Below are 251161 nucleotides of genomic sequence, written 5' to 3'. Positions count from 1 at the left end.
GACGGTGGCCTTTGTGATGCAGTCAGAGTTCAAGTGGGAATGTGTGCTCATATCATGATTTTTTTTTTTTTTAAGCAGCTGTTGCTGGTTTTGCATTAGTGATGTGCCCTGAAGAGGAGATAAAACTATGGAGTTTGGTGCTGCGTTAACGAACAGCTGCTACATTAGGGAGAATAGTACTTGTTCCTATTCAACTAGTTAGACTCCAAAGAAAAGTACTACCTCATCTTTAGGTTGGGATGTTGTGGCCGCAGGGTCAGGAGAAATGTTGTAGCTGTGCTAGATTTTGTTCTGCATGTATTATCTGGATAGGAGTCTTTCCTCACTGGAACTAGGCTCTGGAGGTTGTAAAGCTTTTGTGGACAAGGAGTGGAGAGTTAGAACAGGTGGTTGAGGGCTGAGTTTGAGAAAGCTGCGTGTCCCTGTAGTAAATTGCTGCTCAGAGTACTCTTTGGCTAGGCCTGGGAATTGCCTGTACTAAAACTACATTATTTTTCTGTGTGATTTCCTTTCAAAAAGTGCTGTGTTGCAGTTCTTTAAGTTCCTGGCAGTGGTATCTAATTAAAACACAAAAAAAGCAATTCCCCTTTCCACAGAAATATTGGAAATAGTGTTCTATGTGTGAAGGCAGGTTTTCTCTCAATATAAATTAATACTGTATCTATGAACGAAGGTCTTTTATTCTAGTGGTAAAACCTGAGCTGTCCAAGGCACTTTAGTTTGTGATTGCTGACTTTTGTTTTGGCAGGTGTTTCAGATGAAATCTAAGCCTCCTGTGGAGGAAGAAAAAAAAAAAAATCACCTGACAGCTGTAGACTGTTCCTTTCCTGTAGAAATACAGCAATTTCCTCAAATACAAGTGAAAACGGAACAAGCATCCTTGAGCTTTTCTGCAGTTCATGTTTAATTCAGTACCTTGGTGATTGCTCTTGTGTATTTAGAGAATCTATGAAGCCTCATTGTAGGTCGATTGGCTGTCTAGCTGGTTATTCCTATGTTTTCCCAATCCTAGTGAAGGAAACCTGTTCAAATTCAGATGAAATTTATAAATTCACTGATTAACAACAATGGTCAAAGTGCAGATTTGTTGAGCATGAATCCAAATGATGACTTTAAAAACATTACACTGTGTTGGTGTGAATCAGAGCTTATGGTTGAAAGAACCTCAAAAGAAGTTTGTTTTTTTTTTTAGCAGGTTACATTTTATTCCTGTATTAGCTGTATTATTGCTTTGTTGTATATCTCAAGGTGTTTACATATATTTGTAATTGTTACGATGTGTCTGTAATCAAGCTCATCTGTGCCTTCATGCAGACTTCCAATAAACACTTGATTTTTTTTTTTTTGTATTTACTTGTATGGAAGACTGTGGGGCGGATATATATTTCCTTCTATCTGTCAACCTGTCATCACTGGGGAGAAGAAGAAAACGAGAACTAGGAATCAGAGAAAGATATGTGCTTGTCTTTATTTTTGCTGTCTTTGATTCTAGTTGGGCCGTTTCTTGTATTTTCACTTAAATGACTGAACGGTGAATCTGGGGATTATCCTGCTTGCATAATAAAGTTTGCATAGAAGATGCTTCTTGCCTTGGATTAGGTGAATATCTAATGTATAATCAGGCATGCTTGACTCCATCAATGTTGTTTCTGTCTTGGAAGAGTGTAGCTATATTTCTTGAGATATTATTGTGGGAAAATTCCAAAATATCTTTCTGCCCCTGAATTAAATGTGTGTGTTTAACCTCTTACAACTGCCTTCCAGTGAAAGTCCAGGCTTTTTTTACCACTGCACAAACCTCACTGTCTTTTGGTCTTAGTAGGCCTTAGTAGACGGTATTTTCTGATAATTGGGAGGTAGGAGAAAAACCCAAATTTCATGTTTTTTCCATTTTTTTCTAAACTCATAGGAACAGAGATATGTATTTGTGCAAAGTTATAGGAAAACTCATGTTTTGGCACAAAAGCAGTGTACAGCAGTACAGATACTTTTCTAATCTGATATTAAATATGAGAGGAAGAGAAGGGAAAAAAAAAAATCCTTGCCTTTGTTAAGGGATGTGCTGTATATTTTGCAGTTCAGAAAAGAGTGCTCTTGCTCTTTCTTTGTAGTAGTAAAGATTATGGTATCTGGTGGTTTACTTCAGCTTTTCTTGATTTTAATTTTTTAAAAAAAAGAATCCATTGCAATTTCTACTGTTCTGTCATCTTTTCGTATTAAAGCATTAATGAATTATTGCATTTAATAATATTAAATCATTAACCAATTTGAACTTATTGATATCTCTGTTAGTTGTAGTGAGTGCTTTCTGAATGCTGAGACATCATATTAGCTATCTTTGGATAGAAACAGAAGAGAAAAGCAGGCATAGTGTACTACAACTGCACTGTTATAGCTGAATTCTAAACTTTATATTTACAGGTGAATTGTAAACTTTAGATGCCTAAAGACAATAGCATGCGTTTGTGAAAATTCTTTGTGTACTTTGTTGTGTCATCCCTTGTGAAATCTGTGTTCTTGTAACCTTTTTGTTGTACGTGCTCATTCATCAGCTTGGCACAGAGCTCACCTGCGTGACATACTCAGAAGCTTTTGTAAGTATTATTCACTCTCTCTGGCTGTGTTGCCAAGTTTCTGGGTTTAGATCTCAAAGCCTCAGTAGCGCTTACCTCTGCTCATCCTGTGTTCGGTGTCTGAGTCTTGCTAAACTCTCTGGTTGAACCCACTTGTCTCTGTCTTGTTGTTCAGCTGCCACTCGGGCATGTCTCTGCGACCGCGCGCTCTGCTCTGGTCAGCACAGGCCTCTGCACGCAATATAAAATACACTATTCCATTTTGACCAGTAAAATCCCTGTGTTGTGATGGCTGCAAGTTCTTGGACACCAGGCCACGGAGGTACTTCCGTGAATGCTGGTCTAGCTGACCCATGTTGCTCTCTGTTCCTAGAACACATGCAGTACGTCTTAAAATGCCTTTATTCTCCTCTCTCCTCTGCTGCAAATGCTGAGCAATCAGTAGTTCTGCCTGTCTCCTTGTGATACCCTGCCTGGCACTGGCACAGCCGGTGGGTCTGTGAACTGGACAAGTGAGCTGTGTTGATGCTGTCTGTCTTCATGCATGTCATTTGTTTTCTCTTGACATTTGTCTGAACAGAAGTGAGTCTCTTGAATACTTCCGGAAGAACTGATGAAAAACGAAAGATGATGCATGTGGTTGGTTTAATTTCAGGTTACCTTGTCCAGGTGATCTCCTCCTTAGGTGGTTCTTTTGTATTTCTTCTGGTGCTTTTTCTCCTTTATAAAGGAAAGCAAGTTCCCAGCATTGCAGGAGTTAACTTAGAATTTCTGAAAAAATGCTGAGAGCAGGAGAAAGAATGATGCATTGCAAAGCCAGCAATTTTAATAAGGCTAATCCTTTCTGTATGTAAAGATGCTGGCTTGGATATCAGTCTGTTTCATGTGCTTTTGAGGCCATTCCACACCTTTAAAGGTACACAGTATATCCTTCAGCCCAGAAGCAAGAAGAGGTTGAAGTCAGTCCTGCATTTCCCAGATGGAGACCGAAGATACATATAAAGACCGTTAGATCACTTGAATGCAGGAAACACGAAATACAAGTACTGGGGAGACTGAGGTGGGAATTTTGCTTTTGAGACTTGTGCCTCTTCATGAAAACCAGCTATGGCTTTCCTCTGCTCCTGCATGAAGGAAAGTCTCTTCATGCTAAACCAGTGAACTGGTGGTGATGCCTGCTGTGACACACTTTTTTCCTTTGGATGATACGGAGCAGGAGGTGGAGTATTTACAATGAAGAATGAAACATGGAAGCTATCGATAGCTTGTGTTTGCAGAGTGGAACAAGATTAGTTCCAAATTTTTTATATTAGTGAAAATGCTGTACAGTATGCCCCATACTTTTTTCTCTAAGACTTGGACATCTGGCATGTGAATTTAATGAAACCAGAACAGTGATCTGTGGGAGTCTCAAGTGTCTGTTGTGTGACCATCTCCATCCTCCCTAACAAGGAAGGAAATACTGATGTCTAGCGGGACTGATTTAAACTTCACAGTGTGAATGCTTTTCTTTGTCATACTAGAGATGAGTTGGAGAAGTTACAGGAACCTTATAGAACATCTGGGCGTAGCCAGCTGTGTTCAGGGATCACAGTATGGTAGAGAGCACTTTCATAGTATGAGATCCCCTTTATAATACATTACATGGAGATTTATTTCACCCAGTCACAATGTGGCATGTGTTTTTGGGGCTGAACTTCAGAAGTATAACACTCTTACCTCCTTTCTTCCTCAGTCCCTATAGTCACACTCTGGCTTTTCTCCTGTAACTGAAGACCAGTTCGATCCAGTGTGAAAAGCAGCATTGCAAACTGGGCTCTTGCCATTCTGGATCTGAGTTATTTTGACATTTACTGCTGAATGAAACAGGTTGTAACTCCGTAGAGAATCTTAACACTATCTTAGCTGTCAACAGCAAAAAATAAATGGAGAAGAGGTCAATAATGAGTACTTTATCTTTCTGCCTGGAGATGGGAATTTAAAATCTGCTGTGACCTGTCTTTTTTTCATGCTTCCTAAAAATCAATCTTATTTTTCTCTCACTCTTGAACACGTGCTATCTACTTTTGCTTATTTTCTAGTGAGGGAAAGAAGGAGGATTATTATATATGAAGTAATTTTGCAGTTCAACTGAGATTGGTACCTGACTTTCTTTGGAATATGCAGATTTGCTAATCTGCATCACCAAATAAGGCAAATTATTTTGAATCACTTGTATGTGAATTTTTGCTATCGTTGTGATGTGAAAAGGGTTGGATGGTTACTTCTGTTTTTTGTTGTGTTTTTTGTTTTTTGTTTTTTTTTTTTAATAACTGCCCTCTTTGTGTTGTTATTCCCCTTTCTGGACACCTGCCTGCACTGGGACAGTTTTACCATGCTTAGTTACCGCAAGGTAGACTGATGTCCTCAGGACCTTCGGAGCCTTCAGGTGTCTTGTGCCCCGTGGGGTGGACCCAGTGCTTCAGAGGCTGTTGGAAAAGCAGTTCAAGAGAGCCTTCCTCCACCCTTGTAGCTAAGTGCAGAAGAAGGTGGAAATGAGCGTGCAGGAGCACAGGCTGAGATCACTTTGCAGCTCTTGGCTCTGCAAACAAGTGTGCTGCTAGCCCACCAGGTTGGGTACTGTGAGAGTTAGAGCCCTCCACTCCTGTCAGCTATCAGCAACTTTCTGTCTCTGCAGAGCCTGAAACATCAGGAATTTGCACATAAAAGGCCAGTTCAGCAGCCCTTTCCTGTGGGCTGTGCTCCACAGCTCTCTACCACTGCGCAGTCTTGCTTGGTTATCCTAAAATCTAAGAACAAACCAAAACGCCATAGTGGCCGAAGAAAGCACCTGTTGATTTGAAAATGGCACTGGACCCAAACCTGTATCTAAAAGTGTGTCTAATACAGATGTGTGACACTGCTAAGTGACTGAAGGAGCATGTTAGAATGTTGTGCTGCCATGCTGAAGAAGAATAGATAGACCTGGTTGAAAGTGAAGAGTGGTATTTGAGGCTAATAAAGGGGAAGAGAGAAAATACTCAAATATGTTCAAAGGCATTCAAGTGTCTTTTGACTAGCCCTTTCCTCTCTGCCTAGCTAGGAAGGAATTAAAATAGAGTTTGCTTCTCTTGTGCAGCAGTGCTAGCAGAAAGTACCAAAGCAAACTCCAGTTAGATCAGAGAACTGAGAACTGGATTAACTTTGGAGAGACTTACTTGCTGGAAAGCTAGAAGCAGACAGGAGAGGCAAGGGCAGTGCCGAATGGAGAAGCATAGAAGTACTTAGCAGTGGGGAGAGGGAAGGAAGGAGCCCTGTGGGAAATGTTGGGATGGTCGGTTACCCCAAAGGACTGAAGTCTGCTGGAAATGGCCTTACAGGAGCCAGGACATTGTTTCTGAGATGTTACAGGCTGCCTATGACCCTTAGCGATGAAGCACCCTTCTTTACCTGACACAGGTTATAATTTGATGTATACTTGAGCGAATGAGGGAAGAAAATATAGGCAGTGAGTTTTGGGGTTACTCTCCAGCTGTTACATGTCTTGTAGATCTAGATCTACCTGTTGAATTAATCTATCAATTATCTAGACCCCAATGTAAGTAAAAAAATATAGCACAGCCTTGGCAGTAGAGAAATTGAAGTTCCTAAATATGATGAAATCCACAGCTGCAGTGTTACAGAATCTCAGCAAAATCTTAATTTTCAGAGAAACTATAGCTGGAAATGAGTTTAGGACAGGTGATTAAAATGATAGAGGCTTTTAAATTTAATATGCTCTTATGTTGTTTTTTCTTGTCAGGACATATTTCTGTATGATTTTAAAATCATCTGTTCACCTTTCTTGCACAGAGATTTTTGCAGCAGATTTAGTGAACTGTAACTGTCATAAATTCATTAAAATTTATTTTCCTGGTTTATCTTTCCAAACAAGTGTTAGCCATGACAACATACTAAGGAATTAAGCCTGTTAAAACTTACTGCATTCCTCACGCTATTAAGGAACTCTAAGATTAGTCTGGCTGTTGTCTTGAGTGTTTAATTAAGGACAATTTTAGTGCTGTTAGTTCCTGATGATAATTAAGGGTCTTCAAGTTAACTGTTTCACATTGCAAAAAGTCATTAAGTTTCTTTTAAAAACCTGTGTAGACTAAACCATCTCCTACTATTAAGTGGATATATATTCTGTAACTGAAATTAATATCTGAATTAAGAGAGGAACCTATCTTTTCAGCTGAAACACCCCAAGAGCTTTCCAGAGATGCTCCAGGAATACTGTGCCCTTGTTCCAGCAATCTCCCTGATTTAAGGGATGAGGTATTGCAAGAACAATTTGTGTGAGTAAATATTGCACAGTAAAGCTCTGACTTTTATTTTATGGTGTATTTTAGGAATCTACCTAACTGAAATGATGGCCCTTTGCACTAAAATGCATGTTAACTATGATTTTAGTCCAAATCTTACCTAGAATCTTGGGGTAACATGGTCTCTTGACAGCAATAACCCTGCAAAGCATGTCTGGAGCATAATGATTTTTTTTTTCCTAGAGACAAATGTTACTAGGGAAATTTCTATGCATGTGCAAATGTGGTTAGAAATACCATTAATGTCCTGCCAGTTTTACCACCTATCTTAGCTCTACCCATCTGCCTGATCTGTAAGAGAAAGGCAAAACCAAACCCATTTTAGATTGAATACCATAGCACGTTTGTAGCACTGCCAGTGTGCAGGCTGGAGACCAGCGTGGAGACCGCTCACGACAGGCAGACTTATTTCAGAGTTAAACTGGTTCGGGCGTGTTCCTGTCTTTGTGTGCAAAAGGTCCGAGGGGAAAGATGTACAGAAGGAAAAGGGAAAGAAAAACACGAAGGAAGTAATCTGCTTCTGTGAACACCATCTCCCACATCTCCTGAGAGCAAGAACCCCTGAAGAGTTTTTACACTTTTAGCATTCAGTGTGGACCACTATTTCCAGGGCAGGACTGTCCGGCAAGGAAGGACAGACTTTGTTTCTGTTCTAGTGTTTTAACAGCTTAATTTAACCACCCTCCATTTTGCAGAATGTTGATTTGAGTAATGAACCAAGTCATTATGAGCAATACGTGAAAACAGTTTGGATGTGCCGGGGGAACAACAAGAGCACAATGTGGACAGAATACTTGTCTTTGCCTCGCCTAATAACTGAGTGAGGGGAAAGTCCAGCTTGTTTTTTAATGGGAAATGGACCAGATTTCAGTACTTTTGCTAGAGTTAAATAGCTTGTTTCTTCTCAGTACTTTCACTTTACTCAGTCTTTACTGAACTCTGTTCTTTAGAAATATTTGGAATATTCTAAATCTGAAACTTTTTCTCAGTTTCAGGTTTCTGTTAAACGTAAGAAAGTCTCTCCATTTTCCTGAGTTGCTTCTTTGCAGAAAACTATGAAAGTAAGCTAGTTTCTTTCCCAAAGAGTCGTGATGTTTAATTGATCGGAGTTGGATGCCTCATGATAGTAATAACATTTGCTCAAGAGTTGCTGAAAGTTTACTAAGTCAAGGCATTAAATGTTGAATGAGCTATACACTGTTAGAACAGATTGTGACTGAGATAGTCTTTCACACTGCAAAGTTCATATCTTGAATAGTTTTTACTGGCACAAGCAGCCAAAATTGTAGCCTGGTATGTTGTGTGTGTGTGCAGTGTAATGGAAGTATATTTAAACTTCTTGCCTTCTTTGTTGGGTTTGGGTGGGTTTTTATGTTTGTTTGGATTTTTTTGTTGTTGTTAATGTGCTGCCAGGTTTATTTGCCTGCTACTTGCTTCTCTTGCAAATCTTGCTCTTTAGTCTGTGCTGCATTTTAGCAATCTATAATTGCTGGTGCAGCTTTCCTTTACCACTGCAGAACTATATTTTTAGAGGTTTTTTTTTTTTAATGATAAAATGTGCTGTAATTTACAGATGATAATGAACCTGCCAAGCTTAGCTGTCACGCTGTAGTCTCCCATGCTGCTGACAGTACAACTTCCATATTCTCACATGCTTTTCAGTTATTTCCTATCTTCCAAATTCCTGTTTTTTAAAACTGTTTTAGAAAGAAGAGTTTGTAATGGTTTCCTTTTTTTACAGCGCTGCTACTTGCATTTATGTATTGCCACCTGATCTTATTTAAAATATATTAATGCAAGGAATCTTTTAAGATGTAATTCAGCAAACATCAATGAAGCGTTGATCAGTTCCCTGAAATACTTGGATTTGTTGAGGGCTTAAATTGGCCCTTACTTAGATATTGTTGGTCAGCTGTTGTTCACACTGATGAAATAGCTGAAGTGAGGTTATTTTGGTCTTAGACAAGCAGAAATGAGAGCTGAGTTTGGTTGCAAATTCCAAATGGATGAATGGACTTTGAAATTAGCTTTGATGTCTTCCACACCTTCCTGAAAATTTTACGGTGGTTTCTAAACTGAACGCTTCCTCCAAGCCTCAGATCTCAGAGTTCAATGAAAGGCGCAGCAGCTTTATTCCCGCAGGGGCAAAAGGAGCCAGGGCACTGGCACTGTTCGCTCCGCCTTTATCCCCTGATCCTAAAGTTGCCTCCATGATGCTCAGGCTTCGCTTTTCTTCCTGCGCAGCAAATCCCCAAATATACAGCAGACAATAAAAGCCTGACACTTGCTACAGCTTTCCCATCCAAGTTGGCCTAAGGCTGAGGTGGGGAAGTCTCAGCAAAGAGCAAGGATTCAGCAAAGACTTTTTTGTTTGTTTTCCCCTCCCAAGCACTCTGCTCAGAGGCAGGGTTCCTGGCTGTGCCTCCTCTGTTTCCAGAGCGGTTACATAATTACTGCAGGACTTCAAAGATAGATTAAGGGAAGCCATTAAGGATGTTTGCCATCTCTGGACTGGAGAAACTTAAGGTGGTTTGTCAGCCTATGCTAAAGCAGAAAACTTCCCTTTAAGGAAAGTTATTTTCTGCAACTGTAGCTTTAATTCACTGTTGACCTATTCAAATTTTAAATTAATCTATTTTTACTTGGTTTACTTCAACTGTTTTATCTAGAGTAAATCCGCTTTACAATTATTCTCCTTAGTGATGGATATATAAAATAATATATAAACAAAGTAATAATTCTGCAACTTGAAGCAATGGCATTTTCTGTGAAGACCTTGGCCCTGTATTTAAGATGCTGTCTAGTTGTATACAAAGTCTGTGGCAATTGGCTTCTTAGGCATAGACACTTCTTTTATTGACTATATGGAGGGAGGAAAGAACAGCAATAAGGAGGGAAATGGAAGAAGAAATCACTGTGTGAGTTTGCACACCTATTAACTTTATAGGAATGCTTTGTGTGTTAAATTCCAAGCCTGTGTAGATATTATATTTAAAATAAACTTTCTCTAGTGTCTTAACTATTTCCAAAATACAAAAATTAGTATAGCCAAATAAGGATAGCTTTTTTTGTCAAATGAATGCTTTTTTCTTTGTCTGACTCTCAAATCCTTTAAATATCCTTGCAGATATTACGCCTCTTATGGGGAATTTCTCATTACCTGAAAGTAAGCCACATGAATCAATGGAGAAATAACCTTTCTCTGAGGCAAGACTCATGCCTAGCAGTAGAGAAAAATTGGAAGAGCTCACTCCAAGCCCGTGCCACCCTTACCTAAATTGCACTCCACTGCAGAACCTTGGCTTGGCCCATGTCATAGTCATGGGTCTGACTTGTGCAGTCTCACAGTTCAAGGTAGGATTGCTTCCATCTTTTGGGAAGCATTCTAGATTCCTGCTGAAAGTGATCATTCTTTGTCTTAAATACATGAGTTTCCCTTGGGGGAAGGGGGGGGGTCGTAATAAATCTCCAAAGCCTTGTGAATTCGAAGTAGAGGCTTCACTCTGTATCTTAAATGTGAGATGTGATCTAATTTCTAACTGTTCAGGCAAAAGCTTTTCAGGTTTTAATAACTATTGTAAGGGACAAGAGAATCAAAGCAATCTCTAGCCAGAAACTCTCCAAATTAATTTAGACTGGATGTGAACATGCTAGAAGATTTCCAAGGTAGACCCGTTTATGCCTACTAAGAGTGTACTTCACTTCATTGTTCTCCGGTGACGTTGCCTGAATGCTGTCTAAATCAATCACTTGGAGCTCTATTTATGTACGTAACAGCAATGGTTTTTCTAAGATTGAGGTCAGTGAGCTGATGGTTTAGCCTCTCTCTCCTGATCTCGTTGTCAAGGTGGGAAGCTTCTGCTTTAGCAATGCCTAATCTGAAATGCAATTTGCTAGTTGATGCCTTGCTCCTGTGCGTGGTGTAGAGACTGTTTTATCCACTGTTTCTGAGCCCAGAAATTCTGTAGGTTAAAGGAAACTGATGCACAACAGATGCATTCTGCGCTTTACATCCTTAAAGGGGAATGTTCTCTTGTGCCTCATTTATATGTAACTTTTTGGCTTGTTGTATCAGTAAGTCTTACGAGCATCCCTTGTGAAATAAGGGTAAAAAGGACCTACTGTCCAAAACTCAAGTGCTATAAAGAAACTTTTTCTGCCTTCTTCAAAAATTAATGTTTCTAAACATTGACAGCAGTTATGGAGAGCTGATCATCTGAATGATTATGGCACTCCCACATGATTCTAGCTGCTGCTAACTGTAAGCATCTGATGCCTGATTTCTAGTGGGCAGCAGGTATTCTGTAAGACAGTTAAGATGCTCCAGCCTGGCTGTGTTGTGTAAGGAGTGTTATTTGTGACATGTGTCTGGAGTCTTCTTTGGGTGGGAAAAAGCCACAGGCAATGGTAATGGAAAGTAAACAAAATCCCAGTGTTCACAAAATGATAAAGGAGTTGCTGTATGGCTTTGGACAGGACTTGCTATATGGATATGTTGCATTGGAAGTGTCATTTGCAGTGCTGTGAAGAAGAAACCTTCGTGAGCCTGTTTTCAGGACAGGGATGAGTATGTAACAGGTATATATTCTACTTACTGTTTGGTTTTCTTATTTTTTCTAGTTATTCCACTACTTGCTGTAATGATTACTGAACAAGTTGGAATACTCTGCCTCAAAGTACATTGCAAAGGTTTCAAAGATAGCTCTTGTTACGTGATTTAGTTGGTAGATGATGTACCTCAGAGATGAAACCTCTAGGTACACTGAAACCATCCCAAATGCTGACCCTGCACAACTCTGAGGCTGAGTCAGCACAAGAGCACAGCACTGGCAGATCTTGGGCTGCTAGCCTACTGAAATACACCATCCTGATCCTTTCGTCTGGCCATCTTTGCCTTATACTCTGTGAGTAGCAAAGCCCAAAAGCCGAATAAAGTTTAACACAGGTACAGTTATACATTTATGTCTGGTTTACAGAGAAGTTACGGAGCAGTCCCCAAGTTGTTTCAGTGAAGACATGCTTTTTTTTATTTGTACCTTTTTTGGTAAGGAAGCTGAAATGATCAGTAAATAGACAATGGTTTCCAATTCTCTTCACAGTCACTGAGGGGGTGATTCACATAAATTTGGAGAGAGTATCACATTGCAGTGGTAGAACACACCGGGTATGTTTACACTGTAGTTGCCAGAGCAAGTATGTTTTAAGCTATTTTATTGATGATAAATTGTCCAAGATCTTTGCAGATGCGGTGAGATTACCAGTACTTGAGACAGATGGTTTCAGTATAGCGCAGTATTTATGCTGCAGAATACAAGGGTTGATGATTTGGAGGCAGAGCAAGCATTAACATGTGGAGGACAGGAGTTAGCAGGAAACCATGGTACGGATGCCAGGATTTCTGAGTGGCAGAACAATGACCCACACCTGCCCAACGCAGGCTGTTTCCTGCCTTGTCGTGTGTGAGCCTCTGCAGAAGCTCAAGGAACATGTCTGTGCAGTCCCTGCTTGCCTGTCCTTTAGAAACCATGGTGAGTTGAAGAGCTGGGCCTGAAAGCCACAGCCCCTTGATGAGCTTGCTTCTCATCTTGAGAGTGCTTACAGAGCTTCCCAAAGCTTAGGTGACAAAGACGTGATGCCAACAGGAGGAGGTAAGCTTTTCTCATGTAATGTTTCTCTTTGGATGCAAAAACCCGCTTACAAACTATTTCTTCAGGAATTGGTTATGAGTGAGAGTTACTGTGAGCCTGGGTGTCAATGTAAAGCTCACTTGCCATTGCTGACTAATTCTGCATGTGTCGGCACTAAATGCAGACTAAGGGTGTTTACAGTGGACAAATCTATGTTTAGACAAGCCCTGGTGGCAGCTTAACATAGGCTTAAAATAAACCTCTTCCATTTCGGAATCTTCCTTTCCCTTTTGTCCCTCCGCTAACTGAGTTTGTCTTGCCAGTACAAAACAAAAATACGTAGGCTTTATGAGACACTTTACAGACATTTGGAGATAAGTTATGAACTGCTTTAGCATGTGCTATATCACCAACAGATAAATGTATAAGCAACTGCAAAAATGCAGTGTAGTTTGGAATCATGGTCTCAGCCTGTGAAGACCCAAGACTGAGCTAAGGGCAGTACTGGAAAAAAGGCTACATCTTAACTGGCAGAACTGCATTAGAGAGAAAAAAAATGACAACATTTATATTGAAATGAGGTTACACTGAGATGAATTTAGGTCGCTGGGTGTCTTATACTGCTACTATTAGCCTCTCTGCTTCATTGACAGAAAATAAATGCCTTCCGCAGTATTTTAATGTAGTTAAGCAAGTGAGGGGAAAGCTAACTTAGCTCTAGTAAATGAACTTAAGCAAGCTGAAAAGTGTATGCCTGTGCTCTGCAAAAATACTCAACAAAAATACTTGCCTTTGATATGCTGAGATTGTCATCTTTTTGCTCTGGAGCTGAGGTCCTCTCCTTGGCCCATGTTTGCAAAAGCTATTTTACATAGCCTTTGCAAAAACTAAAAGCTGCCCACCGGAGGGGAACTGAGGATTTCTAGAGCATCCAACTGACACAGTATTGTACAATCTGAGTCCCACTGGGAAATCAGCAGGCGTGTGATGTGGTTGGTAACAGCCCTCTCCGTGTCATGTGCTCAACGAGCAGAAGCTGGAGATAGTTCTGTGTAACAAATGAGTCATTATTTTCTTAAAGAACGTTCTTTAATGTATTTTTGCCAGCTCATCATGCCCTCTGCCACAGCTCTGATTACTGCAGCCATCACCCAGGAGTTTGTAGCATGGGACTAGAGGGGACATTCTAGTACTTGCTTTGTTCTAGTTCACACGGCTTTTCAGCAATACTAAGAATCCAGTTCTTCTGTTTTCTGTCCATGTGAAAAATGTGTTTAACCAATTTGCACCATATTCTTTAATGAAGATTGTTATGCTAGCCTTTTGAGGCATGAAGCTAGTACAAAATAAAACTTAGAAGAGAGATCTGATATTCCTGATTAAAAACAAAAAAGCAGAAATAACATAAACCAGTCTACCTCCCTCTAGTTAAGCACGCACTTTGTACCCTTTATACAATAGCTCAGAAAGAGGTGCAATGTCTAGAAAGGGGAAAGATATTTTATGAAGTTATTTTCTGCAAAAGTGATTTGATTCCATATTGTGATTTTTTTTTTTAATATGCTGGTATTTTCACTGACATCCGGTTCTCTAATACGACCATACATACTTGTATCTACAAGATTCACTCCTATATGAGATGACTCCGACCCTCGCCTTTCTTCTGTAAGGAATCTTCTTCCAATCTGTAAAGAAAATCGAATCCTTTCCCTAAAACAATGACTGCGTTCTGATCTATCCTAGTATAATATGCACCATCTTAACTGAGTTTTAGCTTTACCATGAGAGACATTTAAGGAGATGAGTGCCACATGAGAAGATGGGGTTGAAAAACAGAACATTTGCATTTCAGTAAAAATAGCAGTTGTGATCTGTACTGGCATTGATCTTGGTGAATTTATGGCAAACCTAGAGGTGATGAGAGACCTATGCCATAATAAAAATGTACTACTTTACATGCCTCGAAAGTGGATGCTCTAGAAAAATAGCACTGCTATATTTCTTTTCTTGGTGATGCAGCATTTATTTTATTTCCATTTTACACTCTTAGCAAATGCGCTTCATGCTGCCAGCACTTATTTGTCATTTTGTGTGCACTATTGTATTTTAGTTGAAGTATATGTGATTTTTAATATAGCCTTAAATAATTGTGATTTTCCTCAGTGTTCTAATACATAACCCATCATTATTTAGTGAACCCAAATAGTTCTTTTATCAGTTTAGAGAATGCAAATACATGCGGCAGATTCAGAAGATTATATTATGTAAAAATTGTCATAGTTCCCTAGTTTATTACAATAAACTTTTACTAAGCGAGTTTACTTTTTAAAAAAAACATTCCTTACGTTAGTTGATTGTGTTGCATAGCAAGAGTATTTAAGTGAGCAGCAAGATAAAATTACTTTTCTTAGATAACTTTTTCCTGTAATCTTTCCATGTCCTCATTACCTATATGGGTAGTGTAAAAAATAAATAAATAAAAAACCACCTTTCAGTCATGTAAATGTAAAAAAAAAAGCAATTATAGATTATAATTTTTCAACCTAAGTGGCTGCTACTTTTCTTTTACAAGTTTTGCAAGTTTGCACGACGTTTATTTTGCAGGTGTATATGGATTTGCAGACTGACTTAGAAAACGGATGTACAAATCATCATTTGGAAGGACGCAGCTGAACAGTTTGTTAGACTGTTGATACAGTTCATCTGAACACCTACTTCAGGTCTTACCCATGTTAGGGGACCTCTTCAGAAAACGGTGGTGTGGACGTGTTGCATTGAGTGCTAGCAGTGACAGACAGACAGACTGGGTGGAGGGATCCCGTTCTGCCGCGAGATCTGCATCTCCACAGACAATGTAAGCAAAGTTCCCCATCAGCATAGCTGTGATGACACCGGAGGGGTTTGTCGTACTTTCCTGGCATCTTGGGGGAAATCTGTGCTCTTGGGAGTTTAAGCAATCTTGTTCCCTTTCACACGAATCTGAGAGAAGGTATAATGACCCCGCTTGATGTGGTCAAACAGCACTTGACAAGCCTCACTCTCTCTGCCTCTCACAGGAAGCGTTAAATTATAACTACTGAAGTATTGCTTTTTAAGGCTGCTGAAGACAAATGAGTGTCCTTTGGACTCTGTAAGTGCACAGATATTTAATACATCTGCTGAAATCAAACTCTAGTCAAACTGCTGATTGCTTTCCTCACCTTTTTTCCCCTTCAATCATTAACAGATGTTTTCCACAAGCAAGTTAAAAGAATACTGAAGAAGACAATGAACTTTAGACATATTAGCTTGGCCCTTTCATTCCAGAGTCTTTCCTCCTATGCAGATTGTGTAAAGACTGCAAATGTACAAAAGGATGCTTCTGAATCTGGACCACAGGTTACAGGATAGTAGTTGATCAAATATTTAGAACTGTTTCATGTTTTGAGGTTTTCCTCCATTGCATATTATGTACCTTCTATTTGAAAAAACAAAAACAAACCCAGAAACAACTACCAAAACAAAAAAACACCAAACCAAGCCCAAACCACCACCACCAAAACACAACAAGAAAATCCCCAGCATCCTCCCTGCCTCTCCTTTTACCCAGGATGATAATTCCTTTTTGGTCAGTTTTGGGGTGTTCAGCACACCAGCTGCATTCCTTGCTGGGAAGGACCCCTTCCAGGATGGCTGCCAGGATACCCTCTAAACTTCCTCTCTGTACCCTCAGGAGCTGCTACTGCACCATCTGCAGAGTAGAGAACGTTTCTAGATCATCTGTACACCAATATAGCTGCTGGTGACCTAGAATTGCACATCCTGCCACCATGGCTCACCAGAAATAAGGTAACTTTTTAACTAGGTGTTGCTCTTATCCCTGGTCATGGTACGTGAGTACCTTTATCCTTTGGATTCTTACACCCCAGAGGCTGGGAGAGGAAGAGGTTTGTAGGCATTATTCAACGTTTCCCTTCGTTTTCTATTTTAAAGCGAAGGTTTAAGAATTCTTCTGGTGATGTGTGGGACAAAAGTGGGGTTATGAAAGATGCGGCTCTGGCACCATTAAAATCCTCTTGCCTTTGCAGGCCCTGTAGGAGGGCTTTCTGAAGTGAAGGAATTAGAAGATTAATCAGTGATTTGAAATCTAAGCCAAATGGCAGTTGCCAAAATGTTGTAGGCTGAGTGGAAACCAACAGTTGGAGGGAGTGGTGCTGCTTGTTATGAAACCAAGGACAAAGGAGACATGGAAGAGAGGGACTCTTTCCTCTAGCCTCTTGTTTCTGTGGCTTGGTTTCATAGGTCTATCTTTTGCCAGCAAGCTTGCCCTCTCAAAATTATGGTATGCGCTTGATTGGCATGTTCATATGAAAAGCAGAGTTAATTAAAAGCGGAGGACTTGTTGTCAGGAGGGCATCCTGGGAAGTTAAAGCAAAGCAATTAGGATCAGTATGTATTAATTTAAAGTGCATTTTAATTCTCAAGTGGGGTTTCTCATTCAGGTCCAAAGCTGCCTGCAATCTGTAGCTGGTTTGCATCTGACTAGGACTGCTTCCTCTGCTTAAAGATCCAGTGAATTTCAGTGTATGCTGTGACTAATATGCCTTATCTCTTCTGAGATAAGGTCCTATGTAGATAAACTGTTATGAACTCCAAGCTTCTTGTATGCAGTAGTCTAATGACTACTTCTGAATACACAAATACACTTCTTCACCGTTTTTTCAGATACTCATTACTCATTTTGCTATAGTGAAACATCCTGTGCTTAATTTTAGCCCACAACATTGGTTTTTAAGCTTCTGTAGAATTCAAAAAGCAAAACACTTGTATCAAGCACTGTAGTGGGAACTGGAGCTTTATATGCACTTGTATGCAAAAAGATTTTATCATATTTATTAGTTCTGTGTTGAAGTGTAGGAAACAGCACATCTTGAACGGTTGTTTCAGAATTGTTATTTTCCGGCCATCTCTTGTGTGGCTGTGGAAAGATTTCAGTTAGCCTTTTGATTTCAGCATGTGTCCTGGAGCCCAAGACACGATCGAAGTAAGCGGAGGCTGATTACTGTCTGGACAGCTGTCTTCCGTCATTTCTTGTTTCAGCAAATCCGTGCACGTGTGTTCCTGAAATGCTGTGCTCTGCTGAAGAAATATCTGCCAATACCAAGCTAGCCTTGCTTTTCCTAATATCTGAAGCAGTATCTCTTGATGGAACTTAAGCCCACTCACCTCTTTTAGTTGTCTAATTTGTATGCAGAAGAATTAATTCCTTTCTCTTTGCAGTAACTGATTGTAGTTGTTGAAGAATGTTGTTATGTTTCCCCTCTACCTTTTCTCTAGGGTAAATGCCATTTATTTTAGTTTTCCTCCTTGGACCAGTTTTCTAGAGCTCTGATAGTTCCTGCTGTCTTCCCCCTGCCTCCGTCTCCCCCCCTTTCTTTTCTGTTGGCTGCCCTTTTTGGCATGAGATACCCACGATTGAACCATATGCCAGCAGAGGCCTTCTCACTTCAGAGGTGTCTCAGGAGCATCTTGAGTTTGTATCATTCTTCTGTCAGTCCTTCCAGTAGCGATTATGAATTTTAATATTTACTTGAACACTGTGAGGTGGATCTAGGCACTTTAAAACTTACTTGAAGTTCATGAACCTTGGTAAATATTGCACAAAGGAGTAAATCTGGACTGTAGGTCTGAAAGGGGAGTTATGCCATACCTGTAGCAACTGCATGGGCTGCAGTAAACACCTGATATTGCTACAGAATTTTAATCTCTAGGAATATTTCAGCTCTCAGAATTTCACTCAGCTCTGGGAATGTTTGTATTTCCACCTGCAGCTTGCGTGGATACCCGAGCTGATCTAATTGGGTAAAGACAGCAGCAGAGCCGTCATGCTGAACGTGCAGCCTGGAGTAGAGCCTGGTAGTTGCTGACTATTCAGCCAGCTTCTGCAACACATTTCGCAGTCTGGAGGGTGAAAGTTACAGGCGGCTGAACTCACACGTGTGAGTCGACAGCTACTTCGCCGTATGCCTGACAGCGCTGTGCGTGCCGCACGCACCGGGCTGGGCAGAGCTCTAACGAGGCTGCCTGTACGGGCAGTGGCTCTGCTGATCCAAGAGCGAGTTGTCTCTAACGGAGCGGGCAGGCTGGGGTAGCAGTGCTGTATGGCGGCTGCCCGCACCGCCGTTTGCAGTGCAAGCTTGCGGCCTTTGGGCAGCGGTGCTGGCGGGGAGCCAGCGCCCATCCCCGTCCCGCAGCGGTCACGGGAGCGGGCACAAAGCCCCTGCGGTGTGCCCGAGGGAGCTGCGCTCCTGCTCCGGTACGCAGCGCGGGCGTGTGAGTGGAAGAAGCAGGGGATGGTGGCCGGGGACTTTGCTCTGTGCCTTGGAGCCAGGCCCTTACCGCAGGCGCTGGGGACGGGCAGAGGCACCCGGGGGCGCCGGGGCGGGACGCCACGGTGAGTGCCGCTCCTCCGCGGTCCCGCCGCGGCGCGAGGAACGAGGGCGGCTCCTGCCCCGGCTCCGCTGCGGCCGCCCGGCCCCGGGCTGGCGGCGACCCTCGGCCGGGGGCCGGTGTTCGCCTCTCCGCGGAGAGAGCGGGCCGGAGGGAGGCGGCGAGGCCGGGGTCTGCCCGAGGAGGATGAGGGCAGGGGTCCGCGGCGGAAGTGAGGCCGAGGGGTGAGCGGCGGCCCCACGCCTGCCCGCGGGGGCCGGCGGCCGGGGCAGACCCCCACCCCCCGCCGCCCTGGGGCTGCGGGCGGAGGCGGTCACGGCCCCTGGCGGCTCCTCCCCCCCGCCCGAGTTACAACCGGTTCGTGCCGGCACCGGCCGCGGCTGCGCCCCGCCGCACCGCGCCGGGGATGCGGGGCTGCCCCGGCTCGCCGGGGGCGGCTGCTGCCCCCCGCCCCACGGGCCGCCCGCTGCTGCTGGCGCGGGGCGCAGGTAACGGGGACGGCGCCGCCTCGGGGGGACCCGGGCTTCCGCCGGGCCGTGGGGGGCTGCCGGGCTCCGGGGAGGGGAGCGAGGGGGCCGGGACGGTGTATGCCGCGGTGGGCGGCTGGTCAGGTCCCCCACTGGGGCCACCGCCACCGCCTGGGTCGGCCCTGCTCAGTGGGAGGCCTCTCGGGGCTGTCCCGGCCCCGGTGTCGGTGTGGGGGGTGGCCAGGCCAGACCGGGGGCTCTGCAGGGGCCTCCGCAATGCGCGGACGTTGGGGAAAGGAGCTGGCTCAGGACCTGCCGTCATCCCTGGGTGCCCGCCGGGACGGCCACGTCCCTTGCAGCACCCATCGATGTCCACCCCTCGATGCCCGTTGTGAGCACTCCTTGGCACTGGCTGCAGGTACCTTCTGGTGTTCCTTGTAGGTGCCTGTTGGCACCCAGCGGTGTCGCGGCGTCAGTGCCCACCGTAGGCACATGGCAGCGGGCACCTGTCGGCATCAGCACATGCCTGTTGTGGGCACCCGTCGGCATCTCAGGGGTCGCAGCTGGCCAGGAGCAGGGCAGCGTGGTGCGACCCTGTCTCGCCATGTCTGTGGCATTGGGACTGGCAAGGGTGACCTTTAGTTGCCGCACGGATGAGTGCTTCCCATCATCTGGGGGTGGAAGTGTCAATGTGTAATGCGGTCCTCTGGAGCGGGGGTGTGGGCTGGCCCCCGAGGGCGTGGGGAGAGGCGAGGCAAGCTGGGGGCTATAAAAGTCTGGCCATCCCCACGGAGGACCTGGCTAAGGGGCACGGACCGGCTGAGAGAGCGGACGCCCAGGGGAGCCTTTGCAGGTCGTGATGCATGAGGCAGCGCCCACCACGCTCTCATTTTGCAGAGGAGTTCTCTGGTAAATCCAGTTGACTGGTAATTTATAGCAGCGCCGGGTTACATCTGTCTGCATGGACGTGTGCTGGTGTCTGACAGGTAGTTATACTTGTGGGGGAGTTTTCCATCCCCTCTGGGGCAGTGAGGCTCTGGAAACAGGTAGGGCAGGTTCTGCTGAGCTGACAGATTGTACAAAACTGGCTGGTTTATGTGCTGCTCTGGTTGATGCTTCTTTATGCGAACTTACTTTGCACAATGGAAAAATATTATTATGTCGTTGGTAAGTTTCGTTCTGGTATTTTGTTTTGTTTTAAACTCAGTGCTTCTTCCCTCATCAGACAGAAATGGAAGAAATATTTATGTTGATGAGCCTCTTGCATAACTTACAAAAGGGAAAGTGGAGGAACATGAGAAATAGGTAGACTTGAATGCTGGAAACTGAGAGGGAAATACATATGTTCAGTGTGAAAGAACTTAGATATTTAAACATGGGGGGCTAGCATAGTTAGAACATCAGTTAAAGTCTGATGTCGTCAAAGTACAGATGTGTCTTTTCCAGTGCATTTAATACAACGCTTATACCGTCATGTCAGTAGGTATGCCAGTGTTTGAATGTGATGAGCATGTTACAAACGACTGTAATGCCTCACTGCCACTCTAACGCTTTAGGTGTTACTTGCAAGCTAAGGGTAGCAGAAACTTCAGATTATAATTGCAAGAATGTTGCCTGAAATATAAATAGAAATTTATGTGAAATCTCATTCAACTTAAAATGAGGGATGTTACCATTCTGGCTGGTACCGTCTTAATTTGTACCAGCGCCTTGCAAAACTGGATTAGCCGAGTGTTAATCACACACTGATTCTGCTGGCATCGGCTTTCCTTGCGGCCATGTGCTGCTCGCAGGAAGCGGCGTACTTAACAGGACTCTGGCTGCACAAACTGGAAACAATCACATTGCTACTGTCTTTCTCAAGATTCCCTTTGCCACAGATTAAGACAAGTTTCTGTGCTGAGGGCTAATGTTTCTGTTGTGCTTGTGTTCTTTAGACCAATTCTTTTTTTTGTGTTCCTCTGTGATCTTTAAGCCAAATTTGAAGATTTATAGAAAAAGAGCTCGATATTGTGATACAGCTGCTTAGAGAAAAGAAAATCGTTGCAGCCAGACACCTCTTTCTTTCCACATTAAAGCTGTTGTTGTTTAGTTCATTTTCTAGGGTTTCTTTTTGTTGTTGGTGGTGGTAAAGGCTTTCATCAAGTAGCTTTCTTCCTCTGATTCTTATTTGCAGTGAGTCAGAAAAGCTTTTTCTGACCAAACTTCAAGTTATTGTTTAATTCTTTATGCTTCCTTTCTCCATTTCAGTATTTTTGATGTGTCTAGGTTTCCTGGAGTCTGCAACAACATCCTTAGGTTTTGTGGACAGTAAGGTCCATGAAATGGTTCCGACCTGAATCGTAAACTCAGGGTTGTTTGTCTCTTTCCAGGATCACACAAATCTTCCTGGTTGGTTCCAAGAGATAAAAACAAAACACTGTTAAGTGGTCTTGTGGTGTTAAGTGGTTTCTGTTTCTTTATTTTTGATGATCGCGTGTATCTGTACAGTCTGTGTCCTCCTTCCGCACAGATAGAAACTAGTAAAAGGCACTTTGGATCCTTCCCAAGTCGATGCACAGAGTCGATGCCCGTGCAGGCAGTGTTGGGAGTAGCGCAGGTTTAGCTCCTGCTGTGGGCTCTTGTCTGTGCTACTCAGCTTTTCTAGTACAACTTGTCATTTTCAGGGGAGCATAAAATAAAGTACCAATAAAAGGTGTATTGAAATCTACATTCCCAGCAGCAGCTTGGTTGACTGGGACGTCTTTCCCCATGCATCGTAGCAGAGGACTCTGGACAACAGGCTCCTCGCACTGGGCTCTCTGCTCATGTGCTCTCTTCAGGACGACTTCGTGCCTTCAGGGAAGTTAGAAAATACGCCTTGTTTTAGGTAATAGGCACACAGTGATGTGAGATGAAGGAGCAACCTGCAAGAAAGGGAAGGAAAAGCCAGGTCATGTTGGCTCTTAAAAACAAACTGTGTTACTTTGTAGATCTGTCTTCACTTTGAGGACAATTTCTGGAGGGAGAAAATGATGGTGGTTTTCACTCTTTGCTTGACAATTGCACGCTGTAAATGCCTCGAGGTGTTTAGAAAGTAGAAGTGGTTTTGCTGTCTAAAATCTTATTTAGCTAAAAGATGCGAAAGATATCTGTGGTGCAAAGAAGGAGGCATCAGGATGTAGGAGGTTAGTTCTTTTGCTGCAATAAGTTGGAAGCAGTGGGTTTAAAGTCAGTAAAGCTGTGCAAACTTGCAGCAGATGAGGAACTGATCCAGAGATTTTTATAGTCTTTCTATTAAAAAAGACTCCGTGACCTAAGACTTCGAAAACTTTTTTCCTCTACTGCCCTGCCCTTCCTTCCACTCCAACAAACATCTAGAATAGCAGAACTGAACTCAAGAGTTGTCTCTGTGCCAAATTTTAGGACACCAATATAGCGGAAATCAATATAACAGCTAAAATGTGTTTGTTTTCCAAAGATTACTTTTTAAAATAATACAAGTTGGGATTATTTACTGTCTATTGCCATTATTTTAGTGGTTTTCTGAAAACTTCTTTGCGTTGTCTCAGTGGAAGTGTCTTTTCTTGGAGCTGTTATTTATTTCCACCATTTTTACTCCAGTCAGGGGCAAAACAAGCCAAGTGATCCTTATTTAATGTGCAGAGAAATGCATATGTCAACTCTTTTGGTGACTATATATGTAGTTTAAATATTTTGTGTAGAAATACAGTGATCCCCTTTGTATAAAAGTTATTGTTGTAGGAAAGTAACTGTAAGTGGCTTTTTAATGCTTTTGATACCGTATGGTGTGGTATGATTTCTGTCTGTCCCAACCATCACCCTTGCATCTCATCTAGTCAAGAGACACTTACCAGACATTTGAGGAAATAAATCAGAGTTTACATTTATAACCGAAATGTATAACTTTATAACATTTGTAACTGGAAATACTGTATCCTGAAGGACTGTCAGCATGTTAAAACTGTAAATCACTTCTAAAAGACCTAGAACGCGGAAGTTTATTTTACATTAGTAGACAAAGTTTTTGTTATTTTGGAGCTCAAGGCTGCTGTCAGCTGTTAATTAATTGAGGGAGGATCAGTATTTCTCCACTGAGACAATGTCATTACTTCTAAGTTCCACTGAAAAGATTAAAAAGAAGAAATTTAATGTGAAGGCACCAGTTTTTCAGAGTTGCATTCACTGTTGCAGTGATACTTCAGCTAAAATCTTGCTTTGCTGTTCTTTTTTTCTGCAGGTAGAGCCGCCACATGAAGGTACATTTGTAGGAAGCTGAAGGACTTTTTTGTTATCATCCGTAAGTATCTACCCTCTAAGTAACATTTAAGTGCGTCTGTAAGCTAGAACTGGCGTTTTTCATGTCTCTATAGTAATTATTCCTCAAAGTTTTATACTGTAGCTTTTTTGTAAGTTTTCCATGCAAGTTCTTAAAAATTGCCCAAGCAAAGGATATGAGGAGCTTGAATAGAAGTTCTGTTACTGCCTACTTGTTTACACTGTTGCTTTCATACAGCAGCAATCTTTTTCCATCTCCTCTGTATTATAAGTCAAAAAGGCAGTGCGACATGTTTTTTCTGCTTTGCCTCTTGGGAGTCTCCCAGAGCAGAACTGTTACTCCAGAGGTCTTAATGCGTAATCTGGAGTGTGAAGATGGTCCTTGAGAAAGAAAACAGGGTAAGATCTTATCTGTTTCTATCTTACAGGGTAAAGGACATAAAATTGTTGAGAATCACACATCTGGTTAGTGACAGAGCCAGGAACAGAACGTGGGGTTTGTGATTATGGCCTCGGCAGATTTCTCCCTGTAGAAAGGCAGGGCGGGTTAGTTAGTTGTGTGCACAGGGATTCGTGTATCATTGGAGTCATCTGAACTCCAAAGCACTTTAGCCTGGAAACTTCTAAATTCTTTGCTAGATGTTAGAGGCGTCAGCCCCTGCATTCACAAACTAGTCTTGAGAAGGTGTGTGGACAGTCACTTATTTCAAGCCATAGATGCATAGGTGAAGGATCTTGCTATGCAAAGGAGGAAGGTGGTACTGATGGAGTCTGAGAAGTAAGTGCCAGTTTGGGGAAGGGTGAAGTGTGCAAACTGTGCAGAGAGCGGACACTAACAGATCATAGGAGATTTTTGTGTGCGTGTTTAATACCGCCATGTCTTGGCATGTAAGCCAACACCTGTATACAGTTTTAGAACTGACTTCACTTACTAATACGTACAAAGTCATTTTTGGATGCATCACTCCTCTACACATCACCCTGTTGACAGAGCAGAGTACTGAACTGTTACTATTTCCAGAATCCCAGTCTTCCTCTAGGCCTGTTCCTCCCAGAGTACACTATCTGGTGGCAAACACCTTGCTAAACTGCAAGGCACGATGCTGAGAGTACGACTAAGTAGAGATTTTTTTTTTTTTTAGATTTTTTGGACCTTGAACTAAGATTTTTATACTTGTTAATTTTTTTAAATTCTAAATTATTTATTGGGATTGTTTTACACTTGTAGCTTTTCCAGTCCTTCAAGCCTATACGCTTCACTCAGGATATCTGAGGGCTTAACAGCTGGTGGCCATGAGGTTCTCTTGTTGAACTGTGTCAGATATTAATGCCTGAGGTCTTCACAAAGCCCATTTAATGCTCAGAAGATGAAATGTTCCCACTTTTTGTAGTACCATGATGATGTATGTATGACTTACTAGTGCTTTGTGTACTGTTCCTGTGTCACGCAGAAGAGCTAGAAGTACCAAATGGTAACAGAGTTTCATTGTTTGTATGCTATGTTGCATATATTTCTTGAAGGATGGTTGAAATAAGCCTGTTTGAATGTATACCACTCTGTACAGCTCACGTGTGTTAGCAAACCCAGATCAGTCACACTTCTAACGCTCTGTTCTGTCTGTTTTCTGTTTACTCAGGTCCTGCCTGTACATCTGCACTTCTCTGACAAGATGGTATTTCGGAAACCACCAGATGGTGGCTGGGGCTGGGTGGTTGTTGTTGTTTCCTTCTTTACTCAGCTCTTGTGCTACGGATCACCGCTGGCGGTGGGAGTCTTGTATGTAGCATGGCTGGACGCTTTTGGAGAAGGGAAAGGCAAGACTGCTTGGGTTGGATCACTAGCAAATGGAATCGGATTGCTTGCCAGTAAGTGTAGATGTGGTATCTAATAAGCATTTAATAGATATTTAGATATTTTCATCTGTGTGTGCTTTTGGAATGATATTAAAGATGGCTGTGAATGATAGAATGAGGATGCTGCATTTTTCTTTTAGGTCAAGATGGATTAGAAGACTACGTTTGTATTTCCGTTATACATAAACTAAAACAAAATAATGGTAAAAAAGCAATAAAAATATTACCCTTAGAAAACTCCAAATTATTCTATTTGAGTAAAGTAGAAAAACCAAACTCTCTCTGGAAAACTGAATTGTAGTTTTATTGATGGGATTTTTAATATTTTTTAATGAGGCTTTAAGACTAACATTTGCATTAGTGTCTTTAAAATCAGAGCAAACCATTAGTCTGAAATGGTTCAAGTGCTTTAAGGAAACAAAAAAAGAGTCAATTAATAAACCAGTTACTTATTTTTCAGCTTTAGAAATAAATTCACCAGTTAGAGTGGGTGAGGTCTCTTTTCCACTGTTTGTTTGAGAAGCGCCCCCTTTGAAGCCTGGAAAGTTATGGATTACAGTGGCATTAAATAGAACTACTTTACTGGAAGCTTTCCTTTAGCAAGACACTGTCACTTGGAGAGTAACAGTAGGGTTTCAGGGAAATAAAACACCCCTTTGAAAGTCCATAGGTCCATTTTGTTGTTGTTGTTTTAATATCGAGCATGGATATTGTACTGGGTAATATTGCTAACTTCTGCTTTTCAAAGATTCACCATGGAAACTATTATCTTTTTGCTGAATCTGGGAAAAATTCCCTGTCAGCTGAGAAATTGCTATGGGCAACAGCAATTATGTAGCTTAATGGACAAAATTCAGCTCAGGATTCTGAAGAAATCTTTCCTTAAAAGAAAGTTGATGTTCAAATAGTGATGCAGACATGAATAAAGACCGCTCCTTTGTATGACGCTGTAACTGGCCAAATACTGATGTCACACTTGTGTTAGGGTTTTATATCACTGGGCGGAACAGAAATGGGCAAAGACAGGTGTGACATTAACCACAAGAAGATTATATTCATTCCCGGGGTGTAAGCAGACAAAAAACTCTAGACTGCACTTCCGTCATACTTTTTATTTTCTTGTTTTAAGGGCTTTAAATCCTATTATTAATGGATTAAGACCTAAATAAACTTGAGTGTGAGTGTGAAGTGTGTGTGGGGGGTGTGTGTGAAGGCTAAACAAGATAATTGCTGAAGAAAATCTAGGCAGAAGGGAATTGCAAGAGAAAGGGTGAAGAAAAACCCTCTCCCTGGAGACCAGAACTCTCTAGCCAACTCCTCTGACAAGAGCCTCAGCCCCATTTCTTGTGTGTTAATATCATGCTAGTTTCCAGATTTCTTAGTGCCTTCTGTCTTGTCACTGTGAGCAATTGTCAATAGTGTGCTTTATAGCAAATAGAAACTTCTGTGACTGAATAATACAAATAAAAGGTACTATTGTAATTGATTCTTATATAGAATGATTAAATTACTGGAAATTTTGACGGATTAGGAGGAGCGTTGTCTGTCAGTGTACTTTTATTCTTTCCACTTGGGGATTTAGAAGCTTAACAATCATTCCTGTTTTTAATGCCTTCAAAGAAAAGTACAGTGAGGGCCTTTTAATTGCATGGATTTTGTCAGGGTTGAGTGAAAACAAGATATGTGTTCCTTGCTTTACCTGAAATGGAAGATCCCACAGTCTTATCAAGCTAGGATCTGACCTTAAGGATAACTTTAAATAATCTTGTTGGAGGGACACTGTAAGCATCATAACCTTTACCTAAAGCTAGAATGCTCTGGATAAATTACAATTTTTCATGCGGTTTTCATAGCAAACCTTTTTCAGACCTAGTCGCTAGTGTGAAGAACGTATGTGTTTTCAGCACAGAACATTTGCTGTAAGGCAGTGCAACGCTAGGCCCTTTTCATGGATACAGGAAAAGAAAGCTTGCTTCTGCTCTTATTTCTGCTGTTGCAGGTTCCGGTATTATAAGCCAGATGGGACCATTGTGTGTTGTGGCCTATGTTAAGCAGGTGGTCGGGCTAATTGAATTTTCCTAAATTAGCATATTTTCATGTGTGTGAAAAGATGTTATCTGTAACTTATTAACTTAACAATCTCCCCTAGCAAGTTGATTTCAGCGGCAATATTGCGTGTGTGAATGCTAGTAACAGGACAGCTTCTCCCCAAAGCCTTTTGTGAGTCCCCTTGCCTTTTACTGTTCCTATCTTGACTCTTCTAGTATTTGTTGTTCTTTCCCTTCTCCTCCTTATTTTGATTTCCAGCCTCTGATCTAGTTATCCAAAGACATATTTTCAAGCATTGGTACTCTTAAAGCAATCCATGTTGCATGCAGAAAATATTGTTGTTCTCATTTGATTTAGAACATGTTTGATTAGTGCATTCTCCGTCTCTTACAACTTTTCTCAGTAGTTAATTCCCTCCTTAGAAGTATGTAATCTTATGATATAAGTTGCTTAGTTTTAGTTTTCAGCTGATGAATAGTGTTAAGTGGTATATTTTGAAGCGTCTCTGAGTAAGTGTGGGATGTGTCTAGAGACTGCAATCAAATTGATTCTAAATTTTCTTTTAAGCCTGTTCCTTCATACAGTCTGTTTGCCGTCGATGCAAGAGATTCCACTCTTTTAATTAAGACTCTTCTGAAGAGCTGTTAAGACTTCTGTGACCCCTTTCCAACTTAACATCACCTTTCTGAAGCTGTAGATGCCAGACTGGGAAAAGAGTGGCAGTTATGGTAGATTTGCAGCTACATACAGGAATAAGTTCATGTCCATTTTCTTAAAGGAAGGCTTTTGTCATTGATCCACATTAACTAGCTTCTGTAACAGTGAAAGGTAGATCCAGTGACTTCACTATATGAGTACAGTAATTTCACCAACATGAAGAGAATGTCCTTAATTGTATGTCAGCTGGCAGAGAAAAAGATTCTGTGTGTCTTCTCCCCTTCCCTCTGTACATGTAGTCTTAAATGTTTTTTGAAGTAGCTGATGCTGGTGAGTCCCTTCACATTTGCTGTATCCTTTCTATGCTGTTTACTTCTGACTTGCTTGAGAGCTAAACTTAGACTCGAGACATAGAAACCCGGTACAGCACCTTGTTTATTGAGATGAATTTCCTAGTCGCCTGGTGTTTGATTTCTGTCCTCTTGCTCGCAGCACAGATGGTGTTGCTAAGGCCAGTGTTCAGCCCTGAGCTGGACTATTTGACTCATCAGCTGGAAAGGGGGATGGGACAGGGACCTGCTTGATCTCTTCCTTGCAGGATAACTTATGATTTTCTGTGATGTGACCTTACAGTGTATTGGAAGAAATGTGCCTAAAACAGTGAAAGCAAAGCCTCAGTGTTGTCGTACAGGGCAGTGGTGAGACCTCCTCTACAGTATTAGGTGTCATAACGCTGGTCAGGCTATAGCAGATGCAGCACATGGCCCCATGGATGATGTAGGGCTTGTTGCATAGGAAAAAATTGAAAGAGCTTAGCATGTTTCCGCTACTAAAACAGACCAGAGGAAGATATTTATTACATTGTTGAAGATCGTGTGTTTCTCCTGCACCAAGTGTTCTTAATTTTACATCCATTTCGAGCCTGAAATTAAATTTGATCCATGTTATACTTGTTAAAACCAAAACAGACAAAGACCTTAGTGCCTGTAATTGGCACCACAGCTGTTTATCGTAACAATTGACTTCACAGTATTTGGCGTAGCAGGAGAAACCAGCAATATGTCTCCCGTTCCCACTGCCCTTTATTAATGGAGAAAGAACAAAGGGAAGATTCTTCCTTGAAAGGCATGTCTTGATAAATTAATAGGGTGTTTCTGCTGGTCTGAGTAATTTACTGTTAAATGTTTAAAAAGATTAATTTTGTGTTTTCAAGCAATATTTTTACACCTCTAAAAAAATCTTTGCAGCATCTACACATTTTTGGACAAAAACCTTGCACATGGATAACCCTCATGATAAACTATGGAAGCTATACATAGTTTGTGAGGAGGAGAGAGGGTGTCCCAGAGACTCCTCCGAAGACGAGCCCGGTTCATTTAATAACTTTATCAGAAAGGAACAGTCTTTTCTATCAGCTGGGAGCGGGTTGCTGTCCAGTGTAAAAAGGCTTTCTCTGATCTATATGCTTACCCAAAGTACAAACACTTGCAGAATGTTATATCTATTATGACCAGGTTGTAGCAATGCATTTAATATGCAAAAAATATTCTTGTGTTCTGTCCAGTGGATTTTACGTACAGTCCGTGAGCAGTTGCTTCTACTCTACAGTTTCAGCATGCTCGGACAGACACCAACAAGTAGGGTGGGTCAGATTAATGCAGGAGATAAGAAAAAGAACTCAGCTGTCCAGTATTGTTTGTTTAGCAAAAGGTTTTGTGTGTGTATGAGGTGAAGGAGGGAGGGCCCTCGAGATGAGTGAGTGGAGGAAGGGAGTGTTAGTTTGCAGAATTTTTCTCTTCATGTGAGAAGATTGAGGAAGAGTGTTAGTTCTCGATGTCCGTTGAACAAAACAACTTTGTACTCATTAGGAGATCAGAAGATCCTGGTAGTTACGAAGTTCCTGTGTGAGTAGCAGATGTTTTGTTTTCACATTTCAGGAAGGACTCACTGTCACATCCAGGTCTCACTGAGAATAAAGTCTTTTATTCAAAAAAAATCTTAATGCAAATACCAACGTACAAATGATTCCTCCTAGGAGTTCTTCCTCTTTAGTTTCCCTGCATGAAGATCTGTTGTGAGAGCCCATCTTCTTTCTGCTGTTTCTTTCCAATTTGTCTGGGGATCTTCTTGACTGCTCTCCTGCAGAGCCCGGTAATTGTATTACTGGCTGCTGAGCCTTGACTGGTTGTCTGCAGAAGAGCAGTAGCTGTCCCTGTGCTGCCTTCTAAGTCTTTCAGAACAATACAGTTTTCTTCCTAGAGTTAGCTGTCGTTCTTATAAACTGGGCTGGTATCTTTTCTTGATAGAGTTTCGTCTAGCTTTAAGAGACATCATTTGGAAGGAGAAAAGGCCCAGGTTTTCATTTGTAAGAGAGATAAATATTTATCGATGTTTTCAAATAGGATTCTAATACCAGTGCTAACCCCTGGAGTTGCTTGGCAAACTGAACAAGAAGCTGACTTAAAAACCATTTTCCATGCTTACTTTTGAGGATTGCCACTGGGATTTTGTTTTTATGTTGTTCATGTTATGGTGAGAAATACATTGTCAGTGGAAAGATCTTTCTGAAAGTGAGTCAACTAGTGAAAACTCTTATACTGCCTGAAGAACCGTTTCCTATGCAGCTGTACATAGACTCTTATGTTCTTCAGGATGTCTACTTTGAACAAAATCCACAGGGCAGGAGTTCACAGAGCAAGTCTCAGTCCCACTCTGGAAAAGTTGGGTGTTTGACCGGAATTAACTGCCCTGAACTCATTGTGCTTGAATTACTTGTGGAGAATAACATGTTTGCGTACAGTGAACACCTGTGCAAATACCATGGTATTAACCAAAGATACTGTTGCTGGTGGAAAAAAAAAAAACAACCACTAGCTCTTTGGTAAACAGAGAAAGAAAAGGAATGTGAGGAGGCAGGGAAAAGAACAAAGATACTGGCTGTCATGGGAGTTTTCTTTTGTGACTTTTATTTTCTAGCAGTATGATGAGGGGAGTGTGAAAGTAAGGCCCAGTGTGAAGGGGATGACAGAGCTGTTTTTCTTCTCGTCCCAGAGACCTATGATAATTATTTTAATACTTATACTGGCACTTCTTATAAACAGGGCCATTGCCAAGCTGCCAGATCTCTTGCTGTGTGAGATGACACATTAATACTGGGCTTATTGGAGCAGGTTCTTCAGTTTTGTGCAGGTTGTTTTCCGTGTCAGAGCAAAAAGATCTCTTTGTACTTTTTGTTCTCCTTTGGGATTATTTTCTTTAAGTGGGAGAAGCTGGAAGAGCATCTCTGTGCCTCCCTTGTTCTGGCTTGGGGTCAGAGGGTCCAGCTTCCCTTTGGACCCTCTAGTAGAGATCATGTGGTCTGTACCAGTACCACCAACACAGGCTGGACAGAGACCTTCTGAAAGAAGCTGTGTCGAAATACAGAGAGCTGGCAGAAGGGAAATACTGTTTCTTTTAGCAAGGTGGTGAGTGAGAAATAAAGAATAGAAAGAGTGCAAATTCCTCTGCTTAATTGAATTATATTATCACTACCTAATGTTCTTTTAGTGTAGAAGAATTTTTTTATGTAATACAGATTAAATCCTTTGTTTATTTTTAAATCCTGTGGTTTTAGGAAACATACCAATCTTAATTTGCCAGTTCTAGTAATTAATTCTAAGAATCATCAGTGATCTAACACTCTCAGCCTTTGTTCTCGGCGAGTTGCTCTGCCCAAGTTGTTCTGGCCGGCTTTCATTCCCGCAGTGTGCTGACTCTTGAGAAGCAGCGAGCGCTTACATCTTCCTTTTTCACCGTTTCCACAATCCAAATAAACCCCTCTTCCCCAGAAGATTTTTCTCGATTCTTCTGTAACTCTGACTCGTTGCCGGGACAAGCCCCAAGGCAGACCCATTTCCCTTTACGTTCCCCAGGCAGATAACTCTCACGTAGCGCGAAAGTTCTGACCTGCCTTGCCTTTGAGCATTGTTTCACCTGCTAACGCATCCGTGCTCCTGCCTGCCAGAGCTGTTCGTCTCACGGCCGGTAACCACGCAAAAACCTTGCCTGCATTCCCAGCTGCTAGCTCCTGTCTGCAAACCCTAGGCCAGCACCATCCTCAGCTCCAACTGTGGTTCACCTCGTATCACCTCTCTGGGCTCACCTCCCATCTGCTGGGAATCTCAGACGTGCCTGAGTCAGGGAGGACCAACCTTAACAACCAGCAGGCTCCAAAGTTACTGCTTTGGCAGATTGTATCGACCATGAAGTGTCTTTGTATCACTGTGAATGAGATACAAAGGTGGTGAGGGTTTTGGTGGTGGTGGTGGTTTTTGAATAATGTCATTCATCTCTGTATCTAACGTCTAATCTCAGAGTTCCTGAGTTTAGGATCTTGGGACTAACATATAAGTCTATGAAGGTTTGGAACTGCAGGATGAGAGATTGTCTTTTACAAGCCAAGTCCCTTGCTGATTGCTTATGTATGCAGGGCACTGAGCTTGCACGCTACTTCAGAATAAAAGGTGTATTCCAGGTCACACGACTGAAAATAAGTGCTTGTTCTACCACTTTGTGAAAGGAGAACTGGCTGAGTAGAGGCAGAGTACGAATGTTGCCTGCACTTTGTTCTTGTTTTGAAAAGCTAACCAACCAAGAAATATTGGGGGAATAAAGAGAGGGAGAAACCTCTTCCAAGCTCCATGTACATTGCTCTGGACTTTCTCAATAAATGCCTTTTAGTTTCCATAGTTTTGCAGTAGAAACTCAGATAGGTAGTAAACAGTTACTTGGTAGAATACTAACCAGTAGGTATTTAATTCCCTAGAAAATCAGGGAAGAGTACTGTGTTTCTTTTTCTGGTATATTAGCAGATATTTCCTCTATCTAGGCACCAGGTGGCATTCTTGCCATGATTGTGATCAGAAGTTACTGTTTACCATTTCAGTTTTATAAATCTCATCTTATATCAAGATGAATATAGATACCATCTTTTCTTAAACATAGTTTAAGGCTCTGTCAAAAATACCTGCTTGGTTAAAGCCTGGCTAATGGTCTAACTTCTGGCACCTAAAGAGGAAGATTCTTTTCAGAACTTTTGTACAAGTCCTTAGGTGTGCAGCGACAGTGTTACAGTCTAGTATGTATCATAGAATCATAGAATGGTTTGGGTTGGAAGGGACCTCAAAGATCATCTAGTTCCAGCCCCTCTGCCTTGGACAGGGACAGCTTCCCCTGGATCAGGATGCTCAAAGCCTCATCCAGCCTGGCCTTGAACACTTCCAGGGATGGGGCATCCACAACTTCTCTGGGCAACCTGTTCCAGTGCCTCACAACCCTCTGAGTGAAAAATTTCTTCCTTATATCTAATCTAAATCTCCCCTCTTTCAGTTTAAAGCCATCGCCCCTTGTCCTATCACTACACACCCTCTCCAGCTTTTTTTGTAGTACCTTTAAGTACTGGAAGGCTGCTATAAGATCTCCCCAGAGCCTTCTCTTCTCCAGGTTGAACAGCCCCAATTCTCTGAGCCTGTGTTCATAGAAGAGGTGCTCCAGCCCTTGGATCATCTTTGTGGCCCTCCTCTGGGCTGTCTTCAACAGTTCCATGTCCTTCTTATGTTGAGGTCCCCAGAGCTGAAGGCAGTACTGCATGTGGGGTCCCATGAGAGCATCAATAGTTACCATCAATGTTGGAGTGGCACTGCCTACTTTACTGGAAGACAATATCAGCATTCATCTGCGTATTTCCCAATCTCTTTGCTTGAAAAGGAGAAAGAAATGTGCTTGCTCTTGACCTGGGGGCCTAGAGTCTGGGTCCAGATGTGTTTGAGTCTGGTTTTCATTTAGGATGGTGTTGGTGCAGTTGTTCCCAAGATCAGGAATGAATTGTTGAGTTGGTGGTTTGGTAGTGAGAGGGCCCTAGACAGGGTTCCTAGCTTGGTTTAGGGTTCTAAATAATTTACTGGTTCTGGATCTGGTGCTAGAGCAGGTTCTAGAGCTCTTACTGGTTCTAGAGCAGGTTCTAGGTACACACCCCCCACCCCCCCCCACCCCCCCCCCCCCCGTTCTAGATCATTTGTTGGTTCTGGATCAGGTTCCAGGATAGTGGTTTGTTCTAGAGGAGAGGATGGGGGTTTCTTTACTTTTTTTCTTCTTTTGAGAGGAAGGCTCATAGAATGGTGATCCTGTCATCCTCCCATAGCAAAGTAGAGGGGCAGAATCACCTCCCTTGACCTGCTGGCCGAGCTTCTTTGGATGCAGCCCAGGATACGGTTGGCTCCTATGTTTAAAGAATGTTTTGCTTGCTGTCTCCCTCCCAGCCTTGGTACCATTTCGTTGTCTTGATGTCAGTTTATCCTTGAGCAAAAAAACTTGCAAAACTGATGTTTATTTTTATAACTGACTCTTTAAAGAATCCTGTAAAAATAAGTACTCTGAATTGTTGTTAAATATAATTATATGTTTAAATAATTATTGCAAGAAACATTTCCGTAGACTAAGATTTTTTTTTTAGAAGTTCTTACTGATGCTGATATTTACTGATATTTTTTCCTGCCTTTCCTCTAGGTCCTGTCTGCAGTATATGCGTATCATCTTTTGGAGCAAGACCAGTAGCAATTTTCAGCGGCTTTATGGTGGCCGGAGGTCTCATGATGAGCAGTTTCGCACCTAACATATACTTTCTATATGTTTCATATGGGATTGTTGTTGGTAAGAAGCAGCTCCCCTTCATATAGGGACTTAATCTTTATTACTTTGAGTCTTGGTTTATGAATCTGAAATGAGAAACCGATTCATAGAGGCAGCAGTAGTCTGGGACTTGATTTATCAGGGAATGCTTTACTTTGGGGTGGAGAGGGGTGTCCCACAGGAGGACCATTACCATGTAGTGAAACATAAAGGTGATGCATATGTTCATCAGGGTTTGAGAACAGTTTTTCCTCTGTTGACGTGATTGTTAGAGATGGAGAGGCAGAGGTTTTACCGAAGGGGTGGAATCAAGCAGATGTTCTGCAAGTGTGAAGGGCCAGTCTTAAAGGAATAACGTTTCGTCTGCACATAACTGGGTTGCACCTGAAATGCTGTGCTAAAGGCGTGGAAGTCCTGTTCTCCTGGCAGGTGGTGACCTGCCCCTCTGTGCTGCAGAGGGCTGCTGTGGGTGGTTTATCCAATTAACTGTGCCAGGAACCCGGGCACCTTGCTGGCCAAGTGAGACCCAGCCGCGTGCTGACTCGGGCACAGTGCCACGTGGATGCAGATCTGCTCTTTTCTGGGGCCAGCCCCTGGACTGAAAGCCACATAACCCTTCTACATAACACAGAGCCTGAGCTGGTGAGCTCCTCAAACCCAGCCTGCTCCATGCAGGTTCTGCAGCCAGGGATGGTCGGGGGAGAGGGAAGTGGGACAGTGCAGGCAGCCTAAAGGCCCCGTCAGTATGAGGCCAGTGTGGCTGGTGCTGAGCCAGAGTTAAAAAGTACCTCTGTGCCTAGGGTACACCACTGTATTACTTGGGGAATAAAAAGGGATGTTCTTTTCCCAGAGTATGTTGCATGCTTAATTTCTAACTCTTTTTCTCAAGGGCTTGGATGTGGCCTTTTGTATACCGCAACAGTTACCATTACTTGCCACTATTTTGACAAACGCAGAGGCCTTGCACTTGGTCTGATTTCAACAGGTATGACTTTTAATTGTCGTTCTCTCTAACTTTTGAACTCTGATACAGCTACCATTACCTTGGCAATAAAACCCAAGAGATTGTATTTTTCTCAATTACTTCCTGAAGTGCTTCTTAAGTCAAAACATCAATAGCAATGAACAGATAAGTTCAGACTTAAGATAAAATAGTAACTATACTTGTGAGCGTATGGTATGGGTTATCCGTATAGATGAGAGAAGGGTATTCACTAAAATGCAAGCAGACTCATAAGTAGCTTGAGCTGTATGCTCTGGCAGCTGAACTCCTCACAGCCGCTCACTCACCCTCTCCCACCCCCCGGGGATGAGGAAGAGAATTAGAGGAGAAAAAGAAGAGAGACACGTGGGTTGAGATAAGAACAATTTACTACTGCTATGACCAATATATATATGTACGGATATGTACAGGGATAAATATGTACAAACAAGTGATGTACGGTGTAATTGCTCCCCACCCCTTGGCCAAGGCCCGTCTCATCCCGAACCAATGATCCCGAAACAGATAAATCCCGATACCGCAATCCCGGACGAGCGAGAGGCCCGAAAATAAAGAGCAAGACAGAGGGAGCACTCTCAGAGTCTGAGAGTGAGAGTCCCGGAAGAGCAAAAGCCCTTCTTTCCGGCCGACCCTCACTTTTACACTGGGCATGACGCTGCATGACATGGAATACTAATTGGCCAGTTTGGCCTCAATCCTAAGTCTAAGTACAAATCATAAGGAGAGTCATGGACCCCCCATCTTGGCTATGCTCCCCCCTATCCTGTTGTGCTCCTGCACACTGGCAAGAACACGGCAGCTGAGAAGTCCTTGAGGTCTGTGCCAACTATAAACATCAGTGTGCTATCAACATTCTTCTCAGAGCGAGCCTCTGAGTAAAACCAAAACACGGAGCTCTTCTAGCTGCTAAAAAGAAGAGCTAACTCTGTCCCAGCTGAAACCAGAACAGTAATAAAAGGGGAAACTTTCCATAGAGCTCTCCTTTCTTATGGAAGATCAGAGGTGAGAAAGAGATTGGAGATGCAGGATATGGACGCTGGATCACCATAACCTCACATTATCTACATCTGTAAAGGAGTGGTTGAAGTTGAGGCTTACATTTTTAATATTTTTTCATTTCCAATCTAAAAAGAGACTAAATTCTGAAATCTTTCAAAAGCTCATCCCAGCTTGTTATCCATGTATGTTAAAGGGATCCTAGAAAAACGAACCTCTGATAATACAAGGAAAATTCTCCAGTAACTGTTAGTGAGGAGAGGCCTGGTCAGTACTGTCAGTGTTGTGAGATATTAATGCCAGTTCCACATCAGTGGAATAAAGGGAACTTCTGCAGAAGTGTTCCTTGGAATAAAGGGAACTTCTGCAGAAGTGTTCCTTGGAGTAATTTTCACTGGCTTTTGTTGGGATTCCAGCTAGTTTGCCTTAAGACCTGATCTTTTAGTACCTGGAAGACAAAACGAGTCTGAATTTTGTAATTATTTTTTCCTGCGTTTAGCACTGGAGTATATAAATGACTTTAATATAACCTAGAGACAGTCTTCAGCAAATCATTTTAATTTCAAGCTTGTCTTTAAATTGACTTGAAAAAACAATGCTCTGTGTTTGTGAGTGGGCATCCATTGGTTACAATGGATCTATGCTCACTTCAACCAAGAGATTTTTCTTTAAATTGGTAGGATTGCATAAAATGCTTGTGGTCATAGTAATTGCTTATTCCTCAGTGTTTTCCTCTGAATAGCCAAATTTCTCAAATGCATATTTGGACCTACAGAGCTTCAGAAATGCCTTTGGAATAAACACCAAGCCTCCCTCCTTAAACACCAAGTGGTCAAGGGCTGTTTCTAGGAGGGCTCTTGGTGAACCCCATGTCTGTTCCTGCCTTAGAGGAGGAAGGCAGCAGCAAGCAAGGAGGAGAGAGAGGGGAAGATGTTGGTGTGAGAAATTCCAACTGTGCTAACTCAAAGTTGTACGTGAAGGGATACGTGTATGTAAGTGCAAGGCAGAAGAATGGCTTAATAGTTCTTTGATGTTTTTCATCAGATATAGTATTGATCCTACTTGTTTCTAAAGTGTCTGCTAGTGTTAATCATCGTAAATTGTTCAGATATTTTGAAAGGATTTTTGTTTTGTGTGTACTCAGTAAAGAAGCTGTAACTTCAAGAGGGACGATAACTTACCAGTTCATTAGCCTGGGGAGAGAGGAACACAAGTGACTTACCATTCCTGTGTAGCTGCTGAAATGTAGAAGTTTGTTAGTGTTGAAAAATGTTCTCAGTTCTTCAGTTTAAACTGATCTTATTTTCCTTTTACAGGCTCAAGTGTTGGACTGTTTATATATGCAGCATTGCAAAGAGAGCTTATTGATCTATATGGACTGGATGGTTGTCTGCTAATAGTTGGTGCACTGTCTCTAAATATATTAGCATGTGGCAGCCTAATGAGACCCTTGGAGTCATCTGATTCCCCTCCACTGGAAAAAACATGTGTAGACAAAGTCCCAGATCAATATTTTGTTTACCATGAAAAAGAAAAGACTGTTGAAGAAAACATAAGCATCCTTGAAAAGGGCTATGCTGATGAAAAATGTGTGAACAATATTGCTGATTACAAACAGGATAACATTTTAAATAAGAATGTATTAAGCTCAATCAATGTAAATGAGAAAGACACTTATAAAAAGAAAGTTGTAGAACAGACAAACTTCTGCAAGCAACTCGCCAAAAGGAAGTGGCAGCTCTATTTGAACTACTGGGAGGAAACCATGGTTCTTTTTAAGAACAAAGTATTTTCAGCTCTCTTTGTTGCCATCTTGCTCTTTGATATTGGTGGATTTCCTCCTTCTCTGCTCATGGAAGATGTAGCAAGAAGTGCGAACGTTAATGAAGATGACTATCATATGCCTCTTATTTCCATTATAGGCATTATGACTGCTGTTGGCAAACTTACTCTAGGAATACTGGCAGATTTTAAGTGGGTTAACACTTTGTATCTGTACGTAACTACCTTACTAATGACAGGCGTGGCCTTGTTTGCAATTCCGTTTGCCAAAAGTTACCTTACATTAGCGATACTTTCTGGGATTTTGGGTTTTCTGACTGGGAACTGGTCGATTTTTCCGTATGTAACAACAAAGACTGTGGGAATTGAGAAACTGACTCATGCGTATGGGATATTGATGTTCTTCGCTGGACTTGGAAATAGCCTTGGACCACCAATTGTAGGTAAGCTCAAGGTAGATACTATAAAGTGAACATGAGCTTGCCAGGACCAGACAGAATTCGTTTGCATGTGAGTAGTTCTAGTTGGTCCTAATAGCAATAGAAAGATGAAATAAAAATCTTCAGCAAAAATTAAAGGCTGTTCCACTTGAACTGGCCAAGCTGATTGTGTTCTGGTTTTGGCTGTGATGAAAGCACATTTCATGTCGAAGTGGTCAAGCTGCATTTTAGATTTGGTCTTGTTTGTTTTGTGTTTTTTTTTTTTCTATAGTATTTCTCTAACTTACAGTGCTTTGTTACTTTTAACTCCTCACTGATGTGCTTCTCTCATTTTCACTCTCAGGTTGGTTTTACGACTGGACGCAGGAGTATGACACTGCATTCTATTTCAGTGGCTTTTGTGTCTTGCTGGGTGGATTTCTTCTGCTGTTGGCAGCGTTACCCTGCTGGAACGCCTGTACCAGTCAGAGCTCAAAGTCACCTCCAAATACTTACTCCTACAAAGTTGCATCTAGTGCTTAGGTGACAACTGGAAAACACTTTGTGCTTTTTTACATTATATAGCAAAGTATTTTAGTAATTTCCCACTTATTTATGAAGCCCAAAAATCTTCCACTAGAAAAAATTCCATTGTTGCTTGTTGTTCAGTTCCTTTTTCTTCTTTTCTTTCTTTTTTATTTTTAAGAACAGTCTTATTTTGTCTACTGTGCGCTGTGTTTTCAGCCTTTGTCTACTGTAATTTCCTTTCACCCTGTAAGGGGTATATTCTGCTGTATTACCAGCTCTACTTTTTTTTTTTTTAAGGGGGGTGGTGTGGAGGGGTGAAAACTTTGAAGCAAAAAATGAAGGCCTGCTCCTTATAGGAGAAGGCTGGCATTTCCATCACCTTTTATAGGTCTCCGAGTTGCACAATCAGACTTTACAAAACAAAAATTTGCCTTATTAGAATGTAGTACTGTGGCAAGGTGCTTACAACATCATGCTTAGATTAACTTCTTGTCTTTTTAAAGTTTCTCCAGTTTACAATGAAGTGCTTACTGAGGGAGGGAGAAGAGGGGGAACAAAAACAACCTTGTGTTGCATAACTGAAGTGAACTTTATGATGAAAGTAAAGATTCTTACTACCACTGCAACTAAGAACTATGTTTATAAATATTGCATATTTTGTGAAGTCTGTTTATAAAACTGTTGAACCAAAACCTTTTAAACCAAGGAATAAATATGATCGTTGAAACCATGAAAAGAAATGCTGACTTGGTTATGGAAATTCAAAATCTTTAGATTGGAGTTGGAGATGTGCTCACAGAAGTCCACAGGTGAGTGTTTCTAAGCAAGCCTGGCAGTACTGGACTCATCTCTTGTTGCACAACTACCGTTTAGTGGGTTGAACCTGCTGCAGACAGCTTAGTAGTAGAGCTTTCAACAAGGTAGACTTGAAGAAAAAAGGAAAAATGTGACAGCGATGTCACCTTTGCTCTGTCGTTTTTGGAATAGACGTGGTGAGGAGAAAAGTCGGTAATGGGGAGCAAGAAAGAGCATGGGGGAGGGATAACAGAAGAGGTATGGGGGAAGCTGTGATGGGAGAAGTTGCAACACTTGAACACCAAACAGGCCAATGGAGAGAGAGCCCCTGGAACCCGGATACTCTCTAGCTGCAGGCTAGCTCTGTCTGTGTGTTGGCTTTTGCTTTCGTTTAACCCAAGGCTGGTGACGGGGCAGCACTATATGAGGTTGGAGTCTTTCCTGCGCCAGGCAGGTGCCTTAACAAAGGCAGGATGACTCAGCTGTCTCTGTGTTATCCCGCGCGTCCTGTGCAATAGCTTTTCCTTCCGTAGCTGCTCCCGTACTCTGTCCCAACTGAAACCAGGACACCGTGTCAAAGATGTGTCTGGTTGCTCGAGCACAGTCGTCACAGAAATCTATCCCTCTGTGGCACATGCCGTGCGCTTTGGCTTCTTGCTGTAGGTTTAAAGTTTAGTGGAGCACATTGGGAAGCCTTTGGTGCAGAGTTACATCCTGTGTCTTTGCCTGCAAATGCCTGAGTTGTTCTCAGCAGTACTGTGTGCTTCAAATATCTGCTGTGACTCTGGCTCATAAATAATTCTTAAGATGAAAAACAGGCATATAATGAGCAAGCTTTATTGTCAAAGTGCTATGTACAGAGTTTACTGTGTTTGCACACTTCATTAAGCAAGAGCGATGTAACCTCTGAGTGGGGCAGACATAAGTGCAAGTAATGTTCCCTCTCCTGGTCCAAGGTACGAAAACCCAGCTTGATTTCAGACAGTTTTTGCTCACTTTCTGGGATTCACATACGTTTGTATGTATTAAAACTTGATGAAAATAAAGATGCAGTTAGTTTGTCTCTTTATTTTTTCCTCCATTTGTTGACTGGATATAACTACTGTATAGGGTTTCTTTTCCTGGATTGCTCATTCGGTGCACGTGGAAAAAGTAATACTGAGTATTCAATATGGACATGAATGCAACTCCAGTTCCACATTGGAGCCCCGAGCATCTGATGTGGGTTTGCACGCGTTTTATGTGCTGTGTGGCAGCTGTAGTCAGATTTCACTGCATACATATAAAAGTAGTACCATGTTTTACACGTCTTAAAGAAACTGCCATGATATATTGATACAATCAGGCTATGTGTGCCTTCAGACTAAGATTTTTTTAGTGTTTTCCACTTCCTGCTGACAATACATTCTGAGTACTTTACATATAAATGATGACAATTAATTTAACATATGATGTTAAATTAATTGTCACTCTGTTTGAAAAAATTCAGATGGAATTAATGCTAATGATTGGGCAGTGTGTAGCACACTTTTGCAATGGAAACAGAGTCTATTATTAGGCAGCTTGATGTGTTTGGAAATGACTAGTGATTTGTGATAGTTTCCTCATGTAACCCTACCCATCAGTGAGGAAAGGGCCCTGGCTGTTGAAGAATTTTGTATTGCCCCTCCAGGCAATACGTGTTAGGACTCTTAGCCCTAGCTGGTTAGTTGAGCACTGTGACCATACTAATCTTGACTTTAATTGATAAACAAGACCTAAGATTTAATGTTTCTTTTTTTTTTTTTTTTTCTTTTTACTTCTCTACTTATGCAGGGTTCTTTTCCAAGAAGAGCTTCCCAGAGATGCTGCAGCTTGAGTATTACTTGACAGCCTTTCCTTCTGTCTGGCACACTACTCGAATTGGCCCATAGGTTCAAATGTATTTTGGAAGGTGACAGGAGAGCTACGACGTGATTATCTGTGCCTCATTTGCTTGAAAAGTAGGTCATCAGCATCGACAGGGTGGTAGAGATAGGTAGGTACACAGTCATGCCATGTAGAATTAAATTCTGCATCCTCTTGAGTTTTATAGCCCCTGACAAACAGACCTGGAACAGAAGCAATGAGATGCTTAAATAATTGCTCTTTAATGTAGAGCAAAAAAATTATTGTTTATTGCATAAATTAATTGGTTACTGTGGAGTCAGTTATGAATAGAACATTTATGTTCTTATCAGCAGATCTTAAGAAAATTTGTTGTAGTTACCAAAACACAAGACAAATGAAACTGCTAAGTTTTATTAGGTTTAAAGTCTATTCTGTGCCTCGCTCAATCGACAGTCTTTATGGTAGCTGCAAAAACAGATGACATTCCTTTGATGGCTGTTGATTTGTCTGCATCATGCTGGATTCCTGCGTCATGTACTGACAATGAACAATGTGCTGAGTAAGGGCTGCAGATCATATGCTATAAAAATTGGTTGAGATGTTTGCATAGCATTAAAGTGGCACTGAGGTAATTTTTTATTTGAAAGATGTTTCGCTTAAGGTGCTTCAGGGGGGTAAGTCTGATGAATACTTTGGGCTGAGCATGATACTGCTCAGACTGAAAATGGCAAAAGATAAAGCATACAGAAATTGGACAGGTATGTCAAAAGAAGTGGCAAAAACTTGTTTGCAGTATGAAATAGAATTCCTCAGATCGAAAGGACTATTTCAGTGATTTTTTTGTTGTAGACTCTATTAATTATGCTGAAGAGGCAAGTTAGACTTTTGAGTCTTCTTATGATAAATAGTCTTTAGAGACATGTCAGGATGCTCTGTTTCCTGAAATCCATTTTGCTTTTTAATTTTTTTTTTTTGAGAAAGATCTTTATGTTTTTAAATCAAAACAGTTCTTAGAAACTGGTGCACTGATGCTCATCTCGTACCATGCTATATCATGTAATTATTTTGTTGCAGGAACTAAATCATAGAATCATAGAATTGTTTTGGTTGAAAGGGGCCTGGTAAATCTCTAGTCCAGCCCCTCTGCTATAATATTTCAAGTTCCTCCAAACGGCTGGTCTGCTTCTGTTTTTGTTGTTGCTTTCAAGGTTGTGTGGGGAGGTCTTGACTCCTTTCTTTCATGTCCTCACATTTTCTGCAATAGTTTCTCTCATGTTATTTTTCTTTATTGTGTCCATGTTTTTTTGCAACAACACTGTAAGTCAGCTTTAGCTACTTTTGTTTGATTTGTGGAGTATTTGCTTGCTTGTTTTTTTTTTTTTTTCATTAGCACTAGATAATCACGTCAGTACAAATTACATTATTAGCCCTAAAATCATTTCATGTAACCAGAATCTAAAGGCCAAGATGTCTGAAATGAGTAACTCGCTGAAGTTCTCAGCCAGAGCTATAGAACTGGAATCAAATTTGCCTGATATGAATGCAGATTTCTTAACTTCTCTGCCTGCAGATGCTCAAGACTTCATTTAATGAGTAATGAGAGTCTTGTGCACATGTGATAAGGAGGAGTTGAAGACAGGACAAATCTTTTGGCTCTGGGGTCTCACTGTGGTCCTTTCTCCTCTTTGGATCTCCTGTGTCAGGTGCAGCTTTTGTGCTGCGTGCGCTGCAGTTTAGTGAGCTAGAAGGTGAGAGGAGGAGAGTCGCATGCCTGGAACCTGAGATTTAACACTCAGGTACCTCCAGTCTCCTCACTTAGCGTGCAGCTGGGACCGTCGTGCGATGTTAGGTCATCGAGTATGTACCTCTCGAGTCTTCAAGGGAGCATCTCTGCACCCACTCCTCACTGAGCCCCAGTGCTGCTGCAGAGGGATTAAGTACAGTGAGTTTTCCAGGCCATAGTTTAAAGTTGTGTTTTCTGCCAGTGGAAGTGCTTGCTTAAGACATGCAGTGCGTCATTGTGGGTGCCGTGTTGTAATCCCACTCAGCGAACCCTTGGAAATGCTTTTTTTTGTAACCGAGATCAGCATGTCGTTTTTACGGTGTGGGCTCACACCTAATTGCTAGCACATGCCGTGGCGCTCCGCAGCGCACGGGCGGGAAGGAGCTTGGAGCAATTCCTTTGTAAGCTGCCCTTGCGGCCATCGCCCTGTGCAGTGAGACTGCAGCCAAATGTTGTTCCCAGCTGCCTTTGGCTCCAAGCTTAATCTTACTTGGTCATAGTTAAACTTGCAAAAACATTTTCTTTCCGTTCAAATTGATGTTGTCTTTTTTCCCCGTTTCTCTCAGTGCAGACTGAAAATCATCCTACTGAAGTCTCTTTCCTCCTTTCCTGGTGTCACAGCTCATGTTGAAAACTAAACATGTTTTCTGTGATTAACAGCAATGACTAGGAGATGTCGCTGACTAACAAGATGAGTACCTACCCCCCTGTTTTGTAAACGGCCAGGCCAGCGCTCAGACTGACTCTGTGTTTACAGATCATATCTAAATTGTGTGGGTTTTTGCGGTTATAACTTTAGAATTTGATATATGACATGCTTATCAAGTTGTGTTAGGTCACGCTGTCTTCTGTTGGGATCAAGTTACTTTACTGCTTAATTAAAATGTCCCTGGGTTAGAGTGGCTGTCTCCCTGCTTTGCATTACTTAGGGGACCGTCTTTGCAATCAGGTTAACTGAAATCATCTGGCATGTCTTGAATTACTATAAATACTGTGTATGAGGTTATACAAGGGTTCATAAAAATGCTTCAGTTAATTAATATTTGCTTCAAATAAAACAGGGTTATGGGGAGGTGCTGTCAGGGAATAAGGGACATTTACAAGACTGGACTTGACAATCTACTGTCTCTTCAGGCACCATCAGTTATAGCTAACAATTAAGTAGTCACTGTTTTGGGTGTGTGGATGACCCTTTTGGCTAACAAAAGATTTCTGGGAGAGAGAAATGGGGAAGAGGGAATTCCCACTGAGTACACCATGTACCTTGTTGCTTCAGAAACAGGAGACTTGAATTTACATATGACAGACTGAATTACTGAAAACAGGGTTTCATCATCTCTCCTGGAACTGGAAAACTTGATGGAGCTGCTGCTGCAATCTGTTTCTCTGGAGGGATGATCTCCCTTTTGAGGGTCTTCCACCATTTTTGAGCGTTCTCTAATTTTGCTCAAGAAGTAGTATCATAAGACTGCAGAAGGCAGAGTTAATTGAACAAAATGGACTGAAGCAGCTCATTTGAAACAATGTTGAATCAGTAAGGATCAAAGGTATTGAAATTCTATGCCATTGGAGACATAAAAAACCAAACACCTGCCTCTGCCTGACTTTTACATGGGTTAGGACAGTGTCCATGGTGCAAGAGGATGCTGAAGCCTCTGCTTTACCATATTCCCCCTTTTTTTTTTTTTTTTTTTTTTTTTTCCCCCACCACAGGTGCTGTGCGAACTAGAGGCATAGAGGAGGCAAGGACTAACGTATTTTATTTCTTTACAACTCTTTAAAGATTTCTTTGAAGAGGTAATACTGTGTTGGAACTGTATTATTTATGCAAAATGGCAGTGTATAGTGCCAGAGATAATTGCTTCAGCTAGGCATTCATAGGCCATGAGCTGTCTAGAGCTGAAGCTGGAAGCTAAGTTTTCCGTCAGCCATGAGAAGCTGTCAGAAGCCCGTGACCAGCTTGTGGATGGAGCCTCATGGGAGATCTGTCTTCCTGGGAGGATGATTTGGGCTGCAGAAACTGGCCTGGTACTTGTAGCTTTTGCTGAAACTAGTGCAATAATTCATATTCCCTATAAAAATGAGCAGATAGGGAACAAACCATGATTACAAAAATTTTGTGTTGCTTTGCGTTTTGCTTTTCAGCTTCCTGTTTCTTGGAGAAGTAAACCTGGGATCAGCTAAGCTGAAAGAAGATTCTCGTTAGTTCTTATTTCCCGATTACATTTAAATGCATGTTCAGTAATTGCTAGTCAATCAACGGAGTCATGCTGCTTGACTATTGCTGCAGTGCCTTAGCAGAAAACCCTTAACTGTGTGCGAAAATACCTGCAGCAGAGGCCGAAGATCTTTTGAGTCAGTCTGCACTACGGTGCGGTTGCAGCGTTAGAGATACTGAGTTCTAGCGCTGTAACCCACTTTGAACAGGAGAAGATGTTGCTTAAGAGATGTGAACAGAGGATTTTTCCAACCTTTCTTCTTCAGATTGAGGAAAGCGAGGTGAAGCAACCACCAGCAAATGGCACGGAAATCTGCATGGAAAGAGAAATAAATTTTTTCTCTTACAAATACAAGTTTTCAGCCCAAAATGCTATTCCTATCACTTCTTTTCTTTTCGTAATCTGCACGAGGAAGCAGACTGAATATTTGCCTTTCTGGCAGGGATGATAAGACTCTGGGGAGGAAGGATAGTTTTTCTTGTCATGATGTATTTATTTCTGTGTTTTTTCCCATAAGCAATGCTGTATACACTGGCATATGAACTCAAATAAGGAACAGTGGTCAGACTGTCTAGTTGCAGAATAGCCCTTGGACCTGTGATTAGTTTTTATCGGACAGAGCCTTTACTGGGTACAACTATACCTACGGCTAGTTCGGTTATATTTTTCCTCTCAAATTTACCTTATGTGTCAAAGTTACAGACTTGCTTTCACTCCGTTAATTCCCTGAATAGAGAATTCGGTTATCAGCTTTATTCATGTGTGGTTTGAACTTCATGGTATAGACTGAAATGGGTTTTAAATAATTCGTAAGGCCTAAAAAAGAGCTTTACTTGCTTCATTACAATAGTTTTCAGCCCACAGCTATTTTTGCTGATGTTCTGCTGTTTAGCAACAACAGCAAGATAGTGCCTTTAGATAATGAACCAGTAATGAATTTTGAATGCTGACTTGTTTTCCCTGGAACAGCATCAAGAAAGTTAAGAGGTTTAGGTGCCAGGTGGAGGTTGGAGGAAGAAAATGAAATTCAAAACAGGAAGCAGAGAGAGACAAGCTCCAATTCAACCTTCATGACATTTCACTCCAAAAGGAGAAGAGTATTGACAGTTATTGACCTCTCACTTGCCAGTTACTTTCAGTTCTGCAAAACTGCCAAGGAAGTGTGCAGCTTTCTACATGCTTTTCTAAAGCCTTCAAAAGAAAAAGGATGCTAGAGAGTTTAATAGGCTGGGGAATGAAAAAATAAAAAGCCAAGCAAGCAGTCTGAACATGTGCCTCCCACTGTTTTGTTGGGCAGTTCTCCACATGCCTGTAATTCAGCTGCCTGGAAATAGACTCTGCTGAGCCACCGCAGGACACCAACACATCCATTGCCAGAGATGGGTGTAGATAGAGGGAAGCAACTCCAAGCTTGCCAGGTGGGTTAATGTAGTGCTGCGTCTACAGTAGCAAAGAGCCTTGCTGTGACTCAGGAGATATTTGCTCAGGCACAGCACTGGACAAATGTGCGCCTGGCTGATGGAGGAGGGGGCAGTTCCCCTGGGCCTGCCTGGCCCTGGCTATGGGGACAATCCCCATCTTTGCCCCTGGGCATCCACATCCCGAGGACACCACCTGATCAGCTGTCAGCAGAAATAAAACAAAGTTAGAGGGGACACTGCTGGCAGCTGGCAAGAGCTCGCCTGGCAGGAGGCATTGTGGGCTGTGTATCTCTCCATAAGCACAGCGGAAAGCAATGGATACAGCAGCAGGGGAGAGCTGCTTTCTTGTCAGGACAGCAACTCTTCCTCTCTGATAATTTAGCTTGGTGAATTAATGTAGTTGGAAGTTGAAATACTACGATGAGGGATATGTGACAACTATCCTATAAGTCTGTACCACAGCTTTTAGCAGCTGAGATGTGGGAAAATGTATATTGATACAGTAGCAATTAAAATAGAAATACCATTTTTTCGTGCCTCATTTCTTGCCAATGATTACCTAACACTAGATGCATTTTCTCCTCATCTGTACTTCTGTCTTGGTTGTTGCTCATATTTCCATTTTTTCCTCTTGTTTTAGACTTACTATAGTTTCTCTACCAGCTCCATATACTTTAAAATGTCCAATTTTTCAGAACTTCTTCATTTTTCAGTTTAAAGTGGCTCATGGTGAATCGGAATAAAATATACAAATGCCATGTGTTTAGGGTGGCAATGAAAACCTGCTTCGAAAGCCTGCCAGACAGGCTTGTCTGATGGAAACTCATCCGCATGTGTCTGGCCTTGACTGGTTTTTGTGATAGTTCAGGGCTGCTTTTATGGGGTAAGCACGCAAGGGTTGGCAAGGCTGAGATGGTGCAACCGCTGCATCACAGTGCGTTTAGCAAATGGTCATGCTGTTCCCAAAAGATTACATAGAGAAAGGAAAAAATACATTCCTGAGCAGTTTTGAGCATTTTGAGCCAAGGAGTAGTCAATGTATTTTTTCTGTTTTCCTTCTGTTCAGACAAATCACTAGGGCTTTTTAGTGTTTCCAGTCCTACTTGCTGAAGCTGTCAGCTCTGAAGTGTAAGAGGTCAGCACACACTCACTTGGCATGGGTTCGCATGCTTGTCATGGTGTTCTGCCCTATTTTTAAAAAGTCATCTAAACTGCAAAGTCAGAGCAATAGTGTTCCTACTTATGCCAGTGACTTTTCTCTGAGCTCCTCACCCAAAACAAGCTCTGCTTTTCAAAACAGTTCTGAGCAGTGTGTTGGAGTCCTGTATCTGCTGCTACAACATCAGCTTCTTAGGCTCTTTTATCTCACAGTGCCTTCTCTTCCCTCAGCTCCCCCATGGTCTGTGTGGCCTTTTTTACCCCACTTTGTCCCCAGGCCCCAGCACTGGGGTGAGCAAGAGACGGTGTACTATACCGTGGGTCTTGCAGCTGGGGGTGCTGACCAGCTGGCTGGGGCACATGTGCTGATTTGCCTGTTGGCAAGATGCAAAAAGCAACACCGTTAGCTGTGAGGTCCTGTGGGATGCTACTGCTTGGCCTTCTCCTCCACTGGTCTGCCATTGGTTTTGGTACATGGGAAGAAAAGGTTTTTAAAAGCTAAAATGACCTAGAGGTTGATTATTTGAATTTGTGATGTCTAGTGTTCTGGATACGACACAGTCCATGCATGATCTTCCTGTAGCAACAGCATAATTTAGCAACTCCAGCAGAGCAATCTCAGAGGGTCTGGAGTGTTTACTACAGATGAGACAAATTTAGTGATGTTTTTATGAGCCAATTAATTTGTATTTATGGTGTTCTCTGACCTTCTGACACACTGGAAGAGTTTTTCTTCTCTGCAGTTATCCACTTGAAAAAAAACAAGGAAAAAAAGGACTAAACACTCTAAATCAAGGCATCAACACAATTAAAATCAAGGCATTACAAATTCTGTTTCAGGATAACACTAGATACCAGAAGACAAGCAGTATGACTGAAATACAGCATTTACGTATTTAATTAATACAGTGCTTTAAATGAAAAATATATAGTACTGATATTTAACCAGCATTGTGTGCCCCCATATCCTTGAAAAGTTGCTTCTGAAGTTGTCACTGGATGAGGATCATGTCCTGAGAGAGCTGGCTAGCAGTTGCAATTGGATTTAATTTCTTTGCTTCAGGTCAGGCTTTATGTTTATGAACCCCACGGTTCTGCTCTGATCCAGAGCATCCCGTGCTCAAAGCCTGCAGTTTGCAAGCTGCTCTCCAGCTGGGATCAGCGGGGCTGCTTTCCCCAGTGTTTACTTCTAATCCAGAGCCATCGCAGCCTGTCCAGCTGGATCAGGGCCACGGTGGGGAAAGCAGCACGGTGGGACTTCCCACGCCACGTCCCCACGGCGGCCTTCCTGCGGGGAATGCGCTCCGGCTGCTCGCCCTTGCCCACCGAGAAGGGCTTGCTTTCCTCTGTGGCTGGATGCTTGGAGACTCCCCAAGCCGAGACACAGATCACTAGGTTAGCAGAACGTGCTGCTTGCAGTTTTGAAGAAAAACTCTGAAATGAACCATAAAGCCTCGGTTAATTATTTTTCTTGCTGCTATTGTTTTTCGCTGCTGCTGACAGTGGATTTACCTCTGCCCTCTCTCACAGAGATCCTGTTGTTCCTAATGCTTCTGTAAAGAGACTTGTTTTCTAAGGAAGAAAACTAGATTTTTCTGTTTTTCTTTAATGTTTATTGTTTCTCCAGCTTTTTGAGACATTAGCACCCCTCAAAAGCAGCCCTTTCAGTGGCGGAGGCCATGCCCCCAGTGAAGGGAGTACAGAAGCAATCCCCAGGCCCCCCCAGCCCCTCACCCGCCCCAGGCCAGGGCACTGCCCTTCCTTACAAGCCTTCCCCTGGGGCTGTGGGGCGACCAAACGTTTTGGTTTTAATTTAGTTGCAGCCCTTGAAGTCAGGGTGGCTGCTCAAAGTACCACACGTCCTATTCATACAGCTGAAGTCCTGCAGGGACTGACTTTGATCCAGAGGTTGTGAAGGAAGGGTTTGAATTGCAGCAACACAGTGTGAGCAGTTATGTGTTTAATTTGTGCTGCCTGTGGCCTTCTGCTCTTTGTACAACAACAACGTGAGGAGAAATCATCCCTCTGAACCGCTTTACTTTGTACAAAAGGAAAATCCTGCCCAGGGCTTGGGTCTCCTTGCTGTGCCCGAAGCGAGGTTTGCAGGACTGCTGCTGCGCAAGCCTCGTGTGCCCTCTGGCTGTTGCAGCCTTTATGGGAAACTGCAATGTCTTCATTTTCTGTAAGCCTTGCAGAATTTCACTTTTGGACGGAACAGATGAGTCTTGAAAACAAATTCTTCATTAATTGCAGTTAGAGGAGCGGTAGAGACCAAGTGGCTGATCGCAGTTGCTGCTGCCTTGTTTGCCCTGTGATGATCCAATAGAAAAAAAAATGTGCTTGCTGCTTGGGCAGGGAATTTGTTGCTTTAAAAGGTATGTGCCTGGAGTTTACATGTTCAGCTGAAGCAGGGGGAGAGGGACATGTCAGCAGGATGATTCCTACGACATCTAGTAAGATGAAGGGTGGAAATGTGCTGTGGGGCCGGGAGCAAAGAAAGAGTTGTTGATTTTTTTAATTTTTTTTTCACAGGCCTTTTTGTCACATACTTCTCTGCAGAGAGCAAACTGCTGCCGGCCCATGGGCATGGCTAGCTGGGGCGCTGGTGGCTCTGAGTGCCTTGTGCTTTTGTCTGACCCAAAGGGACCCAGTGAAGGTGGGGGAGCTGCTCCTGCTCCAGAGGCCTCGCAAACATAGCAATAAAGTATGTGGGGGCATGGAGGATGGAAAATCACTGTTTTTCCTGGCTGGAAGGCAGTGGTGGGGCAGAGGATTCGAATAGAGCAGGGAGGGGATACTGCACACCAAAATGCCTCCCCGTATCCTCTCAGATGTGAGTGCTGGACAGCATACTGCTGTGACAGAGAAGGGCAGTCACACCATGGGGTATGGGAGGACCAACACAGTTTCTTCTCTTTCTTAGCAGTCACTTTTATGTGGGGCAGTGTTGGAGGGGCAGCACCATCAGCCTCAGTGCTGCCCATGGGCCCGACAGCTTTGAACAGGCTGAGCTGTGAGGTGGCTAATGTCACAGGGTGGCTTTGCCAGAGGGGTCAGGGCAGGGACAGGGCTGCTCAAGCAGCCACAGCTGTGGTGATGGGTCCAGGTGGAGCCTATCTGTGGTGAGAAGGCCAGGCTGCTCCTGCCTGGGGTGGTGGGGAGGGCTGCCTGCAGGTGCCAGCAGGTAGCCGTGGGGGGGAGTCCCCTCTCTTGGGGCATCTGGCCCCAGTTCAGCCCATGGGCCAAGCAGGTGAGGGGGCTGTGGAGTGGTGGTGTTGAGGAGAGGGCTGAGCTTTGTATGCCACTGGCCAAAACGAGCCTGAGGAGAGCCAACCATGCTGTGGGAATGGCCATGGAGAAAGGGATTAAATGCCCGTTGGGCTGGCTAAGTCAGCCAGCCTCTTCTGGTGCACAGCAGGGTACATGCATCATTTTCTGAGGGCTGGAAAGCCCAGATCTGGAGCGAGCAGATGCAGCAGCGAGGAAGTTTTGTCCAGACATGAACCCTACTCGTTAGGGATTTAGCCATGTCCTGGCTGCACCTGGGTGGTAGGGAGTGGCATGCCCTAATATGAAAGGAAGGCCAGGTGGACAGGAAATCTTCAAATTTTAGGGCAAGAAAGCCTCAAACCATAGCATTTCCAGACCTTGCTGTGGGATCTTGTGGAGAGGTAAGTGGGCTAAAAATCTGTACTATTTTTTAAGCAATATGCCTTCTACTAAGGAAGGGGGAATTACCTCTGCTGTCTGTGCTGAACCAGTAGTTCAGCACGTTGACAGAGTAACTCGAGTAACTCCTGCTTTTCTAGTATTCCACCATGGGGGTCTGACTCAGCTCCTGGGCTGTTTTTGCTCTGTGTGGTTTGGGTTTTTTTTTGTATGTACTTACCGAATTTGTATTAAGAATCTCCCCTGATTACATTTAACTGCGTTATTTGCTTCATTGTGGTTTATTTCCTAGGATAGGCTTTGTGTTGGAAAGAATTATAATAAACAATGTCGGGCCTAACAGCATCTACATCTTCCATATTTCAAAGGCTGGATGGATCCTCTCTCATATGTTTATTGAAATGGTTTTGCAGGGGTTATATAAATATGTATCTATAATATGTGTACACTGTGGGCTATCTCAAAATATTTTACTTACTGCTGCTAGCAGGCAGAATGGACAGCAGGTAATCGGAATATCTGCAAACCTGCATTGAAAAAACCCACTCAAAAGTAAATATCAGGCACATGATCAGTGTGCTTCAGGAAGCTGTGCCATTGTGTGTGTGTGTTAGGTGCCATGGAAACATCTCCTGATGGTAACACATCCCTCAGCTTGTGCAATGTGACTCTGGAGGCAAGCGTTGGCTACAAGGAATCCACTTCTGCTAGCAGTTAATTTCTGCCTTCGACTAAATCTGAAGCGATACTACTGATTAAGAGGATGGTAGCAATTATGCTACCATAAGTTAATTACAGACAAACAGCCCAATGGCTGCAATTAGCTTTGGCTGGACTGCGTGGATTCGCGAGGGGAAGAAAGGTGATGGTGTCTTCTGAGCAGCACAGCCAAAACACTGGTCTCTCCTGCAGTCTAAATGGGAGCAAGCGCCTCCCTTTCAATTTGTGTAAGTGAACTTAAATCTGGCTTCTCGAGTTCTTTCATACATCCTTTCTTCTTTCTGAGAAAGCTGCACTTCTTCCCCCAACTCGACTGCTGCGTCTGAAGAGAGGAAGAGGAGGTATTTAGAGTAATATATCATAGAGACTTCAGAGGCTTTTTTTTGTTAACACCTTGCAGCTTTATATATAAAATGCTGTAAAATACATTTGGTACGTGTTGATAGTGGTTCCTTTTAGGTAATTATTAATGCTTTAGCATTAGCCTCACGTTCTAAGCTTGTCTATGTACCGAGAGCGGGGAAGGGGGTCCGGGTGTTCCAGTGTGTGCTCACTGTGGCAGCACAGCGTTTACTCGAGACGTCTGCTTTAAGAGCTGAAAAACAGCTTTTCTGTAGCAGATCAGCTACAAATCTGTAGGAAAGTCTTTCCTTTTTCCCCTCTGAAAACATAGTAACAAAAACATTTGAGAAGAGGCTGGTTTTAGAATGTGTAGGGATGGCGCTACAAAAAAATGAAAATCCTTCCTTAAAAAGAAATGCATATACTGTTCAAATATTCCTGATGCAGAACTGGTAAACCTGGGTGTTCCCGCTTTGGGCTCCTGTTCTCATTGCTGGGTGTAAAACGTGTGGCTTGGTGGAAACAGGTCCCCTCCTTCGCGAGTGGGAGCGCAGCCCGCCCGGCGGGAAAACGGGCACGGAACGCGGCAGAGCGGGTAACGCCGGCCGCTTGCGGAGCAGAGCGGGCTGGGAGAGGAGGAAAGAGGAGGAGGGAGCAAGGGCTCCTGGTGGCCGGGCAGCATTCCTGCCTTTCCGAAATGCGTCCCCCTGAGGCGGCGCGGCGGCGGGGCTCCACGCGCACCCTGCCGGGGCCGGCGGGAAGCGGCCGCGCCGCTCCTCACAGGCGCCCCTCGGCCCCGCTGCCGGCCGGCGGCAGCCCGCGGGCGGGGCTGTCTCTCTGTCCCGGCGGCGTGGGAAAGCGCCTCCCGAGAACAAATTGTTCGCAATTCCTCACAGACATTTTTGCTTCGTTCATTGGGGTGAGAAATTCAGAATAAATGGGCGAGCAGACGGGAGCTCTTCACCAGGCTCGTGCCGTGGCTGCTGCTTAAATTCCTCTCCTGGCTCTTCCATGAATCTTACGGTTTTACCTTCATTAGTGGGGCAGAAGTTCATCAATTTCACCGGGCTGGGAGGCTGTGCACCAGCACTCGGTCAGCCTTTTCCCTGACTGTTGGGAAAGGGTTTAGCAATCCCACCCTGCCCTAAACAGGGCATCTCCCTTGACCTGGAGCCCTGTTTTCTCTTAATGTAGGTGTAAATAGGTTTCATTAGGATTTACCCCACTGCAGGTCCTGTTTCGGCTCTATAGAAGAGTGATTTAGTATTTTAAGAACACACAGTAGAAGTAAAACCTGTACTAAGATGCTATAACAATGACAATAATTTTACTTAAGATGTAGACCCTTGGACCTTGGCATAATAAAAAACCATTTCTGCTTATCACTTGCCTGTCTTTATTCCCCAGAAGTCATTGTCTTCTATTCAAGTCAGGGACACGACAAATAAAGTCTCACCAGATCTACAGTTCAGCAGAGAAAGAAGCACGTTTGGTGTTCCTCTGGAAACCCTCATACAGGATGCAACACAGTGTGGAGTTCCCTTTCCTGTGACACAGATGGTGGAATACCTAGAAGTGTTCGGTAAGTCTCTGAAAACTGTTACTCTTTGTTTATGCTGTACTTTTCAGCTGTAACTGCTGAAAAGTCTATTTTTACAATTATCATGCATTCTTACAGGAGCTCTTGCTTTTTGAGATCCAGTTCTCATCAAGCAGGTATGGTAATGCAGCCTTCGCTTACTCTTTCATATTTCTTCTTAAACAGGTCTGGAGCGTGTTGGTATATTTCGAATCAGTGGCTCAGTAAATAAAATCAAGGAATTGAAGCAGAAATACAATCAAGGAGAAAAAGTAGACCTCATTAATGATGGAGATGTTGATTCTGTGGCCAGCCTCCTGAAACTCTTCCTGAAAGAACTGCCAGTGGCTGTTTTTCCAGACAACATCTGTTCTGGCTTGCTCAAAACTTTCCAAGGTACGGAACGGGCACGTTCCAAGCTTCTGTCCTTTCTCTGACAGTGACAGATAGTGTGTTCATTGCACCTTCCTATAAGCAAGGATTTAAGTTTCCTTAACCTGAGACTCATGTTTAATTGCTTTTGATGGAGCAATCTTTCATGAACTTGTCTATAGTGGGATTTTTTTTTTAATTCATTAGGGCTTTTGGACTCCCCAACATCCTGTGGTAAGGCATTCTGCAATCCAATCCTGTATTCTTTAAGGAAGCACCTCTTCTGCATGCTTTCTTTTTAAATTGGGTAACTTGCTCATTGCTGATACAACATTTGTATTTTTAATCTAATCACCACCATAATGCTGCTTGTGCCTTTATACAGCCACTGTCTTACTTCTCTCTTTTCCAAGCTGAAGCCTCGTTCTCTAGTTAACCTTCCCTAGTACAAGAGTCTCTTTGTACATCCCTGTTCCTATTTAGTACTTTTTACTAGTTTTCTTATAGTCTTCTTGGACAGCAGCGTGTGGAGCAGCATGAAGTGTCCAACCTGTAAAGCCAAGATGAGCACCTGCAGCAATACACTGTCTAGTTCCCTGTTCAAGTCTGTAATGGCTGATGTGTTCAGGTGCTTCTGCCCAGTGATTTTGAGTGATAACTAAATTCAGGTGTTTGCATACAAATAAGTGGGTTTTATGGGTTAGATTGCAGGTTGCTTTTGTTCAAACTCCATCTGCTAAGTGCCAAGTTATGTATGTTTATAAAAAAAAAAAGGAAAAAAAGAGAAAGGAGTCACTCTCATCAACTATGGAAGTCTATGCTGAAAGATCTACAATTTTTTTGCAAGCACCTTATTTTGACTACTCTGTGCAGTCTTGCTGCTCGCTCTTTTTTTTTTTTTTCCTTCTCTATCCCCTTTTCTGTATCTCTCATTAATAGGTTGAGCAACATGGGTCTTGGCCTTCATGAAATGTATTTTTCAGGGCTAAAATTGCCCTTTAGGGCATGATTTGCTGCTATTCACAATGTCAAGGCCACACAGCTGTGTCCCAGTGATCTATGGCAAATTTGAGCATCAGCTGTCAGTTATTGAGCAGTACTGTCGTCTTAATTCTAATAACCAGGACACTTTATCATACTAATTCTGAACTGCTGATTGAATAGAGTTGTCTGTGAACCCATTTTCTGCCTTATAACTCTTCTTTGAAGACTGAGAACGAAGAAAATGCTAAGTATCTCCAATTTAGATTTTTAAGCATCTCTTGTGTAACTACAGAGACATATTTATAGAGCAAAAATGTTTTGAGACTGAGAGCTACCAATTAGTCAGAAAACACAGATGATGTGACGCTGAGAGGGTACAATTTCTTATTCCTCTTAATGAGAATCATACAGCATGTGTAAAATCTCTGGGGAAAGTGCATACTGACAATCTTGTATCATCTTTAAAGGCAGCTTTAAGGATTCAGGCACATGACTATTTCCTGCAATTCCCTTTAAAAAGCACCAAGTGCCGAATGATTCTGTCCTAACAAGAAGAATAGCAGAAACAGTGTATGCAAAACCCAATATCTGGAAAATTCAAGGTACTTAAATATTAATACATTGAAATTGTAGTCAAAATTTAGTGTACAAATTGTTTAGGACATATTTATTCTTTACTTTGGCCTAATATATTTGAAAACCTTCCCTCTTTCTCAGATCTATAATAATGCCTATGATGAAATTATGTTATTATTTGGAATATCTATGTAATAACTTTTTTTTTATTCCACCAGAGCACAAAATCCACAAAACAATATGCATAGAGAACCTGAGACAGTTGCTCAGCTGCCTGCCCAAAGCCCATCAAAACCTTCTTCAGTTCCTATCTGCTTTCCTGTTAAAGGTAGCAACATACAGTGCAGTGAATTTCATGCCTCTGGAAAACCTAGCCATTGTGTTTGGACCTGCTCTTTTCAAGTGAGTACTCTGTATTTAGCTGCCTTGCATAGTACTACTAGATCACGCTTTACAGTGAAGCTTTCTGTCATAACTGCACGTCCAATAGTAACTGCAGCATGTGGAAAGTTAAATGTTTATATAGGATATTATGGGCCGGCGTGACAGATTCTGAGCTGGCTGACCACTTTCACCCTGCTAGGCACTGACTGTACAGGGCCAGCCTCAAGTAAGAAACCATCTGAAGAAAAGGGACGTGAGGAATGGAGAGCTGTTTAATGAGAACTACTCCCCTCTTCTTAGCCAAGCTAAATGCTGGCTGTGGAGGCTGCTTAGTTGTAAGCTTTGATTCTGAAAGGCTAAGGCTGACTTAGACCTTGCAATAGCATTTGATATCATAGAAAGCAATCTCCTCTATCAAGAAAGAGACGTAACTCGTTCTGCCCTTGCTGCTAAAATGCAAGTTGACATCCGAACAGAGGCCAGCTGAGCCTGCAAGCAGTAAGTGCTTGGCTGAAGCTAGAGAAGGCATGTTTGTTTGGGGTGGTGGTGAACGAACGCATAACTGTATGCTAAAACAGAAAGGTGAGAGGGCATATGCCATGCAAGTCAAAGTGGAGAGAAAGAACAGCCTAGAGTGATCTGATAATGGAGGATTTTCCAGTGACGCTGGAACAGTCTAGTTCTTTATCCTATCTTTCATGTTGATGCTAGAAGATGTGAAAATGTTTGTGCTTGTCTTACAATTTGTAAACCTTTGTTTTACTGGATCATAGCCATTCCAGCTTAATGTGAACCGTAAGCCAATGCCACTTTGCCAAACATGTATGTTAACTATTAGTATTTTCTATGCAGCAAAAAAAACCTTGTTATTTTTCACTTCTTTTGTATGGCAAGCCAAGTTATTACAAAGATACGTTCAGCAAAATTGGTACCAAGTGTATTAGAAATCAATGACAGGCTTTGTTTTGGGAAGATGTGCTCTTAAATATTGTTGCTGTTTCCATTGGTATCTGTGTTTTTATCTGCTTACCTGCTCTGTGGGCTCATCACCAGATGTACCAGTTCATAACCTTTGCAGGTGATATAAATAAAAAGACGCATGCTTTAGCAAAAGTACAGCTAGAGAGAAAAATCTAACAACATATAGCACGCTAGGAGTTCTGCCACTCAGTCCTGTGAGAATAGGCTTCACCATGGAGGATATTCAGAGATGAAACAAAGCAGTTCTACAACCAAACCCCAAGTCCCTTAATATCTGCTTCCTAAAATTAGTAAACGAGTGTAGGCAGATGAGGTTTACTTCCCAGGGTCTGGGGTTGTTGTGTCGTGTTACTTATAACAGAAATAAGTAAAAGGCTGATGCCAAAAGGCCTTCACCAAAAATCTGTCCCTTGACCCCGACACTAACTCAACAAAGACTGCACTGACTTGTCACTCTTCTACCATCAGGCCCCCTTGACTATCACATGGGGCTTCTGTGTGTGCACACGCATGCAAGAATACTTTATTTTACTCCTTTATCTCTGTTCCCAAATTCTCTGAACGTGTGCTCACTGATTTCTGTATCTACACTCTTCTTGATTGATGAGCTGTTTAGTTTTTAAGCATCCCACTCAGTTTTGGGAGGTGGTCCAGCTACTTTGGAACTCGCCCCTCTGTCTGGTTTTTAGAGTACACTTAGTGCTAAAGGAAAATGCTTGTGGCAATGACCTGTCTGAAAAGCCTTGAAAAGAATCAGCGTTGGATTTCCCTGCCAGAGTGACTTCTCAAGACAGCACAGCTACCATAAATAGAAGTATATCTGCCCTGTGAACATTAACACCATCTTTTTACAGTCATTCTGATCTCACCAGCTCTGGGAGGGAAACCAGTAAGTCTGGAGCTCATTTTCTGTAAAGTGTGTATCTGGTGCTGTCTTTGGAGAGTTATAATAATCTGAGGATTATGAAAAAAACCACCTTTTTGGTAGCTGAGTGGAGAGGAGAGCCTTGCAACTGGTGTTTTCTCTCAGTTGCTGTACCACTTCCTGCTGAGTGACCTGAGGCCTCGAATGATTCGGAATAAACCGTTTCTATTGTCCTGCACTGCAGCAAAATTCAAGGTAGTCTAATGTGTGTCATATCTGCTGACATGGGGAATAGTCATAAATACCCTTTACGTCTTTCAGAGCAAGAATTAGTGCAATTAGCTGCCACGTTATGAAACATTTGGCAGCCAGTGTGTAGATTGACTGGAAAGTGAGACGCGTTAGGTAGTACTTGCTGTAGTTGTTCAGTCAGAACATGGAGGTCATGGAAAAACCAATTATAAATCCTATCTGCATAAGTGCATACCCTATGCCATTGTTGGAAATAATCTGCCAGAGGTAAGGTCAGCTGCACCTATGACACTAATTCCTTGCAGGTGATAAAACTGTTCTGCATGTATTCTGGCAATCTGTGTTTTTGTGCAATTACTTCTCCCTTCTTTGACATTAAACAAACAAACTAGGTTGTTTATAAGCCTTTTTACTTTAATTTTTTTATCTATTTACATTCAAGTGTAAATCCTGTCTATGATTATCACCTGTCTCACTCTGTTGACACTTTTGTTTGTGGAGGCCTGTCATGCTTATAGTGTTTTCACTGAAGTGACTGAGTTGGAATATTCAGTAGTTGTTACGCAGAACACATATGGGCCTTGGGGACACAAATTTAGAACGTAAAACCTGCTGCTCATTATACCTTGCAAACCACATATACTTCACAATTAGTAACTATGGTAATTACAACACAAAAAACATAAACCTTAGCACAGGTATTATATTGGAAGTCTAGTTACAGCATCACAGAAAACTCCTGGTATCACGAATTTTAAATGCTAGGAAACTAATATCACTGTTCGTGTGGAAACTGCATGTTAAATAAGCTGTCTCTTCTCTTATTTTTAATCTGTTGCAGCCCCTTACTTTAATGCTGCTTATATTGAATATTTAACTAAAATCATCTTCATATTGGAATTATTCTGTTACTAGTATATATACTTCCTGTCCCTGTTCAGGGTAGTGGGAATCCAAGTGAGAGTAAGAAAAGAAGGTATATTTCAGAAAAACATAACCGAGTAAAATGTTTAATTTTACCTTTGGTCTCCTTTGCAAACCAGTTCCTGGTTTGTTTTGGTTTGGTTTTTTGTCTGCTGGCCTCCCTCCCTCATGCTCTTTTTCACCTGTGAGACTGAGTTAAGCTGTCTTCACTGCTGTTAACTTGCTCCACCAGCACCTTTCAGATTGCTTTTCTTTTAGATTTTTGACCCTGCTATCTATTTCTTATCTTTTGAGACTTCGGTCTTAACTTCTGCATGATGCATCTTTCATGCCCGTGCTTCCTTGTAGGTAAGGGAACCGAAAACGTAACTCGTAGGTCAAGTATCAGGGTGGCTACTACCCCCTACGTTTTCTTTGCTAAGCCGCACTTTTCTGTCGCATTCTACTGTTGATTTCTTTCTGCCCATCCTCTGAACTATCTATTTCTGTTGCCATTCATCCTTCTTGTGAGCCGTTTCATGTCCTGCTAGTCTCTAAATGCCAAGGAGAATGTGTTGCTTTGCTTTTATCAGAGATTTGTCTGATGTTGCTTAAACTTCTGTGGGCACTTTACTATGCCTTGTCTTGGTAAAGAGATTTCTGCTACTCACCTCAGTAAGTAATTCTCGCATGAGTCCACAAGGATGCTAGCCAATGAGCTGTTTTCTTCTACTTGTTTTGACTCATTCTTTCCGTAAATTTGCAGCAAGCCTCATACACAAGCCTCTGCCAGCAGGAAACCTTGGCAGATCTCCTAAAAAAGGCTGAGGCAAGGGACCGTATGGATTTTCTAGCTTGTACTTTGTGGCAAAGCAACTTTGAATTGTTTAGGCTCAAGGAAACCAGTAGCTGATTCCTGATGATCAAGTTCTAATTGTTTGTAGTGAGTGTTCTCCTGTGTTTAATTTGCACTGCAACCGATTACAGGCTTTTTATGTGAAGTGCAGAATACACTTCAGTAGCTGTGCACTTCCTAGGAACATGTTCCTGGATTCAGCAATGTATGAACACAGTTCCCCTGTTGTCAGCAGGATAATATAGTTTCTGCTAGCAGCAGAGGTATCTGAAGAGGCAGGAAGTGATTATTTTACAAAACTAATTGACTGTCATTGTGGAAGGTGGCTGCAGAGGAAACTAAAAATGTATTTTCTATATTTGGAATACCCATCTGTTGCCACCCGTGAATATCTGCGAATGAGCAGACGTTCATATTTGGAGTCAGCTGTAGGGTCGCATCCCAGAGTACAGCTTGGATTTGTTTTAAAATGGATTGAGAACCGGGCACCCAAAACATAGGCTGCTAGAAAGGGAAAGCAGGACCCAGTAAGAAGGACGAGAGCTGTTTATCTTCATGAACAACTTGTGGGGTGCTCCTTGCTAGTAAGGAGTAAACAGCTGGCAGAGGTGGATTCAGGAATGTATGTCTAAGTTAAAGAAGCTGAAAAAAAAAGGGCAAGGGACTAAAAAGATTGCTTGTATGGCCCGTGAGTAGAGGGTGTTAACGTTTGGGTAAGCAATGAATGATGTCTGAGGACTGTTGTATGCAGGAAAGGCTGTTGTTCAGTCAACCAGGTTTTACATGCAGGCTTGCTTTTTGAGTCTGTCCTGAGAAGAGGAGGCATCTAAGAAGGAGAAATATTAGCCAGCCCTTAAGAAAGAAGTGATGACACAGTAGTTTATCCTGTAAATCTGTCTACACTGTACCTGGCTATAACTCTGCTTAAACCATCATCTTTTAAAAGGAGCCCAAACGTAAGTTCTTACAGAAACAACAGTAAGTTTACAAAAGGAGAACATGAATGAAAGCAATTGAACTGGGCCCAGTGTGTGTTTTTGTACTTTAAAATCACAAATTAACAATGAATGTACTGATTTGGCAAACAGAAGACTGGTGTGTCCGTTAATCTCCAGAGTTTATGAATTTCTTGTTTAAATATTAATATTGTCCTGGGTGGAACTGAGTTGGAACAGCAGGGCTGGAGAAGCTGGACTAAGGTGACAGCATTTATGTAAACGTCCTCCAAGCCTCAACAAGGAGCAGGGAATACACAGTTCCTTCAGGGAATGAGATTAGAATCTCATATAAAAAAATCCCCTGACTTTAATTAAATGATTCCGACTTAGTCCATTTGCATGGATAGTACAAGTTCAACTGCTATTTATTTAAAAAAAGAGAGAAAGAGAAAGGTAAAAAAGCCCAACAAAATCCGTTAACTGTAACATCTGGAAGTTCCACTGCATGTGCCTGACATCAATGAATTCATAAATTATTACACGTAAATGTATGTCCTATGTACTTTTTTCAGGCAGTTTCAGTAATAAGACATTCTAGCCATCAAAATTGACTTTTATAAACTAAGCTAGAACAACAGAACAACTCTCTTCCAGCCCCAATGCCAGTGAGTGATAGCAGATTTCTAGGGCTTTTTTTGGGCCTTGATTTTATCAACTTCATGGCTGAGTTACTGTCAGGTTCTAGCTGATTTGTTGTGCTTCCACAAAGATTCATTGTGTCGTTGTGTTGTGAATCACTGAAGCAAACTGGGGCTCCGTCACTATGAGGCTCCCAGTGTTATGAACCCACCAAATTCAGTCAGTCCCTCTTCCAACAGTTGCTTGTTGGAAATAAGGCTGGAACTCCATTTATCCAGACTCGCAGTCGGCTGCTTTGCTGAATTATCTTGGGTACTCGCAGGATTCCTGTGTGATTCATCACTAGCCCCCGATCTGAGAGCTCCTAAACTTATTCCATCTCTCTTCCCTTAGGATCCCTGTCAGTCCCTTGGCTTGTGAAGAGCAAAGGCTTTACAATGACCTCCTGCTGTATTTGCTGCAACACCATGAGATGCTTTTTGTTGACCTGAACCCTCGTTTGTCACAGAGACAAGCAGATGGCCTTCAGGTAAGAAAGTTACGTTAATTGATTCAGCAAGTAATCAAAAGTGCTTCGTTAGGTTGGAACCTACAAATGGAAATGTATTTGCTTACATACAGTGTAATTAATGGCTACAGCTTGTTGCCAGCAATGTAAATATTCATCATATGCCTGAGCTAGAGGGAAAACATAAGTGTTTAAAATTCTGATTTTGAAAAAAATGTAAGTGCAAATGTAAAAGGTCGAGAATAAAATCCCAAGTTGTTCCACTTTAAATATCTTAATGCCAAGCTTTGTTAGATCAAAGCCATTGGATTTTCCCTCAAGTGAAGCACTTTTTTTGTGTGTGCTTGGCTATACATTGGTGATGTATAGTAAAGTAATATAAAGTTATATAAAGTAAAACCAGAAGGGTGAAACCCCACTCCCCTTTCCAGAACTCATTGCGTGTGTTTCAGCCTCTCCTAGGGCACGCTCTTTTCTAACTTTTTATTAACATTTCGTTGTTAGTACTTTGATTCTTTTTTTGCCTTTCTTGTCAAAAACCTCCTGGTGGAAGAAAACTGATAGACAAATGCTGGTTTGGGGAGAGGGTCCAATATAAGTCTGGTTTTCAGTTTGTGGTGTGATGTATCATTGCTGCTTAATTTGAAACTGATTTTTAGAAAAAGACGTGAAGGAAATGTAACAAAACCCTCAGTTCAATGCTGTACCGTGCAGCTGCCACGCATCCTTGTGGTTCATGTCTCGATTGATAGCGGTGTGCCAGATCAGGTGAAGGATTCTGAGAGATTTGCATTGCATGTAGTTGTAGATCATGCTGTTCATGTTTGCGACTCGTTGATTTCCTGGCTTCTTTCTCCAAGCACCTCTGTTAAGGAAAACCAGCAGACTTCTAATTCAAAGTCAAATTCAGTGTGTAGAGTGTATTACATATCTCAAACTGAATATTGAGACTGTAATGCTCCTTGGAAGCTCTTTTAAAATAAATCCTGTATAGCTGTAGGTACAGACAACAGAATGCACTGATACAAGAATGTTTCTGACATACTCCTACTGTATCACAGGACACGGCCCCAAACCTAAAACTAAGATTGTTTCACAAAAAGACAGTGTTGGAGCACAGAGCTCCAGCTCCCCTTACTCTCTGAAGATGTCCCATGTCACTACCATCTTTGAGAATTCCTGCAGCCTGTACTCAAAAGAGCACACAAGATCAAAACATTAGTTACCCCATCATATCTGCTTCTGCTTACAGAACTAGAAGAAACATCAGCAGCTAAAGGAAATGGGAACGATATTAGAGAAGCCAGGAAACCTGGCTTTCTATTGCAGTGCTTTTGTTTCAGAAGCGAATTCCCTCCCTGTAGTTCTGCAAAATGTCACAGTCTGTCTGGGATTGTGGTGATGTGGGAAAGAATTCTGCTGAAAAGATCCTTTCAAGTTCTCTAGTAAAACCTCAGACAAGGCATAGCCACGAGGCACTCTCCTGCTCTGAGGTGAGCTTATGAAAGAATTCTCATCTGTGGGTGAGAAGGGAATTCAGTATTCTGTGGTTGATCTTGTTTTTGTAATTTCTGGCAGGGAACCCAGCACACTGGATAGGTACCCTTCATCTTTCATAATATAACAATTGCTCAAAGTCCACTAAACTGGCAACATCAAAGTCAGGTTTACAAACTAAACATGTTAAAAGTGCATGTTCTTGTTCCAGCAAAGCAAGCAAAAAGTGAAATGGCAAACCTGGCTCAGATCCCTTGCTGCTTCCTGGAAATGAAACTTGCTTTTATTGGCTTTTTCTCATGAAATAACTTAAAGCAGTTATGCAGATACTTGCATTTGGACTGCTTAATTCCGACGATTTTTTGTTGTTGTTGTCGGGTGCCTTTTTTTCCCCACTTCAACGTTGTGTGTAATTCTAATTGAGCTTTAACAAATTAAAGCTATACCGACCTGCAGGCATGCTATACAGCTGACATAAGCTTAACCTTCAGTCATGTCATCTGCAGGCTGAGATGGGCGAGATGGAGTGTCTCTGAGCAGAGCTCTTAGCATCTCAAAGTGCCAGGAGTCATCCCACCTACTCTACCTCTGCAGACTGATTCAGGCTGACTGACTGGGGGAAGAATTTCCAAGTTTTGGAAAGGCACCAGTCTAGTGGTTCGGAACTATTACCCTGGGCTGGATAGCAGACTGCTCACAGCCATCTATTCCATCTAAAGATAGTAGTTTAAAAGCTACTATATATTTTAGTTTGTCTTTTTTTCCTGGCTGTTGTATGTTGTATGTTTCTTTTTTTTTTTTTTCTTAGAATAGTGTTGGAAGGCTGTAAAATCCTACCAGGTTTTATTTTCTTTTTTTTTTTTTTACTTTCTTTTTTTCCTGAGAGCCCATTAACGTTTAAAGCTGTCCTATAATCTTCTGTCCTAGCTTGCGAACTGTACTGGTATTAAACCAATTTTCCTGTTTGGCTTAAATAATTCTTTAAACAGAGGTTAGACGCTTTGGTGATTGTTTTGACCTGAGGCTTCTCTAGATAACTGTGTCTAACCTGAACCATATCACTAGCCGTGTTGGAGGTGTACACAATTAGCTTAACTTCTATAGTGTAATTAAATTATGAACCAAACCTTACTAATAGCAATTTGTCATGATATTTACTCTCATCATTTCTGAATCTTGCATTCTAGATAAAAGTTGACTATGGAATTTTTTTTTGCATCTAGTCCAAGAGTGTTTTTTCGTATCTCCTTTCATAGATAAATTTTTCCTGAGTTATGCACTCTGTCTTTGTCTTGCAAACAAACAGAAGCATGACTTTATGGGTGTGTATGAGCCACTGCATGTATCTCCATTGAAGCATGGGATTCATTAGAAGAAAGGCCTACACCCTGAGGAAAAGAGTCTCATTTCTTGTTTTCTTTTCTTCCTTTGTCCTTTCATGCATGTTTCACTATATATCAGTAAGGCTGCAGGGATTGCCTATTGACTGGATCCCATGTAGCTACTCCTTTCAATCATGGAACCCCATTATAAAGGGATTGCAGAGACGCAGGGGCCCGGGGAAATGGAGCTGAACACTCTCCTGGACTTGCAGGTTGACCACAGAAACCTCAGAGTGAATTTCTGAAACTGCGGTGTGGTTTGGAGTTGGTTGGAACAGTGCAACTAAATATTTCATGGAGACTTTATCTACTCAAACTATGATTTTGCTGTGAAGGTTTTTGTGGTCTGGAGAGTTTTGTCAATCTCCAGGTTTTTAGTTTTTTTCAAGAGGAAATGGACATTTGGCATTAACCCTTTTCTGCGAAGAAAATGCAATGCCTCACTCTCATCTGAAGTTGCCATAAAAAAGAATTGTGGTCTCCCAAACAAACTGTCCTCAATTTGGAGGACAGCAGTAATTTAACCAATGTTTACCTTCACTAATTCAATGATAATTCTTGTGGAATTAGCTGAAGCTTTGCAGAATGAATGAACAACCAAACAGACATTATCTGGTGATCTAGTAAACTGAAAGTTCCAGGTTAGATTAAATTGTCTTGTTGGAATAATTTTTCTTGGATAGGGTAACATAATTCCAGTTCCTATTTGTGGCTTTTAATAATTTTTCCTAAATTTAAATTGGTACAAGTCCTGGTTACTTTTAGTTGGGTTTAGATGTGAACATAGCAAATCCTGTGTGTACCATGTGAACTGCCAGGAGTTTTCTCAATGTTTCTGTAGGAATTGCTGTTACGTTATAGAAAGACTTCTTCGTGTTATTTCCCATTCCACAGAAAAACTATTTTCCCTGACCTTTGTAAATTCAGCAAAATGTAGACTCATTAAACGTTAAGTTTTAATTTTGTGTTTGAGTACTGCCCAAACCAGAAGATTGGATAAAAAATGCCATACGTTGAGGATCAAAGCAGGACCTAGATCTCCACAAGAAATTGTGGCCAACAGATTGTAAAGATGTTTGTTTTTTTTTCTTCTGGATAAACAGTGCAGAATACTATACTGGCTGTAGGCATAAGGATTCAGTAAAACCTGCTGTAGCCTAGTGACTGGCAAGTGTGACTTCAGACAACCAAAGTGGGTGTGGATGGAGTACTCATTAGTCCTTCTAGGTCTTCAGTGCCGGAGCCTTTCTGCCTATCATTGGAGGAAACAGGGCATGGAGAAAGTGAGGTGCTTTTTCTGTGCTGTCCCTGTGATCTGCAGCAGACTCTCCTTTGTACTGGAGAGCTGTAACTTGGAAATGACAAGCGTGCCTGGGCTCCGTTTTCAGTAAACCGCAGGGTGTGGAGGGAATGTTACTGATTTAATGTCTGCTCCAGCGTTGCTGGGGGTTTCTCTTGACTTGCTGTACAAGGGCTCTGGGACACTGCTATCACCCTTCAGCCCCTTTCTATGACTTAGTGGATTTTGCCACTATCCTCTCTTCCTCCTCTCTCCCGTATGTAGATATTTTTTTTTTGATTTTTTTTTTTGTTGTTGTCTGGAGAAGGCTGCACCAGGAGAGAATATTGGCAGGGTATGGTGTACTGTGTGTGACATGAAGCACGCCTTCGGCTGTGCTTGGCTGCAACAAGCAGCTTGAGCACAGAGGAGGGAAGCTGGTCAAACTGAAATCCTGAGATCCTTTAAGGCAATCAATAATAGAAGAACAGAGCTCAGGCAATCACGCTAGCTGATTACACCGACTGCTGTCTGTCATTCAACAATGACATAGTGTTCGAAAGGGGAAGGCCTTTCCCTAAAACTGGTTACTGATACAGGCCTTTCCTGGCTTGGAAGATGTGTTTTGAAAGCAGTATGGTGTACAGAAACCAGCTCAGTAGAGACTTGTCTTTGTTACTTCTCAGTCTGTGAATGCATGTTTTCAGGTTTGCTGTGAACAGAGCGTGTTGAAATCTCCTGCCATAAACAGAGTCACAGAATTTATGGAGATTACAGTCTAAGGAGTTTGACCTGCAATTAGTGAAGGAGAGTAATACCTGATGTGTTCAGAGCCGCAGCTGGTTGCTTTGCTTACTAAGATCAGTACACTACAAGGAAGAGGATTATAATTAATCAGGTAGTGTACACATTAGGATAACACAGATTTCTGCTTTTAGAGGATCTGCGTGGTCTTCCTGCGATGTTTAAAAAACTTACCACAACACCTAAACCGAAGACTTGTGGGTCTGAGATTTTCGGTCGTCTCAAGGTTGCAGTAGAGGATGGAGCTGGCAGCGTTTTCTTCCACTTGGTGTCAGCATTGTTCTCTCTCACTCCAGAGCTGTTACTTGCTTTGAACATATTCCTTTAATATGTTCTGAGTACCTATCTTAAAATTAGATATTACATTTCTATTTTTGTAACGTATCAGAACATCAGCCTGTTCCTTCCACAGATAATTACTGATATCAGAGAGGCATGAAGGAAGGGTATGAATTCACCTCCAAACTGTTATGAAATACAAGCCTTTTTTCTTTCATGCTTGTGTCACCTTCCTTACCTCAGCAGGACTACCAATAAAGTCTCTTACCACTTTTGTATTCCTTTTCTTTGGTGTTCATGAGCAATTTGATTTGTTTACTGATGAGCAGGTCTTTTTGGAAAAACAACATCAGAAGCGAAGTCTTTGATAAGAAAATCATCCCTTGGGAAATTAAAAGTATTTTTACTGAAAGGCTTGTGATATGTAAGCATCAAAATATTTTAGCCTTTTTACTTGTCATTGGCTGTAATGGTAAGGAAAAAAGAAGATGTTATTTTAAACCCTTAGTGGCTTTTCATTTCATGCAAGGTTAGGGATGGGAGTGTGAAATGTTTTCAGAAAAGCAAGCAAGAAATGTAGAGTAAAATAAAAACTTGAAAAAAAATCACTGTCAGAAAAAAATGAAAATAAGAAAATCCCATTTTTCATTTAACTGTAGTTAATTGTAGTTCATTTAATTGTAGTTAGTTGCAGATCTGTGCAGCAGTGAATTCAATGGGCATATTTCAAATGCACAAATCCTCCTCAAGCTGCCTCCCCACCTCCCCCGGCAATTCCTAGACTGCTTTGTTCCTCTTTAATTAGTTTATTTCACCTATTCTAGCAAAGATGCAGACATGCTGAAGTACTTAACACGAATTGAGGGAAGAATAGGGCTAGCACTTGTTGTAGTTACATGCAGAAAGGCTTGGCTGAATCTTGAAAGCATATTAGCGTGTTATAGCATAATGCAGTTTCACTCTCTCCCAGTTAATTTGGGGTTTTGCTATAGAAAAGAGTTTGCAGTATTTAATTTCTTTGCTTCAAGTGAAAAAGGAAATGCATGTTCATGAGTCAGCATTTCTATTAAATAGTTTTCAGAAGTATGAAATAAATACTGGATGCCTTTTATTTTACTATGAAAAGAGAAAGGCATAAAATATGCCTGTAATAAAAATACAAATGCAATTGAGCCAAAACCAGGAGAAACAAAAGGAAATGTATGGTGAAGTTGCATGCTGCACCTGTTCCCCAGGGTTCATGGTTAGAAAAATTTAGTCCAAGTTGTCCTGATTTACTGGTACACTTTTTTAAGGAAAAAAAAAAAAAAAGAATTTGTGGAAAATGGCAGAGGAATAAGTGGAAAAATCCTGTAAGAGTATTATGGAAAAACCATGATTCTACAGAAAGTTTTAATAAGAGCAAATAAACACAGCACATCCGTATGTGCTTTTTTTTTTTCCAAATGCATTTCTAGTCGGTTCAAAGACCATTTTTAATTTAAACAAACATTACTGCAGTTTGGCTTTGCATGCACTGGTTGGCTGGCATGACTGGTAATTTAGATTTGGTAAACTGGTAATTTGGATGCTTGAAGCTGAGGATCTGTCAACAGCCTTAATTCTGACCTTTGAATTTTCACTGACCATCTGCTTTAATTAGATGTTGCCCTGTTCTCAGAGGACTGCAGATGAGCATAGAGGGATTCTGGCGAGTAAAGAAATAATAGTGTGAGCCTTAGGCTGTTCTGCCAAGTGGCGAGGTAGTCAGCTGTGCCTGGAGATGATCATGTTAAAGGATGTTGATCAGGACTGGATTTTTCTGCAAGCTGTTAGGAGGACAAGGAAATACTTGAGGGGCTGCTGCTGTTTGATCCAGCATTGCTTCTAGTATGCAACTGGAGCTTTGCCTGGGAATTGCTGGTGTTGCTGAGCTGCCTGTGAGGGCAGCCACAGGAGCTCAGCTTTCACTTACTTTGGGAGACTCCTAGTGCCATCATCCACGCATGGGGAGCAGGGCAGAGAGGGGAGTCAAATTCACAGGTTAAAGCCAGCCTCTCCTCCATCTTGCCCATGGGATGGCTGAAAGAGGTTTGCCAAGATGAGAGCTGCTGGGATCTCTGCCTGGCACAGGCAGGAGAGGGGCCTGGGTTGCTGGGTCAGGGAAAGGCTGTGTAAACCTTGCTGGCAGGGAAATGGTAAAGCTACACAAGAAAAGCATGTGGGTGTAAGCAGAGGAGGACAGGAAAAGACATAGGAAGTTTGTTATAGATCCTAAGCTCTGTAGCTTTCGGATTTTTGTGTGTTTTGCTTGTATTCTTTTTCCCCTCATCCAAAATATTAAGCTGAATAGGACTACATTGGAAGTAAAAATACATTACTTCAAAAGAAAAAGAGAAACTTTTTTGTTTACCAGAGTGTCTATGTGATGGCTGTAGTATTTTCATAGAGTTGTGGTAGAGATCGAGTGAAGAAATCGTGATTTAGAACCCTTTATCTGATATTTTAGTTCATTAGTTTCTAACTTTATTTTCAAACTTTTTAGAAATTACATGAATAGCTTTGAGCTTCATGATCTTTTTCATCTGTCAATACAAGAGCACCACACAGCAATAATAAACGGTGAGCTGACTTTGGATATATACAGCACGCTGTAGCTCAAAACCATACAGTACTTCTAAAAATATGTTTATCTTTTGCATATTTTTACTAGGAAAGTATAGCAAGCAGTGTACTGCTTAATTGTAAGGAATGATGGATGAACATAATATTTCCTTTATTAAATATCTGATCTGCTGCTTTACTTTCCTTCCAACTCTTGCTTTCATGTCCTTAACGTTTAGTCTAACCAAATTCCTAGCTGTTTTGTTAATCATTTATATTCCATAGTGCTTTCCATGCTCAACAAAATACTGACTGGAGTGGGGAGTGGGAGAAGAGCAAGATAAGCTGTGTTCAAAATTAGTATTAAATGGGCTGTGGAACAGTAAAGAGCTGTATCTATCTAATTACCCTTTGTAACCACTAAGCGCAGTTCATGTTAGATGCTTAAGCAGCTTGTGAAATCTGCTGGTTGACAGACCAGCAAGCTGCTGTTTTCTAGATAATCAGTGAGCTGTGCATGTCTGTCTTCTCATCTGCCCTTGGTAATTTGTGTGTTACAAAGAAAATAGTCTTCTTGCAAGTTGTAGAATAAAGATGCTTCTAGCAACTTTGTAGTTGCAGGCAAGCTTGTCAACTAAACCAAAATCTTGTTCTGGATCTGCCTGGAGCATGAGTTAGTTATTAGCAGCAGCAAACAGTGTAGAATCATGGAATCATAGGATAGTTTGGGCTGGAAGGGACCTTAAAGATCATCTAGTTCCAACCCCCCTGCCATGGGCAGGGACACCTTCCACTAGACCAGGTTGCTCAAAGCCTCATCCAACCTGGCCTTGAACACTTCCAGGGATGAGGTATCCACTTCTTCTCTGGGCAACCTGGTCCAGTTCTTCACCACCCTCAGAGTGAAGAATTTCTTCCTTAGATGTAATTGAAATCTCCCCTCTTTCACTTTAAAGCCATCATCCCTTGTCCTATCACTACATGCCCTTGTAAAAAGTCCCTCTCCAGCTTTCTTGTAGGATCCCTTTAGGTACTGGAAGGCTGCTAAAAGGTCTTGCCAGAGCCTTCTCTTCTGCAGGCTGAACAACCTCAACTCTCAGCCTGTCTTCAGAGGAGAGGTGCTCCAGCCCTCAGATCACCTTCATGGCCCTCCTCTGGATCTACTCCAACAGGTCCATGTTCTTGTGTTGGGGGCTCCAGAGTTGAACGCAGTATTCCAGGTGGGGTCTCACGAGAGCAGAGTAGAGGGGCAGAATCACCTCCCTGGACCTGCTGGCCATGCTTCTTTGGATGGAGCCCAGGATACAGTTGGTTTTCTGGGCTGCCAGCGCACATTGCCAGCTCATGTTGAGCTTCTCATCAACCAAGACTCCTAAGTCCTTCTCCTCAGGGCTACTCTCACTCTCCTCCCAGCCTGTATTGACTACTTTTTCAATGTTCCTTATGCCCTGTATTCACATGGTAACAAAATCATTGTGCTTTCTGACCAGAGAGAGCATAAGTAGATGAAATCTAAATCCAGATCCATGTAAATGTTATTCTGTATAAAGTCCATTTGTTTCTAATATCTATAGCAAACCAAGATCCGTGAAATGTCGTTCTTTATGAAGTCCATTTGTTTCTAAAGTCTATAGCAAAACAGGAGGAGATTAATTCATTTGTATGCTTAAAATTCCCAGATGCGCTGTTTCTGAAAAGTGTGCTTAGAGATCTCCTAAACCACAATTTAAAACTAAACAAACAACTTTGCAAACTTTGCTCTGATTTCTGTTTTTGTACCCTTTGCTAATACCTGAGATACATATTTCTAAATGTGGTTGCTGCGTTTTCCTCCAGTGAAGCCTACTTTATGTCTGTAAAGAAGTTCATATTGAGTCAAAATCAAAGAAAAAATATAAAAACCTTTATGTGCAGAAGAGGAGGGCAGCATTTTTATATTCTTATTAAGCTGTCTCGCTTGAGAAGCTTGGCACTGCCACAGCCACTCTAGAAAAGGAAAAGAAACTCTTCAAAGTGAGATATGGTAACTTCGATTAAAGGACAGGTCAGCTCCTAAGAATACTGAGGGGAATGATGGATCTCTTCGACTTCTTCCCACTTAATAGATTCTACAATATGTAATGTTCCCTTCTTTTAAATTTTTATATAGCATGGCATTTCTTTTTTAATCAAAATTAACTTCAGAGTTGAAGGGCTGCTGGTGTCCCTGCATGGTCTTCAATTGTGGCTTTTCAATTGGTTGAAAGGCAGAAAAAAATACATAGTGGAAAATAGAATAAATTAATTCTTTGGTATCAACTTACAAACCACTTCAATGAAGAAAATGAGAGTGATGTCCTCATCTCACCCTCTTGCAGCTCTTCCACTCAGAACAAAATGTTAATTCTGGAAAATGCTACAAGATCTTTAGGTACATCCTTTTCCCCTCTTTCTCCTTCCCCTCTTTCTCCTTCCCCTTACCAACTTTTTTTTTTTTCTTGAAAGTGAGAAAGTGTTATATACTACTTTGAAGCTATTGCTCTTACAAAGTAGAGCAAACACTTGGCATTAGAGAGATTCTTTATTTTAATTTCTTGTTCCCTGTTAAGACCAATAGGAGGAAATTTTCACTACTCCAACCCACTTCACACCTGTTAAACTGTTGGCTCTTTGTCTTATATGATGCTAAAGCAAGGAGACGCCACCTATCTGTAAATTAGGTATTGTACCGATGGAGTTGATGCCAATTGCTCCTCATAGAGAGAGATGGCAAGGTTTCTTCCCTAGCTGAATGCGTCTCAGCCTGGTTCTGCAGCTCTGGTTTCATTTTTTTTTTCCATGGGAAGGGAAAATGTTGGAGAAAATTCTAATGTATTTCATGCTCTTTGTTGGCCGTCAGTTGCTTTGGGTAGAGATTGAAGGCCTTAGTCGAAATGTTAGAAGCCCTCAATGGATCAGTGCCCAGCTATGCCACTAAAAAGGTGATTCCTGTATTGCTTTTGCTCTGGTTTGTGTAGCTAAGGTGGTCAAGCTCCCTGGGTAAAGGCACTTTTGACTCTGGAATGATCTTGTGGAGAAAAGCGTACTATTCCTGAACCAGAGTACTTTCAAGGCATTTTACAAGACGAAATATTTTACTTATGGCAGAGAATGTAGAAATGCTCTTGACAAAAAATATCAGCTTATTGTTCCCTTGTGCTCTGCACCTACAACAGGCAACCTCCCACCATAGCAGAAGCAGAGAGCATGTTCGTTGTGAATAATGTTATGCCAGTCTTAGTACTCTAGGTGGTGCCTGGATATTACAATGAGAAAGTTGTAATATCTTTGATGAAGTGGATCAAGTACTTTGAATTACCTAACAAGGACTTCTTGAAATTTTCACAGGGTATCTGCATTTTGCCTCAAATGTGCAACAAGTCAACAAATTCCAACCAAAAAAGCTCACCATGCAAATAAAACCACATGAGGGTTTGAAGGCACAATTGGGTCAGCCCAAGAGGTTTGTGTTATCCGAGGCAGATATTCCACGGTAATGCTTGGAGCACACTGTGAATTAACAATGCACTTGGTCAATTCACCAATTAGCAGTGAAGTAGGGGTAGTGCTATTTTTTTTCATGAGTGCAGTGCTAACAGATACTGTGCAGGACAAGCCAGTGTTGTGCAGAGGTGCTAGCACTGGCTCTGCGTTACCCGGCAGGCTGGATGGGGTAAGTTAGTTTGAACTAGCTCTTTAGCGAATGCAACTGCGTTCAGCACCTGTGGCAGCGTTGTCATGCCCATAGCTCAAAAGGGTACAGAAGATGGGCCAAGAATACGTTTGTTTCCTGGATACACGTTCCTGAATGTCTTACACATTTATCATTTGTTTTTAACTGATGAAGTAAAACAAGTTCAGTGCAACTGGCTAAGCTAGGGATGTGGCCAGGGAATCTCTTTTATGTACTGTTTTTTTTATTTGTATGTAAGGTGGACAGAAGTTCAAAGAGGTGGCCACATTCTCAACTGAACCTTTGAAAAAAAGCTCTTAAATGCCAGGAAAAACATTGGATGAGGTTTCTTCAATATTGCCTTTCTTACTGAAGAGAATATGAAAAGAAAAAAAAAAAAAGGAAAGAAAAAAGATTTGTAGTGCTTACAAAAATTCTTCTTTGTCTTGCCGTCGCCATTTTGAAGACTTAAAACCTGATCTGAAGCATAATCCAGAAAAATACGTCAAAAGGATTTGTTCATAAGCATACAGTGCGTTGACATCAGCAAACTCTCAATGAGACTGTCATGTTCCCTTATCTTGAAGCCTCATTCTAATCTTCTGGCAGCATTCAATTCAGTGATTTCCATTTCGACTGAATTAATTAGTGAAGTTTGGACGATTCCCTGATTCTGACATTGTCAGAATTTTTTTTAACAGGATGTTTTTAAAGGTTGTTTTTGCCTTAGTTAACAGGTAGGACATCTGACTGCATTTCTGTATTTTTTAAATCGAAAATACATTGCCCGTTTGGAAGCAGAGAAAATGGTAAAGGAGAGCTATATTTATGTACTTATCTTGCCTTTAAGTTAATCTCCCGTTACTAGTCTTGAGCCTTTCGGGTTGCCATAGAAACTGCCACAGCCTCCAACTGTGCTTCCTCCAAGACTTAATTGCATTCTGAGTTTCATGCGCTCCCTATTAGCCGCAGCACTGGCAGGCACACACACGGCAGAATGAGTTGAATTAAGGGTTCAATACGATGTATTTATTTTTTAATATTATGTTTCCACATACCTTTTCAAATTTTCTTTTACCATCTGGTTAAGCTCTTCTGTAACACGTAGTGATACCACAGGGATGAATTCTCTCTGTTTGCTGCCACTGCATTTGATGTTTTCCAGTCTTTGATGCCATCAGAGTAGCTGCAAGAGTCATTAGTCTTAGAGACTTTTGTTTTTTCCTTAGAGAAGTGAAATTATTCATGAAATATCTTAGCTCTTCTGAAGTTTTTCTGAGACTTCTCCTTGACCTCTGTGAAGACAGACATGGAAGTAACATACCTGCTATCTCAATAGCTCTGGTAAGCGTGTGCTGATGCAGTGTTCTTTACCACATGATTTTTGCTTGATCAGTGTGGGTTAGAGATACACAGTTTTTCAACCAGGGCTGTTTTCAGGTGGGAAGTATCAATTAATCAAAGCAGAAACTGAGTATGGCTGTATGCGAGGTTTGATAAGGCTTTTCTGGAAAGTATTTGTTATATCCTTGATGGAATTTCTCATCAAAATTGGACTGAGAATGTGTCACTCAACCAGTAGAACCTAATCACAGAGGTTTGTTTTCCTGCTCAGATCTCAGCATGATGATGCTGCCAGTGCAAATACACTGTTCTTGCTGATGCCCTTCTGTTTTCAACAGCAATCAACATGAGGAACTGATGGTCAACATCACTCTCCTCTGTGTTCAATGGACATAAGTTCAGAACTTCGTAATAAAAAAGCAATCCCACTCTTCTCTTCTTGTGCAAAAAGAGGAGAGAAAATGTATCACAGCAGAAGGAGGAGAGCAAGCAATGTATGTGTTTCCACCTCTTGTTTAGCCCTCTGTCTCAGCTCTGCTTTTCTTGTGCTTAGTGGGAATAGGACAGACACTCTCAGTGCACTGCTGCTCTCAGACCTGGGTTGTTTCTATACTTGTGTTACTGGTGGCCCAAATATGTATTTCTATCCTCATTAAAAGTGTTAGATGCACCCCACCACTGGTGAATGGACAAAGTCAGACTGGTGATGAGAAACAGGACAAAGTGAGAGTTTCACCAACATGTCACTTTAAAATGTTGGTGTGCATTAAGTCAAGCTTTTAGATACAGCTTAAATATACCTTTTAAACTTTTCAAATACCCTTTAAAAACTGACACTTGGTGCTAATGTTTTTCATGTGGTTTGTATGTTTTTTTCCCTTTTTGTCATTCTCTGTATGTGTTACGTTGCTTGAATTATATATTGATGGTTCCATACAAAAACCTTTGTAATTAAGTCAAGTAAGCCAAGGTAGCTTTTCTGGCCTCAGCCTTACTGCTATTATCTCTCTGTGAATTTGTGTGGAAATTTTTGTTCTTTTTTAGCTCTTGCAACAAAAAAGATCAATTAGGATAGGAAGAAATTATGGCAGTATTGTCAGGATTAATCTGAAAGAGTGTAGACAGTTTTGCAGCACTCATTTTCACTCTTTCATTTTTTCCTCATACCCTTTTTCATTAGCTACCTGTTTTACGCTTCTTGCCACAATGTGGTGCACTTCCTGTCTCAGAACTTAAATCTCTTCCACAACATCTCAGCTTTCCTTTTTAGCTGATCTGTGAGTTTGCATGTTAAGGAGAGCTGGATTTCCCTGCCAGCTCTGACTCAAGTTACATTTCCTGGATTGCCCTGTAGAATGTGACCATATATTCTAAAAATCTGTGTGTGCTAAAGACCTTTCTCAAACATTCTAAAAACACTTACTTTGGGATGGGATTCATTTGGATTTGAATATAAAATAAGTATTGTTTATTGGCTTTTTGTCACTCTTGGGAAGCCAGATAGTTGCCTTGTCTCCAAGCCTGCATGAGCTGTTTTCCGGGCAGTGACAGCACTTCGTTTACAGAAAGCACTGCTTGGCACGTCTCTGTAGGTGTTCAGAACAAAAAACGTGCCTGTCAACTGGACAGCCCAGTGTGTGAGAGCATGTGGAGGGCTTGACACCGGTTACATACAGTTGCTAGCAATCTTAGCAAAGAGAAAAGGCTCATGAAAAGCTGGGATGTGCCAATAGCAGGTTGTTTTACTGTACTGTAGAATGTATTGCAAAAGCTTTTTTTCACAAGCCATGATTTCTTATGATTTCTGTAGTTTACAGTATTTTTAGGCTGTTCCTCTAGTTGATGATATGTCAATGGTAGGCTGTTCCTATAGGCACGTGTCATCTTCACAGTATAGACAGCTGGATGTTTAGGGTATCTCTGCGGCCACATTAGCTCATGCAGTTCTGGTTAGGGAATGCAGCACTTTGATGCAGAGAGGCACTTACTATTGTACTTTGCTTGTCATGCTTTGCCAAAACCTCTCTTCTTGTACCTGTTGTTCATCCTTCGTTTCCCTTCCTCATCTTGTGGGAGAAGACTGGCTTACAACCAGCTCTTGTGCACTACACAGAGGTGGGCAAAAAGTGGGGTTGCTTCTCCTTTACAGCCTTTGTTCTCCCCCTGTTGTTTGTCAGACCAGATGTAATGCTGCTCTGGGATGTTTGTGTTGGAAGCCTTGCTGTTTCTGGGAGCAGGGAAGATAAATCATGCAAGCTGCTGGCAGAAGTGAGAGTGAGATTTGAAGCCAGGTTACTTAGTGGACAGTGGAAAGATTAAACCTTGTAATTGACTTTAAGCTTTGATTTCTTCTCCTTCCCTTGTTCCTCAGTATGATCAAAGAAAAACTGGAGTGAAACTTGATAGTAAAGAGAGTTTTGGATAAGCAGGGGTACTGCTGAAATGGTGCATACATATATCAGACAAATACCTCCACTAAAATAAGAAGCACTGAGAATGTGGCACAGAGGTAGGGACAGGCCGTTCAGCAGATATGCTATTGAATTCTGCATCGCTTTTTTTTGTTGTTTTGTGCGCTAAATACAGCTTTCCTATAACACACTGAGCAAGATGGAAGATAATGCTGATAAAATGTGGGTGGAATGTAGGCTCTGTAGGGCTATACTTTTGAAATTCTTGAAATACAGACCTAGTGATTACTTCTAATGTGATTTACATCTCTTTAGCCCACACTTGCACCTTCAGAATCAATCACCAGTGAAATTTCTATTTTCTGTCTTAACCCTACTCACCTCAGTGGTCACTTCGCAGAATGGTTTCACCCACATGTTAACTAAATTGGTCATTTTGTATGTCCTTGCATGGAAAGCAAATGAGCATGGACTCTATTAATATTCTTACATAAACAGAATCAATTTGATTCAGTTCTTCAGCTAATGAAGCACTGTGGGAACAAGACAATCAGAAGCTTGGGAATTACTCTACAAGGAAGAATCTCAGTGTTTCTTGGCAAAAGCTGCTTTATGCTCTAGGCTTGCTTGGAAAGAGCCAACAGCAACAAGGTCTTATTCTGGACAGGAGTTTAAATAAATAGACACTGAATATTTCTGCCTCTCTTTGAAAGCTGACACACAGGAATCCCAAAGTTCGTTTCAAAGAAGGCTTATTATTTATCTAGTTACAGCCAGATACTTAATTTTGGGGAGAGGGCCTAATGAAAGAAAAGAGGAGTTGGATTCCCAAGTGGGGCCTTATGGAAAATTCTCTCTCCTTTATTTACTTCCAAATACTGACAGAATGGAAATATTTTTTTCTCAATTCTTTGTCTGTCAATTTCCTTAAAATAAAAAGACAAAACCAAAAGGCTTAAGGTGACTGAGGTGACTGACTTAGCAATGATCGGGTTTCTAGCATCAGTTGCTATCAATTTTTTGTTAAAATAGCCATAGAAAGAGCTGAATTGTCATATATGGACAAATATAGACTACCTTTCTTGGGGGTTGTTGGAGAAGGCTGTAATGGAGATGTTAGATGGCATTAGATTTACAATGACAAAAATTTTATAATGCCCTTTAAAATTTTTCTTGCACGCTCACATTGAATGAGTGTATTAAATGGGAACTGATGGCTGGAAGGTCAGTATCTCCAATGCCGTGTCACATGCAGGTGAGCCCACACCCTCACACATCCATCTGTCTAGTACTTTCCTCCACCAGTGTACATCAGGGAAGTGGGGAGCTCTCGTCCTCAACAGCTTCTTAGCTGTGCTTGAACACGGACTGATAGCTCTGTGAATGTGACATTAGCGCCTTAGTTTCTGTCTGTCAGGCTGAAACCAGCATGTATGCCATTTGATGCTGTTGATTTGTCTTGGGAGGTGCTGCTTCAAAGATCTCTTCAGTTTCTTAAGACTGTCTCTGGCTGAGTATTAGTTCAGTATAAAGATAACATCATTTGAGATAAACATATGGAAAAGATGAACGATCCTGTTTATTCTTGGGCTATTGTTGTTTGTTTTCCCTAGACTGGAAGATCCAGTTAAGAATAATTTCAGAATGTAATCTTGTGTACTAAAAACTGCTGCAGATCTGGGAGGAACTAATGCAAGAGAGGGTAGGACTCTCTGCCTTAAATCATACTCCTTTGTGCATTATTCTTTTCCCTTCATGAAATCCTATCTTCAGCCATTCCTGTCTTTGTGTTTTAATAAAATTATGAACTATGAATCTCAAACTCACAGGAAAAATATGACCTAAATTATCTTTGCAGCACAGGTGAAGCAGGAGCCTATTTCTCTTGGCCTGTGTTTTCTAATTGTCAGTTCATGATATGTTGTTACCTTATCAGCAGAAACATTAATAGGAAACCAAGGAATCACTACTTAATGCATTGACCTGCACAATAAGTCTTCAAATGAATCAGGATAGCTACTCAATCTTTTGTATTCAGTACACATTGCAACAGCTGATGTGCAGCGAGGTCATCTGCTAAGACCTGTATATGGTAGGTATACAACAGTAAAAGAGATGCCAATCTCAAGAACAAAACTGAAGGAAATTGGTACCATACGTGCAGCACCAGTGACAAAAACGAGCCATTTATTCCCAAGTCCAAAAGTAAATTTGTAACTCTCTGTATGAACTGATTTTCCTGGATCCCAACATAATAAAATGCAACTTGTGTATTTTGTTAACTGCTTAGAATTGCACCTGAAAGACTGGCCACTTGAAAGACATTTCAGAGGTCTTGGAGAAGCCTATAGGAATCTGAAAAGGGCCAAAAGAACACAAAGAAAATCTCAATAATGAAGCAATTAGAAAGCAATAAATTTTAAAATCATTGAGAAAGTATTTAAATTAAGAAATAGTCTCAATTCCCATTTCCTGTGAATATGCACTGTGCAAGGAAATAGAAGGTAATTATTCTTAGAACACCTGTGGTAAAATCTTTAATTATAACCATCCAGATAGAAGTTAATTAAAAGCACATCTTTAATATATCATTATGGTTTTCCCTGCATACCACCATCTGGGACTCGCTCTCTTCTGCCCCTTCTGTTATTTAACTCAAATAGTAACAAATAGCTGTGAATGTAGTTCTCATTTTCTCTTATCTGCTGACCAATAGCATGTGTTCCAAGAGGGTGTTGTGCAGAAGGGTGTAGTCTTTAATTTTTGCAGGAAAAGAAATAGTCTCTCTCACTCTTTATTGATGTTGAAAGAAGTTATGAGAGTTATTGCAAAATTTGAGGTTTTATGCTTCTTGGGAGCTGACTTAGCCATGCTCTCTTTTTGCTCCTGTTTTCCACCACCAAGCAGGTCAAGTGTGCTGGAAAGTATCAATAGCCCTGTTGATGGTCAATCTTCTGAGACAACTTGCTCTGTAAGCTGCTGGTCTGGCACTGCACTTGCTACAGCTACCGTGTTGTCCGAGCCCTGTGGGATGTGATGTTTGACTGTGGAAATAATGTAAGAAAACAGGAAGTGGGGAGGGAGATGTAAATGTAGCCATGCAATTGAAGTCTAGTGATGGTGGTGGTGCTTAAAATGCTCAGCAGGTTAAAATTGCTTTTCTGTACAGAAGGGACTTTGGTAGCATTGCCTTCCTGCATGGAGAGCACTGACAGGCTCCCATGGCACTCTGGTGAGTAACTGTGGCATATGAAGGAGAGCAGAGAGGACTTTTCTTGAAATTTTTTTTTTTCCCAGAAGTAGTTTAAGAGTTTCTCAAAAGTGGAAATGTTGACAGGTATTGCAATGCCTTTCAAAATCTGTGGAGTTGGAGCATGCTTCTACCCCAGAACCTTTTCTGTGTGTGATGTCTACTCTCGAATACTGCGTGATTATTATTTGTTTTTTAAGTAATGAAATTTGTTTCCAAAGAACTTCTATTTCCTTTTCTCAAACTAGGCTGCACTAGATTATTGCTAACAGGTTTAATGTTTCATTTGGTTACAGAATTCCCAAATTAGAGTTTAGTTTATGGTGTTCAAAACCAAATCAGTCCCCACACTATTCCAGATTTGTATGTTTCTGGTTCACAAAAGCATCCTCTTTCTGCTCCTTGCCCCCAAAAAGACAGTTACATTATGCTAATGAGCGCAATAAGACAAATCAGTTCTGAAGCTTACAGGTGAGATATTATGAAGCACTATTACAAAGAGGCTAAAAGGGAAGTGTTAGAACTTCTGTGTTTTCAGAATACTTGTCTACCTTGCATGCAGTGTGCCAAAACAACTGCGCCCTGTGAGGCAACGTGTCGACTGAAATTCCGAGGTAGCTGACTGCCAGGCCAGCCCGAGCAGTAACTGAACAGGACAAACACTTCCTCCCTCTACGGGTTGTATTGCAAAGCTATCGTGCAGCAGGCTCTTGAAAGCTTCTTTTTACAAGTCTGTGAGGAGCTAGAGGTGCTAGGATGAATCAGTGAATCTTACTGGGGAGAGTAAACGCTCAAAAGATACTTTGTGAGCACTACGATGAAGTGGCGTTGCAGCGTTTTGTATTGCAGCTCTCAGTTTGGGCAGGGAGGAAGGAACTAGGCCAGAGTAGTAAGGTATCGTATATATAAACTGAAGTTTTAATATGCACCAAACAGAGCAAGAAAAAATTGGAGAATTTATTATAGACGCATTTAATCAGGGTGATTAAAAATGCCTTTTTTAGGAGTTTAATGTGTATCGTCCTGCTTGTATGTGTCAGAGTAGACAAATGCTGAATTCACAGTCAGGTCAGTTTCAAGAGTTACTTGATAATGCAGTGGATGATGCCTGGTTTTTACCAACTCTGAGTGAGGTTTTTAGAGTTGAAAATGACTGTTTCTATTAAATGAATAAACATTTTAAACTTTTGGCGTGTGTGTTTTCACAAGCCTTTGCCTAATTAAAATTAACTATGCCATTAAATTTTTATCAGCTGAGATAAACTCGGGCTGCAGCAAATTAGTATTCTATTATAATTCCAGAAAAGCTAGGCTTATTTGTTCTAGCCTGATAATGAGAGAGAGAATACAGTAAAAACCTAAAATCTCTACCTCTACTAATGTATAGTATTCTTTGCAGAAGATACATTAATAAATGTATCTTTATTTTGAGATTAGAGTTGAAGACTTAACTCATTGTGATAGTGAATACTTAAATATCTTCCATTTCAAGGCATATTTGTACTAATCTGTTTCTTTCATAGTTTCATTTTTTTAAATACTGTTTTTCAAGATTACTTACATTCCTTAGGGGTAAAATCATAGATATCTCTGCTGAAAATCTCCTAGGTTCTGTTGAAAAGGTGAATTCTCAATAGCAAAAGGCACACTAATATTTTATCCTGATTAAAATGTAGACAGAATATTGCAATCAGGTAGTAAAGTGTGTAGGTTACAATTGTAAAATATACCTCGCTTTCCTTCAAACTTAAAATAATTCAGTTCAAAAGTCTTGTTGGTAAAGCAGGTATTATTACCATGGCTGATTTATTTAGTGCATTCTTGAGGTTATATGACCTCATATTATTAAATGACTATCAAACATAATGAAATAGCTTTGAAAGAGAGTACTAAAGCTAAGTATCTATAACAGTGTTACTAGGCATTACGGTATAATTTCAGTAAAAGAGAACAGAAGTTTATAGTGATTCTTGTATATTACATACTCAGAGAAGATGCATATATTGAAAAATATGTAAATGAATACATGCATTGTTGAGCTCTGTTTATATTTGGAATGCAAATTCTAGCTCCTTGTTCTTGGAAGGGTCGAGGTAGCTGGAGAGTAGCTCAACGAAGCAATGACAGATACTGACTCGGGTTTACTGTACCTACAAGAAGCCCATTTTGTTTTCTCCTTGTAGCAGGTGATCTCTCAAAAGTTATGTTGTAATAAATTATCACGTTTGCTCACAGCAGCTCATTCTGTGGTGAATCTTGAGATGTTTAATTCAGATGTGCGTGCAACCTTTCTTTGAGACTTTGCATTATATATCTCTCCCAACAGTGCTCTTATGATTACATTCTTTTAATAGGAAGCCAGAAAAATATTTGTCAAAGCAAAATTTAGAGGAATAAATTCAAGGCATTATGCCCAAAACACCGTGGGTAAGATGGTGGGTTATAAGGTTATAAGTACTTCTCATTTTTGAAAAGTAATGCCTTATCTTTAAATATTCCTGCCACTGGATAGGATGAGTTTGAGGCTACCTTGCAGGTTTTTTTGTATTAGTAGATTCTGGAGAAATGTGTCCTCAATGGCAGCATCCAAAGGAGTATCATGTTCTCTTCTGGCCTTCTGCTGCATTGTTAGAAAAGAGAGATGCTGCTTGGGGAAAGGTGAATGAATGAAGAGCACTTTAACATAGGGCCAATACTAGGAAACATGCAGAACTGCTCAAGAGAGACCTTTTAATTTGCACTAGACTCCTCTGAACCTCTCCAAAATTAGAATTCCTGACACCTTTTTATATTTCTTTCGTTGTGATTGGACAGGGGTAGGTAAAATCATTAGTATACAACCATCAGATCAGAAGTTACCCCTTAGTGCTTATTAAGTGACTTGCATTTTCAAAGGAGCTTGGAAATTTCACTTGTATTAGATAACTTGTGGTTATAGAAAGTGTGAAATTTTTATGTACTACCTCAGCGTACTGGTTGGAATTAACCTTTTGCATTGCAGATTTTTACGTAAAATAGCCTAAAGTACTGTCACACAAATGGCTTCTCTTTGGCAGGTTTTACCCCCCACTCAAATATCAACTTGGTCAAATGCAATGTGCAGTAGCTTTGTGAACCATCCCACAGTGGTTTAGCTATTAGTGGGAGAAGCCCAAAAATCTAGAGCCAAGATTTGTTTTTTTTGCATGCCCTTGTCAGGTACCTAATGTTACTTGTTTCACAGACCTGTTTTTCTTTTCTGTGGCTCCAGACTCCCAGGCTGCAAGGGATGCATGTTTAAATTGTTGAAAGCGTTGTCAATTAGAGCCATTTCTCACACTAACAAACTATAAAGATCCTTGGAGAAATCCTTGTTCTTATGCAGAAATCCATCTGCAATTAAAAAACCAGTTATGTATATTTAAGGTATAGTGAAGCAAACAATGAAGCTGCGTGTGCTAGGTATTGTTTATAGCTGTGCCACTTCTAAAGAGAGTTTATTTTCTTTGCTCTTATTGTGAAGTTCAGGAAGAAAACACTTGGTACCCCTTGTTGAAAAGGTTCCAGCGAAGACCATGCAGTAATTAAAAGCTGATCATCCTAGAGGGAGTTTGAACAAAAATAATGCTGACTCTTTAACCCAGGGGAACTGTAGTCACTGCAGAGGAAGAGGGAGGCCTAGATTCAGTTCCAAAATGTTCCAAAAAAATTTGGAGCAAGGCCAGAGTAAAGTAAGACAGCTGCATCGGATCAGATGAAATACATTCACCCACTGGAGTCTGCAGTGGTAGGGTTCACTCCTGGGGACATGACGGAATTGAACCTAGTTTTCCTGTTCTGAGTGAGTACGGCAGGCACAGAGCTATGGGAACTGACTGGTTTAGGATTGTAGAATAACTCAGGACAGAAAGACCTTGGGAGGTCCTAACCATCTGCCCAGCAGTAGTTCCCTTGTCCCAGAGCGTCTGCAATGTTTGGACAGGTATGTTGGTAAATCCAACACGCTGTGGTGCTGAAAAGAGAGAACCAGTACATTTGGGGATCAAGATTAAAACCCTGAGATTCCTTATTTACAGTCAGGGAAACTTACAGTGAAACCAGAAACTATATGCAGGTATTAGGGGAGGAGAGCAAAGAAAGAAAGTGAAAAGGCTTGGGGTTTCAGGTGGGCATTTCACGTGCTAAAGCACTGATCTAAAAGCTGTTGAGCTCATCGTTTTCCTTTTCATCTGAGCATTATTAGTGTTAGTAATGTAAATGAATGGAAATTGTGTAGTTCAGTGCTATGCATGAAATTCCTCTTGGCAGGCACTGGCTACTCTGTGCATGTGTGTTAAGGCTTCAGTCTTGCTTTATTTAACAAGGCAGTTCAGTTCTGCCAACCTACTTAGCAAGTGCTTAGCATATTTAAATTCTTAAATTAAGCACATGTGTAAGGATTTGCCTCACTTGGGGCCTAAATCAGAAGCTTTCAATTTTTATGATAATTATTGTAAGGTTGCTTGAGGCTTGAGTTAATAGAAGGTTACTTGATCGCTTTTTGTGCATGATACATTCTTCCTGGGTAGCTCTGATGAGGTATGTCGTGACTGTTTCTTTCATAGAATCATAGAATCGTTAGGGCTGGAAGGGACCTTCAAAGGTCATCTAGTCCAACCCCCCTGCAACAAACAGGGATATCTCCAACTAGATCAGGTTGCTCAGGGCCTCATCCAACCGGGCCTTGAACGTCTCCAGGGATGGAGCATCCACCACCTCTCTGGGTAACCTGTTCCAGTGTTCTACAACTCTCATAGTAAAAAATTTTTTCCTAATATCCAACCTGAATCTACCTCCCTCTATTTTAAAACCATTACCCCTTGTCCTATCACAACTGGCCCTCCTGAACAGCCTCTCCCCATCTTTCTTGTAGGCCCCCTTGAGGTACTGGAAGACCGCTATAAGGTCACCCCGGAGCCTCCTCTTCTCCAGGCTGAACAGCCCCAACTCCTTCAGCCTGTCCTCATAGGAAAGGTGCTCCAGCCCTCTTATCATCTTCGTGGCCCTCCTCTGGACCCTCTCCAACTGGTCCATGTCCTTCTTATGTTGGGGACTCCAGAACTGGACGCAATACTCCAAGTGAGGTCTCACGAGGGCAGAGTAGAGGGGGAGAATCACCTCCCTCGACCTGCTGGCCACGCTCCTCTTGATGCAGCCCAGAATGCGGTTGGCCTTCTGGGCCGCAAGAGCACATTGCCGGCTCATATTGAGCTTCTCGTCCACCAGTACTCCCAAGTCCTTCTCCTCAGGGCTGCTCACGATCCATTCACCACCCAGTCTGTATTTGTGCCTGGGATTGCCATGACCCAGATGTAGGACCTTGCACTTGGCCTGGTTAAACTTCATGAGATTGGTACGGGCCCACCTCTCCAGCCTGTCGAGGTCCCTCTGGATGGCATCCCTCCCTTCCAGCGTGTCGACGGCACCACACAGCTTGGTGTCATCGGCGAACTTGCTGAGGGTGCACTCCATGCCACTGTCCATGTCACCGACAAAGATGTTGAAGAGGGCCGGGCCCAACACGGACCCCTGAGGGACGCCACTCGTGACCGGTCTCCACATGGACATCGAGCCGTTGACCACTACTCTCTGAGTACGGCCATTGAGCCAATTCCTTATCCACCGAGTGGTCCATCCATCAAAACCATGCCTCTCTAGTTTAGAGAGAAGAATGTCGTGCGGGACAGTGTCAAAAGCTTTGCACAAGTCCAGGTAGATGACATCCGTTGGTCGACCCTTGTCCACCGATGCTGTCACCCCATCGTAAAAGGCCACCAAGTTGGTCAGGCACGATCTGCCTTTGGTGAAGCCATGTTGGCTGTCACCCACCACCTCCTTGCTCTCCATGTGCCTTAGCATGGTTCCCAGGAGAATCTGCTCCATGACCTTGCCAGGCACAGAGGTGAGGCTGACCGGCCTGTAGTTGCCCGGGTCCTCCTTGTTCCCCTTTTTAAAAATGGGGGTTATGTTCCCTCTCTTCCAGTCATCGGGGACCTCGCCAGACCGCCACGACTTCTCAAATACAATGGCCAGTGGCTTGGCAACTTCATCCGCCAGTTCCTTCAGGACCCGCGGATGGATCTCATCAGGTCCCATGGACTTGTGCACCTTCAAGTTCCTCAGATGTTCCCGAACCTGCTCTTCAAGTACAGTGGGCGGTGGTTCATCCTCACAGTCCCTGCTAGTTCTTTCCACAGCTTGGGTGGTAAGACAAGAGGCTTTATCAGTGAAGACTGAGGCAAAAAATTCATTGAGTACCTCAGCCTTCTCTATGTCGCGGGTGACCAGAGCACCAGTATCCTTCCGGAGGGGGCCTACATTCTCCTTGGACTTCCTTTTGTCCCCTACATACCTATAGAAGCATTTCTTATTGCTTTTTATATCCCTTGCCAAATTCAATTCCTTCAGGGCTTTAGCCTTCCTCACCTGATCCCTGGTCACTCTTACAGCTTCTCTGTATTCCTCCCAGGCTATCTGTCTCCGCTTCCACCCTCTGTAGGCTAACCTCTTCATTTTCAGTTGGTCCAGGAGCTCCTTGCTCATCCACGCAGGCCTCCTGGCCTTTTTGCCCGACTTGTTCTTCGTCGGGATGCACCTCTGCTGAGCTTGGAGGAGGTGCTCCTTGAATGTGGACCAACTTTCCTGGGCCCCTCGTCCCTCCAGGGCCGCCTCCCATGGCACTTTGCCCATCAGGTCCTTGAAGAGGCCGAAGTCTGCCTTCTTAAAGTCTAGGGTACAGAGCTTGCTGAGTGGTTTCCTTGCTGCCCCATGGATCTTGAACTCCACCGTGTCGTGGTCACTGCAGCCAAGGCTGTCCTTAAGTTTCACCTCACCCACCAGTCCCTCCCTGTTGGTGAGCACAAGGTCGAGCATGGCACCCCTCCTTGTCGGCTCCTCTATCATCTGCAGGAGGAAGTTGTCATCCACGCATTCCAGGAACCTCCTGGACTGCCTGTGCCCTGCTGTATTGTCTCTCCAACAGATGTCAGGGTGGTTGAAGTCCCCCATGAGGACCAGGGCTTGTGACCGCGAGGCTGCTCCTACCTGGCTATAAAGCGCCTCATCTGCTCTGTCCTCCTGGCCAGGTGGCCTGTAACAGACCCCTACCGTAACATCCCCTATCCGTCCCCGTCCTCTAATCTTGACCCATAAGCTCTCTGTCAGCTCCTCCTCCGACCCCAGGCGAAGCTCCACGCATTCCAGCCGGTTGCTGACATAGAGAGCGACACCCCCTCCTAGTCTCCCCTTCCTGTCCTTTCTAAAAAGCTTATACCCCTCCATGTTGACACTCCAGTCATAGGAGTCGTCCCACCACGTCTCCGTGATGCCAATAAGGTCGTAGCCCTGCTCATGTGCACGCATCTCCAGCTCATCCTGTTTATTTCCCATGCTGCGTGCGTTGGTGTACATACACTTCAGCTGGGCCTCCGACAAAGCCGACTCGCTGGCTGGAGCGACAGGGGTTCTCTTGGACGGCAGTGTAAGTTCGTTTGAACATACCTGCGATCCTTCCCCAGCCTCTGGACCCTCAGTGCTGGCACTGGTGCCATGCTGACAGCGGTATGAATCTGACTTCTTGGCAGGAGCGGCTGGAATTCCCTTCTTCTGTTCTACGGGTACTTCCAGCATATCTTTATCATTCTTGATATTCCCCCCCTCCCCCTTCAAATCTAGTTTAAAGCCCTGCCAATGAGCCCTGCTAGCTTTCGAGCTAAGACCCTGGTTCCCCTCTGAGAAAGGCATGTTCCATCCGGTACCATCAGACCTGGTTCAGGGAAAGCCTCCCCATGATCAAAGAAACCAAATTTCCGTCGGTGGCACCAGCCTCTGAGCCATCTGTTAATCAAATCTGATTTTCTGTTCCTCTCTATGTTCTTTCCTGCCACTAAAGGGATTGAAGAAAACAATCCTAAATTTAGGCCACTTGGGGCCTAAATCAGAAGCTTTCAATTTTTATGATAATTATTGTAAGGTTGCTTGAGGCTTGAGTTAATAGAAGGTTACTTGATCGCTTTTTGTGCATGATACATTCTTCCTGGGTAGCTCTGATGAGGTATGTCGTGACTGTTTCTTTACTACATGATAACTACATGACACATGTAATTAGAGTAATACTTTTCTGTCTGTACTACATAAAGGTGAATATTTACCATGTCTTATTTTTTCTAGATTAGGATATAGCACTGAGGCAGGAAAAAAAATCACAAGGGATGAAAGGATAAAAAATGAAAAAGGTAGCAAAGCCAGAATAGCTTTTCCAGTTTCCAATTACATCGCTAACTGTCTGGGGTCCAGATAACACAAGGTCTGATTCAAAACTCTATTATCTCTTAAAATAAATTAAAATACGACCTCTGAGGTCTTTCAAAGCTAAAATTTAGTTCAGTCTTAAATTGAAAAAGCTCCAGCTAGTTTGGGGAGTCTTTTAAAATCTTTCCTGCTTGGCTATTTTGATATTTATATAGATGCCTCCCATATTCAGCTAAGAGCTCTCACAGTTTTAAATTTTTATCTTCTGTTTGCCACAATGTTTACCAATTATAAGTTTATCATAGCTCTTAAATTGTGTAAAATTGCAGGTACCTTGAGCAGAAGAGAATTTAGCATATAGAATACATGATGTCAATATGAAAAACTGCAGAGCCAAGTTTTCTCAGGGAGTAGAAATGACTGCACTCAGGCTACAGCAATGTCAGGAAGTTTGGGCTCGGGAATGTATTCTTCTGAATCCAAGCTGAGGTCTTCCTGTTGGTTTGGATTTATTACCATTGTAAAATAGTAAACAGAATATAAAACCCAATACCTTTTATTGCCCAAACAGGCTTCCATCCCCGCCCGCCTCACACCTTTGTTTTTTGTTTTCCTCCTTTCCAAAGAAGTGCTGTGTCCTGGTATGCTTTATGGTCTGGGTATTTTTCTAGTACAGTTTTCCTTTATTTGTGTTCCTCCTGAGTGACCGCTTTACCATATGTAGAAAAGTGCCCCGAATTTAGTGGTCATTAAAAATAATATTTTAATATTTTAAAGGTGATGTTTTTTTTCCGGCTGTTTCTGTTGTTTCTATTAGGATTGTGTTAGAGTTTGCTGCTCTCTCACATGAGCTACAAGCTAGGAAAATGATAGGCTGCAATTTTGACTACGACAAGAAAATTACAAACACTGAAATGAGCAAGAAGTGTTTATCCTCTTGAAAACAGACAAGAACAGCACAACTGAACAGTGGACCAAGCTAGTCCTGAAGTCCAGCCTTGTACATGTTTTTTCTTTTCTTTACACAGGGGAACGACACAGAAGATGAAGAAAGAGACAAGCTCATGTTATTAAGGTAGGATGAAAGCACCTGTTAGTCAACTGCTTCATGGAAACTGCTTAATATCTCACTACCAATCTGTAATGTAATGTAATGACAGTTGGTTTGTTGGAGGAATAACATAAAAAGTGAAACTTCTCAAAGTCTTAACACTGATAACAGTGTATCAGCTGTAGACTGTAGATAAATGGAGGCCTACCAGCCCCATGTCACCAGTTGACACCCAAACAAATGTATTCTTGATTCTTGGGTAGATTGTGTGGGTTTTTTTTTCAGTATTCCTCTAATTTTTTATTCTGCTTATCCATCATGGGTTATATGTTGGTATTTCCTAAGCTGCAAGGATGAACTTCCTAGTTTCAGGAAGTGTTTCATGGGTTTGCACTGGTGCGGTATTTCACAAGTAGGCTGAGATGCAATCAGAGTAAACGTGTCAATAACTGTGTGCACTTACTCCCGGGAAGGGGAGAGGACTGGCAGTGAAGTCAGCATCTTGAAAGCGTCTTTTTGGAGAGAGCTGGGGTGTGCAATGACTGTGCGTTATGCAGATGGCTAAACTTTGTGGAGAGAGAAAGACTGATGCGTAAGCAAAGCTGAAATCCCTCATTGCGTTTTTGTCAGAAAGACTTGGCTTTTATGAGGCTTGTGTTTATGTAAGCAAACAGTCTTATGTTATGCCCCAAGACTAGATTTTCTTGCATAATTTCTCCAGCATTTGACTTGTCTGACCACAGGACCATAGCTTAGTCAAAAAATTTCTTAAAAGAGTATTTTTACCCATAAAACTTAAAAACATAGTAATGTGTTCTCACCCTTATTTGCATTTTGGAGTAGAAATGCATAGACTAAGCTAGTAGCTACTGGAAAAATCATGGTACATGTTCCAGTCTTTTAGATTTTGTGAGTTTTTTTCTGAGATTCCATTGAAACACCATAATGGAGGCCGTTTATTGTGCTCTGCAATGAAAAAACTGAGGAAAAGATGTTGCCATTCAGAGCAACTTCAAGTATTTCTCAGATTTATTTTTTTTTTTCTGATCACGTTGAATTTAAGTCCTTCCTGTCTTACACAGTTGGTAAGTAATGGTTTAGGCGTTCATCCCAATTATAAGCCAGCTGAATTTCAGTATCTGTAATAATAATAATAATTAAAAAAGATTGTGTGTGAATGTATTTTGTAAACACTGGAGCATATAAACAGGGAGACTGGAAATGCTCAGCTTCAACCCTACTAGAATGAGAACATTCTTCTTGGGGATTTAAATTCAAATCCCTTTGGGCACAGAGTGGAATTAAAGCCAAGTTTTTCCTCTGGAGTGTGTGCCATACACTTTGGATTAAAAAAAAAAATAATCTCATCCTCAGATATTTTTTTTTTTGTGAATCTATTTGTCATGATTTTGTCTTGCTAAATGAAATTTCTGCAGAAAATTCAAACCTATTTTATGTATGCTTGAGAGAACCAGATTTGCAATTCTCAGAGATTTTGGCGTTCACTAGTGTTCATTCTTTTACAACCAAGGTCTGGTGAAGATCAGCAAAAGGCATTTTTTTCAGCAAATGCGTTTGAATATGCCTGTCTAGGAAACAGTGCATTATTATTTGTTTAGTAAGAATTAGCAAGTGGGCCAATTGCTGATACAAACTTCCTCTCTTGTTTGTTTTCATTTAAACAAAACTGAAAAAATGCTGTTGGTAAATACACACTTTGCAAACCCTCAGGCCAGTCAAAAGTATCAGTTACAAAACCGTAACCCCAGCTGTTTGTTACCGCTGCTCTGTTGGAGTGAAAATGCAGAGCAATTTATTTCTGGCAAAACAGGATGAACAAATCATTTGGCTGTTTAGTCTGAGCAGAGAATGGAGCACCTGAATGAAGTGGCCTGACCTCCAGCAAGCAGAGGCACTACTTGCATTGAGCAGCGCTGCTGGTTTAAAAAAATTATCCGATGCCACAAGAAGGTTGCTTTGAAACCAGCTCTCGGACTTGACAGTCTGACACCCAAAAGATGTGTACTGCACAAAGAGAAATACTCATGAAATAAGTGTGTGGAAGAGAAAGTTGTAGCTTCAGTCTGCTGTGATGGGAATAGGTATCCCTGCTGGAATAGAAACCTGCTGGATGTGCTGTGAAGCTTACTGATTCAAACCAAAGTGTTAGTATTTGGTTACTATCAAACCACCTTTCTGTTAAGTCTAAGCACAATGAAGTGCTGCCCAGTTTCTCAGTAAACACACCAGTAAAGAAAGGCATTATCGAGAGTACGTGACTGGGAGAGGACAGTAGATCTGCTTCAGCTTTCCAAAATTCATGGCTAGCTCTGAACTGAGAGCAAGACTAAGTACCTGCCTTCCCATCACTAACGTAAAATACGTTATTTGTTGTTTAGTATGCCTATATGGTGTTGCTAGGTTCTTTTATAATACAAGCATTTTCAGATAAAACAGGATCATTGTTCCCTTTTTCAATTACTTACTGCCCTTTTTCTGCGTTTCTATATTCTGGAACTAAAACTTGTCTTGGTAATTTCACTTTTATCAAATTCCTTTTATCATGGAAAAGTAAGGATGACTCATGCTTTTGATTAGCAAGCTACAGACTTCTGTTACTTTAATTTTGTGTAACAGGAATTGTCTTTCATTTACCTGGTTTAGTATTATGCCCTTTTAAAGTAAATCAGTGTGCTACCACAAGATATATTAACTGATTTTCAGTTTTCTTGCACAGAGGCTTAACTTGATTGCATATACCGATCTGTCAGCTTGGGGATCTGATATACAGAAATGTGTTTGATAGATGTCTATTAGTATGCTTAGCCAGGCAGTTTTAATCCCTTTAAATTAAGTTTGTTATTAAGGGCAAATAAAAGTGTCTGTTTTGAGGGACAGACTACTAGCATATATAGGTTTCTAGAAATGCTGCAGGATATTTTTCTTTCGAGAACAATTAATTATGGCAGATTCATCCTGTTGGGCTTGCTTTGTTGTTACATGTTTTCATGTGAAAGCTAATTGTTAAATATGATTAGATGTACCAACTCTGCTGGCTAAATTCAAGGAAAGCTGCAGGAACACCCCATGGCACTACGCTATAACCAGGGTAGTGTTACTACTCTGAATGTACATGATTCTAAATACTATTGAATCTAGTAGTGAAAAACCCCAGTTACTGTATGTGAAACTGGTCTTTTGTCCTGCCTAACTCCGTTGTACACCTCTCAGTGCCAATAGAATCCTATTGCCTTTTTTTTTAAAAAAAAAAAAAAGATGTACAAAGTAACCAGAGAGCTTAGAGTATAAAATATTATCAATTTAAAACTGGCATACCTTGTCTCTCCTATCAAGAAAGTTTTGTCAGAAGCTGTCTAGGGATTATCAAATGAGCAAGTCCATAAAGAAAAGTTTGAAATGGACTAAGTGTGTTTTGAAGGAAGGGATCACAAGGCTGATGTTTCACTTCCCACCCTTACTCTACTAATATGCTTTTCATAAAATATGCAAACGCAATGGCAACTTATAATGAAGATCAAAGGTGGCAAAATTGAGGAGCAAAGGCAAGTGTGTGATAAAACATTTCAGAGTGTTTTTTCTCTGACTTTTTTCTGATCACACTTCATATTTTAAACTCTTTTTTTTTTTGTCTTTGGTTCAGAAAAGTTGAGTAGGGTTTGGAAATCAGTGGCTATGCAATAGGCTTGAGATACCAGTGTGTCTGGCAGTACACTGAAATTCCTTTTTGATGTGTTTTTTCTCAGTTACAAAATATAGGAAATGAAAAATTTGGTTTTGATATTTTCTTGGTAGTGATGTCAATAATAAAGATGTATAAAACAGCAAATGCTGTTTGCTTTGCTTTAGTCTCCCAAATACTCTTTGTACATCCTCTAAGCAAGAGTTTTAAAGAAATCCACTGTTTTTTTATGTCTGTCCACATGCATACTGATGTACCCAGGCTCACTTTGGTGTTAGCTAAAATAATGTAAAATTCTATGTGATGCTTTTTTTTCCCTCTGGTTTTGAGAGTAGATCTAGTTTGTCTTAGACTTTTTTCTGCTTGACATGAATTAAACCAAGATAAACCTGGTTAAGGGCCAATGCATCCACACAGACTTTTGTACTAGCTTAACTAAATCAGCTTAATGTTACTTCCTCAGAGGGTACATGTGCACCCTTACTCCAGAAAACTGTCAGGTGGTACGCTACTACTGTTTCAGCTCCCTCACACCGAGTTAGAAAGACCTGTTTTCATTGTTGTTACTGCTACTCCGCTGTTTACACTAATCTTTTTTACTTGTACTTTTTTCTTTTTTTTAGAGTAATATTGTTAACATTAATTCTGTTTACACAATCAGGTTGGTCAAGAAAAAACAACCCTGTTATTTTCGGCGTTGCCTGTAGGCACCTAGGGATGGGTCCAAACTAAGCAGATGTAAGCACATCTTCTCTAATAGATCATCATGAATGATTATAGCTAGTCTGAGCCACTTTCCAGAATCAGCTCAGCTCTGCTGTATCCATCCATGTGTGCGTGCACTTTTTGAGTCCTGTATATTGGTACAGGGTATGCAGCAGAGAATGGTTTTTCAAGTGGTTTTGATGAGGATGCAGACATAAATTATGGAGCTACTCTTTCTAAGTAGGTATTGTGCCAAATGTCAAGCTTTCGTTTTTAACTTTTACTGCTGAAAAAGAAAAGGAAGGAACTTCTGAGTATTTTCCAGATGAAAGAATAGTTTTCATCCAGTCTCTAGTAAAATTAAATCCAATAACAAACTGACATGTGTGCAAAATCCTTGGAAAGTGTTGTCGGCAATCATTTGACATTGTAGTTCAGTGAGTTCATTTTCAGCTTTGTGAGTTTGACAGTAGAACTCTACAGAAGTTTTAGGTTACCACGTTTTAATTTGCAAGTACAATTCTCTGAATTTCCCTAATTTTCCCTTAAGACCAGTCATTAAAATCTGCTAACATTTCACCCTTTCTTCAGTGAGCATGACAGACTGAGGAAATAGCAGTTTTCCAGAATTGATGCTAAAGCAAAGTTTTACCTTAATTGCTGTCAGGTAGCTTATTTTTCTCGCAGCTGTAAAGCAGATGTCTGTATCTCCATATAGCTGGTGCTACAGTAAATTGAATGAAGCAAGTACTAATATCCCTGAAAGCTGAAATAAATGACTTTGAGGATCATGAGTCGTATCAGCTACGTGGATGGAGCTGAAGAAATAGAACTGCATGAACTGTTTCCCTATTGATTTCGTATGAAAATAGAATTTATTTAACCAAAGAGCTTTGAGTAGTCTATGTAAAAAGAGAAGCCAGTCCAGTTTACACTAGGGACAGTGTTGAGCTACAAAATTCAGAATTCCTCCCAAGACTGAGGTTGGGTTTGCTTTACTTCCGACTTACATGGTTCATCTCTCACGTCAAACATCAATGTTTCAATGCTGGCGTACCTGGGCACCTTTCTAAACTGCTCTGGAATAACAGAGCTGCCTTTCTGAGCCAGCTGGTATCTTGACTGGGAGCTGAATAGGGTTGCCTTGGGCAGCAGATACTTTTAAGAGTGAAAGGTGTATAAACCACGACACGGAACCATTTTGTAGTATCAAACCAGGTTTTTTTTTTTAACCTGGAGGTAGATGGTAACTGTCTCTCATTTGAGCGTTACCTATACTTGTATAACTGCTGATTGTATTTCTATTCAGAAAAGTTTTATGATGCTATGTAACTGGCTAAGCTAAAGTTGTATTTGCTCTTAACACTTGATAGTTCTTCCTATGGGATAAAATTCTTTTCCAGAGAAAATATAAGCCAATTATGTCAATGAGAGAAAAAATGCTGGAGAACTGAGTCAAGAAGCATGTTTCCAAGTCAGAGCCCTTGTTGAGAAGAACAGATTTCAAACATATGTTAAATGTTCTTTAAATTACAGACTGAGATTACTCTGTAACTTCAAATACCTTTAAGCCTTTTTTTCTTCTAAATTTTTTCTCTCCTCCACTGTTGCTGAATCAAACAAAATCTGCCCACGGTGTGAGAATTGCTAATTGGGCTTTCTAATTACCACAAAATTTGTCAGTGCTTCATAAAGCATGTTGCTGTTGTGTGCTGTACTGATAGTGTAATTAAAGCATATGCAAAATATATAAATAGCCAACTCTTTTTGCTTGTACTGTTCCTATCTATGGACCAGCTCTTGGCTTCAGGGATAGGGTCATTCTGGTGTTAATGTGCAGTAGAAAGACATGAGGAGCAGTGGGGAGGGAAAGCTGAATGCCTAGTTCTCTTTCCTGCCAGCATAAGCAGTGATGGTAATACAGCCTGATACTGGGCTCTGGTTTTGGAGCAGTTCCTGAGCTTTAGAGGGAGTTAATGAGTAAATCTTTCTTCACACAGGAAGGGTATGAGAGAAAGTGTCTCAGAGCGGATTTTATTTGCTGCTGAAACAAAGTTAAAGAGCAGAACTCTGCAACTAATTTAATTTATCTTAGCTTCCTGCCCTAGCTCCAGCATCTTACATTTTTCATGACTCACTGCATGGGAAAGGTGGTATGCACAGATTGATTTTTTTTTTTTTTTTTTTTTACATAAAATGAGCACTTTCAATATGGAATATTTTAGGTTTTGTTTTTATATTTATAGTCAAATATGTTTTCCACTTTATGTGGTCTGTTATTTTGAGAAATACTGAAGACTGGTATTGTCCATTGACTTTGTTACTGTCCTGCAGATAGATCTTTGACAATGGCTGAGCCTGGAAAATAACAGATTACGAATTTCATGAACTCCTTTCACAGAAATGGCACTTAAGATCTGTGGTTTTCTTCTAGTGTGACATTAATGCTGTTTGTGGCACAGCAAGACTGTCAAGAGAATTCGAAAATTAGAGGATATGAATCATCATAAAAACAGTAGTAATGTTATTTTCCATGACTGCTAGTCCGTGATGTAACTCTGGATCAGATTTTGCTTTATTATTGAGAACAGAAATTCAGTGGGTTGGGAAAGAACTTTCCTCATACTCCTTGGTGCTTTCTTTGATAACACGAGACATTTAGCTGTTTAATTCTATTTAATTATTTTGAAGTAATTTAGTAATTGAGAATAATTACATAAAAACCTGAAAAACCCCTGTTTGCAGAGGAGAGGAGGAATGCTAGTTGTTTATTGCAACATATTGCAAAACATTTCCAGAGAGGACAGATGTGGCCAGAAAAGATGTTCCTGTTCGTTTCTCTCAGATTGCCAAAGAGGGGGTCATTAGGCCCACTAATTAATTGTCAAGTTTAATGAAATATTCTGAACCTAGAGTTTGAAGGCACTTATAAACCACTAGCAATTTACAAAGCCTCTTATTTTGCCTTATATTTCATTAAAAAATTATTAATCTGCAGTAATATTTCAACTTCCCTGCATCCCCAGCATGTTGGGTTGAAATGCTATCTGTTTTGCTTTGGCTTTCTTATGATCTGAAGATTCAATTATGGTGAACTTCAATGAAGCAACAAAATTATTTTTGGAGGTTTTATAAAGTAGTAAAATAATTTTGGTCACTAATAAAATATTATTTAATATTGCTTTTCACTACACAGTTCCGAACATTTGTGATAAAATATTTCTGGAGGGTAATTAAAAGGATGAAGTCTATCTGATGTTTTGATATGACCAACAGGGAATGCTGTGGAGGCTCTTTGTAATTAATGGGGCCAACTTTTTCTTTTACCAGTTAGATGGTTTGAACACAATGTTCTTATTCTGCAGAGAAGGCTCAGAGAACCTTTGTTGCTATGTAAATGTCCCAGTACTCTCTAGTCACATTTCACAGGCTTTTGTCTGGAAGGAATAAGAGAAAACATTAGTAAAAGTCTGGACTCCTGATGTGAGGAAAAGGGACCTCTTTCGATATATGTTGTGTGCAGTGGATGATCCGTGCTGTAAGACTTCTGTGCAGATGGCACAGCTGTGGGCAACAGAATAGAGCTTGAGCTGTGATATGTATTTAGATCTTATTTTGCTGTTGAGTAGAGGATTAACGGCTCTGGCACCACCATGCTTGACCCCTGGGTGGTCTTTCTCCACACCAGGTCCTTGTGTGTGTGGGTTTCCAGTTTTGCTCTCTTTAGGCTGTCTGTGATTCACCTGGACTTCCTCAGGTACTCTGAGGTTCTGGTTCTCTGCCCTCGGGATCTGCGCTGCACTTCCAACCTTTCTAGCTGCCCCGTGGAAACTCTGATATGTGTTCGTTGCTCAGGAGTGTGTGGTGTCTGAAGGAAACAGCTGAAGAAGGTTGCAAAGCTTTCTTAAGGAATAGTTTTTCGGGGGGGGGGGGGGGGGGGGGGGAGGGGCAGCACTAGTGGTTATAAACTTCCTTTATGTTCTATCCTTGTTCTCTGATCATAGAATCATAAAATATCTCTAGTTGGAAGGGACCCATAAGGATCATCAAGCCCAACTCCCTGCTCCTCGCAGGATTGCCTAAAACTGAATCATATGACTAAGAGCGTAGTCCAGATGCTCCTTGAACTTTGGCAGGCAAAAGAAGCCTAAGATCATTCCTCTCATCCTTTTTGTCAAAGACACAGCTTCTTATCTGGACTAGAGATTCCATTTGACCTTTTCAGTCAGCTTTCTTCAAAATGACTAGCAGGTCTAGCAGGCAGCAGTCCTCAGCAAATCATCATCAAATCATCATGCTTCTTCCTCTCTCCCATCCCCTTCTGCTCTCTGATTTGAGCTCTGCTTCTGTGATTATACTTTAGATTTTAAAAATATAACTATTTCTTCCTCTGTTGGGTTTCAATATTCCTTCTCAAGACAGAAATTGTTTCATTGCTTTGTTGTTAATTCTTAGTTCTCCAAGAGCTTGACTATTCATGAGAGACTGTTTTGTACTCTGTCTCATGGCAGAATTTTTTATTTTCAGATCACTCTGGGTCATTCTCTTGCCACATTATACCAGAGTTCTTAATCCAAAAAGGTTTCCTGATAAAATTTTTTCTTAAGACTCATATCTCTCTGCAAAATGTTCCCTTTCTGATGGTATGGAATGTTTTGGTGATGCTTCATTGAGTTTAGAACGGAAAAGCTTCTAGCTAGCTCTTTGCTGGAGGACAAGTATTTTGCAAATACTGTAGCTGATGTTTTAGGTGGCTGTGAATCTTTCCTTGTCAATAACAGAAATTCATTCATAACCGTATAGTTAGATATCATCTATCATCTTAGTGAAGACTAATGTAGTCTTAGTTGTCCTTGCCAGTATGAGGCTATTGGCAACACGAAAAAGATTTGTCTCTGTTTTAGAAGTGCGATTTTGTGCACTGCTTGGATTCTGAAAATGTTTGTACTCATTGGTCTTTTCTTAAGCCACATTGCTACTGAGAAAGGAAAGCCTGATTTAGTCTTTCAGAGGAAACTTCCACTGCTGGGGAAAGAAAGGAAAACAAAATGTATCTTCCCTAGTTCTTGGTGCAGTGCTTGTTACTGTTTTATGGGGGGAATGGAAACTCTGGATGTTTCAGTTTTCTACTTTCGTAGACTGCAGCCCTTGGAAGCCGCACAGGTCCTTTTCTTGTTAAGCAAGCTCAGACGAACTCAGTCTAGCTGTGGATAATGAAGATGCTGGGCACGTGGATGGTGTATTCAAGCCCCTGGATCTGAAATGAGTTGAGACCTTGCAGTCAGGGCAGGAGATGCACTAATCTCATGGCCGCACTAGCTCATGCTGAAAGTGTGCTGTGTTGGGTAGCACTGCGGTGGTGGTCAGCACCAAGAGCCAGCAGTGCTTGGGGACACCTCTTGAGATTTCAAAAACCTTCCCTAATGTCTGGAGCTGGGGTTTGGTTTAACACCTAGCAGTATTTTGGCGTCTGTATTTGGTCTCCTAAGCTTCCTGCTGATTTCTGCCCTGCATGGTCTGGAGCCCATGGCCAGTAGTACTGCACAGGGAGGGCAACTGCTGGAGCACCGTGGGAGTTGTATAAAGGCCCTTTGCAAACTTCTGACTTTACAGCAATGCCTATGTTGGTTATTTTGTTCTCATCCTTTTAAAGGTAACTTCTTTCTCAGACCATGGTGCAGTATGTCAGTAGTGAATGCCACTTTCACCATTTTTTCCAGGTGATGTGCTGACTTAGTAGAGGATTGCTAGCTTTGTGTTACTCTTGCGATCTGATGCAGTGGGCAGCACAACTTTTCCAGTTGTCACACCTGGTTTAGGCAGGTGCATGAATGTGTGGATAACATATCCTAGTCAATCTACAATGTAATAGTTAAGGTTGTTGTTTTTTTCAGTGGCCACTTATTATTTTCTCTGATATTGAAGATTTTTGCATGAAACACTGACCCTTGTTTGCCACCTATTCTTCCAAAGTATTTTCCATTTTTGTTCAGGGCTTTCCAAATTCTTGGCATTTTTCATCATACATGTTGCGTATAAATTTTTTCCAGGTAATACAGGAATAGAGTGACATTAGAGAACCTCTTAAAGACAATGATTATTTGTTTTCAATGTCCTATAGCCATGGCTTCAAAAGCAATAACATCTAGATAAAAAATCCACAACAAAACAGTATTGTTCCTACTACTTCACACCCAAACGTTCATAAAAGCAAACTCTCTGAATTTCTGTTTGTTTTCATGGTAGTATGTTGGAATGGATATGTAAGCAGCAGCATTTTTCTTTCTAGATTTGAAGTTCAGTAGTTTTCCATACAAACAGCGTATTCCCGAGCTAATGGAAAATTCATGCTGAGCTACTTGGTATTGGCTAGCTTTGCATGTCACCTCTGATGTTTCTGTTGGCTGGCAAAAATGGCTGGTATTTTCTATTTCTCAGTTCTTTTGACTGTTCCTCTGCAAAGCACTAAAGCTAATAGCCTGCAGGTGGAAGACTTCAATTATCAAAAGGAAAAGATGGCTGATTACATTGAGAGCAGGCAAGCCTCCAATCACACTGCTGAAATGTTTTTAAATCGATTGTGATCTCTAACTTATTTGACTTGTTCAATGATTCTGAGAAATATTTTTATGACTTTGAGAAGGCTCATATATGGATCATTTACTCTTTTAGTGTGAGCACAAATGAAAAAATGTGTTAGTTTATTTTTTTTTATCTTGACAGTTCTATGAAGAAAAAATGCATGATACAATCTTGTTGCATTTTAGATTCAGCATAAAAAAAGCTAGCTGTCTTTCAGAGAAAGCTCTGAGAAGTCTGCTGCTTGCATTTCCAACTTGGTTGCTCTAGAGACTACAAAAAACTGGTAACAGGAAAGACAATATCCTGACTGAAATTCAGATCATAGTTTTATTTTTGCTGTCTTATGACTAAGACTTTTTCCTTTAAAAAAAAAAAAAAACTAAGAAAAAGTTTTAACTAAGCTCTTAAAATTGTCAGCTTTTGTCCTTTACCATTTGCAGATTAAAAATGTAATGTAGTGACACAGATACAGAATCGCATTAAAACTGCATGCTGCAGATGTTTCTCACAGATAAATATCTTTCCAGTAAAATCCTCAATGTGCCAAAATGCTTCATTTTTTTCCATGCTCCTACCTTAAGAAAATCAAATCAATGACTCCTTCACCATCTGCCCTGAAGAGAAGCAAACTCACAGAGGTTTTCAAGGGAGTAGCCATAATGCCCCTCTACTTCTCGTTTGTGTTTTGAATCCTGTATATTGTATTTCTTCTTAATTCTTTGATGTAGAATGTTTAGTACTTTTTTTTCCCCAAAAAATCACAAAAGTACTTCCATTTTCTCATCTGTTCAAAAAACTATATCCCTTCATAGTCCGCAGCATCTTGTGGGAATGGTTTGTGTCATGGTTTCTTGTTATTCTTGTGCTTTTTAAGAGACCTGTTTTGAAGAGTAAGGGCTGACTTGAAAGATAAGAGGGTTATAAATTAGCTGTATATAATTAAAATGATAAATTGGAAAATTTTCTGCAACATTGTTTTTTGAGAATGTTTTAAGCCCTCAGCCTGGTCACATCTGAGCACCTAGAAAGTTCATAGAAGATTTTACAAGACTTGTAAAAGTGTAAAATGACTATGCTGGGAAAGCAGATGGTGCAAGTACAGTGTGGGTGGACTCCTGGATAATATCCATCTAAAACACACAGTCTCAGGTGTCACGAAACCCTAGAGAAAATACAGTGTAGTTCTGCAATGATGCTGATGCATATCTCTGGGCTGACAGGTAGGGGGTAGATTTACACCTTGCTCTTGCCAAGGCTGTGATGTAGTCAAGGAAGGGTTATGTGAGCCAGAGGGGTGGCAAGTGTACAGACTCCCTGAGCACAGGAGCTCCAGGATGGGAAGAGGCACCCTTGTCCTGCAATTTAATAAGCGACGGACAGCTTGTTCGGTCTCCCTTCAGTGGAGCGGAAAGGTGGGAGGGAGGTCAATGAAAATATTATGAAGTGGTCACCAAGAAAATCGGGATTTCTTACAAATGTTACATCAACATCCCACCTCATTCTCTCTCTTTGAAATAACTTCATCTGTCCATTTCAGTCTTTTTTGAACACGTTTGCTCAGATTGATGCCAAAAAAAGCTTCATTTTCAAATGCACTTCAAAAGCAGCAAAGCAAGTTTTTATTATATATTTACAGAGCGCACCAGTGATGTGATTTACATGAGATTTCTGTTCTAAAGGTTTCTGTTCTATATGTCTGCTTATGTACTGCAGTCTGGTAGCTGGAAGTGCTGTACAGTGTAGGTAAAAACTCGAGCTCTGAACCACCATCAGTGTGGCTGTAGAGACTCATGTAAGTTATAAAAATCAAGTTAGGAGCTCATGAAACACTGAGAAAAAGAGCCCACACTGAGCTCCGGCCTCACTGCTGCAAGGTAAGAAGCACCTGTAGTTGAGCTAACTAGTTTAAAATTAACTTGGCTTTATTTACATGCTCTATTACAGTTGCAGCAGTGACCACAGCAGATGTGGTTGCATGTTCCCAGGAAAGTTATGCTAGAAATACTTGAAAATTACCAAAATAAAAACCTTTATATTTAGTTTTTATACTTTTCTGTATAAATGACTCTTTGTGTCAGACTACAAATATTTTCGTATCAATTGAGTGAAAAGCCAAACCTGTACCAGTAACATAATTTACTCTCTTCACAAAGCTAATATTAAATTTGAAAACAGCACCCTGACAACACTTGAGAGGGTGGCAAAGTTTCTTTAGGAGAAAGCTAATTACTTTTATGTGGTTTATTTTATTAGCAGAAATCTCTCCCAGTACAATTTTAAATTGGCAGAATTATTATTAGCTCCTTTATTGCCTGTTCATCAGACTGAGATTGTCATGGTTGTCTTAAGTGAATCCTTCTAGCTAGACAATATTCACAGCTATATGAATAAGTTTTTATAAGAGGGCTGCCATTTTTGCTTAATTTTAGGATAGACATTTGAGATTGCGTTCTGTGCCTGTGCTGTTTTCTGTCATCTAGAACGTTACTGGAATACCCCTTATGTCCAGCTTGCCTACCTGGTCAGCACAGGCACCTGAGCTAGTTGAGCTAGTTGCTGACTGTTGCCTGGGGCTCTTCTCCCTTTGTGCTTCTAATAAGGATGTTCAAGAAAATTTTAGTTTGTCATGAGGAGATAGCTTTGCTTTTTTTTTTTTTTTTTTTGTTACTCAATAGCCAGATGATCCAAAATTCAACTAAAACTTTCTTTTTGACTGTGGGAGGGCTTTGGGCACCTTCTACAGTCTTCCTTTCATATTGTGACATAGAGCATAAGGATAGATTTATCCATCTATGTCTATTTTGGGCTCCTTGTTTTGAGTGTTTATGTTGTTAAATCTTGCTAGTCAGGACAAAAACTTTTTGGCAGAGAGACTCTCTATCACGTCCTTGCTGACAAGGAAGGAACAGTTTCATTAAGAGGGGAGGTGGTTCCATTGTCTTTTTTTGCATAATTTGAGAGATGACATTTCTGAACATTGATTGGTTTTGACATCTGTTATACTATTGATCCTTATGGTTAATTTCAGTATTTAGACATATATCGATACTTTCAATGTATTTCTAGCTTTTTCTTCATATGTTAAGGCGGAGAAAAAGTTTCAGCTTTCAGTGAAGTCTTAAATACTTGTTTAACTGCTCAAGCCATATATAACTTCCTCTCTAATACTGTGAACATTGCTGCAGTTAGCTGAAGTTCAAATTCCATTAAGAACAACTGCAAGTTCACACCTCAGGCACTGTTTTAACCCCTCAAGAGATCAGTATAACAATTTACACTGTAAGCATGATCTTGACAGCTAATAGCTGTGCAACCTTCTCTTTTTTTTCCATTATCTTCAAATGATACAGAAAATGGTGCAGAATGAGACCCTTGGGTGGGTAATTAAATGTCATTAATAATAACGGATCACATAAGTAGATATTAAGGGGCAAACAGTGCACGTTTTATTATTGGGATCAGTGTCTTATTCCTCCTGACCATTGCCTATCAGGGAGGATAGAGGTAGTGATGGGAGAGGAAGGATGGTTTACTTCTTCTATTGGTTGTGTTTTGAAACAGTTGGAAAATGCAAGAAACAGTTTTAGAGAAAAGACTCTGAGAGGCTGTGTTTCCTGGTTCCCACAGACTGAGCTCTATTTGGTGCGTGTTTCTACTAGGAGACAATCACTAGTATGAGAAACATAAAGGACAAAAGGAAAAACAATCTGAATATGCCTATATTTAGGCAATTGCCTATCCAGATTGATGTAATATTTTGTCTAGTTTTCTCAAGAACTAAAAATAATCCCACCATGACATGGTTCTCCCCGAGCAAAGTCTTTCTTTGTGAACTGTTCCAAACTCAAAGAGTTTATAACCTGCTGAAAGTTTCTAATGTGATATCTAAAACTAAGGCAATAAAACAGGTTCTCATCACAAAAATAGACATGTAATATCACAGTTGGGCAACAATGTCTGAAATAGGCGTCTCCAGACAGGCTGCTGTCAATTGTAGGCTGTTAAATCACACTTGATATCAAAAGATGCCACATATGTCTCCCCAAAGCCACTACATTGATGAGAATTATCTCAGTATCTGACCACACACTCAGAAAACAAGTGCCCTTCACTGAGACACGATGAGAGGTGATGATTTACCCATGCACAGTATTCTCTGAATTTCTGCCAATGCAATTCCGAGAAGAGTTTGGTATTTGCAATCAATTATTGTATTTCTGTCTTGCTTAGAAAGGAAATATAGATGCAATCTTAATTTGGCCTATGGATTGCCCAAGACAGGCAATGAAAATGATTATCCTAGCTTGCAAATAAATAAATAAAAAATAACGGGAGGGTGATGCCACTGACAGTGTCAACATTTTCAGACGAGCCTGCATAAAGGTATCCATAAACCCATGGGTAGTTAGGGACCGCTTTGCAGAAGTGTTGAGATGTCACAGCTACGCTGGTTGGGGTAAGAACTGCTGGTGCCCCATCACTCTCAACATCTGCCCAGGCAGAGTGAGTGCCTACATGTACATTTCCTTCCCTGAGGCAGGACTCCCGAAACAGTGATTTTCGGTCCTACAGTCTGCCTGTCTTTAAAAGCTGAATTCTCAGCATATCCAATGCAATGAATCTTTTCCACAATGGAAAGAGAGTTAGAGGGGAAAAAAAAGTTGCTTTAGAAGAGCAGTCACACACACACACACAAAAAGAGAACCAATTTAGAGAGAATGTTCGTGTAATGCTTTTTTATAAAGAATGCCAAGTGCTTCAGTGAGTTTTGGAATGTTGTTTGAGGAAGGATAACATAGGATAACACCTGCAGTTCTCCAGTGGCAAATAAGACATGACAGAACTGTGACAGGTATAATGTTCTTAAAAACTTGCAACCCTCAGCTCCTTTGAACAAACTACAAGAAAGAGTTTGATAGCTAACTATTGAAAATCTTAAGCTTTTCAAAAAAGTATAAAACACAGGGTACTTACCATTATCTATTCCACAGAAACAACATGAAAATTTGTGGGATTCCTTTCTTTAAAGTTTGCTGAGTTAAACATTACCATGTGAGGGTATTTTTTTTTCCATAGTATTAAATACGGTAATGACGAAAAAGAATCTCAAAAGAAGCAAGCATAAGAAGATAAACTCGTATACTTTTCAAAAAGCAAATATCAGAATGTGTTAAAATATTGTAGTATATTTCAGTATTTTGTGTGGAATGTAATAAGTAGATTAATAATACAGCATTAAGCTAAAGTAAATCAACAGCTGTAGGTAAAATAAATAAATACAAAGCCCCTAAACGTACAAACCTGAATTCTATCATGCATAGAATTGCCAAAAAATCTGTAACCATATTTTTGCCTCAGCCAGCTTCAGGTGTACATCAACTGAAAAATCGGTGTCAAGCAAGGACACTAGCCACCTGCTATTGTTGACAATGATGTGCCTCAACACTGAATTCCAGAAAGAATTCCATAATTAGTTTGGCAATATTGTTAGTTCATCTTCCAACTTTCGGTTGACACCAGCTGAGACCATAAAGAATTTTGTATCTCAAGTTTTCTGAGGAAAACCTTTGTTTTTGAAACAGCCAGCCTTTCAGGGAGCAGGCCAAGTTACTGTTGGCAAGCCCGCTGCAGAGATTCTTACAGTAAGCAAGGTCGGATTCGACTTTTTCTTAGAAAGTCCAGATCAAAGCGTTTGCCAGATCATTGAGATGGGAAAAAAATCCTTGAGATAGTATTGCCTAGTAACTTTAGGATATTGTGTGTGTCCATTAAATCTTTTAGTGGTTGCTACGCTGGTTATTTTCTTGATTTGAAAACGAGGCAAATAGAATTACAGAATTATTCATGACATACATCTTTTCTGTTCCCCTTTCCTCAACCTGTTTCTCAATACTGCCTTGAGTTATTGACGGGGTTTTTTTTTATCTGCCAAGTTCACTGTAAATCTTACACTTTCTTGAGCTGAGACAGATATACATTGACTGAATCACCATTAATGAGCCATAAAATTAATGAGCTATAAAGTGCAGCTTTAATATTTGGGATGCAACAAAAATGCAATTTATCTGAGGACTTTTAAAGATATATGTAATAAAGATAAGGGAAAATGTATACTTGTACATATGTTGTCCTGGCTTGTCCTTAGACAATACATGATTTCTAGTTTTGGTAAAACTTGTTTCTAAAATAATATCAAGGCATGGGTGGATGATACTGAGAAACAGAAGTGCTGGAACTGAACAATAAATAATTCAGCTTGGGACAGTTTCCTTTGTCATTTTGTGATCCTTTCCTATTGCTTTTTGAATAGTTCAGTGTCTTGCTAGGTGAATTCCTCACATAAATACAGCAGCCTGTGCAGGGGACTAATCGAAAAATCGAGAGTGGCAGTGATGGGATGGGAGAGTCTTTTCCATGGAAACAGTAGGACCTAACTGCTGCAGGAAGTTATATCTGTAGGTGGTACTTTTGCACAAAGAACATAGGGGAAACAAACTGTTTACCAAAAAATGCTTCTATAATTGGTATAAACATATTGCGTGTGTTCACCAACATGTCTATGTTTACATAAAAGTGAAATCGATTAAGGCCCAGAATGTGAATATGTAAAGATCAAGTTCAGAAAATGTCAATTTCAAGAAACTGCAAGGCAGAAGAAGAAATTTCTCAAGTAGTTTAGCAAGGTTAGGTTTGCTTAGCAGAGAGATTTGTTTTAAAGTGTGTTTATTGTTTTGCCTCTTGGTGGCATTTCAGTGAGTCTGTAATTGTATGACAGTCACCATTCCGGCTTCCACTTAGAGCATGAAAAATTTACTTTCTTCAAGGTATTGGTAATGGAGACTGATAAGCTTTTTGAAATATTTTCACATTTTAAATACAGTACTGATTTTTCTTCTCTATGAAAGAAAGTGATTTATTTTTAGTATTATGTTTCATGGTCTCTGGTACAAATATGACTATCAACAAGCTCTTGCGTTAGGAGTCCATGCAAGACTATCACCAGGTATCAGTGAAAAATAAGTAAAGGCTGATCGTATTAGGTCAGTCAGAGATTAATGACTCCAGCAGAACTGCAATGGTCTCAAGATGTCATTACTTCCTCATTTTTTAAACAATTAGAACAGGAAAAAACCCTGACAAATACACCAAACCATAAAAGACAATACTGCTGCAGTTCAAATGCTTTTGTTTGCCTGTTTTTAAGGAAAGGCATTGTGGAAAAAAAAAAGTCTGCATCATTCCAGATGTAGATGCAGACATTTGTGATACTCTGGGAGTTCCAGTATTAGTTTTGCTTTGTCATTAAGGTTGGCATACACCTTAGAATCTGAGCTGTGTGACAACAGGATGTCCTTCATCACTTGATATTGTCTAGAAAAGCTGAGATTTGTTTGCCACTCATCATGAGTATTGATATATTGTAGAGATGACCCCTATATGGCTTATCTGTACTGATCAGCAGCACAATATTTTCACAAATGTTATCAAATACAATTAGATAGAGAAATGTTGCCTTGTTCCTGAACAGCTTTCCAGGCTCTGACATACCAAAAAGGCACTGGCAATCTCTTGAGATCTTCTTTGCTTCAGTGTTCATGAAGTTCTCTAAAATGATCCTTTTTTATTGAGAACATGATGGCCTGCTAGATGTTGTCAATTGTGAGGTATGTTTCCTTTGTGTTTTTACATTTTAGTTTCTGTTTGTAAAAGTTGATTAGTCCCAGATGCTGAAAGGACAACAGCAGCACATGCTGCATTAAAGAAAGTTTTGCCCTGCTTCAAAGTGCGCAGTGGAGTGCTTTGAGCCCTTCCAGAGGCAAACTGATATTTAGGGTATAGATATTTAGGAGCCGAAATCTCAAAGACAGATCAATAGATCTGAACACCTAGCTCATTAATGAGTGACTAAAATTTTATACCAAGCTACTATGAAGCTCTTTGATCCTAAAAGTACTCATCACTTGCATCGTTTTCTATCCTGAAGTCACTTATATGCTCTAGCGAAGCAAAACTCAGTAAGAAATGCATTGTATTACAACTGCAGTGGTGTAGCACAGGTCCTACTGGTGATCGTGATAGTTTTTAATGAAATGTTAGGGAATAACTAAGCAGAGCAGAACTCTGAAGTTCTACTTTGTCAGTGAAGTTAAAAATAGAAACATCAAAAAGCAGGGAGAATATATATTAAAGATATAGAAATGTATCTCTGTGAATGTGTGTGTACGTATATATAAAGGATTTTTTTTTTTTTTCCTGTTTGATAGAGTGCCAAAGATACTGTGATGAAGTTCCAGAATAGTAAAGTAATTTTGGTCATTGTCTTGCAGAGTCTTAGAAACTTACATTCTCTTCTTTGCTTGGAATTCTTCTTTTAGCTATTTTATTTCATGCTATTGAAAGACTTGCTTTATATTAATGTCTATTTAAATGTCATTTTTGTTCCTTTTCAAAAGTATTCTCTCTACATTGTCCATATTTCCTCAGATGTGAGGTATCTTAAGTATCGCTGAAAACCAAGCTTTGCGCTGCCAACAACAAAGTATTCTTGAGAGTTTACCAGATTTTGGAACAATAATAGTTTGATTGACCTTGCTCATAAATTCTTTGCTACATAATAAAAGATTTTAGTTTTAATTAGTGCCTTTAAAAGCAAGTAGAAGAATTCAATCACAGTATAATCATAGTAATAAAGTTTTGACTGTAAAAGAGGCAAAAAATAGCCCCCAAACCATCTTTGCCTTTTATTACATTTATAGTAGTAGTTACTCTCCAGATGACATACTGATGACAGATCACAGGGACTTCAATCTTGCAACCAAATTTACTGCCAAAAAAAAATAATTTTTTTTACAAGAGGTTTTAGAAAGCTTTGAAATTCTTGGGAATCAATTGACCTGAGTATTGAATGTGTGTAAACTAATGAAATATTTGTAATATTCATGTTAATGAAACACAAATTTCACAATAGATTTTGCATCTGTTACTTTGACAAAGGAGCTGCTGCTTTGACCTCCGTTGTTCACCCTTGAAGCATGGCAAAACTGTCCTTAATGCAGCATGTGCTGTTCTCTTCTTCCTTCAACATTTGAGATTAATCAACTCTTACAAACAGAAACAAAAATCGAGTAATGTGAAGGAAATACATGCTACTGTTCTGTTCTGACAGTTCATAATGCTTCAGCCAGGTGCTCGCTTTAAAGCCAAAATAATAAAATGCAGGTACAGTCTTGTTTTCTTCCCTCAGAATTGCTCCCTGTTTACTTCTCTCGAGATGTCAGGCTATTTTTCTGTTATATCAGCTGTCATTTACTTTGAGGTGTACAATGAAAGAAGAGAAACTGAATTCTGGAAATACTTTTTGCTGCGGTTTGCCTATTAGGTTTCAAGCCATTCTTCAGGTATAATTTGAAAGAATAGTTTCAGGGTAAGAAATAATTATTTTAGTTAAAAACTTCTTTTTTTTTTTTTTCCCCCAAATACACAAGGATTACAGTATCAGTTTCTGTCTGCCCACTCCATAAATACACTGCCTGTATCTGTGGATTTCTTGCTTGCACAGAACTGTGTATTCCTGAAATAAGTCTGCTATGGAGGCCAAAAAAGAAATTGAAAACCTGTTTCTGACCTGGAGAAGTTGGGCAGTGAGGCGGTGATAAAAATGGATGCCTGGTTTTCATGCTGTTATTACCATCCTTTAGCTCCCACTAAGGAAACTGTAAAATGGAAAGCATTATTTTAGTTTGTAGTAGCTGTTTTGAATGGTGACAGGAGTTTGAGAAGAACAGAAGTGTAAGTGCACCAAAGTAGAACAGAACAGAAAAAAATGTTTAATACATTGAATGGAAAAAGCTCTTCTTCCCACAGGATTTTGCACAGATGGTCTCGGGGCAGTGCCAGAACCTATAGGTGTGGAAAGCCTTCCCCTGGTACTCCCTTCAGGCAGCAATCAAATTCGTAGTTCCTTGAACCCTGGAAGTACATTGCTTTTTTAGTTCTTGCCAGATGATTTATAAAGGTTTTGCCAGCCAACTAGGAAGCCTGTTGCTTGAAATCCTTTAAAACACTTTGTCTTATCAGATAAGATACGGTCAGCAGAAGAAAAGAATGCATGTTATAGCAAGTCTCAGAACTGTTACTAATTGTCATTGTTTTGCCCTATAGAAGAAGGTGAAGTAGCTCTGTGATGTTGCTATAGTAGCTGCAGTTCTTCTTCCTAAGAGGTACAAGGGCCATGAAGGCTGCTCCAAAGACAGTGATTAATGCTATATTCGTAGACTCACAGATCTGAAAGAAACCTCAGGAGGTCATCTAATCCATACTTTTGCCTGAAGGCAAGGTAAACTGCACTTAAAACATTCTTTACAGGCATTCGTCTAACCCGATCTCTCCACCAGAGATGGAGATTGAGCAACATCCCTGAACAATTTACTCCAGCACTTAACTAATTTGTCTCTCTCTTCTTTATCTTCAACTAGGTAGTGCTTTCTGTCATCTGTCATAGTTCCTTAGCTATTGTGATGTGCTTATTTGTGAGGCTTGAACTGACAGTAAAATAGGGTGATTCAAACCTCCTAAATTAGTTTAAAATATAAAAGTGAAGACCTAAAGAAAAGATACATTCATTTTGCTTAAAGTTAACCAAATGAGCTCTGCTTGACCAGGGAATGGGTTAAAAAGAACCATTTGACTTCCAAATACGTTTAACCTAAAGAAATGTGAGCAAATTCTGCTTCTGAAGCACATCATGCTGAATAATTTAGGGACTCTGAGACTGTTTATTGTACATAAAGGTATAGCAGGGGATAACATATCATTAGTTTGCACAGAGGCTTTCTGTAATTTGGTGTAGAATATATACTGTCTCCTAGCAGAAAATAATGTATGCTTGATGAAAATTATCTGTCCGAGCATTAGTGGCTTTGTCAAAATAATGGATCAAAAATCTGATATGAAATTTGTGTTTCAATAAATTAATGAAGCCCATCAGCAGGACTTGAGAAAGTAGTTTACGATGCTCTGACAGTGTAGTGGCCATAAATTAGCTGGATCAATTTCCCAGAGAACGTCAAGACAGGCAAAACAAGCCTGCATTGCAGCATCTGGTTGCCTGGAGTATGCTGGGCACGTTAGAGCCAAGGGGCACGGCAGCAGTTCTGCTCTAGTTATATGGAATGTGACTGTTGTTTGCAAAGACCCGTGTACAGCTCTGGGCGTCTCAACACAGTGTCAGCTGGCCTGCAGGTGATTTGAGGCCATGCAGGACTCGGCGGCAGATCACATCACCCTTGTCATGTCCCACCGGGGTGGTATGTTGAGCACAGCTTGCTGTGACATTAAATGACTTCAAAGCACATTGCTTCTGGTTTTGCCTTTTTAAACAAATATTCAGTTAAAAATATTTATATCTATTGATAAACAAATAATTTTTATATGTTTCTCTGTGCTTGTTGCTTATAAGAGTGTTATGCTAAGTATTTTAATAGTGACTGGGAAGATGAGTCGAGGTTTTCCATGAGGGAAGATCAAGATACATGTGATTCATCCATCTAACGTGAAATATTAAGTGAAAATACCTACAGTAGAGCAGGCAGGAAGAGCATCTCATTTATTTAGTTCACTGGGAATAATTCGTTAACCAACACTTCTGATTTGTGTCAATAAAAACTAAACTTCCATCTTGAGTTGGTTCTCACTTTGTGGCCCTTCTATTTCATCCATGAATATATGCTGGATTTGACCTTAAAACAGCTTTCTGCACACTGTTGCATTTGATGCAACTGAGCATCATCAGTAATCTAGTGAATGCCATTACTTGTAAAATTATGTTCTTCCTGAAAGTTATTGCAAGTGGTAAGAATATTAAACTCAGTGCCACTGAAACATCCGAGTTCTGGTATAGTTTTAAATCTCTGATGGCTTTAATGGTGAATTTTAGAAACTAAAACTGGATGCATCTGTAGCCATAATTATTTTTGTGACAGTCCTTTCCTTGCCCATGCACTCAACTGACCGAAAGCAATGCATTTGCACTGGTAAACTGGACTTATTACTTCTCTTTATGTCACATAAATAAAAGACTTGGTTAGCTCAGATGACAAGCTGTAATCTAGGATTTCTCTGCAAAATACTGTATAATGTCTGTTTAGTAGCCTGCTGAAGGAGGGCATTGACTGCTCTGTAGTATCTCTGTTGAATGGCACTGGGCTTTTCATTTTATCTGATGAAGTTGCTGTGGAAAAAGATTGGCACATATTTGTCTCATCCTCTGGAAGAGTATCTATGTGTTTCACTGATGTTGTAAGACTAGGACAGGAGCTCAGGGTGTGATATCCTTCCCCTCAAGTGATGAACGGATTATTGAACGTGGTCATATGTGAGGATGCACTCAGAAAGCAGGAATGACACCTAAGCTCCTGAACTACTCTTTCCTGTCAGCTGGCATTATGTCTCAAGTGAGATATAATCAGTGCTAGGGTGTTTGAATCAATTTCAGGTCATCTCCAGCCAGAGGTTGACTTGGCTGTGTTTCTGCTCAGCAATGTATATTTTAGTCAGAGTTTTACTGTGCCTTGTAAATAGAATAATATACTGACCAAAATGCAGATCGCGTTTGGTGAAAAGTTTAGTCCCTGACCTTCCAAGTAATTTTTCTTTTCTAAATTCATTGGAACATTTCTATAATGTTTAAGTTTGACAAATGAGATTCACGTGGGCAATTGGTTGCACTAAACTAAGAGATGTATCCAGAGTCCTAATCCTTCCTTGTGTTGAGTTACGATGCAAACCGGAACAGTTTAACTGGAGAGGTCAGGAGTGATTAATTCTCTGTATCCCACAGTTCAGGGCAAACTATTTGGAGATGAACAGCCAAAGTTCATATTCACACTCCAGGGCAAACTGACTGAACTGTGATTCCCAGTACCATTTGTGTATGAATTATGGGAATGATAGGAGGTTGAGAGACTGAGAAAAGAAGGATAGGGAGAGGGTAGGCATCTCTTTTCTTACTTTCTCTTTGTTAGTCACTGTATGGGACTATTTCTTTTTTTGTTTTGTTTTCTTTAATAAAAAAATCTGCAAATGGAAATGTTTTATTTTGGGTAGAAATAGGTACTGTGTTGGTACTTTTCACTTCTTATCGGTTTGTCACTGGTGACTAACTGATGGAGTTCTGAACAGGTGTGATTTTAGTTTAGTTCTAGAAATCCATACAAGGGTTGCTCTTAGGCACTGCATTAAATCAGCTGGTCGCATTCTGATTTCATGCATTAGCATTTGACAAAAATCAAACATTTGTAAAGAAAAAAAATTAAACCATTATGAAGCATTACTGAAATATTTGAACCCAACTGGACAGAAGTATTCTCACCAGAGAAAATGACTCCTTTATGTTGAAAACATACTAGCTCCCAAATAAACCAGTATTCAGATAACAGCAAAGCCTAATTTATTTCTGTCCCCTAGTGTCATCTGCCCATCTGTCCTTTCTGTTTAGCCTCTATCATTGCAGATATGAATGTCTTCCAAACATGCCAGAATTTCTGCTTCTGTTTTAGCATGAAAGCCTACGTGCATAACATCTGCAAATTAGACCTGGCAACAGGAGGGAATGAATTAAAATGTAAATCCGGCTGTGGCTGATATAAATATGAATCAAAGTATAAATCTTATACTTATCTGAGGTAGTTGTATATGAAAAAAGGTTCACACAATTCTGTTAATATATTAAAACTTTTTTTTTCAAGTCAAACTAGCTTTTGTCACATCCAGAAAGCAAAATGGGTACAAAAATATTTCTTTTTAATTTTATGGTAATTCTAATTTTAATTGTAAGCCAAGTTCTTATCAGTCAGTTCTGTAATTATTTCTAATTGTTCCCAACTCACAGACATTAGGTTAAACTGTACTCCATAGAATATTCTAAACCCCAGAGTATTAGCAAACTGCCAGAAGATCAAAATAGACACCTATGAACGAAGTCTGTTTCCCATATAATTTGCATTAGTTTTATCCTGTTTTAATGCAAATAAGTAATGCACACATACTTATGCAAGCAACTGATCATTTGCACATGCAGAAATCCTGTTTAATGAATATATAAACAAAGGTGAAATGCAGATCGTGTTTTCCTGTTTGCATATATTAGTATCTGTATACATATTTCATAAACATTGAATCCTAACTATCTGGGGTGCTAAGTTTAAAAAGCAGTCACTGGTCTTGATTCCATGACTAGAATTACCAGGTGGCCTTTTATGGTCATGTATGTTTCTGAGCATTAACTCAATGAGAAAGATAGTGTAATATCTATAATTTTTTTGAATGAAATGCAAAATAAAGCAAGCATAGTTACCAACCCAAACCTCTGTCCTGGATGAAGTAAACTTGCAAATTTTCAGAGATCCTACAGCCTATTTTTGGATACAACTGGAAATTATGTCAAGCATGACAGTGACTTTACAATGCACAGTAAGAATAAGTCACTCACAAGACGGCTCATCTAAACAGTTCAGTTTGCAGGGTCCATAATACAGGTTTTGCAAAAAAATAAATAAAAAAAAAAAGAAAAGGGAATTTGTATGTGTCTATAAATACAGGAAAGATAAATTACCTTGGCTCTTCTGTTATCATAATTAATTCCTTCTGTGCTTACAAGAAACTTATCAAGATTCAATCTGTTCAATTCTCTGTCTTTTCTTTTTCAAGTTCAACATGAGACCAATTCCTCCCTTCTCCATTCCCCCCTCCTTCATTTTCTTTCAGTGCACCTTTTCACCCCACTTGAACAATTCAGGTTTTTTCAACTTTCTTGACAATCATGAGATGACATACTCCTACGCTTTTCAATCTTTTAACAGGTTTTATTTCTCCTCACCTCCAACAATTCATTAACTTTGAATTTTTTCAAGTGTAAGATCAGTGCCATTTCTCCCTTTTTACCTTGCCCTGAATTTAGTTTTGATCCTACAAGTCAAAAGGCTTTTTTGCATACACAGTGGGTGGAACAAAGGGGTTTAGTGGTTTTTACTGACTTCATGTCAGCAAGCCCGAAAGCATCATCACATCCCTGTCAGACACTAACATTTTTGTCCCCTTCTGTCCTCTTAGACTGACTTCTAAGGAAGCAACAATACTTTTTTCATCTCTTTGTTTATGGCTCCAGACTTTTTCAATTTTGATCTCCTTTTGAATAGCAATTGGAAAGGAATATTCTAGCTTATATTCAATGTCCAGGGATTTAGCAAAGTGTGTTAAAAACAGTTCAAAGTAAATAATACGAAGCTTCATTCAAATAGCGCTGATATATTTCTGATTTGTATTTGTGTGAGTGATAGTAGGAAGGTACTTTGTTATGTAGATGTTGCCTGTGTCTATATCTGAAATGGATTTACAAAAATGTTTTACTAGATTAATGGCAGGTTTCCAGATTCTCTAAATTGTATGGTTGTTTTTAATCTTACAATTCTTCCTGCTAAGGAATACGTCTTGTTGAACTAAGCAATAGCAAAAATTATATTCTGTAAACTGTGCACTGTGGAAACATACGTAGAAACACAGATGGCTGTATGATGGTTTGGGTTATGGGAACTATGTGATTCTTAGGATGTTTTATGACTTAGACGGCTGCTCTGCACCAAGAAATGGATTGTGCTGTCTACATCAGTGCTACAGTGATGCCTTAAAATGATGGCAATGATCCCAAGTTGGAAGCAGACTTACTGCTTGCCTCCTTATGACTTATGAAAGAACTAGGTGGTTCAGTTATATATGAGAAGTTTTGAGGTTATTTTCTTAAAATCGTTAACTGCCGAAGAGATACCTTACATAACAACTTCTAAGATTTGTCCTCCTGAGAGCCTGAGGAGGCCGGCAGCTTTGCAAGTGGTAGACGAAGCATGTGACGAGAACACAACAAAAATGTAGGAGATAGCAAGATAATTTTAGGGTATCTGTACAGCAAAGCAGAACTTTCTGTTGCACGAGATTAATCTAGCTGCTTATCTCTTAGGACCTCCACAGTGAGGAATCTCCCGTCTAGCATATTAACAACTTGGCAGGTTTCCAGAAAAGCACATATATGAGGTTGGAGATGATGGTTGCCGCACGCTTTGGCTATTATACGCATGTCTCAGGCCCGCTGGAGCAGGAGACACGCACTGTTGTTGATGAAGTCCAATGTAACTCACTATGTGAGAGAGATTGAGAATTAAGCTCAAGGGGAGTGAGAGTGACTTTTCATTTGTGGTTTTTGAGAATTCTTACAATACAGCCAGGTAAAGAAACCCTGTCCAGATAGCTGACTGAGATCTGACATCTCTCTGAAATTCTTACTAATTCTTTTGTGTGTCTGTAACATTTTGTATGTAATTTCACTGCCATGGGAGGGAGCATATCCCGACGTTATTCTAGTTGTGTACTTTGTATTGCTGTGTAAACAGATTGCTACTGACAATAAATATTGCATTTTGTTAAGACTACTTTTAAACAATACAGGAAAAGGTCACTATTTTTGAGACTAAAGCTGAGACACGTGTTTCCAGTTTACTGTTTCTCAAAGTTTTCCTGTTAAAGCGGAAAGTTATTTTTTGCAAAGATCAGAGGATATTATGCAAAAAGTTGATGACTACTCTTTTCGAGCGGCAGCAATGTTGTGACTCACCCTTTTCGTGGGCATCATTCCCTACATTCATAATGGATTTTGAAAATTGGAACAGGCTTCTGCCAACAAACAAAAAATATTAATGAAATACAGGGTTGCATAATATAGTTTTTGCATAATGTAATTTTTCCCAGAAAATTAAATGACCACCTCCTAAAAATAAACTGAGGAAATGCTTTATAGTCTTATTTTGCTATGAGCCAAAAGGTATTTGGGTGACAGCTTGAATATGTGTGCATTGACATATTTGTTATTTACAGAGCCTCTGCAGATTTGATGCATAAGATGAAACTCCTGAAGGTGTATATTATGGTTTATCACAATGACTGCTGCGTTAAGTGTGATCAGTTTATCATACTTTAGAGTATGAAACAGCTTCAGATTTGTTGAAAAGTGTATGGTGCACAAGCAAGGAAGTGAGGATGCTGAGGACAGTGGAAACTCAGGAGTTTATCAGGATGCATAAGTAAACATTTTCTGACAAATTACCTGGAGATTTTCTCCCTGATAACAGAGAGATGCTTGACTGGTCTACAGCAATTGTTAATCAATCAGTCAAATGCTCCTTACAGTATCGATTAAATTTAGTATGTCCTTGGTTACCACCTGATCCCCCAACAGACAGAACAAACCTTTTGTTCCCTTTCTCATGCCCTCTCCCACCTAAGGCTGTAAGTAGGGATTCAGATCAAGGCCTTCAGCAACAACTTGGGGAAAGCAACTGGATTTTCTACAGTCAAAGGGAGAGTAATAAATAATAAGAAAGCCTATTAATCCTCTTTTCCATTAGTGGCAATGTCAGATAAACCTGCTTAGAGACTCTTGAGAAATGTTACAGGGATGATTTATTGTATGTGTAGTTTTAGATGTAAGCGTAATTTTGAAACGTTGTGCCTCTATAGGGTCACCAAATGATAGAGCAGAATAGCAGATGAGTTACAGCACCATATAATGGACAATTTCAGTATATCTCTTCAGCTGGTTTCACAGCCTTTTCAGTTAGTGCTGGCTGCATTGGGTGGATATGAACATCATTTGCTGCAAAGCGTGACAGGACACTTTGTGGTAAGAGTTGAAATTAAAAAGTTTTCTTTGGTGATGCACTTGGATAATAGGTTTCATTCGGCTTCTTTTCTCCTGCTTACTTGCTGTTTGACTTTGGCATATGACTATTGGTAAAAAGAATAGTAATAAATTCATTTGCCTGCTCTACATCACAGGTGCAAACAGTAGTTATGCTTTTACAAACATTTTTAAATAGTGGGGTTTCATTTTAACAATGTATGAGGAGGAATATTTGCCTTGTGTTGAAGAGTGGACTAATAATGAATGAACTCTAAAGTTTCCTCTCTTTTATAGATTTAATATCCCTATTGATTTAAAAATGCAAAGTGCTTTTTGCCAGAAGATGACACTTCCTCGAACTCTCCTTAAAAACAGTGCTGTTCCTGACTTCAGCTGCATTTGCTTCTGAGAGAGAGCTCAGCTACTTTTTTTTTTCTGCTTGAAATTTACTGCGCAAAATTATAATGCGATTGAGCAATGAGTTGTAGAGCACCTGCAGCCAGGGTGCAGGCACCTGATAGCAGGATGACTCAACCCTCCAGTCTGGCATTCAGTTGTATTTGCCTTATGTTTGACTAAGAAATAATCTGCTAGATTCTAGACAAATACACTCTTCTAACACTTACTATATGTTTTATTTAAAGCGTTAAGATACATTTATATGTCATTGTGATTTGCTTAGATCTGCACTGTGATTGTGCTTTGGTAATCACTTTAAAATTATAGAATGCAAAGCAATTGAGAAAGAACAGGCAGAAATGATTTAAAGGCTGACTTTTCTGAAAGAGAGCTATTAAACAGGTTAGTCACAACCATGAGTCACTCGAATTGAGTCATGCTTACTTTTTGGTAGCTATAGATTATCCGGTTTTCCTGTTTCTCCATGCAGCTATGAGTAATGCTGTATTAAGAACTATTATTGCTTTGGAGAATGGCTTTTCCCTGCTCTGCGTGATGCCCGGTCCGAGTACATTTTGTGTTGGGCAGTTTACAATGTCGTTATTTGGCCCGTTCTTTCAAAACACTTGAGTGGCTGGTTGCATAAAACAAGCAATGAAATATGTGCCAAGTGGTGAGTCGAGGAGAGAGATAAGCAAGTAAGAGACTTCACTGTCAATCCATGATTTGCACCATTTCTGTGGGGGTTAGCAGCAGACATTAATAGTCATCCTGGTTTACATGAGCCCTTTTTGCCACCTACAGTGGCTGAGACAGGAGCTTTGGGGTAGTTATACAGAATGAAGATGATCTGTGAGGGACAGAAAAAACAAGGAGGGCAGGAGAGCAGAAATATGTCCTGAGATGGTAACTGGGTTGGTGGCTTAATAACTGTTGAAGCTGGGTTTGGATGTGTTGGGTTTTTTTCCTTCTATATTTGTAGTGAGCGTGCATCAACACAGCTGTAGTGTTAGGCATAATCCCAGAGCCTTTACAACCATCATTCTAGACACAAAATTAGCATGACATGTATTGGCCAAATGTTTTCAGCTTGGTGGCTACCTAAAATTAGTCTAAAACTGTGTAGGTGCTTGAATGTGGGTTTGGGAGCCTGGATTTGGGTTAGAAAATGTAGGCTGTAGTTCTTCAAGCATCAGCAAAGAGAGGAAAGATACTGTAACTTTCAATATTCCTGAATATGCCTACATTTAGACTGCAATAATAATTGCTCTTTTTTTAATAAGTACTGTCATAATTTTTGTTAATATAAAATGTAATCTTTACAGACAAAAATAGATATCACAGTCATGGCTTCAAGGATTATTTATTGTTTTTCGCTCTCTCTGCTTCTGAGAATTTTCTAAGGACTCGTATTCTCTCAAAAAATGGCTAGCTCACCTAGAAATAAATCTTTCTTCCATGACTGGTATCTTGCTGACTGCTGCTGCATGACTGTTAGATGAAAAATATTATTAAAATTAGAATAAAACCGTCTTTCTTATTTTACTTCTCTGCTGAATAATGTAAAACCAAAACCAATTTTCTCTAGTTTATCAGAGAGGTCAGTGGACAGACAGTTTGAGTTAGAAAATGTGATGATGTCATGAAGAGCACTCAATGTGCTTTACAACAAAGGATTTAAACGCCTCAAAAGGGAATGCCCTTTTGTAACAAAACCAGTGCAATAGACAGCAAAGTGGTAGAGCTGCTTCCTGCATAAATATCTTTCCCATATGCTTCTGCTTCCTTTCAGCAGATCTGTACAAGGAATACTTGAGTCCCAAAGAGTTTTCTTTGGGACCAGATTTATGTGAGAAGAGGTCATTTGTTCAGTGTCATCGGTTGTTGTAAAGCTGCACAAGGTCAACCCAGAGAAAATTCTTGCTTTCAAATTCTTTTTGAATGGTTTTGTTAAAACAAATAACCAACTGAAAAAGAGAACATGGAATATATTTATAACTCAAGGACTGACTTCTGTCCTCTGTGTGTGCTGCAGCAGTTTACTGAACAAGTTCTGGAGACCTCTGTGAGACATTCTAAGTCAGGATGAAGACAGCTCTTTTGCAGTCTCAGTACGTGATATTTGCCTTGATCCTTGGAAGAGGATCCCCTCTTAGGAGTTTAACAGAGCTACAAAGCTTGGCCCCGTGAAAACCATGGACTGTTGTAAGGACCGTTCCATGGTGCCATGGGTGGTAGATCTGTGGTCTGGCTATGTCAGAGCTCAGATATTGGTATTTGGGGCAAGAAACTCTGTTACTTGAGAAAGGGAGATGTCTCAGTGGCCCTGGTACAGGGCATGTCTGCAGACACGCCTGAGCTCAGTGCTGTCTCAGGGTATTTCGTGCACAGCAAGGGAACCAAGCCAGCTCACAAGATAAAAGCGCACACACTTAAGCAGTACGCAGTGCGGCAGCAGATAAAAAGCCAAGAGTACAGATGGTGTGTGGTTATGTGGATATTTCCTCAACTCTGTAAGGAAATTAGGTCCTGTGTTCCCTGTGTTTCAGTGCCTGCCATAGGTTTATCCCTTCCCCAAACAACCGTTATACCAAAGTGAATGCTTTGAAGTCATGAGAAGGTAAATTCAAACGTGTACGAGATGTCTCTGTGCCATTTATTTATGTTTTCTGTAGGGTTCTGGTTTTATGCCACAAAGCTGAATACTGTGTAACAGGGTTCTATTATTTAATTTCTGTAGAGTGCTGTGTCCTGTCTTTGCTGTGTTGAAATATGTAATCTGCTGAGAATGTATGTTTGGGTGACATAGACTTTCCCTCAATCTAAAAGAAAAGAAAAGACAATTTGCTTACTGGGAAAAACTGAAAAAAAACACCAAAATGTGTTGAGAGTTAAACATTTTCTTGAACTTCAGAAGAACAAACTTTTATCTGTGCTGAGGAGCGATGCATTGTCCTTCTGGTAAGTTAAAATAGTAGGTGGTAGGACACTAGCACAGATCATGAGCCTGGATAGAAATAGAAGCCAAATAGGGGAGGACTACTTGCTATGAGAAGAAATTAAAACAGCAAGATAGAAGCTGAGCAGGAGTTCACCACTGACTGTGGCTGCTAATATTGAGTGTCTAATTCATGTCATTTCAGTGAAATAAAAGTGCAGCGGAATATGCCATAACTGATGAGACTTTTCTGATGTCAACGGATCATGATATTGGAAAAGTTAATGGTTTGAATCAGTGATTTTCATAGTCATTGAATATATGTTATAGTGAATAGAAATTCAGAAAAACAATTCGAAAAAAAAATGCTGGTGGGATTCATTACCATGTTTGTTTTTTTTTTTTTTTTTTTTTTTTGTGGTGAAAATGAGAATGAGCAACTGGAGCTTCATAAATCCCCGTGAAAGCAGATGAGCTAATGCCCAGAAGTCGATAGACCTCCCCCAGCTGTCCATCACAATCATGTTTGACATTCTGATTGTTTGCTTATCTTGTTTGTTGTAGTTATTCTGGATTTCATTTGTGTCCACCTGTTATGACCTCCAATATCAGTTTCCTTCATTCTGCCCACCACAGTTTTTTCTCTTCTCCTTGGCAAAAATTGCTTGCCATGTGTACAGCTTTTCCTCTCCATAAGAAGTAAGATGACTGGGAAAAAATATTACACTGAATTTAAAGCCAGAAATAAGTTCACTAAATGCAGTACTTGGTAGGCTTTTATTGTGGCTCAGAAGGGGCTCCAGAGGGGCTTGTGAGAAGTTGGATCTATCTTGGTTTTATATTTGAGGCATGCAGCAAGTTCAGAAAAGGGCATGTAAATAAATACATTACATAATTTTTGACTTAATGACATTAACGTCTCTTCTGACCCTACTACCATCTGAAATTAATAATCACTTGGCAAAGGAGTAACAGATTCATGTGTAAAAGATCCTGACTGCAGTGAATGGGGTTAAAATGCTCTCTGTGGGGTCCGTGTCTTGTAGGGTTGTATATGGTGTGTGCAAATGAAGATTCTTTGTTCTCCCAGATGTAAGATGCAGTGTTATCTTTAGTTTTTCAGAGATATCAAATGTGCAGAGTAATGCGGTGTAAAGCTAAATTAACTCCTAAACATCCCTACGTTACTGCGTGTATTTTCTTTTGTTTCCAAATAAGAAGTAGTATTTATTATGCTACAAGAGTCCTAAGTTACAGTTTATACTTTTGTAACTGTATTTATTACTGTTCTCTTTCCGAATTTTAGTGATCTCTTTTGGTGTCACACAAACAGTAGTGGTTATGCAGAATTCTTTGAATAGGATCTAAAAAGTTAAGTAGCATACAGCGAGTAGTTGTACTTTTCATATCTCTGATTAAAATATACATTAATACTTTATAATCTGTCTGTACCAAGTTAGATTTTCCAGCAGTGCAATAAAAATAGCAAGTAGGAAGCAAGCTATGAAAAATAAATACTCAAGCACTTGAAGGGTCTGTCTGGCTTTATATGCCAAAAATATTCAGGCATATGAGATCAAAGGGATCAGCCCTGCTTGGTTATAAATACTGTGGGCAACATCCTCGGGTGATATAAACTGGCATAGCTTTGCATGGGCCCCCGGTACAGCCACCCAGCCCTCTGAGAGCGGCCCCTTGGTGTCTTCTGCTGGTAGTCAGAGCCTAGACATATACACACACGTACTTTGTAAACTAGAAAGAGGTTTAGAGGGGATTCACTGAGAATCTGTTTTTAATGTTACCTGAATTGTCCCTCAGACACTGATAGGACTAATTAGTGGTTGTCACTGGTGCCCCCCTACCTACTTGGTGAGGTCAGGTGCCCTTTGAACATACATAATTGCTGATGATGGAGCTCTTTGATAATGCTAATTAAAGAGGTGTTGCCTATATGTCACTGAGAATAGGGTCTGACATTAGGCAGCAATTGCTGTATGTCTGTTTTGTTATGTGACTTTCACATAGGTATAGATTTTGTTTTGTATTATTCTGGCTTCTGTGCTGCAGCGAAGGTAAAGCTACAGGTGAAGCAAGGTAGTATGTACCACTCTGCTAGCTACATGGAGGACAGTAAGCAAGATTTGCAAGGTACCTCGTAAGTAAGTATACTACTACAGGCAGATGTGGAAAAAGACAAATACTGACGTCTTCAAGGTTTATGGTTCTGTGAATAGATGTTTGGAAGAAACATAAGCATGTTTATACAGGCATGTATCATGTGTGAGTATGTGCACATAGGTTACACAACTGGCTTCCCAGGTGATGAGGAACAGCTCTGCAAAGGGAAACCTGAAAAAAAAGCATGTGCTTTCTTGTTCATTTTTTGCTTTCAGAAAACAAGTAGATTACCCACCATAAGCATTGTTGCTCTAGGTGACAACAGTCATTCCCAAGAACCAGACAAGAATCATGAAGGTACCTTCCTACATATCTTGCATATGTCTGTCTGGTGTCTGGGCTTAACAAGAACCAGATTGCGTGACTCCACTCATCTACCGACCCAACAGAAAGAGACATTGATGTTTTTTGAAGGTATAAGCCACTCTTTGCTTGGTTTTCTCTTTACTTTCATATATTCAACTTCTTGAGAATACGTTTTAGCTCAAATTCACCTTTTCATTTAATTTCCTATTGGAAAATGCTGGGAAAGCTATACATTTATCCTTCATTTGGCATTCTTGCTCGTAAATTACCATCTGGCCTCTACCTATACGATCGCATTCAATTGTTCAGCAAGACCTGCACTCTTAGAAACAAAGGAAATTCTTGAATGTTTGAAAGTGAAATCTATTCCTGGCAGAGCTGTCTAGTTCTCTACGGTTGTCTTCAGATGAAGAAACACAAAGTATAGATCTTCCTAACTCAAGCTTTCCTTAATTTTGATGTTCACAAGATGCTAATTCCTGTTAATATCCTTACTACATGTAATACTAATTAACACTGTTACTGTTTTCCATTGTTTTTAGTAGGCCTCTAAAATAATCAGACTGGGAGCGTAAAGGAGGAACATGACCCTGCAGCAGTCCTGCAATATAAGATAGCACAGACAAAAAAAGAGGGAACACTGTTTTAAAAAGCCACTACCATGAAAACAAACCCACCAAAACAAAGCAAAAAAACTCTATTGCTGCCATTATCTAAACACATTCCCCACACGTGCTCTGCTCCAGGGAGGTAGTACTTTTCACAATGTCTTTGCCTTTATTTTCCTCTCTTCTCTTCCTGCTATCACAAGCAAAAGGAATATGGTGAACTTGCAGACGCATCAGGCAACTCGATTAATTCAGAGAGGACATTCTTGCAACTCTGATGTTTTCTTAAGTAAGTAGTGGTAAAGGTCAAGGATTCTTAAATAAGGATGTTTCCTTTTAAGTGTAGTGATCTGTTGAAGCATGCTGGGCATCACAGTAGAATTAGGAGTGTGTGTGTGTGTGCGTTTTTCCCCGTCTTGCAACGCTCAGAGGAAAAACTGGTTTTGAATTAGTGCTGTGTTGAGTCTAGCCTGACTTTGGTGTAAACCTGCTGGAAGTAGTTTTGTCATCTCTGGCAGTATTAAGTTCTCTGCAGTGGGTGACTGTACTCAAGCAAGTTTTAGTGCCTATAATGGCTCAGTCACTAGCACCAGTTTGACTGGTACAGTTGAGTTTATCATGCAACCTAGTGCGTGCTGGATAATGATTCTTGGGCACCTCTACAGAGATTTTCAGCAGAGCTGATGTGCCTTCATAAAGCAGCTTGTTCTTTAATAACAAAATTAGAAGCTCTGTTCTGTGTTTCCAGTTTAGCACACTTAAGTCAGCAGTCCTATATGAAGTAGGCTTGTGCTAATTAACTGGAGCACCAGGAGCCTTCCAGCAGGGATCTTAGTGTGGGCTCCCTGCCCCAGTGATTACCCGTGTTATCTTTAGAGGTTTCCTCGCTAGCAGGTTTGGTGCTTGCTCAGGTGTGTGCACTTGAGCTGCAGAAACATAACCCAAGTGATGGGACTGAAGTGATTCACAAATCAGAATTTCCAGTCTGCGCAAAATTGTGCATTTCCATGGTATTTTTCCCTTTAAAAGAGCAGGGATCTGAGTGATGTATGACTGTGCCTTTTCAGCTACAGAGTAGACGTGCCTGCCCCAGTGCAAACTGAGGTGTGCCATGGGAACATGTATGAGATTCATGGGCCCGCTCCTCCGAAGACTTGAGTAAGGAAGTGTATGTGGTTTGACTGTTCACTGAAATATCTTCAGAAAACATAACCCTGAAGGTCTGTGCACTTGCACAAAGCTTTATCCAACTCAACATATATATGCCTTATGGAATTGCCCTGGATTGGATTATGACAACTGTGACTGCACCTACGCTCAGCTCGAGTTTCTTCCTGCATGAGCTTGTCTGTGCATTTTTAAGACATACAGCAAGATCAGCTGAATGCTTTTCTACCCTCAGGTCCCTTCACTCAGATGATGTGCTAATTAGGTCACTGAGAAAATCAAAGATATGGCAACTGGACTGAGTGCTCACCAACCGACTCCTACATGTAATTGCTGTATTTTGCTTTAATTTGCCTTAAGGTGTTTTCTGATGTGTCTGAGAGCATTACCCGTAAAAATACAGACTGTACGTCAAGAAAGCAAGCCAGTGAACACATGAATATTTTGTGCCGCAGAGTGTAGCATTCAGTATTTATCACTACAGGAGAGAGGCATGTGACTTCTCTCTCACATGGCAGCTCCTTCGTTTATGCCTTACTGATTGGAAAATAGCAAGAGTATCCTGCAGGATCACTTTTGAAGAAAGGGCAAGGCACTGGAGCGATCACAGTGCTAATGTTTTGCTGCAGAATGATCCCTGCTCTTATCCCATAAGAAAGCCCTGTGTGTTGGAAGAGAACAGACTTACTGAAGGCAGAGATGAGTTGCTGCAGAGTCCCTCAGATTGTTTTCTGCTTAAATAAAAGTGTTCTGCCATAAGCGTGACCTCAGAAGTAGCAGTGTGACCTGACAAACTGATGTATTTAACCTGTTCCTTGGCAGAGGTGGATGTGTTTTGTCCATGAGAGCATACTCTGTGCATGCATACAGGTAGGAGGGAGTGCGTCCCCTTGTTGGTATAATTTGAGAGGGAGATGAAGGACTGTTGGAGCGCTTCAGGGTATTGCTACTTGGCAGGAACACGCGTACTCCAAGGCAAACAAATTTGCTCAATATTTTTATGAGTCTCTGAGCTCTGCTGGTTCTGGCAGAGATGTCTTGACTCCATCCAGAGAGGCACTAGGGGGGAGATCATTCCAACTTTCCCTTTATTTGGGTAGTGGAACGTGAGTAACTTTTTCCCGGAGCTGGAGGGAGTCGCCTTGGTCTGCTCGTCATGCACAGCGTGTCATATGGTGTCTCTTGCATCCCTCTGCAGCATCTAGTGCAGCTCCCTTGTATGGCCTAACCATAGTGCAAAATGTAATTGCCTCTGATGCAGCAGTTTTAGCACAAGCACTTTGGACTCTGTGGGATCACAAATAATAATAAAGAAAATAGTCTTGCAATAAATGCTAATCACACCTCATAGGATTGCACTGGATTTGTCATTAGATAGTAGATATGAAATGTGGAAATACCAACTTTCCCAGAACCTTGGAGAGTTTAGAGTTCTTTGCAAATATGTGATTCTCCCTGTAAACATACAGTTTATTTCCCAGTACAATTTCTTCATTATTCTGTAGTTAAGGCTGAATGGCCTCATTATTTGCCTGAGTCAGAAATGTCCGTAAGAGAACACAGTCACATTTACTGTGATGAGCAAATTCTGGAAACTGAGGCAAAGGTTCTGTTCTGCAGGTGAAAGCAAGCTGCCACAACACCTGCAGAGGATTGTGTGTATGTGTCTTTTTGTGGCCATTTAGACAACTGTAGCTTGGCAAGCTTCACTATTTCTCTCTTTTTTTTTTTTTCCTGGACTTTTAATCTTGATTGTTGCACACTCTTCTGTTCTCCTGAAGCCAGAACTACTTTTGTCTCACTACCTCTGTCTTTTGCAGTCTTCTGCAACTAGACCATACTGGTTTTGTAAAGCATTCACTGCCTGACGCATGCTTATAGTGCTGACTGCTGCTGTTCTGAGCTTCTGAACACATCATTTATATTGAGCATGTGTCTCTGCTACGTGCAAAACTGAGATGGAGGCTAAGTGATTCCCGTTTCAATCTTCCTCCTGACCTAGCAGTAATTCTCTTGATGATCCAAACCAAACAAAGAATGGAATTTCTATGCCAATCTATTTGTCAGTCATAAATAGGCAATATATTAGTCAAATTTTCAGAAGTGAGCAGCAACACATTTCTGAATCCTGGTATCTCCAGAATATACGTAGATGTTTCCTTTGGAGTTCTGCAACATTTTTGTTGTTAGCTGAGAGCTGGTTTGTGATATTTATGTTGGCTTGATCAACATTTGGCAAAAGAGGGTAAGAACAAAACTGAGTATAAAATGGGAAGCTTTTTAACAGAGAAAGTGTCTTTCCATAGATATGATACTTCAAAATGTGAATCACTTAAACTGTTTAGCATAAATAAAGAAAAACTGATTTAAAAGCCCCTATTTTTCAGAATTTCAGAAAGATGTATTTTAATGACTTCAAAAAATAAAGTCTTTAAAAGTACATCTGCTACTCGGTGGTGAAGTCCACAGCTTACTTCACATGCAGGCATAGCTTTATTTTCATCAGGACTTCATGGCGATGAGAGATGTCCTGACACGTTGTCTGAATGTGGTGGTGAAATATATCTGGCACTGAGAATTTCTGTATGTTGAAGAGTGATGTTTTATAGCATTACAGGCCTAATGGACTTTAATGTCATTACTGAAAAGGAGGTGGTAACAGCAGTAAGATGTTTCCCTGTGCCTGGGACTTAATGGGAAACAGAGATGCAGGTTCAAGCGTCTTTGGTCCGCCCTTGTAAGGCGAGGTAAGGCCAGGGGCTCTGTGCCTGCTCTAGTCGCACCCAGAGCACCTGGGTAGGCGAAAGGAAGTGAGGTCAGCCAATAGGCCCAGGACAACATCGTAGGTGAAATAAGCATTTGTCCCTAAAGAGAAATTATTTTCTTCTGGAAGGAAAAGAAAAGAAGTTATTGTCAGCCTACTGTAGTTCCTCTCTTGAGTTCCCCCAGGAGCAGGATGGCTTTGTCTGTGTGATAGAGAGATAAGCTCTGAAGCAGGATCCTGGGTTTAGTTGGCCTTTACTTTTTATATTTATTAATACTGTTCTATTTTATATGAAATCTGGTTTTTGTTCAATGGTTTCACAGCCTTACAGGAAGAGACTATCCAATACCACTGGTCAGGCACCATCTTCGAAACAAATAGAACTTTGTGAGTGACCTGAAATAAATGTAGAGTGCTTGCCTAAAAGAGATTTAGCAACAGCCATATAGCACTAGAGTTCAGACAAACAGTGGAAAAGCGATGACATTTTAAATTTGGTCTCAGTCCAAAGCATCTCTGTTTCACAAACTGATCTTCAATCATATTCTGTTTCTAGTAATAGCAACAAAGCCCTGCAATATGTTTGCACAGGGCAGGAATTAGCAGAGAACTTGACCTTAACTTTTGCACATGGAAATGGAGAAGTTACGTTTACAAGAGCATTCTCTGTTCGCTCCCCTTCTTTTGTGGGTTTGTGTAGGGGAGTGAGGATAAACATCCAGTCTCTCTCTAAGCTCTGGTCTAACCAAGCGTATACAAGTATGGGAAAGAAAAGAGCAAAACTGTGTGCATCAGGTAGGAGGGCTGGGAAGAAGTGAAGATAAGACGCATCGTTAGTGCTGTTGGTGAGAGAAGGGAAATAGTCACGGCTGTGGCTTCTGGCTGCTGCTGCTGCTGCCTGGGAAATGCGTGTCAACACCACGCAGCGGCTCAAGCTGCTGCGGGGAGGACGATGCTGCACCTCTCTGTATCCCTGCTCCCCTTGATGCTGTCATCCACGAGGTGCCATTGTCACAGACAGGAGTCATCATAAGACGCTGTTGTTTGCATTGCCTTCTCTTCCCCTACCCTCCCCTCCCCCTAAAAAAAAAATCTCAGCTCAGGTATGCAGAAGTGAGTGAGCTGGTTTTGGTTTTGAGTTTCGTGTGTTTTGGTTTTTGTTTGTTTGTGGTTTTTTTGTGTGGTGATTTTTTTGTGTGTGGGGTTTTTTTTCTTTTTTTTTCTGCTACTATAAGATTTCAGGATGACCCAACAGTGTGTTTACTGGATTTTGAGAAGTGTTTTCGAGGGGCAATTCTACTGCTGCCTCAAAACCAGCAGTTTACAGTATCCTGCGTTGACCCGTACTGATTACATCAGGTCTGAAACATTTTGTTGCAGGATCATGCCAGCCTATTCCTTTCATAGGAATGGTCTCATCTATTGCTTGCTGGTAGCTTAATAACCTTTTGCTACTTGAACTGTCCTTTCTGCCAGATTATTTTTTCATAGCTTCCCCTGGGGTTTGGCCATGAGCTGAGTGTGTAAGAGACCACTGAACAAGAAGAAAAAAACCTCCAGAGATTTTAGCTGAGCAATCCTATTTAAGTAACATAAACAAGTGTGTTTGATGAGCCAATAACATAGCGCAAGCGTTTAAAGGACCGAATGCCAAATACTCGTTTGCAAACCTAAGCCTTTATTAGCAGCACTGTTACAGTTATAAAATATCGTGATCCCTTTCTGAGCCTCACAGACTACCTGCATCCCTGTATTAATTCAAAGCGCTGCTGGATGGGCTTTGTGAGTGTTGTAGGACTGATCCCTATGGTTCCTTGATTATGAGCATGTGCAGAGCAGCCGAAGGTACAGTCGTGCATGTAGAGCTAACACACAGAGACTTGCCTTGCAATGCCATGTTTGTGCATGTGTTCCTACAACTGAGAAGGATACAGGGAGCCTGCCTGCCTTGCTGACTTATCTGATGTTTTCTTGTTTCTGTTTCAGCATTCAGGATAATTCCCTCAGCACAACAGCTTTAGCAGAGTAAGTGAACACTTTAAAGATATCCTTATTTTTACATAAGAATGATGAGTTCGGTTGCTGTAGAGAATAATTATAAATAGTATGTGAGAAGTCCCAAGCTATCTGTCATATATTTTGTTTCAGTTTTCTGTAATCTAAGTATATTATTGACTGTATGGGAAGGATTGCTTGAAACAGCTGCCTTTACATGCTCGGTGACCATTTAGCAGTGAAATACCTTTCTGGGAGAATGTATTTTTGATGCACACCACACATGTTTAAATGCATGATTTTCAGTGTAGGATATATCTCCTGTGAAAATGTTGCTCATTTCTGGTACTGATGATCTTGACAAACACAAGTATGTCAGTTTTCTAAGAACACATGGTCTGTACTTCCTGCAAGCATTATTAGAAAAAAATAAAATCTTTGCAAATATTTTGGGAAAAAAGAACTATACATTATTTAGACAAGCCAAGTACCAAATACATCATTTCTTTGTAATCAATTCCATAAACTCATTGGAAGGCCTTTCATGATGATCATAAGGATATATATGTTGATTTTTTGTTGTTGTTTTACAGAGACAACAGAACAGGACAAGGGAGAACATTAGAAAGAGATTGCAAATGAAATGGTCTTTGTTTTATTTCAGTCTAAACCACTTCAGTTTTGATGTGCTCTACATTATTATTTTGCATGCTTCGGATTGTTTCAAAGCCTTTTAGGGAAGATTCTTCAGCAGTAATGTTCCAAGCAGTTTCTCAGGAAGGAAATGATTTATAGGTTTGTTTGTGTATTAGGTGAGTTTTACACTGCTAAAATGCTCATAATTTAAAAAGTCCTAACTGGACAGTGAGCTGTTTGCTTCAGTGTTGTGGGGACAGGATACTTTCTGAAAGCAGGCCAAGTCATAATCATCTGAGCCATCCCTAAATGTTGCCAGAATCACTACAGGAAAAGTAACATTTCATAGGGATCCAAATAATTTCCTTCTCATTCATTGCTTCACTTTATTTGCTTACATTGCCTTGCTTTATTTAATATTTTAACTTAAGTCACTCTTTTCGTGTGATTGTGGCAGATATGGAAACACTTAAAAGAAACTAATAAATCATTAAGTCATTTTTTAATTTTTTTCCTGTGTCCCTATTAGTTAAGTTGTGATTGTGGTCTGTAAAATCCTGGGATGCTCCTCCTTCACAGAAGAATAGCCAGATTACAGACAGTATGTTTTTCATATTATTTTCTCCTTCCCTTTTTGCTGTCCCTAAGTACATCCGTTGTTTCCCACAGAGATTCTCCTGGAGAGGCCCCTGTGTTTGCCTCACCCTTGAGGTTTCTAGGACTTGGAGGTGATGGCCTTTCTCTGTGGTACTTTGTGTGACCATTAAGACCAGGGCCAGGATGACACAGAAGCTGACTGAACGGTGCCAGCACTGCCCCTGGGGAAGGGGAGAGGGGTGCAGAGGGTGAGTGCTGTGCTGTGCTGATCTGAGAGGCAGCAGCATGGCAGAGCCAGGCCTGGCCAGGCATTGCCTGAAGGGTGAATCCCCCTCATTTAAGCTGTTGTTCATTCTGTTTCAGGGGCTTTAATTTTTAATCTTACCTTGCCAAACACAGAAGCAAAAACATGCTTTTAGAAAACAAAGCAAGTGAACAATGACACCTGAAAAGCTTTGTCAAAATGAACAAACTTGTTTTCCAGAGTTGATTTCCCTAAATTCTGTTTAGATCCTCCCCCCAAAGCCTGTTTTTGAGAACTGCTGAGGATATACAATTCTTACTGATTTCAGCACTAGTTGTTTATGCTGGCCATATCTGAAAATATGTTACTTTTATTTAGCAGAACAAAGAGAGAGCTTGCCATGCAACTTTAGACATCCTCGTTTGACAATTTCTATCTTTACTTGTGGCAAAGGCAAAATCAGAGCTTCCTGAATGATATAAAATCAGAGATAAAATACTTTCAGGAACATTTCTCCAGACAAGGCAAGTGCCTGGGGCTGCTAAGCTTCCAGCAAGCCTTGCGTGCAACCTGGTTTAGAAGCTGTTCATGTGAACATCTTAAAGGTCAGGTCAGCAAAAGGGAGCAGTTTCCAAGTTGTACTGAAATTACTCCGATGGAAAGGTGAAAATGGAAGAAAGTTAAAAAAGCTAATCCTATTAAACCAGAGATCCTTGGAAGAAATTTACAGAGGCAGTACTATAAAGAATCAGAGCACCAGTCCATCTAGAGTGGGATCCCATCTCTGCCCTGACTCTGACCAGTGCCATAACATCAGTAGTGGATGTACATACTTTTAAGAGATACATCCATCAGTCAGTAGTTAGTCTGGGCACTGAAGGAAAAAAATTCACATCACTAGTTTTGTTAAAAGACTTACTTCCTAACCAATGTAAGCTTCAATCTACATGGATTTATGACTCGAAGCTGTTCTGGCTCCAGTTTTTGGGTTGGTGGGAACTCTACTCTGTGGCCATAAACTTTCACAAAACTTCTCAGACTCTTGAATATCCCTCTATCTGTTAATTATAGCCAAAGTTGGACAGCAAGATTTACAAGTTACTGGTGAGAAGAGTGTGTGTAAGTATGTGTTGATATGTGCAGGCAAGTGGCATGAACACATAAGCCAAGGTCAAAACACTCTGTGTTTTAATGATGGATATTTGCATTATATCATGGATTCCTCTTTTTAAATGTCCTGCTACAGCCTTAGCCTCAGGCACTATCTGGTGTGAGTGAGCTTTGTTGTTTAATGTTTATTTATTCTTACCAAAAGAAAAAAGTCTATTAACAATTTCAGAGTGTGTTGCTTCTGAACTTCCTCACAATTTTTTTTATTACATGATGGACAGAGTCTTCTCTGATTCATTATTCCTTATCTTTCCTATTTACTGCTATCTGGTTATTCAAATACGTTTTGTCATGCTCACCTATGTTGCTTATAAGTTCTGTCTTGCTTTATGACTTTTATCAGTTGCTGGATGCTAAGTTAGAATCTCTACTTCTCAAGACCTCCTTATTACAGCCAGCTCAGGGAAAGCAACCCCCAGGGCACTTCCCCAAGTTATGGAGTATGAACACAAACATGCACACATAGACTTGGCGGACAAACCTGTGCTCAGTCATCCTTCACCCCTCCAGAGAGTGTTCCCAGTCACCAAAACAGTCTTTCAGGACTGAAGGCTGCCAAGTGTGCCAAATTTGTGTCTTTAGAGGGTCTCTGGGCTTTGTTGACTGTGGCTTGGCCCATGGTGCACAGCATGCCTGGTGTTATCTTACTCTCATGTCTGTGCTGGGAGCTAAGTCCATCCAGCTCTGACCTCGACACTGTCTCCTCACAGTGTGTATTCTTGCTCTGTTTTTCTCCCTCTGAAATTTTCCACTGTTTTCCATCCAGGTTCCTGGTTCCTTTCATACAGGGTGTCCTTCTTCATGGCCCCAGTATGTCCTATCCCCACACCTTGCTGGTGTCAGCGACCCATAAGGCAGTTATGATAGACCAGAGAGGAAGGTGTGACGGGCATCTGGAGGCAAAGGCAATTAGATTTCTACAGTGAATTTATCCATTTTGTACAGCAGCCCCTGTGTTCCATCTGTCATCCCACTTTGCCTTGTGGGGAGAACTGCACCCGTTGCAGGAGTTTTGTGTGATTAAGGAGGATCTGCAACTGTAGCTATATGTTTCAGTTGCTTTCATCCATATGCTGATGTATTCAGGAAGTGTAAGCACTTGAGTGTCCCTTTAAATATTTTCTGCTGCAGTCTGGCTTTTGATAAAGATACTAGCAGAAGACTGGTGGGAAAGACGAATATATTAAAAACCTTGCCATCAAATTACAATGCAGAGCTATGAATTTATCGCTTAATGTGCTCTGGCCTAAGTGGGGCAGCTCTTCTGAAAATTTAACAAGTCAGCAGAAGTACAGGCTGCTTCCCCCATAATGGAGAGATTCCCCTGCCAGCAAACTTCAAGTGATCCAGGCCTGCGTAGTGCATGTGCCCTGTGAGTATGAACAGACGGTGCAGAGAGGGCCCCGATTTTTCCTCAGAACAGAAACAGAAATACACCTGGAAAGGGTGTATGCATATTTGTTAGGAGTGTGTGCACACATACGTGTGTTTATTTGAAGAACGACTGCTCACAGGCTTTGCAGTTACATCGTTCCACAGAGTTCAGCCATGCTGCATGATATAGTGTTCAACTCTGTAGTTAGCATATTTATCCAGACTTCTCTTTTGATTAGGCAGCCTTATGATAATTCTGTTGTTTGTAATTTCAGGGGGTATAAATTATCATGATTCTTCAGGCATCTTAAAAAATCCTGCTAGTTCACTTTTTAAGACTAATGATCACTTTTTTTTTGGATTATTTTCCCTGCTGCACAAAGAATGACTGCTCTACTATGGTTAATATTTTCGTGAGTCTAGGAGAAAAACACACGTAGCTAATTGTTTCTAATTATTATTATTTTTAGTGTGATGTATACTATAATCAATTATAATACAGAATTTCTCATATTTTTCCTGTAATTTTTATGGTACCATCTGAATTCTTTGTCATCGTTATTTCCATCTGGCTGAAAATGATATACCAAATTGTGTGCACTTACTATCTCAAATCCTCTTCTTCCTCTGAGATTTAGACGATCATGGAGCAGCTACGGCACTAAATGACCCAGCTAAGGTGTGAGAAGGAGAAACGTGTTTATAGTTTGAGCTGCACTGTTAAGTTATTAAAAGCTAAATTTCTGCAACTGGCAGAAAATCAGTAATTATTTTGTATCCATTTTCAAGGTGTGACGGGGATTCAGACTCTGTACATGAAGATCAAGCAGCCAGTTCCAGCCCCAGGTATTCTACTGCAAATTTTGTCTGAAATCCATTGGCAGCAAATAAAGCTGTGAGAGTGCTTCTGTTAAACCTTTAGGAAGAAACCTTTATTCTCAAGAGAATGCAGAATTTCTGGGGTATTAACTGTTAAGGCTATTAGTATTTCTGAGAAATTCCTATTTGTCTTGTATACTTACATGTAAACAATATGAAGATTAATTACTGTTGCTATTATATGAGTAAATACATTATGGCCTGTGTTCCTAATTTCATATAATACTACTTTCATTCAGATGCTAATACACTGAATTTTACAGCAGCTGGTTCAAAGTAGTAGAAAGCAGAGTTTTGCAACTGTGCAAGGATATGCTCATTGATGAGTGCCTATGTGGGGAAAAAAAATCCCTTCAAATTGTGATTTAACTAAAGTATTCCTGAGGCATGCGTCTCTCATGGCTATGTTCGTGTATGTTGATTGCTAGGGAATGCAACTTAAACTTTTAGACAGATTTTTAAATCAGATGATGCCTTAAAATCAGCAACACTTCTGCGTATTCTTGAAACGCCTGTAGGCTATAAAGCACCCTACCCTGTAACTATAACAACTGCCTTGGAGCACACTTGCAGAAGGCATGGGCAGCAATGGTATTTAACTCCACAGGCGCCCCGCAAGCATCCATCTGGATGCTGATGGGCCACACATGGAAAGTGAGTTTGGCAGCTCAGAATCCTTAGGAGAAAACATTGAATTAGCAAGTTATGCTTTCTAAAAAAAAAAATCTCGGGGGTGTTTAATTCAGTAGTCCTTGACTCCCTCAGTTGGGGAAGTTTCACACCAGGAGAGAGGTCAACTCTCAGCTAACCATTAGGACTTTACTTGCTGAAGCTAACATCTGAAATTCCACCTGCAAACTAAGCAGTAATGAGGGATTTCAGAACAGTAATGCCAACCTACTCATCCTGCCAACTAAGCAGGCAGCCTCGAAGTCTGCATTGCGGTAGCTTTCTTAGTGGTGCCAAGGAGTCACTCCCAGTGGAAGGCATTAGACTAGTCTATGGTCAGATTGCTTGGGTGTGGATAAGCCTAGCGAGGTGCAACTAGCAGGTTGCACTCTGTAGGCTAGGCGGAGATTGCAAATACTGTCTCAGGTTCAGCGGTTCACTGAGCATCCCTGGAAACAGTGTCTGTGTAAAGCACCAGATGTGCTGTTACACAGGAGGCGCCTTTTCTCCAAACTGGGCGCACGGTGACACTCGTCCCTTCCACCCAAACACACCGCTGTCTGTTCCAAACCTACTTTGAATGCCTACCTCTCTCACTTTGTCCAGAAGCTCTCAAAAACAGACGCTGTCAGAAGGAAAGTATGACTATAGGGAGGAATTACTGTACACGGTGACATTTTTGTGATATTATAACCTAGTATGAATCATCGGATGGGGCAAGGTCTTCTGCTTGAAAAAGGTAGTTTCAGGTTTTTTGGGGGGAATGTGAAGTATAGGGCTGAACACAAAGAGTGCCTTTAAAACTAGTCTTATTTAAATGGCTCCATAGTTGAATGTGTAATAATACTAACAGTAGTTTAGCTTGTGATTTGACAATAAACAGTAGCTTCTCAGATTCATTTTACTAACACATGCAGTGTTTGGTGTGTTTACTACTCAACTTGGTAAAATTAAAATGCCATGAATAGCTAGGATCTTGCTGCTGTTCTTCCTTCATAATGTTTTGACAGATGTCTGAAGTCCTGCCTGATGCATTTCAATTTTATTTTCTTACAGAGATGATGATAAAGAAAATTATCCGGACAACACTGCTGTCATAGAGGAAAGGCAGCTGCCTTTGCAAGATACTCAGCAGCACAAGCAGCAGGCTGTAATTGACTACGCCCAAAAGCCTGAAATGGGCAACTTAAAGCTAAGAAAACCTAAGCCCATTGCAAAGCTAGAAAATGGAAAAAGCCATGAGGAAAGTCAGGTAAAGAACAAACTTACCAAGGATAGGTTTGTGGCACAGTGTCTGAGCAAACATACCTTTTGAAATGCAAAGTGGGATTCCTTGGTAATCCATGATGTGACTGAGACCCCGCAATAATCTACCCTGATTTTCAGGGATGTGGAGTCCTGGAACCCTCCTGTAATGACTGACAATTTCTTTCAGCAGGGAATTGCAGAGAGGAGCATGTTGCAGCTGCTATCAGAAGTGTGGAGAGAGAGAATAGCTGAAGATGTGCAAATATCTCTGTTTAGGTTTCCTGTGACTGCTTGCACCAAATATAAAAATCTTGGTAGTTGCAGCACTTGATAAGTTTTTTCTGTTTTGTTTATTTGACTGAGGATCTCTTGTGCTGGTATTTTAGCTGCCAATGGAGAGATTTCACACTTTGCCTTTATCTTACTTTCTCATCTTTAAATAATAAGTCTATTCCAACACAGATTCTGGTACCGATGCTCTTGCCCTCAGGCTTCCCTGGGTTGAGCCGAGAGGAACAGAACTGTAACTTTTCTAAATGCTATAAAAGACAACTAGAAACGAAGGAGCTTCTGCTGCTGTCTGTGGAGGTACATTGCAATGTAGACTCCAGAGGTATCACCTCCCAGCAGCTGCTGGAAGTGCCTTTGTTCTCTCCCAGTGTTTCCCAAGTCATGTTTCATGTGAAGTGTAAGGGATAGAGCTCTGGTCCAGTTTTAACCCTTCAGCCAGGAATCTTCTCGTAACCAAGATAGCTGATGTTAATGTTGGTAGATTGTTGGCCTGTAGTTTGGCTATTTTCTCTCTCTCCTCTCTTCTTGTTTGTGGATAGAAATTTGCGGAGGGCTTTCTGAGATGCTTTGAACCCATCGTAGACCAGGTTTGATTTTGGTTCATTTTTTTCAAATTTAGAATAAGAATTCATCATTTTGGTTGACATGTCTTACCTTCTAAGTGAGGAATTTGCTTTTGACTCCCAGAAGTAAAAGTAAAAGCAAATGGCATCCCATTGGCGTTACCATAGTCTCTTTCAGAATATCCATGTTGACTCTCGCCCTAATCTTCTTGCATTTTTCTGCTGGAGTTCACCCTTGAGATAAAGTAATAACTGCTGATTTTTTTTGTAGCTGTATTGTGTTACTAGGAAATGTTACTTAGGCTGCAGGGAGATGAGATGTGCATGCTTATCAGCAGATAAGAAAAATGATAGGAAATTTTGCTCTATAAAGTGCAAGGGAGAGGAGTCATGAAGAAGTCCCAAACTGGGCAAGATCTGTCTCATAGATCATCTGTTGCGCTTTCAGCTGCTTCCAAGACTCCTGTCTGTCTGCTCCCTGTGTATGTCATGCCTGTATCTCTCATCCAATGGAAGCTAACACAGCACAGATTTGCTGCTCTGTGGTATTTTACATGGCTTGAAGTGGTTAACAGAAAATGTTGATATTCTTTCATGGGAAACTTTCTGAGTATATAATTAGACTGCTACAAAATACCAGTGCAACTTAGATATGCAGCCTTTAGAAGGAAAAACAATGTCAGGCTGAAAATTGTCACATGGCTCAAGGGCTTGAATTAGAAAAGACAAAGGTGGTCCTGGGCCCCCACACTACCCATTGCTCCCGCCTCTGGCATACTGGAAGAGGTAAGATGTGTAGGCACTATTTTCTCTCACCTTTGATTTGATGGGAGTACCTGAGGGATGAAAGGTATTGTAGAGCTTTGACTGTGATATAAAACACAAACACAAAGCAAACGTCCCTCCATAACAGGAGTTGCACCCATTCGTAGAGGGAATTGTATTCTAGTACTGTGAAAGACTTTTCAGCGGATATCCTGTACCTACATTGAGTTCAGTGGCGCTTGCTGTAGAGGAAAGAGTTTGTCTCTTGGAATGGTTTAGAGGAGGATGCTGTTTTGGAGAAAGCATCTACCAAGCCCTTCATTTCACATACCCTTCGTTCTCATTAGTAAGGATGTGCAAGCTCCTTGACCCTGAGTGCTTGCCTTGCCACATCTTCAGCTACATCAAGGGCTTTTGTTCTTAAAGAAGCCTCTGTCTCCTGGCTTTGTTAAAGGTGCATATGAGAAACAAGGCTCTGCTTGCTGAAAAGCTCTGCAAGGGGTTTGTTTCTGAGTGTGGGTTCTCGCTGGGATCCTTGATGAGTTATGACCTCCCGAACGCTATTGCAGCTGTCTGTGTTAGCAGCTCTAGTCAGGAACTGGTAGCAACTGCTTCTCTCCATTTTGAAGCTGAAAGCAAAGTACTGCTGTGTTGTTTCTGGTAGGTGTTGTTTATGTGTGTATGGCAGTTGTTACTGTCTGGAAAAGTGGGCCAGACTGGTGCTTTGAAACACTGTGCCACTGCACATGCCTGCCTTTTGTGAAACACCTTGCCACCGAGCCACTCAATGAGATAAACGCGCTGACAAGCAGCTGATGTTGAGCTGACAAACAGCAATATCTGAGTACATGCATTTATGAAGGAAAAGCATGATGCATTGCACATGATGATTAAACTGTTCACTCTCGTTTTCCTGAGTTTATTGATAAAGTGCTTTTTCAATAGTCTCCTCAATTCCCCAACCTGACTTCTCTCTGGCATCAGAAAGACACAGTGACAATATTGCAGTGACAGTATCTCTTTTAAAGGTGTTGCTCTGATAAGTCAAGGAAATGTTTGCTACTCACTCCTATGTGTTACAAGCCCATGAGTTGCTTTTTTAGAAAATCATCTCTTTAAAATCAGAATAGGCTATTGGGAGATGAATGTTTGCTGCATGTTTTGTAAGGATTAAAGTCTGTTTGGACGTGAACCAATATTGTGTGCCTTTCTACTAGTGACAATCCAGAGGATTTCCACTGTAGAAAGGTCACTGAGAGGGAACAGACCTCTGTGTTGAAGGAAAGATGGCCAACTTGGGGATTTTGAGCTTCACAAGGCTCTCAGTCTACTGAAGTGTGATTCTTGTGCTTTCGACTTTTTTGAAACAAGTGCACTACTGTGGCCATGTACCCTGGGTCTTGATGAAGAAAAGGTTAATAAATTTACAGCGATGATTGACAGGACCAAGTCTAATAAAAAGCTCAGTACCAAGTGACTTCGCTTGACCCCTTATCAGCTGATACAGTGTCACTAGAGTAAAGCTGTACCTTAAATAATGCACGCAGTTGTTTCTTTGGGGGCAGGAGCTGGGTGTGGGGACAGCTGTAACCTTTCCAAAGCATGAGAAGAGAGGCAGGCTGCTGGAATGTGGTTACACTGCTGTACTTTATTTCATCTTTGCTATAGTTTCATTAGCTTCTTTAGCAAATCTACGATGTTGATATGTGGAAAATCAAATTAATTAGGGTCTATCTGACTTCAAGAGGTGAGGAAGCATATGCTCAGAACATACTCCTGAGAGTCAGTGTGAGAACAGATGGCGAGGAATGGAAAATCTTGTTTCTTTTCCTAATCCTTTCTCCTGTCCCTCACCTTTGATGCACAGACATGAATATATATTATTAAATGAGTCATCCTCAAATTCCTTACTGATACTTAGACATACTTATGACACTAAATATGCTAGCTAATAGGTGGAGAGAGTAGAAATTCAGTTTTAAAGTCATATTATCAAGTTAAATGACTATAAAAATGAAATGGTGGCTTGGCAATCAGTGCCTAGAGATGGGAATGCTGAAAACTGCTGTGTGAAATTTTGTATTTTGCATATAAATTAAGTGGGCAAATTGCATGGATTTCAAAGAACTTCCAGTAATTTGGCATTGAAATTGTGGTTTTAAATGCACTGGAAACAAAAAACCAGAGCCAATGTTAAGACATTAGCTACACAAACACAGGAACATGCCAGGCAGTCTGCGAGTTCCACTTCAGTTTTTAGGTATGTTTAAGCCGTAGCTCCCATCGTGGATTAAATCTGTTCAATTCACTGTCCATTAAACGTACCTGCTTATTTTCTTGTACGGAGTGGCATTTTCAGGACGGTAGGAGGCACTTCCGCTCGGGACTTCAGTCCCTGCTATCTTCTATATTGACACAGCACCTTGAGGTATGCCAGGGCTGTGATCCCAAATGCTGGTACAATATTGGCATGGTGGTTGCATTTGAAGAGAGATGGAAGTGTTTGTGTGTTGGATAAAGCATACGAAGGGTGCAAGGCACGTTCTGGAGTTCAAGAGCAGATTAAGCTGCTGCATAAACACAGCCAAGGTTTGTATACCTGTACTGTAGCTCAGATGCTCTGACAGAGATGGATTATGACATGCTGTAATTTTTTTAAGGAAAATAGATTTTAAAAAAATTTTAGCTTGTGAAACAGAAGCTGATTTATCTCAACATGTGTATCCATGATGGTAATTTTTGGCAGCTTCCCAACCCATGTGTTATTTTGCGTACAAAGCAAATATCATGGTATTGATTACACAGCACTGAGTCTTCTCAGCAATGCTGGAGATTTCCCTTTTCACAGACCGCTTACCAGATGCAGCCTCATTGTAGAATCTTCACTCTGTAGTGAAGAAGAAGCGAAAATACAATAGAAGACAGCTCTATGCTGTTGGATGCCTTTGACGCATGAGGAATGGATTGCGTTGCTCTTAAGAAATAGAGGTTCCGTCAAGGGTGTTTCCCTTTCATCTAGCAGAAAGCATCTTGAATTGCTGTGTTCTCTCTGCTAATATTGCAGATGGGAATTTGTTGCAGGAGAGGCTTCTTCTGAAGCAAGTTTGCCACTTTAATGAAGATTCGGATTTGCACCTTAACTGGACTGACTTTCTTTGATTAACTTAAATGGTACAACACTGAGAAGGCTTCAGTCATAAAATATGCTTGCTTAACTTGCAATGCACTTGTTTCACTCATTTATGTAGCACCCAACATTTTCTTTTTTACCTGTATTAACAGCTTTTGCAGTCAACTTCTGCAGCTAAGCTCATCTAAGCATAAATGTTGAGGCTGTTGCAAGAACTCTAGACAAGATCTAGACAGGCACAAGTCAATGACTCTTTTGGTATTTTATTGTATCCTGAAACTCCATGTTGTCATATGATGGCATAAAAAGCTAGGATTCAAGTCCTGACTAGAAATTTCTCCTAATGATGCTCTACAGTCACATGAAAGTAATCTCCTGAACTCCAGTGTCTTGACCTCTTCCCTCTATCCCCTCAGTCTACATTCCTCAGATTTACAAATTCTGTAAATTCCCAGCTTCAGTTCCATAGGTTTTGCTGAGATCTGGTTTGTAGTCTTCCTATGCATCTCTGTTATTAAATCTCTTAGAGAAAGAATTTTTTCATCACAGTGATGATGCAGAATATTTTCTTCCGTCTTTGCTGTTGTCAGTATACTCGGAGAGTATAGTGTTACTGTTTCTGCTCTCTGTCATTTCCAATACCTAGCAAAATATAACTCAGTATTTACAAAAGGTTCTAAGCAGGAGTGAGGAAAATGCCTGTTCTACCTGGAGGCCATCAAACCACTGAAGATTTCTAGGCAAATAGAATAAGCTGAACTGGTTCAATCCAGTTCTACCTTGAATTTTAAAGGAAACTGTTGTGTTGACTTGTTTAGTCCCCAAGAGCACATGATCATTTTTACATAACTAGGGGGAAATTATGTTAAGATAGTAATGGAAAAACTAGAACAGCTGCAAAAAACTGCTGTCCATTTGTGAGCTGAATTGTTATTTCCATTTTTGGATAAAATATCATTCATTCAATGCTGAATTATATTAGATAGACATGGAGAGAGGGAGAGACATCTGCCCTAGAAGGCTCTGAAGGAGACAAAGGGTAACACAAATAAGAGTAACGCTATTCAGTTGACTGAAACTTTCACTCCTTTTGCCCTGACATCACCAGAACTTCGTAACATCTAGTCTGAAAAAAAGACAGCCTCTGGTTTGGAGGTCTGTTTTGGAAATTTTCACCTTGTGGGTAGACAATATGGTTGGAAAGCTCGATTAACCTCTGCTGGGTCAATTCTACTGCAGTGGTTGATACCAAAGCGAACTAGTTTAATATTAGTGTAGGTCTCTTCAGCTGGCAGGGAAGGTACTTTCAGCCCCAGGGCAAGTCTGTATTTCGTAAGTGCAGTGGGACATACCCCACAGAGGGACGTGTGTGTGTTAGAGTTAGCACATGGATGCTTCCTCCTGAGCACCTTCCATCACGATGGTGACAGCTGCCTCTTTCTAGAGATGGATTTCAACACTCTTTTTATACTCATAGACTAAGTAGGAGGAATTAATGTTTGCTTATCCAACAAATATCCTGTAGTTAAAATGTCATCATGGAGAGGAAGTAAAATACTAGTGATTAGACTTTTATTTATTTTTGCTGTTTTTTTTTTTTAAATTTATTTTAATTTTACAAGATCTCTTAGTCCTTCGTCACTAATTTTGAGAGGTAGACACTGACTTTCTCCTGAGAGAGATGATTTGGGCAACTTTCTTAAATTTAAAACTTTTTAGAGAGTTGACAATTTTATAAAAGTGTAATTTAGTTTTGTTTAAAGACAGTGTATCTCTAAACAAGCTTCATTCATAATCTGTAAAGATGGAACAGACTAAGAAGGAAGTAAAAGCAGCCACTGTTTTTGTAATTGTAGAATGACCTCAGCCCTTCAAGTTCCCATCCGAACAGTCCTATCCAAACTTCCAGCTTCCATGCCTCCAGCTAAGCTTTGAAACCAGAGCAAAATCAGATACATTGCTTTACCAGGGGAAGAGAACCTTATTGTTTTGCAAAGCACATTGTATCCTAATTTTGTAAACTATTAGAATAAAGTATTTGATGATAAAAGCTAATGAAGAAGTAGGAAAAAAACTCACTTTGATAATCACATTTTTAAAGAACTTCATTAACTTACACCTTTGCAATTCAAAGGAAATATTATAACCCATTTTATAGGTAAGGAAATCAAGATGCGCTGAACACATCTCATCGCAGCCATACAACTGGTTTTTGAAAGCTTGGTGTAAAATGCCTACCTTTCTAATTCCTACTCCCTTCCTCAATTTGTTGGAATAAATTGGCTTTTTTATTTTCTGTGCAGCAGGTTGGCTGATGTGACTTTTTTTCCTCACTGCCTTTCTGTCTTCCTGTGGTAATACTCTGTTCATAAAGCTATGTATGTGCTAGGGAAGGGAAAGAGTGAAAGGAAAAAGGAAACTGGTTAAACCTTACAAATCTTATTTAAGTGAACTGCGTTTGCTGTTGTCAGCCAAAATTTTTCTGATGATACCCAAGCAATAGAATGTTACTGACACGTGAGTAAATAATTTCAAATGAAATGTGAATGTATACATAAGCAAAAAAAACCCAACTGAACTCTTGTTTATATGACCTCTTTGCTTAGAAGCTGACATCTAACTAATAAACAGAAAATGGGTTACAGCCTGCTTTGGATTCAAAAAATGTTTTACAGTGAAAGAGGATACTACTTTGTTTAGAACCTCTTCTAGTTTGTGTTTTCCAGTTGTTTCCAGATTATTACCACTAAATAACAAAGAACCACAATCAGTGTCTGGACTGATGGAGCTCTTTCTTTCTTTCTTAAAGCAAGATATTCAGCTAAGCCTGATTGGTATTGACAGAGCATTCACGGTTTGGTTTTTTTTTTTGTTTGTTTCTTTGTGCAGGAGCTGGAAAGCGCATTGTCAGGCCTCTCAGAGCGTCAGGGGAAGGCTGGATCCTCAGCTAACGACTGTGCACAGGATGTGGCTTTCAGGTGCCAGGAAGCAGTCGTGAGATTTCAACCAAGGTAAGCCTTGGGATAAGACAGCGCGTTTCACTTCTGATTAACTGTAGGAAAGGCTAATTCATTTGCTGCCTTTTGTATAAAAGATTCAGACACCTCACTCCCATTGGCAGTTGTGTTCTGTATTTATATGCCTCGAAACATTAGGAGAACGTGAAAGGGATGAAGATAAGAATGCAAATTTCATCATTCTTTAAACCCCTTACATTTCAAGCAGGAAGAACATCCTCAGTGCAGAAACTTCAATTCCTCTGTGCCAAGTTTCAAAAATATCTTGGCACTTCTCTTCTTTTTCCCCCAGTGCTGACTTGCCTCACTCTTTCTCAGAGCTGTATTCTCACTGACAAATGGCGATGGGAAGCCACACACCTGATTTTAGCATGGGTATGCACTTATGTACAGTTTAGACTCTTGGTGCTGTGGTAGATGTGCTTGTTCCAATGATGTGAAGGGTACGGGGTGTTCAGGTCAAGGGTTAGCCAAGTCTTGGTGGCAGGTAACTCAGCTGATCACGAAGAAACTCAGCTCTGGTAACTACTGGAATTCACAGTTCCTCCTCTGATCCTTCATGCTGTGCAAAAGGCTAGAAATGGGGTTTCATCTTGCCCAACTGACCCAATCTACTAGTGAGGGTGTGTCCTGAGGATAAGATTTAGCTCTTACTGACAGGCTTGGGCTGTGTAAATAATATAATGCTCTTCACAGCCACCTGGTTTTGGAGCATTACTTTACAAGTTTCCCATGGTCACATGCTGATTTGGCTCTGCTTTGCTGTGTACATAGTTTCAGGTAGGTGCTCTTTTCAGGTCTCTGCTCTTTGTTCTCTGCCTCAAGGTGCATGACAGCCTCGGTGCTGTGTGGCAGAAACTCTGGCTCTCTTTGGAGGAACCAGAGCAGCAGCTGTACAGCCCAGGGATGCCCAGTGGGTCAGGGCACAGCTAGTGGACATACAGAACTCATTGCCTCCAAGGTCTGTTTCAACTCAGGACTAGGTTAGTAGTGACAGTTGCCATCCAATGGCAGTTTGGTGCTTTATATGAACTGGTTGCCTTCACCACAGCTTTCAGTAGGACACGTTGTAAATTATATTAATTTGTGCTCCCAAAGGAAGCTTTAGCAGAATGACCAAGCATTTAACTAGCTTTCAGAAAGAACTGCTTTCACCTTTCTATGCTTATATCTGCAATTGAGACACTGCAAAGTCCTGCATCTCAGAAAGTGTTTCTAATTAGCCTCAGCCCAGGAAGATTGCCTTCACTTTTTCTGGCATTCTTTATGCTAGGAAGAAAAATCACATGGATTCCTTGTAAAGAGGAGCAGAGTGCGTTTGGTATCAGAGAGTTAGACCTACCTGGTGGGAGGTCTGTGTACGGGTATATAATGAAATAATGTTGGTTAATTTTGATGCAAGGAACATGATGAAAGAAACATGGGCTTTAAAGCTAAGAACCAGAGCAGAGTGTTCATGAATAAAACAGCAACCACAGCAATGTCGTCCTGTCCACTTCAACGGTCTGGCCTGATATTAAATCATTGTTCACGATGCTATTTATTCCTGTTTAATACCAGGGTAGCTCCTTAGGAAGCCTGCTATCCACAAGCGCTAAATCTGTTAAATAGATTTAAGTACCTGGATTTACCATGCTGCGAGAGCATAGCGATCAAATCTCAACTGTGGCCATGTCTTAGTTTGATTGTATTACAACAAAATGGAAGTGACTTTACTCTCAAGTAAGGAACTTCAAACGTGGAGTAAATAAGCATTAACCCATCGTCCCTGGCCTCACACATACCCTTTGTTTGCTTTAACTGTCTTAACCGTCCTTGGAAAAAACTTTCCCACCACCCAGCTAGGGCAGGGCCCTCTAAATTACATATGCTGAAGCTATCACTTTCAGTTGGAGAGTCACTGTGTCTGGTGACTCCTCTTGAGGGTCACCAGCACCTTGCCCCTTCCCTCTGCTGTCCATCAGCTTTGATAAGGTCAGAGCAATTACATGTCCATGTCTCAGCTCATGCAGATCTCTAGCTGCTGCATCAGGACGGTGCAGCAGGCTGTGAAACACAGCTGCCAGGGTACGATGTCTTGCCTTGTTTTCTGCCCCCTCTGCTCTGCGACGTCGCAAAGGTTAAGCACTCAGTCTTGGCAGCAGGCAACAGTCATAGCTAGGTTTTGACAGAACACATTTGCTAGCCCTATGAAACTTGAGTTTCACCGTCTGTCACCCTGGTTTTGCTAGGTTGCTGGTAAAATTAGCAATGCTTTGGCACACTACATCTGCCTAAGATCCATAGACCAACAGCTTTCTGGTCTTTTGGCGGAGATGGCCACACTGCTGCGGGGGTGCCTCTGTCTATTGTATGTGTGTGGGGAGGACAGGAGAAGAAGGATTTATTTCTGCCTCATACTAAGAAGCAAGGTTGATTATTTCTAGTGCAGCTTATTGTTATTTCTGCTTTAATTTAGTTTCTGCAGATTGCTATAGATCTGTCATTAGTCTCATTAGAGTTTAAAGGTTTAGATGCCTCTGAACTGTACAGTTTTTTAAAGTTTGTTCTAGTGAGTGTGGGGCAGCTTTTAATTTGTTTAAATATGGATGAAGAACTACCGAGATATGAAAAACTTTTCAGTACAGTCTCTATTAAGGAGAGCAATCTAAATTCAGGATAACGTAAAAGTGTTAGTATGTTCATAAACAGATACCTGACAGAGAACAGAACGGGCAATGTAAGAGAAACAATCTACAGAAATATGACTCATGAATATACGTGTTAATTGTTTTTTGGGAGAGTACTTTCATTTTATGATAACCACTGAAAAAGAAGGAAAAGTTTTAGTGGGATTTGAGGGAAATAGAAGAATAGACTTGATGAAGAGGTTTACAGGCAGAAGAATGAGAGAATACTGCCTTGTTCTTGGCCAAGCTATACCTGACCTGCAAATCAAGGATTTTAATTTCAAGAGGTGTTTATCATGCATGATTTATGAACAGCAGCATCAATTTAGAATACGAAATGCCATCTGCATGGAAGGAAACCTTTAAATTTTATGACAAGAACATGAATTTCTAACACTATTGCCAAGGACTACATTGAATACTGCTCTAGTCATTGTGTGTAGTTGGGTTTGGATAAGAGTGTAATATAATCTACACCTTTGGGAGATAAAAGTTCTACGCAGACCCCTGGCACAAATATTACAATAAAGAGAATTGCCTTTTTTTACAGAGAATAGGAAAGCCAGTATGGAACAATACATGTGATTACAAAAAGCAGCTGTAACTGATTGCCCTCTCAAAGGCAATCAGCAAAACTGGATTGCAGAGCTGTGTACGCTGTTACCTGAATAGAGGATGGTGTTTTCTTCAGGTGCCTGTTTCACAGAGAAGGGGCTGAAACATGGGGCTCCAGGGCGCTGGGAATGTCAGCGTTTCAAAGAAGATTTCGTTCCAAGTCAGTGTGGGAATTGCATTCTAGGATTAAATTTTCTGCCAAAGAAATATTCCTGGAAGTTCCCCCTCTTCCTCATTCCCCAAATAAAATGGGAGCAGAGTGGTTTCATTTAGTAGGACTCAGCCAGTCCCTGGGTTGGTCCCTAATTTCTGCAGAGGCTGTAGGGTGTCAGTTACTGTCAGACCTATGACTGTTCTTCAGGAAAACCAGAACTGCCGGGAGCTCTGGGCTGCCCTGGGTCTTGGGCTCAGCCAGAGCCTCTCAGCGTTTCTGTGCTCCCCCAAAGGAGACCAAGCTCTAGTGAGGCTTTTCAGTATTTAAGTTTTCAAGGCAAGTAGCTTTGGAAAGTGCAGTTCAGGTGGGGACTCAGTTTCCACGCTTTCTGCTGAACAGCTACAACTCAGGGATGTGTAGGAGGGAACAGGGAAGCTGCAGAAGTGCTGATGTCCCCGTGCCATATGGCAGACCGGCGCGGCTGAGGCAGAGCTGCTGAGGCTGTGTTCCCACACAGGCGACCAGGTGAGCAGGGGGAAAACCTGGCCAGATTCCCTCCGAGTCCTGCCTCAGACCTGGCAAAAATTCATCACGATCAGTATGCGTCTGCAAATAGCTCTCTGTCAGCAAATCAGGATTTGCTGATAAAATATTGCTTTGCTGGGAAATGATTGACCAGTTCCTAAGAACAGTTTCTTCAGGAATGTTGATAGTAAAATATTGGTGTTTAAGATTCCAGTGATTTTTCTTGTATCAAGGCATCATGGAAAGTCTCTGAGTAAGCTCTTGGTTGCAATACACTTAAAGAAGGAAAGAAAAAAAAGTTGGGGGAGAGGAGAACAGAAGGGCAAAAGAAAAATAGCATCTTACTGTGCCTGGTGAGTACGGAGGCACTCGTAATAAGGAAAACAAGCACGGCCATCCACCGCCAGCCTTTACGTAACGGCTGTGGTCGATGAGACAGGCACTGCTACACTGACTGTCTGCCTGCTTATGACAGCATCCAGGGACTGCCCAAGGAGTAGCTTAGGATTCACCCAAGCAGCCTCGGCCCCTTAATACCGCTGTTTCTTTCACTGCAAGTGTGCACTTCATGTTCATGCAAAAGCCTGCAGCAGTTCTGTATTGCTTTGCAGGGGTCCACAGGCGTGCTTTTGAAACATTCACCTGCAGCCCTGTACCAAGGTGCTGACTAGGTTTGAATTTCATAATGCTTTTTGCCATTTATGGAGGTCTCAGAAATGACCTTTTTGTTTTCCTGGCACTGCGGAGTGTTGGTTATGCGATCTGCCTTTCTGTGAACTCATGTGATGTAACCTCTGGAGAGGCTGAATCAGTCCTCCGACGCGGCACTGGGACTGCCCTTTCTGAGCTGTAACCTGGTAGGCCACCCTCACAGTGGGAAGGGTGAAATGCATCGCTAGACTGGAGACAAGGAAGGAGTATTGGGCCGGGACAGACTGAAAGTGAATCTGGAAAAGGGGTTTTGTTCCCGCAGCACAGTGTGTGGTTTACTTGCCAGGATTTACCCTGGCGTCACGAATGCACTAATTGGCCCAAGACGCTGAGCACGTGTGGCATTGCGGTGCATAAACACATAAGGCTCCTGAGAATGGAGTCAGTGTTATCCAGGGCTGGACTGGATTGGGACTTGCAAATTACAGAATGCAGTGTTTCTTTCTGGGTTTCGTCTGGGAAAGAAGTGAATTTGCTTAGGTTATCTTTAAACATTTTTCCTAGTTTTTAAAATTATGTGGGTTTATTTGAATTTTATGCTAGTTTGGAAGCGATACCATGCATAATTCAATGATTCACATATTCTGGTCTGTTTTTTAAACAGCTCACTGCTCATGCAAATTGATCTTCCCCTTGAAGTCTGGTAGGAGCTCTGTTATGATAATTAGCATTTAGTTGCTGTCAGGTTTTTTTGTTATGTCCACAAGCTTCAAATGTATATGTTGCTGGGTTGCACCTTTGTCATCTGTGCCATGCAGAATAGGATAATTCTGCCAAAGCCAGAGTCGCCAGTCTACAGGGAGAGTGAGAGATCAGACAGACCTTTTGTATTTTATAAAGAATGATGTATCATATATTTGAGTAGTAGCCACAGAGAGGATTCCATTTTCATTATTTTACATGATGTAAATTATACAAAATAAGGGCTGCCTGCAATTATTCAAAATTTCAGCTAAGGCTTAAAATAATTTTAATGTACTCAGCACAGATGGAAAATTAGGGCTTATTCCGGCTGCTTTTGAAGTTAATGGATATTTTGTGATTGACTTTTAATGAGAGGAGGATCCAACCCATAGTTATTAAATTTTAAGTCCGTTGTTGCCTGGTGACAATCAGATAACCTGCATTTGCCTAGCAGAGCAGTTAATCTTGGTGAAAGCAAAAAAGCACACCCCAAAACTCTGTATGTAAAGTAAGATCAGCTCAGCACACATATATGACCGTTAATGTAAATGGTCTTCTCACAAAAATGGTTGCCCGTGTTAAGGATTTCAGTATCTCCAGAATCCAAAGAACGCAAAAGTAAGAGCATCTTACTCCAGTATTTTTAGTGAAAAAGAAACAGTAAAACAAGACTTCTGCATCACTAAAACAGCAGACAACAACATCATCCTGAATGAGAGGTGGAACTTCAGAAGTGCTGTAAACTTTTTAATCTCCAGAGTGCAAGACTCATGATGATACAGCTGTGGATTATGTAGAAATTCATATAGCATCTGTAAAAACTGCTGCTAGCATTTAAGGTTTTTTTGTTTGTTTGTTTTTAAAGGGTTCACATTTGCTGTGTGTTACGCACCCTGAAAGGAGTCATCTCAATGAATTCCAGAAGTGTACAAATCTGACACCTGTCCTTTTCTTGCTTTCCTCTATGTCTAGCTCTAGTTCAATGCAATAAACCACTCCAAATATTTTTTTCTTCCTTAGCGAATCAATTCTTCAGCGCTTTGTAGCCTACCAGGCCCTTCCTTACGTGTTATTAAACCAAACTACAAATAATTCACTCTTTCCTATTAAGTTAGTCCTCTTGCTCTCCCCATGTTTTTTCTCAGTTTTCTAACTCTCTCCTGCTGCCTCATACTGTCCTCTCTACTGCCTAAAAGCTAGAGATCAGTTGTGAGACATTAACCTTTTTCTTTCTGTAATTCAATTTTCCTTCTGTCTTCTTCACATTATGGAGACATTTGCTATTTGTTTTCAGGCGAGATGGTAGAAAAGATACCTGCATGGAGAGCTACATAGAGATGTAGGTAGGTGGTTGCACAACAGTCAGCCAAGGCACCGTGCTGCTTAAGGATCTCCAGAAATCACTCTCTTCTGATCACGTCCCTGTGTATCTTGAGGCAGGTGCAGGCTGGCTGGCCTGTGGGACCTCCCATTCTGGTGCTAGACGTACTACCACCAAAATGACCCATTTTTGTTCCTACGTGAATTGCACACCTTGAATCTTGCTTGGAGGCAAATGGTTGTTCACCTTGGTGCAGCTATTGAATGTGTCTATTTTGGTAAGGAAAGTGACATATCCGTCATTTCAGTCTGTAAATGCCTCATTAATCTATGAAGAACTACAACAAAGGCCTGCACATCTCTCTGTATTGTTTTTGAGGTCTAGAGACTTTTCAAACTATTTGGCTTTGCTGGGATGTCTCTGAGCACAAATGTTGAAAAATAAAAAGTATTTAGTTCAAAGGATTCTGGGGTCTATATTAGTTTTGATGATGTCTGTGAGTGAATTTCACAGAGGCCAGCAAACATCGCCACCTTTTCAGCAATGAGAAATCTCATTCTGAGATTGGTTTTTCTTCAATAGTTTTCTTTCAATAGTTTTCTTGCTTCAGCTGAGTTGCGAGTTAACTTGTGATACACCCATGGCAGGCTTTGAAGTTGAGCGTGAAAGCCTCTGTTTGCTCTGGGGAAGGACAGAGCCGTGGTATGAGGCTATTCAGGTTGCTCACCAATCTATGGGAGGTTTTTGTTAGGTTTCAGTTTCATTCCATGTTAGAGTGAAGTTGTAAGCTGGTAGGTGTGTGGAGCCCTAGGCCACAAACACATCTGCCTGGATGGGGCACAGCTGTCTCATTAGTCCTACTCAGATGGAAGAGATTTTCCCCTTGCCAGTCCAGAACCTTCCTTTCCTATTTCCATGAGGAGAAGCAGTGATACACTGATGGAAAACCAAAGGTATGGACATCTCTGATGGCTGCAGAGTAACACTCATTAGAAAATGCGTAAATGTCTCTTACTGAAAGGATTTCCAGCTCCTCATGAGAGTCCCTTGAGTTTTTGTGAAATTTGCAAAACGGAACTTAAGCAGAAGGTTGAAGATTGGGAGCCTGAAATAACATCAAGATTAAATATGGAAAGATTTAGTCTTTATGGCTCTGATACAGGAAACTCTTGTTCCTCACTTAAAGCATGTGGGACAAATCGTGCTTAGATTTAAACATATGTTTGAGCTTTTTCTTGGCTTTAACCCTATTAGCTCACCAAGATCCTGAGAGCTAATCACGCTTCTGTAGGACTCTCTCTGTGTGACAGCGTGAGCCAGGATTTTAATGTCATCATTTCCAGGGCCTCATTCACAGTTTAAATATATTATTTAGGATTCCAGTAAAATCACTGTCGTTTTGAATGAGGTATAAAATACTGATGCAATTTTCAGAGAAATGTTATTTTTTAAATAAAAAAAAAATTATCCCATAACTTGTAATTTATGTACAGACATGATGAAAAGTTTGAAATATTTGCAGCACAGATAAGGAATCTGTTGAGTGAAAATTCTTGTTTTGTTTTGCAGAACAGATCAGAACACATCCATTTCACCAACAGAAGCAACTGAGCAATTTAACAGCTTAAATGAGGTAAGCTTTACCGAAAGTTGAAATATGATGTTACAGATTTTGAATTAGATGTTTGGTTTTTGTTGATCCTAAGGTCTTGGAATAATGTAATCACTTAAGAATCTTAGGTTAGCTTTTTAATGAATCATTCTAGTCACGTTTTTGAAGAAAAGTTTAAAAATGTGATATGAGACTGCTAGAATAGTTTAAAAGCCAGAAGCAAGGGATTTTAAAAATATTTTAAGCCACCTTTATGCTGTTTTGTGTTTGTGCTGGGAAAAGAATTACACATTCAATATTGACTGAGTGAAATGCAGTCTTTTAAGAACATTTGATTTTTTCTTTATATTATAACTCAGACGTGTTCAGCTATCAACTACTTTTTTGTTTAAAAACAAGGAGTTCTCTAGGTTGCTACACACTGCATAAATCAACTATGAACAGTACAATGTATTCTAAAAGGTACTGTTCTTGTAAGATGGGAGAAGGGGAGAGTTGAAACGAAGAGAGAAAGCAAGGAAAGCCAAATAACACCTGTGACACTTGAAACAAGAGTTGTTTTCACAGAGATTATGCCAGGAGGATGGTGTGAGAGTAGAGCACAAAGCAGCTGTTTATGTGATCGTGTCAAACAATGGATGAGCCTGGGCTACATTCTCATAATCAGCAGTATACTAGAGGCCAAAACCAAGCTTTGCAACTATTCAAAGTGGAAAACCATCTCCCACAAACAAGGGTATCTGCATACTGGCGTGATGTATGGTTATACTGCAAGGGCAGTGAACAGTGCTGGACTTAAACAAAGAGCAGACAGTATTTTTAAATGTAGACCAAAACGACAGAACAACAGAAGCAGGGGGAAAAAATGAGCTGGGGGGAAGGGAAGCCCATTCCTGTCAAACCATGGAAAAAACAGCTTTTTTTTCCATAACGAGCCGGAGAACATCTATGTCTATTAATAGATGCCTGACTTTCATTAGGGGAAAACCACAATGCGTCCTTTTAAAGGAATTCAGACTTAATCTTCTCCTTACAATAAATTATCTCCTGAGCATTTGTGCCATTGTTACGCAGCTCACTATTGAAAATCTCAGTGCTAACCAGTAAGGCACATTCCATGACTGATTCAAGGGAATATACTCAGCCTCTGTCTAGCCAATTAAGGCCCTGGGAGAAATTATCAAATTATGGTTTCTTTTGAGAAGTCCCATTGCAAATAATCACCAAAGCTTCCACTTAAAAGCTTCCATTTAAAATTCCTGCAAAGGATTACTTAAAGGTTAAGATCAAATATTATAATAAATAAAATCAGTGTAAGATATTGACACAGATAATTACATCGCAAATTAAAATAAATTGCTAATAATTTATGGGGAATGAGCAAAGGTTACACTCTGGTGCGTTGTTTTGCAAAATCTGAGATTGCATTGTGCCTCGGGTCTACTGTAAACCCAAATGGAAGTGTCATATGAAAATTAGTTCTCTTTTTAAATGAGAGAAAGTGGTGTCTCTCCTCGCTGCTCATCCATGGCATTGCACAGACCCAGGGCGTATCTTGTTCTCTCTTACTGGTGCTCGCGTGTTCCCCATAAAGGAAGTTCTGAATGGAAAGCGTCGTGCACCTCAAGGCACAAATGTTGCCATAACAGATACCGCGGGGATTTATTTATGTTCACGTAAAATATGCCTGTCTTATTTTAACCCGGACTCAGATTAAAAAGCAAGGGAGGTGCCTTTACACGTCACTGTTTTAATGTGACATATAAAAGCATTAATTTCCTTAGAGTGAAGAAATTGAACAGGTTGATATTTGCTCAGTTTGTTTTCTGTGTGAATCACCTCAAAGGCCATTAAATAGTGAACACTTGGATTATTCTTCTTCTCTGTCCCATATGATTTCATAAATCCAGTAAATCCATCAATAAACTGGATATAATAGAATAGTTGCCTTCCTGTCCTGGAGGGGCAGGAGCAGGCCCAGGGGCAGCGTGCAGGCACCCTTAGTATTCAGAAACACCGTGTGCAGGGCATGGTGGTTCCAGTTTATGCAGAAAGCACCAAGTCTGGGCTTTGCTTCTCCTCCCTTCTCACTGACAGCCTTCAGGCTGAGACCAGGCAGGGTCCGTGGGTGGGGCAGACCTGTTCCCTTTCCCCTCTTCCCTCAGTTCTTAAATTCACCAGACCTTAGGATGTCTACAAGGATGAAACAAAGGATGCTGATAATAGCAATGCTTTTTCAGGGAAAGATATGATTTCTAACAGCAGCGGCTCTCTTTTGGCCATTCTTAGCAGGTTTGGCAGTGCCGTAGCTTTTGGTGCAACAAGGCAGAGTGCGGGGCTGCGAGGCTCCATTTGGCACGTTCTCTCCCATCAGGCTACGGCCCTCTGGACGTGCCGACCAACGTCGCATGGTGCTGATCCTGCACGGCCCCATGCAGAGACCTGCAGCTGGAGAGGGAATTACTGATGGCACCTACCAAGAAGAAGTTTGTAAGCTATTTTGGGGGACTCCCAGTCATTGTCACAGTATTTTGGTGATAAACTGGGAGTATTTGTTCATTCAGTATCCCATTCTTCAGAGATTTAGCAGTGTGAGTGTAGGTGAGTGGTATTTATTTATAGATGTAAGAGGTTGTCTATCATCTCAATAATTCCTTGCCCTAAGGCCTCAACTCTTGATTTTCCATAGTCATTAGATGGAAAGAGATGGTCAGTGGGGTACAGTCTACAGACTTACTTGTTTGTGAAGGTGGTTTCTTTGCCACAGGCTGAGCTCCCTCTGCAAATAGCAATCCTTTTATACTGTTTTCTCCAGCAGGCAAGAGCATGATACTATAATGACTATGTTTTCTTAAAGTCCCAGCAAAAATTACAAACAGGAGAGAAATTCCACAGTGTCTCTTTCTGTTTTCCTGGGACTTCCTGTAAATGTCTTTATTTTTCCATTATCCTTGATCTGGAATAATGCAGGATGTTTTTTCTTCTAGTGGAATTGGCATAGCTCAAGTTCTTCGAATTGTCAATTACTTTAAGTGGACAATTGAAGAGATAAGGAGCCTTTATCCAAGACAATAATAATTGCTTCTTTTACAAACTTCCAAAATACTATTGTTAGGACGCAACAGTATGGTTATTTTTCTAGAGAAACTTAAGGATCCATTTTAAATATTAGTATGTCTTCTCATCTGCATTAGTGTGGATCAGGAATTACTGCATCAGAAACACTGGTGTTAGGCACCAGAGTAAAGCTGGAATGAGAATCGGATCTGAAGTGTCTGAACTGAGATCGTTGGCTGATACCATGTGCCACAGCTTAAATTACTTCAGTGATATGGGTTTCCCATAGAAAAGCTCATTAAAATTTATGGTGGTACCTACCACCTAACAATTCCCTCTCTATGCATTTTAGCTGTTTGTATTTGCTTCTAACGTGTACTGCAACTTCTTCTAAATGGCCAAGAGCAGAGATGGCCCTGTTGGGACCCCAGGGATCCCGTGAGGGATTTTGAGTAGCACATGCACAGGCTGGTTCATCTCCAGATTAGACATATTGCTGAGTGTGTGCAGCGCAGAAGAGTACGTGCCCACACCACTGTGGCAGGACACCTGCTATCACGTCAGAGTTGTACAGGTACTGGAAAGCATTGGAGAATCAGGGGTAATTTGGAAGTGGTCAGTAAGATTTCAAATTAACTTGGAAGGTTTGAGAAGATGAAGTCGGGGCTCAGACTTTATTCTTCCCTCTTCTTGCCTTCCTTTTGCTGGCAGTTGGTAGCATGTTGGCCTGCCCCCAGCAAGTCCAAGGATAGAGGACCCACTGCTGGTTGCTGATATATGGCCGTGTCCCCTCCCAGAGCATTCTTCTGCTCTATTTGGGCTGCAAAGAAACAGGGAGCTGCACTGCTCCTGGCACAGAGCAGAAGGTCTGAGGCTGGCAGGATCCAGCCCAGCTGCTCTGGCCTTGCTGGTACTTCAAGCAGCCCTCTGAGAGGGGCAGGACAGGACATGCGGCAGGGCAGGCAGCAAGGTCATCCCTACCATTTAGTAGGACACTCTTGTTGCCCATAAGTTGGTGACCCTGGGAAGCTTTGTGCTTGGTTTTTGCTTAAAGCTATGTCTCCTTTCATGTGTTCCCATAAATACATGGAGGCTTTTCATGTATAGTGTGCCATAGCACACAGCTGTGTTTTAGGAGTAAGATGAGGTTGATGGCATACTCCAGATTCATTGTTTCCCTCGTAACATCAAAATGATCAAAGCTACTTACTTTTTCTCCCTACGTCAAATCGCTGTCAAGGGCACATTCATGAAATCATAGAAGGTATTTCTATTATTATTATTATTATTATTATTGTATGATATTTTTTTAGTGTTTGGCAGTGACTGAAAATTTGCCATCCACCTACCTTCCTTGGGTGAAAAATACCATTTAGAGCAACTAAATATAAATCAGCTGGTGAATTACAGCATAAGCATTGCCGAAACACAATGTGTCCGTGTGAAAGCTTTTATACTGAACTTGCCATAAATATTAATGTATCATAAGGAATAGTGATGCAAAGTGAATGTGTTTTCTTGATATGGGAATTTTTTGTCAAATGCTTGAAGTAACGCTCTATGAAGATTAGGTATATTTGTCAGTGATTTGCCTATGTTCACCTTGTTGGTATGTTCTTCTGGTACGTTTGCCTGTCTTTTCCTTACTTGCCATCAGCAGTTCTCATGATAAAGTCCGTAAAACACTGCCCATCTGTTGTGATAATTCCACAGCTGCTTCATTTGGGTCTAGCTGGAGTGAGAGGCAGTGGAAAATTAGGCCTGTCATATCATGAAAACTCTTCTCAAAACAGTGCCATGGGTACAATTACAGTCAGCACCCTTCCCTTGACAAGGAAAATTCCCTGCCACTTGAAAACTGTTGAGGGTGAGATGGTTTCCATCATTCTGTCTCTAATTCAAGAAAGCCCTGTAGAGGATTAAAGACTTTGAAAGTGCCTCATAAAAGACGCTCAAATGGATAGTAAGAAGCCTACTAAATACACCAAAAGCAAGAAGCCAGGTGGGGTGTTGCTGGAACTGCTGACTGGCTGAGATATTAAATGGGCACTAAGGTGATACGGCTGCAAACAGAGAGGCTGAGTGAAATTGTTATAACAATTGGTCTTCACTGATAAAGCCCATCTTGGGGACATTTGCACACCTGGTGTGCTCTTTCTAGCAGTCAGGGAGCCACATCAGTGTGAAGTAACATATCTAAAATATTGGACCAAACAATGTCAGTAAGTGGCAAGGACAAGATGCCACTCATTCAAGAGTCCTGGAGAAACTGAGGTGTGAAGATGAGGCACTGTTGGTCAAGATCAGTAGATTATCCTTGCAAATGGCACCTGGGCCAGAAGATGGATAGTTGTTAATGTAACCTGTACCTGGGAATAGTAAAAGTATCTCCTGCCTATATCCAGCTCTATATCATGACATATTTTTAAAGAATAGTATTACATTGAGGCGTTTCATTGTGAAATCAGTGCTTGATCTTCCAGTCACTTCTTTCCTGGTATTATAGGATGACATGACAAAACGTATCTTGACAGCAGATGAGAGGAACTTAATTCTAAAACAAATGTGTAACACAAGCCATTTCTTTGCTCACACACCTCTAATATCAGGCTGCTTCTGATAGGAACAACCAGAGCTCCTGTTCGCTCTGAGACCAGAAGTAAGGTGTTCCTGGATTTCCGTTTTGACCGAAGCTGAGGCCAAAGTCCAAGTGTTTGATTGTAACCTAATCTGTTTTGTGGAATGAGATATGGATTTTGAAGCACTCTGACAGTGCCAGAGGGCGGCAGGATCTAGTTTTGATGATCCTGTGCTTTTTTGAAACTTCCCTATTTCGAGATATATCCTAGAAAGAGCTACTTTCTGCTCCCTTTTCACTGCCTGAATTCTATAAAAGGAATGAAAGGATTAAGGCTGAAATCTCCCTGCTGTTCTTAGCCAAATTAGTTTCCTTTTTAATTTTTTTTTTTTTAACCTAAAAACGCTGGCATCCTTGGGTTTATAAAAGGGCTGTATTACAATAAAAATAATGCAAAGATATATTAAACTACTCACTACATAGGTGACATATTGTTACACAAAGGAAACTATTCCAATAAATAAATTCATTATCTCACTAAATGAATCAATAAATAAATTCATTATCTCACTAAATGAATCAATAAATTGATTTCAAGTCTTTGACAGAATGGAGAAAGGAGTTTTTCAGGGTATAAACTTGAGGATTTTTTTTCTGTGTTTTTTTTTCTTCAGAAATTGTTCTGCATAAATATGTACCATTTGAGTGACTTAACGTATTAGGTGTAATTCTGCGTGCGCCAGCTGTGTGATTATTAAGACAGCCTTGCGTGATTTTATGTTCCAAGCTGTATTTCCCCTGATAGAGGGGGACCGAGTGCGTGGGGTACGGTAGTGACTCATTTTGCCCAGTCAGATGGTGATGAAGGCTTTCACAGCATTCACATCACAGCAAGATGCTTGTGTCAGATTGTGCAGCTGAATATCGCATGCAGCATTAAAGATTAAAAGGAGGAACGGACCAAGTGTGACACAGTAGCTGGAAGAGATGTTATGGATAACTAGCCTGGTCCTCCTTGATTTGTCTGTGGGAAGTGACAACGATCTGTTCATTTCGCCTTTGCGGCGGATAGGAAATGGTCTGGTTGCCCTGTAGAAGCCACAGCAGCAGCCTACATAAAAGCTGTGTCTACATAAACTATCTCTAAAAAAGACAATTAAAAAAATATCTCTTCCAAGAATCTTATGAGGGAGCGTGTTCTCAGTAACTCTTTGTTCACTGCTGCGTACTGCACAATAGGCTGGAGAGGGAGATTTGGTTTTTTTTATGAATGGTAAACGGGGAGGGACATAATGTCATCAGATCGTGATGTCAGCCCAATGAATGAAATACTTGCTTAGTGTATTGCTTCAAGACCAAGAAAAGGGGCACCATCTCAGTCTGGCTTCCTAAAATCGTCTTTTGCTGACGAAGTCATCTTTCCCACGTGTCGTGAATAATCCATGTAAATTGGGACTTAAATAACCAGAAGTCAAGAACCTCGTGGAATAGTGCCCGTTTGTTCCCTTGCACGTCCTCCCAGAGCTGCTCGTGGAACACCCCTTTGCAGGCGCTGCTGATGGGCTCCGTGAGTTGAGGAGCTGCCGCTGTATTCTGCTGTTCTCTACCCAGCCCAATGTTCTGCTTTTGTCTGCAGAATTCTTTGTTGAAGCTACAAGCCCTCGAAACCGATCTGTGCTCTGCCTTTCTGCCAGCCCAGGAAGAAACTCCTCAGCTGCCGGCACCCAAGGATCCGGCCACTTCGTCAGTCCAAAGCAGCAGCGTGCAAGCCGATGGGGCCAGCTGTGGAGGTAAGCGATGGCGTAATGATGTGTTCTCATTTGCAAGTATAACAAAGCCTTGGGACCCGCGCTTTGATGCCAGATTTGCAGTCCTCTGGGAAGCAGTGCAGGGCTAACGCACAGCACCGTTTCCTGGTGCAAATGCTGTGTAATGTAAAAAGGGGTCTTTCCTGTTAAAAGAACGGAAATTAATGGCTATAACCTTCTGTTTTTCTGAGAGGGAGTCTTGCTTTTCAGACAGGTTTTAAGAATCCTGGTTCTTTTATTTTCAGTTTTAATCCGTTGTGTTTTTTTTTTTTTCTCCAAGTAAATTTACACTCTTTACTTCCTATATCTGTGATTTCGTGAGATCACCTGTCATATCATGTAATTCTATTTTTGTCATTCTTTTTGTCAGAGCAATATCACTTCATTTCTCCTATTATTGATTTTAATTTAATGCATCAGCAGAGAGATAGCGAAGGTGAGTTTTACAGCATGTGGATTTTAATCATTCATGAACCTGTATTATTTCCCATCTGGGCAAACTGTGGTGTGTTATCTGTCCCTCTTTCCTCAACATGGAAACCAGTCCTTGCAAATAAACTGCCCTGAGGCTCAGCACTATTTTTGTCAATTCATAGCCTGTAGTCACAGGGCTGGCAGAGTCGTGATGCTCAGTAGAAGAGGAATCACTGTTCCTGAAAAATAGGTCAAAGGCAATGTGACTAATGCATCTCACAGACAGTGACATGAATGCACAAATGCTTAAGTTGTTCACTGTGTATGGTCCAAACGAAGGCAGATGGGTCAGTAATCCTTTTGCAGCTGATGTTTTGTGTCAGAATAAAGGCTGGGTTCAGAAGAACTTATTTCAGAAGCTGTTTGCTCAGAATTTTCAGCAAGAAATAACAGTAAGTTATTCACCTAAAAAAAAAAAATCACAAATGATAGTGTTCTACTTAAGAAATTCTAAAGTTTGAGGTTTGCATTGCACAGTTAAGGGAAATGGTATGTAGAATCCAAATTAAGATTAAGGAATGTAGAAAATATAAATATTGTGCGGCTTAGCTAAACAAACAAACAAACAAACAAACGGATGCTTTAGCCCAGCTAGGAAAATACTTCAATAGTTCTTGGATACAGGTATGGAACTTGCACTGGTGCTAATTCCTTGGCATGGATCTGAGGCACAGATCCCGTATCTGTGCTGCGCAGGCAGAGACATTTTGCAGCCCATCCAAAATCTGCACCAACTCTTTTCCTTTATAGCAGGATGGGGTTTTCCTCCGTTTCCAGTAGTTTATTGAATTATTTTGTTCTCGTAGTTTCATAATTCATTGTTGAGGATCGTTTATAATGGTTTCCTCTGATTACTTTTGATGGTTTGATTGGATTTGCTTTTAATTCATGCTGTTAATGATCCCTACTTCCGATCCCCTCTCTAGCTCCTATTTGCCTGTCTCCAGCTATACAGGCAAATATTGGATGATGTAGCATTTCTCTCACAGTTCAGAGCATGCTCTGTCACTCTAGCAGTGCACACCTGTGCCCTGGTAAAGCTTACCTATTTTAATGTACTCATTCCTGCTAACACCTGCTTTGTGGCTTTTTTTTTTTTTAATAACTTGCCATTTTGCATAGATAGAGCTAGTCCTAATTCTGTCTCCTAAATTGTTACTGAAATCTACTGATACTTCCAGTTTAGGAAGAGTTGTCACATGGGACTATTGGCTACTTCAGCTCAAACTTGGATAGAAGTCCAGGGATTTGTACCAGGCTAGGAAGAGAGTTTTTAGAGGATGTGCCCTATATACTACATCTCTAGTTCTTAGCACTTGCCCAGTGAATCAGGCAATAAAAACTTTAATATTAACAACATACAAATGTATTATTTTTTAAATAAACATGACCCTGTAGCCTATTTAATTTCTTTTGTTTCACAACCCAGTCAACAAAAATTTGAAAAAAATACTTTATATGTATGGTGAATGAAGCTATTTCAGGATACATATTTTAAGGGGTGAACAGTAACCCTTATCTCTGAGCAAGGTCAGCAATTCCCAGTTTACTTTTGGATATGTAAAAACTTGAAAGAAAAGCAGAGTGTGAGTTATTTTTATAGCTTTTGGATATGAGTATTTATCAAATATGTGACTTGAGCAGTGAGCAGCTGAACTTAACTAAAAGATGTTTTAAATGGCTTTTAAATTAAAACTCCCAGTACTGCCATTCACAGACATAACGTGCTGAGGGATGAACATATCACAACTGCATATTCTTATTTATTACAGCAGATTTTATAAACTGTATTATTGTTTTACTTAAAGAGTTATCACATGCAGGAATATGGACTTGTACCATGTGACTTGCTGTCATGGGATTAAAATCCACGTTATGAAGCATACTGCATCTTATAAGACACTAGATCTTGGCTTTAAGTGCCGTGGTAAGCTCTTGTCAGTGCTAAGCTGGACTGAGCAGATGAGATGTAGTAGATGCAGACTAAGGGGCAACTTACCGGCTTGGCTAGAGGTGGCTTTAGTTCCCAGTTTTGGCAAAAATAGAGGCTAAAATTAGATCAGACACGTGAACACAGGTAGATGTTTGGTCAGTTCATGGGCTACTCTCAGGATAATGCTTAGTGTCTTGTTTAGGATCTATGCAGAACTAGAATCAGGATGATGGCCCTAATTTGTAATTAAAAATGAGGTTGACTATAACTTGTTATCATCCTGAGATGTTCTGCTATTATAGTAATTGGGCCTCGTAAATGAATCAGTTTGAATGACTTACCACTTCTGGACAGTAGGTAGTAATTTAATGCATCCATGGTAGGGTTGGGACTAAAACCTTTCTTGGGGCCATACCAAAGTTGCACCAGTTTGCAAACTTTAGTGGAGCAATGCTGTCAGGAAGCCCCAGTGCCAAAGAAATGGAAGAGCCCTGGCCTTTGGGAAATACTCCCAATTCACCTGGCGTGCAGGTTATCTGCCTTTCATTTGCTAGCTGAATAAAAAAACTCCTTGAACTCTCTGCAGATCCATGTGTTTGGTTTTCCACTGAGGCAGATCCAGCCACTCCATGTCCTTTGCATTTACCTTCCAGTAGTGTTTAGGCTTGAACGTGTACTTTTCTTCCGCTTCTGAGACTGAGCTGGGCCTAGCAGAATCGCCTGGTTGTAAATGTGAAAAAGAGCAAATGCCTGTGACCACGTAGTTTATCAGCAGTACAGATTGCCTCCTGCAAGAGGAGTCCTTTCTAGATCCACAGAAAACCAGAGTTCAAATGTGGCAAAGTTTTTTTCCTCCGCCAATCATACACAGATCGGCTGATTTGTTTATAACATCATTTTCCTTTCACAGTGAGGAGATTGCTACTTAACACAATTATAAAAGAATTTGTTCCTTTTAATAACAGAGCATGAGAAACAGTGAAACTATTCTTAGTCAACCTACTTCACAGTGATCATCTTGATGTTTAAAGAGGGTGAAATAAAAGGAAGTCAGTTTCTTCTCATTGACAATATTGTTTCTCAGAAGGTAAAAAAAAACCCCAAACAACCAACAAACAAAAACTCAGCCAAAACTACTAAGTTTTTCGAGTGTTACAGGGTAAGGAAAGATTACTTACCAGAAAGAGATAACATTTTTATTTGTAGAACAACATTTATTTCAGCCATTATCATGTTGTCTGTGTACGTAATTTCTGTGACTGGTACAATGCTCTGCCCTTGCTTGTCCCATATGCCTTTTCGGATCTCTCTACAGGAGGATTTTGAATCTCTTATATGATTTAGAAGGTTTGGGTGTTGCTCTGGTAGCTTGGAGAGTTGAATTTGACCTACAGAGTATGAAGTACTTAGAGGAAAGATGCTAAGTTAAAATTAATAATCAGCTACATGGCCTCATTGTGACAATACTTAACATAATTATAATCGATGGTGCTATTAGAGTAGGCGAATTTATAGATACAAAAGTCACATGTAACTTTTGCATGACAGGCTAAACTGATTATACAACATGCAATTGGATTTTTTTATTGTTTGTAAAGCCAAAAATTAGGATGGTGCCTGATAAGACGATATCTTAGGCCATCATCGCTATTATTTTTTAAATCAATAGTTGCTTTCTGTGAAGGGTGCCATTCAGAGCTGGTTTGTCCCCACTGTCCCAGTACAGCAATAGGGATTTGTAGCTTCAGTGGTTGTTCGGCAGAGGTCAGACAAAATGCATTACAAAGGTTCCTTTAAAATCCCGAACGCAATACCCACTCACCATGGGAATGTCATGTCCCATCTACAAAGGAGAAATGGAAATAAATTGAAGGTGTAAGAAATTTTCTAAACCAACCTGCTATTCTGTGAGTAAATGCATGTACAGTTGTTGTTCTGTGCAGTTGTAGACTTTCATTGAATAAAAACATTCTGTGAAATGTATTTAAACGCATGCTATATTGCAAATATAATTCTGATTAGAAATAACATGCACACTGCCTGGAAATACAAAATAATTGTTATGAATTCAAAGGCTGTACACATACACAGTTTTAGAGGGAAAAAAATAACATAGCTGGTGTAAAATATTACGTACTATGGAAACAGGTGTAGGGGAACCTGAGACAGCACACACTCTTTGCTTTAACATATGTTAACTGTTTTCTGGGGAAGAGCTCTTATGAGACTGTGCAGTTTCTCCCTAGGAGTGTCATCTGTTTTAAACCACAATCATCTGATGGCAAAAATATTGATTAGGCTAGATCATCCTCACCCATTTTCACCCACTGAGAGTGGGGAAGAAGATTCAATGGTTCCTCCCAGTAATGTGCCCGAGTACAGCAAGGGGAAGATAAACTCTTGGTATTCCCTGGAGGCAGGCTCTGTAATGTGCCCATTATTTTATGTGTTACCCATAGAGTGTGATGAGGTTCACTAATTCCTGCTTTTTCAGTCCTGAATAAATCATTCTGACATCTGGCTTGACCATCTCTAGAACACAGATTTTACTTGTTGGGGTACAGGAGGTGAGGTTTCCATTTATGGGCAAAGACAATACTAAGATAGCATCATAAGTGTGACTGCTCCAAGTAGCTGTCCCTGCAAACTGCCTTGAATAACTACCTTGAATGTTATTGGTTGTTGTTATTTTCATATCTTGCATTCTTTAGACCCATGTGTATGTTAATTCAGAACTTAATGAAACTCTGAGGATGCTGCAAGCAACACTGGAGGTTCTTAGCATCAGGACATTTTGTATTTTTGTTCTTCCTTTCTCCTGACAAAAGGACTAACTGCTAAATCACAAAATTAGTTTCGTACATTGATCGTCTTCTGCATGAATGCGGCTTTCAAAAGCAAACATGTATGAAGATACAAGTAATGCCACTATTCTGGGAAACTCTCCATCTTTACATTCTACTTCATAGTTTACAAACACACCCACCCACCTTCTCCTGCGGAACTCAAAAGTGCTTTATGTGAAGCCAGTAACTGTCCTTTGTTTTCTCATCCTCATGTTCATCCTGCATGGGATACTTTGCTGAACTGTTTGCTGTTTACTTTGAATCCTTAAGCTTTGAATCCTTCTGTAAGTATAGATTTGTATTTATCTAGGCAGCTGAATGTCTTGCGAGTGTCTCTCCGTCTGTACTGGTTTGTGCTTTCTCTCCAGAGCCTGTGCCAGTCCGCAGAGACTGGCAGAATGACACGGACAGCAGCCCACAAGAACATCACTCCCTCGGGACCAGCCGACTGCTGTATCACATCACAGATGGAGACAATCCGCTCCTGTCACCACGCTGCTCTATCTTCAGCCAAAGCCAGAGATTTAATCTCGACACAGAGTCTGCCCCTTCTCCACCAAGTGCTCAACCTTTCATGATGTAAGAAAATATATTTCAGTTCTTCTGTATAAATTTTCGTACCGTCCATGATCTTTGACTCTTCATGTTTTTTTCAGTTACTGCTATGTCATAAACAAGAAATTTTCATATCGTAGCGTATTTTGACATGGTTAGTTTGCAATACCAGAAATACAATCTAGCACTTTTTCAGTAATAGCACAGCACAATATTGTTTGAAGTCTTTATTAATTAAGTTAATAATTAAGTTAATTATTTAATAATTAAGTTAGTTAATTAATAATAATTAAGTCTTTATAATTAAGTTATCAAGGACAGTTTTACATATTAGTTAGTAATTAGTCTGAAGAGTGAACATAAGAGAGAGAGGGCTGTCAAGTTATAATACTAAAAATTTCAGAGGGAATAGAACTCTAGAGCTTGGGTCATTCACCAGAACATACGAACCGTCGATATATGTGATCTCCAGAAACCAAGCCATGAGCTTCAGACAGAAACTGAACTTTCTGAAAAGTTTATACAGATAGCTGCCAGCTGCATATGAATAATAATCAGATCCATTGATTTGCAATTGTAAAAAATCAGAAGCTAAACTGCCTTCAAAATGATAAGGTTAATTCCCAGTAATAAAAAAACTTCCTGAGCTTACTTTTACAAATCATGTCGTTACAGTCTCTCATTGAAGTTGGAAGATTTGTGAAGTAAGATGTGGGTGTTAAATGTAAATACTGGGTCGGGTTGTGACCTACTAGATTAAGCTTTTCAAAAATACTCAGAAATCCCACAATTAATTAAAAAAAAAAGAATAAAGAAAGAGATTGAAAGACAGATGGTGAACCCATTAGTATACCCTAGGGGTACCTTCAAGCAAAAGTAATTATTTTATGCTTAGTTTGTAAAACTGAACTATCCTGTGAAAGAACCTAGCTGCAAATTCTGAAGCTATGATTCTATGATTTGAAGTGCTAGGAAAGCGTTGAGTGTGTCTGAAACAAGGCATGGTCCATTATAGCCAGTTCTTTGATCCAGCTACTATGCTTTTGGCTTTTGCAGGCCACGAAGTTCTTCTAGATGTAACTGTGAAGAGTGCAAAGAACCACAAACCGTAGCACAACTTACCAAGCACCTTCAGAGTCTCAAGAGAAAAATCAGGAAGTATGAAGAAAAGTTTGAGCAAGAAAAAAAATATCTGGTAAGATAATAATTGAAAAGATAAAGGAAATACTACAAGAGACAAGGAAGAATACTAGTGTACTTATGAAAACAATAGGAAAAGGGGTATTTTTGGTGAAACGAAATAGGAAAATCATCAACGAGGGAATATCTTGTTATCACCTTTCAGCATGTGCAGTAGTTCTGAGATTATAATTTGTATTTTCTTTGGATTACCTTTGTTGCAAAATATCCATCTTCTAGATGTGTGAGAAGTGTGAATCAGTGAAATATAGCTGACAAGCTTGAGAACCAAAATGATTCAGAAGATGAAAAGCTACTTATTTACTTTGTAGAAATCATTTGCTTGGAAAGTGTTGTTCTGCTGTGCAGATTGTTTCATTCAGGCAGACTCCTGTAAACCTCGAAAGCACGGGGCTCAGTAGAAGCTGATGGCAGGAACTAGAGAAATAAAAATTGTGGTGTGGTGTTGGTGGGGGGTTGTCTGAGGTCAGTGGTGTGCTCTGTGAGATCATCGCTCATATCGAGCTAGTTTGTGCAGTACAAACATATCAAAGCACCCATGATGCTAAGGATGAAACAGGGAAGTTTGTGATAAGTTATGACTACATTAAAATGAAAATTCAGCAAACTTTACATTACTGTGTAATCTCATCAGTGACTGCAAACTCAAACGTACGTTTGTGAATCGTACTGCCCTATGGTCATCACGCACTCTCAGGAGTAAAATTCCATACTTAAGCAGTCATCGCATTGTGACCAGAAAATAAATGATTTAACAGATTTAATTTTGCAAAAATGTTTTGCTGTTTTAAATATCTGAGTTTTGAAGATCCAGGGTAAATTGATTTTAATTTGGAGGCACTTTCTAAATGCAAAGGAAGAATTGATATACAAAGATTTTGTTGATTGTTGCTTTTGAAATCACTCTGTTGCACAGGATTTCTTCTTTTGATTAGTTAAGCGGTTCAATTGAAATGTTTAAAGTGCTGTTTCCCAAAAGAATCCCTGTCTTAAGGCAGTAAGGGCTTATCCCTGCAGGGGACAGAGTGCTTCGGCTACCATCCTGGAAATCACTTAGGAACTTGACTAATATTAGGTAATTGATCAGTCCTTTTGAAGTCACTGAGATTACTTGTTCAGTTAGTCAAGGACTTAAATGTTGTTTTTAGGATCAGACCGAAAATACTCAGATCCACGTAGCACTGTGCCACAATGGGGAGAGAGAAGTCATGACAAATTAGAACCGTGGTCAAGCCAAATTGTCTGCATGACACTGTGACATGGTGCAGTTGGAACTATGGACCTTTTTTAGCACACTGTGTTTGGATAGATTTTTATCTGTTCAATTGTATAACCATCAATTCCTTCTTTTTTTTTTTTTTTCTTTTTTCTCCCTTTCTGTCGTCTTTACATTCAGCCTTCACATGGTGACAAGACTTCCAATCCTGAAGTTCTGAAATGGATGAACGATTTGGCCAAAGGGCGTAAGCAGCTCAAAGGTACATAATAACATATTGTTTCACATTATTGCTGAAGCTTTTGGAAGTATAAATGTACCTGGAATATTTGAGTTATTTTTCTAACCTCACTGCTCTGCTTATTTTTCACTAGTGCATGGCTATGGTCTCCCAATGACAACAGATATTACGTTATATGACTTGCCTTCGTTCCTAAAAGCAGGGATTAAAGTAAGCCAGTTCAGCCCTCATAACAGGGCAAAAAAAGGAAAGGGGAAAAAGACATTGTCGTTCCGTCATCACTATAAACCTTCAGGCAAAAGGCAATTTCATTCCGAATATAAGTGTCTGAAATACAGAACTACAAAGTTAAAAGTGTCCTTGTAATAGTACAAATGTAGGTGTGAAATGTTTCTTTAGGACTGAGGTTACACAACTCTCAAGCTTTTATTTTTCTGATCATAAAAATCCATCTTTCCCTGGCATTAGATTAGTCTTGAGGGTCAAGTTTTACCCTTGACTGTCTGCATACCACTCCATTAACGTCGGTGGGTGTATCACGTGCTTGCCCTCGGCGACAATGCAGCCAGGACTGATTGATTTTTAATTTTTTTTTTTTTAAGGCTATTTATAATTTATCTGAATCTTTTTTTCCCCATTATAAGTGGAGTCTCACTACTAATTAAATTGCAGTGTTATGTTTCATCTCTGTTTTGGATATACTTAAGAATGTAGATATAGAGGGTGTGATTGTGGTAAATAATTAGAAACTCATCTTTAAGTCAATTTCTTCTGGAAAGTTCTCCCTTAGATCTAAGCTGCGTAATTACTAGATTATTTTTTTCCCCCCCTTGAACTTTTGCGTTACAAATCCAGGAAGGGCAAATGAGAGGAAACGGCCAAACTACATTATTAACTTTCTGAAAAGCCTCTCTCTGACTGAACCGTTCCTTCAGCTAGCCAGGGGGTCTAGCATTCACAGATCAGCCTCACCTACACGCTCAAAATGTCTTGATCCTGTGGACACCCTAGATTTTATTATCCTGAATAATGACACTGCTTTTAAGTGAAGCAAGATTCATGAGGCTCGTGAGACAGGTGCGACTGAAATGGAAAAACGCTCAAGTGCTTGTAGGTCCTTCTTCAAGTTCATAAGACTTGTCCATCCTTCCTAGCTCTATGAGTTTAGTAAAAATTACTATTTTTCTCTACAAAGCTGGTCTGTATCCTCAGACTGTCACAGCTAAAAAAATTATGTTACTGTTTCTGCATGGATTTCGATAAATTTAACACTTTTGGATCCATCAGTCTCCTGCCTTGCCCAAGGTCCTTCACCAGCCAGGCATATATATGCTAGGAACAAAGCCTGGGTTTATGGGAGCTAATTCAGACCTTACTTCAATTTCCTTGTTGTTCTGTGCAGGTCCCAAGGCTCCAGGGCCTTTGGCTTGGTGTCAAGCTAATACACTTACATACTCTATGGCATCCCAGCAGGTTGCTGACTGGGAAGCTGGGACATACTCAAATCTGTGTGTCTGCTGCCGGGTTGCTCAGGTGCTCTCCTGCCAAGGGAAGTCATGTAAGCAAAGTGACTGATTCTCCTTGTGAGTACCAGCTCACTAACCTGGCTGGGATGGCCATGCCTCTGGAAGGGAGGGTTATGATTAAATGGCATTAGAGAGGAGTAGGGTTTGGATGTGCAGACCTGCAGTACACGGTTCCAGCATCCTGGCAGCTGGGGTGGCAGGCTCTGTAGCACAGCTTAGCCTCCCCAGCCCTTCTCAGGGGAGGGCCTTCGCTCTCCTCCTCGCTTGTGCAGCAGCACAGGAGGGCAGGCAAGGGCGCCTGGGTGCGAGTGGGGCAGGTGGCTGCAGAGACCGGGCTTCTTGTCCAGGCAGGCCTCTGGGAAGGAAACTTTTCTGCAAATATTTCTGGTCTGTTTACTTGACGCGTAATTTGCCTTTCAGAGCTGAAGCTCAGAATGTCGGAAGAGCAAAACTGTACCTCTAGGGCACCTCAGAGAAACGATCATTGCGAAAGCACTGGGACCTCTAAAGAGGCCGGGACACAGCAGGCCACAAGCATGGAACCAGCTCCCTTGGTAGAAGAAACCATGGATAGTGTCCTGAGACGGTTAAAGGAGAAAAGACCACACTTCAGCCTTCCCGAGACTATTAAGGTATTTAACAAGTATGGCTGTTTCTTTCAGAACTTTACCATCTGAGGCAGCTATTAACTAGTGTGCAGCTGTCTCAGGGTATGCTGGTGCATCCTGTATCTTCTGGTACTGCAGGGCGTGCTCTCTCTAATGAGGTGGGAGCTCTAGTGCAGTTCTCTGAAGTGGCTTTTCTGTGAAGAGTTGCACAGAAAAAGAGTTGCAGAAGGTTTTTTTTCCAATAGTGCTACGCACTTTTTCAGAGGTGCATGTATAAAACTGCTTGCCAGGCACTGCTGAAACCTGCCTACTTGAGTTGTGCGCGCAGGAAGTGCATGTTCCAGCGTGCTGAAGATGGTGACAGCAAAAGCAATCCTGGCTTGAGCCCATAGCAGCTCTGTGACTAAAAACGTCCCAGAAGCTATTGTGGCAGTAAAGGTCCCCTCTGACCTGAGCAATGCTGAAAGCCTCTGCCCAGTCGATAGCCCTGCGCTAGGGTCGCGTGGACAGCACAACCATCCGACTGCTTTGCCCTTCTGATCTTGTGTGCTTACTTGTGCTGACACTGCCTCTGCTCTTCCATGTTCTTAATTGCTTTTCCAAATATAGCAGCAATATTCCATGAAACTTGCTTGCTTGGCTAGGCAATTTTTTTTTCTTTTTAAACTGGTACATACTTTAAACTTTTACTGTACCTTAACACTACTGGCACATTATAGGGTCTATCTGAAGCTGCTGTTCTGCAATACATATTGTCCATAAAAATAATATTTTTTTTGGCTATTTTTGCTGTCAAATGATGTTGCTATTCTTGGTTCTTAAGCAAATAGTTAATCTATAAAAACTAGAACTGCACATAACAATGCCATGCTTCAGAGATCTTGAGCTCTGCATACATGACTGAGTTTTTAATTGTTTATTTTTATAAACTACTTTTTTAAAAACTTGAAATGGATAAAGTGTTTCATAACCAGAACTCCTTTGTAAGAAAACAAAAGATGACAACAAAACGACACTGGTTGTAGTCCCACATGTAGTCCTAAAATCCCAACAGTGCAGACTGTATGGTAATATTTTCAGTTGTTAATTTTTTTTTTATTATGCAAGGAGTGAGATCAGATGCTAGTGAGGAAATCCTGTCCAGAAAAACTCTCTTATAAGAGTAAGTTGGGTGTGGGTCTCTGTCCCACTCATTTCTCAATTAATTGAACTTCTCCTGATTTTCCAAGAGAGAACCTCCTAAATCCGTGTAATGGCAGTGCTAGGTTGAAGTATTCTCACAGAGAATTCTGTAATGTAAATTAAATGTTTGCACAAGTTAATATTTTCAAATATTTTTTAAAGATATTATTTGTTTTCTCCTTTTATTCTTGTAGAGAGAACTTGTGTCAAGCGAGCTATCTGTTTGTTAGCAAAGGTGTTTGATAATAGTTATGCGAAACTGCTATGGAACAGAGGCTTGAAAAGGAATAATGTGAAGTCAAAGTGATCTGTTTCAAAATTAGGTATTTCAGAAGGTCCTTAACTATAACATTTAAATTTATTTATTTTTTTTTTAATTATGACTCATCCTGGACTTCGGGGAGAATGAATTTTGTAGCACTGATGATGTGAAATGAATCCAGGATGTCTGCTGGTTACAGCAAAGATCAAAGGCTTCATTTCAGCTACATGCAGCTTTGGTGTTACTGCAGATATTTTTTATGTGCAACATTTTATTTTGTATATAACATTTAGATCCTGTACCAGAATCTGTGCTAGATCAATAGTAGACTAAATAGCAGCTAAATGTTTCTTCTTTTCAAGATTTAGTTATTTTGGGCAAGGATAGCATTTCCATAAAAGCCTCCAGGGTTCTCCCCTGAAGTCAAACTGTGGAATGATCTAAGGCTCTACTGAAACACAAATGAGAGAAAGGGTGTCCTTAGGAGAGGTGCAGAGTACAATCTGAACCACCCAGTATGGCTAAAGAGGACAAACCACAAGATCAGAATGTGAAATAGCAGGATGTGGCTTTCAGAACAAAAAACCCTCCCACAAAAAAGCCTGTGAGTCAAGTATTGAATGAGAAGACTTAGAGAAAATAGGGATTGGCCTGTGAAGGGTTTCAGTAACCCAAAAAAGGATGGCCTCGTGTTGCTATTTGTGTCACTGGCTCCTTGTGCTGGGAGCTGGTGATTTATTTAACAGTTCACCTCATTTTCAGGCACGAGGCTTCAGAAAAAAAAAGATTAAGACAATAAAAGTAGGATTGGTATTTTTGTGTTCAACGCTGCTTTGTAATGGGCCACCACACACCCGCAAGTGGCAGACTTGGTAGCCCTGGGAACCCGGACTCATGGCCTGCGTGGAAACAACGCGCTGCCTCTGCGAGTGAAAGGCCTCAGCCAGGCCTGGTCCTCGCCGTCGTACTGTCTGTCCTCAGAGTCCGTATTCTCTAGAAGTTTGGAAAAACAGCAGTGAGCTTAGAAGGCATAAGCATTCAGGGAACCGACTAGTGAGGAAGGCAACTGCGTACAATGTTTCGTGTGCCTTTGTCCCAAGTTATGAAACCCAAACTATTACCTTATCCCTACATGCAGTCTCCTTTTTCTTTCCTTACATGCAACAAGCAACTTTTGCCTTATGCTTAGTCTGAAGATTTGTAGTCTGTCCCCTCAGGCTCTTCTCAGACTGCTCACTTTTATGTGTCTGTCCTCTCATTATTGACCCGCTTCAGTTCATCTTTCCCTTGGCTACGAGGCAGTGTTTTTATTTAATTAGCATTGAATTTCGTGTTGCTGTAGGCAGCCTACAGTCCTAAGATGTCTCAGACAGTTCTGTAGTTTGTAGATTTTGAAATTATCAGCCATTTTGAACTTAGCTGAATACAAACCTGTCTTGAGACTGCTAATAAAATGAGCTAATGAAATAGTTCCAAATGCTAACCCCTCTTGAGATTGTTTCTCATGTGTAAAATCAATATTAATGATCACTTCCTGTTTCCTCCTAACCATTCAGCTGCTCCAGGCTTCATAGTTTTGGAAAGAATTAACCTTGTATTAATTGCAGAACTAGCAATAAGTAAACCAATTAGCTACTTTAAAATACTCCTACATTCTAGCTAGCAGCTCTTCTCTTAATGTGAATGACATAATTTTGGAGTGATTAACTCATACAGACCTTTAAGGCAAAATGTGATTGGTGGTTCTGCACTATTCTTGCATTTGGGCAGCAAACAAAAAATGGTTTTGCTCCTGCTGAAGTTAATAGCGAGGCACTCCTCTGATATGATATTAGAAGAGCATTACTTCTTCTGGGCTTGATATATTTTTAGAAAGTAGAGGCTAATTATTAAAAATACTTCTCCAAGTTGTCAATAAAAAAAGCTAGTCAGTGACTTTCTGCAGAAAGGCATAACCCCCTCCACAGACTCCATCATTCTTCGCATTACTTCACAGTGGTGGATGAGCTCTCCTCCGAACCTCTGACCGCTTGGCCCGAATTCGTACAGATCTGTCATGATCCGGCAGAGACTGGAAAATGACATTAGCTTCATGTGCTCTGGGCTGTTCCAACCCAGTTGAAACTATGCAAGTGACAGGATCAGATTTTCTTGGAAAGAAGGGGAAACGGAGAGGAGGAGAGAAATACCAGTTAAATAGTGCGCTCCCTGCAGCAGACACCTGTATGTCTACTAGTATATCACCAGCACTGACAAATCACATTGTTGAAAAATCAACACTCTTCTTTCTGGTACCAGTGAGTCATGTTGTGATTTTTGAACAGAAATTAATCACGAGTGTTAGGTGTTCAGCCCAGCAGAGGAAGAACTGTGACTCAGGAAGAAAGCCCACCTCCATTCCCATTGTTAGCAAAGGGCTGCACTTTCTGCAACTCCCCCATAGCGGTTCTAGAGATGCATACTGTCCAGCCAGAGCTTCCTGCAGCTGATCTCATTATTCTTACGTTTCATTTTAGGGATAGCACCTTTTTCTAGTGTGCTCAGCATTTATGGGGTGTTCACCATGGTATCACAATGATTGGATTTAGGGATTTCATTGAGAATCTATCATTCCACTCTGTAAATGGGTTGTGTTTGCATAGTTGAAACTCTGTTCTTCATCGCTCACCAGCCAAGGCAAATCTATTTCTCTTTCTTGATGAATAATTAAAAAGTCGAGGAATGTCCTCTCTGCATTTTTGCAAGTTTCTGAGTATTTTGTCTAGAATGGTCGTTGTTCTCATTCATTACAACTAAATCATATTTAATATATGATAGGGAATGCCACCTATGATTTATGAACTGATCTGGCAAATAGAAGTTAATAACATACAGATCTCATTAATTGATTTCTCTCTAGGACGGAGGCGAAAAATATTTTTTTAGTTTTTCAGTTACGATGACTGTTCACAAATGTTACCTAAACATTGGGAAAATGTTCCAGGAATGTGCTGCACTGATTATCTGTGGGACCTCAATGCCAACACCTTCTACTTAGATGCTGCAGTTGTCTTTTGTGAGCCTGCCTTTCCAAAACGTAACCCATGAGATATACCCCATGTCCACGCAATTTGGCTGTGATATTCAAGCAAAAACCTCTGCTTGTTTACACTTTGTCAACTGGTATTCCCAGAAAAACTTTTCAGATGCGAGCTCTCATAAAGCAACACAGGAAGATTCTTGCCTTATTGACTAAGACCAGAGTTGATACCCTTGGAAACTTTCCAGACAAAGATGCAGGGTTCTGTCAACAGCCCAATACCGCTGCCTGACTTTAGGCTTGTTAAATTGCTCTCATAGAATAGTAACTTTGAGAGAAACCAAGGCAACCAAGTATTGGATCTTTATATAATGACAGTAAGAAAAATAATATTCCAGCCTTTCAGTGCATTTTCATTCATGCATTTTCCTCCAGAAGAAGACAAAGTTCAGGACCCAAAACCTCCACTTTGGCTAGATAAAGTAAATACAGCGTATTTTCCAAATTGAACACCCGCTCTGATCAGCAGAAGTATCTCCGTAGCTTTCATTGGCTTTGTGTTAGCCCTTGAGAGGGTGACGTACTTTGGTTCATTTAAAACTTCCCTCATGCACGTTTGGAGTCTGTACCTGCTGAGTCAATGCCAAGTCCCCATTGGCCTCAGTGCGGAAAGAAATGGAATTCTTTATTAATGTTTATCTGGGGAGGAGAGATTATTGAACAGATACCTACCTGTATCTTTCTCATGAAATCCCGACTCATAATCTTATAAATAACTTTTTAAAATAGGATATAAAAAAAAAGCAAATGGCTTTGGAAAAAGTCAGTCTTCAGAGATGTCTGCTATATTTTGAGAGTATTCACAGACGACCTGTAAGTATACCATGGAAAGATAGGTAAATTAAAAAATTATCTAACTTCTTTAACAAGTATGTTTGGACTCATATACTAAATATATTTAGGTGAATTTTACATGATTAATATACTTTTAGTTATTTCAAACTAATCTTCGGGTATAAATGTTATTGCCCAATACTGATGAATTTGCCCAATACTGATGAATTTGGTTTATATTTTTTAAAATAAAATAAAAAGGCAAGTTTCTAGTGGCCCTGCATCTCTCTTCATGATGGGAAGCTGCAGGTTTTGATGATAAAAGTGGAGGATTATATATCCACAGCAGACTTGGCTCATGCACACTGCAGCTGTGCTACGATGCATGAAAGGTGAGACTGCTTGGAGCTGAGGAAGGTTTATAGGGCCCCACCTGAGACGTGCAATACAAAAAGGACATGACCTGTCATCTGTGTTTGTGTTTCCATTTATTTCGCAGCAGCACTAAAAACTATTAATTAAAATCATTTCAAGGAACTTCATTGCCGAAGGTAGGTACAAAACAAAAAAACCTGCCACCATTGGCAAGATGATGATTTGCAAATTTGTCTATACACAACTGAGGAATTCCTGTTTGATGCCTGTGTCTGCATTCTTATGACTGTCTCTCTTGCTGGGTACTAATTGCTGTGGTAGAGGAAAAGGGGGGGCACCAGCGTGTGTCAAAAAATACGCCAGCTCTTAAAATTATTATGATCTGAATCTGATCTCTCTGCATCTTTGATAAAATAATTTTTGTCCATCTTCTTTGGGCTTGGAATGAGAGCTGAGGGATGGAGAGAATATATAGGAAGGATAAGAAGAAATTATATTTCCTAAGAAGGCGAACAAAAAAGAAATTGAGTTATCAGTGCTAAACGGAGGTAAGAGAGACTTGAAGATTCAAAGATAGAAAAGAGAATAATAGATGATGCTTTGTAGCACCGGGTTCAGAGAGGGTGTTTCTTCTCAAGGTTGAAGCAGCTCTATAACTAGCTAAGAAAGCAGCTGCCAGCTGCATCAAGAGGTGATCAGTGACACTAAGCAGCCATGAGGGAATCTGCGGTCTGCCAAACAGCTCTGTCCTAAGGTCGCAGAAAGCTCAGGGACACAAGGCACATTACAGGGTCTATAATGGTCCACAAGGGAAGTGGACTAGCTGGGATAGCAAGCCCTGACATTCTGCAGTGAAGCTTGCCTCGAGAAATAGTCCCCAACTACTCACTCTATGCAGTGTCATCGACCTGCATGTGTCTGCTGTCACCCTTACTCCTGATGACCAGGCATTTGACTGTTTCTGGGCAACTCTGGACTATTGCCCATACTGCTGCCAGCCTGTGTTGTCAAACCTGCCACATGGTCACTCATCTGAGCGTGTGCAGCTGGGCCTCCATGCAGTAGTGCACTTGTGTTTCCAAGACAGTGAAATAGTATCCAGTGGATGCTGACAGACGTGTAGGTTGAGGAGCAGAGGCTGATGGTGAACTAGTTTGAAAATGACTCGGTTTTGATATTTAATCACTGAGGAACATGTTCTTCTGGTGAGTTTGTTTTTTTTTTCTTGTAAGATTTGCAATTTTTTTTCTTAATACAGTAAGTCAGCTTACTGTACGGCCAGTTTCTATAAGGTTTATTTTTGTATTTACAAATATTTGTAACTGGATCAGGCTCTTAATACCTGATTGAAAAGAATATTCTCCTCCAAATCAATGCTCCTAGTGCTCACAAAAGAGCAAGAGCAGATTAACTGAACAGACGGGTAATGCTGATCGTGGAAGGCGGTTCCAGGGAGGGATGCACAGAGCAATTCTGCTCGCTGAGGCTGTAAAGTTGCAGTCTCGGTGCTCTCCATCCCACTGGGCAGCTGAGTGTCCTGCCCCAGGCAGGCTGGCACGTTCCTGTAGCTGTATGTTCGTTATTAAGATTAAGGCAGATACCGATGCAACGCACAGCAGAACCATGTCTGAACTCGTGCAACTCCATTAGCATCTTCGGAATGAGTCAGAGAATGATTTACTCTCTGCCTGGTCGGTGTGGCTCAAGGAAGTGAGGAACACACATTGGGTATTTTTCCATTAGAAAACAGATGGCCATTTTCCTTTTTAGAAATTATATGGATTAAACTACAGTTCTCAAGGGATATCTGTGGAAGCAAAATACGCATCAGGTCATACTCCTCTAATGCCTTTCTCAGCTTTAGAGGAGCAAATTAGAAATTAATTTATTTACTTATTAATTTTACTTTTGGAGGAGTATATTTTGTTATGATTTCTCTTTAGGTAACTAAGCAAGAAAAGAGTCTCATGAAGCCTCTTTATGACAGATACAGAATTATCAAGAAACTTCTTGCAACTCCATCTTTGATCACAACAATTGTAAGTTGGAAAGAATTCATATCCATTGTCAAGAAAACATATGAAATGCTGTGTTTAATTTGTATGTCAGTTTGGCAGCAATGGAACTACTGATATTTGAAGAATCTGCTCAATGGTTAACATCGGGTGTTGACATTTCAAATAAAGCAAAAGCTCTGTAAAATTCAACTTCTAGGCATGCCAGAGGTTGTAATGTATGGCAGCGGTTTCCGAGGCAACCGCTTCAAACGGCTGGGCAAGAGAGCAAAGGCTGGCATGAGTTTTCTATTATGGCTAACAGATGCAACGCAGGATAAACCTGTCTCTTTCCGTGAAACACTATACTGTCACTATACATACCTTTATGTTTTGTTGAGAATACTTTTATCAATAATGTAGCACGTAAATATTATTTTTAGTAGTTTAATAATATATCAGTGTAACGTTACAGTACTGGTCTCACTGTGAGTAGAGGTAGTGGAATCTGGCTATTTGGAAGTTAATTACCATGTCTCTATCGAAAATACTAATAGTATTGTATAGACATAATAGTAATTGGGGCTGGGTTGATTTTTAAAATTATGAACTATTGTCTTGTTGGATGACAGTGGAGCTTTAGAGTTCTTTGAAAAATCCCAGTGTAAACCTCTGTACACATCCACACAGGTATTTCATTTAATAGTTGAACTGAAGTTCCCTTGTGTTATTACTTAGGAGCTTTGCTCTGCAGAGTTTTTATGTTCAAGCCTTAGTTTCAAAAGCTCAGCTTTTCTTCTGAGGATGAAGGAACATTAGGAAGACAGTGACATCACACTACTTTGGTAGTTAACATTTGTAGCTATAAAATTGTGGAACCTCTACCTCCAACTCTTGCTACAGTCAGAATTTCTGGACATAATATGAATAACAGATGGTCTATACCAGGAGTACAAGTTCCAGCAAGGTGCAGTGCTTCCATAAATACAGAATGTTCTTTAAATCTTTGCTACATATAAAGGCTTTTGAGCAAACAGAAATAAATCACTGGCTGGAGATACTCAGAAGCAGGGCCAACTTCTGTCCTGTTTAGTCATGGCAGACATGACACAGCAGCTCAGTGAGCCCCACGAGACCTCTCATGAACAATCTCAGGCAGACCTGCATGAAGCTTTCAATGTGTAATCTATTCCAATGAATGCATCCAGGAAGTTAGGTCCTAATTCTTTATGTTATCATCCTATTAACTGTTAGTATTGTAATTTAAACAACTAATTTAATGATGTTTTACATATTACAAGCAGGAGGAGGAAGACTCAGATGAAGACCATTCTCAAAGCAGCCATGAGTTATCATCTGGTCCAATATCTTGCCTCCCTGTCGATGAGCACCTGTGTTACTCTCAGGAGGAGAATGAGCCTGTACACGTTTCACCTCTGGATGAAAAGAAAGTTCTCAGGCAAACAGCCTTGTCTATGTCCAATTTGCATGAGGCAACAATGTAAGTTCTTCCTTTTTTCTCCTGAATGTTTTAAAATATTTTATGCAGACTTTGTAAATGAAACATGATCCATACTTATTGCATGAGAATATTCTATACCGAAGTGATTCAATGGGTTTTTATGGGACAAAGGAGGCAGAGGATATTTGTTGTTGCAGATAGGAGAAAAAAACTAGAGTGGTAGATACTACATAATGGCACAGTGAAGATATGCAGGCCCACCTGTAACCACTGCAAAATTTTAAGAGATCTACTTACATTCTTATAAAGCAGTCACAAACCAAAGCACAGCTCAGCCAAGCAGCAGGATGGCCTGCTCCTGTGCGTGTGTACTGGGACTAACTGTGTGAGGGATGTAAAAATGCTGGAGACATGGGGCATACAAACAGCAACAGGTGAGCCGAGTGAAGGATCACGCAATACGTGGTCACAGAGGAGGCCACTGAATGCATGTAAAATCAGTTTCTTCCTTGCAGAACAACAGTTGTTAAGTGTCTGGCTGCCCAGAAAAACTTACCACTCTCCTACCCCCATTATAAAACCAAGATAAAGCCCTCCTTCTCATTCGTAGTTAAGAATTTCAGGTTGCATGAGGCAACAAATCTCATGGGCTGTTACCACTCAGCCCTGGAAGTTGTTGAAGAACATGTCTTCCAGGAATAGATGTGTTCTCATAGCTTATGGGATGGTGTCTTTTTCTTGGGTTTCGACTGGGAGCTCTTAGATGCATAAATGAAGTTAACTAGGCTCTGCCAAAATTGAGAGTAAATAAAAATGTCTTGGGTTTTCCACATAACTCAACTATGTATGCAATAATTTCCTCACAAATGCTGTGAAGATATTTCTGTGCATTTTATTTTTATCACAGAGAAAAAATACGAGCTGCACAAGTCATAATGGAATTCTTTCTCTGCTTAAAAACCTTATTCTCCAAATACTAGCTAAAATGTGGCCTCCAAAAATTCTGATTCTGGGTACTACTAGCATTTCCACTGCATCCCAGTAATGTTTGGTGGCAATAGCTGCTTTAAGGAGTAGGGCTTGGCTGTAGCGCAGTTGCAGATGTGCAAAGCATTTCCTATGATATGCTGCGTCTTTTCCATGCCATTAATTTCATACAGAATTAAGAACACTAGCAAGATTCAATCCTGAAGGCTTTTCCTCCCATGTTGTCTGTAGTGTCTCTACTTTCACTTTATTAGAAGGGCGAGGCTACCAGTAAAAGGGAAGGCATGCAACTGTGTATTGTGCGTGATGTTACAGCCATAGTTGGCGGGATGTGGTAGAACGCCTTGGCACACTTGAGATCAGCGCCTTCCAGGGCCCGTAGCAGCAGGCTGCTTATTACCCAAAGCCACAGCTTTCACAATACTTCCAAGCACATGAGGGGTTCACGTTCTTGTCTCTGTTTTACAGGCCCGTTCTGCTTGAACATCTCAGAGAAACAAGAGCAGATAAGAAAAGGCTTCGCAAAGCTCTCAGAGAGTTTGAGGAACAATTCTATAAACAGACAGGAAGGTAATTACCCAGCTCAACAAAAGCCCTCTCCTCCTCCCATTTGGGCACCTATGCAGATGCGTGTGTTTCTTCTAGGGTGGGTACTCTTAGGTGAGCAGGACAAAGAAGCTGCAGGTAGGGACTGGAAGATATCACGGAGGTGTCCGGTCTCTGTGAAGCTGTTCATCTCCCTGCTTAGTTCCTCTCCAATGTGGGCATCCCCAAAGACAGTCAGGATCTGGGGATCTTCCAGGACATGTCTGCAATGCATATGAACCCTGTCTCAGCACAGGAGCTTCCCTGAGCTGAAGGGAGGCTGCTAAAGACTCTTTCTGAGGATGTCAATGTGCAGGGATTACACTCGGCAGTTGGGCTGTTTTTAAAAGGCCAGATTTGAAAAAAGACGACAGTTTCTTTCACCCATAGATAAATGCTGGCTACCTTTCACTCTTCGTTTATCCTCCTCCCTCATTTAGCAAACTTGCTTGGTGAACACCACAGAGGATATGGGCAGGCAGTACTCAGGGAACAGTTTTCAAAGCACTGTGTAATAACTTCTCTGTCTATTTTAGAATGAAGTAGTTATGCTTGCACAGCTGACAAGAAAGAAAATTACCTGGTATATGAAAATTCAGTATTTTAAATACTATTATTTCATTTCTGCCTATTAGAGCTTTTTGGTCCTGTCAAATTATCTTTAGTCACCCACAGTTAGGGGGAAAAAAAACAACTAAATAATCCTCATTAGTTGTTGCAGAATTAACTTAAAATACTATGTCTCCTCTTACTCATAAAAATGATGGCACTTTTATTTGCTTTTCATAGGAGTCCTCAAAAAGAAGATCGCGTGCCAATGGCTGAGGAATACTCTGAATACAAGCACACAAAAGCCAAAATCAGGCTCTTGGAGGTTCTCATCAGTAAGCATGACATTTCCAAAACGATTTGAAGCAAATGTAATGCCGTGGTATTGTTCTCTAGCGAAAACCAAGCAAACAAACACGTAATGAAAAAGAGGAAGTAATTTTGCAGGTCTTGGTCTGCTGCACAATTATTTGACACACTGAGATTTCTTGATGCACTTTACCAATTACACTAGCTGGGACGAGAGAGGACAGCAATATGCAAGAATATTAAGCACGGGTGAGTGGACTACAGTATATATTTTTTTTCCTTTTGAAAAATCCTTGAAGTGCACTGTGAGAACGTTAGCAATTAAAAAGACACTGAAGTATAGTAGATCCTGAGTTTGACCTGCTCTTAGTTTTAAAAAGTGTGAGGAAATGCTCTCCAGGTTTTTAGTACATCTTAGTACATGATGACGTAGCACACGTTTCTTTCCAGAATTAACATGCACTGTAATTAATTATTAATGTTGGTTCTCAGTGTGCCAGTTCACTGGATTAACAGAAACATGAGCTTAAAACAAATGAAGGAAAAACTCCTGAACATAATCTGTCATTCAATTCTAGTAGCTTCAAAGAAAGGTGCACACAAAGAACCAGTGCCAGGATTTGGTCTAAAATCCTGGGATTAGAGCAAAGTCATGCTGCCTATGCAAAAAAAGAAGGCTGGAACATGACTACAAAAAGAGAATGATAGGTTTTTTTAGAAACAAGAGAAAGTGTTTGGCAAAATTAAATAGACAGAGTGTTTACTGGGAAGAGATAAAACAGGTGCTGGCTGCTGTCCTTTTCACTGTGGGTCACAGGACCCTGCTCAGCTCACAGTACTTAAAATTCAGTAAATAGATTAACAACTATGTGCTAAATTTTATTTCTGTATTAAACTTTGCACTTTATTTTTGCCTGACGCTGCAACATTTGCTTTTCTAACTACCAAAGCTTGTTTAGACGCATGCACTTTGTAAGGTGTCAGAGTACTTCCTGTGTTATAAATTGCGACATACATACATATATATATTAAACCAAGACTAGATTATTGCAGTATGCTAAGATATTTTGAATAGATGAAGTACATGGTATATAATTGAGTGTCACAGTTATCTGATGAGGAACGTTAGACTTCTTGTTTACTAAAAATAAGATTATAAAAAAGATATTTTTCCATTGGAATTATGCATCTTTCTAAACTTTCAGAGCACCACACTTTGTAATATTAAGGAGATTTTTTCACTATTTGGGATGGACCTTTGTGTGAAAAGTGGACTATCAACGGAAGGATTATCAGTGAGTTTTGTACTAGAAATGAAAAGTAGGGATTCTGGGAAATATCTAGCCCAGGCGTAAAGGAAGGATGAGTTAAAAAAAAGGGACTTGAATAAGTTGAATCATGTTTGTTTAGTGTTTTACTTTAACTCTCATTTTGTATTGACTGCGTAGTATAAGCAACCTGTTTTCTATCTTGGTAAGAAGAGTTTCATTTTATAAAGACTATTATGTACCAACCATGTTTGTATTTATATTGTATGTAATGGCTCGGCACGATTTTGAAGACGTACACATTTTCAGGTAGTGTGGAGGAAAAAGTATGAGCACTAAAAAAGGAATTTTTTATTTCTCAGAGGTTTGTTGTTTCAGTGTACTGACTTAATAATTTATAACTTAACTTTTATGAATCAGAAATGGTCTCCTTCGTAATTTTGTTTTAATTAAAGTCATCTAGAGCAACAGGAACAGATACAGAGCTATTTGAAGTTTACAAACTACATATTTGATAAGGGAAATGATTTCATGACATGTATACAATTGATATTAAAATGTAATCTATATATTCTATATGATTGTATAATATTTTATACAACAGTACAAATAAAATATTTTTCTATTATATTTATTATGTTGAGACACAGTTTCTGTTTTCAGTTAGCTAATATAAATAACATAAATAACACTGTCAAACAACACGTTGGAAGTGCTGACATTTCTAGGCTTTGAAATTTAAGTCATGCTGCAATTACAACCTTTCATGCTGTTTGGAGCTATCCCAGTATTTGTTCAGTAGTTAAAATGAATGCATATTTAAACACCATTTATAAGCCGTTATTGTTATTTTGCTTAAGCAGTTTATATAGGATTTTGTTATGTTTGGCAAGAAACAGAAAACAATTTTTGCAGCATCTAGGTATAAACAGTTGCCAGAAAGAAATCCAGGACTTCTAATCATTCAAAGCATCAGGAGAACAGAAGGGAAAGAGGGAGAGAAGAAATACTAAAATCCTATCGGAGACTTTGAAGACTCGTGTTTGCTTTTGGTGACAGCGGCATGTGCATGCTTCTGACAGAAACGTCTGACTATGGAAATGGGCAACAGAGGTGTGAAGGCTCCTACGTAGCGAGGGAAGTTTTAACGTCCAACACTGATATTGCAGGTCTTGCAGCTGGGATCTTTCTTTGCATTTGCAGTAGACAAGCTCATTAGTTGGTGACCAGTAATTTCTGCAACTGTGCCAAGGGAGAGATCCACAGGATCAGTGTAAATTACTTCCAAAATAACATCCTGGGCGTGATGGTAGACCATGGCACCGTCTTCTTCATCGCAGGTCAGAAATTTATTATCTTTTATGTTTAGTTGAGGAAGACGCTGCTTACAGAACTCGTCTCCTGGTGATCCAACAGGGGCGATAACGAGAATGACGTAGTGGTAGGCTGTGTACATGCAGTAGAAGTCTCCAAAGTACAAGTTAGTATTTGGGTTGAAGAGTTTTTCAGCTGCAACCTCAAACCTGTATCTTCCGTAAGGTGAATCTTGTGGTGGCTTCCCAGTGTTAAACTCGGTGTTGCAGCTAAAGAAGATGCCTTCCAGCTTCCCACTGATTGGAGAGCCATGGCTGCCACTGTTATCCTTAACAGAGGGCTGCATAGCATTCCCATGATGCTCTCTACAAACGAATGACTGGTATTGTTTATTTTGTAACACATATTAAAGAAAACGTGAAAAGTTAGGACATCATGCTATGTGGTAACAGTACTGAAGGGACACAAAGGAAAACTGTTAAACTTACAACTGTGGTGAGGGTCATGATCTTAGGATCCAGAACATCAAGTGACACCAGACTCGGAAAGAGCTAGAATAACTAACTTCTGCTCAAGGGGAAAATCTGCTTTCCCAGTCTGGCCTCTCCATCAGCTGTGAGCTGTGCAGTTGTTATGTGCAGGCAAAGAATAGCACAAACAAAAAAGCCCCCAAACTACCAATATCTTTAATTAGCTGATCTGTTCAGCCTTCAATTCTAACAATAAACGCATTCTAGTTTAATCACAGGTTGAAAACTGCAAGTCAGTCTCAATATGCTGGATATACTGTTAATGTGTATTGTTTAGCATAGGCAGTATATCCTTCATGCAGAAAACTGCCACTGAAAGTTATTTCTCAACAGCATTTTTCAGAGGGCTTATAGGAATGAATGTACTGTCTGCAATAGTTTTTTTCCCCCAAATGATAATTTTGGGTCTAATTTGTCTTCTGCTGACTTCACTCAAAGCAGAGCTGGGCACAGAGTATTAGGTAATTTGGTTAGTTTCCACTTTGGTTGGTATCCAGCTTCTGCCAGCACTAGTCCTGAAGGGAAAAAAATGTTCAAGACACTTTTTGTTATCCTGCCAGCTGAATGCAATTTGGTTTCAGTGAAAAGCAGCAATGTAACAAGTGAATTTTAAAAATACTAAATTCGAACTTGTGCTCAGCCGCATTGGGCTGCCAAATTTAGGAGAACAGTCCAAAACACCCCATCTAATCCTCCTTAGCACCTGAGATTTTATGTACAGCAGGACATTCCCCAGAACTTGTGCCCCGCACCTCTCTGGAAGTGCTGTAGTGACAGCTTTGGCACTCTCTGCACCTGCAACCACGTGATACTGGAAAGGCAAACATTCCGTTATGAAAGTCCTGCAAAACACCAGATTCACCAGGCACCTTTAGAAAGTGCCTTAATACACATTGACAGAGTAAAAACACATGAGACTGTGGGGCTGGAGAGTCTCACATCCCCCTCTTGCTTTACTTGTATTCTTTTTTTCTTTTTTGCCTTCTTTCATCTTTTTTTTTTTTAATTTTTATTTTTTGTTTTGAGGAGAGAAGAAACTAGCCAATCTGCTTTTAACTTGCAACAGCTTCTAGTAAAATGGTGCTGCGCGTGAGAAGGTTTTACTTGGTTCAAGTGGGAGACGAGTCAAAGCAAGAAAATTCAGTGTACACATATAAAACGGCTCTAATCAACTCAGTAATGTCTCTAACTGATTTTTCCATTATTTCTAATCTCCTCAGTAGCATACCTTAATTTGACTCAAGATAAATTTCAAAAGAAGTTTTCTGGGCTGTTCAAATACTACGTAGTTATTGTCTCAAGTCCTACTGCACATGACATTGATTGGGGTGGGGGGATACAACTGGTATATTATGACTGAAGCGATTATTAGGGAGAGAAAAAAAAAAATCAGGTTGAATAACCACCATCTCTGCAACCTGAAGAGCCAGGCTTCTTGCAGTCCTATTTCTGTGGCAAGATACTGACATCCAGTGGCCAATTAGGCTAATTATAGGTCACTCTTCCCAGGAATCTGAGCTGCTTTATGGCACTCCCAGCCGAGGTAAGCAGCAGCATGACACAAATGCTACAAGCTCACACTCCAAACCCTATATTTAGGAGCTGCTGCTTTAGCACCGTGACTGTTGCTTGTTTGCCAATGCTACTGGAGCTACTCGCTACGCTTTTCCAAGCTTGTTTACTAGTTACGATGCCACAGAGGCTGTTGGCAGGCATGGTATGACCAGGAATTTTTCCTAAAAGGAAGCATGTCGTTAGGGTTTTTAACATAACATTCATGAGGGTGTATTGTGGAAGAACTAGCCCTTGTGACTGTATTAGTACATTTCTGCTCAGAAAAGGTGACCATCAGACAGTTACAGGTATTTAGCTTCATACTGACCTGGTTAACACCACTTTTTTGTCTCTTTCACTCACTCACTTAACAGAAGGGAAAACAAACTAGTCTCCATTTGTATCAAAGCAGGAAAGAAGATAACAGGAGGAAGGGGAAAAGATACACTGCAATCAATTAGAGTCACATTTGGCAGGACACGGCCAAAACCACAGCTATAAACGCGCCTCAGTGGTGATTTCCAAAGCTCTATGAGCACAAAGGCAGGTGCGCTACGATTACATAGCTGAAAGCAAAGCTAGATGAGAATCAAAACCATCACGGGCATCTCCCTTCTGTGGCGTCTAGTCTAGGACGGCAGCAGAGATTTATGAGGTCCTCGAAGCACCTCAACAACTACAATTCACTCTCTACCTCCATTCAGTTTAGCACCTTTGTCACTATATGCCATAAAATAATTCTTTCAAAATGCAGAAGAGAAAGAGCAAACCCCAGGCTCTGAACACTGCTAGAATCAAGCAGATACTCACGACTACAAAGTGGGAACTTTTCCAAGGGTGGTGGAGTCTGTTCTTCGGAGTTTGTTTCCCTCGAGTATTCTTTTCTTCACCAGTTTTAAAAAACTTTTAGTTCTAGACAGGTACTAGTGTGACACTCACACCAAACTGAACTACATGGCACAGCAGGAGCCCCATCTCTCAACATGTAGCAAAGCAGCACAGTCAGTGCTTCCACCCTTCTGCCACAGTGCAGAAACAGCCATCGACACACCGCTTACCTCTCACCCATGTTCTTCCAACAGTGGAAGGTTACCTCTGCGTGCTGGCTGCTCCTGCTCAGTCAGTACGTGAGCTTTGACTCCTTCTATTGAAAAGTCGTCTTTTCTATTGTAATGGCACTTCCAGTTGCGTGTGCGAAGGCACACTGTGTCTCCAACAGGAATAAGGAACCTACCTCCAGCTATCCCATTTATTCATTGCAACTGAAGCAGCATGTTGTAAAATTGTCTAAACATCATCCCTTTTCCCTCCCCATGTGATCTGTAAATTAACATTCAGACCACAGAGCCCCAGTTACTACATTTGGACAGAGAAATGGGGTGGTTTAATGAGGACAGCAAATATTGGAAGTGGAACTCTTAAATGCAGGCAAATGCCTATGCACAGTTGTGCACTCCTACTATGAGACATTTCACTGAATTTCTTAGTACAATACAAGTATTTGGCTACTAAACATTCTGCGATGATAACAGACACCTTAATCAGGCTGGAGACTTCGTGAATACGTCAGTTTCTGCTTCAAAACACAAACTTTTGTTGCCTAATCAAAGTGCTGAGTTAAGCAAGGTGGAAGAAATTAGTCGTATTTTATTTTTTCCTTTCTTCTGAACTGGCAATATAGCGTAGAGACATTCTGCTCTAGCTTTAGCACAGCTGCCTCCATTTACTTATTTTCATTACTCCTTTAATTTGCCAAATAATTTTGCATATGTTTACTTTCTTACCTGGTATAATCAAAGTATTCCTTGTGCTGATTCCGATAAAAAACAGACAGTTTAAGCATACGGCCTGCAATCACTTCGGCTTTTTCCAATAGCTGTGTTAGGTGAACTTTCGAATAATCTGGAAAGAAAAGACAATCTGCTAGTACGAGGGGCAGGAAAAACGACACAGACGCACAGACTTCAAATTGGGAACAGAGCCTCGGTAACATACCTCACATCATGCAGCAGCTATACAGAAAATATACAGTCCAGCATCAGTTTCCAACAATGGCAGCAGACAAAGGGCAGGAACATGCGTGTTTGACTCTCCCTACTTCTTTCCCCACAAATCGTCTGCAATCCTACAGCAAATTTCAACTCGGGATTTCCTGTGTCAGAGCTGGCATTTGGGTCTGCAGAGAAGCTGAGAACTGCTCTCTCTGACCTGTCATATGATAAAACTGTTCGCTACAACATACGCGTTTGTGAGCCAGTAGCAATTCACATAACTAAAAAAGCTTGCTTAATGCCAAGCCTAAATGTCATCTCAACCAAAATGGGTTTCACAGGGAGCTCACTTCAGCTCTCAGCTTTCCCGCAGGTAAGCACATTGGCACTAGGTGATGACCATCCAAATGAAGGGACTCATAAATCAAAGACAGGCTAAACTGATCCTTGAGACAGCGTGTTGGTGATGCTCAGGCTTTGCAGCATGCAGAGAAGAGAGTGCAGCAGAATGTCTTAAGCAAGCTGCCACTTTGTCTTTTCTCCACAGGTGCTGGTAGCCAGCAACAGGCACACAAGTGGCCCTGCTCCACTTTGGGCCACCAGCCTCCTTTCCTAGCCCGGGACAAGCAATGGTGCCAGGTACAGCACTTTGGGGCAGCTAAGCTATCGTGGAAAAAAGGGGCACTCCAGCTGCCTCCCACCTCTCATTAATGCACCAAACCTGAGTGCATATAAAGCTTAAAATCAGAATTCCAGTTTCCAGGTGTGACTGCTGTAACTCTACCAGCCCAGTTGGCACTAGTAGATGGTTAACCCCCTCAGGCAGCAAAGCTAACATTAATTGCCTACGTCCTACGGTGCATGTTTCCTCCGCAATATTACCTGCTGTGCAAAACTCGATGATTTCACTCCACTCAGAAACGACATAATCGCCATCAACTTGCTTTGATGCTGTCTGTACTGCTACTGTGTACTCTGTTCTTGGGCTCAGGAACCAGTGCCCGCGGACTGTCATAGGCAAAGGAACAGCTTTGGCCACCAATTTAGTGGGTACATCCTGATGGAAACAAAAGGACAAAACAACGCACAAGTCAGTAGTGCCACCAAACCAATCCACTGCCCCGTCCTTTGTTGGTTTTTTGCAGTGTAATCCCCAACCCCTGGCTATTCTGTGTAAACTTTAGTTACTTCTCACAGTTCATCGGAGCAGCAAAGTTAACAGAGTGGCCGAGAACAATGGCCAAGGTCTGCTCCAAGAGCTACAGTGATAACTTGCAGGTATGAGTTTATTATTGGTTCCAAGGGACTGTAGTCTGATACCATTATATAGAGTCCAAATACGTAATTCAGACTAGGACCATTTGTGCTTAAGTATGAGAACAGAGAAAGACACACTACAGAGCACAAGGACATCTTAAGAGCTTCTGGTGCTCTCATTGCCATTCTTTTCTTTCAGTCAATATAACCAAACAAAACTCCTCCTGCCATCAGTCAGTCCCCCAATATCGCTGTTGATACCTTCCAAACCGAACTTCAACAGAGAAAACTAAACGCATTGCAGAGTAACTTTGTGTGTTTTACATGTGTCAAAATACCCTTGTGCACAGGAAGGGCCAGCAGCCAAACATACAGCCAGATGGTTTGTGCCTGACATTGTACCTCTTGCTTCCCTTCCCATCACCATTTTGGATACTCTGGTTTGCTCTTACTATGTATCACACCATAGTGCAACAGAGAAGAACAGCTGCTTCTTGTGGTTGACATGCCTAATTTCTACAGCACCAAGGACTGCAGTGCAGACCACCATGGGGAAGAAAAAAATGAAGAACTGGACAGTTCATGCTGGAACCGTGGGTGAAAGGACTCATGGTGGAGTTGAATGATTCTTCGCACGGTGTACCTGAGGAGCTGCGGTAAGAGAGGTATTTACTCCTGAATATTTATCAGTAATCATAGAACGGTAAGATGGCTGTCATGTGAAAGGTGAGCATTTTAGATAACATCTATAGCTGTCCACACGTAAATATTAGTTCATAGTCATCCACCCATAAATACTAACACAATAGCCCCTTAAGGAAAAAATAGGAAAGAGAAATTTTCTGCTCCTGATCTGTAAGCAAGACTTGAAAGATTTATTTTTTTTCTTGTCTTCTATCATGGAAAAATATCTTTCTTCTATTGTTTTTCTGTCAGCAAAAAATATTTTTTGTTTTCTGTATTAAGAAAGTATAAAATCAGCAGCTTGTGATATTACAAGAACTGAAATGTGATTGATTGATAATCAAGGGTAAGATTTTTTTGTCGTGATTTCTTTTTTGCTAATTCTCATTTAAATCAAACAACAGCTGGGAGAAAACTTTCTCTGTAAAGGACTCTGTTGTGCACTCTGAAATAAATAATATATAAAAGAGGGAGAAAAATTGCAAGGAAAAAGAAAAGAAACCTCAAATGACATTTAAAGCTGCCACCCTGGAACTATATCGGAAAGGCATCCCACTGGACCGAATTTGTTAATGCTAAAGCAGACGCAGCTGCTCCAGTTAGAATCATTAGTCTTCCTGTCATCTTTGCTTTGGCTGTGGGAAAGACTGCCTCCACCTGGGTCAGGTCTCCGTGCCTGCAACCCTGCCGTGGTTTTTGCCCACGTTAACATTGTCAGTTTTTGTGTAACATTAAAAGCTTCATTGCCTCCATGTGCCAAAGCCTTACTGTGTGCCAAAGCTGTGTATCAGGAAACTCTTCTAATGGTACCAAAAAAGGCTGACTACCTAAAACCACATTAAATTGAGGACTGTCCTGGTTTTGGCTAGGATAGAGTTAATTTTCTTCATAGTAGCTGGTACAGGGCTATGTTTTGTATTTGTGCTGGAAACAGTGTTGATAATGCAGGGATGTCCTCCTTAGGCTGAGCAGTGCTTACACTGAGTCAAGGCCTTTTCTGCTCCTCACCCCACCCCACCAGCGAGGAGGCTGGGGGTGCACAAAGAGTTGGGAGGAGACACAGCTGGGACAGCTGACCCCAACTGACCAAAGGGATATTCCATGCCATATGGCATTATGCTCAGAACATAAAGATGGAGGAGGAAGGAAGGGAGGAATGTTTGGAGCAATGGCATTTTGTCTCCCAAGTCACCATTACATGTGACGGAGCCCAGCTTTCCTGGGGCTGGCTGAACACCTGTCTGCCAATGGGAAGGAGCAAATGAATTCCTTGTTCTGCTTTGCTTGCGTGCATGGCTTTTGCTTTCCCTATCAAACTGTCTTTATCTCAACCCATGAGTTTTCTTACTTTCGCCCCTCCGATTCTCTCCCCCATCCCAGCAGGAGGGAGTGAGGAAGTGGCTGGGTCGGGCTCAGTTGCCGGCTGGGGCTAAGCCACGACAGGGTTTTACCTCTTGCATAGCTGGCAGGAGGAGCAGATAGGATGCTTTCATAACTCTAATCTGTTCTTTTTCTAAGCAAAGACTTTTTAATTTTTTTTTTCTTTTTTTAAGGTTGCTATACTGACCTCAGGAAAAAATGTTCAAATGTTCACAATGAAATTTCTCTGAGGATTCTCCATTTCTTCCTTTCATCTCCTTTCTGCTCGGTGCTCATTCCTGGCTGAGCCCCCAAAGAAGTGCAAAGGAGGTTATATGCCAGCCAGGATTCTGGAGTGGCAGATGGCTGCAGATGGCTGCTGCACCACCAGCACCCACCAGGCAACGCTAAGGGTACCTAGACAGCAATAATTTCCAAGAATACCCTGGAAGCACTGAATAACTAAGCAGCAAGGTATACGAGTCACAGTACCTCTCTCCTTTTTGGAAAGAGCTGCCTAATTTGCAGTCCCTTTTCATTGCCCAAGAAGCAGCTTTCCATTTTCAGCTTTCTCCCATTTCATCTGATCCTTCCCTTTCCAGGTCTGCTCTTAGAAGACACTGTGGGAACTCAGCACAGCCAGATTCTAGTCCTAGTTTGCTAAATATTTGAGCCTCGTTTCCTATTACTTGGGAACAGTCACACTTCCATCTCTTTAAAAAGGGGAGGTACGCAAATGGCATTGAGAAAATGACAAAGTCTTACTAGAATTCTAGTCTTTACATACTACTACCAACACAAATCTCCTCCTTCACAGATAGGATGACAAGTCATAAATAATAAAACTATATGCACCCTAAATATGCTGAATATATTTTATATATTTGCAAACAAAAAAAAAGTATCAGAAGGATGAATCAATTCATGTATGCTCTCCTGGGTACACAAGGAAATAAAGAACCCCCTTCCCTGAAGTACAGCATCCATCTATAGGTTAAGTCTATATCCCAAGTCACTTGGTCACAGCCACGTGAGAAAACTTGAGACCTAACACAAACTCTCTACAAGTCAGAGAACAGACTAAGCTGGTTTATCACCGGAGAGAGAGACAGGTACTTGCAGACAGTGATTACACTACCCATACGCTAAATAAGGATGATATTTTTTCCCCTGAAGATGCCTGTCTCCTTCCACAACCTGACTGCTGGGTGACTACTGAGTGTAAGTCCCATTGCTCTCTGTTTTATAACTAGGTGGTAAGGCTCACTCTTTTCTTTCTCGAAAGCTCTGCTAGGAGGAGGGGCAGTGCTATCCTTCACCTTTATACAACAGCTTTGTTATGAAGGCAATGGATGGGTGGAGACTGATCCTGTTCCCTCCGGATTCTGGCAGGATTCAGTCCCTGGTGCTGCAGCTGCCAGGTCTGCCACTGAGTTTCTGCTGTGAAACTCATAAAACTAACATCACAGGGAGGAGGGATGCTTGTCTCTAACCATACTAGGGTTACAGTAAATTTTGAATTTGAGCAATTTTTAATTTCTCAATAAAAGCTCATTCTAGAAAGTGCGTTAAAAATTACTTAGTGCTAAAGACGCATGAAAGCAAACACATATGTGCCCTGGCACACAGGTTTTATGAGTGTTTGGTCTGTGCAGTTCTCTCACCCACCCTGTCTGCTGTTTGGATTTCCATTACTCTGGCTGGGGGATAAAAAAAAAGGAAAAAAACAAAAAACGCTTTACCAAAGTCACTAACAGACTTAGTATCAAGAAATTTTAAGTTAATTCTGACAAGATATCAAACCTATTCGTTATTTTAATTGATAGACGACTTCTGTTCTTACAAAACCAATGACCTCTCTCCTTTGACTAAACACTTCATCACAGTAAAAAGCTAGGGAATTGCCGAGAAAAACAAAATAAAACTAATGGCTTATCTTTATTACACTACTAATATCCTTTTTTATTTTTTCCTCTCCATTTTAATACTAGTCTCATCACTGTGATACAGATTTTGAAGTGACTATGGTGTTTGATCTGCTAGGGTGGCTCTACCTTTTACAAAAACAAATTTTACAACTTTAGACTAGCTTGTACATGAATGAAAAAACATGTAGATTAATGAAATGAAGGAAACTAAGAAGAATCTATCCAAGTAAGCATTTATATTAGAAGGTATATTTATTCCTGCAGTATAAAATGGCAATTCAAATTCAAAGGCTGCCAGTCCAAAAGCAGTAACAGTAAGAAAAAACCAAACATATCCTATTTTATTTACTACCACAATTAAAAATGGGTCATAATAAATGGCTATTATAACATTAAATTTGATAATGCTTCACACGCTGGTTCCTAGCGACTGCAACATCTTGGCCAAACAAAATTCTCTATTTCAAGAAATAGTAAGTGATTTTTCATTACACTTAATGAATGTTACTTCCAACCACATTAAACCAAAAAAAAAGTCAAGTAAGGAAACGTTAAAATTATACACATTCTATTAACAGCAGTCACAGGAAAAATACTCCTACAATAAAAAGACTTAGAGAAATCGGTGGAAATATTTCCTGGTTGTCTCACTAGTTTATAAACCAATAGTAATTTAGGTGTTGGTAGAATTAGAGCTTTCATATTTGCCTGGATATTGCCAATACTGTTTTTACATTTGCAGATGAATGTGGTGTTTAACCTTCTATCTCATTCCACATTTCTCTAGACATCTCAGTATTTCAGCTATTCTGAGGTTAAAGCAAATTTTGCAGGATTTGATAACTACAGATTCAATATGTCCTTGCATCAGTGGCTTGAGGAAAGAGGCCAGATGAATATTCAGGTCACAGTGCTGAATGCTGCAAACTAAAATTGCTGGAAGCCTTCCTAGAAGTGCATTAGAATTTGTGACTCTTCTGTTGGAATTACATGTGCTGCTCTCACCAGTCTGTCACTGAACAAGGACAGGCACAGAATACATAAATTGTTTAAGCAATGATTAAGAACTAGTCAGGAATTAAAATGTCTGACTTGCAATAAATTGTACCAAAAACGTTCCAAAACTGTTTTGTTTTAAATGACATAGAAAAGACAACATTCAGTTCTCTATTAAACAAATGTATTTGTGTGTACACGCACATAGGCTAGAGATGGAAAAGATATTCCGAGAAAAAAAACTGTCAATCGGATTAACCAAAACCCACCTGTGCTGGATGTCCAATACTTGCTTCCCATGGTCTGGCTTTGAAAGGTTAATGAAACACTGAGATTCACCTATTTAAAATCAATTATTTCCACCACGATTTTTAAATGAAAATTACCTTGTGTTTAAATTTGTTGGAATTCTTGTTTTCTTTCTTGTTGAGATCGATGAAGTAATGAGTAATGCGGTCCTTGGATTTAGAATCCATATCCCAAGAAATCTTGAAGGAATCACACGTGATGTTACTTATTTTGATGTTGTGCGGGACAGGAAGCTCCTCCATCTCTGCAATCCCACTATCTTGTGATTTATTTCCTGTATAAAAAACAAGCATTATTCGCTCAGTTGAAGGTACTCGGAAGCAACTACAAGGCACAATTATGCAAGTTTCGATTTCAGTGATGGGACACATTGGAAAGGGATGAAATTCCTCATGTGAACAAGCACCTGTAAGCAGGCTGCACAGACTGGCCGGTACCCCAGCTGCCTGCAGTTGCAGTTTGAGAACAAGAAACATCTGAAGCTATCTGGTGCTATCATTAAGGTGCCAACAATGTCCACAGTGAATGTAATGGCCCTACCACACCGGTCAGTGAAATAAATACAAACGGAAATCACATCCAACCTAAAAATATTTTTCAAGCACAAAGTAAAACCAACCTCTTCAAGGTTTATATATGGTATATGTATATACACATATGCATACACAAATATAGAACACTGTCTCCTTCACAATGAAACAATTAACAGTGAACACTTGTCAACAAGGGACATAAACACCAATTCATTTTATGGTCCTTATTCTCTCTGTTCCATTTGCCCAGTTGAGACCCTGCAGTTTTCTCAAGAATTTTTTTCTAATTTCTCTAAGTGCCTGTGGTAGATGAACAAATCACCATTGACCCCAAAAAGCATCACAGGTTCTAAGATTAGGTCTTCCCTTAGCTCCCAAGGTAACCTTGCAGGAGAACATTCTGTGAACATTAAAACTCAGGAACATTAGGTGATCTTGCACTACTGTAAGACACAACTCAAAAGTGAACAAACAATACAAAAAAGAAGACAGACATGAAAAATGAGTAGGTAAAAAGGAAAAAAATAGAGAAGATGATGTAAGAGAAGAAGTAAAGAAACAGGGCATTAAAAAAAAAAATCAAACATAGTTAAGAACAGAAAGAAACAAGGGAGAAAAAAATAAGGAGAGGAAAACTCCCAAATTCCATCCAGATGAGGAAGACTGAAAGCCCATGAAGAGACGTGAGAGAACACACTGTTAGAATTACTTTTAGTCACATCTAATTATAGAAAAAGATAGTATTTATATACTTCCATCATAACTGATAAAAAACTGGACACAGGAGGTGAGTCCAGTCAGTAATAATAATAAAAATTTGACTTAAGAAACATTAGGGACATTTCAACCTATCGACATACATTGTTATATACAAACACCTCAATGCAGGAATATTAAGATTGCCCTGATTGTTCAAAATTCTCCTCATGGATATGTGAAATTCAACCACAGAGTCCGCAAAATCCATAGACTTCCAGCTAGTATTCTGAATCAAGTAATTTTACTGATGACTTCAAGAACCAATAATACTTTTCTATTTTTATTTCATTTTATGCATTTACATCCAACAGGTTGTCCGTTCTTTAAACATCCTATTTCTCTTTTTTCCTTTCCAACCAACATCAAAGTTAGATGGTGCATGGTCTTGCTCAAAATCCTGTCCTATTTGTGCCATCCACAATGACGTTTTCTACAGCTGCACCAGCTGCAATAGACTCAGAAATACCAGTCGTTACCAAAAGCCTTCTGTTCATGTGTAATACATGGCGAGTGCTTTTCCCAACATGAGATTTCAGAAAGCCTGCAGGGAGAAAATGGCATTGCTTTCTTTTGTAAGCATTTCGTATTTGAAAAATTGCTGAAAGCTCTGCCAGGTGCACTTAAAAGGCTACATATTATCACTCTGCCAGGAGTGAGGCTCTGTGCTTAAGCAGAAGATGGATGCTGCTGAGGTTCTCAGACCTCCTGGAAAGCTGGATGGACTTGGATCCCAGCACCCCGAATAACTGAATAAAGACCTGAACTGGTCAGGAAATCCAAGCCATGTATCTCCACAATGTGTAATTGTGCAACATCTTTGCTTCAAAAGTAAGCTTCTGTACTCCAAAAGCCATGTTACAAACAGCCAAAGCAGTTCAAACTTCAGGAGGCGTACACAAAGCAGTAAAGACCACTGACAAAAAGCAAAAAAGATGAAAAAAATTTGGAGCACATTGATGACAGTTGAAGAGCAAAAGTGGTTCTGTAAATGGGGATTGTTTCCTGTACAATTCTTAGAAATAATGCCTGGCATACATCTTTAGATGTCTGCGTTCCTGATCCTTTTACTTTCTTTGCTTAAGAATTGAATAAATAGTTTAAGTAAATGTCTAGCAGAAAATCTCCAGGTAATTTTTAGCACCATTTTTAATGTCAGAAAAAGAAACCACTTGCATTACTAGGTGCTAAGCTATTCTTTTTTTTTTTTTTTTGTGATGGAACAAAATCCAAAATAAACATTTTCTAAAACCTTTAAAGCTCTTTGAAAGTGGAAAAAAATCATTTTACACATTTTGAAACACAAACAGAATACAAAATGAGAAAGTAAAATACCTTACAGTCATCACCAGCAAGCAATACTTCAGTTTCCCTTGCACTTAGAATATGAAGTATCTGTGATATTTGTAATGCATACTTATATTTTGATACATATTTGTGTAGTCCTGAATGTCAAAATCTATTGGGTTGACGGGCAGTAATAGGAACCCGGTAATGACACGTAGTATTAATCCAGAGGATGATGATTCAGTGAGTGCTGGTAGACGGTGACTTTTGATTAGTAATGGGTACACTGTTGCATGGGAACAAGGGAAAAAAAGCGCATGAAAAGCATGTTCTTGGGCTTTTAGATTTGACAGGCCCTAGGCACCAAACCTGCAGGTATTAGACCAACTCTGCCCCACAGCAGACACACTAGCATTCGGACCACCCAGAAATTTTGAAGCAGAACTCTCTTGTAAAGCATGAGCTCTAACTCGGAATCTGGATCCTGCAAAAAGTAGTGCTTTTCCACGTTAGGAACAGCGTTCTGTCCTGAGACGTACTGGAACATGACATAAAAATCTGAGAGGCGGTGCTTGACATCACTGCACCAAAATTATCTAGAAAGAAATAAAGATGACAGGATAGCACAGAAGAGAGTCAGAATATCCTATCCAGTCTGGTAACGTATGTACCTCACTTACAACAACTACATAATGTGGAATATTTCCATTAGAGTTTATCAATATTATAAAAGCATTACAACTGCTGTAATATATAGTTATATACTTACAAGACAAAAGAGTAAGAGTGGGAAGAATTTTCAATAGCAGAAGGGTAACTTCAAGCTAAGCTTGGAAGTAAGGTGCTTAAGAAAATACTCCTGTCTGCTTTTAAAGAGGGGTTCAGCTAGGGTCTGACGATACTGTCAACTAAACCACTTAAAAATGCTGGCTGCCACAAAAGACTGCTTAGCGGCCTACTCGCTTGTTGTAACTGGAGACTTCACATGTGTGGTAAGTGAAATATAGGTGTCAGGGAGATCAAAAATCGACAGATGTCACTGACTAAAAAGGTGACACTTGCACCTTGCCTTTTTTCTACTTGTGCTTTGGCGAATATTTTGAATCGGTTTTCATACTGGAAAACAAGTCCACTTCAAACCACCTCTTCTTTATACCAGGATCAATTTAAAGAACAGATCAACACCAAGAAATACAATGTCTACTAAAAGCAGAAGTAGCAGCTGGACTTACTCAAAACCAGCATATAGTTGCCCTAAAGCACTCCAAAACTCCATCTGAAAGGAAGTTACTACTGTTATGGATGTGAAAATAGGTGGAGAAGGCCTTAGAACTGGCTGCTTTCATGTTTGTCGTTTTGCCACTTCACTGAAGCTAAAAAGATCTTTGATGAAGCATCACAATACAGACAAAAATTGAAAATTAAAGTAGAATAGGAAACGTTGCTCTGAACAGCTTCATATGAAATTAAAATAGATCAGCTTCCAATTAACATGGCTACTTCATTTTGCACATTCGTGTTGCTTTAACACTAGAAGTCGCTGTGGGACTGGATGGAAACATTGCTTTCCGTTATTTTTTGGGCAGAAACTTATAGAAGAGGTAGGAGTCAAACAAACCTGGTCTCCCTTGCCAAAAACCCTAAGGATGTCATCCCTGTGTGTTGCAGAAACACCTCTGTTTTAATAAAAAACCAGTTCACTTTTAGAACAAGCAAAAGGGCTCAGTGATTCTTGACCCGTACAATAAGAAGTCAAAGACCACAGCGTGTGCATAGGTCACGCTGGAAGCACATGACTTTAAATTTCTTCAAAGCCAAAGGATAAATACAACATGCCAGCTTTACTGAGATCAGCTGGAGAACTGCAAGATTAATGTTTTATGCTTCTATTCACAGGCTTATCTCTCTCTGCCATATCCAGAGTTAAATTTCAAGTTAAATTGTCTAATCAATTTTAAAGCGGTTATGATACTCACTGCTGCAGCTGAGCCAAAATGCTGGCAAATGGGTAACAAACCGATTTTATTTATATACACAGACACACTTAATTTAGTATCCTCATTATATCTTCTACTTACATAAATTATCTCTGAATGGGGGAAAAAAAAAGCAGAAAATTCCCATTGAACATTCATGGTCTTTCATCTGTCACTATTGGAGACAAATGATAAGACTTGGAAATTGATAAGTCCATGCTAAAAAGATTTGAAAAAGGATGGATTTTTTGAATTTGCCTTGTCACTCAAAACAGGCTGAATCATTACGTTTGCAACAGTGGAGCGATGGTGGAGAAGAACCTTAACACAACCTCTGACTGGTAGTTACTGATCATTCACAATCACTCAATTTTTATAATTTTAGAATACACGATCATTCTTTTCCTTAGTTCTAAAAACGCAGAACTTCACAGCAGGGTAAGGGAGAACGCACCTACTGATTTTTCATTTCACAGACAAACTGTTCATGTTATCCACAAAAAAAATCCTGAAAGGGCTAATTTGTACTCCACTCTCTAAGCATACTTACGGCTCACAGAACTGAGTTTTATGAAACCAGACCAATAAAAGTATACATTTCTGGGTTCCTATGACCTTGCTTATAGATGCTTTGACTCTGATATTATCTTGGCAAACACATTTCTGCTATTAAGCATTAACAATGGAAAAAAAAACACTGAAGCAATATGATACACATTTAATGAATATATAGAATCCCTACACATACTTCTGTATCTCCCGTAGTTTGAATGTAATTCATCATTTGGAAACATTAAGGACAGGTTCATGCTCAAAGACCAGACATGCTGCAGTAGAACTCCTAAGTATTCAGAATCCACGCAATTTGTATTCAGCAATCAAATCACACCCTCTTCTCCATAACTCCATCCATAATACTAATATGCCACCTTTCACAGCATTAACTATGCAGTTTGCTTCACTATGCAACCACGAAAAATTATTCAGCAGTCAAGAAACAAATTCACAGAAAACAGAACCTGCAGACGACTGAATACAATGACATAATAGCCATCCATCGACAGGGGAAAAATGACAAATGTTACAGCCATAATGAGTGTGATTGCTTGTACTCAGTGTGAAGTGAATTTGTGAAATAGTCATTCAACTGCAATGATGTCCATTAAATCTGGAGAAATTAAAAGAAGGCAGGGCGGGTGAAATCCTTTTCTCTGCTGGAGCTGTGAAAGTACCCCTTCAGTAATCACAGATGACAAAATATAGCTGTAAAATATTACTATTTATCTGCAATTTGTACTTGGATACTAGAAGGAATGACCATCAAAGTAATATAAGAACGCTTTTCAGATTGTTAGTTCCCCTTCATGAGGTTTAGAGTCAACCAATTCAGTTATTTGACCGTTATTTGGACAAAAATCATTTATTCTTTTTATATGTGGAAAAATCATACCTATCTAAATCAAATTTGGAATAAAGGGGGCTGTGTGTGTGTGCTGTTTGAATCATCACTCAATCAACTTCAGAGCTGTCCTAAGTAGTGGTGGGAAGTTTCGCATCCCTGAAGAGGTGTAAACGCACTTTGTATCACAGAGCCCAAACGTGCCAGGAGAACAACCGACAGAAAAGAGAAGAAAGCAATAAAATGGCTTTTCCTTGCATTACTTTAAAATCTCATGTCGACTGTGTTTCCTGCTAAGGCTTTGTCCTTCTGTCCCTCAAGATGCAAATGACATCAGCTTAATGAAGTGTAACTTACGTTTTCATTTAAACCCATTATGAACCCCCCTCAACATGTATAAATAGCTTTGCCTCTTTTGGCATCACGCTGGAAAATTGCCAGTAGTACAGACAAAGACAAATCATCTGGCTCTAAGTTGCTTTGTACTCAGGGATAAATCTTCAGTGTCTTTAGAGTCATGTTGTGGGAAACATGGACTTGTGATGCTTTTGGAGCAGACATTCAAAAATCACTATTATGCATCTCCTAGGCTGCCAACACCATTGCCACAGATCTCTAAAAACGTGTTCCCAAAGGATTCGTAAAAAACATTAAGGCATTTTGAGTGTTAATTTGCACTTTTAAATCTCACGCTTGTCTTCGTACCGAAATGGTTGCTATTAAGAAGTTTCTTTATCTGAGGATGAAACCCTTTGCATTTAACACAGTCTAGATTTAAAACAAAACACAACACGAACAGTGGAGTGCTTGTTAGTGATGGCTATTTCCAGTTACAACCTTGTCTTTTCCAGCTATAAGTTACACTGAAACTTCCTAAGAGCTCACAAGTCTAGCTACCGCATTCTCAGCTGAGGAGGTGACTTGGGAACTGCAGTTTCTTAAACTTTGATTTCACATTGATTTGTAAAAAACATCTGTCTAAAATCTCAGTTTAATTTTCCAGAAGACATGCATATATTTAGAGATTTCAAATAAACACAGTGTTGAAAGTCATGGAATCTAATAATTCCCAAAGAATTTAATTGAAAATACGAAATGTCACTACTTCTTAAAGTCAAGGCACTCATTTAAAGCTCTATTAAAACTTGATAGAGGAACAGCAAAGTAAATAACAGGTCCTACTTAAACACTATCTGAAGACTGCCTGTCCTCTGAATTTAACTCTAGCAGCAACAAAGAAGAAAACGGTTCAAGACACTTTCCAAAAATTAGATCTTTTGACATTTATATGACGAAAACCAGCTTTCTGATGGGGAAAAAAAACCAAACAACAAGATGACGGAAAACTGGGTGATACAAAACATATTTTAGGGGGACTATACAGACAATAAAGAAAAAACAACCCTACATAACATGCCAAGCTACTGAAGAACGTCCACCTCTAACACTGACCTGTGGCCCAGGGCTGAAAGTTTGCTACAGAACAGGAATGCCTAGATTCAGTGGTAATTGTTCCATGCTTCCAAACTGTGCCTGTCTGTGCTAAAGCAATAGAAAGAAGCCGCTAGATTGCTGCAAATTTTTATGGCAAGACAGACACCCGGAAGCTATTGAAGTAACTGGGAATGCCAAAAGCACAAGGAAGCCTTGGTGATATCCTCCAACCAGCAGCTGGGAGGAAAGCCAGTGGAACGCCACCACAATATCCTACTCTGACATAACTTCACTTATCTGGTTCACATAGTTTGGGGTTTATCTGGGCTGCTGTCATGCAGAAGAGAGTGCACTAAGTGCTGCACTGCACTATCTTTAGAGACACACACAAGATATTAATGTCTGCAGTTACCTCTGTGAAGTGTCAGCTCCACGAGAAACTAGGAATTTAGTAAGAGAAATGTGACTAAGTTTTGTGAGCCAGAAAATAAGCAAGGTGAGACTTTACCCACATAGTACAAAATTAAAAGCAACACTGGATCTTTAATACATTCTGGAAAGGTATCTGAAAATCAAAAGATATGAAGATGAGAGGCGTAGAGGAATAAATTGTAAGGTAAAGTAATTTTTCAGGCCCTGAAAGATCAGATTTACATTATACACAGATACCAATAGCACATGTAATAAACACACCAAAAGCGGAACAAAATCTTATAATACAAATCGCATTTTTTCAAAATGTCACCTTTTTCAGATCTTAAAATACATCCATTGGGGAAAACAGAAAGTGTTTTTCTCAAGTTAACATCTTCAGTACAATGAGAAACATTAGCTATGACCTTTTGAAGTAGAAATGTTTGATGAGAGGGGATCAACTTCATAAAAAGCATCCAGGTACCATGACATAAGAAATCCTCTTATTAGATATTGACACTAACAACTGAAACCAACTCATTTAGAAACGGTGACTCCCATAAAATGAACAGGGACATCTTTACACCTTCGGAAACAGAAAAATTTCTGCCTTTCCTTGTCTTGATAATTCCGTCGATTGGTTATGTATCAGCTCTAGAAAGGTAAAATATTACATTTGTAGTTCTAGAAAACTGATATAGACTGACAATATCTGAGTGCTATAATTCAGACTGAATTCTCCAACTTACTGTGGATGTATTTTATTTACGCAAAAAATCAATAGGAGGGAGAATTATTCTTTTTCTATAACCATCAAAAATGACAGGAAAGTACCAGAAAAATTATATATTAGCCACATATTTTAAATTTAACTGAGCAAAAATACAATATCATGTTTTTCTCCTGAGCTCTGGAATGAATGGGTCCCTGCGTCCAACTGCTAGCTATATAAAATTATTCTACAGGACCAGGACAATATGTCCCTACCAAGCAAATAATTAACCTGAATATCAAGAATTTCAATGTTCACTGCAACACCTTGTTCAAGAGAGATAATGAAATCACACAGAGGAAATACAAATACAGTGACATATATAAAATTATCAAACCAAGGCTGTTATTCGTTAGGCCATGTAAGTGGCACTTCTCCAGGACGGCTATTCTAAGTTCAACTTGCTATCCATAACCACAAAAGTAACATTTGTGCTTTATTTGTGCTTCTTTTCATGTACAAAAAATGAGTGAAGAGTCCCAGACTCTTAAATGCCTCTCTCTCTTGTCCCCTAGAATCCCATATAACTAACTCCCAATACAGATTTTTGTATTTATGTAGGCATATTTAAGAATATTTTCTAAGTAACCCACCCTGTAAAACCAGTTCCTACATTAGATAAAGAGAGAATGCCTGGTTCTCTAAATCCTGTTAGAGGGATAAACCTCTCAAAATCTTCTCCTCATTTCCTCCCCATGTCTGATGCTACCATTGTGCATTTTCTAGTAAGATAATGTGCGCTCCGTCCAAAATTTAAGAAAATCAGTTTTGAAAATAAAGCATTATTTATTTATAACTATAATATGTATATCTATATTTACTGAGTGTTCTTGAAATGTTTGTATACATTCAGATTCTCTTGTTACTCGGTTTCAACTAAAGGCTTAATTTAGCTGTTTCCTACCAATGTACTCCATTGACTTCAGCAGGAATATTCCACATCGCAAAACAAAGAGAACAAAACTAGACTCCGTGAGCACAATTGTGCCTTTAGTACAGCATCTTCTTCAGCAGAGAGAGCACCCCAAAACTGTGCCTACGTAAAGCACCGAGCAATCTCCAGATTGCTTAGTTTCTGTACTAAAAAATTTCTCTCAGCTCTTACAAAGGACTCAGTTCTTCCTCCATCTCACACGGAGAACAAATGTACTGTACAAGTGGCCCCATGATTCAAATCAGAGGCAGACCAATATCTCAATCCTGCCACTGACAGCAACAACCACACAGGTTCTCAGTTCCCACCGAGCAGCGCCCCGCTCTCTCCCAAGCATCATTTCTCTCTGCCTGCTGTCAGCTACTGGACTGAAACCTTGCTCTGTAAGCAGCCTCCTGTTTCTCAAAGACGGCTCAGAGACTCAGCAGCTACCTGACAGGAGGTGCAGCACAGCAACTGAAGGACAGCCTGTAACAAAAGAAGAGCACTCAGCAAGTATTGAAGGTTTGCCGCTCACTTGAATACTAACTCCGTCGGGATGCTCGTTTGCTCCCTTTTGAGATCTCGTGCAGATGAGACTTCAGGACTTTAGCTTCCTCAAACGTGTGGAAGTATGTTTTGCCCTAACACTAATGGGAATACACCGTGCAAGTGTGGCAAACCTGACAGCTAGCAGTAGCAAATAGAGAGTTACACTAGTGTATTCTGGAATATGATTATGCCATCAAAACTGGAGGGCTTTTGTTTGCAGCTCAAGTATTCTCTCAGTGGACACTGAATGCAACATTAGGTTAAACAGGAAATTGACTGTATCTGCACAGAGAAAGTTACTATACTTAGTAAGCAGAAATCAAATAGTTCCATTGTAACATTTCTGCAGAATAGAAATCTTGGCTTAGATACAAAATTCTCAAGAGTGGATTTGTTGGGCCATATGCACTCCTTCAAAGTTAAAAATACTAACCCCCAAACATTTCTTTGCTTTTTAAAAATGACAGTAGATACAGTAACAAGGAAAAAGCAGGAACAAGATTCGCTCCTGCTGTAAGATCACAAATGTCTGCGGAATTGCACCTGGAATAAATTTTACACAAAAGATGCATCCTCTAGTTCAAAAGCAAAGGCTACTGACCAAAACACTTTATACATACGACTTGCAATGATGCTCGTGTGCAATACTAATACGACGTACTACTGTGGAAACCACTAACACTCTTACTATGCTAAGAAAGAAGATAATACTAGCAAGGACCAGCATCAGCCTTGGCAGGTCAGTCTCCACAGGCTCACTTTCCATTCAGTGAAGAAAGGTAGTTTCCTAAATTGGATAATCTGAGTACCTACAGTTAGCTCTCACATCCAACTTTGCCCTGAAGGAGTCTAATTCTTTTCAGAGACTAGAGAGGGAGGTCATACAAGTTAAGAGCTAGCTTAAGTTACCTTTTGCAATTATTTCCTAAATTACATTTGTCAGTTCTCACGATGCAACAGCAACCTCTGACAGCTTGCAAGATTCCCGCCAAAGCAAAACAAGAAAAAGAACATGGGGAAAAAAAAGTATTACACTGCAGCCAACTTCTGAACTCTCATAGCAAAGAAATCTTCATCTCACTGACTCAGAAATATCCTCTGGACTAATACTTTAAAAGGGATAAACTTTTCAAGGATAATTTCTCTGAATTTTTGTGTCAAATACTTCAGGAGTTTTTCACTTAACCCCAATATTTCTTTCTGAAAGCACTAATAGGATCAAGCATCTCAGGACCATTTAAGCTTGAATGTGAATGAATTTATATCTTGCTAAGTGCAATTATAGCTAAATTATTTAATAACTGTAATTTAATTAATTTTAATTAAAATACTGCATTCAATTGCACCATTAAACTAATTTCTCAAAATAATTGTTTCCTCTTTTGTTACATTACCATAAAGAAAATTCAGATATATCACTGTGAGTTCTTCACTGTTGTTGCCAGCTAATTGTTCCAATTCAGTGCCAATTTGTGCTTTGATTTTTGACCCACGCTTCCTTGAAGCAAAAATTTAACTAACATTTGGTAACATCTTCTGAAGTACCTAAATGGTTTAGAAGAGTCTTACTGAAATCAATGGGATTTAAGTTGAGTTACTTGAAGGTTTCTGAAAACCGGACCGCAAATACCTAACAATTTATACCTATGGCTGAAAGTGAATTGTGGAAGCACCTCTGAGTTTCACAAACACAAAGCATAAGAAAAAACCTGACTGAAAATCTGAGCAGCAAAACATTGTGCCATGGCTAATACGGCAAGGCTGGCCTTACTCTTTCACTAAGATTAAATTCTTATTGAGTATTCTGATGTCTTGAAATTATCTACTATTTATACTTTACTCATTCAAAACTAAGCCACATTATCAATAGCCACCAAAAAACTAGACTTTCTGATAGACTGAGTACTAAATGGAAATAGATGCCAATATCTGTTGATACAATTACATATTTTCAGTTTCCCTTACTCCATACAGATATTTTTTTAAAGAAAATTTGTATGAAAACTGGATGCCTCTATACTTATATACAGTACTTGGTGTTCCACAAGGCTGGGCCCCTGTTACCCAGTTTTTCCTCTTTCCTTTTCACATTTTTATCCCATACAAGTTGAGGAGTGTTAACTCAGTAAAATGCTAAGCTAAACACACGTGTGTGAAAATTTAATTTTCACTGTGTTAAAAATTATACGGGGAAATTATGAAAAAAAGATGAATTTCATTATCAGATCAAAATATGCAACAGGAAGGTTGTGAATAATTATGTGGGTACACACTTCTTCACTAAGGACTAGGAAAACCACAAGACACTAAAAAACATCTAACAGAAGATTAAACTGACATACCATCATGCCTACTTTTCCTCTTATCTAAGATACGCCAACCTACTGATCCTACCATGCTCTATGGACTGACCAAATCTTTGTGGTAGAGAGCTGAGAAGTTGTGGGATGTTCTTTTATGATCCATGAACATCAAAAACAAGTAAACTGAATAGGCCAGATAAGCCGAGACTGAACGCAAATAACACCACCAAACACCAGCATCTTGCTCCTCACCTTGTCTGCTAAGTTCCTCATACATTCAAAAAAGATTTATACCGATTTACTGTTCTCACTGAAGTTCTCTTAGGCTGCTTGTACTGAAGACGTGGTTTTATTTTTTACTGTACCTTGTCATGTTGAAGCTAAACAAGCTTCTCTGCAACCTTCTTTGGAATGAGAATTGCAGTGTGGCAAAAATAGCTACAGCTGTACTACAACTCCTACTGGCACACCATTGGTTTTCAAGCCCCTGACCATCAGAGCTAGGCTAGTGCCATTCTACCTTCTGAAAATCAAACAGGACGTTACAGTAGACTGCAAACACTGAGCCACCACAGTATTTACTGCTAATTAAAGTAATGCTCCCATTTTGTTCAGCACAGCAAGCTTACAGTACATGGGTGGTAAGCGGCTCTTCTCAGCATGTGTTGACTACAAGATGCATTTTAAAAACAAATTTTAATTAAAACGAGCATTTCTCAGCTGCTGAAAGGGAAAGAAGGCAATAAGGGACGTAAAAGGCTCTAAACTATCTTCTAGCTTAATTTAAACGTCATTTAAAAATTAAAATGAACTTTGCAGCCACTTAGATATACTAGAATTTGTGTATAATGCATACCTTCAGTTATACAGAATTCCAGATTTTGAAAGCAAGTAACTACATCAGAAATACTACCATAAAAGCAGATTCACTTTATCATATGTGCTTTACTCATTTAGCAAGAGAAGCCTACATTGTCAGTATCTATGCATCATTATGAAATTCTGACCATACTTCAAACTGCAGTCAGACCCATTTTGTGGTGTATTTTTGGAAGGATGCTATCTCAGTAGTGTTTTGCTGGAAAAGAGAGTCACGTTTTTCAGAAGACTCCCACTCTGCTGATTACTAAAGGGGCAAATTTTAGAGCAGGAAGGGATCTGGAGCTTCCTATGGCATGAGTTTTTTCTCTTCTGATGAATAAACAAGTACAGCTGCCTCCGAGACTGTGGAACTGCCTATGTCTCCAAGACTAACAATGAAAGAAAACAGATCTCATAGATGAAGGCACTGACTGTATGACCACGGACAAGTTGCCTGGGGCCAGATTCTGATCCCAGTTACACTGCTCTGGGTCACTGGCCTAATCGCTCCAACGCTCTTCATCTAACGCAGTGTAACTGAGGGCAAAGTGTTGGCCTTAATCTTCTACGGCTTTTAATATTAACGGTATATTAGAGGAGTGAGTGGCCTTTCACCATTTGTGCTTTCACATGTCGCTAAACAAAACAGGCAAACAAACGCTCTCAGTTGATTACTATGAACCGCACGCTCATACTTATTTACCTCATTCTTTATCTGGCTGGCAACAACTTGTGCCATTTACTGCAGCTGTGTCTTAATGAGAACCAAAAACGTGTTCTCTACCTCAGGTTAAGTGATGCGAGTTCAAATCTAGCAAGGAGAGGCAGCCTTGTGTTCACAAGAGCTTTAATTTGACCCACTAGCTTGTCTGAAAACTGCAACTGCCTTGATCGCACAAGGATTTTCATTTAAGACCCACTTTTCTTTCAAGCAAAGGGAAGCCCAGAGAGGAAGGCAAAACTCATCACTTGAAGGGCGGCAGAGAGAACTCAAGGCTGGGGAACACAATTTTACTAAGCATTTTTCTTGAGAAAGTAGGGTGCTCAGCATGAGTGGGCTTTCGTAACTCACTGGATACCTTGGCAGGCTGCAGCATGAACGAGCGTTTCTTACTTCACTTCAGCGTGCTGGTGATGGCTGTGTGCTTTTCACACAGATCTCTTGTAAGAAACAGGATTTGGCTCTGGTTTACACCAGTTTGTGCTTTTCAACTGTGATTTGAAATGTATTACATATTCACAGTAGTTTAGGATATTCTACTCGTACTATTTTTTTTTTTAATTTAATTTTTATGCAGGTTTCAGACTTTCTCTCAGGCCCTGACAAATAAAGGATAGAGGGGTTTTTAGAGCCTTTTTTTTGGCAGGACCTGGAGTTGTTCTGTTTTGTTTCATTTTTAGCTGGTTTCCTAGGGCAATGAAACATAGTCAAGGTCTTTGGATGTGGGTCTGCCACTGGCTGACTGTTACTAACTTTTGAATCTCTGACAAGAGTAGAGAGCTCATATATAATTTAGGTTACTGCCAGTTCCATTAAGGTAGGCAAGCATGCAGAAATGAGAGAGGATCCTGTTAAATACTCCCTATCAAGAGAAAGACTACAATGAGTTCAAGCTTTTCACAGATACTAGAATATAAAAATGACACAGCTATGAATACTGTAGTCAAAAGAAATCTTTAAGTAGAGTTTTCGCAATGTTAGAATTCACCCCTCACTGACACACAGTATAGCATATAGACTGTGCGGGTTTATTAAGTCTTGATTCCAGCTCATCATTTTCCTGCCCTGATGGCATTTGTAACAGATCTCGCATGTAGATTCTCTAATGAAGATTGTCTAATGAAGAGGAGAAAACTCGAACTGAAGTTTTAATGTAATTAAGTTAATAGAAATCTATAAGAATTCTGAACCATCAGATTCAAATCCATTGGAACACCGTGGTCCTCAAGAGTTTCGGATTATTTTTTTTTTTAAAAGCACAGCTCAGTTGGATACTTCAAATAGGTTCCTTTACAAAGTCTTCTGTAGTCTTATCATTCAGGCTGTCAAACAGTCATTGGATCGCAACAAGTTATCAATCATGATCATGGTAAGACAAAATTGAATTATTTCCTATACAGGAACAGCTGCACAACCGAATACAAATTCACTAAGCCAACCAAGTCCCCTGGTGTACGTTACTTAAAAAGAATTCTTATTTAGATTCATTTTTCATCTTTTGGACTTACAGCATTTAAAAGCATCCCAAGTAGTGCTTTCCAACTCACACTCCTGACTATAAGAGCTAAATATAACACACATACTAAGATATACTAAAGAATTTAGATTCACTGTATGGCTTCCATCTCAAGCACTGCACACTTGCATTCGGGCAGACAGCCTCACCAGATAGCCTAGGTGGTTTGCTGTTTGCTCGCTCAAGGAAGCAACCCAGCAACCAGCTGAGCATTACAGAATATACAAAAATAGAAGGAAGAGAATCAGTATTTTATTTTTTCACATGCAGGATCTGATTCTGTCTTCCCTGTGCTTGTACAGTTATGAGAAAGCACAAAGTACCAGACATGTTCCTACTACATAGGTCACGCTGCGGCACCTGGCTACCTGATGCGTCACAAAACTTGAAATTAAATTCTCATACTCTAGAAAGGCTGCTATGCTCAGCTCCCTGTAAATCAAGGATGATTTAAGAACTCCACGCTACCTCAACAGATTGACAAAGTGAAGTACAGAAGCAACATGTTCAACGGGTTGAGGTTCCATAGCCTGGTATAATGCAGTTCACAGACAGAGGAAATAAAGAAATGTACATGGAGTTTCAGGTGCCTCCATCTAGGGGGGAAGAGAAAGTCACGTCTACGCATGGGCAGAGGTGAGACAATCCCAATGAACTGTGTGTGAAGTCCTACTGCTCAAATCTATCCTTTCATGAAGGATAAGGTGGTAGCTGTGTTGTCAGAGAACAGGTAACACTGGCTAAAATTCCAGTATGTTCCACACAAGAGAGACAGAACTTCTCTGTGAATCAATGGATTCAATAAGCAGATAGGCTTGGGGATTTTCAATTCCTGTGATTAGAGATATGCTCTGAAATTACATTGAAAGTGTAAAGGCTAGAAATTCATCAGAAATGTTAGCGCTCAGAAAGCCACATGTTTACTACTGAGCATTTATATTAAATTACCAGCATAAATTCCATCATAAAAGTGTAAGTGCATAATATTTTCTTTATGTCATCAGATGCACCTTAGTAGCATTAAAAAACAATCTGCTGCACACTCTGTTCTTAATTTTATTCCTTAGTTTATATAAACTCCTGTATAATTTCCCTTTACATAACTTGGATTGAAAGGACCAACGACACAGCATGAATCACTCCACTGATATTTGTATACTAGTACTTATGGTTGGCCAAGATTGAAAGAGCCTTTTAACATCTTTTTATCCTGCTCATTTTGAAGTCCATATGTCTCCAACTATGAGTACACATAGAAGTGAACTGCAAAAAAAAACCCAGAATACTCTTTTTAAAATGTTATTTCTAGCCCAAAACTAAAGATAGATGAAATCCAGACAAACTGCAACTTAAGAGAAATTCCAAATCAGATGCCTATCTGCATAAAATAAAATAGAAAACACATAACAAAAGTTAGGAAAATACAGCAGTTGTAAGATCTCAATAATGATGCATTATAAACCCATTTTGTTCTTACATGAAGTCTTACTGAAGCCAATGGAACAGCTCAGGGAATAAATTTATGGGATGCTTCTGACAATTGCACACTGCAGAATTCTCCTAAGGAGAGTACATTGATATACAAAGCTTAACACGGAATTCCTCAAACTATGCTTCTGCTAGAGTTGCCAGCTCTGGAGAAATAAGCTCCAGATGCCACCCCATAGCTGGAACTAAGAAAGAGTGCAACACTGATAATACTTTCTGTCATTCTGCAGGAATGAAAGAGAAACACCAAACTAGTTTTAAGGTTTCCCCTTTTTGGCAGCAGCTACAACTGTCAAGGCTCAGAGAAACTGTTGTTAGGTTATAAAAACAGTATAGCTAATCATTGCTTTTGAAAACATCCATGCAAAACAGCTTGTTCATTCAAGCATAAATAAAACAAGAACACTCTGTGAAAACAATAAAATAAAATTGATTAATGATTCAACTACAAACACCGCTGTGAAAATTGATCCAGCTCCAAACACTACAACAAATCCCAACCAAACCTTCTGTGGTGAAGGAAACATTTTAAAGGTCAAATAGAGGATGCCGCACTGTATAACAAAACCTAGTGTGGAAACCACAGGAAGTGATCCTGGAGCAGAGCTTTCTTTAGTTCCAACATCATAAACATTCTATTAGCTCATACTTTCCTATAGCAGTGACATATTTTATACGTGTACCTGTATTGGGTTTGCATGGCCAGGTTTTGGTAGTGGGAAGGCTTACAGGGGTGGCTTCTGTGAGAAGCTGCTAGACGCTTCCCCTATGTCTGACAGGGTCAATGCCAGCCAGCTCCAAACGGACCCGCTGCTGGCCAAGGCTGCACCCATCAGCAATGGTGGCAGCGCCTGTGATAACATATTTAAGAAGGGGGAAAAGTTGCTGCACAACAGCAGCAGTGGGAGAGAGCGGTGAGGACAGGAGAGAAACAACCCTGCAGACGCCAAAGTCGGTGAAGAAGGAGGGGGAGGAGGTGCTCCAGGCACCAGAGCAGAGATTCCCCTGCAGCCCATGGTGAAGACCATGGTGAGGCAGGCTATCCCTCTGCAGCCCATTGAGGTCCAGGAAGAAGGGAAGGGTGGAGGGAAGATGTTTTTAAGATTTGGTTTGATTTCTCGTTATCCTCCTCCGATTTGATTGGTAAAAAATTAAATTTATTTTTCCCCAAGTCGAGTCTGTTCTGCCCATTGCAGTAACTGGTGAGTGATCTCTCCCTGTCCTCATCTTGACTCATGAGCCGTTCATTACATTTTCTCTCCTCTGTCCAGCTGAGGAGGGCAGTGATGATAGAGCGGCTTTGGTGGGCACCTGGCGTTCAGCCAGGGTCAACCCACCACAGTATCGTGCATTGGCAATGTTAGTACTATTTTTTCAGACATGTTTACAAATTTTTGAAGAAAGTAGTCTGCAAGTAAAATGCTTAAAACTTCTATCAAAAGAGAAAATAAAGCATAGTTGATGATTCTGGGCTGTGTTCAGCCAGAATTAAATACAGCCTTCCAGGTCACACAAAGCACAAAAGGCGATGCATGCTGGCAGCACAGCAGACATACCTACTGTACCAAGCGGACTAAGAAAAACAAACCCAGACTGAAAGGACTTTTAAGGATTACCTCCTCAACTGTGGCTAAAGATGCTGGCACTACTTCAGCACCCAAAGGGAACTGAAACCTACCTTATTCAGAAAGGCTGGGGTCTCCAAATCTGCTATATAGAGGCCATGAATAACAAGAGGTGGAGGAAATTATGAGGAATGAGTAAAGGAGGAGATCTTTCTAGATTCTGGGGGAAAAAAAATGGAAAATTAATGAGGCAGAGAAGTCCCAGAGAAAAACCCAAACCCAAGGTCAGGAAGATAAGCTTCAGCAAGCCTTTGGAGATAATCGTTCACAACAATGCCTGACTGGAACCCATTCAAAAATGAATGATGAAATACTAGAGAACTCTAAATAAGAATGGGATATCGTCGCTCCTCCCCCCACATTACATGACAAAAGCAATATTCTGCTCCTTCTAAAAGCTCTGGCTCTGGGACCAGGGACCTGACTGGAAAGCTGTTGTAAAAGCTCAAGTGGTCTGTAGGGCAAACTCTGATCTAGATTATACGGGGATAACTGCACGGTAAATAGCAAATTCGGAGAAGTGAGCTCAGAACACAGCTTACCAGACGTGGTAGAGCCATCAGACTAGTAGGATGAGAAGAAAACAGCTTCATCTACTTTAAAAGGGAAGATGAAACAGATGAAGAGGATACTAATGGCTTAACTCTTACTCAGAAAAAAACAGCTTTTGTCTTTGAGATTTGCAGAAGATATATGAAATTCTAAGTGAGGAGCTGGCTTGGCATTCCTGCTTCTCAGATGCTGGAGGGAGCAGAATTTCTCTTCCCCAATTGATTCCTCTTGCCATTGTACTTGTTAAGAACTACTGATCTGCAGGGCTGAACTCTGGCTGGCAGAGATGAGATGGATACATGGCAAAACAGCTAAGGAGTTCAGATGTCTACTGGGCTACTATAGACTCTGTGGCTAGCTCCAGGCTAAGTAAGCATCTTTATGAATGATCCGGCAAGAAAGATCACATTTCTGTACTGCAGACAACATGAAAATAGAAGGAGCTGTGAGCACAAAATGGCTTAGAAACATAGACAGAAAATGATAACATGGATTCTGTTACAGAATAAATAAAAGAATGTGTCTGGGAACGATAATCTGAAACAAACATGAAGAAGGAGGGACATACATGGGAGACAGTAATGTTTAAAAAGCCTGAATTATAACAATGAGTAGAAATGAACTACAAGACGCATATCATATGTTTTCAGTTTCAACTTAGCAATGTCAGTGTAAAGCACTGGGAGAGAACAGTGTTTCTGTATGTGAATCTAGTATAATTACACATCAAGCATTTCAGTTGCTTCGTAAAGGATCTAGAAAAGTTTCAGTGAAGAATAATTGAATCAATAGGGGCACAAATAGAATATCAAGCAAGACTGAAATAGCTAACAATATGTCACTTGGTCATTGCCGGTTAAAATAGTTAAATTGATTACACAGATTTGAATGGTACAAAGCTCTAAGAAGGGAGGAAGAAGGAAGGAAAATAACTCTAAGAATTAAAAATGTAAAGGAAGAATGAGGATGACTACATTTCTTGACATAGGGATGTTGAATAGCCACTTCCTGGCAAAGCCTCACTAATTATTAGTGGCATCATCGTTTATGATATAAAACAAGACAGGATAAAATAACTGCAATGGTGAGCTGAAGTGAAAGACAATTCTAAAGATCATTTATGAAGACTTCAAAATAGTTGCTTGGCTCTATTTAGCACTTTTCTGTGTCTTAACACTAAGAAATATTCCATGTGAAAATCTCAGTCTCTGGCAAGAATGTAAAGCTAAAACTGTAATAAGAATTTTTCTTTGCACAGGAGAGTTTTTGAAGCCATGATTTTAGATTTTACTAGATTTTAGCTCCTACCTGAAGCAGTATTATTGCTTGCCACAAAAAAAAAAAAAAAAAAAAAAATCACTATTTTTAAGTTCAGTCAGGTTAGACAAAATTTTATGGAAGAAATATATTTCTTAGTTGGCCATTCCATCATTCAAACCCTAGAAAACTGATACAGTTTGCATTTTGAAGAGTGCAAATTTAAATCTCCAAACTTGCAGCTGGAGAGAGGAATAAAAACAACAACAAACACCCATCTGAATTTTGTGTCCTATCAAAGTATCACAGTTACAAGCACCTCTCTGTTATGCTGGCTACAAAAACATGAATTGTTTATTCCTGTGCTCAGAACTTCACAGTTTTAAAAAAAAAAAAAACAAACAAACAACTTTGCAAGTCCAACCATTCAGGACACTAAGAATTACTGTAAAATTTGGATCTCCCAGTTGCCCTTCATATAGGAGTCTAGCTAGAAATTCAATTTTTCCCCATCTCTGAAACTTACAAGACAACATTTCAGAAATAGCAGTAATATTGTTCCATAATGGCAAAGAATGGACAGGTTGCGGGAGCTGGGATTGTTCAGCCTTGAAAAGAGAAGACTTCGGGGGGACCTAATAGCTGCCTTCCAATACCTGAAGGGAACCTACAGGAAGGCTGGGGAGGGACTTTTTACAAGAGTGTCCACTGACAGGACAAGGGGAAAGGGATTTAAGTTGAAGGAGAACAGATTTAGATTAGATCTTAGGAAGAAATTCTTCAGTACGAGGGTGGTAAGACTTTGAAATAAATTGCCCAGAGAAGTTGTGGATGCCCCCTCCCTGGAGGTGTTCAAGGCCAGGTTGGATGGAGCCTTGAGTAGCCTGATCTAGTTGAGAGGCGTCTCTGCCCATGACAGGGAGGTTGGATTAGATGATCTCTAAGGTCCCTTCCAGCCTATGCCATTCTGTGATTCTATGATGAATGCATGCAGAGACTGGATGATGCCATTTTATTATCCCTTCTGTTTGAAAGGCAAACGCGAACATGAAACGGCCATGAAAACTTCCATTTACAAACTCTAGAAACATATTTCAGAATGTTCCAATAAATCCAGCATAATATTAAACTCCTGAAATAAATAAGAAAACGTGAGACATACTCAAATAACATGGAAATCCACAGGTGCAAGTTGCTTACATAAGACAGAAATGACGTCTTAGCTTCTATGATGCCATGGTTTTATACAGGCTTGTCAGACTGAACAATTTTGATGGCAGCAAGTGTTTGGAAGGTGACGAAACAGATTTATGCAACTGAAACTGGCCACGACACCAATGCCGGTTCGGATCCTCATACCCATATACTATCTTCAAGTATATGAAGCGAACACAGGCAGCACTTCAGTGAGATTGTAAAGTTTAAGCCATCAATAGTTAGCAAACACCAGAACGAAGCATACTTGAATAACCTTAAATTGGCCCCTTTGTTTGTTCAGATTATGATATAGTCTTTAACTGCATGATTACATGCTATTTTTCCCACATAAATTCTGACTCATTCAGCATACATAATGAATAGCGCGTACATAATGAACTATTTTTCTTGTAACAGCTATTCGCTGTTGTTCAGTGTGCAGTCCCAGGACTTATTTGCTACACATTATTCATATTCTGCTCTGAAGACAAAATTATGAATTGCATCATGGGTTTTTCCATATACCTCATGGGTTTTCCAGGCTACTACAGTGCCTGGCTGCTTAACAAACATTCATTAGTTTATTTCGAAAACATCTCTGTGAGGGGAGGCAATAACACTGCTTCCATTTTACACATGGAAAACTGAGAAGTTCAAAGATGGTGACTAACTTTCCGTGCCTATTTAAGGTGGTTAACATCTCTTTTCTCAAAGCATTTAGCACTGTGCTTTGCAAGTTCAAAGTCCTACTCTCACTGCAGTCAGCTGCAGCTGTTGACTCAGTACCCCTGAAGCCCTGACACCACAGCACCAGGATCGAGCACCCAGAAAAGAAGAAACACAACAAGTAACAAACCCCTTTGAAAAAGTAGGTTGCTTTTGCTCAGTTCCATGTAGAAAGTCTGGAATAGACTCCAGGTTAAAATTAAATTTCTCACTCCTTTCTTTCTTCCCCTACCTTGTTTACAACATGCCATTCAACATCCCAGTATTCACTGCACAACATAAACATCCCAACACCATGCTGGTTCCGCACAAAGGACCAAAATTTCATTGTTTTCCTAGCTCTGACTGCTTAGCTCAGTAACCTTAACAACATGTCTGCAATTTCTTAGATTTTACAAAATGGCAACTAAAAAACAGATTAAAAATCTACCTGTGGCTTCATATCAGTTCTCATATAGGTAACCTGTGGTACTGGAACATTTAAATGCACAGCAACAGGCAGAGATGCTACCATTTGAGCTAATGGGCCAACCATCAGCCATACTAGACTGCCATCTTTCACACAGATAAGCACTGAAAACGGATGTCACGCTTTGCCAGTGGATTTTAGACCTCTTCGCTGGCAAATGAACAAGGAGAATTTGGCATCCTGGAGTCGTGTGGCTTTGGAAGATGGCATGTGTTGATATACACTGACCTTTCTCTATCACACCAAAACAGGGCCACTTCTGCCCTGTTCCTTGAACTTGTTTCTGTCCCGCTCCTTCCTCTACTCCCCCGTCACTCTTCAAAAGTCCTGTTCTTCATTCCTAAGGCTGCCTTTTCAGTCCCAGTCTCTCTGCTCAGCAAGTCCTAGTTCCGTTCTTTTACTCCTAACCTCTTGGTCCAAACTGCCCAGTTCTCTCCACATTCTTGTACTTTCTGCCTGTTCTTTGCAGACACATCTCCAGGTTTACACTTCACAGGTTCCCAATTCTAATACCATCCTCATTCATCCAATTCATCTCATCTGGGTGAATGCTCCCTCATCTTTTTTCCTAGTTTTACTTCCCTGGACACCCTGCCTGAACTTGGATTACCTCCCTTGCTCCTTCATCTTCTTTTCCTATTCTCATTCAGGGTCATTTCACCATCCTTCTTACCTTCTCATTTAATCTAATCCTCACAAACATTCCCCAGCTTCTAAGTCTTTCCTGTTCTTCCACGCTTGACCAGCCACTGCCTCAGTCTCTACTAACGACAAGCCCATGTGCCTTCCAGGCCAGTTTTCTTGCCCCTCTCCCCGGTCCATGTCTCCCAAATTTCAACATCCTCATTGAACATTTGTTGCTCTGCTTTTCTCCTCTCTGCGTTTTGATAGTTATCTTCTGCATTCTATCTGTCTATGCCAACTGCAAGAGCACAGAAAGCAGATGACAGCATCACTGCTCTCACTCTGGCAAGACCCCAGTGGCCAAAGTGCAGTATCTGTAGGGGGAGCGCTGCGCAACCACAGCATGGAGCTTCAGGAAATTCAGCTGCTAAAATCTAAGACTGTTGTACCGAGTCTGTGAAAAGCACAGTTTTTTCAAAGGCTCATCACTTTCTGAACTTAGATATATTTTCATAGAGTTGGCCTGCTCATGACGCAAAGGGCATCCATCTACTAAAGGTTTAATCCCCAGGTAGAGCTAATACAAATTTTATAAAAAGGTCACCACAATTTTTAGCACAGATTAAACATTCTTTCCTGGCCTAAGTGTACAGAAATATGGCTGCAATGTTCAAATACGGCAAAGGAAAATACCAAACAACATGCTTTTTCCTATGCACAAAGTGAGTTCAGCAGAGTTCCAAGGAACTACATGTTAGACTGAGCAACAGACTAATACTAAGCTGTGCTAGTAGACCTACCTAAAATAATAAGAAAAAATAACACAAGATACATTTGGAAATATCAGAGAACGCTGAAAATAAGAGCTGATAATCATCTTTATAATGTTACATTCATTTTGAAATAATCTTACCAGGTGTTTTTATATTTAAAAAAATAGCTCCAAAATACATGCATTTGTTTTATTTTTATTTGACATCTGTAAGTTTTCAAAATGGTCTTGATTCATGAAAGAAGATGATGATGCTTGCCAAAAAAAAAAAAAAAAAAACAACCCACCAGAAAAAAAAACTAAAAATATATGAATGGTTGTGATATTACTAATTGCTCACTCCAATTCCTAGATTTCCGGCTCCTTCATATACTTCCATACGAGGTATAACCCAGTTTTCTGAATACAAAATGTTTCAATATTAATTCCCTCATCTTAGAAAATAGGAAAAATATTTTGTTATCTGCATAAATATTCCATTATTGCTTATGTTTACACTGCAGCATTGCCTGCAATTCCAAACTAAGTGTGCTGCAGAATTTATCATAGTTGGATATATAATGTTGTCACTTCATTGGTTACCTTTACAGTTACTACAGTGTAGATACCAAGGACATTTTCAAAATGTGAAAATCTAGCATGTTTTAGTCCACTTTGGGTAATATTTTGATATTTATCACAAAACTTTGATTAACCTCAGCGATGCCAACGTATCACCTTAAGAACTATATCTTTTACAACAGAGACCCTAAAATAAATTGGAAATATTTATAATAAAAATGCACTAATTAAACTCATGTACACAATCAGGGATCTAAACGTGTTGCATATAGGTTTGTATGCTTACCTTAAAAGATTAATGCCTTAACCTTTGCTTGCTTCTTTTTCTGTTCCCATTAAAACCAGCTTTTTGATACCTAAGTGCCACCTGTAGGAAATACTGAAGTATGCTCAAGTGCAGTCTCATGCCAAATTAGGCACCGAGCTGCATATTTTACATGTCTAATATAGTTGCCTCCTTCAGAAATTCAACCATGTATCGTAGGAAGCAATGACCCTGTACGATCATGGCTTACTTGACAAAGATTAGTTTGTAAAGCCAGATCTACAGTGTTGTTGTTTTCTAGTGAAGCTTATTCAAAAGGGAATTAAAATTAAAAATACTACATTCTTCCATTTGCTTGTCTGCATGACCCTGTTTCATAGAAACTGAGCAATCCTTAATTACAGTATGTTGAGCCACATAGAGTCTGCAACGATTAATGTGGAGTACTTCAATTACTTGAGGTAGACAGAAAAACAAAGAGCTTACAAAAATCTAGTATTTAAAATATTACGTCTGACTAGGACAAAAAAGTGAAGTATTTCATCACAACTAATTTGTAAAAAAAAACACCTAAGAAAGCAGGACTGACCCTTTCTATAACCATCACCTATAACAGTTATGTTCCAAAAATACACTCGCAACAAGGAAATAGTTTCATTAATTCACTGTACCATTCACTGACACAGCATCTCCATTCCTCAGTTTATTTACCAGGTAATATATATTCCAGACCCAAAGCACATTTTGCATCAAAACCTGAGAAGTTATTTTTGGTAATTCAATGCCAAATGAGAAGATGAGAATGATCTGGTATACGAACACTAATTATATGCCATGCTACAAGAAAATATGTTTTCATTGCTTGCCTATCAGTTTCTCTGCTCAGTTTTATCCGTCACAGCCGTGCATAAACAGTGTCACTCTCTTCTCACAGCCAGCCATCAGTGCTGTCTGAAGCAGGTAGATTTGTTTTGGCGGTCCCTCCTCACCACCTTACATTTACCTGGTTGCTTCGACCCAGATAACCTTTCCCGTCCGCACTCGCACTCTAAACCCAAACTTCCTTCCAGCCGTGCCTTCCCGCGAAGGCCAGTCCCTGCCCCCGGGCACTGCGGGCCCCTCGGCCAGGCGCCCGCCCGGCCAGGCGCGGAGCTGTCCGCGGTGCTGAACCGCCGGGCCCGCCGGCCCCGCCGCCTCCCGCGCCCCATCTTGCGAGACCGCGCGGGGCTCCGCTCCCCGCCTTATCGCTCGCACGGGCGGCCGGCAACAAGTTTCGCCGTTAGCCCACGCCAGCCAACAGATTCGCCTGTGTATCTTAAGCACAGGAAGTGCCCTCCGATACAAAGGAGTGTGGAGACCACGGATAACAAAAAACCCACCGGGGCCATTACCCCGTCCCTAGATCTGGGCTCTCTGCAGCGCCTGCTCCAGTTCTCCTTATTGCCTCTCCCAGAATAAACCCCGGCGTCCGTTCCTGGCAGAGGCAGGGCTGTGCAGCAGGCTCGCCCGGGGGAAACGCATTGCAACGCAAGGATGGTTCAGGGAGCGGCGGGTTTCCCTCCCTTCCCTCCAGCAAGGTGCCACCTTCTCTTTTTTCTTTTGTTCTCAATGGCAGGAGGGTGGCGGTGGCGGCGGGAGGGGTGGGGAACACTTGCACCTACAAATACATGGGGGATAACAAAGGACCATACGCCGCGGGGATTAATTTGCATTAGCATCCATGAGGGCAGCAGCATCTTGCGTCTGCAGGGATTAGCCGCGCCGAGCCCTGACTTACCGTCCCTATCGCAGAGCTGAATCGCCTCCAGGCTCAGGTTCTTGATCACCTCCTCGCAGGGGCTAGTGGGGCTGCTCATGGTGTGCGCCAGGCGCGGAGCCTCCATCGCGCCCCTCGTCGCTGCCTGCTGTGGCGCCGCCGGGGGCTGGTGCTGGCCGGCTCCGCGGCGGGCGGGCGGTGCAGAGCCGCGCTTCCCGGCGCCGCCCGGCTCGGCGGGGGCGGGCGGGGAGCGGATTTGTCACTGCAATGAGGCGGGGAGGGGGCAGCAGAGAGGCGCGCGCTCATCGCGCCCCGGGCTTCGCGTTTAAAGGGGCCGCCGCCGCCCTCCCCCACCCCTCCCTTATGTAACGGCGGCGGCGGCGCGGCCCGCCGAGCTCCCCCTGCCCGCCGCCGGCAGCCGCGCCTCGCCCAGCCCTTCCCGTCCCTTCGCCGCCGCCGCGCTGCCCCTCACAGCCCGCGGCCTCCCCGGGCACGCGCCGGCCGTTAGTCGCGAGCGGCAGGAAGCGCCCCGCAGGGCGCGCGGGCCCCTCGGCCGGAGGCACGCGCAGCCCCGCCGGGGCCCGCCCGGGGCGCACCGGACATGCCGCGGTGCCGCAGCCCTCCGGTGTGCTCGGCGCTGGGCACCGTCCCTGCCAACAGCCGCTCCGGGCTTGCGGGGCACGGCTCCCCGCGCCCGGCCTGCCCGGCGCCGCGGTACCTTCCATGGTGGGGTCACTCGAGAACCGCGAGAACCCGCCGCTATGGATTTTCCCTTCCCAAAGCGCACGTTACACCACAACCGCTGTCCGTAAATCACACTGAACTGCAAAGGCCGCCCGCGTTCACTTTGGTCCTTCAATTATCCGAGAATTTGAGGAAAGAAACATCCGTTGCTACATTGATAAAAGCAAAAAAGCTGGCGTAAGGTTATGGATGGCGGGACAGGGTGCAGGAACGAGTCGTTTCTGGCCACCTGCCCTGCACACTTCCCTCCTTCTCTGTTTGTGGGGAGGAGAAATGACCCCCAGTGTACTGGTGCCATTTCTGTTAAGCTTTTGTGAAAAGTAAGATTTAGGTTTTTTTTCCGCTGGGGGGAAGCGATTCCATCTCAGTTAACAGTTTCAGGAACAAGAACAGGGCCAGAAAAGGAGAAAATTTAAATAAAGAGCAATAGGAGAAGAAAATAAAACTTGAGCAGCAGCAGCAGCACACCATCGGTGGGTGTGGGAGCTCGGCTCCCTTCTCCCTACGGATCCGCAGGGCAGATGGAGAAGCAGCCCCTGGGGCTGCAGGAGCACAGCACTTTTTCCAGTTTACAGATCGACTTTGGGATCAAGCTCATCGTGCTCAGATGGGATCACCATTCTTCAGATAAAGTGGCTTCAGCCTGTTTCCTGCCACACAGCACAATAAGCATCGCTGGCACCTCTTTGTCGTTTCATTAAACTGAAACTGGCAACTTTTGCCCGTCCATTTTGAGACACCAGCATGAGCTGCTTTGAGAAACACCAGTTGGTTGCACACTGGCCCCCGACCAGCTTGAGGCAGTGATCTGTCTTGGTCAGCATCGCATGCCGGCAAGTCCAAGTACTCCTAAAGCTCCCACTTCCCATTTTGGAGTCCCAAGAGCCACCCAGTCTCCTAGCATGTCCTCGCTGATCTGGCACGATAGCAAGGTCCACACACAGCCAAATGTTTGTCATTCAGGGGTGGCTGCCCACTGGATTTTGGGATTATTCTATGCTTTATGATGGTTTCTAGGGACACCGACCTGCGGAAGCGAGCTTTGGCGTTACCTTTCACAAAGCCACTGCCAAGTGCTGCTGCCTGGGAGAAAGGAACAGGTTTTAGGAGTCCTGACTCCTACAGCGCCTTCAAAGATCTGTAGTGCGGCTTGGGGAGAAAGTGCAACGCTGAGCACCCGTCCTGCACCCTCTCCTCTTCGTTCCCTCCTCTCCTTGCTCGTCTTCTATTTTTTCCTCCTCTTTGTCTCTCTGCTGTTTTTTCACCATGAAGGAAAATGTGTGCAGAGGGGTCAGGCAGAGGAGAAATGGAATGAGTGGGAAGGAAAGCTAAAGGAAGAGAAAATGAAAAGGAAGCAATAACAAACAGGGAGGGAGAGTGTGAGTCAATGGGGAGGTGGGAAGGGAGAGGAATATATGAATGAACGCAGAGACAGAATGAGGACAAATGTAGACTCTGAGAGGGAAGAAATGAAAGTAGGTGAGACTGCATTCATCAGGTTTTAATTTTGGCTCTGACAAGCATTCATTTCTTGCACAGAAGCAAAACCTTTCTCCTCAATATTGCAACCGTTCTTAGCACACAGTCATCTCCTACGTAAGGCTGGAAAATGTCTTTCTCTGAAGATGGTGTATTTAGTCTCTCAGCCTTATGTTCCACATTCATTTTTTTCCACAAATGTGGCAGACGCTTCAGCAGCTCACACAATCTTGTTACTCCTTTGCTACAGCATTATTTAAAGTCCATTTGAAGCAGACTCTGTTCTTGAATACTGAGAGAATTCCCATTTTATTCTCTCTGCCTCTATTTTACACACCTGTCTCTCTTCTACGTTTTATTCTATGCAACCGAAATCAGGTTTTTAAGAATGGATAGATTTTGCATAGCTCTTTGAAAGCGCACAGCTTTGGGGGGTTCTCATTCCTCCAAGACCTCTCATTCCTCAGCTGCCTTTTACCAATAATCCCTGGCTGAGCTATATCTATTTATCTCCCCACACCTTTAAGCTTTTTTTTTTTTTTTTGGAAGAAAAGATTGATTAGTCTGCAAATACTGGCAAACTTCAGTGGAAGAGCATAGCACAGAAACCTTTCCACAGCTCCACTTCTCTGAAGCATGAAACAAGCTGGACCTGCCTGAGACAGCATTTTGCAGAGTCACACCTCAGACTTCGTGCTTCCTTCAGCCAGTCACTACTCCCATCACCTGGACTATGGCTCAACGTTCTTTAAAGCTCAAATTACTCCCAGATGTGATTTTGAGCAATCATTCTATGGTGAATTTAGTCCTAGGTATTTCAGTCTCAAAGCACACAATACTCTCTTGGTGTTTTTCTTGCTTGAAAGAACTGTACTCTGCTTATCTTGACAGGGAATAGCGTTGTCTGAGGCAGAGGTTACGTTTGTGCTGAAGGATGACAAAGTCTTAGGGTGTAATCAGAAAGTTTACTCTGTGACAGATTATCCCTGACAGTGTTTAGCAAAAAATGTCACATATCACAAATATAGGTCAACATTATGTAATAGGCAATCTGCCAATGGCAGCACAACATTAGAGACACAGAGTGTCATGTGTTTAGAACTGCAAAAGCTTGCAAAGAATTTGCTACAACAGCAGCCTTCAGCACTTGCAACGTTAAACAGAGTATTACCAATTTCTGCAGCTCAACAAGAGCGAGTCTGTTGTTATTGCAACCTCACACGGAGACAGAAGCAGCATTTTCTAGCATGATAGACGTACCAGGAAACATGAGCTGTGACACACACCTCTTAACCTGGCTAGGTTCAACAATCTCAGCTCTCATGCCTTAGCCTGGCACTCTCAGCCCCCCAGGGTAGGTCACCAAGATCTTGCTGCGGGGCTGCCACTCTACAGCAGACAAGCAGAGAGGCTGCCAGCCAGCTTCTTTCCTAAAAGCCACAACCTTATTCAAGCCATAAAAACGAGAGGAAAAGGTGCTGTGTGCTCCTCTCCTCCCCACAAACCAATCCACACACCATTACAAAGTTCTGTCCCGCCTGTGCTGTGCTCCCTTTCGGGAAGAAGGATACAGCAGGGTACAGAGCAGAGCTGTGAGGCAACCTCATTCTTCCTATTTGAAAACACTTTTGTGTTTCACAGTAGCAGGTTTTTATTTGCAAGTTATAAAAGAAACCTCCTTTCTCAGACTTCAGCAAGGCTCAGAGTTCCAGGTCTTCCTTCCCACTTGGGAATAAAAAAGACTTGTGTTATTGCTCAGTGGACTGTGCAAGCTGAAAGCAGAAAGGCTACAGACAGTTTTCAGGCAAGAAAAACAAGAGGCAAATAGACAGCCTTTTCTTTTTTTTTTTTATCTTTTCCTATTAATATGTCATTTGTGAGGAGAAAAGCAAAATATTAAAGGACAGATAAATGGAAGGGTCAAAACCAGTATCCGGCATTTTGAGTCAGTCCTAAAAGGAGCATTGACTAAGCTTAGCAACTAAGTCCTGAAGTTTCATGGAAAAATAAATGCTTCACAATTTCACAGTCATTCTTTGTCTTCAGTGGACATGTCTGTTTCAAGCATGTGAAAGCACATACTTGCAAATGATTGTGTGCAAAATAGTCTTGAAATACCATAGGACTGAAGTAAAATCCCCACACTGGTGACAGAATGACAAAAAAAAAGATTTAAGACCCTCGGTGAAAGCCCTGACTATGTACAGTTAATGTGCAGCACAACACAGAGACAGACATTGATGTATGACCATTTAGAACACTAGGCACAGTATCTCACTGGAAACCTCTTTGTTTTTTCTCGGATAGCAAAGCAAGAGCCTCCTCAAATGCTCAAACAAAGAAGATGATGGCACGGCTACCCTTTTTCCTCTAGGAAAATCCAAGGCAGAGCAGCAGTGCTTAATCTTAGCTCTGGAGTGAGTCTCTCTCCCGCTCTCTGCAAAGGTAACAACCACAGCCAGACACTCTGACACTAAGTCCAGCAGTGAGGATGCAGCTCTCTTGGAAAGGGGTCTGCCTGCTGTTTTCTGCTGAGATGTTGCTCGTGATGCTGCGAAGTCCTCACTATTTCTGGGAACTCTCCAGTAAGATGTATGCAGTAGTTCGTGCATCTCCAAACGTCTCTCCTTCCCTGTTAGGAAGACTTCATTTCAGCAATTACGTTCAGTTCATGCATTCAGGCTTTTCTTGCTAGGCCATAAAGCATGCTCTAAGACATCAAAGATACAGTTCTGAGGTAATAGTGACTTCTGGTGTCAGGGAACCTACTGGTGAATCTGTAGGTTTTTGTATAGTATGATGTGAAAATGGCTTCTGTATGGGGAAAAACTCGTCTACTACTCAGATAAAAAGACAATCAGTCCGTGAAAGAGACAACCAAAGGTATATATGATAGAGATTCACTAAAGCACGAGGAGCACGAACAGGGTCGCCAAAGTCTGACTGTTTTGCCAAGTCTCCCAGTACAAGAGTTAGAGGGTGTCAAACGCAGTTAATAGCAACAGCTTCAAAACAAACAGGAGGAGGTGGTACTTCATGCAACTGGTGTTAGACTTCAGGCCAAAGGAGAGTGTCAATGCTAAAAGTTTGCATTGTGTCAAGGAGAGGCTGGAAACGTTCATGGAAGAGAAATCCTTTAGAGTTACTAAACCCCCAAGTGATTCAGAGTCTGTAATCTGAAAATTATTAGAATCTGGGGGTGAGTTACTGAGGACTTTTGTATGTGCTTGTCCTGCTCTTCACCTTTTCTAAACTGTTTTCAGCCACTGCTCAAGAGACTACACCGGGCTAGGTAGGTCTTTGGGCTGACCCCACAATCAAGGAAATGCCCTGGGATCTAAGCCTTCATTCCCTACCACCCACCACCACCACCCTGCCGCCATCCATAATGAATGCTTCAGAGCATGGAGCCCTCCAACTGTATCACCTGAGCGTGCAAATCCCAACCCACTCTGAGCAACATAAACAATTAAAAATAAATGTTCCTCTCAGATAAACAGGAAGATATCAAGAAAATTAACATTTTATTAATGCTATTTATGCTGCTGCTTTCCAAATTTCAGTTTTATGATCAGCTTTATAAAGCCTGAATAAGCATTTAAGAAAGACAAATTCCTTCATAGACAAAAATAATGTATTTGCAGCTTTGTAAAATTTATTTGTTGCCTAATGGGCACAAAGTACTATTAATGCTTAGCATTATCATTTATTAATTTCCTTCTTTTAAGTTTAGCCTCACTTTATTAGATCCATAGTATCCCTAGAGAACAACTAGAACTTTCTGTATTTCCTCTCTCCTCTGTACCGTTAATCATTCTTCCTACTTTAGTATCATTTTCACATTTAATTAGTGATTTATCCTCCAGATATTGGACCATATCTTGACCTTTAAAGGATACTACCAGCCACTTATCCTTGACAACGTTGACTGCTATTCAGATTTACTTTCTATCTACAGTTCAGTGGCCAGCCTGTGATACCTTTCAGTGAATTTTAGCCCAAGCTGACTTGTTTCGGTAAGTCTCTTAAGTTTTTATGTGGCAGAGCCTTTGTAAATTCTTGGTGCTATTTGTACTCTACTACTCTTCTGGCTTCATCTTAAAAAGAAGTAGAGGGCTAAATGTTCTAATTTGCCTGGCTTAGTTCACTGTAGTACACCTGTGTCCTGTCTGGGTTCCATGATACTATTCACCTCCATATGAATACATTATCCCCTTTGGCTTTAATATTTATACTATTTATTTCAATTTGGAGTCATGCCCATAAGACAATAGTTTCCATAGTTACTCTTAATTCAATTTTAAAGACTTGTGACATGCTGACACTTTGTTAGTCTCCTGATACTTCCTCAGTTCTCTGTGGGGTTTTTTAGCAACTAGTTGTTCCAACAGTTCTATAAGTACCCAAAGGGACACCTCAGATGCATTTGTTCAAGTGATGATGTTTCATTATGTATCTCTTAGTTTTCTCAGCAGTTCACAATTACATCAGTGATTTCTTAACCAAGACATTATTCAAAGTTTAATCCCCTTCCCAATAAACTTCATGGCAAAAGTCCAATTAGCTTTAGTGGGAGTAAGAATTTGTCTCAAAATTTATCTCCATATTGCAAATTAATTACAATTAATATTTTCTTGGTCAAGTCATTTTGCATTATTGTGCCTTCAGGACTTATAACACAGTCTCTTCATATTATCTTTAACCTCTTGGCAACCTTTTCAGTGTATCCTCATGCTGTCCTTGATTTTCTCATGTGCGCTAAACTTGGAATATAAAGGCCTGTTTTGGTGGCCCTCCAGTTTTCTGTTTCCAGAGCAGTTCATATTTTACTTTTACTTGCTTAAGTAGCCCACAGTGACCAATTCTCTCCTCAGTGTTTCCCATTTTCATTGGAACACGAGACATTTCTGCTGGTTTTCCATTACAGTACTTTCTAGAGTCTTTCCTACTACCCTTCCCTTTTTCACAAAGGCTTTTCTTAAACTCTCTCGACTGATCCTGTGATTTTCCTCGTAGTACTACGTCCTTTCATTGAATGACATCAAAACTCTTCAAAGACTGCCAAGCATGAGGTATGGTTCAGTAATACATAAAGTTAATATAGAAAGTCTAAGTGACTAGTTCCTCAATGTCACCTAATGATCTAGTTTTCTTATAACTACAGAGCTTTAAGCTTTTTGTACGAGCACAGAAGATAGTTGTTCTAGATTAATGTTGCTGCCTGCCAGCTTTTGTACTGTCAAGATTTGCTATGACTGAGGTGACATGGCAAGACAGGAAAGACATCATTGTCTTACCCCCACTGCTACCGTGAACGCAGCTAATTAACTGCTAAGGAAACAGAAGGAAAATTATGTTAAATGAATAAGACGAGGAACACCCAGACATTCCCTCTCCTTGGCTCAGAGCCTGGATGTGTCGTGAGACTAGTCTTAAATTTCACTCACTTGACTCATCATCACTTACTACAAGCTCTTATACTGTCTTTCAGATCTATGATTATTTAAAAATGTGATCCACTATTAGAATTTCACAAAGAAATACATTAGAAACAGCAATTAAGAGCTGTGGTTTACACGTTGTTGCTCTGGTAGGAATGTGTGCCCACTTAGCACCCATATACAGGCAGATTAGATAGAGTACATGAACAGAGATAAAGTGACCATTGGTTTATAGCACTGTTCTGTTAATTACATCCCCATTTTAATTAAACCCTGTTCTGCTGTGAATGATGTCCTGTCATTGTGACTTGTGTTCTGAATATATTGCAGCCCTGCAGTCTGTTTTTTATTGATATTATAGCAATCCTACAGATTTCCAGTTACTGTACCTATGCAGTGCCCTGAAGTGCTTAAAGTCAGTGGAGGAATTGTGGCATTCTGTGAGCCTTGAAAATCACAGAATTGACTCCAGAATCTGTTAGTGACTGATTCATTGCTCCTGGTTCTTAAACCAGGCTGCACAGGAGGATAGCTGCAAAAGCCATCTTTGGCCTAAGGAGCTTATTTGCCTTAGGATCTTCCCAGAGGCAGTGGGGAGTGCTAAAATCCTCAGTGGAGTATCTCAATGGGAGCCCATTGTAGCTGCTCTGAGTTGCCCCAGAGGAAATGCTTTCTCTTGATTCTACAGGAAGCTGGGAGAGAAAAGCATTCTGAGGCTAAACCTAGTCTCTGTGAATGCCCCCTAAATTATTATATGTGTTTGCAACAGCTGTCTCTGATAATCTGCAATATATTCCAGAATGAGAAATGAGAACTGCGAAACTCTCTCTGCTAGGCTCACACTAGCCCCTCACCTCTGTGTCCAAAGTTCAGGGGGCTCAATCTACACATGCTCACAGGGACAGTGCTGGCTGCAAAGCAGAACAAGTAGTCATTTATCCAGGCACAGCTGTTGCCTCATGACAGAGGTCTGACAGTGGCTCCTGTGTGATGGAACGCGGGTCTGTTTTCAGACTTGTCTAATCGCTGCTTATCTGTGACCTGCTGAACTCGCATCAAAAGCCCATCATCTGTAAATTCTTTTTCTCTAATTTCCTCTTTTTCTTCCATGCTAACTGCTAACCTGATATCTTAGATGAGCTTTTTTTACCAAACTCACTAGAGTTATTTCTCTATTTTTTCCTTTTAATATCAGTATTTTTCTTCTTAATTCTCTCTGTTCTTTTTCTCCATTTTTAGTCTAATCTCATCTACTCTCATCTGTCTCAATGCCAGCTTCTGATTAATATGTCTCCACATAAATTCAATTTAGCCACCGACAAGTACTTTTTTAGGTTTGACCACATGACATCCACCTGGTCATTTCTGGGTTGGGAAGGGGAAATGAGGTAGAGAATAGCAAGAAAAGCAATAAATGGCTTTCTGTGTTGAAGTGGTTGGTTTTATTTACTGAAATTAAATTTTCTAGTGTCTTGGCCTTAGCATAACTATTTACAGTAGCTGCCTCTAGACAAGAAAGCTGTCTTCATGGATTTTGCCAGTCTCATAACATGTTCCTTGTCATGCTGTGGAATGAAATGGAATGTGGAACGAAATGGAACGTGTGATGAAATGCTGCAGAAAAGTTTTACAACAGCAGATCCAGCAGAACAACAAAAGTAACGTATGGTGGAGCTGTACAGTTTTGTACTTTAAATGCTAGTCATCAAGATTAGACGTACTACTTTGTGTAGGCAATAGCTACACTGCTACAGTTTATTTCCTTAAATTTTTAGAACACTTACTACCCTTTTAAGCATATTTTATAGCTGTAGCTCCATCAAATTAATTTAGAGGTTGCACCAGCCTAATTATACACACATCTACAGCAATATAGCTAATACCATACAAAAAAATGAACACAAAACGCTCTTAATTTCTGTGTACTGCTAAACAGCTCCTGCCAGCAATGAATTAGCCCTGGTATTAAGCCCGTACTGAAACCTTTGCGTATTTTTGGAGCAGAGCCAAATGTTCATTTATAGTAAAATCTCTGGAAACTTATTACTACATGCATGTTTACATTCACAAAATTTAGTCAGAGTTATTCAGAAAAGGCAGATATGGCACAGAGTGAGCCTAATGAGAGATGGAAAACTTAAATTCTTTAGCACCAACCAAGGACTATTCACGTTTGCCTAACAGTGCAATAGAAATGAGTGCCAGTGGCACTAAATTATATCCAAATCCTCCATTCTCTGCAGAGAGTTTGAGGCCTGAGCAAAAATGCTCCATGACCACTTTTTTATCATCTATCCTGTGGTTTTGTTCTTTCTTGAAGTTGAGTAATATATCACAGTAAAATAGGGAGAGCAAATGAAGTATAAATCAAGATCAGTCTGAGGGTTAATGAGATTAGCAGCTATCAGACCCATAGGCTATGTATAGCCTGACCGCTAAGTCTTATGCCCTCAGGAGTTAATAACAGGGCTATCACGAACACTAAAAATGCACATGACTGGCCTCTACCTGCATTGCAAGCAAGCCTCCTTGCTTCCTGCACAGGAGCAGTGATGTCCGATAAAAATGTGACAGCAAATAATTCAGGGAGAAAACACAGGAAGGTGCTCCATGATGTTTTCAGGGCTTCTTCCTGTGCTTAGGAGGGATCAGGGATGCTTACTGACAAATGAGGCAAGCATTGGGAAGCCCAGCTGTGAAAGCAGAGGTTGGTCCTCGCACTCCTCTCATTAGGTAGTTCAAAACTACCTTCTTAATTAAAATTGGCAAAAAATAATCTAAAAAGAATATGCAGTGAACATGATGGCTAATGTGGGGAAAACCAAGCTATCTGGGTCTTAATATTATTTTGATGCACAGTGCTTCAGCATTTGAAATCATGCCATCTAGAACCTATGAGAACAGTTGTTATCAGCAAGCACTGTCTAAATGAAAATATTATGCAAGCTTTACGCAAAGTGTGAATTCATCTTGGAGTAAAACCTCCTTCCTGTATCTTGCTGGGAAAAACGCATTAGGAAAAAGATATTCAGATTGAAATAGATCATGCAACCCGTTTAAGAGAGAATGTATGGTCTTATCCATATTTCCTCATTCTGGATTTCCCCACCCTCTCTAGGGATGATGGTCTGAACTCCTTATACTGTCAAACTCTCGCTGACCTCAACAGAAAATTGCTCATCTCAAAACACAGCTGAGCGGAGCAGCCAGCTGCCTCTCCTTCAGCCAGTTGCTCCCAAACTGAGGTTGCAGTCCCTGCGTGCAGCTGCGAGGCAGGCAACTGAGAGCAGGGTCAGTTCTCCAACCTATTATGTGGTGGTTCCACAGGCTGTGGGAGCAAAAGCTTTGCTACAGCCATGATCGTGGGTATCTTCTTTCATTGCTTTTAAATTGTTTTCTCCTCTTACTCCCCCTTAACTAGCCATGGAGTCTTATTACTGCTTGATCCATCTGAACCCTAAGGCAAAGTTTTCAGCAGTGGACACACTCCTGCCGAGAGAGTTTTGTATGAATTATGAAGTCAGGGCATTCAAATAGTACATCAATTCCCTTCCCGCAGGCTGTCTTCATGAACGCTTATTCATCTTGAAATGATGGTACGCTAAGAAGTCACTTAAGCTCTTAAGCTTCCCTGATCTCATGTCACAACTTCAAGAACAACCAAAAGGGAGAAGAAGAATGCTCAGAAAAGCATAAAACCAAAAACTGTAGTCAGAAATATTTCTGTTGCTGCAACTGCTGTTAAATAGAGAGATCACTCTCTGCACAGATAAAGCATAACAGTATGTTCTGCTATATAGCTCATGACAAGATTTAGCTCAGTTCAATGTATTTGTCAACAAAAGATTATTGCTGTGGTGACCTCCTTATTTTGGGAAAGTAGACAAACAGCTAGAAAACCCCTCTGCATGCACCCTTCTAGAGACTGTAAAGGAGGAGAAGCGACTAGCAGAGATATCCAGCCCTCCTCCATTGTGGGAGGACCATTGGATATTTCTGACAAGCAGAATATCATTCTGACAGAGACAGATCTTAAAAATTATTTTTTCCTGTCATTACATTTAACAGTATTGGTAGCCTTTACAAAGTGCTCTTGTATTTCAAAGATAACATTACCACATGAACGCTAGCCGTGCACTTCAAAAAAGGCTAAGCAAGACATTTCTGACAGCCTTAAATCACGTCTTCCAGGCCTGCTGGAGATCAGAGGCGTTGCACAGGGGAGCAACTAAGTGCGAGTCACTTGTAATGTTCCACCTGCTAACTAAAGAGCAGACAAACACTGGCAGGCTGGGCTGGAGCTGCGGGCACTCGGCGCTTGCTGTGCCTTGTTTCAGAAGTACGCCGTCGCTTCCCTTTCTCTCAGGCCCTCTGCCACACGCCAGCAAGCAAACAGGAGCACGGGAGCGGCTGGCCGCTTCTGCAGCCAAGGCACTGCGTGCAGTGGGCTGTAACAGCCCCTGCTCACCAGCACTCCTCAAAGACAAGGAAGCAGGAGGCAGTGTTCCTCTCGAGCCTTGTGCGAGAGCAGGAGAAGGAAAGGGAAAGGAAGCCGCTGTCTGTGCTCTTTATCCTATCCGTGGGAGCTAAGCAGAGGAAGCCAGATTTGGGAAAATGTATGAATATGAGACCACAACACAACAACTGCAGGAGTGCTGTCAAAACCACGCCACCAGCTCTCGATGCCGAGTTCGCACAGTTTGGGAAAGCGGGCAGGACAGAGGCACAGGAGCCCCTCTGAACTCTGATGATGTTTCGTCCCTTCCTGGGGCACAGCGCCATGCCTGGGACAGCCAAACGAGCACACACACAGCAAAGGAGCTCTCAAAACCTCTTTGCCCTTCTCCTCCCCAAAGTGCTTTCTCCCACTTGCCCTCTTTGGTTATCAGGGGTTTCTGGGGGAAGGAGAAAAACAAAGGACAACAAGGGCCAAATATAACTTGCCACTTCCAGAGATGACACAGCACAGCTACAGGGATCAGAGGGCACGTGCTGATCATGCTCCTCTCCTCAAGGACAGATCAGGGACACACAGAGAAACCGTAACTCTTAGGGGTGAGGAGACTTGAGCTTGACATGTACATCTTGACTGAGTACCTGACATGTACACCCCAACTGAGTACCCCCTGCCCATGCTGCCCTAGCTCTGGGTCTGCAGGATGCTTCAGCAGCAGGAGGCTGGTGAAGAGAATGGACTCCACATATTTCCGTCGTTCAGAGGCAGTTTATCAATTGTTTGAGGACCCGTCCAGGTCAAGTTTGATTCTATTTTCAGAGCTGCGTAATGGCTGTTGATGACATCTGCCCATGATTGGCAGCAAGCATTGACGAGTACCATAAACAACTACTTTCCAAATGTACAGCCACGTGTCTCCTTTCTGCTCCAGGCGGCTGATAAAGATCCACTGATGGTAGCTGCTGTTTAATATGGCAAATGATTTTGGAGATTACAGTTTTCTCTTATGTAATCGCCTTATATAAGGACTGAGAAAGAAAACAGGTAAAGAGCAGAATTTGAATGGCAAACCAGCAGAGGATCTGGAGCTCAACACAGGTATTGCAATCTGGAAAGTCTTTTCTGAATATCCAAAGTTAATAAAAAGCCAACAGAAATAAAATTCACCCTCTTTTAACTACACACAAGAAACTTAAATAAGAGTTGCACCTCACCACAGAATCCTGTGTGATAACCCACTCCCTGGTATTTAGCTAACCAGATATTCAGGGAATGAAATCGGAGGTAACTAAGCAAGTAAGTTTTACCCCTAAGTAAAACCAAAACAAAACTGAACAAAAAGCTCCAAAAAACTGGAGCTTAGAGATTGCAAATGGGTTGTTCCTGGGGTAAGTTCAGGTTGGAGAAAAACAAGGTGTTCTTCCTAACCAGCTGCCGTGTGGTGACACATGACATCTGACATTTTTTGTGTGTAGATTTATGAAACCACGCCGTGCGAGACTGTTCACAGTCTCCCTGTGTGCTGTGTCAGCAGCTCCTGCTGTAAGCGTATTGCTTGTTGCTCCCAAGGAAGAGTACATTCATTCATTCCTGCTCATTCCTCATAACTCATGCTCATAGTAGAGGAAGACAGAGGGAATGTTTAAAATCTTGATGGCAAAGAGAGGAGAATGTTAAACAAAAGATAAAGAGAAGGGGAAAGAAGCAAGAGTAGCAGAATGGATGGACAATGCGGAGACACTCTTTTGCCCTTTTCATTTGGATTTATTACTGTCTGCTTTGTTCCTTTCTTTATCTTCCTTTGATGGATCGTGTCTCATACTGCAATATTTAAGAACATCGTGCTCAGATAAAATGGCAAAAAGCCAACACATGCAAGACCTGAACAAACCAGAGAGATTGACAATGTTCATGGGTGGAGGCTGTTTGTAGTAATGCGAGAATACCTCAACAAGTTTCATACCTACAGAAAAAAGGTCAAAATCAGGAGAAGGTCTGTACTGTCTACTTCTGACCATGAGGAATAGAAAGCTTACAGATTTACAAAACTCAGTAAGTGATGGAGGTTTTTCACTGCTTTTAGATGAGATTTGAATCAGTTCCTAAGAGCACTGAGAAAATACTGGAAAAAAAATCCACCAGCATTTGCTCAAACTTTTTTATGAATTCAGTTCAGCTGTGTTCAGTTCCTTCTATGTTTGTTCTTCATATACATTCTAATGAACGAATTTGCTGGTGATGAGACTCATACAAACTGAAATCATTATGCAAATTATTCAGTGAAGGATTCGGAATAATGCATTGGCAAAGACTGGATTCTTAAAGATAGAAGCAACTAAGGAAATTTCACCTCTGCCCTGTCACTACAGTAATTATAAACAAAAGGGCTCATATCTGTGTTTTTTTCTATTCAAAAAGCTGTAATTCTGAAATTACTTAACATTAAAATATCTTCCATGCTGGACTTTATCAGCCTCTCAAACAGAAAACACAGCCTAAACATGCATATTTTATCAAAAACTTGTCATTTTTTTTTTCTGCTTGCATTTTTTCCTTAAAATGCAAAACGTTGGTGCATTTCCTCGGCAGTAAGATCAAGGCTGAACTCGAGAAGAAAGCAGTTAAAGCTCCTAACATTGGCTCCATTTACAATGAAATATCACAGGCAGAACAAATCCAAACACGGTACTTGCACCTGTCTTCTCTCAAGCCTTGCAGAATAACTCTGACATATAAGGTAGAGAGAATATCCAAAAAGAGGGAGAGTAAGGAGAGAAAAACCTCACAAAACTAAGGGAAGATATACTGCACATTCTTGGTTTCGTGGAGGAAAAAACAGTAATGACATAAATGACATTGATCATCTGACTAGATTCAGTCAATTAAGAAAATGAGACTTTCACATGTTTATTACTGAATTACTAAATGCGAGGAGACATGTGACATCAGCAGCTGATGACATCAGCCCTGCTGAGCTCTCTGGCTCTGTTGCTCAGTGCGTTGCTGCACGCACCAGCGCTGCGAGTGTCCTGCTTTGCTGTCCTGTGCCCAGCAAGTCAATCTGCTTGTGTCTCTCTCTGGTGCTATACGAGTTCATCATACTTTAGAGAGCTGGTAACACACAGTTTGCAGATACACACTTGACTAAAATTTCTAAAAGCAGCGTTCTCTGTTGGGCAGACATTGGTGTCAAAAAAAAACCCACAACAAAACCACAAAAATCCATGTTTTTAAAGCATTTTGCTATTGTCACACTGAGAAACACAGAGACGGGGAATTTCAAGAAGCTAAGTTTCTGCTCAAAGATACCTTTTCTATTAAGACTGTTCTTCAAACTATCTGCAATTTTTGTCATATTCTTACAGTGCTGCCCCTCCCTCCACTTACTGCGCTGTTTTCCATCATGAGCAGTAAGTTGGCTGCCTGGATCCCTTCATTCACTGTGACATGAGGTACTTAAGCCTAAGGCGCCAATGTCTGTGGAAAGGTTGCACAGGGTGGCAACGTTTTGGTTCTGAAGATGAAATGCATCCAGGCACTGAATTCTGGATTTCAATTGTTTCTTGACCAATGCTGAAAATCTGCACTCTTTATTTCTCCATTCCTTCCAGGAGGGAGACATTCAGTTACCTAAATGTTTTTTTTGGATTCAAATATAGCTTAGTTGCAAAAAATAACTGAATGTATATGAACAGCAGACCTAATTTATAACTGCTCTGTTCCAGGTGTGATCGATTACCTCCAGTAAGGACACTTAAACGTAGCTGAGCTATTTGTGTTGGAGGCAGTGGCTGCAGAGCAGTATCATTTGGCAGTCACCAGATAGCTGAGTTTTCTTAGTGCTCCTCTCTATGTGCCCCAGCAGACACTATTATTTTAAAAGTCGCTAATACGGCTTATTAGAATTCTGAAGTAACGGGTTTTCTCTTCCTCTGGAAACTTTTTGCTTTTCCTTCTGCAATGAAGTAATGATTTTCCTTCTCCCCCTCTCAACCCTTTTTTGCTGAGTTTCTTTTTTAATTATAAATATTTTTGTACTTTTGTATAACACTTATGTATTTGCCAAGGGTAAGGAAAAGTGTAAGGATAAAATATCTCTTACGAAGTCCCTTAAAAGATTATTTTCCTTCTTGCCAGAGTCTTAACAAGAAGGAAGTTCACTGACTTTGACGGAGGAGTTGAAACAAAAGGATCCAGCCCAATTAGCCTCAGTGGAACAGCACAGAAGGATTTTCACAGGAAGACATTCTAAAATGACACCTAGAACTTGACAGCACTGTATTTCAACATTGATTAGAATAATTAGTTTACACCTGTTGTGACACTATCTCAAGTAATTTAAACATAATATGCCCTGGAACTATAAACAAATAATTTGGCAACGATCCGGAGGAATGCTTTATATGCAGCATCCCTTGAATAAAGTGAAGGAACGAAGTAATCAGAGAGTCTGAGCTGCAGAAGCCCCTCTGCTTTAAGAGATGTACATGTGGATGTCTGTTTCTAGACGTTGCTGAACTATCAAACGTGTCCCTAAAATAACATTACACCGAAACACAGACTAGATGAGAAGGAAATACTGGCGAGCATGATTACAATGTGGAAACCCTTCAGGTTTCTACTTAGGAGTAAATAGTTCCACACAGCTGCGAGTATGCAACTAGAATTGCTGAAAGGATTAATTCTGGCCTACTCGTGTTTCATCTCTCCAGTAAATGTACTACTGAGAATAATAAAATAATGGATAGCAATGGATTATAGTGTCAGGAGTTTTGAAAACATTCCAACAGTGACACTCCAGAACTGCTCTTGACTTAGTACCCAAACTCCAGACAAGAACGGTACTGCTGGCATTTTGAAAAGACGTTGGCATGTCATTTAGTTATATTTTCATATACTGTATTTCTATTTCAAAATATTAAAGTGGCTATCAAGTTCTGAAAGGATGTATGTCAAAAGTTGCAGCGTTTTTTTGTCACGTTTTGCCAATCAACACCACCACAGTATGGTCTTCACATGCCTCTTGTTCACCACAAGTCTATAGAGTTTAAAATCCCTCCTGATAATCAGAACAAATCTTCATGGACAGAGAAAAGTGATTACACAACCATAGAAATAGTGTGCACCAAATTAAGTTGATTTTTCTCTTTTTTAATCATTAGAAATGTAACTCCATTAGAAAACACTGTAAACGTACTTACAAATAAATACGGATACAAATTCAAGTCTTGAATATGCCCTTGCAATGTAAGTTGGAGGTCAGCAAGCAGAGATTGTCTTAGATTAGACTTTATCATCACCTCCACTTCTGTGCACTCAAGAGGGGAATGCAGCTCCCAAGCTTTGACTTGATAGTAAACACACCGTCATGGGCTGGAGGAGCAACAGTCTATGAGCAGGAGGGCAAAAACCATGTCTGCAGTTTAGATACAAATGCTGATTATAGAAGACACTTTATCGCGTTACAGAGACACACCATGGGGAGTCTTCTGTAGTTGTATGTTTCTGTACTGACCTAAACAACATGTCCTCCAGCAGCCACTGCAGGAACCCACTCCTTGCATAGGATGAGAGGTAGGACTTGTGTAACTGCAAGAAGACTTTGTCTCCATTACAGCTATAAGAATAAGTTGTCTGCCACATGTACTGTATGCAAGTGCTCATTTTAATTAAGGTTTAATCTCCTCAATCTCTGCACTAATCCTTGGTTCTCTTTCATAATATCCCCACAGACCACTCCAGGGTATTTTCTGGCATTGAAAAAGTCTTAACTTTGCTGGGTTTGGTCTGATTTGACAGGCTCCTGTGTATCCATCTTCATCTTTTATTTTCTGACAGAAATCTGCTAAATATGCGAGGCAGAAAAAACTACCAGTGTTTAAGCATTAATTGGATGAGAATGGCAATTTTGTGGATTTGAGGAATAGCAAAGGTGCCACTAGAGTGTGTAAGTGGGCAGCTGGCACAGTAGTTTTTGCCAACATTTGCGTCAACGGGGGAGTACAGCAATATGGTAGCTGTTAACATTGTACTCAATAAATATCTCATCATATGTGAAGATATGACTAGCCTTTTGGAGGAAGAAGCTGAGTATTCTCTGCATCTGTGGCAGGATTTTATGTGTAATCCCAGCAAATGTCAGCAGGACTTCATGGGTGCTTAAATACAAAAAATTGCTTTATTGAAATCTAGTGTATAGGGAAACAGTGAAATAATAGTGAAATAATTTACACATTGCTCGACATGGCACTTTTTCTCAGCTGACTAAAGCCTTAAGGAAAAGCACAGAGTCCTGCTGTTGTCAAGTGCACGTGACAATTCTCTTTACTGTAAGATTTGGTTGGTATGTGCTATATATATGTACATCTATAAAAGGGAAGTACTTACGTTATTTGCAACATTTTTTTTTATGTTAGAAATAGGAAGGATGTTAAAATTATTGTTTTAAGACCAAGGAGATTGTTTCATGTGAATATGTTATGGTTCATAACTATTGGAGTTAAACAACAAAGACAATATTGTAGATAAAAACGGCACTAGACCTCAGTGGGATGTTTCTACAACTATTTCTTGCCATGAGGTTTCCTCCTGTGGATCTCTTAAAACCCTTACACAAAGGTTCACTACATTCTTCTAACAGGAAAAAAAAAATATCTGGTGTTAGGCTTCTGTTTCTAGTCATGTTCTGTTTTCATTTTGGCATGACGTTTCTCTCTGTAAGAAGCATGCTGCCCACCCTTCTTTCTCTGTCTTCTTCAAAGGGCCTTGGAATTTCTGTGCTTCGGTCCACCCCTGCTCTTCTGTCATCCTTACGCAACTACTAATTTTGAATAATTCTCACAGCCCGATGCTCTATACTTATGCCAAGAAGAATGTTCTTTATAATAAAAAATTATCATTACTTCTATGACTAAAACATCACCATTTGAAGAGCCGAAAACATTGAGATTTTCAAGAAATTCTGTCTGTGAAGCTTTGAAAAGTTGATGTACAGACACAAATAGCACAGAACCGGAGCAAACTCAAAATATATACTGTAACACTTAGCTTCATCTTTTAGTCCATTTCATTGAAAATGAACACACTAGATTTAATAAAGTGATATAAATAGCTATTTATTTTCAAGATCTATCAAAATACCCTAAGTTAATCCATTCCTCATTTTTATTTCTTTCTACATTGTCCACTAGTATCTTGCTGCTAGCATGTACATGAATCGCAGAGTGAGCATGCTTTTAAAACACTGAGAAATTCTAAAACAAATGCAACAAAATATCCTATCAAGCCACTATTACAACTAGCTGGTTATTCAGATAAAGAAAATTTTACATTCAGAAGGAATGCTGCTTATCCGCTCTCTGAACCAGCTTCCAAAATGAGGATTCTACCCACAAAACATCACCCATGTTTTTATTTTTACATTCACAAAATCATATGCTGCCTTTTATGAAAGAATTTGAGAATAGAAGCATGGAGGAAACAATGGCAGTACTAAATGACAGTGCTATTTCAAACTAAAAGGACTTATTAAAATGCTTTGGCTAGTATGATGGACAAAAATGTTCTTATATGTGTAGAAAGTTAAGTTTTATAGTTTCAAATGCGAATACAAGAAGAGCCATTTACACTTTCTTACTGAAAAGTTAATGACTTGCACATTCTCTAATAAAATACTTTCAATAAGCCTCATTAATATAGCTATTTACATTCACAGCTGTGGTCATAAGCATAAAAAAGGAAGATACTTTCTCCACCCTATCCCTTAGCTTGAAATTTATATCTGTAGAGGAATACCAAACTGCAACATTCCCTCCTACCAACGAAACATAAAATTGCACCTTCTGAATGAAAACGAAGATCCTGAAACATTGCTCCGGAAAGTGAGATATCAGCAGACTGATTTTAGCAGCAGGCAACCAAGCAAGACTATGGAAGAGGTGGGTATAATTTTTTATCGCCAGTGTAGGGCCAGCCCACTGCCTGAGAGCAGTGAAGAGCTCATGGGGATATGCCAGCCCCAGGAAGGACAGAGGAGTGGAGAACCCGACCACCGCACTAAGCCACCACTTCTCTTCCAGCTGGAGTCCAAGGCTGTATTTTAAGCTGCCTCATTTGTTTTTACCAAAGCAGTGAAACAAGAACCTCATGCAGCCATTGCCAGTCTAGCTGGACAGCAAGGAAGCTGAGAGATGAATCTACTGCTTGTTCTCTGCCGGGGTTTCAGGTGACCCAAGGACATGGAGAGCCTCATCAGCCTGAATGCGTACACTCACACATTGCTCAGAGGTGGCTGAGATGCATCACTGTATCTGCTGTTCCCAGCCCTGATTGCTCTTTTTGAGCAGATACTACCGAATGAGTTAAGTCTGGCTTGTAGCCGCTCCATGGATAGAGGTCTGACCTTACATGTAGTGTTGTAGGATTTGTGCATTTGATAACGGCAGGATAAGGCTCAAGCCATGGCTGCACTGGCCAGCTGCCTCCGCTGTGCCTTCCAAGTGCCAAATAAGTCTTAGGAGAAATGTCAGTAGGAAAACACTGTAAGATAACATTTTGTGTAGAAAGTACTCTGCCATGACACATACAGTGTTATTTCGGACAAGTTTTCTTAATAAAGCAGTAAACAATCTTGTTTCAAAATAAGGAGAGTCAGAACTTAATATCCTACATAACTAGCTTTCCAATAAGAATTTAAATAAATAATAAAAAAAACCACATCAGTATATCCAAGCATGCTGACCCATGTGATATTCATAAAAATGGAAGGTTATATGCACGAATTTGACGCAGAGTGTGGAAAGTGTCGAGAAATTTATGAAGCCAAGTACTATTCACTCTTCCTTTTGCAATGAACACGTATTCCAGTGGGTTTTAGAATCCTAAAAGGACTTGAAGCAAAAAAACTGCTGCTGCACAGTAAATGCACCTGTTTCTCAAACTAAGTGCCAAAATAAGTAGTCTGACATCCCACCCAGTAGAATAGATCATTCTGTGCAACATAAGTAAATAAAACTCCACTCAGAAAACAAACAAATAAAAAAACCTTTATCCTTGAGCATTTGGGATCCAAAGGCATTGAATCCCAAGAGAAAAAAAGTCATATCTGATGGTCACATGCTAAAGAACAGGTCTAACCATCCCTTCAGAAGAGGACACCATCTCTTACATCTTATTCCTGAATCATGTACTCTCCTCCTCTTATTTCCAAATCATGTACTCCTCTCCTCCATAAAAAAAACATAAACAAACGTATGCATTTCATGGAAGCAGCCATAATCTTTTGAACAGATGAGAAACCTGATAAGACTGAGATGCAGTGAATCCCTTACTTGCTGATTTCAGGAAGGGAAATTTCTAGTTTTAAAAGTTGCTTTTAGAAAGTTTTCCAACTTCACGGCTTAGGAGAAAATCAGCAATGTAGAAGAATACAATTTTATGCTGTTAAACTCTGGAGGCATGTGGGAACCAGACGAAAATATTTAATGTCAGTAGAGTAAAAATTTAAAGAAAAATGCACATTGGATTTGCCTGAATAACGTGGGTACTCCCACTCAAATCCTTCAGTCATTTCATACTTGGAATTGCATCAAACCATTAATTCTACAATAAATTCTCCTTCTGCTCCCTGCAGCCTCACTATTCTCTACTTTCCTCATATCTGAACTTCTCATTGAATCTCATTTTCTCTGCAGACAGTGAGTCATGTTCTTCCAAACCCCTCCCCATCCTGGTTTCTCTGCTCTCTTCATCACCTTCCTCTCCTAGTTGTTCAGCTCTTTCCTAGCTGCCTTTCCACCCGCTTTCCAGCCTCCCTCTGCCCCAGCACTGCCGTACCTGGTGCACAGGGTGACCAGCTGGGATCCTTGCTTGAGGAGCCACCCTTGCTCATGCTGGAGGTGGCAACTTCTCTGTGGACCCTTCCCCTTGCAGAGGGCTCCGCGCTGCCCTTCTGGTGCTCCTCCCCCAGCTCCCGCCAGTCCCCTCATTCGGGCACAGAGAAGAGAGGTTTTGTTGAAAGTTGTGTTGGGGCCCCATGCAGGGAACGGTCCTGCCCACTCTGGCCACCAGCCAAAGACACCCAAGTGAAGGGTCAATAAGGGACCTGGGATGCTACTAGTCCTGTCCCAAAGCCATGTGGGTGTGAGCTTTGCGCTCTGCAGGCAGCCCGCCTCCCCAAATCCCTTTGCAGTCAGCGCTCTTGGTGACCTCTCTCAGTACACATACTCTCCTGGTACCAGAACTGGGGAGGGTGAGCAGGGGAGAGGAGGATGTGGCTGCGCAACACGGCTTCCCCTGCACCACTGTCATCGTATTTGCATTGCAGGGAGATGATCTGGCTGCCTTTGTGGGGCCCTTTGGCAGGAGCCCAGCAGGCTTTCTGTGCCACTGCTCACATTGTACTGCAGGAGTATAAACACGGGCTTGTCCACAGCACTCTTGACAGCTCTGGAGGAAATCCATGATCGGCCAGTGTCAAATAGGCCAGAGAAGCTGAGCTACTTTCTGTGCACCAGCTACTGTCTGTATCCTAATTCCTCATCTCTTGTAGGAATATGGAAGTTTGCTGCTATCAGCGAAATAGGACGAGGGAATATGATGGGACTGCAATAAGTATCCTCACTCAGAGTTTAATGCTACAAAATTGTCTTTAACGCTCCAGTTTCTAAAGACACAGACTGAACAGCGTTCAATATTTCTCACAACCATGACAAGGTGCCACAGAGATAAATAACTGAGGCGGAAAATACATAATGTTTGAAAAGGAAAGACCATCTCCACCAATCCTCTCTCTACCCTACAAATATTCAAAAGCATAAAAGATGTTATCAACACTCTACTCCCTCCTGTCTAATCTCTCTTTGACAGGGAGGATAATCCTGGAAAGTATAAAGACAAGATCTTTCATCTACCTAGAAGTCTTAGTACCCTACTGCTAGGCACTATATAGGAGCCACCAGCTGACTTTGCACAGATCTGATCTGAGTGATTGCACAAACTTCAAGGCCTGAGAAAAGAAGAAACAGATTAACAAAAAACCCAACAAGGTTGGTCCTCTCCAAGCTTCGAGATCTCTAGAGTGGAAAAAATTCCACTGTGCTTCCTGACCTTAATGCACGGACTTGAAACCCTCTTGAGGCCTTCCTTGTTGAGCATTCTGCCTCCTACAGCTGTAACACAGGTTCTGGTCATCTTCTGTGAATACAGGATGTCAAACTTCCCTTGGGCCCCACCACGTACAGACCAAGAGCTAATGTTGCTCCTACAGTATACTCTGGGGAAATTCCAGTAGCTTTAACAGAAACTGGTGTATGTGTTATGGCCTCAAATTATGGTGGATTTTTTTTTCATTTCCTCTGTTACCACTTCGGCAAAGTTGCTTTGCCTACAAGGAAAGCCCTTCCTGAATTTAGAACCTGAAATCTCGGAAAGCGTAGGTATGCAAGCAGGGCCTCCACCTGCTCTCCTTTGCCCATTCCACGATGGAACAGGCAGAGAGGAGAAGCATATACGCTAACATACACCATATCTTACAGTATGCACTGGTTGTCTGTAAAACAGAACATGGCATTTCATGAATACTCCTTTTTCTGCAAAGACAAAAGGCAGGATTCTCCTCCCGGCCTCCCTGTTGCTGCAGTGATCAGCTGATCGAAATCTTGAAGACCACGTTTGGAAGCTGATGTAAATTATCTTTATTCCACTGACTTCAGGGAAGCTAGACAAATTTATACCCGCTGAGAAACTAATCCTTACATATTACTGCAGTAGTGTACTCCTATACAAAGGAATATAGTTACAAAATTGCAATGCAAATACGGATAAAACAATCTTTCTCTTTCCTAAAAGCTGTTACCCCGTGAGGTTTCTACAGGACCAGAAAAGTGCAGGCTACAGACTTTATTCTCTCTACCTTTCCTCTGAAATTAATATTGTTTTAAACAAATCCAACTTTTATAATTTTTTTCTATCCCAAATCAGTTACTATTTCTTGTTCTGTGTTTAATTTTTAATAAGGAATTAAATATGTACTCTGATCAAAAAATCAATTTCCTTTTGAATCACCTAAATGTTAAAACTGCACTTCTGCGGCAAAGAGATGGTGCTCTGAAGAAGAGAGCCGTTTACAGAAATCTTTTTGATAATGGTGTCCTTCTTTCAAATCCAAACATTTCCTTGATGTGGAATACAAATTGAGCTCTAGTGTATAAGTCAGCTAGGATTTCAAAGTTGGCCTTTATACTTTGCCATTAATTAATTCCGTCCAAGAAATTCAAACAAAGATACAAACAAAAAAGATCTCTAAATACGTTACATAAGGCATTCAGAATATTCTGATTCATTCCCCTCCAGGAACACAGCAGAGTCAAAGAATAGTGTACACAGCATGTTTAGACTGTATAAAAAGCACTAGAAACTGCAAGAATAGTTTAAAACCCATTTATTTAAAGCTCTCCATTATAAGAGCTATTGTAGAGTATTTGCTAATCAATCTACACTTCTGAGTTCTAAACAATTGCAGGCTTAATGAAGTGTACTTTTCTTCACTTTCAGACGCAGAAACAAAGAGTTTCCTATTAAAAGGAGGAAATGGAAGCAGAAGGCAACAGACCTCTTCTAAAAATTACTGGAGCTTCTGAGTAATTTAAATATCAAATAGAAAGTCAGAAACTCTTATTGGGGATCCCTTCTCTAGGTGGAAAAAGATCTAAGAAAGAGACTTTCTTTCCCAATACATGCCATGTCCAGCTTTAACTTAGGTAGGATGAGTATTCTCTCTGATATGATAAGGAAAGCCTCCTAAAATTGGGCAGGGAAAACTCATACAACTTACTCCACATTTTTCTAAATCTCATTTTGTTGTAACTATCACAACATAACTGAAACAGAAGTTGAGAATGGGGGTCAGTGATCAGTCAGTGTATAAAGACCTTTCAAGATGAATAATCAAAATATTTTTGCTGAGGAGTAAGCAACGCAGCATGGAGTAAGAACACAGCAGATATGTCTATTCAAGTTGAAAGTAAATTGAGAGTTTTCTTTTTCTCAAGATTTACTTAGTTCAACTGCATAGAATCACAAGGGAAACTTATCCCCTAACGTCTTTGGCATAAAATCTAGTAGTATTCACTCACCTGAAAAACAGATCTGGTAGACAAGGGGAAGGGGCAGAGCCACAAATGCTATGTCAGACCAAAAACCAAAGTGAAAATTAGTCTTTGTTGTGTTCCCCACTACTCCACAACGCACTGATGCCATCTCCCTCCCTGTTCCTCCTGTGGTGTTGTGACAATCTTTTACAAGAGGCCACAAAGCAATGTTGCTACCACACAGTGCTACAGGCACCATTAACTTCTGTGAGATTTCCCAAGCCCATTATCTGCTACGCTTAGACTCTGTATTCTTTGCAGCCCAACTCACAGAGAATCAATTTCTGGCAGTTCCTTATTTGTCCTAGAATCTTATGTGCTCATAATTTTTGTGTAGCCCATTTGATTATTTTCTTGTAATTTTATTTACTGTGCAGTGAGAGTCTTACACTGAACTGTATAATTTATGTGACTAGATTGCTAACACTCAATTGCAAACATGCAACATGAGAAAGGAGATATTTGACATTCTTTCAGATTTTTATTCAGAGGTAGACCAAGAATAACGGATAATCTTAATAAAGTTTTAGGTTACGATGACTCGTAACATTTCCTGGGACTGTTTCAGAAGATATAATACCTGTAAGGGGCACAAAGGTTAACTCTAGTACCTATATGGGCATAGAGGAGCATATATATTTCTATTTTTCTTTTATCATTTTTATGGTAACTAAGGCTTATGAATCACTATTTTTCCATCATGCAAACTTCAAGGCTTTTTGGTTTTGTTTTTAACATACGTTCCGGGTAGTGTAATCTGTTTAAGTATTCATTGATGCCCTTTAGCCACTAAGCCACCTGCTCTGAAAGGCATAGAAAAAAATTCACTTACATATTGTAGGAATCAGCTACTGGGAACAATCCAAATCCAAACCAAGAAAAGATCAATGATTTCCCGCTTTTCTCCCTGTAACAAATTCCAAATGCCCTGATTCCACCTTCCTATTCCGCCTGAAAACTAACGACGCAACTAAAACTACACTGTCGCACGTGCTTGACCATACTGTCCCCTTCACTTAAATATACCGGATCCAAAGTGAGCTGATACCTGTGTTCTCATAGCTTATCTGAGTAGCTTTACGGTCTCTCATTCAAGAATTTGGACTTTCT

General features: G+C 40.7%; 3 protein-coding genes across 6 annotated transcripts; 2 read left to right on the top strand and 1 right to left on the bottom strand.

The window, feature by feature from the left end:
• Positions 1-25387: 25387 nt before the first annotated feature.
• Positions 25388-39686, top strand: SLC16A9 (solute carrier family 16 member 9). The gene is made up of 5 exons (XM_009981965.2): positions 25388-25583; positions 34821-34964; positions 35833-35928; positions 38259-39167; positions 39508-39686. The coding sequence occupies exons 1-5, from the start codon at positions 25388-25390 to the stop codon at positions 39684-39686; spliced, it is 1524 nt and encodes a 507-aa protein (XP_009980267.2).
• Positions 39687-53502: 13816 nt separating this feature from the next.
• On the top strand, positions 53503-184919 carry FAM13C (family with sequence similarity 13 member C). Of its 3 annotated transcripts, XM_086616578.1 has the most exons (22): positions 53503-53532; positions 55055-55229; positions 55413-55622; positions 57377-57560; positions 63370-63505; positions 91301-91347; positions 132382-132420; positions 137201-137257; positions 139016-139211; positions 146846-146967; positions 155222-155285; positions 162536-162689; positions 163078-163143; positions 168329-168539; positions 169572-169710; positions 171112-171193; positions 173119-173330; positions 178559-178642; positions 180922-181017; positions 182274-182473; positions 183890-183991; positions 184796-184919. In XM_086616578.1, the coding sequence occupies exons 1-22, from the start codon at positions 53503-53505 to the stop codon at positions 184917-184919; spliced, it is 2730 nt and encodes a 909-aa protein (XP_086472704.1). The 3 variants fall into 3 exon arrangements, with proteins under 3 accessions (XP_086472704.1, XP_086472705.1, XP_086472706.1); XM_086616579.1 differs by lacking the exon at positions 132382-132420; XM_086616580.1 differs by lacking the exons at positions 53503-53532; positions 55055-55229; positions 55413-55622; ... (4 more) ...; positions 163078-163143; positions 178559-178642 and having other exon boundaries at positions 132359-132420.
• Positions 184920-187276: 2357 nt separating this feature from the next.
• On the bottom strand, positions 187277-246879 carry PHYHIPL (phytanoyl-CoA 2-hydroxylase interacting protein like). Of its 2 annotated transcripts, none has more exons than XM_086616759.1 (5): positions 246738-246879; positions 198132-198328; positions 192404-192578; positions 191315-191432; positions 187277-187811 (listed from the first exon to the last, which is right to left on the bottom strand). In XM_086616759.1, the coding sequence occupies exons 1-5, from the start codon at positions 246790-246792 to the stop codon at positions 187277-187279; spliced, it is 1080 nt and encodes a 359-aa protein (XP_086472885.1). In that variant the 5' UTR covers positions 246793-246879. The 2 variants fall into 2 exon arrangements, with proteins under 2 accessions (XP_086472885.1, XP_086472884.1); XM_086616758.1 differs by lacking the exon at positions 246738-246879 and adding an exon at positions 224805-224910.
• Positions 246880-251161: the final 4282 nt, after the last annotated feature.

Source organism: Tauraco erythrolophus, chromosome 9 (genome assembly GCF_009769465.1).
Source record: "Tauraco erythrolophus isolate bTauEry1 chromosome 9, bTauEry1.pri, whole genome shotgun sequence".
In the NCBI taxonomy this organism is placed as follows: domain Eukaryota; kingdom Metazoa; phylum Chordata; class Aves; order Musophagiformes; family Musophagidae; genus Tauraco; species Tauraco erythrolophus.
The sequence above is the reverse complement of the archived record's forward strand: the minus strand, read 5'-3'. Positions and strand labels throughout refer to the sequence as shown.

Excerpts from the sequence above, each read along its gene's own strand:
- SLC16A9 (XM_009981965.2), top strand. The coding sequence starts at position 25,388 with ATGGTATTTCGGAAACCACCAGATGGTGGCTGGGGCTGGGTGGTTGTT. Across the intron at positions 35,929-38,258 it reads ACTTGGTCTGATTTCAACAG|GCTCAAGTGTTGGACTGTTT; the intron begins GTATGACTTTTA and ends TTCCTTTTACAG. Across the intron at positions 39,168-39,507 it reads CCTTGGACCACCAATTGTAG|GTTGGTTTTACGACTGGACG; the intron begins GTAAGCTCAAGG and ends TTTCACTCTCAG.
- FAM13C (XM_086616578.1), top strand. The coding sequence starts at position 53,503 with ATGGGAGCAAGCGCCTCCCTTTCAATTTGT. Across the intron at positions 169,711-171,111 it reads AGCAAGAAAAAAAATATCTG|CCTTCACATGGTGACAAGAC; the intron begins GTAAGATAATAA and ends CTTTACATTCAG. Across the intron at positions 178,643-180,921 it reads AGAGTATTCACAGACGACCT|GTAACTAAGCAAGAAAAGAG; the intron begins GTAAGTATACCA and ends ATTTCTCTTTAG.
- PHYHIPL (XM_086616758.1), bottom strand. The coding sequence starts at position 224,910 with ATGGAGGCTCCGCGCCTGGCGCACACCATGAGCAGCCCCACTAGCCCC. Across the intron at positions 192,579-198,131 it reads CCAACAAATTTAAACACAAG|GATGTACCCACTAAATTGGT; the intron begins GTAATTTTCATT and ends TGTTTCCATCAG. Across the intron at positions 187,812-191,314 it reads GAATACTTTGATTATACCAG|AGAGCATCATGGGAATGCTA; the intron begins GTAAGAAAGTAA and ends ATTCGTTTGTAG.